Raw genomic sequence first — 234,869 nt, forward strand, 5'->3', positions numbered from 1 at the left:
CATTTAAGGGGAGAGGGTAAAAACATTTGGTACTCCGTATAAATAATTCAAAGTCCGTAACAGAACAAAGATGCTCTGCTTTTAACAAAGTAAACTTATTTGCACATTTTTAAAGTACCACTTAGGGGGCCTCTAGCTGGCTCAGACGACCACGCAACTCTTGGTCTTAGAGTTGTGAGTTCTACCCCCACATTGAGAGTAGAGATGACTTATAAATTGAATCTTTAAAAATACCACTGGTGATGGTGGAGTCGAGTATACAGATCTAGGTTCAAATGCTGGTTCATCCACTTAACCTCCTTAAGCTTTAGTTTTTTCATCTATTAAATGTGAATTTCACAGAGCTGTTTAACGATTTAGTTACAAGGGCGCCTGGCTGGCTCAGTTGATGGAGTGTGCAGTTCTTGATCTTGGGGCTGTGGGTTTGAGACCCACGTTGGGTGTAGATTACTTAAATAAACAAAAAAATATGAAGTTACCTTGCATGTAAAGGACTTATTCATTCCTTTGATGTCAGTGTGATCATGTTTATTGTAGTTTTCAACGCACTTTTCATGTATTACCCCATATTATGCCTTGGGAGAGAAGTCTGTTGTGTAACATCTGCATTTTTAATATGTAAGGTAACATAACATGGCTAGTGAGAGGTTGAGGGGCAGAACTAGAACCCAGGTTGTAGGACTAGAATCAAAGCTGTATCTCTGTTGCCATGGAAGAATGTCAGTTTGGATGGGGTGTCCACAGGTGACAGGGAATCTTGAGATAGTCCAGAAAACTATAACACACTAAATGGGGGGTGCTACTATGCCATCATTCCAGAACCTTTGTAGGTCAGTGGCTTTCAAACCTTTGACAGACCCACAGTAGGACTATGTTCACGTTATGATCCAGTCCACTCATATATTGCATTATGTTACTAAGACCTTTCGTGAAAAAATACCTCTGGGTACAGTTATCTGAGCTCTTCCTCTTCCCTTCTCTTCCTGCATAATTCAGTCCTCAAGCCATTAGGTGGAGCAGTGCAAAGTAGCATCGGTGCTGGAGGATGTCTGGTGTGCACGTCAGAGCTCAAGTGAAATGGAGACCGTGGATGGGAGTAGCCCAGCTTAGACATCGTAGTCTAAGCAGGATGAGGAGGGCAACCACATGGAGGCACGGTCTGCCGTGTGGCGTTATAGCCCAAGTTGGGACGAGGAAAGTGTCCATGTGGTTTGGTAGCCTGGTGAGGGGTTGGAGTATGAAAAAGACATACCCCACACCCCCCCACAAAAGAAGACTTGGTGTGGGCTGTCTGCTGGAGTGGAACGTGGGGAGGGGGTCTGTGCATAGGGGCGGCTTGATGTGTGGCGTCAGTCTGAGCAGCATGAGGAGGGCATCCTCAAGGAGGGTGGCTTGATGTGGGTTGTCAGAGCCAGCCTGTACGTGTGTCTGCATGTGTCCCACATGGGGAAGCAGAACTCAAACAGAATGAAGAGGGTATCTGCCTACGTGAGCAGCCCAGCCTGAGCTGTTAGAACCCGAGTGAAGTGAGGACATCTGTGTAGGAGGAAGACCTGTGGTCAGATGGGAGCCCAAGAAGGGTGAGGTAGCCTGGGGCGTGATGTCAGCCTAAGCAGGGTGATGAAGACATCCACGGAGGGGCCAGCCAAGTGCAAGGAGAGTTGGATTAGACCCAAACAAAGCAGTGAAAAAAAAATCTCTGGAAAATCTCGTATCAGCTCTCATTAGATTTGCAGTCCATTTTCACATTGCTCAACGAGGCAAAATTTGGGACTTTGAAAAGAATAATAAAACCAACTGGCAAAAATTATCAAGAGAAAAGAGAAGACACAAATAATTCCAGAAACAAAAAGGGTACATAATGACAGATATTGTAGACATTAACATGGTAATCAGATTAGGAACAACTTTAGGCCAACAAATATGAAACTTTAGATGAAAATGGACAAATTATTAAAAAAGTATCACTAACACGGACTCAGGAAGCAATAGGATATGCGAATAGCCCTATTCCCAGTAAAAAGAAACAATATTAAATAAAACATCTAATCGTGAGGAAAATCCCGGGCCCACATGGCTTCACTGCTGAGTTCTAATCTTTCAAGGAATGACTAATTCTAAATTTACATAAATGATTCCAGAGTATAGATGAAGAGGGAACTTTCCTGAATGCATTTTCTCTTTTCCAGCAATGAACATTTAAAGTTCTTAAAAAGGTTTTTTAATATTTTAATATTTAATTTTGAGAGAGAGAGAGAGGAGAGCATAAGTGGGGGAGGAACAGAGAGAGAGGGAGAGAATCTCAAGAAGTCTCCCCACTGTCAGTGCAGACTCCCATGGAGGGCTCGATAAGCAGGGCTGATCTTGAGATCATGACCTGAGCCGAAATCAAGAGTTGGATGCTTAACTAAGGCACCAAGTTGGTGCCACCAAGGCACACCCAGCAACAAACATATAAAGCATTAAATTTTGAGTATCTTTTATCATAGCATCAATCCAATATCAAAACCAGACAGAGACAACATAAGCAGAAAGGAAAAGTATAAAGGTCAATGTTATCATGAACATAGCTGCAAAATCATGAAATATTAGTGAACTGAATTCAGCAATGTATATAAAAAAGATAACATATCATCATCATTGCGTTTATCTCGGATATAGGAGGTAGCTTTAACAATAGAAACTCAAATAATATGATCCTCCATGTTAACAGATGAAAGTAAAAATCTCATTATCATCTCAACAGATGCAGAAACAGGTTTCATGAAGTTCAACATTCATTTAGGAGAAAAGCTAGCACTAAGAAGGACTTCCCTAACCTGATTAAGTGTATCTATGAAAACAATCTACAACAAAGCTTTTAAAACTATAACCAAAATTAAAGGAAAAATAGTTTAATTTCTTTAACTACAATCAAAGTTGTTTGTTTTTAAATTTAAAATTTTAATGTTTATTTTTTAGAGAGAGAGTGTGTGTGCGCAAACGGGGGAGGGGCAGAGAGAAAGAGAGGCACAGAATCCAAAGCTAAAAATTAACAACTCAGGAAACAACAGATGTTGGTGAGGATATGGAGAAAGGAGAATCCTCTTGCACTGTTGGTGGGAATGCAAACTGGTGCAGCCACTCTGGAAAACAGTGTAGAGATTCCCTAAAAAATTAAAAATAGAATTACCATATGACCCAACAATAGCACTGCTAGGAATTTATCCAAAGGGTAGAGGAGTGCTGATTTGTAGGGGCACATGTACTCCAATGTTTATAGCAGTGCTATCAACAATAACCAAATTATGGAAAAAGGCCAAATGTCCATCAACTGATGAATGGATAAAGAAGGTGTGGTTTATATATACAATGGAATACTGCTTGGCAATGAGAAAGAATGAAATCCTGCCATTTGCAACAATGTGGATAGAACTCGAGGGTATAAGTGAAATAAGTCAGTCAGAGAAGGAAAGATATCATATGATTTTACTCATATGTGGAATCTGAGAAACTTAACAGAAGACCATAGGGGAAGGGAAGGAAAAATAAGATACAAACAGAGAGGGGGGCAAACCATAAGAGACTCCTAAATACAGAGAACAAACTGAGGTTTGATGGGGGTGGGGGGTTGAGGAGGTGGAGAAAATGGGTGATGGATATTGAGGAGGGCACTTGTTAGGATGAGCACTGGGTGTTGGATGTAAGTGATGAATCATAGGAATCTACACCTGAAGCCAAGACTACACTGAATGTTGGCTAACATGACAAATAAACAAACAAACAAACAAACAAACAAAAAGCATACAAAAAGTAGGGAAAATCTATTTGCAACAAATATATCTGACTTAAAGAACATATGACATAAAGAGCTACGAATCAATGTAAAAAGGACAAATCAATTAAAACTGAGGAAAAGATTTGAATTGACAGTTTATAAATAAGGAAATCCAAATGGTCTACAAATACATGAAAAAGAATTCAGTCTTCATAGTAATCAAGGATACGTGAAAAGGAACTTAATATTATTCATAACCAGGAATATTCCAATTAAAACCCAAATAATATGCAATTACATTCTTAACCAAACTGGCAAAAAATGACTCCGGGTATAGGTTGGCACTATCGACTTGATTTGTGCTAAGTGACTACAGTTTTATCCATCGTTGTTTTTGTACCATCAGTGCAAATGTCCACAGAGCGAAAAGAGTAAATTGCATCTTAGTGTTAGCGTAAAAGAAAATAGTTGTAACTTTAATGACTCCCTGATAACATTCCAGAGACTCCTAGGGGTTCATGGACCACACTTTGGGAATTGTTGCCCTAAACCAGGAGATGTACAAGAACTTTCTTAGCAACATAGTGGCCTCAAACTGGAGACAACCCTGAAGTCCATAAAAACTAGTGTTATGTTCTTACAGGAATGCTGTGCAGCAATGACAAAAAATTAACCACAACCATACACATCAACAAGTAAAATGTTGATCAAAAGAAAGCAGGTCATGGAAGAAAACACCGTAATTCCATTTGTTAAAGTTCAAAACAGAAAAAAAATATGCTTTATTGTTTATGAACCCATACAAAGGTGGTAAAACCATTTTTTTTTTAAAGCAAAGAAATGATTAACCCTACAGCCAGGAAGAGAGATTACCTCAAGGGAAGAGAGCAGATGATGTGATCAGGAAGGGGCTTGCAGCCACCTGCAATATGCTAGTGCTACACTGAGTGGGAATATCATAAAGGGTCACATGACTTATTTATTTTCATTAAGTATATTTATTTTGAGAGACAGAGACAGTGGAAGTGGGGGAGGGGCAGAGGGCAAGGGAAAGAGAATTCCAAGCAGGTTCCACACTGCCAGTGCAGAGCCTGATGTGGGACTTGAACCCGTGAGCTGCGAGATCATGACCTGAGCCCAAACCAAGAGTTGGGCGCTTAACTGACTGAGTCACCCAGGCACCCTTCCATTATTTTTTTTAATGTTTTATTTATTTTTAAGAGAGAGAGAGAGAGAGAGTGGGGGAGGGACACAGAGAGAGGGGGACAGAGGATCCGAAGCAGGCTCCATCCTGAGAGTAGCGAGCCTGATTTGGAGCTGGCACTCATGAACTGGGAGATCATGACCAGAGCCAAAGTCGGTCGCACAACCAACTGAGCCACCCAGGTGCCCCACAAAGGATCACTTTATTTTTATTTATTTTATTTTTTGAGAGAAAGAGAGGGTGCAAGCGAGCGAAGGGCAGAAAGAGAGAAAGAGAGAGAGAAGGAGGGCTCACCCAAAGCGGGGCTTGAGCTCACCCGACACGGGACTTGAACTCACGAACCATGAAATCATGACCTGAGCCCAAGTCAGATATTAAACCGCTGAGCTACCCAGGCACCCACAAAGGATCACTTTAAACATCCATTAAAGTATGTCTTACATGTTCTATGTATATTTTTCAGTAAAAAATTTTAAATATCATATGATGGTCATTGACATAGCTCTCCCTTCTCACATATTAAGAAGAAAAGCAAGGTGCAGAATAATATAGGTCACTGTAGTAAAATGATGTGGAAAAGAATACATTCATACTTGTTTGTATATGCACAAACTTCCTCTGGAAGGGGCACAAAAGAAGCTTACACCAATGAAGAGGGGAGTCTCCCTGTCTGTTGAGAGGGGATGAGATGACAAGGAGACAGGTTGGCGGCGGGCAGCTTGTGTCTCATCTCTCTACACTTTTTATACGTTTTCATTTTGAACAATTCATGTATTCCCAATACTAAAATATTTTTTAAATCCCTATACATCTGGAAGTTTAAATAACACTTCTAAATAAACCTGTATTAAAAATAAAATCATACTGGCAATTATAAACCATTTTAGAATCATATTGCAACTAAAGCATTACAGACCAATTAGACAAGCAATCTTTTAAGTGTTGAACAATCTGGGGCACCTGAGTGGCTCTAAGTGTTGAACAAGCTGATGGCGGAAAAAAACACCCCACCTCATTTTATTTACTTTGCTTGATTACTATTGAATTTGAGCACCTTTTCTTTTCTTCTCTCCCTCCTCCTTCTCCGCCCCCTCCCTTCCCCCTCCCCCTCCTCCTCTTCTCCTCCTTCTTTTTTTTTCCTTCTCTACCTCCTTCTTTTTTGGTTTGGATTTTTCTGTGAGTTTCCTGGTCATTTCCTTTGTTGATTTAAATAATTGTCAGAATTCTGTATATATTCTGGGTACTAATTCCATGCAACAATCCCCCCCCCCCACTTTTCCTTTTCTTATAACTTTTGTTATAGTATTTCTTTTAACGGAAGTTTTAAATTTTGAGAACAAATCTCTCTGCCTTTTTTTTTTTTTTTTTTTAAATAGGCTCCACACCCAACAGGCGGCTCAAACTCACAACCCTGACATCAAGAGTCACATGCTGTACTGACTGAGCTAGCCAGGCACACCTACAAATCTCTCAGTTTTTTATGGCTTTTGGATTTTGTATCTTGTTTAGGCAGACATTTTCCACCCCAATATTATTTAAACTATAGTTTTAAAACCTTTAAAGTATTTTAACTTTTGGCCCTCTAAATATTTAATTATTTGTACCAGCTGTGTTTGATGTGATGGGGGAGGAGGGTCAATCTAATGTTATTTTTCCTCAGTAGATAGCCAATTATCTCACATGATTTATTGAAAATGCCACCCTTTCTTCATTGATTTTACATGTTGCCTCTATGTAAGCTTCATTTGTGCAGATATATGGATCTGTTTGCACTTCATTCTATCCCACTGATTTATAATTATCCCTTTATTGTATGTTATTAAATCTGCTTGGGTTATATTCATATAGCTTTATATAGTTTTACGTTTATATTTTCATCTATATAGAGTGAATTCCCACTTAATAATCTTGTTCAGATTTTGAGGGCTGTTATCGAACATTTTCTCTTCCAGAAAAGAATCAGAATTCTTGAATTCCAATTTTAAAATTCTCTTAAAATTTGGTTGGGATTGCATTACATTTATAGATTGCTTGTCCTGGATGGCAACAGCATAGAAACAGCTTTTCTTGGGTGCTGTAAGTACTGGATGTGAGTGACTTTCCATGCAATCTCCTTCGTGGATATTTATCATTTGACTCTGACAGGCAATCCCAAGAAGCCATGCTCTGTATGAATTTTCTGCAAGGGAACCTCAAAATCCAAAGCACAGATGGTGCTTAGAGTGGGCTCCTCTCTGTCTTTGGATAGTTTTTTTTTTTTTTTAATTTTTAACGTTTATTTATTTTTGAGACAGAGAGAGACAGAGCATGAACAGGGGAGGGGCAGAGAGAGAGGGAGACACAGAATAGGAAGCAGGCTCCAGGCTCTGAGCCATCAGCCCAGAGCCCAACGCGGGGCCCGAACTCACGGACCGAGTCCGAGAGATGGTGACCTGAGCTGAAGTCGGACGCTTAACTGACTGAGCCACCCAGGCGCCCCTGTCTTTGGATAGTTTTTATGTGGATATATGGTTCCATTTCTCTTGGTTATATACCTAGAAGTAGAAATGCTGGATCGTACGGTAACTCTATGTTTAGACTTTTAAGGGATTACCAAACTGTTTTTCAAACTGGCTGCAAATTGAACATTCCCACCAGCAATGTATGAGAGCTCCTATTTCTCCACATCCTAACCAAGTTTTATTGCCCATCTTTTTTATCCTAGTGGGTGTAAGAAAGTTTTCATTGGGGGTTTTTTGGGGTTCTTTTTTTTTTTTTGGTATTTAAAAAATGCTTATTTATTTATTTTGAGACAGGGAGACAGAGCATGTGTGCAAGCTGGGGGAAGGGCAGAGAGAGGGAGAGAGAGAATCCCAAGCAGCCTCCACACTGTCAGCGCAGAACACAATTCAGGGCTCTGTCTCTTGAACCGAACCACGAGATCATGACCTGAGCTGAAATCAAGAGTCAGATGCTCAACCAACTGAACTACCCAGGCACCCCATTTTTTTTTTTTTTGGTATTTTGAAGAGCAGTGTTAGATTTACAAATCTAAATTGAAAAGTACAGAAATTTCCCACATATCTCTTCTCCCTGAGCACACAATTTCCTCCATTGTTTACATCTTGTATTAGTGTGTAATACAATGTGTAATACATGTAATTGATGAACAATATTGATACGTTATTATTAATTAAGTCCATAGTTTATATTAGGGTTAACTCTTCGTGTTGTACATTCTCTGGGTTTTGACAAATGTATAATGACATGTGTCTACCATTACTGTATAATACAGGATCGTTTTACTGCCCTAAAGATCCCCTGTGTTCCACCTTGTCATCCCTCTCTCCCTCAGAACAACTGGCAACCACTGATCTTACTACTGTCTTCCATAGTTTTGTCATTTCTGGAATGTCATACAGTTGGAATCCTATAGTACATTGCCCTTTCAGATTGGCCTCTTTCACTTAGCAACACACTTTCTAAAGTTCCGCCACGTCAGGGGGCCTGGCTGGCCTGTGGGTGGAGTATGTGACTCTTGATCTCGGGGTTGTAGGTTGGAGCCCCATGTTGGGTGTAGAGATTACTTTAAAAAAAGGAGGGGGAGACACCTGGGGTGGCCCAGTCGGTTAAATGCTGGACTCTTAGTTTCGGCTCAGGTCATGATCTCACAGTTTGTGCATTCAAGCCCTACATAGGGCTCCCTGCTTGGGATTCTCTCTCTCTCTCTCTCTCTCTCTCCATTTGTACTCTCTCTCTCTCAAAAATATATGTATAAATAAACTTTTTTAAAAATTTTTAAAAATCTTAAAAAAAAAAGTCCTCTATGTCTTTTTTGCTGCTTGGTAGTTCATTTCTTTGTATCGCCAAGTGATACTACATTGTATGGATGGGCCATAGTTTGCTTATATATTCTCCTACTGAAGGATAGCTTGGTGCTTCCAATTTTGGCAATTATGATTAGAGCTGCTATAAACATCCGTGCACAGGTTTTTGAGTGAACATAAGTTTTCAGCCCATTTGGTTAAATACCAAGGAGCATGTTTGCTAGACTGTATGTTTAGTTGTGTAAGAAACTGCCGAACTCTCTTCCAAGGTGGCTGTCCCATTTTGCAACCTGACCAGCCAGGCGTGAGAGTTACTGTTACTCTCTACATCCTCTTCAGCTTTTGTATTGCCAGTTTTTTGGACTTTGGTCACTCTAATAGGTGTGTGGTGTTATCTCGTTTTAATTTGCATTTCCGGGGCACCTGGGTGGCTCAGTCGATTAAGCCTCTGACTTCTGCTCAGGTCGTGATCTCACAGTTCGTGAGTTTGAGCCCGGCACTGGGCTCTGTGCTGGCAGCTCAGAGCCTGGAGCCCGCTTCGGATTCTGTGTCTCCCTCTCTCTCTGCCCCTCCCCCACTCATGCTCTATGTCTCTCTCTCTCTCTCTCTCTCTTTCTCTAAAAAATAAATAAACAAACATTAAAAAAAGAGAGTTCTTTGTATGCTTTGGATAATATTCCTTTATCAGACATATCTTTTGCAAATATGCTTTTCCAGAGCATTTCCATTTTTAGGACTTTATGCCACAGGTTTACTTGCACACAGGTACAAAGATGTATATGGACAAATAATATAAATAACAAATTAGACGATAAAAACAACAAATTAGAAGTGAGAAGCAGAAGTGACTCTGGCTGATGAGCAGAAAGTCATTTGTTATAAAGAAAACCGTTGAGAGGGCTAGAGAAGAGGCTTGATGACAATCTTCTAGAATTAAAGCCACAAACCACATATATAAATAGCCTGGTGAACAAAAGGCCCAGAACATTCTGCTGCCACCAAAAACTAGATGCTGTATTTGCAATGCCCCCAAGAACTTGACTGCAATTGCACCTGTCGCTCAGACCCGCACCACTAATGTCTCTTTTGCATCAGGAACTCATTTTGTAACCCATGCTGCCCCCAAGGCCATAAGGCTGTGACGCACCCTTGCCAGCATAATAGGTGTCCTGCACAAAGCCCGTTTCCTCCTGGGGTCCACTTCTGATTTGGAGATTGGCCTGGGTGCAACTGGTTGGTGGAGTTTCAGAGACTGCAGAATGTGTACATCCACAAACATGAAAAGTATTCCAGGGGCGCCTGGGTGGCTCAGTTGGTTGAGCATCCGACTTCGGCTCAGGTCACGATCTCATGGTTCACAAGTTCGAGCCCCACGTCAAGCTCTGTGGTGACAGCACAGAGCCTGGAGTCTGCCTTGGATTCTGTGTCTCCCTCTCTTTCTACCCCTCCCGGTTCATACTCTGTCTCTCTCTCTCAAATAAATAAATAAATAAATAAATAAATAAGAAAAGTATTCCAAAGGAGTTGGCAAACCAGAAAACATGACAAATGTCCACTAAAGTGTCTGTCAGTTGGAGATACCTAATACATTATGGCACATGCATACATTAGAATACTATGCAGTTCTTGAACAAAGTAAGGTAGTGTAAAGACTAATTATGTTGGGGAACCTTCAAGATATAATTAATGTGCATTATGTTCTATCATTTGTACTCTAAAAGAGCTGTACATATTTATATATTCGTCCATGTATACAAAAGTCTGGAAAGGTACACAAGAAACTGGTAACAATGGTGGCTTCTAGAGAAGGGAAAAAGGAGACGAGGATGGATGGGGACCTTATTGGTCTGAGTTCTACATATGCCACATGCATCTATAATCTATTCGAAAACTTTTTTTTAATGTTTATTTTTGAAAGAGAGAGAGAGTGAGACAGCGTGTGTGCACATGAGTGGGGGAGGGGAAGAGAGAGAGGGGGACAGAGAATCTCAAGCAGGCCTTGCTGTCAGCACAGAGCCCAATGTGGGGCTTGAACCCACAAACCATGAGATCATGACCTGACAGAAGTCAAGAGTTGGACACTTAACCGACTGAGCCACACAGGCACACCTCAAAATTCTAAAAAGTAAAAATGTTTGCCACATATACAAACTGTGGCCATCAAACATTTGATAAACTGTATTAATTTTAGAATGTTTGGAAGCAGAACCAACCAATAGTGGGTATTATTAAAAGTGGGGTGCCTGGGTGGCTCAGTTGGTTAAGCGTCCAGCTGTTGATTTCAGCTCAGATCATGATCTCAGTTTGTGAGATCGTAGGGCTCTGTGCTGACGGGGCGGAGCCTACTTGGAATTCTCTCTCTCTCCCTCGCTCTCTGACCCTCCCCCACTTGCTTTCGCCAGGCATGCGCCCCGTGTGCCTGTCTCAAAACAAACAAACAAACAAACTTAAAAAAAAAAGAAAGTAGTAGCACAAACGCCACTGATGCTGAGCCTCAACTTCTTCTGGGCTAAAGGTTACTTATCTTATACCCACAGTTGTGAAACAGCGTCCATCTTTCCCATAAAATTGGCCTGCCTGGCTAGCACTCCCCATGCAGCCAGTTCAGATCTCTGAAGCTGTCAGTGACATTGAGGACACAGAGAACTGTTCATAGTTATTCCATCCTAAGAAGCAAGAAGCAGTCCCCTGCCCACCTCCAAAGTCCGTGGGAAGGTTTCGGTGATTCTTTTGTGAGAAGTTGAGAAAGATCCATGCGATACTACTAGGCCAGGAGATGGTATAACAAGATAGTTTTGCTGATCTGGACAGGAGATTGGGCCTGTGAACCACAGCCATTTTAACACCGAGCGAGACTCAAAATACCTTCGGGTGAATCGTTTGGGAGGCTTCCAGCAGCATAAACAGAGTGCCCAACTAAAAGAGGCGTAAACAGCGAGGACATTCATTTTTTCACAAAACAAGAAGTCTGGCAAAGAGAATTCCAGAGCTGCCTCATTCAGAAGTTCAACAATGGCAGAGTTCTGGCTCGGTCTCTCTGATTTCCTCATGACTTTTTCTTCATGGTGACAAAGTGACTGTTGCTGGTCCCAGCACCATATCCTCACATGAGCTTACTGAAGGCACGAAGCATGAAGAACTTTCCGCATTGCTTGCTCTCGTGCTTTCTCTCCCTTGCTCACAGGCTGGCTCTCCTGTTAAAAAAAAAAAAAAAAATTTTAATGTTTTTATTTATTTTTGAGACAGAGAGAGACAGAACATGAGCAGGGGAGGGGCAGAGAGAGAGAGGGAGACACAGAATCTGAAGCAGGCTCCAGGCTCCGAGCTGTCAGCACAGAGCCCGACGTGGGGCTCGAACTCACAGAGCGTGAGATCATGACCTGAAGCTGAAGTCAAGTGCTTAACTGACCGAGCCACCCAGGCACCCCCCAGCTCTCCTGTTTTTAATCAGGGAGGAAAATCTTTCCCAGAAGCCCCCAGAAGATTTCTTCCCCAGATGCAATCGGTCGGAAGTGTGCTATATGCCCACCTCCAAACCAATCCCTAGCAAGGGGAGAAGGAATTACCATGTTTGTCTTAACCAATCACAGTTCATCCTCGGAAGGAGGTGGTGAATAGGGCTGCAAATTCCTTGTTTGTCTGAAATTCAGTTTTAACTGGGTGTGTTTATACTTTTTGTCTGAGACTCTGGCAGTGGTGCTGGGTGACACCTTCCTCATTTCTGAGTCTGTTGCCAGACCATACTTCACAAAATCAGCGTTTCATTAGCAAGAATAAGACAGTAGTGCCTAAGAGTAGCAACCAACCATCTGCCTCCTTGCTTTACAAGATTTCCTTTAACTTCTGTTCAAGAAAGTCCTGGCTCCTTTTGGCTCTCTGCCCCTCCCTGTTTGACAACAGCTGTGTCCCTGAGACATGATGGTGAAGGCCCAAGTAAATGACTTTGACTCTGTTGGGTGTCTGGTCACCAAGACTGCTATTAACTCTGGCAAAGTAAATATTGTCTCTACCAATAACAGCTTCGTTGACCTCAACTACATGGTCTACTTGGTCCAGTATGATTCCACCCATGGAAAGTTCAATGGCACAGTCCGGACTGAGAATGAGAAACTTGTCATTGATGGAAAGCCTGTCTCAGTCTCCCTGGAGTAAGATCTCACTAACATCCAACGGAGTGAGGTTGGTGCTGAATTTATTGTGGAACCCACTGGTATCTTCACTACTCTGGAGAAGGCTGGGGCTCATTTGGAGGGTGGAGTCAAAAGGGTCATCATCTCTGCCTCTTCTGCTGATGCCCCCATATTTGTGATGGACTTGAACCAAGAGAAAGAGGTATGACAACTTTCTCAAGATAGTCAGCAACGCCTCTTGCACCACTAACTGCTTGAGCCCCTGGCCAAGGTCATCCGTAACAACTTTGGCATCACGGAGGGAATCATGACCACAGTACATGTCGCTACAGCCACCCAGAAAACCATAAATGGCCTCTCTGAGAAGCTATGTCATGATGGCTAAGAAGCCAGCCAGAACATCATCCCTGCTTCTACTGGTATTGCCAAGACTGTGAGCAAGATCATCCCTGAGCTGAACGGGAAATTCACTAGCATGACTTTCCGTATCCCCACCCATAATGTGTTGGTCATGGACTTGACCTACCATTTGAAGAAAGCTGCCAAATAGGACAACATCAAAAAGATGGTGAAGCAGGCATCAGAGGGCCCTCTCAAGTGCATCCTGGGCCACACTAAGGACCAGTTTCCTGCAGCTTTAACGGTGACACCCACTCTTCCACCTTTATTTAATGTGGTTTTCAAAAATTTTTAATGTGTATTTATTTTTGAGAGAGAGAGACAGAGCATGAGCGGGGAAGGGGCAGAGAGAGAGACACAGAATCCGTAGCAGGCTCCAGGCTCTGAGCTGTCAGCACAGAGCCCAACGCCGGGCTCAAACTCACAGACGGCGAGATCAAGACCTGAGCCAAAGTGGGATGCTTAACTGACTGAGCCACCCAGGCGTCCTTCCCACTCTTCCACTTGTGGCGCTGGGGCTGACATTGCCTTCAATGACCATTTTGTCAAGCTTATTTCCTTTGATGAAAATGAATCTGTCTCTAGCAATAGGGCGATGGACACATGGACTCCAAGGAATAAGAACCCTGGGAACACCAGCCCCAGAGAGAGGCATGTGAGCAAGACAGAAGCCCTCAGCTGCTGGGGTGTCCTTGCCCTACAGGGGTCCCTCGACATACTGAAAAATCGCTTGTCCTCAACACAGTTTCCATTCCAAACCCCCTCAAGAAGGGGAGGCATTTAGGGAGCCCTACCTGTCACGTACCATCAATAAGGACACTAAGAAAGAAAGCCCTGGTTTACATGGCCCGGAGTTTCCACAGAAACACAAAGGCACCCAATTCTGTCTGTATGTCTATCTCTCTTTCTGTGTATTGGTGGTGTGCTGGAGTGAGATACAAGATCACAGTTTTATAGTATTACAGAGTAAAAGCTCAATTTTCAGGGTCAGCTGGCAAAGATGAACAGTGACAGAGGAAGATGCGAGTAGAGCATGTTACAACCTGCAATTGACATCTGGGGGATCCAAAGGTTTAAAAGCCACCACCCAGTGTGCTTCAGTTTTTCTGTGGGGCATCTAAAGAAGGGGGAAACAACAGCCCAGCTGCTTCCTGAGACTCTGGCGTTTTTGTGGAACTTGATGTGATCTTGATGTGGAAGATTTGAGTATTACTGCCTTTTTCTTTTTTTTTTTCAATATATGAAATTTATTGTCAAATTGGTTTCCATATTTCACCCAGTGCTCATCCCAAATATTACTGCCTTTTTCAAAGACTGCTTGAGACCGAAGATCACAGTGCCATAGAAATGAGAGAGAACAGGAATGTTTCCTTTGGGAGTCAGTGCTATTTCAACACAAGTTTTACGCGTTTATGTGAGGGGATGATTATGACGTAAGTAATGAAAAGGCATTTCTGGGGCTTGATTTTAAGTGTGATTCCTGGGACTCTACTGATAGATACACGCAGACCTACAACTCCTTTGCTGAGTCACCAGCTTACCACTGCTAGGGGGCTGCCCCAGCTCCCACAGGCCCGTATAAAACTGTTGGTTTGCCAGACTCTCATGAACTCTGGCCCATAGCCTAGGCAGCTGTTGGAAATTCTGGCTGACAGACCGGAAACCGCGAGGCAACTCTTTTTAGGGTGTCCCCTCTGGGAGTCAAAAATCAAATGGCTTGCATGGACATCCTTACTGGGATCCTATCTGCTAAACATCTATATTTTCTCAGGTTGGCTAGTGATAAACTTTAGATATATTCATGAGAAAATAGTATCCATTTCCTCAACTATATTTATGTTGTAGACTTGATTAAAGAACAGCTGTGTCAGTTAATGTGACAGATTGTGCATTTATCCGTTTCCCTTCCAAATCCCCACTGTAATAACAGTAAAGAAATAAAAAGACCATAAACCTATAGGGCTAAAGACGGGGGAGGAGATGATAAGAGTTAAGAAATGTCAACACAGGGGCTCCTGGGTGGCTCAGTCGGTTTAGCCTCTGACTCTTGATCTCAGCTCAGGTCATGATCTCACGGTTTCTGAGTTCAAGCTCCACAGCAGCCTCTCCACTGATGGCCTGGAGCCTGCCTGGGATTCTGTTTCTCCTCTCTGCCCCTCCCCTGCTTGTGCGTGCACTCTCTCTCTCTCTCTCTTCCTCAAAATAAATAAATAAACTTTAAAAAATTATATAAAAAAAAAAAAAAGAAACGTCAACACAATTCTGGAAAACGAAAGCCGGGGGAGGAGTAATATAACTGATTTAGTAGAACGGAGAAGCTTAAGCCTAAGGGCGCTCATGGGAGGGAGGGCTGCTGCAGGTGGAGGTAGGGAGTGGAGGGCACACCAATAAAGAGAAAGCTAATTGGGCAGCAGGAACCGAAGGTACGGTGTCTGTCTGCAACCACTGATTGGTTCTTGTCCCTACCCTTTTGCCTTTCCGGGATGTTACGTAAATGGAATCGTACCTACCATGTGTAAGGTTTTTTCAATTTTTTTTTTTTAACACTTATTTATTTTTGAGAGATGGAGCGAGACAGAGCACGAGGGGCGGGGGGAGGGGCAGAGAGGGGGGGGGTCACAGAATCCGAAGCAGGGTCCAGGTTCTGAGCTGTCAGCGTAGAGCCCTAGAGCCCGACGTGGGGTTCGAACCCACGGACTGCGAGATCATGACCTGAGCCAAAGCTGGATGCTTAACGACTGAGCCACCAGGCGCCCCCTGTAAGTTTCTGAATCTGGCTTCTTTCATTGAGCATAATGCATTTGAGAGTTATTTGTGTTGTGGTAACAGTGCCATTTTCCTAATGACTAACTAGCGACCCATTTTATAGATGTGCTACAATTTTTTGGACTGTTTCCAGGTTTTGGTGATGACAAACAATGCTACTGTCAACATTTGTGAAGTGGTTTTCAGTTATTCTGTAAATACAGGCTTTTATTTCACTTGGGCAAATAACATGGAGTGAGATTTCTGGGTTCTGTGGTATGTGTGTGTTTAAGTTTGTAGGAAACCTTCGAACTGTTCTTCAGAGTGGCTGAACTATTCTACACCCTCCTGAGCAATATGTGACAGTTTTGGTTCCTCCACATTCTTAACAGCCCTCTGTATTGTCATATGTATTTTGTTTTATTTCTTTATTTTTTTAACTTTAGCCACTCTAACAGGTAGATGGTGATATCTTAGTGTGTGTGTGTATGTGTGTGTTTAAGCATAAAATTCAATAGTTTTTAGTATATTCACAAAGTTGTGCAACCACCACCACTATCTTATTCTAGAACATTTCCATCAGTCCCTGCTTGGACTGAATTGACCCACAAGTTCATGTTGAAGTCCTCTTCCTCAAGTTGAAGGTATTTGGAGATTGGGATCTTTGGGAAGTAATTAGAGACAGATGAGGTTATGAGGGTGGGGTCCCCCTGATGGGATTCGTGCACTTATAAGAAGAGGTGGAGGGGCGCCTGGGTGGCTCAGTTGGTTGCGCGTCTGACTGCATCTCAGGTCGAAATCTCGCGGTCTGTGAGTTCGAGCCCCACGTCAGGCTCCGTGCCCATCACTGGGAGCCTGTTTCGGATTCTGTGCCTGCCGCTCTCTGACCCTCTCCCGTCCGTTGTCTGTGCCAAAAAAGTAAATAAAGGTTAAAAACAAAATTAAAAAAAAAAAAGAAGAAGAGGTGGAGAGGATTCTCTCTCCATATGCACACACCAGGAGTCGCAGAATAAAACCTACTTTGCCAGCACCTTGATCTTAGACTTCCCAGTCTCTAGATGCATGAAAAAGAAATTTCTGTTGTTTAGGCCACCCAATCTACAGTATTTTGCTATGACAGCTGCAGTTGATTAAGATAACCCACAGCAGAAGCCCTGTCACTACTAATCCCCTCTACACCCATCCTCTGACAATAACTAATCGACTTTTTGTCTCTATGGATTTGCCTCTGCTGGACAATCATGTAAATGGGATCATATCATGCAGTACGTGGCCTTTCGTGTCTGGCTTCATTCACCTAGCATAATGCTTTCAGGGCTTATGCATGTTGTAGTGTGCATCATAGTTCATTCCTTGTCACGGCCGCGTGGTATCCCCTTGGGTGGAAATACATTTTGTTCCTCCATTCATCACTCACGTATTTAGGTTATTTCTACATACTGGCTAGTATGAATAATGCTGCTATGAATATTCAAGTGCAAGTAAGTCTTTGTGTGAACGTGTTTTCAGTTCTCTTGGGTGTATACCTAAGAGTAGATTTGCAGGATCGTGTGGTGATTTATGTTTAAGTTTTTGAGGAACGGCCAACCTGTTTTCCACACCAACTGGGCCATTTTACGTTCCCATCAGTGGTGTATTGGAGTTCCAGTGTTTCCACATCCTCATCAACACTTGTTGTTGTCTGTATTTTTTTATTATAGCCACTTTCTTGGTTATGAAGTGGTATACTATTATGATTTTTTTAGTATTTATTATTTTTTGTGTGGGAGAGCATGAGTGGGGGAGGTACAGACAGAGAGGGACAGAGGATCCAAAGCGGGCTCTGCGCTGACAGGCCGACAGCAGAACCTCGAACTCATGAACCTCAAGATCAAGACCTGAGCCGAAGTCGGACGCTCAACTGACTGAGACCCTACCGTTATGATGTCCAGATGCCCCCACCATTATGATTTGGATTTGCAGTTTCCTAGCGACTAATGACTTTGAGCATTTTTTCATGTACTTATTTGCCATCCATGTAGCTTCTTTGGTGAATTGTCAGTTCAAATCTTTGCCCTTTTTAAAAAAAAATGTTAATTCCACTATAGTTAACACACGGTGTTATATTAGGTCCAGGTGTCCAATATAGTGATTCAACAATTCTATACATTACTCGTGCTCAGCGTAAGTATACTCTTAATTCCCTTTATCTATTTCACCATTTCACCCATTGCCTCACCAGCCTCCCCTCTGGTAACCATCAATTTGTTCTCCATACTTAAAAATCTGTTTTTTTTTTGTTTGTTTCCTTTTTTCTTTGTTCATTTGTTTTTCTTTCTTAAATTCCTTATGTGAGTGAAATCATATGGTATTTGTCTTTCTCTGACTGACTGATTTCACTTAACATTACACTCTCTGGCTCCATCCATGTTGTTCCAAATGGCAAGATTGCATTATTTTTTTATGGCTGAGTAACATTTCATTGTATGTATATACCACATCTTAACTCATTCATCTATGGATGGGCACTTGGGCTGCTTCCATAACATAACTATCGTAAATAACGCTGCAATAAACATAGAGGTGCATAGATATTTTTTGAATTAGTGTTTTCATAATTCTTTGGGTAAATACCCATTAGTGGAATTACCGGATCATATGGTAATTCTATTTTTAATTTTTTGAGGAATCTCCATACCGTTTTCCACAGGGGCTGCACCAGTTTGCATTCCTACCAACAGTGCACGAGGGTTCCTTTTTCTCCACATCCTCGTCAACACTTGTCTCCTGTGTTTTTGATTTTAGTCATTCTGACTGGTGTGAGGTAATATGTCACTGTGGTTTTGATTTGCATTTCCCTGATGATGAGTGATGGTGAGCATCTTTTCCTGTGTCTGTTGGCTATTTGTATGTCTTCTTTACAGAAATATCTGTTCATGTCTTCTGCCCATTTTTAATTGGATTATTTGTGTGTGTGTGTGTGTGTGTGTGTATGTGTGTGTTGAGTTGTATAAGTTCTTTATGTATTTTGGATACTATCCCTTTATTGGATATTTCATTTGCAAATATCTTTTCCCACTCAGCAGGTTGTCTTTTAGTTCTGTTGATTGTTTCTTTTGCTGTGTAGAAGCTTTTTATTTTTATTTTTTTCAGAGAAAGAGAGCAGAGGATGGGGGCAGAGGGAAAGAGAGAATCTTAAACAGGTTCCACACTCAGCACCAAGCCCAATGCGAGGGCTCGATCCCATGACCCTGGGGTCATGACCTGGGCCAAAATCAAGAGTTGGATGCTCAGTCAACTGAGCCACCCAGGCTCCCCAGAAGCTTTTTATTTTAATGTAGTCCTAATGGGTTTTTTCTTTTTTTGCTTTTGTTTCCCTTGTATCAGGAGACATACCTAGAAAAATATTGCTATAGCCAATGTCAAAGAAATTGTTGTCGGTGCTGTCTTCTAAAATTTTATATTTCCAAATTTTTGCCTATTTAAAAAAATTGATTTCCTTGTAATTGCATTCTGAAAGTTCCTTATATATCTTGGATTCAAGTCCTTTGTCTAATTTGTGATTTTTAATTTTTTTCTTCCCATCTCTGAATTGTCTTTTCATTCTCTCTCTCTCTTTTTTTAATATTTATTTATTTATTTTTGGGAGAGCACAAGCAGGGGAGGAGCAGAAGCAGAGAGAGGGAGACAGAGGATGTGAAGTGGCCTCTGCACTGACAGGGTGACAGCAGTGAGCCTGATGTGAGGCTTGAACTCACAAACTGTGAGATCATGACCTGAGCTGAACTTGGATGCTCAACCCACTGAGCCACCCAGGCGCCCCTGAATTGTCTTTTCATTGTCCTAAGAGTATTCTTCACAGGGGTGCCTGGGTGGCTCAGTCAATTGCGCATCCAACTCTTGATTTCATGATCCCGCACTCAGGATTAGGCTCCACACTAAACATGGAGCCTGTTTAAGATTCTTTCTCCCTCTCCCTCTCCCTCTCCCTCTCTCTCTCTCTCTCTATCCCTCTGCCCCCCACCCTCACTCATGCTCTCTCCCTGTCTCTGTCTCTCGCTCTCAAATACAAAAAGAAGAGAAAAAAAACTTCCAGGAATTTGGAACCTTATATTAAAAAAAGAGTATTCTTCACAGAGTCAGTTTTAAGTCCTGAAATCCCATCTATCAAGTTTTTCTTCTATAAGGCCTTTGGTGTCATTTCTTAGAACTCTTTGCCTAAGTCCAGGTTACCAAGATTCCCTACTGTGTTTTCTTCTAAAGTTTTTAAACTTTTAGATTTCATATTTAAATTCATGATCCATTTTGAGTTAAATATGTATAAAATGTGAAGTTTGGGTGGTGGCTTATTTTGCTTTGTAAATGGCTGTCCAGTTATTCCACCACCATTTGTTCAAAAGACAATCATTTCTCCATTGAATTGCCTTTGCACTTTTGTCAAAAATCAATTGTGTGGGTCTATTTTTGGACTCTGTGTCCTGTTCCATTGACCTGTGTGCCTATCCTGTAACCTAATACCACACTGGTTCTGGTTTTGATATTAAGGTAATTGCATTTGGACTGAAAGCTTGTTTCCCTCAAAATTCATGTTGAAATACTAACCACCATTGTGGTGGTATTAGGAGGTAGGGCCTTTGGGAGGTAATTAGGTGATAAGGTGAAGCCTTCTTTAATGATATTAAGGCCGATAGATCACAAAGGGCTCTCTTGCACCCCTGCTACCATATGAGGACAGAATGAGAAGACAGCAGTCTATAACCCAGAAGAGGGCCTTCACCAGAATTTTAACCATGCTAACAGCCCAGTCTTGGACTTACAGACTCAATACCTGTGAGAAGTAAATTTCTGTTGTTTATAAGCCACCCAGTTTATGCTATTTCATTATAGCAGCCCGACCTGAGACAAAAATATTGGTTTCATAAATGGCTTGGGATGTGCTTCCTTCTCTTCTATTTTCTGGAAGAGATTATGTCAAATTTGTATTATTTCTTACTTAAATATTTGCTAGTTAAACCATCTGAGCCTGGAGTTTTCTTTGTTGGAAGGCTTTCCCCAATGGATTCAATTTCTTTGATAAATGTGGGACTATTTAGCTCATCTATTTCTTCTTGAACAGGTTTTGGTAATTTGTATCTTTTAACAAATCAGTCCATTTCATCTAAGTCATCAAATTTATAGGCATAGAGGGTTTTGATTTTTTTTTTTTTTTTTGGTAGTATTCTCTGATACACTTAATGTCTGTAGGGTCTGTAGAGTCTGTAGTGATATCTCCCTTTTTATTCCTATATGGATGATTTGTGTATTCTTTTTTCAGTCTGGCTACAGGTTTATCAATTTTATTATTCTTCCCCAAAAACTAGCTTTTAATTTTATTGATTTTCTCTGTTGTGTTTTTGTTTTCAATTGTATTGATTTCTGCTCTTTATTTTCTCTTGCATGCTTTCAGTTGAATTTGTTCTTTTTTTTTTGTTGTTTATTTATTTTTGAGAGAGACAGAGACAGCACGAGTGGGGGAGGGGCAGAGAGAGAGAAAGAGAGAGAAAGGAGAGAGAGAGAGAATCCCAAGCAGACTCTGCACCGCCAGTGCAGAACCTGATGCAGGGCTCGAACCCACAAAGCCATGAGATCATGACCTGAACCAAAACCAAGAGTCAGATGTTTAACTGACTGAGCCACTCAGGCACTCTGAATTTGCTTTTATTTTTAATTTTTTAAAAAATTTCTTAAGGTGGAAGCTTAGATGATTTTAGATCATTTTTTCTAATAAAAGTTTTTCATGCCATAAATTTCCTTCTAAGCACTGCTTTGCATTTCACAAGTTTTTTTTTTTTTTTAAAAACTTCTAATGTTTTTATTTATTTTTGAGAGAGAGAGAGAGTGCACAAGTGGGGAAGTGGCAGAGAGAGAGGTGGGTAGAGGATCTGAAGCAGGCTTCACATTGACAGCAAAGAGCCCAATGTGACACTTGAACCCATGAACCACAAGATCATGACCTCAGCCAAAGTTGGATGCTCAACCAACTGAGCCACCCAGGTGCCCCGGCATTTCACAAGTTTTAATATGCTGTATTTTCATTTTAATTTAGCTCAAATATTTTCTCTCTAATTTCACTGAAGAGTTCTCCTTTGACACATGGGTTATTTAGAAGTTATCCAATTATTAGGGAATTGTCCAGATATTTTTGTTATTGTTTTTAATCTAATTCTATTGAGTTCATAAAATGTACTTTGTGTGATTTTAATTTTTAATAATTTGTAAAGATTTATTTTATGGCCTAGAATATGGTCTACCTTATTGGTTGTGAATGTTTCATGTGAACTTGAAAGACTTCCTACTGTTGTTGTGTGGATTGTTCTATTTCACACAATTCCATTAGGGGCACCTGGGTGGCTCAGTAGGTTAAGCACCGGACTTTGGCTCAGGTCATGAACCCACGGTTTGTGGGTTTGAGCCCCGCATCAGACTCTGTGCTGACAGCTCAGAGCCTACAGCCTGCCTCAGATTCTGTCTCTCTCTCTCTCTCTCTCTCTCTGCCCCTCCCCCACTTGCACTCTATCTCTTTCAAAAATAAATAAATATTAAAAAAAAATTTTTTTTTAAATGTCAGTTCCATCAAGTTGGTTGATAGTGTTGTTCAGAGCTTTTTTGTGCTTACTGATTTTCTGTCTGCTTGTTCCATTAATTACACAGAGAGAAGTGTGGAAGTCTCCAACTATAAATCTCCTTTGGTTCCATCAGTTTTTCATTCATGTGTTTTAAAACTTTGTTATTAGGTGAACACACATTTAGGATTATTATTTCTTCCTTGTCAATCGGCTCTTTTATCATTATAAAATGTATCCCTTTGGGCACGTGGGTGGCTCAGTTGGTTAAGCATCTGACTCTTGATTTCAGCTCAGGTCATGATCCCAGGGTCTTGGGATTATGGGATCAAGCTCCATGCTGAGCATGGAGCCTGCTTAAGATTCTCAGTCTCTCTCCCTCTGCCTCTCTCTTCCACTCATTCAGTCTCTCTCTCTCTCTCTCTCTCTCTCTCTCTCTCTCTCAAAAAAGTCCCTCTTTATGTCTGGTAATTTTATTGTTCTGAAGTCTATTTTGTCTGATACTAACAAAGCCACTCTAGCTTTCTTTTTTTCTATTTCTTTAAACTTTTTTTATTGTGGTAAAACACACAGCCTAAAATTTACCATCTTCACCATTTAAAAAATTTTTTCTTAATGTTTTTACTTATTTTTAAAGGAGAGAGAGACAGAACATGAACGGGGGAAGAGCAGAGAGAGAGGGAGACACAGAATTTGAAGCAGGCTCCCTCCAGGCTCTGAGCTGTCAACACAGAGCCCGATGCGGGGCTGGAACTCATGAACTGTGAGATCATGACCTGAGCTGAAGTTGGATGCTTAACCAGCTGAGCCCCCCAGGCGCCCCATACCGTCTTAACCATTTTTAAGTGTGCAGTTTAGTGATACTAAATACATTCATATTGTTGTGCAGCTATCACTACCATCCATCTCCAGAATTCTCTTCCCCTTGTAAAACTGAAACTCTATACCCATTAATCAATAACTCCCGATTCTCCTGCTCCATCCAGCCCCTGGCAACCACCATTCTATTTTCTGTCTCTATGATTTTGACTACTCTAAGCACCTCATGTAAGTGGAATCATACAGTATTTGTCTTTTTGTGTCCAGCTTATTTCATTAAGCTTCATGTCTTCAAGTTTCATCCATGTTGTAGCATATTGCAGAATTTCCTTTTTTAAAAGGCTGAATGACGTTCCATTGCATGTATATACCATATTTTGCTTATCAATTCATTTGTCAGTGGACACTCAGGTTACTTCCATGTTTTATCTTTATAAAAATTTTTGTTCAATAAAAACTAAAAAAAAAAAAAAAATAGGCCCACCTATTTCTCCCATCCCCTACTCCCTGCCTCTTGCAATCACTAATCTGTTCTCTGTATCTATGAGTTTGATTTTTTTGTTTGTTTGTTTATTTAGATTCCACACATTAGGGAAATCATACGATACTTGTCTTTTTAAATCAATTGATTGTGTGGTTTCTCTTGACAGGTCAGAACATATTTTGAATGATGGAAAGGATGCCAAATTCTGATACCGTAAATGTTCAGTGAAGGTATTTCACTTGACTGTGCATTTCCTGTCTGCCTCAGGTTATTCATAACCACCATATTGACACATTTCATATGAATAAGCTCATTGTTATTCTGTGTTGCCAGGAGGATTCCCATTAACTGAATGTTTGGGAAATGTTTTGTAACATCCTGTTCAAAGACTGCCAAGAAGCCATTGCACCACATTTTTTTTTTTTCTGGCACTTTAGATACCCTTTAACCACCCTTTTGATATAAAAAAAAGTTCTCTGCCAATTAGTCTTCTCGGAAATAAGCCAGGATACAGACACACACACAAAATATTTTTGCAATTGTACACATAGGAGTCATTGCCATAGGGTACATTTCAAAACTTCTGGATACTTTAAAAAACAACAACAGTATTCTGTTTTTATCACACATAATTATTTGCCTTTTAGGAAACTCTTTGGACCATGGTTCTTTTGTTTTTTTCTTAAAAGGTATACACTTACTCTCACCTTATCCTTCATCCACTCCGGTTCCCACTGCAACAAGTAACCACTTTTCAGTGTGTGTGTGTGTGTGTGTGTGTGTGTGTGTGTGTGTGTCCTTATGCAAATAAAAATGGAAATCATATATGCTCTAGGAGCTGGTTTGTCTTTTTCCTTTTATCCATTTAAAAATCTGTCTCAGAGATCTTTTCATATTAATTTCACAGCAGCATATGGGATCTGTTTTCCCATAGGGTATATTGTCAAACTTTTGAATTTTTATCAGTATGATAGTTGACAATGATATTTGGTGTGATTTTCATCTTTATTTCCCTTTATTATTAATGAGTTTGCCTATATCTTTGTAACTTTTTGTTGTTGTTGTTGTTGTTAAGTAAGCTCCATGGCCAGTGTGGGGCTTAAACTCATGACCTTGAGATTAAGAGTCACATGCTCTACTGACTGAGCCAGCCAGGTGCCCCTATGTCTTTGTATCATAAAACGTATTTATATCACTTTCCTGAGATCTGTCTGTTCATATTCTTTCTCCAATTTTCTGTTGGGTTGTTGGTCTCTTTATTGATTTGGCAGATAAAGAGAATTCTCTCTAAATATTTAGGATATAATCACTATGTCCATGACCTGAACTGTAAATACTGTTATGAGACAATAGAAAATATATATATTGGCCTCTGCCCCCAGTTTCTGGCACAGACCTCCTAAAACCCTCGTAATTTTCTAAATGTTAAGAGCACTAGGAATATCTTTTGTTCTAATACTTGTCTTTGACCCCATCTCTGACACAGGGCTCTTAAAACCCTTGTAAATTTCTAAAGGATAAGAGAAAGAAGAGTATCTTTTGTTCTAATGAGGTGATCCTGGGTGGGCATCTAGATGGGGGCTGGTCTCCAGAAAGACCACACTGTGAGGAGAAGCTTGGAATTTTCAGTCCCACCCCCCCGCCCCCCATCCTCCAGAGAGGGGAAAAGGGGGTAGAAATAGATTTAATAATTGATCATGCCTACGTGAGGAAGCCTCCATAAAATCCCGGTGGTATGGGTTCAGGAAACTTCCAGGCTGGCAAACATATCCACACCAGGAGGGTGATGTACCCCAAATCCACTGGGACAGACACTCCTGCTCTTGGGACCCTCTCAGACCTTGCCCTGTGTGTCTCCTCATCTGGTTGTTCATCTGTATCCTTTATCATATACTTTAATAAACTTGGAAACAGTGTTTTGCTGTGCTAGCGAGTTAATTAAACCAAGGAGGGATAGATAGCCAGTAGATCAGAAGCACAGGTGATAGATAACCTGAGCTTGAGATTCGTGAGGAGCAGTCTTGTAGGACTGAGCCCTTACCTGTGAGATTTGACTCTATCTTCAGGTAGATAATGCTAGAACTGGGTTAAATTGTAGGACACCTAGCTGGTGTTGGGAGAATTGCTTGTTGTTGTGGGGAAAAACCCTCAAACATTTGTGACCAGAAGTGTCAGAAGTGAAGTATTCTCTGTAAGGGAGACACACAAGAGAAAAACACATAGCAGAAAAGAACTGGGTTTTCCCCTACATTGGAAGGGAAAAACTGAGTTTTTTCCATTACAACTGTTGCCCATTCTGTCACTTGCCTTTTGACTTTTCTTATAGTGATTTTTGCCTTGCTAATTTTCTCATGCTATGGTAGGGTCCCCTCCCTAAGGAGAGAAAAAAAAAAAACAAAAAAACAACTTCAAGGTTAACCTGGCTGTGTCCCTACGTGACAACATCCCTCATGACCTTGTAAACTGAGACTACCGAATGACTACATGTTTGTGTGTGTTACTATATAGGGGACACAAAACAATAAAAAATGTATAAAAAAACTATGCCACAGGACGTTGGGGGGTCAGTTCTTTGGGTATGAACCCAACTGAATGATGCTGGCAGGAATAAAGTTGCTTCCTGGAAAGAAAATCTTCAGGGTCATGACTGAGAAAATCCTGCTACATTACTTGGGGCCTTGTCCAGGATTCAGAGATGGTACGTTTCTACCTCCTTTGCCACCAGGGATACGAGCATCAGAGCGCTGAGAAAAGGGACCTCACCTGGTGCCAGTGAACCACTTGATCCACAGGAGACTAGCCCTCCCAGTGCACCGGGGCAAGGACCCCCTGTGGACCAATGGAACCCGGGAGGCCCAGGAACCAGCTCAGGGAGTGCCACCCATCAGACTGTCTGTCTCAGAGTTTTCATGGGTATTTGTTAAGATAGCTTTCAAAGTCTTTGGTAACCCAAAACGTTAACGTTTTGCTTGCATGATACATTGAGAGTAAATTCATTGGATATCTAATGAGATAAGAGGCTAAAGCAGTAATTACTAGATGTAGGTCTGTGCTTTTGACTTGTTGCAAAAAAACTAAGAACATTTGGGTGTGTGGGAAAACATGCTTTGTGCTTAATGGATTCATAAGTTTGCCATCTAAAAAAAAAATTCTGATGTAACGTAGAGTTCACAATTGGCTACTACTTAGTTTTCACTGGAGACTAAGTTTTCTAAGAGTTAAAATTCTGCTAAATGTATTTAAAACTGATAAAAATAAGAAAAGCAAGTCTGTGTGTAGAAAAGTAAGAGATATAAAAAAATATATAAGAAATGAAAATGTATTTTTGTTGAAGATAAAAGAAAGTAATTTTGTCCTAAATGAGACTGTTTATTTGGAGAGAAATGGCTTGGGACAAAATCTAAACGTAAAGAAAAGTTGTAGAAGGTTCGTGAAGGAAAATCTTAAAAAAAATTTTTTTTTAATGTATGGTCGGGACAGACTAAGGTTAAAATAAATCAGATTTAAATTTTTTTTTTAACGTTTTATTTATTTTTGAGACAGGGAGAGACAGAGCATGAACAGGGGAGGGTCAGAGAGAGGGAGACACAGAATCTGAAACAGGCTCCAGGCTCTGAGCCGTCAGCACAGAGCCCGACGCGGGGCTCGAGCTCACGGACCGCGAGATCATGACCTGAGCCGAAGTCGGACGCTTAACCGACTGGGCCACCCAGGCGCCCCATAAATAGATGGATTTAAAAAGTACACTGGGTTAAGATTAAAATTCCTCCTCTTTTGATCCAAAGGCCGGGAAAATGATGGCAATACCCTTGGCGCCGGCCTCCAAATCCCCCACATTTGTGTTGTTCCCATTTAGCAGAGGACTGGATGCCTCTGCCATATGAGAGAGGGATGATATATGAAGGGCTTTTACTAAGATACATGGGAGCTATTTTACTAAACTTAGCCCATTGTATGCAGAAAGTGGATATCCACATGGCTGAAACATATTTATGTGGGCATTGTTGAAAAAGGCAGGGGAATAGACCTTGACTTTGGCCCTTTAACCCCCTCCCTCAAAGGCCAATGATCAATATGTAAGTTACTGTTGGGCCAAAATAAAATGAGTGCATCCTACAACAACCAGGAAAGTCTTGCTTGGTCACAGTCCATACCCCCAACGTCCTGCAGGTGGGAAACTGGAGGGGTAAAAAAAGCAAGAAAGACCAGATCAGCTCTCAGAGGTAGGGTCAAAGTCTGGGTAAGAAGGACTACTCCCAGCACCTCTCGAGACTGACAGGGTTTTTGGCTGCCAATCCCATAGCCAGCCAAATTGCCGGGCCAGGAGATGAGGTTTCTCCTGGCCAGCTATAGGAAATTAAGATAAGGGACAACTTTCTTCCTTTTTCCTGTAGATGAGTAATTCCCCAACCAAGGCCATTACTCCTTTGGAATGCATTATGATTCAATTTCTTTTGCACAAAGGCTTGGCCCCAATACAAATTGGAAGAGGGAACCTGGCCACCAGAGGGAAACATCAATGACAATACTATCCTACAATTGGACTGGTTTTGCAAATGTAAAGGGAAATGGGGAGAATTCCCCTATGTTCATTGCTTTTGGGCCTTAAGAAAAAAAAATTGAGATGTATGTAGGCAGTGTAAGGTAGATCCTAATTTAATGGCAAGTCTTTTCTAAAGTCCAGCAATCAGGAGGGGAAACAACTAAGGGCCCCTTACCTGTACCCAAAACAGACCTAGAGAAGGAGGAAGGGAAGTCTGCCACCTTAACATCCTCCTCCTCAGGTCCTCAATCTATATATGTATATATAATAATACAATTCTGCTCCCTGCTACCCGCCTTATCCAGGCCCTCCCTGTAATGTAACAGGCATGTTTCGCTTACAAGAAACTTGAATGCCAGAAGAAAAAAACCTTTACATTACAAGGTTTAAGGCAGATAAAAGGAGATCTAGGTAAATTTTCTGATGGGATAAGTATATAAAGGCTTTTCAGAATATTACGTATGTTTTTGAGTTGACCTGGAAAGATATAATGCTTTTGTTAAATCAGATTCTTAATGAGACAGATGTTTTAAAAGAAAAATGGGGCGCCTGGGTGGCTCAGTCGGTTGGGCGGCCGACTTCGGCTCAGGTCATGATCTCGCGGTCCGTGAGTTCGAGCCCCGCGTCGGGCTCTGTACTGACAGCTCGGAGCCTGGAGCCTGTTTCCGATTCTGTGTCTCCCTCTCTCTGACCCTCCCCCGTTCATGCTCTGTCTCTCTCTGTCTCAAAAATAAATAAACATTAAAAAAAAAAAAAAAAAAAGAAAATTAAGAGGGGCACCTGGGTGGCTCAGTCTGTTGAGCGTCCGGCTTCGGCTCAGGTCATGATCTCACAGTCTGTGAGTTCGAGCCCCGCGTCGGGCTCTGTGCTGCCGGCACGGAGCCTGGAGCCTACTTCGGATTCTGTGTCTCCCTCTCTCTCTGCCCCTCCCCTGCTCATGCTCTGCCTCTCTCTGTCTCAAAAATAAATTAAAAAAACATTAAAAAAAGAAAATTAAGAAAATCTAAGATTTAGCCCTTAAATTATGCTAAATTAGCCACTATTTTACAAACACAAAATGAGAGCCCAATAACCTTCCTGGAGAGGTTGAGGGAGGCTCTCATTAAATATATGGCTATCTCCCCTAACACCCCTAAGGCTGAGATGATTTTAAAAGATGAATTTGTCACTCAATTGCCCTAGATATTCAAAGAAAATGCAAAAACTGGCTGTTGGCCTTGAAGGGACCCTAGAGGAGCTCTTACAAGCTGCCAATTGGGTATATTACAACCAAGATCAAGAGGAGAATAAGAATTTAAAAAACACACACACACACAGAGAGAGAGAGAGAGAGAGAGAGAGAGAGAGAGAAGGAGGCTTAGTTATGGCCTTACTTACTACATCAGATGGGACTTCCTGATGTCCTGGGACCAAGTACCATTTATATGGCCTTTCAGAGCACTAAAATGAGAATGTCCTCAGAAGGGACAACCAAAATGAAAACCCCATAAGCCCTGTCTGTCCCTTTTGTGCAGACAGACAATCACTGGAGATCTGAATGCCCTCGGGGACTTCTATCTGTGAGGGCTCAGATAACCAATGTCCCTGGAAGGCACTAGCCGGGGCCTGGGGCTCTTCACAGTGGCTCACCTAAACCAACTGTCTGTCAGAAACCCAGAGCCTCGGGTGACTCTAAATATAGAAGGGAAACTGGTTGATTTCCTTCTTAACACCAGAGCTACCTTTTGTGTCCTCCTTTCCACTCCAGGAAAACTATCCAAATGCAGCATGACAATTAGAGCCGTCTTCGAAAAACTTCTAACTAAATTTTTCTCTCAGCCCCTGGGATGTATATGGAAAAACGTAATTTTTTTTTTCATTCTTTCCTGATAATGCCAGAGAGCCTTACCCCCTTGCTAGAAAGGGACGCTATAGCTAAATTAGAGACTATGGTGCTACTAACCCCAGGACAGATAAACAATTATGTGACTTTTTGAAAATTACTGGATATTGTAGGCCACAGATACCAAGGTTCAGGAAAATAGTTTGTGTTAGGATGTCCTTGGAACCACAGTAGAGGGGACGGCCATCTTGCCAGGGCAACCCAACGAAAAGCCCCTAGTAGGGTGCCAGAACGAACTGGAGGTCAACCAATCACGGAGCGACAGCACGACTGGATGCGGAAAAAGGCCCACCCGGACCTAAACCCGGAACCGCTGCAGCTTAAAAACCCCACCCCACCATACCTGGGGGCGACTTCCCTGACTCCTCTCTCTCTTTCCCTGGGTCACAAAACCTCGCCTGAGACCTTAGTTCCCAAATAAAGCCTTTGACTGCTAAAATTTTTTAGCCTCTGACTCCTATCTTTACCCTGCCTTACGCCTGACCCTAACAGTTTGCCTGCTTTACCAATTATTAAAGGAGACTCAATCCCACCTACTGTCCCCCCAAAAATAAACGGGGGTCTGATCAATAGACACTGTCTCCAGCCCTTGGAATGGTTACAAACAGAGCAGGGCAATTACTATTCCCAAGTTCACAGAGCTAAAAGATCATTAAAGCACAGCATCAGGACTTTCATTTAGGGAGGGACAAATTTATCAAATGGCCCAAAAGATGTTTACTGAAAAAAAAATTTGTCAAGGACAATTCTGCAAGTAGTATCAGCCTGTGAAGTGTGTCTTAGGAACAATCCTTTCAACCACAAACTTGCTCTCCCAGGCAATCAAGAAACTGGAGGCCATCCAGAAAAGACTGACCGTTAGGTTTCACTCATCTGCTAAGGTCAAAAAAATTCCAATATCTGTTGGCATGAGTTAACACTTTTACTAATTGGGTAAAGGCCTTCCCCATACAAGACGGAAAAGGCACAAAAAGTAATAAAAATTCTGCTTTATGAAGTAATACCCAGGTTTGGCTTACCTAAAAATTTACGAATGAATAATGGTAGATGGCTGCCTTGACTCTTTCCTGTAGTAGAATTCCTGGCTCTTGGAAAACTTTTACATCTCGAAATAAAGCAAACTGTCTACTTATACTCAGCAAAACTATAAATAACACCTCACAAGCATTAGATGCTTTAAACATTTTTTTTTTTAACGTTTTTTTATTTTTGAGACAGAGAGAGACAAAGCATGAACGGGGGAGGGTCAGAGAGAGGGAGACACAGAATCGGAAACAGGCTCCAGGCTCTGAGCTGTCAGCACAGAGCCCGACACGGGGCTCGAACTCACGGACCGCGAGATCATGACCTGAGCCGAAGTCGGCCGCCCAACCGACTGAGCCACCCAGGCGCCCCTTTAAACATTTTTTAAAATTAAGTTAGGGCCAAACTTTCAGAAACAGAGGCACCATTAATTATTTACTGCTCCTTTATCACCTGGGTTATGAGAGATCCCCTGACATGTGTTGTCTACAACATCAGGGTCTCTCCTAGTTATTTGTCAGGTTTGGAAACTGTAGACATTATCTTACGATGCCACCTTCTTGGTCAGTATAATCTTTACTTTGTGTTTTTCTCTGTGTCTGCTAATGTTCATGCTGCCTCATGCCTGCCAGCCTTCCTGTAAAACCATACTGTGGGCCACTGGACTGACCCTAACTGCTGTACCCCTACACCGTCCCTTATCAGCTTGAAGAAGCCAGAACAGTCATCATCCTTGTTCCCTAACAGCAGTTACAGGCCCTGTTCCAGGGGAGAAATAAATAGGGAAAGGGTTAACATTAGGCAGGAAGAGGTAAGGGACCTTCAGGGAGGCAGACCGCAGCTGCAGGTGGGAGGCTGAAGAAACATCTGGGGTTCTCCCCTTATGAAATCCTTTATGGGCACCCTCCCCCCATTATCCAGGGCATAAGGAGGGGATCTAAATGAGATAGACAACCTAACCCTACGACAACAGATACGGGCCCTTGGCTCTACCCTAACCACCTTACACCGCTGGGTCAGGGAGCGATCGCCTGTGAATCCGATGCAATATGGATAAAGGAGTGAAATGTGCAACACCTAAAACCCCTCGGGAGGGGCCCGTTCACTGTCATTTTGTCCACCCCTCCTGCAATAAATGTAGCCAACGTGGGTCCCTGGATTCACTACAGCAGAGTGAAGCCAGCGTCCCGAAACTGGGAGTGCATTCCTGATCCATCAATGCTGTGCAAGCTGACCGTACGAAAAAAAGCAATCTGCAACTCCAGAGGCTCCAGGAGACTGCAGCCCTGCTTTAGTCACTCCGGAAGTTGACTAATCTACGCACTGCAGAAGCTTGAGGAATCGATGGTCTGATGCAACAAAAGACTGTCCTTCTTTTCTATATGTTTCCTTACTGTGATGCACTGTCACGCCTTGTTTCTCACTATTCTCGTGATTCTTGCTTTACTCTTTGCCACAGGATTGGCTGAGGCCGCCCCGGCCGGCTGGAAATGTGGTGAGGTTTCTGTTAGCACTCACCTTCCTTTTGTGGATAGGATACGTCATTGGTACCAACGAAACAATGGGGAAACAATGGCTGTAAGAGACTAGAAAAGTAGATCCCCACAAACCTTGTAGTAAAACAAAATACCCCCGTCTTACAACCAGGGTTTGGCTTCTCAAAAGCTCAATTATTGGGAAAAGCTGTCTTGCTTAATGGGGAAAAAGTTCATCGTTGTCTCTGTTAAAAACTTAACATGCCTAGGCCAAAGACTCTGTAACTCAACTGCCCAAAAAACCCAGTGATGGGGGACCCAAGATCACCTTGAGCCAGATCCCCACCCCTTATCTAACCTCTCTCATCTCCAAGAGGACTGAGACAGTGTCAACGCGGCCATCAAATGGCGGGTCCCAGGTGGATTATACTAGACACGGGGAAGGACAGCCTACATAGTACTTCTCTCAGTCTGGTCAGGGTCATGTGTGCTGGAAACTATTCATCCATCTTTCTTCCTGCTCCCACTTGCCAGAGGGAAACATTTGGGAGTCCAAGTGTATGGGGACAGGGAGACTCAAAGGAAGCAGCGTGCCTTACAAATTGGCAGTTAAAAAGATGATAAATGGCTCCAGAGCGTATAATCCAGTATTATGGCCCTGCCGCCTGGGCAGAGGATGCGTCCTGGGGCTACTGCACTCCCATTTACATGCCAAACTGCATCATCAGACTGCAAGCAGTTGTAGAAATTGTAACCAATAAAACTGCCAGAGCTCTTAACTTACTGGCCAAGCAGCAAACGAAAATGCTCAATGCCATCTATCGAAATCGCTTGGCCTTAGATTACCTGCTTGCTTCAGAGGGAGGTGTTTGCAGAGGATTTTACCTGTGCAACTGCTGCCTACAGATAGATGATGAGGGAGGAGTCATAGAGGAGATCACAGATCAAATAAAAAAGGTTGCTCACGTCCAGTCCAGACCTGGAACTGTTGGAACCCTGGGGAGTTATTTGGAGGATGGTTTTCAACTCATGGGGGATTCAAAACCCTCATGGGAATTATCCTTTCATTTTGGGAGGGTGCTTAATCTTCCCCTGCTTAGCTCCCTTGGTTGTACGGTCTGTCTCCAGTCTCAATGAGGCCATGATTTAAAAAGGACGGGGGCACCTGGGTGGCTCAGTCGGTTAAGCGTCCCACTTCGCTCAGCTCATGATCTTACAGTCCGTGGGTTCGAGCCCGGCATCGGGCTCTGTGCTGACAGCTCAGAGCCTGGAGTTCACTAGTTTCAGATTCTGTGTCTCTCTCTCTCTGTCTGCCCCTCCTCTACTCATGCTCTGTCTCTCTCTTGCGCTTTCAAAAATAAATAAACATTAAAAAATTTTTTTAAAATAAAATAAAAAGGACGGCCACTCATGTAATAATGTTATAAAAATATAAACCTCTAAACCAAGATGATGGTCTTAGACCCAATACAGGGGTCCGAGCATCAAAGGGGGGAATGTGGTAAGGTCCCCTCCATAAGGAGAGAAAAAAAAAAAGAAGAGAGAAAAGAAAAACAAAACAAAACAAAAAACTTCAAGGTAAACTGGTTATGTGCCTATGTGACAACATCCCTCATGACCTTGTAAACTGAGACTACTGAATCAGACTACCTGTTTGTGTGTGTTACCATATATGGGAGACAAAACAATAAAAAATGTATGAAAAACTGTGCCACGGGACATTTGGGGCTCAGTTCTTCGGATACGAACCCAACTGAATGGTGCCGGCAGGAATAAAGTTGCTTCCTGGAAGGAAAAGCCTCTGTGTCACAACTTTCTGTGGGAGAATCCTGGTACAATGCTATTTTGACCTTTAAAAACAACAGAGAAGGAGAAGGAACAGTGGGTTAGGGAACCTAGAGAAGAAAAGTGTTTCAAGAAGGTCAAAGTTGGGGCACTTGGGTGGCTCAGCTGGTTAAGCGTCCGATTTCGACTTCAGGTTGTGATCTCATGGTTCGTGAGTTCGAGCCACCCTCACATCAGGCTCCACACGGATATTGTGGAGCAGGCTTGGGATTCTCTCTCTCTCCCTCTTTCGATGCCCCTCCCCCCTCTCAAAATAAATAAATAAACTTAAGAAAGAAAAAGAAAGAACAGAGTTGAGCAAAAGACTAAGGAAAATGAGGAACTGACCCAAATCGGTGATAACCTCATCTCCAAGATGGAGAAGATCTGATGAGGAGGCCCCTTGCCAGCATCCCTGCCCCCTGTCTATCTGTCTGACTGTGCATCTGTGGAAGGTTTCGTGTTCTTTCTTTTTGCTTAACCTCAGCTCGTTTTTAAACTAGATTGCTTTAACAAGAAGACTAAAAATAGTTTCCCTTCAGTTAAAAAAAAAAAAGGCTGTGGAGCTTGCTTGGGATTCTCTCTCTGGCTAGTTAGCTCAGCATGTAGAGCGTGCGACTCTTGATGTCGAGGTCCTGGGTTCAGGCCCCACATTGGGCATGGAGCCTACTTAAAACAACAACAATAATAATAACAGGACAGAATTGTCAAACGAGTCAAATGATACTTAAAACACTAAGGTGAGGCCATAGAAACGAACATCAGATTTGGCAAAAAAGGAGGCTATCAATGACCTTACCGGTGCAGTTTTATTTGTATTTATTTTTATTTATTTTAACATTTATTCATTTTTGAGAGATGGAGAGAGACAGAGCATGAGTGGGGCAGGGGCAGAGAGAGAGGGAGACACAGAATCTAAAGCAGGCTCCAGGCTCTGAGCTGTCAGCACAGAGCCCGATGTGGGACTCGAACCCACAGACCTCGAGATCATGACCCAAGCCGAAGTTGGATGCTCAACCGACTGAGCCACCCAGGCACCCCATCAGTGCAGTTTTAGAGGTAAGAGGGAGATATACGTTAGAGTGAGTGAATGAGGAAAGACAACTGAGAGTATTTTTTTAAAGGTTTGCTATGCACTGGAACAGGGAAGTGTGGTCATAGCCAGATGGGGCTATGAGCTCAAAGAAGTTTTTTTAATGGAAGGCGTTATACTGAGAGAGTGTTTGTATGCTGATTTAAATGGGAGAAATGACCCAGGGATGGAAAAATCTAAGGATTCAGAAGGAGGCGGAGGGAATATTTTTAGAAGTGAGGCCCTCCTAAGGGCAAAAGGGGGTGGGGCCTTGGTCCACATAGAAGGCACATTGTGTATCAGGAGCGTGGGCACACAGCTGGAAATTGGTAGGTGTGGTTGTTGGTATGATGATGGAGGGGTTCCTGCCTGATGGTTCTTGCTTTCTCCACGAAGCCATGTGGTGAAGGTAAGCTGGGAGGTCTGAGTGGAGAAAAGGAGTGGGAAATAAGTGTGTTAGAATGTGGAAAGTAAACACACTGGGGAAAATTGCCACACAGCGTTGAGTTGCCCATCTGAGACCCATGGTGAGAATTTCAAGGGAGGCCACTGACTAAACGGTGTGTTCATCTCCAGCAGTGTTCAGGCAAGGATTGGAGTAGAAAATAGTACAGGGTCAGGGTGTTGCCAAGCAAAAACAGCGGAAGGGGAGCAAGGGATAGAGGTATTTGCAAGGGAGCAATCACAATAATGAACAGAGGATCCGAGATGAGTAAAGAGGAAGTGAGGACGTGAGGGCAGATGGTTAGCATATGAGTCATAGGTTTCGGGAAGGTTCAAGATATACTGGACTGCATGCTCTAGCCTAAGCAAGACGGAGGATAGGCGATAAGGATCAAAATATCAAGTCAGAATTCTTGAAATAGGGAGTTTGGAGGTGGTGCAGTTATTGGTGATGAAATGGTAAAGGGCATGACCGTACACGTAGGTGGCTGAAGCAAAATAATACGACATTGCATTTGCGGAAGTGAGGAGCTGAGATCCCAGGGATGGTTGATGCCGCTGGGCGGAACGCAAACTGTGGCACAATTTAGAATTTATGCATTAGGAAAATCTTATGAGAGTACTCTGGCTTAAAGTGTAAATAAAAATAGGTTTCTGAATAATGGCTTGTATTCTGCCTTATTTAGACACAAATTTAAATGGTGTGAACCATTTAAAACCAATGGTGAGGTAGGACAGTTATACACCATGAGGGATTTGGGGTGGGGAGGTTAGGTGGTCTGGGTTTATAAGGATTCATAATGGTTGGTACAGCCGGCTGGAGGAAGAACACTGAAAAATCGTGGCCCATCAAGCAAGGTCTTGGCTCAAGTTGTTTTGCTTACAAATTGCATAACTTTCTTGTTCCTTTGCTGGGCAAGCTCTGCACACATGTTTGCCATCTGGTTAAAGAATCAGCCCTTACAATGACGTTATTAAACACAAATGTACACAATGGTGGCCATGGCAACGGCAGGCAGGGCACCGGTGGAGTTAGATGTTCTCAAATTTAGTTTCCTCAACAACTTACCTGAAGAGGGGCACGAAGACGTTAGGAAAGATGCCATTTTCCCGTGCCCATTCACGGGGGCAAAAATGTCGAGGGGCACCTAGGTGGCTCAGGCGGTTAAGTGTGGGACTTCAACTCAGGTCATGGTCCCGCAGTTCCGAAGTTCGAGCCCCACATCAGGCTCTGTGCTGACAGCTCAGAGCCTGGGGCCTGCTTCGGATTCTGTGTCTCCCTCTCTCTCCTCTGCCCCTCCCCTGCTCGCGTGCTCTCTCTCTCTCTCAAAAATAAATAAACAGTAAAATAAATAAACAAACAAACAAACAAATAAATAAATAAATAAATAAAAGTCGAGCCAGAGAGTGTTCATGTTTGGTGCGAACCTAATTGTCCTCCTGGCAGGCACAGTAATAGACACCCAAGATGCTCTGCTCTCTTTGGCCCTAGCTGATTTCTGTAACCGTGTCAAGACGTCATGGACAACCAACTGAGGCTATGAGGATCCGTGAAACTTGTCGCAGCCCTCAGGTTCCCTATTTAAAACGGGAGTGATGTTCAATGCATTCCTGGTCAGGAGGCAGGGCAGATTCCGAAAGAATCAAACCTTGGCTGTCCTATCAGTCAGGGTCCAGTCAAGAACACAGAAACCAGTTAACAGAGAAAATTTATTATAAGGGCGGCAAAAGCCGAAGGGAAATGCCAAGAAAACACAGGTGGCCACGGAAGGAAGCTCCTGGACGGGTAGCGGTTAACAAAGGGCTAAGAGTTACAAGTTTACTAGAACCCGGAAGCTTAGAGGAGGAGCCTGGGAGAGGTGGAACTCAGACCGCGGAGGAAGGAGTGCTGGAGCGTTGGTGGTGGTATCTTTAAGGGGCACAATGGAGACTAGTTGTAGGGAGGGTTCAAGCTGGAAACTCGAACCTAGCGCGGCGCCTGAGGCGGCCGGGAACTGGGTAGGGGGGAAGGGTAGCGGGGCCGGGGGTGGGGAGAGCTGTTGCCACCACTACAGTCTGGCGTGGGTCGCAAGTCCATTCCCGCTTCCCCCGCCCACTTTGCAGGTTTCCTCTAGCACCCCCTGTTGGCGGACTTTAACAAGGAGCCAGCTGGCAAAGAGAACTGCAGCTGCAAGGAGGCCAGTCCCGGCAGCTACGGGAAACGAGCACAGGTTTCTAGTTTGGGGCTCTTACACATAATGCTGTTACGAGCATTCTTGTGTACTCGTATTTTGGGTGTGTATACCAAGGAGTGTACTTGCTGGATTTAATAGATACAGATAATAACTGTTCTGGTGATTGTGAATTGTGATTTCAATATGCGTATTTCTTTTTCTTTTTTTTTCCCCCCCTCGGTGCGAAAACATGGTTTTATTCAGGACCCGTGGGCAGAAAGAGCTGCTTCAATTTGCATGTTTCTAATTACTATTGAAGTTGGCCGTCTTTGACCATTGGGATATCCTCCCTAATTAGAAAGTATCTTCGTGGGGCGCCTGCCTGGCTGGGTCCGAGGAGCCCACGACTCTTGATGTCTGGGGTCCTGGGTTGCAGCCCCGCAGTGGGGTGTAGAGATTAGTTACATAAATAAAACTTTTAAAAAGGTTCCTCATTGGGAGGCCTGGCTGGCTCAGTTGGTGGAATATGGGACTGTTGATTTTGAGGTTGCAAGTTGAAGCCCCACTTTTGTTTTTTGTTTTTTGTTTTTTTTTTTTTAAGGTGCATCGTGAAGTCTCTAGCCTATTTACAGTTGGATGGTCCGGCTTTTTCTTATTGCTCTGTGGGGATTTTTAATATACTCTTGATGATGAAATTTGAAGTGGGGTTCGTGAGCAAACGGCTAAGATAGAATTCTTGAGACGTCTTTAGGGCAAAAAGGTGATTTTATTAAAGCACGGGGACAGGACCCATGGGCAGAAATAGCTGCCCTGGGGTTGTGAGGAGCGACTGGTTATGTAGTTTTAGGTTTGGGAGTGGGGTAGAGATAAAGTTAGTTTCCAAGAAATTTCTGGACGCTGAAAGCAGGGTCTCACAGGACCCTGAAGATTTAGCTATTGTCAAGATAAGGTTGCTTTTAGTTTTTTAAGGGAGTGTAAACATTAAGGCATTAAGGCAGCCATACACGTCTTGGAAAGTATTACACGCTGCATGCAGGTCTCTGATTTCTATCAGTGGGCTCCAGGCTGTAAGAGAATTTAATTTCAACTACGTTTTTCTTGACTTTGTTTCTCTCATCATTGGTATAAACCCTTTTGATTATATGCATTGCAAATATCCGCTCCCAGTCTGTGAACTTGTCTTTTTCACTCTCTGAACTGGTGTCTTGTGATGAATAGATGTTCTTAAGTTTATGTGGTACAACTTTACATTTTTTCCTTTAGGGTTAGGCTGTTTTTTCTTTAGACAGTATCTCCTTATTCCAGATCCATGAATATGGTCTCCAAAGTCTTCTTTTTCTATTTTTCATCTCTTTTCTTTGTCCGTATGTACTGAATTATGAGTAGTTTCTTCATATGTATTTTCTAATTTACTTGTTCTGTTTTCAGCAGTTTCTAATCATCTGCTGGGTTTCTAATTAAAATATTGTATTTTTAAAAAAATAAAATGAAATATTATATTTTTAATTGCGACAAATTATGATTTTCCCCAATTTTGCCTGTTCATTTTTAGTTTGTTGTTCCTGGATTGTCTTTTCAAAATACTCGTTATTTCTTTAAATTTTTTTTTTTTAACGTTTATTTATTTTTGAGACAGAGAGAGACACAGCATGAACGGGGGAGGGGCAGAGAGAGAGGGAGACACAGAATCGGAAGCAAGCTCCAGGCTCTGAGCCATCAGCCCAGAGCCCGATGCGGGGCTCGAACTCGCGACCGCAAGATCGTGACCTGAGCTGAAGTCGGACGCTTAACGACTGAGCCACCCAGGCACCCCTCGTTATTTCTTTAAACACAGGAAGCATGTCTAATGGGTACGATGTACCTAAACATTATAGTATCTTCAGTCATTGCAAATGTGATTCTACAGTTCAGTGTTTCTGCCATCATTGGCTTATGGGGGCTTATGTTTCTTTCAGATGTTTATAACTGCTATGCGCCCAAGTTTGTTAGAATTTTATTCATGGGAATCCTTCGAAGGCTAGACTTAAAGGATATTCTTCCACAGAGGAATTGTACTTGCTTGTGCCTAGAAACACTCCTAAATTGAGACTCATGAAAATTTTTGGCATTTTTTGCCCCCAAAGTTTGAGGGCTTAGAAATCTCTGGGAAGGGGTGCCTGGGTGGCTCAGTCAGTTGAGCGGGCAACTCTTGATTTTGGCCCAGGTCATGATCTCACCGTTCGTAGGTTCGAGCCCCACCTCGAGCTCTGAGATGACAGTGAAGAGCCTGCTTGGGATTCTCTCCCTCTCTCTGTCTCTCCCTCTGTTCCTCCCCCACTCGCTTGTGCGCACCTTTCTCAAAAATAAATTAATGAACATGGAAAAAAAAAAAAGAAATTTCTGGGAAGCTCCTCCCCCCCTCACTCCCACCACCCCAGCCAAGGTCTATTTGGGCAAGTATGGTCAACTCTCTTTTACATACTTGAGGGTATTGCATTTCGGCGACCCCAGCTTTGTGACAGGATCTCTGACTCAACTTCCCATTTTGTATAGGCCCCAGGCTTTGTCTCTTGTATCCAAATTTGGCCTATTAAAACCCTGGCTTGGGGCACCAACGATCGGCAGATACTGCCAAGGCAGTATTGGCCTCAGTGCTGGCTTACCAGTGTTGGTTTTATGGTTTCTTATCCCTTCTCTTATTCTTGTCCCCTACTTTTCTGTTGGCCCCAAAGTACATTTAAAAATATGTTTTCAGTATTTGATCCATCATTTTGAGTGTTCTGTACCAGGAAGATTTCTCCACATATCAGGTCCACCATATTGTCAGAAATGGAAGTCCACCGATTTTTCTTAGAAGACATGTCCCTCATGCAGGAGTCCTATATAAAGCAGGTAATTTCTAGTTCACAGTCAAGTATGTTTTATAAACCCAAGTATTCTGTTTCCTGCTCTGTTTCTTCATGTTTGTTTAGAGTGTCTCTGGAGAAACAGAGTTGCATAGTTGCCGTAAAGGGAGCACAGATTGAACGAAAGCCCTGTGAGGAATTATTGCCCCAGGTAATGAGACGATCATCCAGGACCATATCGAGTTGGGATAAAATAAAGGCTATGGGAGAACTGATCGATCCCTTTTGATACACTTCTATCAAGATCCGAGTCACTTTGGGGTCCCTGAGTGGCTCAGCTGGTTAAGCGTCTGACTTTGGCTCAGGTCATGATCTCACAGTTTGTGAGTGCAAGCCCCCGCATCAGGCTGTCTGCTTTCAGCATGGAGCCTGCTTCAGATCCTCTGTCCCCCTCTCTCTGCCCCTCCCCCATCGTCTCTCTCTCTCAAAAAAACCCAAAAAACAAACAAACAAAAAAAACACCTTAAAGAAAAAAACATCAGAGTCACTTTCTTCCATAATTTTGCAATTTGGGAAGAGGTAGGAATTGTTTCAAAATAGGTGATTTCCCTGGCTTAGGATGTAAACTTAAGTGGAAAAGATTTTGGTAAAGTCAGAGGGGATATTTCAACATAGATGTTTTGTCAATTTGGGGGCGGCTTTTTGACAAAGATCATCCTTGTAATACCGTAAGGAAAAAATATCCTCCAGTAAAGGGTGTGGGGCAGGAAGCACCACCAATTTCTGTGTCATCTTTAGCTGGAAATAACACTTTTCTTCTTAAAAGGGCTTGAGGAGGATGGACATATAATGATTGACTTTGGATTTTTACTGTTTCTGGGAAGCTGTGGAAGGCTCTGGCTTCTTTTAATATTCATGAGACCAGTCCCTTTCGCTTCTAGTTTTTTTTTTTTTTTTTTAATGTTTATTTATAAACGAGAGAGAGAGAGAGAGAGAGTGTGTGTGTGTGTGTGTGTGTGTGTGTGTGTGCATGAGCAGGGGAGGGGCACAGAGAGACGGAGACAGAATCTGAAGCAGGCTCCAGGCTCTGAGCTGTCAGCACAGAACTCAATGCTGGTGGGACTCGAACTCACCAGCCGTGAGGTCATGACCTGAGCTGAAGTTGGACGCTTAACTGAGCCACCCAGGGGCCCCTACCCATTCTAGTTCTTAAATAAGCACAGCGTTAGTAACACACCCACCGCTTCACTGGTAGTGTTTCTAACAGCTGGTTTCTTGGAATGATTTGCAATATCAAGATCTCTTCTACAACGTGACACTGCCTTTCAAAAAGGGCTCTCCAGTCGTACTCCTCCCTCAACTCCTCTCCCCGCCCCACACGCCTCTGGCTAGCACATAACAGGAACTCCGTGAAAATTTGCTGACCCTGGGTCCTGTATGTACCCCGTCTGGGACTTCAGATACAGCCTAGGATTTCATAATTTTTTAGTAACACCATTTTATCCCCCACCTGAGTTCTCCCTTTTAAAGGCACAAGTCGATATTCATTTTATAGTAACGTATGAGGGGCCTGCCCGTTCGGGTCAGTGGCGTATTCTTGTGACGCAGCTCCCCAAAGCAAAAAGGGTGTGTCCTGCTCTGCCTTTATGTCCAGGGAACTAATGGTGGTGGCACATTGTTGCCAAGATAGGCGAGACTGGTCAAGGGGAGGCTCACTTCCTTGGCCAGATGGTGGAGTACTAGAACTGTGTTAGAGCGGCACGTTCAACCAGCCTTGCCCGTGGAGGAGGAGGAATTTTGCTGACTGGCACATCACACATCTGGCAGCCCTCCCAGCATCAGGGCCGATGGCTTCTTGCGATGAGATGTAGCCCTTCTCAGCAGGCTTGGCACATGCCCACACTTCAGCGGTTATAACTGAGCTTTGCTTCAACTTCTGATTTATGCTGCTGTACTTCTTCTCAGAGCCCATCGGACCTTCATAGTTTTCTCTTCACCCGACATGGGTGCATCAGTTATGGCTGGCTCCCTCCCCAAGCACATTTATAGAGAGTGTGCCTGTATTTGTACCAGGAGCTCCAGGGGCTCTGCCACCCAGCCTGCAGTTAGCTGTGGTTTCTGAGATGTGAAACATAGAATCTATTTTCATCCAACTTGGCCGCAACCCAGAGGTTCCAGCCCACTGCAGCCTGATGTAACTGATGTGATTTAGGTCTGATTTACTGAATTTGTTTTTCTCCTTCTAGCCTCCTTGCTGTGGAGGATTGTTCTTCTTCTGATTTCTGGATCATATTTTTGTTTCTTTTCAGATTAAAAAAAACCTCAATTGTCTTTGCCCCTTCATAACTTCTCAGTTTATTCAATGCACTGGTCCTTAGTTCCCACTTCCGTCCCTGCTAATACCTTACTGGTGGCTGGTGGTCACCTTTTTCCAGTACCTTCTGTAGGTTGCACCTAATCCTGCAGCTCCTGCCCTAGGTAGTTAAGGTGGTCTCTTGTCCTCTGTTTTGCTCAACAGCTGACATCTTGCTGTTACTTAAAAGTTACATTAATTAATCCACTGTATGTGAATATATATAATGTTTTCATGAAAAATAATTATTTTCCATATTGGAAAATATTTAGTGAGAGGAGTGGCATTGTTTTACATTTTTGCAAATATCTTTAATGTCTGTTGCAATAGACAGCTGGGTTCTCCTATCTGCTTCTACATTCCATCTGTTGCAATATCATGTTGTATGGCTTCTGGAACGTTCTGCTATGCTCGTGAGAGAAGAGTAAGGAAAGGCAAATAGTGCCTGGTATTATGAAAATGATTTTAGGGGTGCCTGGATAGCTCAGTCGGTTGAGCGTCCAACTCTTGGTTTTGGCTGAGGTCATGATGTCAAGGTTTGTGGGATCGAGTCCCATGTTGGGCACCATGCTGGCAGTGTGGAGACTGCTGGGATTCTCTCTCTTTCTCTCTCCCTCTCTCTGTGTCCCTCCCCTCTCCAATTTGTGCACAGGCCATCATGCTTTCTCTCTCTCAAAATAAATAAATAAACATTAAAGAAAAGAAAATGGTTTGGGCCACTTAGACCATTGAAAGGGCCTCAGGGACCCCCAGAGTTCCCAGAGCACACTTTTAGTACCTATGATCTAGAGCGAGGGTCAGTAAACTTTTTCTTCAAAAACCAGATTATAAATATTTTAGGCTTAACCTATGGCATCTATTCAATTGTGCTGTATCAGGAAACAGCCATAGTATGTGTAACAAATGGATGTGACTGTATTCCCACAAAAACTTATTTACAGGAACATGGTGGGTGGAGGGAGGAGGTGGGCTGGATTTGGTATGCTGTGGCCAGTGAGCCAGCTCCTGATCTACAATACCAAGCTTGCAGGTGCCCTGAGTTTAGGGCTTGTGCCACAAAAGAGGGAGAACGATGGCATGTGACTTAGCCAGGCGCCTTCCAAAGGAAGAGAAAAGAAATTTCTCAGAGAAGACTAGATCTTGCAGTTTAATTACCTAGTTCCCAAGTGGTAAATCGACGGTCTCTACCCTCTCCTTAGCCATTCCCTCTCCCATGGCCCGAGCCTCTGCCCTGCGGCTCTGCCGCTCATCAGGAAACATAATGCACATCCAACTCTGGGGAAGCCGTCCTAGCATCACTGCCTCCTCCCCTCCCACCTCGTGTCCTGGGCACCTGGGCAGGCAGGAAAAGCTAACCAAGTGGGCCAGGCATCCCTCTGACTCCTGAGCTAGGCCACCTTAGTGACGTGTTGTCCTCTGCGCTTCTGTTTCCTTTTGGAGCCTCTTTCCCACATACCCCTATTCCCAGGGGACCAAGCTGTCTCTGGACCCGAGTCTCACCTGCCTCTTACTACTCTTGCCTACCGCATGCCCCTAGACCTGGTGGGAATAAAAAGTTTCCCAGTGAGCCGGTGTTTTCTTTGTCTGCAGCAGAGGCAAAGAACTCCCGGTTCTGGTTCGTTTGTGCATCCAAGTCTCTGACCTGACATTTCATCTGGTTCTTCCCGTTCATGCTCCGGTCCTTCCCTTGGCTCTGCCTGCCTTCTCAGAGCCCTTTGGCAACGTGGCCTGTGCTGGGTGCTCTCTGGCTGGAGGCCACGGCCTCTGGACCCCAGACTGGCCTGGGCACGAAGGAAAACAGCTTTGCCCGGATAGAGCCTGAGGCAGCCTAAGCCACTTGTATCGATGGGATGGCGCTTGTCCTTCCTCAGCCACCCTCCGCCAGCTTCATCTTCCTTTGCTGTCCTTGTCTCTACGGGGTCAGGCACAGGAGGGGGTCTGATACTGCTGGGCAAAGGCTCGAGTCTGAGGGGGGTGGGCTGGGGCAGCCTCCATACACCTAAAACGAGCTTTCCCAGTTTCGTCCCCAGAAGAAGACTGTGCCACCAGCTTGGGAGGAAATTCATCTGCTCCTCTTCCAACCACCTTCAGACTCAACCAGGAAGACATTACTATTTGGCTTTAAAAATAGAATATTCAAGCTGGACTTTTATGGTCTCGTGGAGAACACTGCACTCACGCCCACCCGCACCTGGTTCCTGCCCCTGCCTGGCCTCACCCAGCTGCTCAGAAGCGGTTCTGCACAAGCTCTCCAGGCCCCGCGGTGGGGACCTGGTAGATTTACGAGTTCGGCCTTGGCTGAGACCTTCTCCCCGTGGCTCCCAGCCACAGATCAGCCGCTCTCCCACATCCCATGCAGCCTGTGGCTGGCGCGCTGTGTGTCTTTTTCAGCCTCCACCCCGACTTGCTGAGTCACCCCTCGGCCCCTTTCCCCTGAGGCCCTGGCCAGCCCCGTGGAGGAGGCATGGTTCGTCATTTCAGAGCCCAGGCCTCTGGCCACTCCCGGCCTGCCCAGAACCTCATTTAGTCTCACAGTGGCAACGGTGTCTCTAAGTCTACCCCATTCAGGGTCGGCCTGGCCCATCCCCTCCCGCTCTGAGGCACTGATGTTTAACGAAAAGCTGGTTCTGGGGGCGCCAGGGTGGCTCAGTGGGTTGGGCTTCTGACTTCGGCTCAGGTCACGATCTCCTGGCTTGTGAGTTTGAGCCCCGTGTGGGGCTCTGTGCTGACAGCTCAGAGCCTGGAGCCTGCTTCGGATTCTGTGTCTCCCTCTCTCTCTGCCCCTCACTTGCTCGTGCTCCGTGTCTCTAAAAATGAATAAATGTTAGGGGCGCCTGGGTGGCTCAGTCGGTTAAGCGTCCGACTTCAGCTCAGGTCACGATCTCGCGGTTCGTGAGTTCGAGCCCCGCGTCAGGCTCTGGGCTGATGGCTCAGAGCCTGGAGCCTTCTTCTGATTCTGTGTCTCCCTCTCTCTCTGCCCCTCCCCAGTTCATGCTTTGTCTCTCTCTGTCCCAAAAATAAACGTTAAAAAAAAATTTTTTTTTAAATGAATAAATGTTTAAAAAAATTAAAAAAAAAAAAGCTGGTTACTTCTCTGTCTGGACTTCAGGTGCCTTTGGGTTTGAAGCTATACTTGATCTGGAAAGGAAAGTTACTTTCAGTATGTGTAGACTTCTGTGATTAGTCCTTAAGTTATTTCTTCAGAGCCAGAGAGAAATTCCACTAAAGCTCTAACAGATTTCTGGCACCCCGTGGCAAGACTTGAGTGCCTAGGAGGGCAGCGCCTGTGGGGCACAGCTGCCTCTGGGGCAGTTGTCTGTAGCCAGATGGTAGAAATAACTCCAGAGCCAGTGAGACCTCAGGCCAAAATCATACGAAGAACCCACTGAACCCAGGCCTATCTTGTTTGTCCTGGAGGTTGGGTTTCTAACATAATGGAAAGAGAAGGCTGTAATTATCATCCTCTGGAAAAGATATCTGTTCTCTCTCTAAGGTCCTTCAAGGATGTAATCAGGCCCATCAATATCCTTTAGATGCAAGGTGCTGTCTGGTTCATTTCCGGTAGACCTGCCTCTGGGATAAGATCGTCTCAAACTAGGCAGCTGGGACCATCTAAAAGTTTCTGTGGAAACTGGAATGCAAGCAATGTAGGTTTAGGTTTTTCTGGCTTAACCTGTAAATATAAGTCATACCAAGAAAAGAGTGGAAGGTCTCGGGGCCCAGAGAGGGAGGAAATGTAGTGATGCTGGGCTGCTGGAGAGACCATCATGCGGACAAGACTCCTAAATTCCCCGCTGCTTCTTCGCCATCAGGTAAGGGTTTGTGGAGCGATAACGACAGGTCCCCGTGTCACCAGGATCTGGCCACGTGACCCGGCCCAGTTCTATTCACACGCACATGTCTGGCCCTAGACTTTCCCACCAGCACGCGCAGCTGCTGCCGTCCTAGGCCTTTACCTCTGCACCTGCACAGCCTTGTCATTGTCCTTGCATTCTCCGAGTGTCTGTGGGAAGCTTAGGGGAGAAAAGCGGGGCGGGGGGGAGGGTGCCCTAACTCAACTTCCAACCCAGCCAAACCTCTTCCTCTCCCACTTCCCTTGCAGCTGCCACAGCAGGAGCCACTGAGAAGTCACCCCCCCGGGTGCCCAGATGAGCACTTGCGCCCCCCCCTACCCCCACCGGTGCTTCTGAGTCCCCTCCCATTGAAGGGCCTGCAGCTTCGCCTGGTCTGCATGCTGGAACCTGCGAGTTGAACCTGAGTCCGTCTGATCCGAGGGCTGAGAGTCAGAGTGAAGACAGGCAGGGCTGGTAGAGAATCCAGGTCCCTAAGCTCGACTTGTAGTCTAGGAGAAAAGGGCAAGTATGATACTCATTTGTCCCCGAGAGCTGGTGAGAGTGGCTTCGTGGGAAAGAGAGCGTGTGCCTCTTCAGAGACTTGGGGCCCAGCCTCCGCCTCCTTTGTTCTTTGGCTTGAGGTGGTGACTGTGGTGGAGTCGAGGCCAGAGCTCCCCAGGCCTCCAGCATAGAGACGAGATCGCATGGGCCACTTCTGCAAGACATGGGGATGGTAAGTGAGTAATACTCACTCTTACAGCCCCTTGTAGTCCTTGGCACCCCAAACATGGCCTTCCTTAGCCCCCTCCCTGAGCCCTCCCTCATCACTGCTCTGATAGTGGTCTCGGACTCACCGCCACTTATGGCCCCATGCGTTCTCCTGACCACCTGAGCCTGGTGGCCATAAGGAGCTGTTCGAGGAGAGCAAGGGCCCTGAACAGAGCCCCCCGATAGTGGGGAGGGAGGTGGATGGCAGTGTTGGCAATGGCCAGGGGCTAGGCAGTGGGGAGGGCAGCAGGACTAGGGCAAGGAGAGGTTCTTCCTGGTACTGACCGGTCCCGACCTCTTCTTTTGCCCAGCCCCCCGCCCAAGTGCCTCTGGCCACACTTATCAGTGCTGCTCTGTCCGTCTAAGCTGGGGACCTCCCAAAATCACCCATTCTTCCAGCAGGGGTGTGGACAACCCCAAAACACCAGGTTACTCTGCCCTGAGGTCTCCCCTCCTCTTGGCAGCCCCTTTACCGGGGGAGTCGAAGGGGCACTGCCCCCAGCAAACTATCCTATCCCACCAAACTGCCCAAGTTCTTGACCTAAACCAGCTCTCATCTGTTCTTTCTTCAACACACGTATCCATTACCTCCTACGTGCAAGGGCCTTACTTTGCTCATCGTTTTACAGCTAAGGAAGTGACTATGTCCCCGTCAGTATTTCAGAGTTGCCCCCACGTAGTCTCGAATTCTTGCATTTAAGCTATATTTGCATGGAAGAAAACAATCTCAAGTTTTCAAGACGTTTCAGAACTGTGTTTCAGGGCGAGAGATAGTGAAAGTATCCTCTATAAAAACAAGGTGGACCCCATCACAGTGCTGTATCTATCCTGAGAGGGCAAGCATGGCCCTTCCTCTATAACAGTTACACTCTGCAAGCAGCAACTTACAGTGCCGTCCCCTTGGCCTGCCTGGTGGCTGTGAGCATGGGCTCTGAGGTCAGACGCCTTTGGGTTCAAACTGCATTTAGCCACTTACTCTCCCTGAGATTCGATTTCCTCACTTAGAAAGTGATCCTCATTTGGTTCTTGTGCGCACTAAAAGGTAGAGATGGCCGAAGCGCTAAGCCCAGCTCCTGACATCACTTGAGCACCCAAGTGATGTTATTGCCGTTATTGCGATGATGAATATTGTTAATTATATTTTTCGTTCATGATCTCGTTTCATGCCCCGGAAGGAGAAATAAGGCTCACGTTCTCTTCCCTTTCACATCTGATAAAACCGAGGCTCCGAAAAGGTAGGTCCTGGTCTGGGGAGGTGGTGCATGCAGGAAGCACCCCCCAAACTCCTCCCCGACCCCAGCTTGATTGCTTCTAGAATGAGGCTTTCTTAGACCTTGTTCTCCCAGAGGGGGATCCCTCCTACGGCAGAAGTCCAGGGGACACCAAGGCGTTGTACGAAGGGGTGGTGTGCCCTGGAGTCTAGGGCTTTCCTGGTGCGGTTTCCTTTCCCAGGCCCCAGCCCCGGAAACCGCTCCTTTTTCTCCCCTGCCGCTAGGCACCCCAGAGTCCTGGGACTCTGTGAATCTCCCTCCTCTTGGAGGAACCGCATTTTCGTGAAGTCAGTTCCAATCACCACCCCCACTACACCCAAGGTCAGCGCAGTCCCAAGAGCCAGCCTTGGCTCCTCTCCCTCCGAGAGAGCAGGAAGCAGCTGGTCCCAGTGTCAGCTCTGCTCAGGGCTGGCTTAAGTCCAGTCCATCCCAAACCCCACTCCCTGAGGCCCTGAGCTCGTGGCCTACCTTCAGAGGGTGCAGGTAGCGCAGTCCACGCAGGAAGGGTGGCCAGGCGGGGCCGGGCAACTCCCGACCAAGTGTGCGGGTGAGGTGGGCTATGTAGCTGGCGGCCAGCACCAGCACATCCAGCTTGGAGAGCTTGGTGTCAGGGGGCACGGCGGGCAGAGCGGCCTGCAGGGCCAGGAAGGCCTGGCGCAGCGTCCTCACGCGGCTCCGCTCCCGAGCAGCGTTCTCGGGACTGGCCTCGCTCTGCAGAGAGGACCCCGGGTGAGTGGGTCTGACTGGATCCCCATCTGCCCCTGGTTTCTAAGAACGCTCTAGTGTGAGCAGCCATGCGCTGCTGAACAGCAGAGACCCGAGGGCCTCACGCTCTCTCTGTGCACTCTCAGTCCTGCCCTGCTTTATGGCTGAGGAAATGGAGAGAGGCTCTCACTTGGGGTCAGATGGCAGCTCAGAAGCTGAGAGTCCTTTACTCTTCCTAACGCTCTAGCCCTTGCTGCACCCACGGCCAAGTCTGAATCCTGCTGTCGGGGTGCCCTGGGCCCGCAGGGAGCACAGAGCCACCCCTGCTCTGTAGGGCTGACCCTTGCCCAGCCAGGTCCTGACATGAAGAGGCAGCTACAGCGGAGAAGGAAAAAGGAGCTCTCTGAGCTGCGCTCTGGGTAAGACCAGCTCGGTTATCCCAACCACCCAAGTGTGGAGCCGTGGAGTCCCGGGTGCCAGTGTCCCCTTCTTGGGAAGGGACGGTCATACTGAGTGAGGCTTTGGCAGCAGAGGTGACGCCTCAGCCCCTCCCCTCCTGCCTCCCCACTCCCTCCACAGGGCCAGTGATTCCTTACCCTGCTGGGAGCCCTGGCCCCTCTTAAGCTGGGGGCAGCTCTGCTCCACATCTGGTCCCTCCAGTTTGTCTCTTCCCACAGGTCCTGCCTTGTCCCGCACGGGCGGCTCCTCTTCCTGCCAGTGCCTGCTGCCAGCCGCAGCTTGGCCTTTGCCGGGGTCTGCCCCACTCCTGGCATGGCTGGTGGCCTTCTGACCTCCCTCCGTGACATGCCACACCCGTGGAAGGTGGTGCTGCGGCCCCTAGGATGGGAGCACAGTGCCTGAGGGAGCCCCCCGGGCTCGGGCTAACTGGGCAGGCTGGTCACCCAGCCGACCATGTCTGTATCTGGGGGAGCTGGCGCCAAGTCAGTCGCGCTTCACTCCTTGCTCTGGGAAAACCGCCCACCCGGCACAGCCCCCGCGAGAAGCCTCCTGCCTGCCTGCCTGCCTGCCTCCCACCCGGCTCTGGGGTGGGGGTACTGGATGTTGGGAGTGGCCAAGTCCTGGGAGGAGGCCCCCGCCCCCCCCCCCCCCCCCCGCTCCAGAAGGCCAGAGGATGGCGGGAAGGGAGCTCCCTTCGCGGAGACTTGCCTGACCCCGCAGTAGTCTTGCGATGGTCGCGCGACTCCAGCTTTGAGGCTCAAGCCAATGGAAGGGCCCCGAACCTCCTCCTCTGCCAGAAAGGTGCCTGCACACATCCCTAAAAGGACCTTTCCTCCCCTTGCCAATGAACCTGACCTTCCAGCCCCGGGGCACTAATCCCCATCCCCCCAAGCAGGCCTCCTATTTCCAACCTAGTGCTTTTCCATCCCCTGGAATATCTTCCTCCAGCTCTGCCAGGGAAAAGCTGCCTTCGCCTGTTGGGTTATGCCCTTCGTTCGTGAAGATTTCTTCAAACCCCACAGAGCCGAGAGCCCATGTCTCCCTGTTTCATGGGTATTCTAACTGATGCGTGACCACACCCTGGCTACTTTCCTCAAAGCTCGGTGCGTTTAGGTCACTCTGGGTCAGGCACTGCGCTAAGTACCTTATACGTATTCTCTTATTTATTTCTCAGGACAAACTTCTAAGAAAAAGAGACTCTTACATCCCCATTTTACAGATGGGAAAACCGGTATCAGGAGGTGACGCAACTCACCCAGCATCAAACATCTAGTAAGTGACGGGGTTGGGATGAGAGCCCAGGCAGCCAGGTGGACTTGGAAGGTGGCCCCACGCCCTGTGGTGTTCTGCCTTGGGTGGGTTACGCACATGTCTTCCCATCCTAACGAGAGGTCTTTGTGGGTTTTATTTATTTATTTATTTATTTATTTATTGTAAGACACAGAGAGACAGAGCATGAGTGGGCAAGGGGCAGAGGGAGGAGACACAGAATTGGAAGCAGGCTCCAGGCTCTGAGCTGTCAGCACAGAGCCTGATGCGGGGCTCGAATTCACGAACCGTGAGATCATGACCTGAGCCAAAGTTGGACGCTTAACCAACTGAGCCACCCAGGAGCCCCTCTTTGTGGTTTTTTTTTAAACATTTATTTACTTATTTTGAGAGAGAGAGAGAGAGAGAGAGAGAGAGCAGGGGAGGGGCAGAGAGAGAGGGAGAGAGAGAATCCCAAGCAGACTCTGCGCTGTCAGCTGGGGAGTCCAACACGGGGCTCCATCCCACAAACTGTGAGATCATGACCTGAGCCAAGATCAAGAGTTGGACACTTAACCGACTGAGCCACCCAGGTGCCTCTGTTTTATAATCTTAAGAGTTTATTATGAACTAGTTTCACAGGCCAAAAGGAAGTAAAAGGACCATGTACAGCCTTTCAGGAAATAGCAAGGGAACTTATAGGGGCCATGATGAGTCTAGGGTCTTGGTGGGTGTATTCCCAGGGGAGGAGCCCTTGCTTTGCAGGGGAGGGGGCCCACGTCCCCAGAGGGCTATGCCCACTGAAGTTCCTCGTCCAGGGGTGATCCCCACTGGGGGACCCATGGGAGGTCCCATGCCAGGTGGTGGGCCCATCATGCCCGGAGGGGGTGCCCCTTGGCCCATAGGTGGGGGAGGACCCCCACGGCCAGGCAGACACTGGTTTGGGTCCCCTGTAGTGCTGGCTGTATCAGCAGCTGCAGTGGCTGTCACCGTGTCTCTTCCTTGCGGGGTCACCACCTGTTGGGTGCCCCACCAGCCCCTCTGACTGGTCCAGCAAGTCCTGTAGGAACCTGGGGCCCTGGAACACCAGTTGGGATTCCTGTGACAGCAGCTCTGCCTGGACCCCCAGCAGCTCAGCAAGTGGCACTTGGGCAATGCCAGTATCTCTGGGAGGAAGTCCCTCTACTATCATCTGAGACCAGGCTTTCCCCTCCAAAGCAGTATCTCTTCTCTTTCTGCTTACGTTGAGTTCTTTGGCTTGATCTTCCTGAACTCATCACAGTCACAGAGGATTGAATTCGAATGCTTGCTGAGTCTTGAAGGTGTGAATGAAGTTACGGCCATCTTGCAGGAGACACCTCATCCTGCAGTCAATGTGCTGCGGCATCTTGCTGTTCTTGCCCACAGGCATCATAGTGATGGTTCTGATGGATCCGATTCCCGCTGGATTCCCCTCGGCACAGGCCTAGACACCGCCTGGTAACCCATTTCCCACTGCCACTACCGGAAGTCCAATCCTATGTTTTTAAGCCCCTTCTTCTGACTTGCTGCAGGATGCCCCACGGTGTGCACCCATCACATTTTGATCACCCAGAGACCCCGGGATGGACATCCAGATTGCTTCCAACTCATCACCACCGCAAAAATGCCATCATGATACCATTGCATGTGTCCTTCCGGATCTATGCAAGATTGACAAAACAAAACAACATAGGCCTGGGACCAGAATGCTGGGTTAATCGACTAAGTGTTGCCAGAGTGCCATCATCCGGAACAGTTGCCGAGTCAGCACTGCACAGGACCCTAGAGCCCCACGTGCTCACCACCACCTGATATTAACCAGATTCCCAGTTTTGTGGTGGGAGAGCTATAAAGGGCTGCTTTAATTTGCCTTTATCTGATAACTGACAAGTTCAAGCATCCTGTGTGTGGTGCTTGGTAGAGATTGCATTTTATTTTTCTCCATATAGGGAGCCGGTGTTATTTTCTCCTTATAGGGAGACTGTTATCCCAACATCATCTGCTGAACAGTCCATTCTCTCTTCCTGTTCAGTTGCATCTCCCACTTTATTATATGATAAGTTCCCATATTCGTATAAAAGCCAATTTCTGAGTTCTCTATTCTGTCCTGCTGATCTTTTTGTCTGTGTTTGAGCTAACAGCACACTGCTTTTATTGTTCTGACTTGACAGCATGTCTTACTACTTGGAATGATAAAACTCTCCTCTTTACTCTTATTTTGGAAGGTTGATTTAGTTATTTCTGGACCCTTATTTTTCCATATAGATTTTAGAGAAAACTCATTGGGTTCCTGTAAAATTCAACTGAAATTCTGATTGAGATTTTGTTGAGTAAATGAGTTAACTGGGGGAATATTGCCATCTTTATACTTTTGAGTCAGTCCTTCCAAAAACATGAAATGTCTCTCATTTTATTTTATTTTTTTAATGTTTCTTTTTTGGGACAGAGAGAGAGATGGAGCCTGAGTGGGGGAGGGGCAGAGAGAGGGAGACACAGAATCCAAAGCAGGCTCCAGGCTCCGAGCTGTCAGCACAGAGCCCGACGCGGGGCTCGAACTCACGGACCGCGAGATCATGACCTGAGCCGAAGTCGGACACTCAACCGACTGAGCCACCCAGGCACCCCTCTCATTTTGTTTTAAACATCTATATCCTTTATTAATTGGATAGTTTACTCCATGAAGGTCTGTGTATTCTTGCTTCAGTGAAATAGCTCACAGTTTTGTTGAACTAATTAGTTCACAGTTTTTGTTGCTCTTGCAAATGCTTTTATTTTATTCTGTTTTCTAGTTGATGATGGCTGCTGTACAGAAATGCTTGTTAAAGTTTGTCTTGAATCCAGCAACCCTGCTGAGCTTTCTTATTAGTCTTAAAACTCTGTTGCTTCCATTGGCTTTTCTGAGTAGATACAAAATGACAGTTTTATTTCTTCCTCTCAATCTTTACACTTGTTTCTTTTTCTTTCCTTAGAGCATTGGCTTGTGCTTCCAACACTATATTAACAGGAAATAGTGGTAGCTGGCACTGTTTTCTTCCCCTAACCCTCCACTGAACATATCTAGAATTTCTCCATTAAGCATACTATTTGCTGTAGGCTTTTGATATATAACTTTTAGCAAGTTGAGGACATATCCTTCTATTCCTTGTTTGCTAAGAGGTTTTTGGTAGTTTTTTTTTTTTATTATTATAACTAGGTGTAGAACTTTATCAGATGCTTTTCTGCCGTCAACTGAGATACAATCATGATTTTTCTCCCTCAGTCTATGAATGTTAAATTATTTTGTTGTATTTTCTTTTTATTATATGTTTATTTACTTTTGACAGATAGAGTGCTAGTGGGGAGGGGCAGAGAGTGAGGGGGACAGAGAATCCAAAGTAGGCTCCACGCTATCAGCACAAATCCCGACGTGGGGCTCAAGCAAACCATGAGATCATGACCGTAGCCAAAGTCGTTACTCAACCAACTGAGCCACCCAGGCACCCCACATTATTTTGTTGTATTTTCTGATGACAAATCTTGCTTGAGTTCCTGTGATAAGTCTCATCTGGTTGTGATTACTTTTTAAAAAATATACTTTCTGCTTCGTATAGTTAATATGTTGCTTAGAATTTTTACAGCCATCTCATAAGTGAAATGAGATTCTAATTTTCTTTTAACTGTCATTATTTGGTTTTGGTATCAAGGTTACACTAACTTCATAAAATGAGCTGGGTAGCTCTCCCTTTTATTCTATTTAATTTTTTTTTTAATTTAAAAGTAAAAGTATTTTTTTAAGTTTATTTATTTATTTTGAAAGAGAGCATGAGTGGGGAGGAGAGGCAGAGAGAGAGAGAGGGAGAGAGAATCTTAAGCAGGCTACATGCTCAGTACAGGGCCCAGTGCAAGGCTCAAATTCACCACCATGAGATCATGATCTGAGCTGAAACTAACAGTCAGATGTTTAGCTGCTCTTATCCTATTGTCTGAAACAACTTTAAAAAAAATTTTTTTTTTGTTTATTCATTTTTGAGAGACAGAGAGAGACAGAGCATGAGTGGGAAAGGGGCAGAGAGAGGGAGACACAGAATCCGAAGCAGGTTCCAGCCTCCGAGCTGTCAGCACAAAGCCCGACGTGGGGCTCGAACTCACGAACTGTGAGATCATGACCTGAGCTGAAGTCGGACGCTCAACTGACTGAGCCACCCAGGCGCCCCTGAAACAACTTTTTACATAATATAGAAATTAACTCTTTTTTGAAGTCTGGTAAAACTTACTTATAAAACCACGAGGACTGGTTTTCTTTTGGTGAAGAGGGGAAGAAATTTTAACTTTCATTCAATTTCTTTGGCTTCTTATTGACTGATTGAAGTGCCTGTTCCTTTTCAATACTTAGTATTATGTATTTCTTTGAATTTAGCCATTTCATTAAGGAATTCTAACACTTTAATGAACAAAATGCTCTTAGAAACGTATCTCCAAGGAAATGAGAAAAAAAACAAAAGTTCTATCCAGAAGAAATTTTCTTTAAAAAATCTAAGCATTCCTCAGCCCTGAGAACAGTGTAGAACTCTGAGAATGGCCAGTTTGCCCAAGAACAACACTTGGCCCACAAAATGGGCATGACCTTGGATCTCTGGTAAAACCCAAAGCTTCAGAGACTCTAACAGGCCAACAGTTCTGTGGCTGGACTGCAAGGCTAAGACTGATGTGAAACATCTCCAAGATCTGCACAAAAGACCCACACCTTCTAAGAGGCATAAGAACCATTCCTAGGACATGAACCTTTTTGCTGTTGAAACTCAAGATCATAAGAAACTATCATGGCACTCCTAAAGAGCAAGGTCATCTACGGGAAGTATAGCCCCTTTGCAGTCAGAGAGCGTTCTAATCTTGAGAGAACTGCCCAGAACCTCAGGACAGAAGAACATCATTTTGAAGGATAGAGCAAAAAGATGTTTTTTAGACCTAAAAGAATTGTCTTTTATCCTCCTATATTTATGTAGCTACTCTGAAGGTGTCAGACACCAATCTTCCAGTGATGAGCTAAAAGTCAACAGGGGCTCCCATCCCAAGTTCCGGAGAACAGGTTCAAAAAGCCACCCCCCAAAAAATCTACCACCACCAGGGAGCTCATTGGGCAGTCCTGAGTTTCTTGCATTCTAACCATCTGTGAGATGAGGAGTAGCCCATGGAAGAATGGTGGGCATTTCTAGGCTTTCAGGTCAATATTCTTTCTCAGAAGACATGAAGTTGTTGATAGGGCAGACTTCCAGAAGCTTCCATCTGAAATTTAATCAGGTCCATGCCAACGTCAGACTTTAGGAGAACCTGTGGAAGCCCTTACCGTATGGTAAAGGGGTATGATCTCTTTCCCTCTGTAGGAACTTACCCATCAGGGAAGGAGGGAGGTCTGACTCCAAATTTTCTGAGCCTCAGCAGGACACAAAGTAGGAGGGAAGAAAAAAGCCACACTCGCAGCTATGTGGAAACAGATCTTCTTGTGCCAAGTGCCTTTTCAGAGTTAGGTGATCTGAACACCCTCAGGGAGCTCCTCCACCTGAAGACTCCGTCCTCAGAAGGACTGCAAGGTCATGGTCAGATGAACCTGGGAGTGTCAGTCTACCGCCTCAGCACTGCATCCATAGCAGGGATGCTGATGTAGAAAGGAAAACTTCCACAGCGAAAAACAGTGTCCACAAAGCCCCAAGTGGTGAACCAGGAGAGAGTGAGACTGATGTACAAGGAGTGGTGCCTCCCAGGCCAGAAGGTGCAGAGGTCATTTCTAGTACTCCATCATCTTACAGGTTCCCTGGTGGGCATCAGAGAAGGCAGACTGGAACTCAACAAGCTGGTCTTCAAGGCAGTAGGGTTCTGCGTGGTGAAACTCATCTCCAGGGCACAGTTCAGGTCCGTGCTGTTCTTGGCTATCTCTGGGGCATGGTTCTACCTAGACGCATGTGTGGGTGGCTCTGTGGAGTGCAACTCTGTCATAGCCTTGTGCTTCATTTCCAGCAGCGAGGCCACGGATATAGCAAGGACAGCTTCTACCGCACGGGTCCAAGTGGGCTTTAGGGGGAATACAGGAAGCAGATGGGTGAAGTCCCATCTTCTCTATCATGTATTCTCTTGAAGTTGGTCTGGGATATCTACTTCTTGGGTCAGACATAGGTATGGTCCCCGGAGCTAGTGTAACTCGTGGAAGTTGGGTCTCATGGCTTCTATGTTGGCGTCTAGTGCTGATGACAGGTTCTCCTCTTCCTGGATTTTGTTTCAGCACAGCACCATCAGCCCCCACTATCACCGGCTGAGGAAGAAGCCCAGGCACAGTCCCACTTGGGTGGAATTGGCTCTCACTGAGGTGTAGCGAGGAAGTGGATGCAGAGTAGGATCATCTTCACCTCAGAACTTGAGCCCCATCTCTCAGGAGTTGTTATTTATACTTGGAACAACGACCTCTTGGATACTGGTGGAAGTCCCTTTGAAAAAGAAGTGCTTGGCAAGCTCAGGATCCTTCTGCTTGGCTGTGGGTTCAGTGGGAGGGGACAGGAAGAGCAGCCTTCTCCCTCCGCCTCTAGAACAGTCACTCATACTTCTCTTAATGCCTCAAGTATTTCTTATTTTTTAAAGAATTTTTTAAAAATATTTACTTATATTTGAGAGAGAGTGTGTATGTAAGTGGTGGGTGGGGCAGAGAGAGAGGGAGACAGAGAATCCCAAGTGCAAAACCCAATGAGGGCTCTCATGAACCATGAGATCATGACCTAAACTGAGATCAAGAGTTGGATACTTAACAACTGAGCCACCCAGGCGCCCCCTTCTTTTTTTTTCTTTTCTTTTCTTTTCTTTTCTTTTCTTTTCTTTTCTTTTCTTTTCTTTTCTCTTTTCTTTTCTTTTCTTTTTCTAAAGTTTATTTATTTTCAGGAGAAAGAGAGAGTCTATGAGTAGGGGAGGGGCAGAGAAAGAAGGAGAGAGAATCCCAAGCAGGCTCCACTGTCAGCGTGCAGCCCAACTCAGGGCTCAAACCAACGAACTGTGAGATAATGACCTGAGCCAAAACCAAGAGTCAGATGCTTAATGGACTGAGCCACCCAGGTGTCCCTTCTTATTTTTAAATCTCCATTATGTGTCTAGATGCTTCCCCCACCCCTTTTCTTTGTCCTGTATTTCATTTGTACCCAACTCTCTTTTTGTTCTTAGTAAGTGTTACCGGAAGTGTGCCTCACTTATCCATCTTTTCAAGGACCAGCCTTTATTCTTTAAAAAGTATTCTATATATTTAAAAAAATGTTTATTTATAAAAAATTGTGACATAACATAAAATGTACCCTTTGAACAATTTTAAGTATACAGTTCAGTGGCGTTAAGTACATCACACTGTTGTGCAAACATGACTGCCACCCACTCACACAACGTTTGTCATCTTGCAAAATTGAAATTCTATACTCATTAAACAATAACTCCCCATTCTCCCTAATCCTAGCCTTGACAACTGCCATTGAACTTTCTGTGTCTATGAATTTGACTCTTCTAAGTACCTCAGATGAGTGAAATCATATGATATTTGTCCTTTTGTGACTGGCTTATTTCACTTTGTGCATCCACAAGGCTCATCCATGTTGCAAGCAAGTATCAGAATTTCCTTCCTTTTTAAAGGCTGAATAATATTCCGTTGTATGTATATATAATTGTTGTTTATTCATCTGTCACTGGACACTTGGGTCGTAGAAACCTTTTAGCTACTGTGAATAATGCTGCTATGAACATGGGTCTCCAAGTATCTCTTTGAGACCCTGCTTTCAATTCTTTGGGGCACATACCCAAGAGTGGAATTGCTGGATCGTGCGATAATTCTATTTTTAATTTTTCGAGGAACTACCGTACTGTTTTGCATAGTACCTGTATCATTTTACATTCTCACCAGCAGTGTACGAGTGTTCCGATCTCTCCACATATTCGCCAACACTTGTTATTTTCTGTTCTGTAATTGCCACCCTGATGAGGGTGACTATATTATTTTTAAGTCTCTGTGTCATTAATTTTTAGCCTGATCATTTTTACTTTCTTCCCTCTCATTTCTTCACTTTTGCCCTCGTGTTCATTTTTCCAACTTCTTGAGGAGAAAGCTTGGTTGGCTTATCTTAAAGTTTTTTGTGTTTTGCTAAATGATAAGAAGAACAATGGAACGAGATGACAGTCATCATAAACGCATTTTTGCACCCGATAACACAGCCTCAAAAATATATCAAGCACAATGGACAGAAATGTAGGAACAGAGAAATTAATTATAGTTGATCTTAACACACCCCTTTCAGTAACTGATAGATTAAACAGAGATATATAAGCAGAGATACTGAATTATAGTTAATAAACTCAAGATATTAGATAAATCCAAAAGTAAAGGACAAACAGTGAAGATCCCTGGAGAGAGTAAAAATGGGAAGAGTGCCAAGGAGAACTTTTAAATTTTACCTGGATACTTGTGTATTGTTTGGCTTTTGTAGACTGAAATTTATTTGCGTATCATTTGTATACTTCAAAGAACAATACGAGACAAAAGGCAAAAAGCAATAGTGGTTCAACTGGCTAGCTCACATTTTTCCAGCACAATAGTCAACGCCTTGATGAAATCAAAATATGTAGGGAGGGGCACCTGGCTGGCCCAGTCAGAAGAGCCTGTGGCTGCCTATCTCTGGGACATGAGTTCAAGCCCCATGTTGGGTGCAGAGATTACTTAACTAAATAAACGTAAAAAATACATAGGGATTATTATCATTCCCAGGTTATAAAACTCATTTACAAAGTAGGAAATAAAAACAACGTGGGAAAATATGTGCGGTAAGTACTCAAGGAGTATATGTGGGTACCTACAAACACTTAGGGATGAAGTATATTGCCTTGCTGAACTGCAAAAGCAACTCACAGTAGGTCAGAGCACAGGTGTGCAGGTTTCAATTCTCATCTAACAAGGCTCCTTAGTAGCCAGTTTGAAAGAATATGTCAGTCAACTTTGGAAGAGTAAGAAAAGAAGGGTCATGGAGGCAAATCCGATCATGCTCACCCCAGCACTGTTCAAAAAAGATAGAACTTTGCCCAACGTTATTTGAGTATTTCTATTGATGTGAATGAAACTAACCCCCTTAGCTGGATGCTAGTAGGCAATTAATTCATTAATTTTCTCAGCTTCCCTTGTTCAGAGACCAAGCATCAAACATCTTTCTGGCTCCCAGGCAGGTCTGTCTATATGATTTGAGGATACTGATGATGTTGAAAGCAATGAGTCAGTCCCTTCAACATATGATTTCCAATGGTAAGTCAATGATGTGGATTCAGATCACATTTTGTCTTCCCAAATACCTAGGCTATAGAGAGAGACTATAGAGTGAATTATTTCCCGTCTGCGTGAACTATTCTTTAAAAACTGGTATTCTGGAGCTTACTTTAGGCTGTTGTGTTTTAGCTGGCAACGTCAAGAGCACATTTCTCATCCTGGAAAGTAAAAAGCCAGATATAATTGTTTTCCCTGATGACACAGCATATATGCCACTTCCAGATGGCCGTATGTTCTCCACAAGTTGTTTTGCTTGAGTCAACTCTGGCCATTGTGATCATCAGTTTCCTTTCTCAGGGCTCACGTACATTCTGTTTAATAATCCAGTTTAAAATTTTCCTCCGGGGCACCTGGGTGGCTCAGTCAGTTGAGCATCCTACTTCGGCTTAGATCATGATCTCGCTGTTTGTGGGTTCTCGCTCCGGGTCAGGCTCAGTGTTGACTGCTTGGAGCCTGCTTCAGACTCTGTGTCTCCCTCTCTTCTCTCTGCCCCCCCCCCCCACCGCTTGTGCACACTCTCTCTCTCTCTCTCAAAAATAAGTAAACGTTAGAAATTATAAAATAAAATTTTCCTAGCAAGCAACTAGAAACTGATTTGAGCTCCTAGAATTTGTTTTTTTCCCCCTTTTGAATAAATTATTTACCTATCTGCAGTTATCTGACACCTCTCTTATAATTATGATCTCTCCAAGAATACTCAAGGTAGTTCTGTAAACAGCCCCTTCCTACCATATCATATGTACAACTCAAACAGAAAAGAAAGGACAAGAAAAGAGTGCAAAGGTCAAATTCTCTTAAATAACTATCAATTTACTCATTCATCCGTCCATCCTCTTAAGAAACATTTGCAAATTTCCGGAAGGGTCATGCTATATAGCATTTGAAGGAAATAATACACAGTGTTCTTGCCCAGGGTTAGAAAACGGAGGGTGGGAAGAGTGTGTGGTAGATGATATCTACAACAGGAAGTAACTAGCAAACTAAAACAAGTCCATTACAATATCACATTTCCACCTTGGATGCCAAATGCTTGGAGAACTTCTGTTCACTCAGTCCATAAAGGTTTACTAAGCACAAACCAAGTAATTAGGGCCCTGAAGGCTGGATCTCAACTCACATATTTCCTCCTCCGTAAAACTGATGTGCCTGAGATCTTGCCTGGTTTTCCTTTCCCACCACCCATAAGTGCCCTTCTGTCACTTTATACAAGCCACGACTCTTACTCATTCCTAAATTTATCATGACTTGCCCTGGGCTAAAAAAAAACCCTCCAGGGCACCTGAAAAAAAGACTATCAGAAATATTGATATGGGCAAAGCCTCCTTTAATACAGGTATCATAACCCCTTGGAAGGGCATCTATCTTTCAGCTGTTTATTGTGATGGTTAATTTTATGTGTTAACTTGATTGGGCCACGGGGTGCCCATATATTTAGTTAAACATTGATGTGGGTGTGTCCGTGAGGGTGTTTCTGGCTGAGATTAATGTCTGAATCGGTAGACTGAGTGAAGCAGCTTGCCTCCCTGATGTGGGTGAGCCTCATCAGATCATGGAAGGCCTGAGTAGAACAAAAGAGGCAGAATAAGGGAGAATTCACTCTGTCTGCCTGACTGTCTTCAAGCTGGGACATCAGTTTTCTCTTCCCTTTGGGCTCAGATTTGAACTGGAGCTTACACCATCTGCTCTCCTGGTTCTCAGGCCTTTGGACTTGGGGTAGCTATGCTATCGGCTCTCCTGATATCTAAATTGCAGACTGCAGACCTTCGGACTTCTCAGCCTCCATAGATACATGAACCAATTTCTTATAATATCTATCTATCTATCTATCTATCTATCACCATAAATATATATAATCTATATGTCAATAAAAATAGATACCTTAAATGAAACCATTTTCTAGAGAAACACCACTAGGATATATCTATATCTATCATCTATCTAGATGTAGATAGCATCAAAAAGAAAAACATGCTTAGATGTAAGTGATAGTTGCACAACCTGTGAGTAAACTAGAAAACAGCGAATTGCACACTTTAAATGGGTGGGCCGTATGGTATATGAGTTATATCTCATTAAAGCTGCTAAGAAAATAGTTATTAAACTATAGAAGTATATCCCAAATGGGGGAACCAATGTAGAGCACAAACACTGCTCAGAAAGCAAAAGAAAATAGCAAATTGAAGGGAGAGCCTGGCCCACATAGGCTGTGTGGTTGGAGAGGACCCTGGATGTAGGAAGGGGTAGGAAGTGTAAAGTATATGGGCAGAGAGCAGGGAGAGGATTGGGGCCTGAAAGGGAGACTGAGTGCCCCAAAGAATTTTGTCTGTCTCAGTTTTGTCAAGGACCAGCCTTTGATGATCTCTGAAAGAAGGCCCTAGAGCCTTGAGGAGGAGAGTGTATTATGTCAGCACCTGACCTTTGTGACATAGGCACTAGATGCCAGGGAGAACTTCCCCCAGGGAATGGGGTTCCTGGCTCCCAATGGGGGTGGCAACGCCACCCCTTAGACGAAGCCCGGTCTTCCACAGGGTTTCACCAGCTGGCCCCACTGGTATTGCTGTTTCTGGGTGTGCTCAGCCATCTCAGCCAGGACCAAGCTGAGCCAGAGGACATCGGCATTAGGGGTGACGAGGGGTCACGGAAACCAAAGTGGGCAGGAAACTAGGATGCTTGCAGAATCCTTGATTCAGGTTGAGTACAGCAAAATCCTGTAACAGAAGACTTCCTCCTGGCTGAAGGAGCATTGAGGGCACGGCTCCAACAGAAATCTGAGTCAGAGTGAGTTTAGGGTGACAGATACTGGGGACAGAGGGGGGTGTATCCACCGTTTGGTGACTGTTCCTCTTTCTCCCAAGTTCCCTCAATTGCTGAAGTGCCTTGCAAAACAGCCTGGAGGAACCCTCATTGGTAAGAGCTCACATCACCAGAACACCCCCAATTTCTAGTCCCATCTCAGCAGCCATCCTTAAGCCCCCTCCTCCAACTCCGTTCTACCTCTCACCTCCCTTCTTCTGCTCCTCGGCTCTCACTTTCCGTGGAGCATTTTGCCAGCTCTTGTGACCCCAAGGGTGACATGGATTCAGGGTCTTAGTAAATCAGCCTTCAGAGCCAGAAATGGACCAATTCTCCCAATATCTTAGGTTCTCATTCTTTCTCTACAGGTCCCATGGGCTGTGTTCTTCCTCCCTGGCCCACCCAGATGATTACTGCTGCCCCTCAGCTCCCAAGAGGCAGCTCTGATTCTCTATCCCCATATATCCCTCGTCAATGGCTGACTGCAAAGTGAGAGGCCAAGTTTAGATCCAAGTGCCTGCCTGAACACTCGGAGAGCCTAGTGCTACAGGGCTGGGTGTCTCCTTGTCCTCAACCAACAGCAGCACCGACACCAGGCTGGAGTCACACTTGCGCACAGAAGGCCCTGATTTCTCCACCAGGTCTGGCCTCAGAGATACTGTCCTGATTCTGCTAGGTCTCTAATCTCCGGTCCTGAGGCCCCAGTCCCTTCTGGATTCAAGGCCATGTTGCCTCAAAACAAGGACGAGGTGCTGCTACAGAACACAGCACCCCCTGGGCGCCCCCCTCAGGGCTCCTCACAACTTGTGGACTTGTCTTCTGGCAACCTGCAGCCTCTGCCTCCCCAGCCATCGCTCCCTCCCTCTCACCCACCTTGCTCCCCTCCCCCACGGTCCCACTCTCCTGGCTCCCATTTCTACAACTCTGACTCAAGTTCTGACTTTGTCCTACATCCCTACTCTTCCTCCCTCCCAAGTTCCCCCACTTTCTTTCATCAGAATTACCTCTCTCTCTCCCTCACACGCTCTTCCTCTCCCACCCACCAGCTATACCCCTCCCTTCCTCCTACTTCTTCCTCCTCTCCCACTCAGCTACAGAACGACTCTCTCCCCCACTCTCACTGTCTGTCTCCTTCCAACCCAGGGTACCACCCCAGCTCCACTGTCACTTCCCCGGCCCCCAGCCTTCCTTCTCCTGGGGTCCACGTGAAGAGGCAGACATGGCCCTGGCATCAGTACAGGGACACCGGGTCCCCTGGGGTGGTGGGGGGATGCGCGGCAAGCCAGAGGGACCCTGCAGAGTTCATGGACCCAGGAGCCCTGGCCCAGGCCCTAGTGGTCCATCTGGGGCACCGCCGCATTGCACACGACCTGCGGCTACTGCTTTTGCAGCACCTGTGGCTAGGCACAACTGGCCAGGCCCCAGTTGTGGAATATCCTATATGCCTGGTGTGTCTCAAGCCCCGCAGCCCCACGTGCCCCATCCCCAGGTACAAGACCGGACCCCGGCTGCTTGCCTTCCCCCAACTACTGCCCTGTGCGCAGGGCCAGGAATCCGGACCACTCCGCCTAGGCATTGGCTTCGGCCTCCGCCTGCCTCGGGGCCAGGCCAGGGCCTTGCACCTGTTGCCAAAAAGAAGGCCAGAGGAAGTAGGTCCACAGGGAAAGGCCGCTCAGGCCCATGGGTATCAAACCCGGGCGTCCCAGGCTCCAGCAGCTCACGTACCGGTGGCTCAGGCGCGGGCAGATCCAGCCCGGGGCCCACCCTCCCCCACCAGGAGCCTCAGATCTACACACTCTATACGCTTTTCAGGGCCTTTACCACAGGCACCAAAACAGGCCACTGTCTCCCTGAAGCCCAGGCCGTCCTCTGCCCGAAAGAGTCCTGCCTCTTCAGAGCCCATTCTCCGAAAGTCGCCACTCTAGTTCCAGAGACAAGGAGGCTCCCTGGAGTACCTCCTCTGAACCCCACTGCCCCCACCAGGCTCCAGAACTCAGGGAGCCCCCGAGACTCCCTGAAGGGCTGGCTGGCCGGAGGTCAGGTGTGTTCTCCAGCCTTGAACCCTGGGAGCCCCTTATGGAGTCTGCTCTCTCCTGGCTGAAGAGGACGAAGGGTACCTGAGACCCCATTCAGCCTTCAGTGTATCCAATAAAGCCTGACCCTGCAGAACTTGTGTTTGCGTCCTGCACAGCAGACACAGTGGGTAGCTGAACCTACAGGCGGCCACAACTAAAGAAGGGGAGGGGGAGAGTCAAAGGAACCAGAGCGGCCGGGGAGAGTTGTTACCATATATCTGAGGACGGCATGGGATCCATAAGGCATGAGCACCTGAGATATTCAGAGGGCTCTGCAAGGCTCTTCACACGTTTAATTCAGTTTGGTGGCACAGATAATGGCATCCCCAAAGATGAAGCCGTGGGCCCCTTCCTCGGAGTGCACATTAGTGTTGCAGGATTTTTTACCTCCATACCTGGGATTCATTGTCTCGCCGCTTCAAAGAATGAAGAGGTGGACACAAAATGAGTAGCAGGTAAAAGTTTATTAGAATTTAAGATCAGAAAGAAGAACAGTATGAAAGCTCTCTTTACAGAGAGGGGCCATTCGAAAGTGAATGTCCGTGGACTATAGGCAAGGGTCTCTCTTTTATAAGGTTCTGGTCGCTGCCCCCCACCCCCCCTCCACACACACCCATTCCCTCCCCCCTTGTTCCTTCTCAGGTTTTACCCTTATTGGCTTGATAGCTCTAGGTGCTGGGTTGTCCATTCCTGATTGGCTTGTTTCCACTGTATGAGGTGTGGTCTATGGCCATACCATTCCTTGTGGGCCATACATTTTATGGTCTACTTATTTTTAATCAGGTCTTTTGTCAAATTCCTGAGGGAAACCTGAGGGGGAGTAGATGGTGTCTGTTACATTCCTTTTTTGAAAATTATTTATTTTTTAATTTACATCAAAGTTAGTTAGCATATGGTGCAACAATGATTTCAGGAGTAGATTCCTTAACACCCCTTAGTCATTTAACCCATCTCCCCACCACAACCCCTCCAGCAACACTCTGTTTGTTCTATATATTTAAGAGTCTCTATGTTTTGTCCCCCTCCCTGTTTCTATATTATTGTTTGCTTCCCTTCCCTTATGTTCATCTGTTTTGTATCTTAAAGTCCTCATATGAGCGAAGTCATGATATTTGTCTGTCTCCAACTAATTTCGCTTAGTATAATACCCTCTAGTTCCATCCACATAGTTGTAAATGGCAAGATTTCATTCTTTTTGATTGCTGAGTAATACTCCATCGTATTACACCATACCACATCTTCTTTATCCATTCATCAGTCGATGGACATTTGGGCTCTTTCCATACTTTGGTTATTGTTGATAGTGCTGCTATAAACATGGGGGTGCATGTGTCCCTTTGAAACAGCACACCTGTATCCCTTGGATAAATACCTAGTGGTGCAATTGCTGGGTTGTAGGGTAGTTCTATTCTTAATTTTTTGAGGAACCTCCATATTGCTTTCCAGAGTGGCTGCACCAGTTTGCATTCCCACTAGCAGTGCAAAAGAGATCCTCTTTCTCCGCATCCTTGCCAACATCTGTTGTTGCCTGAGTTGTTCATGTTAGCCATTCTGACAGGTGTGAGGTGGTGTCTCATTGTGGTTTTGATTTGTATTTCCCTGATGATGAGTGATGTTGAGCATTTTTTCATGTGTCGGTTGGCCACCTGGATGTCTTCTTTGGAGAACTGTCTACTCCTGTCTTTTGCCCATTTCTTCACTGGACTATTTGTTTTTGGGTGTTGAGTTTGATAAGTTCTTTGTAGATTTTGGATACTAACCCTTTATCTGATATGTCATTTGTAAATATCTTCTCCCATTCCTTCGATTGCCTTTTAGTTTTGCTGATTGTTTCCTTCACTGTGCAGAAGTTTTTGACTTTGATGAGGTCCCAATAGTTAATTTTTGCTTTGGTTTCCCTTGCCTTCAGAGACGTGTTGAGTAAGAAGTTGCTGCGGCCAAGGTCAAAGAGGTTTTTGCCTGCTTTCTCCTCTAGGGTTTTGATGGCTTCCTGTCTTACCTTTAGGTCTTTCATCTGTTTTGAGTTTATTTTTGTGTGTGGTGTAAGAAAGTGGTCCGGGTTCATTTTTCTGCATGCCGCTGTCTGGTTTTTCTAGCACCATTTCCTGAAGTGACTGTCTTTATTCCATTGGATATTCTTTCCTGCTTTGTCAAAGATTTGTTGGCCATATGTTTGTGGGTCCATTTCTGGGTTCTCTATTCTGTTCCGTTGATCTGAGTGTCTGTTCTTGTGCCAGTACCATACTGTCTTGATAATTACAGCTTTGTAATACAGCTTGGAGTCCGCGATTGTGATGCCTCCTGCTTTGGTTTTCTTTTTCAAGATTGTTTTGGCTATTTGGGGTCTTTTCTGGTTCCATACAAATTTTAGGATTGTTTGTTCTAGCTGTGTGAAGAGCGCTAGTATTATTTTGATAGGGATTGCATTGAGTATGTAGATTGCTTTGGGTAGTATCAACATTTTAACAATATTTGTTCTTCCTATCCAGGAGCATAGAATCTTTTTCCCCTTTGTGTGTGTGTGTGTGTGTGTGTGTGTGTGTGTCTTCTTCAATTTCTTTCATAAGCTTTCTATAGTTTTCAGTGTATAGATTTTTCACCTCTTTGGTTAGATTTATTCCTAGGTATTTTATGGGTTTTGGTGCAATTGTAAATTGGATCAATTCCTTGATTTCTCTTTCTATTGCTTCATTATTGGTGTATAGGAATACAACTGATTTCTGTGCATTGATTTTATATCCTGCAACTTTGCTGAATTCATGGATCAGTTCTAGTGGTTTTTTGGTGGAATCTTTTGGGTTTTCCACACAGGGTATTATGTCATCTGCAAAGAGTGAAAGTTTGACCTCCTCCTGGCTGATTTGGATGTCTTTTATTTCTTTGTGTTGTCTGATTGCTGAAGCTAAGGCTTCCAATACTATCTTGAATAACAGTGTCGAGAGTGGACATCCCTGTCTTGTTCCCGGCCTTAGGGGGAAACCTCTCAGTTTTTGTCCATTAAGGATGATATTAGTGGTGGGTCTTTCATACATGGCTTTTATGATCTTGAGGTATGATCCTTCTATTCCTACTTTCTTGAGGGTTTTTATCAAGAAAGGATACTGTATTTTGTGAAATGCTTTCTCTGCATCTATTGAGAGGGTCATGTGGTTCTTGTCCTTTCTTTTATTGATGTGATGTATCACATTGATTGTTTTGTGGATATTGAATCAGCCCTGAATCCCAGGTATAAATCCCACTTGGTCCTGATGAATAATTTTTTTAATTTTTTTTTAATATTTATTCATTTTTGAGAGAGAGAGAGACAGAGCATGAACGGGGGAGGGGCAGAGAGAGAGGGAGACACAGAATCAGAAGCAGGCTCCAGGCTCTGAGCCATCAGCCCAGAGCCTGACGTGGGGCTCGAACTCACGGACCGCGAGATCGTGACCTGAGCTGAAGTCGGACGCTCAACTGACTGAGCCACCCAGGCGCCCTGAATAATTTTTTTAATGTATTGTTGGATTGTCTGTTACATTCTTGAGAGGAATCTTAGGCCCAACGGGGTTTACTGTGGTCAGACCCTCCCAGCATTGATCCAAAATATATGTTTTTCCCCATCCAGGGACCTCAGGTCCTAATCTTTCTCTCTCTGCCTATTTTATCCTATCTTTCCCTATCATATTAGGTTATCAAGGATTCATACTGGAGCACCTGGGTAGCTCAGTTGGTTAAGCATCCAATTTCAGCTCAGGTCATGATCTCACAGTTCATGGGTTCAAGCCCCAGATAGGGCCCTGCACTGACAGCTCAGAGCCTCAAGCCTGCTTCAGATTCTGTGTTTCCTTCTCTCTCTGCCCCTCCCCCACTTGTGCTTGCTCTCTCTCTCTCAAAAATAAAGCAATAAACATCACACACACACACACACACACACACACACACACACAGATGCTTAGGCAGCCAGGGGAGCAGCAGGAGGTGTCTCCTTGAAGGGATGGACATTCCTAGGGTTCACTTGAAGAGAAACATTAAGAGTCCTCATGTTGAAGATCAGAAACCCAAGCGGCCCCCCTCAGGAAGGTGGGATGTCAGGCAGAAAAGAGACTTACCCTGCCTGGGAGCCAAGTCACCTCCCTCTGAGGGTGTCAGCGTAGAGCAATCCCCATTCCCAAACCCCTGAATGCATGTGAGAAATAAGGCCACTGACCCAATCAAAGGAGGGACGTGGAGACTCGGAGCACAGTGAAGCGAGGATTTAATCAACATTCTTGTAAGAGCGGGTGTGTGATGGACGGGCACATCTGGTGTAGTTACAGCAAACAATTTATTTCCTAGCGTGCAAGTCCCTCCTGATTCCTCATTGGCGGAGTACAATGGAGGTTACAGCCTTACCCAGACTTCGCCTATGCCCACGTAAGGCAAAAAGTAGTCTGTTTGGAACATATGTACATTTCCTGAGGCGACGCAGAGACTTTCAGTCCCTCCTTTGTTCTTTGGCGCATGCTCTCGCAAAGCCTTTGGAAAATAAGCCCGCAAAACGGAGAGGGTTAGAAGAACCAGGAAGTGAAGTGTCTAAGGGTTTGAGGCTCCATGGGGGGAGGGGGAGTTCATATAGATTTCCAATAGGTTGTAAGCCTACTGGTAACTAGACAGCTCAGCTCTTATTTGGTATTTCTGAAAATGAATCATCTCCCTTGTCACAGAGCTGCAAGCATGGCCGGTTCTCACATCCACCAACCAGAGGTGAGGTGATTTGTTAAGGTAAATAGTGGTTTCTTCACACTAGGAAGCAGTGGATTCCGAGTTTGAAGCCAATTTTACTTTAAAGTCCATGCTGCCTCCATGAAAAGGCAAGAGACACAGTTCAAGTTCCCAAATGTGAAATTTCCAAAGTGTGTGACCTGGGACACATCACTTCCTCTCTGGGGTAAAAGGTAAAGGCTGCACTTGTGTATTGGTGTAGGAAACAAAGGCAAAAGAAAAAATTGAATTTCCTTACAACTGACAATTCCTTGACACAGGCAGAGTGACCTCTGGAAACTCGACTGCCTCCATGTTGACACTTTGCTAAGGGCAAAAGTCAGTCTTAGCTTAACATTGTCCCGCCCCTCTAGGATCCTGTAGATCTAATTTAACATACAAAAATTCCTTTGGAATCTTTATCTCTACCCCTCAAGATACAGGTTGGCAATCATGCTCCAAGCATATGGCCCACTGATATACATCTGAAGCATCTGTGACTGAGGTTTTACTGACCAGTAATAAATGACGTTTTCCTAACAACGGCTAGCCCCCTCAGGGTCCTGGAAACCTAGCTTCCAAAATACCTTGGAGGCTTACGCTGTCCCTAACCGCCTCTCAACTTGAAAGTGTATCATCAGTCACCCCTCACAGCGCCAGTGCAGCTCTTTCTGCCCAAGGGTCCTGTCCTGGGCTTTAATAAAACCACCTTTTTGCACCAAAGACGTCTCAAGAATTCTTTCTTGGTCATCCGCTCTGACACCACCCCTCCCCCCCAACTTCCACATCAGGTATCACTCCTGAAATGGGGACAAGCCTAATCCAAGATTTTTTTTTTTTTTTAAGATTTTATTTTTAAGTAATCTCTACGCCCAAGGTGGGGCTCGAATTGACAACACAGAGATCAAGGGAAGCATGCCCTGGGACTGACAGCCAGGAGCATCCAAGGATTTCTTTTTGTAAAGGTTTATTAGCCTCTTCTAACCTTTATTAGCTCCCCTCCTCCCCCAGAATCACCAAGCACATCCCCTGGAAGGGGAGCCTGCCTCTTTGACCCCACGCAAACACGACGGAGACTCACGATCCAGGCGGACAGAATCTTGGCGCGGGGCTTGCGTCATCCCGATGCCCGCTAGTGCTGACGCGTATTGGCGGGCCTGCGCCTGCGCAAGAAGAGCCCAGGGCTAAGTGCGCGTGCGCACTGCGCGTTCACCGGACAGGGTTAAGACCGCTTGGAGCGGAGATATGGATTCTTGAGTGTGGTGAAGAGTTTTGCCAACTCCGAGGGAGCGAGGGAGCAGTCGAGAATCCTCCTGGCGGCGACGGGATCAAGTTGAATCGCGGCAGGGCGAGTGGTCGAAAGCCGGGCGTGGCATGTCCCGGGTGCCCCGGTGCGGACAGTGAAGCGCGCGGCGAGCAGGATGGGCCGGCGCCGGGCGCCCGAGCTGTACCGGGCCCCGTTCCCGTTGTACGCGCTTCAGGTCGACCCCAGCGCGGGGCTGCTCATCGCTGCGGGCGGAGGAGGCGCTGCCAAGACGGGCATAAAGAATGGCGTGGTGAGAGCCTCAGGGCCACTGGGGCCGGTCACGGCACGGGCGACGGGGGTAAGGGGTCTCGGGGGTGGGCTGTACCTCCGGCTGACACTAGCTGCATTTCTAGCTTGCCCCCTCCCCGGTGGAAAGCCCGGCGCCCTGGCGGGAATTTCACCTGAGAACTTACCACGAATCGTAAAGTAGAGTAAAAACAGCACACGACACCGCTTAGGCAGGAACGCTTCAACTCAACCTCACAAGCAGCTCCAGGGGTCTTATCCTGGTCTTTTCTGGTCTCTGCTCTCCAGCAGCGGCAAGAGTGCTGCATTTGGTCTTTAGGCAAGGGTTCTTCACTCTTCTGAGGATTGCCCAATTATTTTGTAAACTGGAGGTATTAATCCCAACCCTCCTTGCTGTACAGATTTGTGAGGTTCCAAAGAAAGAAAGAAAAGGAAAGAAGCAAGCAGACTGGGAAAAGCCTTTTAAGTAGAAAGTGTAGTAAGCAAAGAGATAGGGCTTTAGACTATAGGATGTAAGGTTGTCCTTGAGGTGCTCTCTGGGCACCCCTGAACCTTGCTCACCCTGGTTCCCTCTTCCACAGCACTTTCTGCAGCTAGAACAAATTAATGGACGCCTGAGTGCCTCTTTGCTACACTCCCATGACACAGAGACACGGGCTACCATGAACTTGGCGCTGGCTGGTAACATCCTTGCTGCAGGGCAGGATGCCCACTGTCAGCTTCTGCGCTTCCAGACCCATCAGCAGAAGGGCAAAAACAAGACAGAGAAGGCAGGTGAGAAGCTCCCGCTTTAGCTTTGGGGTAAGGGTTAAATGAGTAAGATCACTTATTTTGGTTCCAAAAAAAGTGGGGTTGGAAGTGGGTTATGGTAGCAGGCAAGAAGCTGGATGTTCACTACTAGGGAGGGGGCAAGCACTACTTACTATAGGGCCCTGAAACCTGGCAGACTCTTTGTATTTCAGGTTGCAAGGAACAGGGGCCACGACAGAGGAAGGGGGCAGCCCCAGTAGAGAAGAAGTCTGGAGCTGAAACCCACCAGGAGGGGGTAGAACTCAGTGTAGAGAATTTGCAAGCGGTGCAGACAGACTTCAGCCCTGATCCGTTGCAAAAAGTTGTATGCTTCAACCATGATAACACCCTGCTCGCCACTGGAGGGACGGATGGCTACGTTCGTGTCTGGAAGGTGTGGTTTTGTGGGTTAGAGGATGAGTGTCAGTAGCAGCAAGGTCAGATTGTGATGAACTGATCATGGGTTCTGGGAAACTTGAGTGGAGCCTGTACTGAGTGGCAGAAAAGAAGAAGGGTGGGGATCATTGCACCCTTGCTAGGTACCTAGGGTAACCATGATGGTGGTTTGGTCGCAGGTACCCAGCCTAGAGAAAGTTCTGGAGTTCAGAGCCCATGAAGGAGAGATTGAGGACCTGGCTTTGGGGCCTGATGGCAAGGTGAGGAAGTGAGAGTGTCAAAAAAGTAGGTGATTATGCTGCTTGTCCAGTAAGTGGATCCCCTAACTGTCCATCCTTGGAATCTTGATTCCTGACTAGTTGGTAACTGTGGGCTGGGACCTTAAGGCCTCCGTGTGGCAGAAGGATCAGCTGGTGACACAGCTGCACTGGCAAGAGAACGGACCCACCTTTTCTAACACGCCTTACCGCTACCAGGCCTGCAGGTGTGAGACCCCAGAGGGTAGCTAAAAGAGGCACAGCCTAGATGTGGTGGGGGAGAGGGAAGAGACTGGGGGGAAGCTGGGGAGGATTGTAGCCTTGGTGGGTGTTACCCCAGGCCTGACCAGGGTGCAGGAGGGCACAAACCTCTGAGAAGGGCTGAGCAGGCCCCAGGAGCTGAATATCCTCTCACCTGGCCCCCAGGTTTGGGCAGGTTCCAGACCAGCCTGCCAGGCTGCGACTCTTCACAGTGCAGATTCCCCACAAGCGTCTGCGCCAGCCCCCACCCTGCTACCTCACAGCCTGGGATGGCTCCACCTTCTTGCCCCTTCGGACTAAGTCCTGCGGCCATGAAGTCATCTCCTGCCTTAGTGTCAGGTGTGAGACAGTGGTGACTTGGCTGGTTGTGGGGTGCCTGGGGGAGTTTGGAAGGATGTCCTGTCTGAGGCTCTGAAGAGTACTATTGGTGAATGTTGCTGCATAGGCCCCCGGGACAGTGAGCACTTTATTTTTTGTTGCAGTGAATCGGGCACCTTCCTAGGCCTGGGCACAGTCACTGGCTCTGTTGCCATCTACATAGCTTTCTCTCTCCAGGTAATGGGTAAAGGTGGGCACAGCCCTGAGGGCTCTTTGGGGTGGGGACTCTGGGCCTGCTCGAACCTAAGTGTGTAGGAAGGGTCTGGCCCAGCTCTAGAGGAAAAGCCATCTGGAGACGGAGATTGTTTTCCAGGAGAATGTTCTGAACAGGGCCATCCTTCAATAGTTCTTCTCCTGTCTCCAGCGCCTCTATTATGTGAGGGAGGCTCATGGCATTGTCGTGACAGATGTGGCCTTTCTACCTGAGAAGGGTCGTGGTCCAGAGCTCCTTGGCTTCCATGAAACTGCCCTGTTCTCTGTGGCTGTGGATAGTCGTTGCCAGCTGCACTTGCTGCCCTCACGGAGTGAGTCATTGGGATGGGGGTGGGTACCGCCCTACCTCTAGCTATAGCAAAAACTTGTCCCTTGGAGAATGGGCCGCTTGTTTGTAGCCATCTGTCCCCTTCTTGAATGGTTTTGTTCTTAGGGCTGTGAAGCCCCTTTGCCTGCTGACTTCTTCCCTTACCCCTCTTGCAGGGAGTGTTCCCGTGTGGCTGCTGCTCCTGCTATGTGTCGGACTTATTGTTACGACCATCCTGCTGCTCCAGAGTGTCTTTCCAGGTTTTCTTTAGCCTTTCTGCTCTTAGGGAATCAGGGGCCTGGACATTACTACCTTCTAGAACAGAGTGGAGGCCTGAACCCCATTGCTCATTCCACCTGAATCCATAGTTGGCGTTCCTCTGATGAGACTGACGGGCGCTGCCTGCCCTGCCCACTTAAAACGTGTCTATGGCCCTGTGTGACTCTGAATCCTGAGAACCCTTCATTCTTCATGCGTGGATCCGCCCAGGACAGTGGTATCTGAAAGGCCAGGCCACACCACCTGCATTCTTCCTCTGCCTGCCAGAGGCTCCGAAGTTGAGCTTGTCCTTTCTCCAGAAATATGTGAGGATGCCCAAGAACCTGGAGGTACTGCTGTCCATCACTTGGTCTTCACGTGAACCCCTGGCGTTTGCTGAAGCAAGCCCTGGCCTGGGACTTGCCGTTAGGGAAGGAAGGGGCAAAAGGAAGACCCAGGCAGTAATCTCTGGGTCCAGCTGGGTAGCTCCAAGCCAGCCAGGCGACATATACAATAAGTTCCTGGATGGTCTTCCCTACCCTTGAGAAAAGGGAAAATGAACCTCAGCACATTCAGCAGGAAAAGTTGATATTTAATAAACAAGCAAAGACTGAACTGAGACCCTGGTGGTACTCCTGTCAGTTCTTGCCTCCCTCAGAAGGTGAGAGATCCCTGAGGTTGAGCAGCTCCACTGGGTGCTGGAAGATGGCTTTGGCATACTGATGCAAGAGGCGGTTCATGTAGCTGTGCTGCCAGGGGAACAGCCCTTCCAGGAAGCCAATGTGGCCACCCCGGGCTGTGATGAGCAGTGCAACATGGGGAGAATGTTGGGCAGCCTCTACGGGAAGGGCTTGGGGAGGGGTTAGAGAGGAGGTCAGGAACTGGCCTTTTCTGAGAGCCCAGTCTCTCTCCCCTTGCACCTCACCACCTGTTTTCCCCAGGGCCTGTAAAGCATCCAGATTCAGGGTGCTCACCGTGGACTGGGGAGAAGGGGTCATCAGCTGCATTGAGGCAGAGCACAGGGGTCTGGATGGCATCTACCTTGGTTCTTGGGCTTGCTGCTTGGTAGTAGGTTACACAGTCTTGATATCCAAAAGCCACAGCTGTGTAGCGCTCATCAAACTGGCGGATCGTGCGGGCCTGCATGTGGTAGAGGGTGGGGTACGCTAGGATGAGGATAGGGAATAAGAAGATACTGAACAATTTTGGGTAGGGGGTGGTGGTTGAAAGACTCTACCTGTAGCACAAAGTCTACGTTCACCACCTTTTCCATCACCTTCCTATTTCTGCAAAAGAGTTCATAGAGGTGTGACTCTCCTGGACCTGACCCTATCGTATCTCATGGATAAGCAAACCCAGTTACAAAATTAGTCTGAGCACTGGGAGAACCTGGTATTCCTGCCATCCCATCCTGCCTGCTGCCCCCTCCCACTTGCCAAAACCCTACCGGTTCACAATGCGGCAGAGCTCGGCAGTGAGGCGCTGATTGAAGAGCAGTGAGTTGAGTGGGGTCTCCAGGGAGCGGGTGGTTTCAGAGGAATCCCAGCATGCAGATAGAGTCAGTGCTGCCACCAGCCCCGAATCTTGCCCTGTTCGAGCTAGGTGGTTCAGCACTAATATCCTGAAGGATGGATCCAGGGGCCGTGAAAGAAGGGTTTGCGTTAGTGAGTTGGGAAAGGGGGAGAGGACATGGGGGAGGAAACAAAGGAAGACTGGACCTTTGGGTCAAGCCCAGGCAACCTTTACCCTCCAAGAGAGATGCCCACAGCCAGCAGTGGAGCTTGGGAGTAGCGGTGCTTTATGTGGCTCACGACTGTCTCCAGATCTTCAGTGTTGCTGGCACAAAAGGCTCTGTGAGTCTGAGGTAAACCAGATAATTGGGTAGGGAGGGAGGCCCTGGCCAGAAGCAGAAAGATGGGAGGGTTCGAGAGATGGAAGGAAAATGGAAGAAGGATGGGTAGGTAGAGCCCCAGGGCCAAGGATCTCTTAAGGGAGTGGGGTGAAGGGCTACGATGAGGAAAGGATACTCACCAGCAGTTCTTCCCCACGGCAGCCTCGGTTGTTAAATACAACAGCTCTGTGACACACACAGGTACGTCTCAGCCAGGCCTTTCCTAGAAGCCCCGCTCCCCTTTTGGTAGCCTTCAGGAAGACCCCAGTCAGAAGTGCCCCTCATATAGTGCTTTCTTCCCAGAGGTATCAGGGTCTTGATCGGCCTCCCTATTACAAGGCCTCAGATACCACCCACTGCCTCCGGGCTGGACCCATCCTTACCTATAACCATCCCTCAGAGCTTGGTTGACTAGTTGTGAGATATAGGAGTCCTGGCTACTGCCTGTGATACCAGGAAGCAGTAATACAATGGGCTGGGTGGTGGGGTCAGGATACTGACTGCTGTTGTGCTGGCCAGCCCAGTCTAGCAGGAGCTGTCCTCCATCTGGGGTTTGGAGGACTTCGCTGTGGTTTTGGAGAAAAGGGCACACCAAGATACTATGAGGAACTCCGTGTGCTTCAGAAGGTTTACCTCTCTTCCCCACAAACAACTCCCACAACTTCCCTCCTGTATCATTTGAGGACACACACTGTGCCCGACATTAAGACCATAACAAGGTGTAATGGGACGTAAAAGATTAAATATTACCTCACTGTTGTGCAATTAAATAGCCCTTCTGTATAACCACTCTCGTTATCCTCAACACACTGAGGTACGTGGGGCAAAGATTACCTTCAGTTTTAAGAAGTAGACAGGATTTCCCTATAGTTGCAGCTTACTGTTCACCCGCTCTGTCCCTTCTTACCTCCAGTAAGGGACTGGAGGCCGAGACTGCAGCAAGACTCGAAAGATGGTTTGTAGCCGCCCCTCAAAACACCACAGCGCAGGGTAGAAAGTCTCCAGAGTGATCGGACAGTGTTGCTCCAGGAGGGCCAGAAACCGGGGCCCGGTCACCAGTTGAGGCCTCTGTAACCACAACAGTCTACCTCACTCCCCTGGATTTTGCACAGCCAGTGAGGCACCTGACACCAGAGCAACCCCTCTCCAGAGGCCGGCCTCTGAGGGTGAGAGACCTAACATACCTTAGCCTGGAATGGCCAAGTCACCTCTGTTTATAATAGAGTCCAGCTGGAGCCCCAAAGAACTCCAGTCCTGGAGGGCGAACTCCAGTCCTGGAGGGCAACCTCCGGCACGGACTCAACTGACCTGGAACCAGGGCTGGGAACTGCTGCAGCTGACTGAGTGCTGACCCCTCCGCTCAGGCTATCTGTGCCCCAAACCCATTTTGCAGAGAGCAGGTAATATCAACTGCCCAGCTGGGTCCTTGCGGAAAGGGTTGGCATCCTAGTCAGAGGCTGAAGAAATGCAGTACCATTCAATCTGTGACTTCTGCCTTGCAATTGATTTACCACACTCCTCTTCCTCAGACTAGCTCCAGCCATGCTGGCTGCGCCTGATTTTAGCACCCCATTGCCACATACTCGCGTTCCCTCCCTACCGTGCGCTCACTGCTGCTTCTACCACAGCACCTCATTTTCTCGCTCATAGGACCCCTGTCGTCAGACCATACTCCAAAGGAGGAATGGTCTCGACGTGAACGGATTTTCCTCTTGTTTCATGCCAGCCAGAGGGAAGGTAACACAATGGCAGGGACAGACAAGTCAGTGGGGACTCGGCTCTGACTTTCCACCCCTCTGCTTGGTTCTTGGGTACACATCAAGTGAATGAGAGGGCTAGCCGCATAGCAGGCTTATGAAACAGGGGCATGCTGTACAAAGCCAAAAGGTCACAGTCTCAAGAAATTTCTATTGCTGTTGCAAGCCCTAAGGAACCTGAGGACCAGATTCCTATGTCTTCTGCAGTTTTAGTACCCAAAAAAGGCTGGGTAAATTATGAACTAGAGAGGCCAAGTTGCTAGCACAGCTGTTGAGAGGTGTGATTCATAACACGGTCTTTAACCCCCGGACTAATAATGCTTGAGATTCATTGTATGCTATGTGCAGGTTCTAGGCTAAGCCCAACCTTATGAGGGAGCATATTTCATAGGTGAAGAAACAGTGACCCAAAGAGTTTAAGTTGTTTGCCCAAAGTCACACAGCAAGCAAGAGGCAAAGCAGAATTCGCAATTATGATACTACCACCAATACTAGTAGGTTGAATTTGTTGAGTGCTCGTGTTTCAAGCATTGTGCTAAGCACTTTACATAATTATACCCTGTGATTTTCACAATAGCTCTTTGACAGTAGATCCTGTGATCCCCCGTGGGAACAGGTTGGAATGTTGAGTAAGTTGTCAAGGGTCATGAAGCCTGCCAAAGACAGCTAGTGGCGGAACTGGAATTCAAACCCTGGTCTGACTCCAGAGCTTATGCTCTTAATCACCGTACTATATTACTTCCTAATTGCCAGGATTTTGAGTTGTCATCAATCTGTGGAATTTTTTTTTTTTTTAAGTTTAGTTAGAGAGAGAGAGAATGCAAGGAGGGAAGGGGAAGAGAGAGGGAGAGACAGAATCCCAAGTAGGCTCCACACTGTCAGGGCAGAGTTTGGGGCTCAAACTCAACGAACCACGAGATTATGACCTGAGCCGAGATCAAGAGTCGGACACTTAACCAACTGAGCCACCCACGTGCCCCAATTTAGGGAATTCTTGATCAAATAAGCTCAGTAGTGTAGAATAAACTAGGTCACACATTTGATTTATATGGGTTAATTTCATTTGAGCTCTAGTGAAGTATTTTTTTTAATTTTTTTTAACGTGTATTGAGTTTTGAGACAGAGAGAAACAGAGCATGAATGGGGGAGAAACAGAGACAGAGAGAGAGGAAGACACAGAATCTGAAGCAGGCTCCAGGCTCTGAGCTGTCAGCACAGAGCCCGATGCAGGGCTCGAACTCACAGACCGAGAGATCATGACCTGAGCCGAAGTCAGATGCTTAATCGACTGAGCCACGCGGGCGCCCCATAGTGAAGTATTTCTAGACTCATTCCTGAGAATTAATTAGTAATATGCCATTGGTCACTATGGGTAAATCAATAATAGTCCATTATCATGCTGGACAATCCAAACTCCTCAGGGCTTCCAGAATGTGCTTTTTCCTGCATTGTAACCAATATTTGGAAGTCAAGGAGGGGTTTGGAGTAAAAAATGGCAGAGGTCTCTGAGTTCTTTGTGGCTGATCCAAGCAAAGGAAAATGTTTATTAAGGACAGCTCTGGTCTGAAATGATTGACTTTTGAAATCAGGCATATAAAGTAGGATTTATAGGGTACTGTGAGGTTTGGATTTTTGTTTTATTAAGGCAGATTTAATACATGCGAATGTAGAAAGCTCTGAAAATACAGAAAGTTTAGATAACATTTAAATTCCCTATAGATCATGGGGCGCCTGGGTGGCGCAGTCGGTTAAGCGTCCGACTTCAGCCAGGTCACGATCTCGCGGTCCGTGAGTTCGAGCCCCGCGTCAGGCTCTGGGCTGATGGCTCGGAGCCTGGAGCCTGTTTCCGATTCTGTGTCTCCCTCTCTCTCTGCCCCTCCCCCGTTCATGCTCTGTCTCTCTCTGTCCCAAAAATAAATAAAAAACGTTTAAAAAAAAAAAAATAAAAAATAAATTCCCTATAGATCTTTAAGGGCTTGAATTGATAGGTTTTTTTTTATTAGACTCAGTTACCTGGAACAGCTTAATGAAGATTAAAAGATTTAGATTTTTCTGGATATATGAATTATGTATTTTGTCTAAATTTCAGTGTTCAACTTCAGTGTCCAAGTTCATCAAAATCAACCTCTTGAGACTTTACCATTGCATTATATATACGCGGAGAGCCCAGAACTTAACACAGGGCTGAATGAACAACGACAGGGTTATCCACGAGTCCTGAGCTGCACAGGGAACCTCTACCCGCCCTTAAGAGAAGCAAGGCTCTGCTAAGTGGACAGGATGGTGGGAGTCAGCCACATCTGCACAGGCCTCCGGTTCCTTTGTTCTGTGAAGTTAGTGAGAAACTCAACTCGACTGCCTTTTTAGAAGAGGAAAGCGTCTCCCTGACACCTGAGGATGCCTTCCAGCCGGCCCTTCCTCAACTGTTTGTCTCTATCATTGGGAGCAGCACCCCTCTGATGGCTGAAAGGCCCAACTGGCATGGGGAGCGTTTGGGACGCAGAGAATCTAGGCAGACAAAGAAGCAAAACTCTTCGTTAGGTGATAATAGCAAAACAGAACCCTGCTGTAGCATGGCAGGGCTGGTGGTGGAATTGGGGCATCAAATTTCACCTGGGGCAGGGGGCCCAATCATGCCACCTCCCACAAAGGGATCTATCCCCTGGCTGGAAGCTGCCCCTTAGGCCCGAGTATCCTAAACCCGCCGGCCAGAGCTTTGGACCCGCACCCACCTGGGGCACACATATCCAGTAGTAGCCCAAGTAGAGGGTAGCGCCAAGACCCAAAAGCAGAGAGAAGGGCTCTGTCCAGGTGCCAGTCTGAGGGCTCTGGGAAGAGCTCAGCATCTTGGGTGGTTGGATTCTGACTTCCCAGTTCTTGACCGGCTCCTGCACCTGATTCTTGGCCGGGAGGCCGGCAGGTGTGCGCCGGGCCCCGCACGCCATTGGACAGTCTGTGCAGGGACGGCCTCCGCTGCCGGGTGGGGCGGGGGTCCTGGCCCCGCCCCGCCCACCGCCGCCGCGCTCCGCGGCAGGCGTGACAAAGGGCGGGGCCCGGACCTCGACCCGCGCCGAGTAGAACCGAGTTACCAGTGGTGACCTCCCTGCCCGTCGCCCGCTTCGCGCGCCTGGGCGCCTCCTGCTTCCGCCTCCCGGTGACTAGCGGTGCCGCCCCTTGCAAGGACCACCACCCTCTCCCCAGCCTCCATCTTGGTGAGACGTGTCTCCAGCGCCTTCCTCAAACTCTGCCCCCGCCACGCTAGTTAGGCAGTTTGGTTACGGTCCCCCAGTCAACCAGTCACTGACACACAGGACACAGCCACTCCTTGGTGACATCCTGCCCTTTCACACAGGACAGCCATTCACTGTGAACTTCACCTTCAGGACGTGGCCGCTCACCTTGTGACGCCCTGCAGTCCTGCAGTGTTCAGCTATTCTCAGTGGACTTCCCATACTGGACACAGCCATTCATACTGTAGCACCCAGTCACATAGGTTTCAGCTATTGGGTGGATGGCATTCCACATAGAGTCACACACACACAAAGGTTAAGGTCACATACCATCACTCTACACCGTCTTTCATAATGTCAAGTAAGTACAATAGATACGTACTCATCCCCCACTTTGTACCAGGCAGTGGGATACCCCTGGAATGCTCTTGCCTGTCGTCACTGGAATGTGGAAACGAATAAGTAATCTAATAGAGCAGTGGTTCTCAGCCGTGACTGAAGATTAGAATCATCTGGGAGTTTTGTTTTGTTTTTTAATTTGTTTAACATTTATATTTTTGAGAGAGGGAGAGACAGAGCGTGAGCTGGGGGCAGAGGGGGGTGGTGGGCAGAGAGGGAGACACAGAATATGAAGCAGGCTTCAGGGTCTGAGCTGTCAGCCCAGAGCCCGATGTGGGACTTGAACTCATGAACCATGACATCATGACCTGAGCCAAAGTTGGCCGTTTAACTGAGCCACCAGGCGCCCTTCATCTGGGAGTTTTAAAAACAACCAGCGCCCCAGGCCTCACCCCCTGCTATAGTTGGTTTGGAGAGGAGACTAGGTATCAATATAACTTAGAAGTTCTTTGGAAGATTCAAATGTGTAGTCAGGGTTGAACCCCTGCGGTAGGGCACAGGGCTAGCTAGATAGGGGAAGTACTAGCTGCAGTGAGAGCACTGAGGAGGGTGCCCGAACACCATGGGTCAGAGCAAGTGTACCCGGATGTTAAGTGATGATACATTTAAGGTGAAACCAAAAATTGAGTAGGAGTTTCCCAGGCAAGGGAGAGGTGGGAAGAGAATAGTTGTTCCAGGAGCAGAAACAGCGTAAGCAAAAGCCTGGGTGTGAGAGACTTCTTAAAGGAACCAAAAGAAATCTGGTTGTCTGGAGCATATGAGATGGCCAAGAATCAGGCTGTGAGCAGCTACACAAGGGATGTGAGAGTTTAAACTAAGGATGGGGGAAAACCATCAAAGAGTTTTACAAAGGGGCGAGCAACATGACCGGCGTTATGTTTTAAAGGAATCATTCAGGCGACTTGGAGAATGGATTGATTGGAGGAGGCTGAGAATGGAAACAGGCCAGTTAGGAGGCTGTTAACAGTACTTCGGCATGGCAGGTGGCTGCCTGGACTGGAGGAGCTTGGGAGAGGAGTGAAGATCTTTAAGACAGGAGGCAGAATGGAATAGGACTTGGTGTTTGGAGGTCAGGAGAGAAGGAGAAATCATGAAGGATGCGCAGGTTTCTGACTGTATGAGTCAGGGATGCATGGCGGTACCAGTCCCTGGGTTAAGGAAACTGGGGGAAGGGAAGGTTTGAGGAGGAAGAGGATGCGTTCTGAACTCAGACACACAGAGGTTAGGGTGCTGGTAGGTGTTCTAATTGCTTTTTCTTAGATTCTGTATTTGTCTATTTGGCATCTGTCAGTCACAGGGCCAAACTAACAGCCGAAGTTGACGTTTCGTCTGCAATCCAGAGCCCATACTCTGAGCCACTTCTTTGATCTAAATCTCACACGACAAGCCAATATTTCCCCTGTCCTAAATCAACCCAGGGTCAGGTATCAGATAACTAGGGACAGTCCCTGTGTCCCCAAGCCTGCCTGATTACTCAAACTAGCCAATTCTAAGCTGTCTACTTTGCCCTGCCTTGCCTTTCCACTTAATAAAGGCTGTGGCCTCTGCCTTCCTCCTTGCTCCTTTCTGCCCATGACAGAAGCCCACTGGGGTTTCCCCCTGTCATCCTGTGTAGTGAGCTATGCCTGTCGTTTCCAGGATAACTGGAGCACTAAATTTTTCTTCCAATGACATTGACCTCTCCACGTTGTCACTCAGTCACCTTTATACATTAAAATCTAGGCACAAATTAGAGGATGTTCATTTCCTGAAGAGGTCTGGGGCTTGGGGCTTGGAATTTGAGGTTTGGCAGCCATCAGCATTTAAATGATATATTCGTTTTCAGGGTTGCCATAACAAAGTACCACACACTGGCTGTCTTAAACAACAGAAGTTTATTGTCTTACAGTTCCGGGGACTAGAAGTCCAACTTCAAAGTGCCAGAAAGATCGGTTCCTTCTGAGAGCTGTGAGGAAGAATCTGTCCCAGGTCTCTTCTCTGGCTTCTGGTGGTGTGCTGGCAATCTTTGGCATGTAGAAGCTTCTTGGCCACAAGAACATGCTACCTGCATCTTCACAAGACGCTTTCCCTGTGTGTGTGTGTGTGTGTGTGTGTGTGTGTGTGTGTGTGTGTGTCTATGTCCAAATTTGCCCTTTTTAAAATAGCTTATTTATTTATTTTGAGAGGAGAGAGAGCAAGCAGGGGACGGAAAGAGAGACAGAGAATCCCAAGCAGGCTCTGCACTGTCAGTGCATAGCCCAACCTGAGGCTCAAACTCACAAACTGTGAGATCATGACTTGAGCCGAGACCAAGAATCGGACGCTTAACCGAGCCACTCCAGAGCCCCCAAGTTTCCCCTTTTCACGTGGACACCAGTCAAATTGGAGTGGGGTGGGCTCACCCTACTCCAGTAGGACCTCATTTTCACTTCTTATACCTGCCGCGACCCTATTTCCAAATAAAGTCACATTCTGAGGTATTGGGGGTTAGGATGTCAACATATGACTTTTTGAGGGACTCAGTTCAACCCATAACAGATAGTGATGGAAGCAACATGAACAGACAAACACATGAACAGATAGAAGTGAGGGGAGAGCCCAGAGGAACTCTGTTGCGTAAAGAAAACTAAGAAGAAACGAGTAGAGGGAGAAGATGGTGTTGCTGGACGGCGGGTCCCATAATTCTCGCAGGTAGTGTCCAGCAATGTCCGCCATAGGAAGGAGGACAGAATGACTTCGATGAGAGTCAGTTGTTCTGAAAGATGCAGATTGGAAGGAGCTGAAGGAGAGGGAGACGTTGAAGATTCTGAAGAGATAAGTTATTCCTTTGAAGAACTAAGTCCTTGTGGGCTGCCTGAGCGGCTCAGTTGTTTGACCGTCTGATTCTTGGTTTCAGGTCCAGTCATGATCTTGCAGTTTGTGATGACTGCACAGAGCCTGCTTGGATTCTCTCTCTCCCCGCCTCTCTCTGCCCCTCCCCTGCTGATGCGTGCACACTCCTGTGCGCTCTCTCTCTCTCTCTCACACACACACACACACCAAAAAAATGAAAGAAAGAAAGAAAGAAAGAAAGAAAGAAAGAAAGGGAGAGAGAAAGAAAGAAGGAAAGAAAGAGAAAGAAAGAAAAAGAAAGAAAATAAAAGAGAAAGGAAGGAAGGAAGGGAGGGAGGAAGAAAGGAAGGAAGGAAGGAAGTCCTTGGGCCAGTGGGTGAAGATGTAGTCTGAAGCCTAGGAGGAATTGATCATTGTGACAAAAGTAGGTGACACTCCATTTTGAGTAGGTGACACTTTGCTGGCAAACCACTGCCACCATCACCCTTAAGATGACACTTTTCCCAGCCCTCTCGCCAACCATGTCTCGTATGCAGCCGCTTCTCAGTGATGCACCTGGTCACAGCCACCCAATGACACCTTCCCTGGAAACCAGCAGTCACAGCTGTCATGTGAGCATCACAAACAACTCAGGAAAGAGTTCAACCAACTACCCTAACACATGTACCGCTACTGTCCTCTCCTGTCACACCCCCGGACAATCATTCCCACCCTGGCCATACGCTCTCAGGGCCATGTTGTCGCTCTGGACACACAGTCACACAAAATACCTCTACTGTCACAAGTTCCTCACGCACACGGCCACATCCACTAGTCACAGCCACACTAACAGTTCCGTCCTGTCTCGCACACAGGCTGGGCGCCGGCGGGCAGTGGCACCGGCAGCACCACCACAGTTAGGCACGCTTCTCCTGAACACCAGCCAGCATCACCAGCTGTCTCTCTAGAAGTCTGTCCCTGTCTCTCTCACGGAGACACGGGCACACGCGCGCACGCACACGCGCGCCGGGGCCGCGGGGAGGAAGCCCGGCGCGGGCTGCGGAGGGCGGCGGCCCTGCCCGCGGCCGCTGGCGCTGCGGACTCTGCCCGGGCCAGGGCGGCGGCCGGCCGGAGGGCGACGTGGAGCGGCCACGTGGAGCGGCCCGGGGGAGGGCCCGGCGGCGGCGAGCCGAGGCGCGGCCGGCGCACAGCCTCCAGCCGCCGCGAAGCCGGACCCCAGCCCTCGCCGCGCCGCCGCAGGTGGGTCCGCGCTCGGCGTCGGGCGGCCTCGCCCCGGGCCTGGCGGGCTGGGGGCCGCGGGGCCGCAGGGCTGCGGGGCGGGGGCGGCCTCCGGCCTCTGGGGGCCCAGGCTGCGGGCGCCGCCCCTCTGCGTCTCCGGGCGGGGGCGGCGAGGAGCCGCGGCTCCAGCCTCGGGGCACCTCCCGGGAGGAGGTTACCCCGGAGGGCGAGTAGAGGAAGGGGCTGGAGAGCGAATCCCGAGCTCTCTAGGCGTGGTGATGGGGTTTCACAGTTCCCCGGCCGCCTTTCCCCCCGTGTCTCCTTTGTCTCTCTGACATCGTGGGAGGGAGGTTGGGGGCTGGCAGGAGTTTCATCCTCATTTGACAGATGAAGAAAAGGGGGACTGGGGAGGGACCCCAGCTGGGGCCAGCTGGAAGTGTTAGGGTGGAGACCAGCTGTCAGGTGTGGGGGACCTTTTTGGCCGTAAAGCCACTCTCTCTTCTTTTGGGGGAGGGGAGTGTCCTGGGAGGCACAGGGGGCACCAGAGGGATAAGTTAAGGGTGAGGATTTGGTTCAAAAGAACTTTGGGACAGTTAGACTCAGCCGGAAATGGGATGGATGCCCTATGAGGTGCTAGACTCCCGCCCTGGAAAGTCAAGCGGGGGCTGAATGGCCATTGACAGGGATGCTGTGGAAGAAAGCTTTGCACTGGATGGGAAGCTACCCAAGATAAAAGGCCCCTGCCACTTCCTAGATTCTCTGGAAATACTCAAAGAGCATGCGCTCGCTGCCAGTCATGTAACGGACATTATCCCACTGCATCTTCCCCAGGCCCGTACAAGGCTGATACTGTTGTTCCGGGCGCAGAGAGATTCAGACACCCACCTAGGCCCCAGCGACAGGACGGAGGGGCCGGGTTTGATCAGAGGTCTGACCCCAAGGCTGGGCTCTCCTCCCGTGCTCGGAGGCAAAGGCTTGAAGAAATCTGAGGCCTGAGAGTCGCTGTGACTGGGAGTGTATGAACGGGAGTGTGTGTGTGAAGGATGTGAGTAACTATTACATGACAACTGTTAACTATGAGTTGCAGTGGCTTTCGCGTCGTCATGAGAGTAAATTACGTTTATGAGCATCATAGTTATAGGAAATGATTAGGAACATTTTATTTGACAGGCAGTGGTTCAATAATGGCTTTATTTCTTCTGTTGCTTACAAAAGCTTCTGTAAATGCTGAGAAATGTCTTACGTGTGGACAAGTCACATTAGGCCAACCTCATTACACATTACTTGAAGTGCTGTAGCTGACTTCCTTTAAGCAATATAGGTGGGTCATCTGTACTAAAAATGCCAGTTTGAAGCATAACTCCTGAGAATATTACTTGGATTGACATTAACAGTCCACATACAGTTATTCAAGTTTGTGACGCGAACTATCGTCAGAATGCTCAGGTTGTCAAGAGGGCCCAGGTTATTCCAGGTAGAAGGTAGAACAGCTTGGGCAAAAGCACTGTAAAGTGAAAGTGAGAGGTATTTTGGGAGCCTCTCCTCTGTCTGCAGCAGAGCATTAGTGTCATAGAGCACCGGAAGATGAGTATAAAATGGTGACCTGATATCTATCTAATTGTAGAAGGCCTTGAAAATGCCAAGGTGAGGACTTTGGACTCTAATAGAAATAGGGTGCCACTGAAGATTTTGGAGTTCCAGCTAAGGAAGATTAATGTGATGTGGGTATGGAGGGTCCTTTAAATGGAGAAGATACCAGAGGCAAGGGCAAGAGAGAGGCTACTGCATTAATTTGTGGAAGAAGTACTTCGTTATGCACTTAACATTCACTGTAACCCTGTGAGTTGCATACTGTTATTATCTCCCTTGTGCAGGTAAGGTAACCGAAGTTCAGTGAGGACAGCCTGTGGCAGAGCTGGGATTTGAACCTAGGCCTGGTTGGTTCCAAAGCTCTGTTCTCTGTCCACTACACTGGCTGCATAGTTACATACTTGTGATGGGTGCATATGACTGAGAGGAGGAGAGTACTGGTAATTCGTGTGGACAGGGTACATGCTTTTCAGGGCCCAGGACAAAAACAAAATTAAGAATTTCAAGATGGAGGGGTGCCCGGGTGGCTCAGTCCGTTAAACGGCTGACTCTTGATTTTGGCTCAGGTCGTGATCCTGCAGTTCATGGGTTTGAGTCCTACACTGGGCTCTGCACTGACAGTTTCTCTCTCCCTCTCTCTCTGCCCCTCCCCCTGCTTGCACTCTCTAAATAAATAAATAAATAAATAAATAAATAAATAAATAAACATTAAAAAATATATTAAAGAAGAAGAATTTCAAAACAGTGACAGCAGAGTATTACACTAAGCACAGGGCCCCTCCGAGAGCTGGGCCCCTGTGTGACTGCCCAGGTCACACGCAGTTCAGATTACTCAGACAACTTTAACAAACCGCCTCGAAACTTAGTGGCTGAAAACAATAACTTTGACTTTGCTCACGAGCGTGCCGTCTGGGCAGGGGTATGGAGACAAGCACATTTCTGCTCCATTCAATGTGGGCTGGGGTACCTGGAAAGCTGGGGGTCGGAATCACCTGAAGGTTTGCTCTTTCTCCTGGATGGTCCTTGGGCTGGGGAGATGTGAGCGGCTGAAGGCCAGAACAGCCGAGGCTCCTCAGACATCTCGCTGTCTGTGGTTTCTCCAGTCTTCGGTGTGGTAGCTTCAGGGACGCCAGACTTCTTCCACGGCAGCTCAGGGCTTCAGACGCGCATATCTGCATGTAGGGAGAGAGAGAGGGAGAGAGAACCAGAACCAGGTACAAGCTATGTCACCTTTTAAGACCCACACTTGAAAGTCACGTAGCATCATTTCAGCTCTTCATTAGGAGTGAGTGGCTGAGTCCAGATCATATACAAGGAAAGGCAAATTAGACTCAATCCTTTGTGGGAAGAAGTGTCAAAGAATTTGTAGACATGTTTTTTCAAACCAGCACATTTGGCCTAACGAGTGTGTACATTAGTGGGACCGGAGGGTGCTTCTCCTTTATGCCTGAGTTGCTACCCCCAGAGAGTCCTCTTTTAAAAGGCAACTCGTAGTGGATGATAACACATTAAGCCTGGATAATAGGTTTGGACAGCTCTGAGGGATTTAAATTACTTCAGTGCCTCCTGTAGGCGTAGGTCCTGGCAGAAAACAGATGGGGGTGGGGGGGTGCGGTAGTGTGGGGTATACCCACACCATCTGAGGGTATCCAGGGAGGGGTGGGGATGTGTGAAGCCACTGCAGAGCAGTCCAAGAAAACTTCTGGAGGGGAAGAAGGCATTATTGTACAGCCAGGCATGGGGTTTTACAAGATATGTAAAATCTTCTGTCATTTATTTATTTATTTATTTATTTTATTTTATTTATTTTTAATTTTTTTTTTCACATTTATTTATTTTTGAGACAGAAGGAGACAGAGCATGAACGGGGGAGGGTCAAAGGGAGGGAGACACAGAATCTGAAACAGGCTCCAGGCTCTGAGCTGTCAGCACAGAGCCCGACACGGGGCTCGAACTCACAGACTGCGAAATCATGACCTGAGCCAAAGTCGGCCGCTTAACCGACTGAGCCACCCAGGCGCCCCAAATCTTGTGTCATTTAACCCTTACCACACCCCACGAGAGGTCCGCCTCACGTGCCACACGAGAACCCGAAACACAGAAGTCACACAGCTACTGTGTTCCAGAGCCAGGATTTGGATTCAGGCAGCCTGAGGTTAGGGCCCCTTCCCTTACACTTTGGGCTGTGCCACCTATGCCTTATAATTCTGTGTTTCTCTTTCTCTTAATCATTGCTTAACATCTGTATCTTTTCCTACTTATATATTTGCAAGCTTTAAGAAAAAAAAGGAATAAGTACTTCTACTTCATACTCTCATCTCACTTATAAGAGTGCCTCACATATAGTAGGTGCTCAATAAATATTGAAGAACTAAATACACTTTATCTTCATTCTACAAACTTAGTATTTATACTTGCCTTCCCTACAGATGCTCACCCTCCTCGCCTTTGTCATGAAAAGTCTTTGACATCTGGTGCTACCCATGCTGTCCTCTGTGGCATCTGGTCCCAGGATCTATACTTTCTGGCATTCTCCGTCTGGCCTCTTTCGGCCAGCTGGCCCTCTCAGCCATTATGTGCCTCTCCTTCTGCCTTAGAGAACCCTCAGCTGAACCTTGCCATCACCACCCCCGAAACCCAGCAGCACTCTGGATACCAGACCCCTTCACCTATATCCTCCTTCAGCCATTGTTTCCTGGGTGCTCCGGTGCACTGCGGGCGGGACCTTCCCTCTAACCCTCCTGGCTAAGGCACACATCCCTGCAGTTCTTGCATTTCCACTCAGTCTCCATGGACTTTCTGTTGAGATTTCTGTCTTGAACCCCCTGTTGCAGTAGGCAGCGGTGTTGAAACCCTACTTGCCTCCAGTCCTCACTTGTCCCACTGCACTTGACTTACCATGTCCTTCGTGATACAGAAGTTTAAACCCTTGATATATTCAAATCTGTCTATTTTTTCCTTTGAGACTTATGAGTTTGTAGTATTTACATTTTTTATGTTTACTTTTGAGAGAGAGAGTGCACGCACGCGAAAGCTGGGGAGGGACAGAGAGAGGGGAACAGAGGATCTGAAGCTGGCTCTGTAGAGAGCCCTATGCGAGGTTCAAACTAACCTCGTGAGATCATGACCTGAGCTGAAGTTGGATGCTTAACCGACTGAGCCACCCAGGCGCCCCAGTATCTATCATTTTTTATTGCTCCGTTCTATAATGCGATTTGCTTAGCCATTGCCTAAATGTTAGACAATGTCAGGTTGTTTGTTTCTTTGACTAATATTTATAGCACAGTTATAGATATCTTTGTAGTTTCTTTTTCCATTTGAGTTCTTCCCTATGTAATCCTCAGGATGGTGTTATTGGGTCAGAGTTTCATGGCAATTAATACATATTTGCAGATTACCTCTCTAGAAACGTTTCAGGTTTGTAGTCCCTCAAGTGATATAGGTTAATCCTCACTGATTCAAATTATGTAATGGTTATAGGACTATTAAGATTTGCTATTTCCTTTTCCATCAGTTTTGCTACTAAGTTTTTCTAGGAAATTAGCTCTATCCTCTAAGAAGTTTTCAAATCTCTGCTGTTTCTATAGTTATGTCCCCATTTTCATTTTATTTGTACCTTTCCTCTTTGTTCTTAATGTGAATTGTCAGAGGTTTGTCTATTGAATTAGTCCCTTTTTAAATTTATTTTTTTATTTTTTATTTTTTATTTTAGAGAGGGGGAGCAGAGGGAGAGAGGGAGAGAATCTTAAGCAGGCTCCATGCTCAGCATTCAGCCCAAATCAGGGCTCGATCCCACAACCCTAGGATCATGACCTGAGCCAAAACTAAGAGTCAGAAACTCAACTAACTGAGCCACCCAGGTGCCCCTGTATTAGTCCTTTTAAAGAAATACCAGTGATGGGGCGCCTGGGTGGCTCAGTCAGTTGAGCTTCCAACCTGGGCTCAGGTCATGATCTCACTGTTCATGAGTTCGAGCCCTGCGTCGGGCTCAGCACTGACCACTCAGAGCCTGGAGCCTGCTTCGGATTCTGTGTCTCCCTCTCTTTCTCTGCCCCTCCCCCACTCATGTGCTGTCTGTCACCCTCTCTCAAAAATAAATAAATAAATAAACATTAAAAAAATTATTAAAAAATAGAAAAGAAACACCAGTATTTGACTTTGCTGCTCTTCTCTATCGTGTTCCTAATTTCTGCCATCTCTTATTACTTTATTTCTTAGTTTATTCTGTTTTACTAGCTTGTTGAGTTGGAAGGTTTAACTCATTAACTTTTAGTCCTTTCTTCTAATATACACTTTGAAGTCAATCCATTTTCCCTCTGATACCACTTTGATTACCTATCTTGTTTTCATGCATATCCTCCCAGTATTATCCAATTCTAAGTATTTAACAGTTTCCATTATGATTTTCTTCTTTGATCCACATACAAGTATGACTTCTAAATTTCCATATACGTGAGATTTTTTACATAATTTTTGTTATTGCTTTCTAATGTAATTGTATGTTAGGCATATAATACAGGGTGAGACAGTTTCTTTTTTTTTTTTTTTCCTCTAACGTTTATTTTTAAGACAGAGAGAGACAGAGCATGAACAGGGGAGGGTCAGAGAGAGAGGGAGGCACAGAATCTGAAACAGGCTCTAGGCTCTGAGCTGTCAGCACAGAACCTGACCCGGGGCTTGAACTCACAGACCGCGAGATCATGACCTGAGCCGAAGTTGGACGCTTAACCGACCGAGCCACCCAGGCGCCCCAGGCATATACTTTTTTAATGTTTATTTATTTTTGGAGAGAGAGAGACAGAGTGTGAGCAGGGGAGGGGCAGAGAGAGAGAGGGAGACACAGAACCCGAAGCAGTCTCCAGGCTCCGAGCTGTCAGCACAGAGCCCAATGTGGGGCTCGAATTCACAAGCTGTGAGATCATGACCTGAGCTGAAGTCAGCCGCCCAACTGACTGAGCCCCCCAGGCGCCCCCATTTAGCCCAGGCATATTAAATGTTTTATTTAACCTTCTACATTCTTACTAATGTTTAGTCTGCTTAATCTTTCAAATACTAAATGAGATATGTTAAATTCTCCACCATGATGGCAGATTCGACTTTTCTCCTTGTAGTTCTGCCTGTTTTTTTTTTTTTAAAGGCTTTATTTTTTTAGCGCAGCAAAATTGAGAGGGAAGTGTAGAGATTTCCTATATACCTCCCCCTTTCAGCCCCTCATGCACAACTCCCTTATTATCAACATTCCAGACCAGAGAGCCCAATTTTTATGACGGTTGAGCCTGCATTGACACATCATCACTCAAAGTCCATAGTTTACGTTAGGGTTCACTCCTGGTGGTGTACATTCTGTGGGTTTGGATAAATGTATAATGACATGTGTCTGTCATGATGGGATCATACAGAGTAGTTTCACTGCCCTAAAAATCTTCTGTGCTCCTCCTACTCATCCCTTCCACCCCAGCCCCTAGCAACCACTGATGTTCTGTCTCCATAGTTTAGCCTTTTCCAGAATGTCAGATAGTCAGAATCATTTAGCTCACAGCCTTTTCAGATCGGCTTCTTTCTCTTAGTAATATTCATTTAAGTTCCTCCAGGTCTTTTCATGGCTTGAGAGCTCATTTCTTTTTGGCATTAAATAATATTCCATTGTCTGGATAGACCACAGTTTATTTCTCCATCCTTCTACTGAAGGATATCTTCTTTGCTTTCAAGTTGTGGCAATTATGAATAAAACTGCTATAAACATCTGTGTGCAGGTTTTTGTGCGGACATAATTTTTCAGCTCCTTTCACTAAATGTGAAGGAGTGCAATTGCTAGATTGTGTGGTAAGAATATGGTTAGCTTTATATGAAACTGCCCAAGTGTCTCCCAAAGTGGCTGTGCCATTTTGCATTCCCCCAGCCAGGAATGAGAGTTCCTGCTGCTTCACATCCTTGCCAGCATTTGGTGTTGCCAGTGTTCTGGATTTTGTCTGGATTTTGGCAATTCTAATAGATGTGTAGTGTTATGCCAGTTTTTATTTTGGATGTTCTGAGGTTATGTTATTAGACACATACAAGTTCAGAATTATGTTATCCTCCTATGGGATTCAAGTTTTATGAATTTTTTAATGACATTCTTTTATTTATAATCATGCGTTAAAGTCTAGTCAATAAAGCTATAGTAGCTTTCTTTTGTCTATTATTGCTTTTTTTTTTTTTTTTTTTTTTTTTTGAGAGAGAGAGAGAGTGCCGATGCGTGTGCAAGCAGGGGAGGGGCAGAGGGAGAGAGAATCCTAAGCAGGCTCCATACCCAGCACAGATCCCAGCACTGGGCTCAGTCTCAAGACCGTGAGATCGTGACCTGAGGTGAAATCAAGAGTTGGATGCTTGACTGAGCCACCCAGGCGCCCTTCTACTTGCCTTTCCTTTTTAAATTTTTTTTTAGTTTTTTTCTCTTGTAATGCCTTTCTTTGAATTGATTTTTTTTTTAAATTCCATTCATTTTTTCCTCTGGTGGTTTGAGGTCATGCATTCCATTTCTATTTTTTTAGTGGTTATCCTTAAAACTTTTACATGCGTATTTAACAAAGTTGCTCAGTATGTCTTTCTCCCCAAACAACCGTCTGCACCTTACATCTTAATGTTGTCTGATATTGTAGCTCAGGCCACCTTTTCTGCCCCCTGTATTAACATAGTTGTCAATCTATGTTTGTTTATATTTTCCCAAATACTTTCTGATTTCTTTTCTGCTCACCATTTTCCCCTGCATTTCAAATCCTTTGGGGATCACTTCCCTTTTTCCTGAAACAGATCCCTTAGAATTTCCTTTACTGGAGGAATGTTGGTGGCATATTCTCTAATTTGTTGTTTATTGAAATTATTTTTATTTCACCTCATTCTTGAAAGATAATTTTGCTGAGACTGGAGTTCTAGAATGGCAATCTCCCCACCTCCGCTCCCCACCCCGACCCCCTTCCCCCTGCCTTTCTCAATGTATTAAGATACTACTGTAATCTGGCAATCACTCTTGCTGTTGAGAAATCAGCTGTCAGTCTAATTATTCTTCCTTCTGGGGTATTTACCTTTTCTTTCTGACTGCTTTTTTTAAAAAAAGTTATTTATTTATTTTGAAAGAGAGTGCCTGTGGGGGAGGGGCAGAGAAAGAGAGAGACACAGAGAGAGACTCAGAATCCGAAGCAGGCTCCAGGCTCAGAGCCTGACATGGGGCTCGAACTCATGAACCGTGAGATCATGACCCCAGCTGAAGTCAGACGCTTAACCGACTGAGCCACCCAGGCACCCCACCCATTGCATTTTAAAATCAACCTTTTCTTTGTATTTGTGTAAGTTATGTTTGTTTCTTCTTCAAATCTTCTTGGTCATTTTTATGTTCATATTCCTTCTGCATAGTTTCAAACTTCTCTTTGGTTTCTTGAAACATATTAAATATACCTTATATTCTCTGTATGATAATTCCAATGTCTTTAATTTTTGCAAGTCTGGGTTCACCCGTTATTGGTTAGCTGGCTCTCATGCACAGTGTCTTATTTCCTTGTACGTTTATGACTTTCTGGCTGTAAGGTCATGCTCACCGATACTCGGAATTTCTTTGAGCTGGGATTGGAGTTGTGTTTCGTGGACAAGATATATAATTTCCTCTGCTAGTCAACTGGAGGTACCAGCAACCAGGTACCACTTAAAATATAAATGATCTGCTTTAGGTTTTTGAACCACAGAGATAGCATTAATTCAGGTCCTGAACCCACATTAGAGCAGGCTTGTTACAAATTCTGAGGGAAGACTTTATCCCTTCTACCCAGCACCAAGGTCAAGACTGGCAAGATTTGTGCTGCCCTTCTTTGTGACACATTTACTTTTCGTTCACCCTTAGATTGAGTCAGGCTGTTTGAATCCCAACTTTCCGTAGGGGATCTCCTATCAGTCTCCTCACGATGGGTGGGTCCAGACCTTATCTCTGGGCTCCTCTGTTGCACAAAGCACTCAGATTGATAGTGCAAATTCACCTGGATTTGGTTTGGCAGACACTTTTAAGGCAAAGCTGATTTCAAGCTCACTTCCCCCCAGGATGACCGTTTTCACTGTGCTTTTGCACTCAGAATTTCTTACTTTCTTGCCAACTCGATGCATTTGAAAAAATACTATTTTTATCCAACTTTGGAGTTACTTTCTTTGAACATTTACAATCATAGTCTCCGACATAGAGATCTGGATATTCTTCTAGACAACCCTTTCACTGAGGTGTATCCAGACCCCTGAGGGCCCGCAGTTGATATGGAGATCTCAGTCCCAACTACCTCCCTTGGATGGACCCAAGACGTGTCTTCTCTTTTGGGGACAACTGAAGCTCAAGCATCTGTGTTGCCAGCCAGTGTTCGTGTTTGGCCACTGGGGATTATGGACGCCAATAAACTATGTCGACTCATGATATTTGTAGGGGCCACGTATGCAGAGAAGACTAAAGACGGCTCCCGTGCCTCTCAGTTGCTTTACCTTCTTGTAGATGCCCATGTTTTGCTGCTTCTTCCTCAAGGCAGTTCTGCTTGCGCAACTGCAGCCAGGCTCCCATAAGTGTCTTCCCGTTGGCCGGATGCTCACCTGCTCTACCCCACATCTCTTAGGAAGTCGATGTCCAACCTTGCAGTGCTTCTGAACCTTGTTAGAATCATGGAGCGCTTTGAGAATCTCATGAAACGTTTCTCCAGGAAAATCCAGTGCTAGCCAGAATGGCATTTCAGAGGGTGCAGAGGGTTTCAGAGGGTTCCTGGTCCTCCGCCCAGGTGATTTGTCAAGCACCTGGCGATTGGTCTTCCTAGAAGTGGGACTAGGGTCTCAGGCCTCAGCTGTGGTGGGTGTGCGCTTCCTCAGAAATTCATATGATATGTACATGCACCTGGGAGTAATCAGAAAGCTCCATGTTCTGTGCTTTTGATCGATCCTTCCTCTGTTTGTTTTCATATAACCGATTGTGTTGCCAGGGAGCTTACAGAAAGTAGGTCCAAAGGAAAGTTTTTTTTTTTCTTTATATTGGGATTTCCTAACTGCATTTAGTAAATAGTTCCTGGGGCCACTGTTGGTTTGACCCTGATTTGTTTCCGTCCCTATGTGAGTTTAGATCTGTTGCAAGGAGACTGAGCCTTTATTGATTTGTTCTTGGGTGAGTTTTAATAAATACAAACTAACAGTCTTACTCTGTGCGAGTCTTCGTCTTTTTGTACCCCTATGCATTTCTGATTTGGCCTTTTTCTTAACCTCTCTGAGCTAGTTTCCATCTGCAAAATGAGTGACTGGACTGGATTAGATGTACTGAAATTGCACTTCTCCGAGCACCTCAGGGAGGCTGGTGGGGGGAGAGGGAGCTGGGTGTGGGGAGGGGCTCCTGCCCTAACTGCTGCTTCCACCACAGCAGGTCTGCTTTAGGCGCCTTCCACCTGGGGTCTGGAGTAAGATTCATTTTGAATGAATTCCACAGGGGATCCCTGATGTCTGTGCCTCTGCCCTGAGCAGGAGTCCTGTCACCTGGGTTGCAGGTGGGGGCAGGGAGAGAAGGTGATCCTGTCTAGCCCACCGACCCTCCACCCCTTCCCCTTGACTCCCTACCTCTGTTCCTAGTTCAGTTCCAGGATGTTACCTTTGACAGTGAGAGTGTTAGTGCTGCTGCTGCCCTTGGGTCAGGCCGCTCCCAAGGACGGAACCGTGAGGTAAGGGGATTCAGAGGGCAGGGCCGTGGGCTGGGACGGGGACAGTCTCTGGGGAATCTGAGGGTGTGGTGGGCCCCTCTGGGAGGCGGGAGATGGGGCTTTGTGCTCCCTGATCTCTGTATCTGAGCCCCGCTCCCTGCCCGGGTACTGCAGCCTCTAAGCCAGTTAGAGCACCCCTCGCAGGGTGGGCATTCAGTACGCGTTTGCTGGGGTCAGTGTGTCTGGGATCCAGGAGCTCCGTTCCCACGGGGTGTGAAGCATGAGGTGGAAGCTGTGGGCCAAGCAAGGGGCTGCGGTCCTCTTAGCAAGACCTTATAGTGGGAATGCCGATGACATCAAGATCATTAGCAGACCATTTCTATTTTGCGCGAGCATCCTTTGTCAAGGTTTTTGGTATGAATGCTACACAGTAGATGTGCTGGGTGGGGTGGAGGGACAGATCCAGGAGCAGCAGCGAGACTGGCAGCGGTGACAAAGGCCACTACAGTGGCTCCTGCCAACAGTCTGGCTTCACAGGTCCGGACTGATTTGGGCAAACAGGTAGCCCTGTCCAGAACTGGGAGCAAACCGTGAGCTTTAAGGACTGAGAAAGAGACCCTGAGTAGGTTCAAACTCCAAAACCAACATAAATGCCCTCAGCTTGGAAAAAAGAATCCAGTCTGTGGATTTGTGGAGCAAATCGGGTCTGTGTAAAACTGGGCAGTGCCTCGGGGCTGAGCCAGAGACCTGCCCCTTGGGGCCTGGCACCAAAGTAGAAGGGTGACCACAATCCATGTGGTCCGCCACCCGCTCACTGTTTTCCTGGATCTCCAACTTGTATCCACTAGGTGTGGCCTCATCTGGCCTCTAACCAGATGCTTTATTTGGGTTTTCACTTAGCATCTAAGTTAGGAATCTGCAAAAAGAATAGTCGGAGGGAGTAAGGTTCTGCTTCTGAGACCAGGAGGGCCCCCTCCCCACCAGGTTTTTGGGAATTTGAGAGAACAATGCCCTTCGGGTCTGGGGAGAGAACCCTACAAAGAGCTTGAGGGTGGAAGGCCGGTCGGCTGCATCCTGTGAGAGGCTCTTTGCAAGGCCGGCCCTTCTCTCCCTCCTCCAGGCTGGATCCTGACCTGCAGCAGCAGCCCTTGCCCAACCCCTTCCAGCCAGGCCAGGAGCAGCTCCGGTGAGTGGGCTGGTCTGGGGGGCAGGCCTGGGTCTGCAGACCGGCCTCTCTGGGGCTTACTTCCCGTGTTCCCACCAGGCTTCTGCAGAACTACCTACAGGGGCTGGAGAAGATGGAAGAGGAGCCGCAACACATGAGCCGGGAGCAGGGTGAGGGCCTGGGCCGTGGGGCCGGCGGGTGGGGGGCTTAGGGCAGCAGAGTCGGGACTGACCCCAGGCCGTCGGGTGCCCCCTGCCTCCTCCGTCTGTCCCTGGTGCCCCTTCTGATGTAGCCTCTTTCTCCCCCTTAGTTCTCCTCTACCTCTTTGCCCTCCACGACTATGACCAGAGTGGACAGCTGGATGGCCTGGAACTGCTGTCCATGTTGACCGCAGCTCTGGCCCCTGGAGCTGCTGATTTTCCTATTGCCAACCCGGTAAGCCCTGCCGGCTGGGGGGCCCCTTCTCCCCCACGAAGGAGACGCCGCTTCTTGGGACTTCGGGTTTTTTCATCATGACTCTTTTGGTGAATCGACCATAAAAGAAATGCTCAAAGCACTGCCTGGCAGGGACGTAGGAAGGTGTTGGGAGGGTCAGGGCTTCTGGGAACACCTCCGTTCACTGTAGACGCCACGGCAACTGTGTGCTTCCACAGGTGATCCTGGTAGTGGACAAGGTGCTCGAGACCCAGGACCTGAATGGGGATGGGCTCATGACCCCTGCAGAGCTCATCAACTTCCCAGGAGAGGCCCCAAGCCACACAGAGCCCAAAGAGCCTCTGGAGCCACAAGATGTTGGGAGGCAGTCCCTGGTAGCTAAAAGCCCATCAAGACCAGAAACGCAGGAAGCCCTGGGTCCTAGAGGAGAAGATGGGGGACAGGTAGAGGCCAGAAGGGAGTCCTTGGAGCCTGTACAGGAGGCTGGGGGACAGGCAGAGGCTGAAAGAGAAGCCCCAGCCCCTGGAGCGGAGGCTATAGGACAGGCAGAGGCCAGGGATACTGGAAAGGAAGCAGAGGAGCTTCCAGGGGAAACACTGGAGTCGAAGGACACCCCAAATGACTTTGAAGTTCATGCTGTTCAACTGGAGAATGATGAGATATAAATCTTGAGGTCACAAGTTTGCCTCCCTAGAAGTCTCAGTACCAGAACATAAGCCCCGGAGAGTCGTGTGCGTGTGTGTGTGTGCGCACGTGCTGCGACGAGGACCGCCTCTTTGTCCACTTCCTGGCCCCAGTAGGGACAGGTCTTTCTGTGCAGCTCAGGGAGACCCTAAGTTGAGGGGCAGCTTTAGGGCCCAGACAGCCAATAAAAAACTGAATGAATTCATCCACTCAGGCCGTCTACCTACAGGTCTAGCCTGCCTGATCTCAGGGACACAGGGGGTTGGGGACCGGGAGGGCCTCTCGGAGGGGCTTCGGCTTTCCCAGTGTTCCTGGACAGTGCCCGGCAAGCAGGCTGCAGCAGTAGGGCCCGGCCGGCTGCAGACAAGCCGGGGAAGAGAGCACAGACTCTCCCTGGGGCCCGAGTGCTCCCCTTCCCCCCTCCGCCCCCCCCCCCCCCCCCCCCCACCGGGTGTTCAGATACCCAGAAGCCTCCTGCAGCTCCGAGCAGGTCTTCCCCACCACCCTGTATGTGCCCACCCCCAAATATTAAGAACTGCCATTTATTGAGAGCCTGGTCCGTACCAGCCATCATGCTGGACATTTTATATGTTGTCTGTACCCTCACAATAATTCTATGACCAGGCAGAATTAGCTCCATTTGACAGATGAGGAAACTGAGGAAGACGGCATTCAGTAATACACCCAAGGTGACACTGCTAGTTAAGTGGCCGATTTGGATTCACGTGTGTCAGACTGCAAAGCCCAGGCTCTGTATCACATTCTGTGGCCTCACACACCCTGCCCCAACTCCCCTATGAAGCTTATAAAAAATAGGCTAATTCCAATATGCCCTCAGGCCCCGTCTTCCTCCGGGACAGCAACTGTATCCTGGGGCACATTTGTGGCTGAAGCACAGCCTTAACTACAGGGCGGCTCTAAGGGTGGGGCTTGTTGGTTCTGGGACAGTCACGGGGGGGGGGGGGGGGGGGGGGGGGGGGCGATATTTTTAGATTGTGAAGGCACCACCAAACCAGAGTAGGCTCCCTGCCCATTGGCCCATCAGCTTGGCTCAACCTTGTGGACAGTCCTGGAGCCTTAAGACTGGAGTCTTGTGACAGCCCAGGGGCCCAGAGATTTTCAAATGGGCGTATTGTTTGGAAGGTTCCCTGGGGCACAAGGACAGAAGTGTCCCCCTGCCCTCAGCCAGGAAGCCTCACGGTCTCTACCCACCCCCTGTGGCTCCTCCTCACCAGACCGGCTGGGCCACCACCAAGGGCACAGCTGGAGGCAAGTCCTGGGTACTTCCCTGCTGCTCTGGTGTAGGCAGCCCCTCCTCTGGGCCTCGGCAAGGAGGTTAATTTGGGGACTAGAGAAGAAGAGGGTGAAGGGCTGTAGTATCAAAGCCTCTGGAGTCCCCAGCCAGAGCAGTTCAGGAATCAAGGACAAACAGACTGGCAGAAGGAAGCTGGCTTTGGGGCAGATTTATTTCCTGTGTGGCTCAGCAGTGTGAGAGAGACACAGGACACAGGCGGAACCCTCCCTCGGTCTGCATCCGCCCAGGGAGCAGGGCAGCCCATGTGCCAGGCTGGATGGAGGGGAGAAGGCAACGGTGGCTGGTGATGCCAGCCTCCAAGGAGGGGGGTAGTGTAAGCCAGCAACCGCCACCATCGGGCATTCACACAATGCCATCAAAGCCCTGCAGGCCACACTTCTTGCCGGCCACCTGGCAGCCAAATCTCAAAGCCTCCTGCATACTCTTCCCTGGAGAGACAAATAGCTAGATGAGCTCGGTCTTCCGGGCAGAGGCAGGCCTCAGCCCTGGGCCTCGTGCCGGGGGGGTACTCACCCTGGGACAGGCTGAATATGACTGAGGCGTTGAAGGTGTCTCCGGCCCCCAGAGTATCCACCACCCGGGGTGGAGGGAAAGCATCCGAGTGAAGCAGCTGTCCGTCAGGGCCCAGGGCATCAGCGCCCTCCTCAGCCCAGGCGCAGACTAGCATAGCCCTGCAAGACCCTCCACTCAGCTGGGCTGTCAGCCCACCGGGCCCCCAGCCTCACCCCCCTCCCCAGGGCGGCCCCCAGTGTCCAGGCTCACTCACGCTCCGTACCTAAGGCCTCTTCCTGGCTTTCCCCTGCTCACCCTTTCCTCACACGACCATACAAGCCCCTCAGGGCCTCCACTGCTGACCGGAACCCCAAGTGCCTGGCCACATCTTTGCTGACAAACACCTGTGGGCAGTGGAAGAGAGGCTGACGGTTACCTCCACCCTAGTCCTGGCTCAGTCACTCACCACCAGCAGCCTGGCGTTGCCCCCATAGTGCAATGTCACTCCTCCAACGTGGCCACCTAAATCCCCAACGTAGTATCTCGCTGTCCCACTGGGATGCGTTTTCATACTTGCTCTAGATATGCTAGAATACAGCCCTGTAAATTGTGACGCAAAAATCCCCGGTTTATTTGTTCTAGAGCAACGAATGTCCCTGCAATTGAAAACCCACAGCGAGCCTTGAGCGCCATCTGGCGGTGAGAGCTACCACTGCCACGTTACACCTCTGGCTCTCGCGGGCGTTTTTGTTTTGTTTTCTTAATGCAACTATGCCCTCTGGGTTGTTTCTTCACCTATAAAACAAAGGGGCAAGGGTTGTAGAGCTTCCTCAACGCCAGCTACACATTAGAACTTCCAGAGAGAGTTTTGTTAAAAAATACTTCAGCTGAGCTCCACCCCCACCAATCAAATAAAAACCCAGGGTGTGGCTCAGGCACCCGCACCTTTGTGCCACCCGAGTGGAGGTCCAACCAGCTCAGGCTATGATGCCAGGATTGTCACTCAGATTTCATCTCCATTCCAGAACTGCCCAAACTTACCCTATGCAAGTCCCCTCCCATCCTCCCTCACCCCTCAGTGGCCCCCACAGCCTGCCACCCACCCCAGAGTTGGAGGACACCTGGGAGAACAGTCCCATTCTTCCATTTGACAGAAGGAGAGACTGAGGAGGCCCAGGGAGGAGATGCTCCCGCGCAGGGTGCTCCGAGGCTGGCTCTAGTGGCCCCCCCACCTTGGCTACTCTCGTACCTATGCACCCACTGGGACGGAGAAATTTTGCTCCGTGGCCACTGCTGAGGCCTGCACGGGAGCCCAAAGCTGGGGGCCTCTTTGCCCCCCACCTGCCAATGACACCAAGCCATTCCAGGTGTGGGAGGCAGAACAAGGGAATGCTTGGCTCCCTTTAAGAACCAAATTAGCAGGATGTGGCAAGGGGAAGCTGTGTGGGCCACTCACCACGTCTCCATAGCCAAACAGCTGGAACAGCTCCTCTCGGGGCTTCTCCACTTCCACGGACACTCGGATCTTTTGACCTGGAGGCTGCCTGGCATTGTGCTGTTCTATCCGCTGCAGCATCTGCACCTGTTCCGATGCATTCCGGCCCTGGGGCGGGGCGGGGCGGGGCAGCTCAGGACCAGCTGGGCAGTGCCCAGCTGATCTGGCTCATTCTTCCCTCCCTGCTGGAATTCCGGGTGAGGGGAGGCAGGGGGCGGGAACTCCATTCTAAGTTTCAAAATTCTAGAGCAGTCATGGACCTTGGAGACCTTATTAACCAGCCGCCCCCCCCCCCCCCATTTCACAGAGGAGGAGACAAAAGAATAAAAGACTTTCTTAAGGACCTACAGTAAATTAAATCACAAGGCTAGGATTAGAACTTGGGACTTCTCAGAGTCTAGAGGAGGTGGGCAGTCTGTAACACAGAAAGCATGGGCCTTTGCCTGGAGCCGGCATCCTGCTTCTGGTGCCTACACCCTGCTGTGTGACCTTGAGTAAGTCACTCAATCTTTCTGGGCCTTAGTTTCTTACCTGAAAACACAAAGAAGAATGGAGAGGGGATGAGGGTAGTTGGATTCATTTATCTCTAAGGTACATCATGGTTCAAAAAAACTAAGAAGGCAAAATATGTGGAGGACCTGGCACGTTGAGCCCCTCAAAACACAGGTAGGGCAGGACTTGCCTCGATGTGGATCCACTTGAACCGGGTCAGATCAACTTTGTCAAAGTCCGCAGCAGACACATCTGGCAGGTTCCTAAGTCATAGGACAGAAACGACAGAAAAGGCATGATGGTGAGGTCAGCCAAGGCTGGGATCTCTAACTGGTTGCTGGGGCCCCTTTGCCTGGTGCTGCCTGCAGCATGGCCAGAAACTACATCTACAGCACAGGCTTCTACAGCACAGGCTTCTGAGGCTCAGCTCCAGGATAGGCTATTCCAGGCTAAACTCCTGACCACTCCTTGCCCCACTCAGTTCCATCCAGACAGGGGATTAGAAGCAGTTTGCTAGAATGCCCTTTGGGTGTTGGAGGCTGTGATATTTTCTAAGGGTAAACTCAACTGCAGCATGTGACAAGAGGCCAGTTGAGTGCCTTGGAGACCACATCTCCCAGAATACTCTAAGAGCACCAGGGACTACAATTCCCAAAATCCCCCGCCTTGCCAGCAGCACACAGCTCCCAGCATGCAATGCCCTGGTGATCTACAAAGGCTATGGCTGCTCTGGGTCTGGTCCTGTTCACTTCTGGCGTCCCAGCCGCGACAGCACCACCTTTCTAAGTTCGGCGGCTCTGTGTTACAACTCCGAGGTCAAGGTTGGTGCTTGAGGATGAGTTTTTGTTTGGCTGACTTAGGTGTGGAGCCCTGGGAAGGGTCCGCCTTGACCAGTGAGCTACACCTAACCTATATTCCTCCCGCTCTGCAGCCGAATCTATCCAGTTAACTAGCTGAGTACCTGGGCCTTTCTGAGGCTGCTTCCCCATTTGGTAGATGGGTCCAAACCCACCAGCTTGTTGCAGTTGAAGGTAACGTGTGTGGATCTCCCTACACTGAGGCCAGAGGGCAACAAACGTTTCTCCTTGGAACTCCCCTCCTTCCCTTCTTGTGAATACCCATGTGGTGTCCTTGATCAAAGTTGCTACAGATTGTTACTTGATGGGCAGAATACTAGGATTGACCAAGGTGAAGGTCATTGCTAGCATATATGCCCACTCATTCATTGCGACACACTGAGCCCAGAGACCACTGGCCATAAAGCTTGTCCGAGGATAATTGCCCCCTCTTCCCCAGGTCCAGTAGTCATGCCGGGCAGTAGGGACAGCCTGAACCCCAGGGCTGCTGGATGTGGACCACCTCAGCCCTAACATAGTACCTGGCACATGCTAGATTCTTAGTAAGCTAAATGTCTGAGATTCTTCAGGAGGCAATCTAGGGGAGACAAGAAGGGTCTGGGCCCACAGGGCCTCTCCCTAGCAGCTTGGGACTTTAAAGGGATTCCCTCCCTCCAGTTAACATGGCATCAGATGCCCCTGATCTGCTGACCCAATGTTCCCCTTCCCTCTACTTCAGCAACAGCTGTGAATTGTGTGTGGCATTTGGCCTGGCTTCATTACGCAGGGAGCTTCGCGGTGGGCTCATCTCTTCTGAACACCCAAACCCAGCTCCTTGGTGCCATGCTGCAGGCTGGCAACCCTGGGGCTGACCCTGGAAATTCCAGTGAGTCCCCTTCAGGACTTCAGATGGTTTGAATCACACCTCCTGTCCCCCGCTCCTCAGAACAATTTCCCCACACCCATACCCAGGCTGCTGATTGGCCAATTACGGAGGAATTACATCACGAATTATGTTTTGCGCAGGCCTGCCCGCCCATCCTTGGTAGTGACCGAGGCCAAGTCACCAGGCAGAACAAAGCACATCTCTTCCCACCTCACTTCTCTCCTAATTGAAAACAATTCAGAAATCACTGAGCAGTTTGGCATGAGGACAATTTCTGGTATAGAGAGAGGCGGCAGAGAGCAGGCAGTTGGGATGCCCGTGGTGGCGAGGGAGGGAACTGATTGGTGGGCCGTGCCAGGGCGAGGCCGGGGGGGCCTTACGTGTCGTAGAGCACAATGGTGCGGGAGCCACTGCAGTTGTTGACGATGCAGCAAGAGCATGGGGTTTCCCCTCTGCCCTGCCAGGCCACCTGAGACACATCCACGCCCCGCTGCCTGAAGTCGGCCACCAGGAAGCTTGAGGTGGAGCCCGAGCCAAGGGAAGGGCAAGGAGACACAAATTAGAGCCTACGAGTGGCCTGGGCCTCCCCCAGTGTTGAGGAGGGATGCCGGAGCAGGGGTGCCTCTCTGAGAAGAAGGGTCCCGTTCCGGGAGTTCGGTGATGGCGGCGGCGGCAGCTGGCAAGGTGCGGACAGGCGTACAAACCTGTAGGCATGGAGGATGGTGCGGCTACCACTGGCCTCGTTGATGATGACTGTGGAGATGGGGACAGAGCCCGTGGTCTGAAACACTGTGTAGCGTAGGTCCACAGAATAGCGGCGGAGGTCATCCAGGACAAAACTGCCGAGATGGAGTAACCCAGGGGAGGTGTAGTTCGACAGGGTTTGGGGACTGGAGGGAGGTGGCAGGGACTCCGGCTGCAAAGGGTTTGGGGACTGGAGGGAGGTGGCAGGGACTCCGGCTGCAAAGGGTTTGGGGAGTGGAGGGAGGCGGCAGGGACTCCGGCTGCAAGCAGAGAGGGCTAGGAGGGAGCCGGGAATCACCATGCTGTCAGAGGCTGTGCCAGGGGGCAGGAGAGGCAGGGGCACAGAGCCTGGAACTCAGTGACAGAAACACTAAGGGATGTTCTTTTAGGTCCTGGCTGAGGTAAACTCCAACCCGGATCCTGTCCTTCAGTCTGACTCAAGCCAGAAATGATGTGCTCAGTGAACCCAGATGGGGTAGATCTGGGGGCCTGGAGCACGTGCCCTGTTTGAACAAAGCAGGTGAGAGCACTGTGGTCTGTCTCATGCAAAGCCTTGGCAGACTGATAATTACCAAGGTGGTACTTCGCTCCCCAGCTGCCCTCTACACACTCATCCTCACGGTACTCTTCTCTCGGGAGTCCCTTGAGTGCTACTGGGATTCCACTCAGTCCGCGGCTGCCTCCGTGATGCCCAGCCAGGAAGTGGTGCTGCCTTGGTGAGGCCACCCACCACCCTCACCTCTCGTGGCAAGGTGAACCCCGCAGGCAGTGAGCTGGCTCCCAGTGCCTGATGCTCCTCGACGTGGGGCCTGGTCCAGGACTCTTCCCCAGAATCCCCTCTAATCAGAGTGAGTGGGAGGTGGACCCTGGGAGAGACTGCGCCACCCCCACGCTTCCTGGCCGCAGCGTCTCTGGAAAGTGTCCTGTGACCGCTGGTCCAGCCACCATCTTGGCCTTTCTCACGCTGGCTGGACAATACAGATTTGTATATAGGCATCAAGCTGGGGCATCATTCCTCATCGTACACCTCAAAGATCCTTTAAATAGTAGGATCCTTCCAAAGCATGCAAACTACGGGGTGGTTTTCCAAATGATTTTTTGCACCCTCCGTGCCTAGCACGTGGTAGGTGCTCATTAAATGCTTGCTGAACAAAGGGGGAGAATTTGGAATGGCCTACCTAACGGCATTATTGTTCCAGAAAGGTGAGTCTACCACCCTAAGCCAGAGGAACAGGAAGGAAGACAGCCACTGAAGAAGGTTGACGAGTGACCAGCTATTGGCACCAGGTCCCTCTGTGCCACCTCACAGGGCGGGCCCTTGCCCACTGATTTGTTTTGTGCCGGATCACCGAGGAAGAGAATCTGGCCACAGCTCAGGGGGCTGGGCTCTGGCAGCACCCCCATGAAACCAGGGTTCAAAGGGCTGTGCTTCACAGGCCAGCAACCTGGCAGCCTGCCCTAGCGCCCACAGTGGGCAAAGTGTGGGCCTCACCTCCTGATAAGCGTTTGCTGAGTTGGCGGGGCCGGGGGTCAAAGGGCTCTTGGGTCCCCACAGCAGCCAACATGGAGAAAGCGTACGGGCCACCTACGGGCTGCAGCCTCACAGCCGGGGAGCTGGCAGGCCTGGGCCTGGGCCCAGCTTTAGCACGTGGCTTCAGGGTGTCCTCGGCCGGCTGCTCTTGTTGCTTTAGTGAACCACGGGGACACAGCAGTGGCCCTGCCCCCTCAGCTGGGGAAGAAACCGTGGGCCTGAACCCTAGGACCATGGATGCTGGACATCCCCGAGGGAGGGTTGGGACAGCAGGTCCCTAGCTGCCTCCTGCCACAAGCATAGCCAGGATTAGGGACTTGAGAAGGGCAAAGTCACATCCATTGCAGAGTCTGTTGGAAGCAAGGAAGGAGAAGGTAGGAAGCTGAGCAGGCTCTGGGCAGTGGCCAGGGAAACAGGCTGTGGAAATAAAAGCTTTCACAGGAGAGCGTTAGCACCCGAGCAGCAAACAGCCACGCTTGGGAGGGTCTGGGATGCTGGTGCCCCACTCTTGCCCCTCCCACCCATTTCTGGTGGCCACAAACTGTTTCTCACAGCCTGCCCCCAGCCCCCCACCCCCACCCAGGGTTAAGACTTCCTTCTACAAGGCAGTCTGCCCGCTCCTTCCTCCACTCACTCGGCAACATGGCCCGGGGCCAGCGAGCCCATGAAGGCACAGGGGGCTCCAAGCAGGGAGAGGACAGTGCAGGAATTAGATGCGTTGCCTCCACGCTGCCATCTCTGGGACAAGCACCTGCAAAACACAGGGAGGGTCCCTGCAGCTCCAGCAGGCTGATGCCAGGATAAGCAAGACCTAACGCAGTCCTGGGGCAGGGCCCCGGGGCGTGTAAAAGCTGGGAGGCCTCCCTCAGAAAGCATCTTGATTTGTCCATTTTCACTCCTTCAGGTATCTCAGAGGAGGGCTCCACTAACTCAGGTGACCTCCTCCTCAGTTACAATGACCCACCTCTCCCCCAGGCAGAGGGACCTTCAGCCTCCACCTTGATTGCTGGATAACTCAAGAGCCTCTTCCCAAAGGTGTCAAATCCACTACCTACTCCTGTCCTTGGGGAGCCTGCTTCAGTAACAACTCAGGTCAAAATAAGTAAGACAGGGAGCAAACCTGTACGCTGTAACCAGTGTAGGAGTTATGTGGAGGGAAAGCTAACTTTTACAATGTCAAGGTTAAGGGGTACCTGGGTGGCTCAGTCGGTTAAACATCCGGTCCTTGGCTTCGGCTCAGGTCACAATCTCGTAGTTTCGTGGGTTCAAGCCCCATGTCGGGCTCTGCGCTGGCAGTGCTGAGCCTGCTTGGGATTCTCTCTCTCCCTTTCTCTCTGCCCCTCCCCCATTTGCACTGCCTCTCTCTCAAAATAAATAAGCTTAGGAAAAAAAATTTTTTTAAGATTTAAAAACGCAATGTCAAAAGTTAAAAAGATTATTGGATGAAGACCAGTTTTTCTCCATTTCCCCCCCTTTTTTTTTGCAGTTTTATTGAAATATAATTGCCATATAACAGTCCATAAGTTTAAGGTATACGATGTGGTGATTTGATATACGCACGTATTGCAAAATGATTACCACAATAAGGCTTGTTAACACAACATCCCATCACATAATTACCTTTTTTTCCTCAGTTTTTCTCTATCTTTGCTGGAAACCTAACTCAAGGTGTGCTCCGAGGAAACTAACTGGAGATATACCTGAAGGACTGCATTGTTCTCAACAACAAAAATGATTACTTATGCATGTCAAAGCACTGGAACGATTTCTCATTGTGCTCCAATAATACTGGGAGGTAAACAGTGCAGGCTGTTATTTATATTCTTCCAGTTCCAAAAACAAGAATAACTGTGGCCTCTTACAGTAAGAAGAACCACTAATTAAGAAATAAATGAAACAGGGGTGCCTGGGTGGCTCAGTCGGTTAAGCGTCCGGCTTCAGCTCAGGTCACGATCTCGCGGTCCGTGAGTTCAAGCCCCGCGTCGGGCTCTCTGGGCTGATGGCTCAGAGCCTGGAGCCTGCTTCTGATTCTGTGTCTCCCTCTCTCTCAGCCCCCTCCCCCGTTCATGCTCTGTCTCTCTCTGTCTCAAAAATAAATAATCTTAAAAAAGAAAGAAAGGAATGAAACAATTTTTAGGCTAAGGTATTTTGGCACACAAGACTTAACCCTGTAGTTCTCTTCAGCCTTGGGAAAAGGTGTCCGTGATCGTATTAGAAAGGAAACTAATTGGGGTGCCTGGGTGGCTCAGTTGGTTGAGCATCCCACTCATGGTCTGTGGGTTCGAGCCCCACGTCAGGCTCTACGCCGACAGCTCAGAGCCTGGAGTCTCCTTCGGATTCTGTGTCTCCCTCCCTCTCTGTCCCTCTCCAGCTCATGCTCTGTCTCTCTCTCGCTCTCAAAAATAAAAATTAAAAAAAAAAAGAAAAGATACTAATTTGTAAAAGGTCAAACATTACTCAAGCTATGAGCTTTAGAGAAATTTTCATGCAGATTAGAAAGCGGGAGCCTAGTGGGATTTGACTTGCTCAGATCACACCAATACTTCATGACAAAGCTGCTGTCAGAACCCAGGTTTCCTGACTCCCTAAACCACTGCAATGCGCTCTATATTTCTGAATAGAAAGTAGTTAGGCCCCAGCTTGGATGAGGTTTCACAGAAAGGTTACACACTTTGGCTTTGTGGAGATCCTTCAAAGTCACACGAATACCCAACTTCCTGTGCAGAAATGCTCTGCTGAGCAAGAGGATGCTTTCTGGAAGGCTCTTCTTGGCCTGGACTCTGGGAGGCAGGGCCGTTCCTCAGGGGTCTGGCCAAGTTCCAGGTGGCAGCTCCTGAGAGTCCCAGCTGCCCATGGAGCACAGAGAGTCTGGGACAGATGGGGCTGAGGTGCCCACTTGGGAAGGCCTGGGTCCCCACTTGGGCTTGCCCATCTGGGAAGCACAACAGAGTCCAGAAGGTGGGCTGGGTGGGCTAGGCACATGACAGACAGAGGCCCTATGGGCAAGCGCTCTGCTCAGCAGAGGAGGAGAGCTATGGGTCTGGGGGAGAGGGGGGTACACCCTGGGAGCAGAGAGCATGGAGAACATGGGAAGGGTCTCTTTAGAGAGGTGCCTTCCTTTGCGCCCACCTTCAGAATGAGCTCGTCCTGGTGGGAGCCCCGAGGATCTCCTTATCCTAACCTCTCCCCCTAAGTAAGCTCAAAGGGAATGGGCCTGCAGCTCTTGTGAAAAGCAGGCACTCCGGTTCCTCCCCGGGCCCTCCGGTCCTGGGATCCACACTGTTCTCTTGAGAGGAGGCCTAACTCCTCACCGTGCACTGCATCCTGGGGCCAGCTTGACCTGGTAGGGGGCCTAGGTCTACAGAGCAGCATCCCCTTGTGCCCCTCCCCCACTGTCCCTGTGCCCCTGGCAAGGGCTCTAACCTCTGGCAAACAAAGCAGCCCAAAGCAAAGGGTCAACTCCGTGAGATGGGCAGAGGGAGCACAGGAGACAACCGAGGCCCGGAACACTAGATTCGTAGGCGTTGTAACTACTGCTCTGCCCACTCAGTAACTATGTGGTCTTACAATTCTTATTTAATTTCTCCACATATTTAGCTGCTTCATCATCTATAAAGAGAGGATCCGACTGACCCTTCCATACTGCCCACTGGCTGCTGTAAGGAAATTATGTGTAATGCATATGACGGGGCTGGGTGGACCCAAAGATTCTAGCCCACAGAAATGCCCTCTTGGGACTGCAGTGATTAACGGTGAGGTTCTTATCAAGAGTAAATATAAGAGCCAACCAGCGACTCTTCCACTTTTACCAGACAACCAAGAAAGACGCTGTGTTTTGTAAAAAGGACTTCTGGTAAACTCCTTTTGGAATTTAGCGCCAGGGAAACACGTTGGTGATGGCACGTGAACCAGCTCTATCCACCACCCACGGCATCTCCAAATACACCTCCAGTGCCAGCAAGGCCTTGAAGCTAGAGTGAAGCTCAAATACCACGGTTTTAAATGTTCCTGCGGTCTAACTGCATACTTATTGTAAGCTCCCTCAAGATTTAAGAAACAGATGAGATATACGTGGTAGATAAATTAGAAGTAAATGCTGGTAAGAGGCAAGTGCAGCCGTCTTTTTGTTAAAAAGAGAGAAGCTGGTCGCGCACCTTACTAGCTCTGTGCCCTTGGTTAAATCTCTTCAACTACCTGCTTATGGGTAAAACGTGGATAATGATTCCTGGAACGGCAATTGGCGAACACAGTGCTATCCAAAGCCTGGGCCTTATTACTAACGGCCTCAATTCCTTCCCTAGGTCCTCCCGGGCGGAGGGGACGGGACACCAGCTCCCGAGGCTGGACTCTCACTGCGGGGCCCCTGGCCCCGCGGACCTGGGGTCTGAGCTCTCGGGCTCAAACGTGGGGCTGCAGTGGCCCCTGGGGTGTCCGGGGGGCCCGGGCGCCCCTACCTGCTGTCCGTGTCCTCCTCCGGGTACTTGTCCACTACATTGATGATGTCCAGCACCACTAGCCCCACGCACAGGATCTGCTTGTCTTCCATGAGGCCGCTCCCGGAGCTTTCTGCCCGCCTGGCTGACGGGGTTCCTCCCGGGCTCTGCGTTTTATTCCCGAGGATCGGGTCCCCGCTCCTGAGGCGGACTTGGCTCCTCCTCTGCGTCCTTAGCTCCTCCCCTCAGAGAGCCTTCTGCAGTCTCGAGGGAACGGAGCAGGGCCCTTGCTCCCCACGCCCACCGAGCGGGCTTGGGAACGCAGACCCCCGAGGCCTTGGTTCCGGCCTTCCCTTAGCAGGTGGCGTGGCCCAGCAGATGGCAACCCTTCCCGCTTCTTGGCCTTATTTCCTCACTTGTCAGGCAGACTCGAGGCTCATGCAAACCTCTCTAGATTGCAGCTAGGCAATCTCCTGAATGCAAAAAAAAGTGCAGTAGAAAGGCGCCCCTTGCCCGTCCCTCTCCTGCACCTGCGACTCCCACTCCAGACCCGAGACCGAGGTAGTGCCGGGCCTCGCAGCTGCGGCCTGGCCCCCTCAGCCCTAGCCTTTCCCAGCGCGTCGCCGCGGCTCCGCCCCGCCCCCGAGGTCCAGCCAATCCCAGCTCGAGGCCCCGCCTCCCCCGCCGGGCAGCTGGGGCGGCTAGGTGAGCGACGGCGGTCACGTGACGGGAGTCGGCTCCCAGAGCCCCCTGGCGGACGCCGGCGGAACGGGCGTTCCGGGGAGGAGCGCCGGGCACGGGCCGCCGGTGCGTGCACAGCAAGTGCGCGCAGAGCCACCGAGCCCGGAGGAGCGGCGACCAGGGTCCCGAACCTGGGGCTTCACCTCCCTCACCCCGTCCGTCCCTTGTGTACTTCTGTCTACCCTTGAATACGTACTGGAGCAGACGGTTTGTTTTGTTTTGTTTTGTTTTTTAGAAAAACCAAGTGTCTTTATTCCTGAATAGTTTAGTATGGCGGTGGGGGCCGGAGCCCGTCGGGAGAGCCCTGCATCGGCCTGGAGGCCAGCTGGAGGAGCAGAAGGTGCGAGGATGGGCTCCTCCGCAGTCGGCCCTGCAGGGGACGGCGAGCAGGCCAAAAGTCTGGACGAGGGGATGCCAGAGTCCCCCACCCGGCGCGCTCAGGCCGTGGCGAAGAGATTGCTCTGGGCGCCTGTGCCACAGAGGGGGACAGGGACGGCGGCTCGCCTGGGGCTGGGGTGGCGGGACGGAGCCCCACCCCAGGCAGGAAGCCGGGGGAGCCCCGCCGCCCCAGCTGGCTCTTTGGCCGGCGTAGACACTAAGGGCCGGTCGGGCCCAGCCCCCTGTCTACACCTGTTTGGGCTCCAGGTCCTCGTAGAGCAGGGCTCCGCTGAAGATGGTGAGCGGCTCCTCTGAGTGCGCCAGCTGCCCCATGACCAGGTCGATGCAGACCGTGTCTCCAGCCTGCAGCGGCAGGATGAGGCTGAAGACCCCCAGGGCGCCGGGGCTGGGCTGGCTCTCGGCTACTGGCTTATTCTCCAGGCCTTCAGGCTCGTAGCCACCGGAGTCTATGCGGGCCACGCCCAGGTTGGAGCGGGACAGCACGGCCTCCACTTTCTCATGCCGGTGCCCAGTCAGCACCGCGCTCAGAAAGTAGCGCCCGGTCAGTGGTGCTGTGAACACGCCTGGGAACAAGGATGGCAGTCAGGAGGGGAGACAGGTGGCAGGGGCCAGGGAGGTGTTGGGGAGCCCACCCAGAACTCCTGGACTAAGGAGGAACCTGTTGGCTCTTTTCACCTGTCTTCCACTAGAGTGTAAGTTCTACCAGGGCAGGGCATTTGGCGTTTTGTTCGTTACTGTGCGCCCAGCACATTACAGCATCCCCGGGGCCCCAATAAAGAGCTGTTGAACAGAAGCGCTCCTGCCTTCCCCAGCTCACCCCTTACCCAAGCTGTGGTGAAAATGGGTAAATGAAGGAAGTAGGGATCTCCCCAAACCAGAGCATGAGAAGATTTCCCCTTGTCTGAGGGGGCAAGAATGAGAACATACCACTGCACAGCCTTTCCGGTCTCCCCCATTGCCCAGCCAGCCTGCTTCCAGGCTTACCAGTCTCTGGATCGTAATAGCCCCCATCGTTGAGCAGGACTCTGTCGAAGGGCACTGTGCCTGGTTCAGACCGTGGCAAACTCAGGGCAGCTGAAAAGGCCACCAGGGGCACAGGGGCTGCTGGTGCCCCCTCCACTCCTGGGTAGGGGTAAAGGGGAGGGGGTGTCAGAGTGGATGCTCAGTGCAGAGCTGCCTGGCCCCCTTCCCCTCCTGGGTCTCTACCTCCAGGGCGGCCTGAGGCCTTCCATCCTGCAACCCCTAGTTCAGTTCCCCTCCCTCCAGCACCAGATGAGAGGAACTTACCCTGCTCTCCTTGGGGACCTGTGGGAAGACAAGAGGGAGCAGTAAGAAGGGGGCAGCTCTCACTAAGTCACTCAGCAAACATCTGCTGAGTCTCTCCGCTGTGCTAGGCGTCACACAGACTCCAAAGCAGGAAGGGGGGTGTCAAGAAAAGGAGGAATAGGGTCCCTTCAGTGCAACTAGCCCCCAGCCTTTCACACCCTACATAGCCCTGTGAGCCCAGTCTTGGTCTTCAATACAGCAGCGAGGCCACCCTATCCAACTAGCCCATATAGTGACTGTCCCAGTTCCTAGTCACTCCCTGTCAGCCATATAGGACCCCCCCCCCCATTCCTTGCCCCTTTCCTCCTTTCTCTGTCAAATTCAGAATAGAATGTCGAGCCTGGGGCTGCTAGAGGAGTGGGGGAGTTCCCGCTGCAGTAGGAATCTCACATACCTGGTGGCCCAATGGGTCCCTTTTGTCCATCCTTGCCTGGAGGTCCTGGAGGTCCAGCAGGGCCTGGGGGTCCTTGTATCCCGGGAGGCCCTGGGGGCCCAGCCTCACCTGCGGGCCCTACGGTGACAAAATTCAGTTGAAGGAAAGCCACAAAAGGAGTTTCCAAAGGACAAGGAAAGTCATGGCTCCATGGACAGATGGTGGGGCACCTTGCTGCCCGTGCTGGATACCCGGCTGGCGGAGCAGCACGCCACCCCTGCCCACAGGCCTGTCTGAGCTGCCAGTGGAGAGTGGGGAGCCAGGAGCTTGGGTCATCTGTGGTGGACAAACCGACCCCCGGGACAGTGATGGGTCTGCCATTCATGCTGGGCAGAGCAAGGAGAAAGTAGATGAGATTAAGACTGGCTACTGTGGGGCAGGGATAGGAGAAAGAAAAGACTTAAAAGGGCCCCCCACCACCACCTCCCACCGCATGCCTTCTCTCGCCCCCTCACCAGTGAGGTCCTTCAGACTGAGCTGGTGAAGCCTGTCCTCCAGCAGCAGCAGGGAGCTGTTAAGGGCACCGAGCCGCCTGCCCAGGCCCGCCTGCCCCCCAAGCAGCTTCTCCAGCAAGGCTGCCTGCGTCTGGCTGGTGCTGTTGGTCTCCCGTAGCCCAGCCCAGAGCCCAGCCACGTGTCGGGAAAGGCCTTCACGCAGGCCCTGCAGTCCCCCCGCCACAGTGTCTAGCCGCTCACAGACTCCTTCAAGACGGCCCAATCGCCCCTCTAGGCTGGGGCACTGGCCAGCCTGGGCCTGTCCCTCTTCCAGGCCTCGGAAGCGCTCCTCACTCTCTGTAGCATGCTCCGTGGCCTCCTGTTGCAGCCTGTTAATCTCAGAGATGATACGGTCCTTGGTGGCTCCCAAGTCAGCCAGATCGGCACCCTGCCCTTCCACGGTGGTCTGGAGCTCGTGCAGTGAGTCATTGAGAGAACTGAAGGTGAGAATAACCTCGGACAGCTCTCCTTGCAGGGCCTGTAGGGCTGAGCCTGAGCTCCCCCCAAACACACTGAAGCCGTCCAGAGGCCCTCGGCTTGGTCCCCCAACCCCGGGGCCGGCCCCGGGGCCCCGTGGGGGTAACAGGGGGCAGGAGCAGCGCTCCACACCGTCCCGAAGGCGGCCCAGCTCCTCTTGGACACCACCACAGGCCCCACAGCCCTCATCCCCACGGGCCTGCAAGAGACCCTCCAGTTGGCCCAGCCGTGCCGCCGTGAGGTTCAGCTGCAGCGCGAACTCCGCCGTCGTCTCGTCCAGCGCGTCAACACGCCCCTGGAGCTGGCCCACGACCCCTTGCAGTTCCTCCAGTGCAGCCTGCCGGGCCTCCCCGGCTGCTCCCACTTCGTGCAGGCCTGAGCCCACCAGACGCAGCTGCCCCTCGCTGTCTAGCACCCTGCGCTCCAAGGCACTGAGGATCTCGCTCACCTGGGTGTCCTGCTCCCCCGGGGCCCCGGAGCAGAGCTGCCCACACGCCTGCACAGCCCCTGCCACCTGCTCTTCTAGCAGATCCAGCCGCCCACCCAGCTCTCCGCTCACGTTGGCCAACAGTCCCTCCAGCTTCTCCAGTCGGCCCCGGGCGGCAGGCAGCCAGTGGCCCAGGCCCCCAGGGCGCCCGGGCCAGCCCTCCTCCTGCTCCTGTGAGGGACCCAGAGTGGAGTTGAACTGGTCCTCCAGGCGAGAGAGGCGGGATGCTAAGCTGGTGTAGCCCGGGGGGTGCCCCCCCTGCCCAGCCGCTCCTCCCAGCTCGGTGCCTCGCCGCCCACTCAACACTGTCACCGAGCCGGCCACTACATCCAGCCTCCGCTCCAGCTCTGCCAGCCGCCGGCCCAGCTCCGGAGGGCAGCACTCCTGAAGGGGCCTGCGGCCCGCGGCCTGCCCGGGGAGCTGCCGCTGCCGCTCCTCCACCGAGGTCAGTCGCTTCTCCAGCACTCGCAGCCGCTCTCTGTCCTCCTGCCGCTGCCGGCGGAAGTCATCCAGCCCCGCCAGGCACACGGAGCAGGACTCCTGCAGCCGCCGCTCCAGCTCCCGCGGCAGCTCCTCACTGTGGCCGGGAGGGGCCGGGGCTGGGGCCGGGGCCCTGCCACCGCCGCCACCGCCGCCGCCGCCGCCGCCGCCGTGATGGTTGTTGAGATGGCCCAGCTCCTGGTCATGGGTGGAGACGCGGTTGTCCAGGAGCTGCAGCTGCTGTTGGATCTCAGTGAGGGTCTCCTGCACGCCAGGGCGGGCAGCTGCGTCCGCTGGCTGCTGCCTCCCGTTAAAGGCCGTCTCCACGGCCCTCTGGACGTCTTCCGCCAGGCGCCCGCTCAGTCCCTGCAGGACACCGCGGAGGCCCTGCAGCTCCTTTGTCAGGCTCTGCACCTGCTCCTCCAGCTGCTGCACCTTCTCTGACTCCCCAGGACCTGGCAGAGAGGCAAAGGCATAAGGCGGAGGGGCCGGGCCTCAGAGCTCAGTGCCTACCTCCGAGGCCCTGCCTTCCCCGGCTCCAGCAAGAGCTCCCGGCTGAGTCAGCCACTCCTTAGCTGGGTAATTTGGGCAAGAAAAGATGGAAAGAAACTCCATTTACTGAATGCCTCTAGGCCCTATTTGTAACATGGCTTCCCCCACCCCTTACACCAAACTCCACTGGACAGATATCACAGCTTTCCCTGTTCTGCGGACCATGAGACTGAGGCCCAGGGGACATTAAGGAACTGGGCCATGGATTACGAGTTTAGTAAGTGGCCGAGGCAAGTTTCAAACCCAGGGCATCCATTTGACCACCAAGTCTACTATCCAGAGTTTCTCTCAGACACTGTTTTCTCATCTGTGAAATGGGAATATGGGGAGGCACTGTGGACCTCATAACAGTGGATGTTCCTGGGCGGCAAGCACCTGTCCGTAACACCAAGGGACAGGCGAGATTCCGCGGGAAGCCTGCAGGGGCTCTAGCTGGACGGTGGGAGAATCAGCCAGAAGTTCCTGTTTCCATCATTACAGCATGACTATCTCCCTGGCAGGCAAACACAGCTCGTCTGTCCGCAGTGCCTGGTGCACACATGACAGGAAAGCAGGGGGGACTGCTGCATTCTGGGACCTGCAGTCTCCAGAGGCCACCGAGGGGCCTGGGACCTGTAGTCGGGTGCAGTGCATGCTAGGACTTGTAGTCTATCCCCGTGGTGAACAAGCTTCTCCCAGGAATTCCCCCTTCCTCCCGAAGTGGCTCGCAACTGGGAAGTATCTCGGCCACATGTGGGCGTGCGTGAGCACATTCTCTTTCTCAGCCTTTTTTTTTCTCTCCCTCTCTTTCAATCTGCTTCTGTCACACACACACACACACACACACACACACACAGTGCATGGGCTTCATGGGTAGGCAGAGGATCTCAGTGATCTCACTTACTCCCTTCCATTCCCTTCTGACTTGGGGCACAGGGTTTTTCCCTTGACAACCTGGCCCCACATTTTCCACCCGGTACCAGCTCCCACTTCTCTTCCCAGCGGCTCCCACACTCACCTTCCCCACCTAGTCCACTCAGGTGGCTTCCTGCACTGGAGCCGGAGAGGTTGGGGCGGGCGGGCCGGGGCCGGGGGCGTGGCGTGGTAGGTGCAGGACCCAGCGCTGGGGCAGGACCCTCAGCACAGTCATCGCCCCCATACCCCTGACAGCACCTCCACTCCATATCTGTCACTGTCTTGTAGGCCACTCGGTAGCGAGGACGGAGGAAGCTGCGGTACCTGGGAGAGGCAGAGGGAGGCCTCTTTACTCCTCCCTGTACTGTCAGTGACCCTGGGACCTGTCCTCAGAGATGGGCAGCTGCTGGTGGTGGACAAGGCCTGTCCCTCAGGCTGGGTCCCCCTTACTGTCCAGCATGTGTCTGTGCTCAGCTGACAGCTGTCAGCTTTCTGGCCAGGAGCCAAATCCCTGTTCTTCCCTTGTCCTATGCTGGAACCTCGAACTCCTCCTCTGGGGCCTGACTCAGCCCAGAGAAGGCATTTGGGGGTTGGCAGGGTGGTCTAGGTAACTTTGCCCTCAGTATCCGCCCCAAACTGTTGCCTCGGCATCTTCTCAAATGGTTCTGACCGAAGCCCCTGGTCCTGTCCCTTGCTGCCTGCTTTGCACAAATTCCCTGAGTTGGCTGCCCTCCTTCTGTCCTAGCCCAGCCCCACCAAGTACCCATCCCCCAGCACTGGGGCTCACATGATGCTGCGGGGACACTGGGGCTGGCCCCAGCCACAGGGCTGGTAGTCGGGCTTGATGAAGGTCTCCACTCCATCCTCAAGGACACAGCTCACTGTCCGGGTCACCACATAGGCACACCAGTTCCTGTAGGCACAACCCCACCTGGGCCCAAGGGCCAAGACACAAGCCCCAGAGGAGGGCCCAGGGGCTACCAGAGGGGCTGAGGGAGGGTCAAAAGATGAAGGGCCCCTGGGGACCTGTAGGAGCCAGGACTTTGGCAGGGCAGCTCCCCCCACGCTTTCCTGTGCTGTAAGAGTCGGTAAAGACTTTTCAAGACAGCAAAAGGAAGCACAGAATGGAAAACCACAACTATAAGAAGTTGATTCTCATGGCTGGGGGGTCCTGGGGAGCCTCTGATTTCACACATTCATTCATGTCCCTTTCTGTTCCAATCCCCAGCCTAGCGTGGCCTATATGAGCCAGCTGGCTGGGTCCCTCTGGTGATCCCCTGGATGCTGGCTTCCACCCACCCCTAAGAGAAGAGGACAGGGCAGGCAGGGGTCCAGCTCAGGGTTAAGCAGAGAATAAGCCATTGATGAACGCTGCCCCTCTCATCGCTTGCCGTTCTACACTCTTGGCCCCATTCATGCTGGCCTTTGATCTGTGTCCGGCTGGAGAGCCCGAAGGGACAGAGCAGCCACAGCGTCAGAAAGAATCACAGATCACTGGATGGGGCCGAGGAAGCCCTAAGAAGGGATAAAGGTCTGCCGGAGGATACCAGGCTGGGACGCAACGGTCAGCCTGCAGGAAGGCCCGGCCCGTGCCCTTCAGGGGAGTTTTCCCGGGCACCTAACTACGGGTCCCCCTGAGGTAAGGGAGGGACCTATCTATTTAGGGGGCCCTGGAAATGCCCCACGGGAAGGCGGGCTTGTGCAGGGCCACCTGATGGATGGGCTTCCTCTCCCCCTCTTCCCTGCACTAGGGCATACGGCCCCGGAGAGGGTAGCCAAGGCGAGGACCAGGATACCAACCTCCTGACCCACCCTCCCACCCACCTCCAGCCTTGGGCTGGGACCCAGACTCTTACCTGTGGCGGCTGGCAGGCCGGGGAGCGCTCTGGGCCTGGGGTTCACCAGGGCTGAGGGCCCCGCCGCCCCCTGTGTAGAGGCTATAACCACGAGGAGGGTAGCTAGCTGCCCCCACGGCTGTGGTCAGCAGGCAGCAGAGGTAGCAGCTCCAGAGGGTGCTGGGGGCCATGGTGGGGGCACTCCGCAGTGGTCCTCAGAGGCACATCCCGGCCTGACCACTGGCGCCTCTGTCTGGAGCCGGGATGCCTCTGCTCCGAGGGACAGCGCCGGGGTCGGGTCCTGTCCCCAGCTTCCTGCCGCCGGCAGCCCCCAGCCACACGCCTCCTCCTTGGCCGCCTGGCCTGACCCCTCTCCCCCTCCTCTTTCCTCCTCAGGCTCCTGTCTGTCCCTCCCTTGGTTCCTTCCGTTCTCCTCTTCTCCACTTCTGAGGGGAGTTTGTTCTCTGTGCCCCCTGGCCTCCTGTGCCTGGTCCCTGCCCCTCTCAGATGCTGCTTCCTGGGCCTCCACCCCCCTCGCCCCAGCTGGCCCTCCTCTGGTCTCCCTATCTGTTTTCCCCAATGACCGGATCCTGGGGGTGACAGGGCTTTGCCCCTGTGGCTGTTCAGAGGCGCAAGAGTGGCTGTGGGGCGGGCCCTGGCCTCCCGCCTCCCTCTCTTGCTCACTCCCTTCCCCCCTGTCTGGCTGGCGGTCCAGCCTCCCCCTTCCTCCCCCCACCTCTCCAACCATCGTGCGCCACATCTGCTTCTTGTTAACTCCGGGAAAGAGAGGAAAAAAAAGGAAAAACAGAGAAATGTGGAGTTGCCGCCAGGCTTGGGGCCAGCCTCTCAGACGGGCCACATGGAGTGGAGCCGGGGCCAGAGCTGGGGAGGAGGCCCTGGGCTGGTCGCTTAGACAGGGAACGGGAGCTGCAGCCACAGCTCCCCTGGGGCTAGGGCAAGCCTCCTCTGGGAGAGAAGACCCGAGAAAGGAGGGGAGGACTGTAAAAGGGAGAATGAACTTGTAGGGCTCAGCAGGGCATCACTCAACCATCTTGTCCAGCTGCCTGCTTTTACAGATGTGAACAATGAGGCCCAGAGTGGGAAAGTAACGTGTCCGAGGTAACACAGCACATCAAGAGTGGGGCTGTGATTAGAATTTAAATACCTAGGTCAGTGACTTGGGAGGAAGAAGTAGGATAGGTGAGAGAGCTACTGGGCCAGGGAGGAGACAAACTGAGGCAGGCAGGAAATTCAGAGAAGCCAGAGGAGGAAGAAAGGAATCTGGAAATGAGGTCACAGCCTTCTGTCAAGCATGGAGAGGGCATGAGCAGGAGGAGACTTATTCTCAAAAAACCAAATGAATATGGATCCCAGGCCTTTCTTGGTAAAGGCCAGGCCGTGAGTGGGGGAGGGGAAGGAAGGAGGCAAACTGGGCAGTTATCTAAATCTACAGAGCCCAAAGGAAGTCACTCCCCAGCCTAGAGGCAAGCCCGATAGCCTCTGTAGCCGGCAAGGAACTCAGTCCCATTCAACAGCCTGACGGGAAAGCTCCTCTTGAGATGTCCGAATCCGTCAGCTGGCCCCCCCCTCACCATCTGGCCTCAGCACTGTGCTCTGGACCAGGTGTCCCTGTGTGGTAGGGCGCTCGCTTGCAAGATCGAAGCAGAAGTATCAGAAGGGAGATGAGAGTGCTGTGTGCAGCACTGTGGTGGTGCCCAGGTGCCCGGGTGCCCAGGTAGCAAAGGCATATGTAAGACTCAGAAATGAGTAACTGGGGCCGCGGGGGAACGGGACACAGACACTGAAGCAGAAAACGAACACAAAGCAGGATAGACAGCGTGCCAAGGGAGCCAGACAAATGGATGATGTGTTCTGGGTAAGAGGAGGGGAAAGACAGCTGGACGCTCGGGGGAGTCAGAGTAGAGCCCTTGGAAGAGAGAGCCGGAACAGTGTTGGGGGGGGGGGGGAAGTGAAGAACAGAGACAGGGGGAGGGGAGAGATTTCAGGTTGGGGAAAGAGGTCTGCCTTTGTCTGCCTTTGTCGTCTCATTGCTCCACATGGCAGCAATAACAGTACCCTCCTTCCTAGGTTTGTGACGATTAAGTTAATACACGTAGAGCATTCAGAATAGTGCCTGGCGCGTGGTACACGCTCAGTAAGTGTTAGCTCTTATTTGTGTCAGGAAGAAGTGGGACAGAAAGTCAGAGAAGTCGATTGTGGAAAACCTGGGGAGAGGCCCAGGTGACTGGTTAGGAGCTTGCATCGTAAGTTTTTGAGTAGGAGCTCAATATACATGCAGAAGGAAGACAGGAGCAATGGGCAGGGTTTTAGGCACAAGGATGCCAGTTCCTGCTCCTCCTCTAAGTACCGTTATCCCTTTGAGCAAATCCATGACTCTGCTAGAGGTCTGTTGGCTACTGTCTATGGTGCCTTCGAAATTCTACATTGCAAAATGATGCAGGTTGGGAAGAGAAGGCTGTGATTGCTTGGTGACTGCCTGGGTAATAAGGGGCCACAGTAAAGGAGGTATCAGAGAAGATTCCGGGGTTTGAGCCAGAAATGGGTAACTTGAGAAGAGGAACGGGTTTGGAAGAAGATGACCTTAGTTTGGACACACTGAGTTTAAGATGAGAATAACGTAGTTCAATGGTAATAAATGTCCAGGAGATGGTCAGAGATGTGGGTCTTGATTCCGGAAACCATTTATAGGGCAATAGTTGGAAATCATGAGAATGGATGCCACCAAATCTTCTACGTGACTCTGTGTGATCTGCCCCTGAGGTCCTACGGCCCAGAATATGATCTCGATGGCTGGGAGAAATGTTCGTAAAACGACAGGATGATGAAAGTGAATGCTGAAATCCACAGAAATGGAAATTTGTGGCTGCCCTCGGAAGTGTGGGGATCAGCACACAGGGAGACTTGAAGGAAAGAGCCCCAAGAGATTGATTTGAAAGTTGCTGTCAGTGGAAGGTTGTAGCATTGTCCCTGGTCTCTGCATCAGTTCTGGGCCCTGGCCCTGGCAGGAAGCCAACCCATTTCAGGTTGCCCTGGCTGCTGCTGTGGGTTTTCTTTCTCTGTTCTTGCCACCCTCCCTCCCATCAGGGGGCCTCTGACAATCTGAAAAGTCATCCCAGCCATCTTGTCACTGTCCGGTTGTCCTTCATTCCTTAAGTTTAAATGGGTGTCCCCCTTAAATTTAAAAATCTGTTGTATATTAAGTATGTCAAGCCAAAAAGGGTGGCTTTGAAATACAATTGTGGTAGGTTGCATTTCATTTAGTCCTGTAGTTAGGAGCCCCGACCTAGGGGCTGACATAGAATGTTTGTGACATTTCAAGTAAATCAGTGGCTCTGGGTTCACTGGGGAGGCTTGAGGTGTTGAGCCAGCAGGCTGCAATGGAGACTAAGGTTAGAGAAAATACATTGCCGATGGCCGTGGTACTGACGAGTAGCCACAAATGTCCAAAGAAACTGCCAAGAGAATTCCGGAGACCAAAAATGGCTAAGTCCTTGGAGCACGAGGACAAGATCTATTTTATAACCTCTCCAGGATGGGGGATTATCAAGGGTCTAGTGCCAATGGGAAATCCTCGCTATACTGGACAACTAAATTATTCAGTCAAGCATCAGTGGCTGAACAATGAGCTCAGGTACCAAGGCCAGGACAGCTGGGGGCACCAGCAGTGAGGGGCATTTCATGTCTAATGCCCTCTGTCAGAGGACTGAATATTGGGAGGGAAAAAATGAGAGTGATATGAATTGGGTCTTAGGTTATGCAAACCCAGATGGGAATTCAAGCTTTTGGGGACTCTTGAGCAGAAGTCCATTCCTGCTCAAATGTACACATTTTCCTTTTCTTCCCAACCCTTCCCACAGGTCTAATACTTTAAGAGCCAGCCTCTCTGGACTCAGGGCCCAGGCCCATTTCCGGGATCTTGCTGCCTTTTCACTCCTTAGCCGAATCCTTCCCTCATGTCTTCTCCTTGAAAATGTCACACTAACTCCAGAGATTAAGCTCCACATATGCCCCTCGCAGCAATTCTCTCTCTCCTCCAGTTCCCCCAAGGATGAGGCTTTGACTCTTTCACTTTCCACAGACATTTCCACCCAAGCTTTTTTCAAGTTTTGTTAGTTCTTAGCTGAGTCTAGGTTAGTCCTGGGGACCATTTTTTAATTTCAGTTCCCCCAGGCACTAGGCCAAATGACCCATTCAAGGCCGATAAAGATTTGCTGACCCAGGCACGGCAAGTTCTGAGAGGTGGAAGACATTTCTGGATGTTTCTAAAACAAACCTTTTCCTCTTGTCCCTGGCCCTAGGATAACCTGTCGAGTCCACAGTCTGACACAGAGTATGGAATAGAGGAAAGCGAATCAGGTGACGGTTTCAAACTATTTGTAGAGTCCTGGTCAAATCAATTACTTCTGGGCCTCAGTTTCCTTCTTTGTAAAATGATCTTGAAGGCCCCTTTCAGCTCTGTCAGCCTGAGGTCAGTTGGTTTCAGGACAGCCTTGTTAATCTGAAATACTTCCAAGGCCTTCCCTCATGTCATTTGCAGTCTAGAAAGTCTACTTTCCAGGATTTCGTTCTGTTTTAACAGTAGATCTAAGTGTCTGGCTGGACTTGGATCTGGTTCAAATTTCCAGGAGCCACAGAGCATAATGTGTGTAGTCCTTTGAGACCTAGACCCCCATTCTCCCAGAGCAGGGCTGGGACACTCTGAGGGACACGAGGATGTACACGCCTGGGGTTTCAGGGTTATGTAGACAGGACATGGGCTTGGGATCCTAAATAGGAAACTTCGGGGAAATGCTGGGGGGTGGCATGGGGAAGGCCAGTGGGAATGACAGACTGACTGCTCAAGGCAGGGACTGACCTTCGGAGCCACTGGGCTAGCGCATGGAGGACCCACTGCTGATGGTCCCAGGCCTCAGAAGCCAGCTCTGGGCTAGTGAGCCCCTAGCTCATGGTGCACACAGGCAGCAAGACGGTCCCCTGCCCCAGCTGCTCCAGTCCCACAGCAGCTCCTGTAGTTTTCCTTGGCTCAGAGAAGCAGAGGCGTCCCCTGAGCCCTGGCTCCCCTCTACCGCAAAGCAACTGGCTTCCATTACCCCTGACAGCTCCAGAGTAACAGCCCAGCCCCCGGCCCCAGCCTGGCTCGGTGCCGTTCCCTTTTATGGTGAAGCGGAGGGAAAGCAAGGAGGGGGTGGGGTGGGGTGGGGAGTAGGTTCCCGCTGGGGCAGAGGGCTGTAGAGCTCCAGGGCCGCTCCCTCACCAGAGACCCTCAGTCATCTACCCACAGTCGGCTTTCTCCTCAGTGATCCACTCTGCTCAGAACACATAACCCCTCTTGCTTGTCCTGGCCCTCCCTCCCACTCTCCCTCCCTCACATCCGGGGGGTGATTTCCCACTTGGCCCAAGTCCCACGGTTTGGGTTTTGATTCCGGGAGGGTCCGCCCTATTTCCGACGCCCACCTCCGGGGGTGGGGCGGGGGGAGCGAGCCCGGGGAAGGGAGGCACCGGTCGGATCGCAGGCAGCATCGTTCCCCTGGGCGGGTGTGGGGCAAAAAGGCGGGAGCCGAGGAGAGAAGCCTCCGGCCGCCCCAGCTCTCTCCCTATTCTGCACCGCCTCTAACCGCCCTCTCCGCCGCGGGGGCCAGGGAGGGGACCCTGAGGGCAGGGCCCAAAGGAAGCACCTGGCTGGGCCGAGCCGGGAAGCGGAGGGTGGGCAGCAGCGCGGGGGGCCAAGGCAGGAAGCGGGGTCGAAGTCTAGGGGTCAGGCCGAGCCTCTCACCCTACCACGCCGCCGCACCCTCGCCCCGGCCCGCCGCTGGGCTTCGGGGAGGCGGCCACGGCTCTGCCGCGTCCCCTGCTGCGCCAGCTGCGGCCAGCTGCGCTCCGCCCGCCTGTGGCGCGCGCCCGCGGCTCGCCCACCCCCTGCGGCGGGCAGTCGGGCCGCAGCCCCGCCCGAGACCCCGCCCCTGCGAGGCGCCTCGGGGAGCAGGCGAGACGGCGGGGCTAGAGAGCCCATTCCGGCCGAGCAGCACGGCCGGAAGTGCCTGGTTTGGGCTTGCGCTCGCGCTACCAACTTCCGGGCCGGAACTCCTACCTGGAGCTAGTGCGCCGACCGCACCGCGTTGAGCCCAGCTGGTCAGGTGAGAGGCGCGTAAGCGCGCTCAGCGGCGCTTCGGCGGTGGCTGGTCCAGGGGGCGAGAACGGGTCCCGGCCTGGGCGAGGAATGCGCCAGCCCCAGGCTCAGTCCCTCCTCTTCTCCGCAGGATGATCACAGACGTGCAGCTCGCCATCTTCGCCAACATGCTGGGCGTGTCGCTCTTTCTGCTTGTGGTTCTCTATCACTACGTGGCCGTCAACAATCCCAAGAAGCAGGAATGAAAGTGGCGCTTTCTCCGCCCCAGGTAACGGTCCGGGGCTGCAGCGCCCAGCCCCCGGAGAGTGGAGTGGCGAGGCCGCGCCAGGGCCTGCAGGGTTCGAAACTTCAAATCAGAAAGTGCCGGGCCAAGCATGATACAGTCCAGAACTGAGCCCCTTTATCCGCACACAGTAGGGAATGCCTTACAGTGCCCCGCCCTTTACCTGCTAGAATGGGGGTGACTTTCCTACTCCTCTGCCCCCGTCTTCGTGGTACCCCCATGCCCAAGTTGGGCCTTTGGGTACTAGGAGACACTGACACAGAGAGGAGTAAAGGTACTGAGGATGCCACCCAAGTATGAGGATTTGGGCTCTTCACTTAAGGAGGACTTAAGGAGTCTTCACTTCTCCAAGCTTGTTGAGGCTTTTATTGAGGCACAATTTGGGGGAGGGGGGGAAAGGCGGGGGGGGGGGGTTGTAAAGATGTAGAATTCTGGAGCAAGAGGCACTGAGTTAGGGTGGCTCCTGTAGACCCAAGCCCTAGACAAGAAAGGTGGGGTAGGGTGGGGAACCTTAAGTGTTGGTCAAAAATGTAAAGGGGGAACAGGATGGATGGGAGTGGATGCCTGAAGGATTTCCCCAGAGGAAAGCTGCAGCATTTTCCTTACCTCGGGTCTTTCCCCCTTTTTTCTAGGGTTCCAGGACATAGGCTGAGGCAAGATGGAGGGTGTGAGGGGCCTTCACACTTCACTTCATCCCTCTACCCATCACAACATACAAAGCAACTACACCTGGATTTTTCCAAACAACTTTTATTTCCTCAAAGTCTTCCTTAACCCTATGGAACAAGAAGCTGCCACTGAGTAGGGCCCAAGATAGGGGCTTTTTCTACTCCCTCCCCCAATATAAAAATATAGATATATATTTTTTGTGGTCCCAAAATCTTGTGCTGTGGAGGGAGGGATGGGGTAGCAGGTTTCTGCTTTGTGCTGTCTCAAGGTGGTGCTCTGGGATGTCTCAGAACAGTGTGGCTGGTATTCACTGTCCGTTCATATAGGAATTATGGTTGTCACATGGAATCAACAGCTGAGGGAGGAGGCTAGCACATTTCTCACTGTGTACCCCATCTTGGGGCTATATCCTGGGCATGGAGGTGGAGGCATCAGACCCGGGGAGAAACAGTGAGTGGGGGTGATTTAGGGACAAAACAAACCTCAGGCTGGCCCAGAGGCCCCCCGCTGTAACATATCCGGGACTGGGAGTCAGATAGACTACAGGAAATAGGAGAAAAGGCAGGGGCAGAGCGGGGCCGTGGGGGCCCGGCGTGAGGCAGCCTGCAACAGAGAAGAGAGAGGAATCAGGCTTGTGAGAATTCTGACAGGGGCTGGACACGAGAGAGGGGAGATGGGTAATGATAGGTGGGTTGAGCACTGCACCTTGGGCTGATGCTGAAATGCGGCGGCTCCTAGGCCTTAGGCCCTAACAAGGAGTTGTTTTCTTGTCCTTTGGAGTGAAGACTGAGGCCATGATGGGAAAAAAATCAGGGACTAGATTCTTAATGAAAGTACCTTTAGTCTTTTGGAGGTCAGAGGGATTAGGGAAGGAAGAAAATGATCCTGAATGTGCGCAGAAATGGGAATGAAGGAACAGAGGTGAGAGGTGGGGTGAGGGAATGGACCCGGGTGCTCACCCTGGTGCAGAGCTGGGTCCTGGCTCCGGCTCACTGCTCTCCCTGGTCCGGGGTGTAGGGGATGTGGGGCCCGAAGAGCCTCTCATCCCTCTGCGAGTCGGCGGTGAGCCCCGGCCCAACCTGGGCCTAGCCTGTGTGGATAGGGGGTGGGCTGAGAGGCTGGATTCTTCCATTAACTTTTTTGCTTCTGGGTTTGCTTCTAGAGTTTCCGTGCATAAGAGTGTAGTACAGGGGTCAACACCGGTACTGGGACCTTGAATTTCTGGGCACTGTCCCTAGCTGAGAGGGTAAGGCAGGATAATAGCTAGAGAATTCTTAGGTTCAGTTTATGACTATACACTCTAAGTCATACTTAACTAGGGGAGGCAAAAGGATCTAGCATTTAACCTCCATGGCTGTATTATGGCTGACATCTGGCTGAAGAGGGAAGCAGTGTTTGGGAAGAGGTTGGAGAATTGGTGGGTCTCTCAGAGCCTTCTGTGCCTCAGTCCCTGCCAGAGCAGCTTAGGCTTCACGCATCCGGTCTCTGTCTGTACTCAGCTTTAGCCAATTTAACATGAGAAATCTGGACTGAATTGGGAGTTGGTGGCACAGCTGTTCTTAGGAGCAGCAACCAGATGTGTTACCTGGGGAATCCGGGACCCCTCCTGGCGGGAACTCTCCTCGGGCAGGTCTGGGCAGAAAGAGAGGAGAAGCTAAGGGCAGGGGCGGGCAGTGCCAAAGCTAGCAGGCTGAGGTTGGGGTGTATCTGGCAGGGACGCGGGTTGGAAGCAAGCAAGAGACCTGGCTGAGGGATGGGGGTACTGGACAGACAGGCACAGGCACCAGAGCAGCTCTCTGATATGGCCGGGGGAGGTTGTAAAGCAGTGCTGAGCATTTTCCCTCCCACTACCCAGACGAACAGTGCCTTGCTGGGCTCTGTGAGAGTTGTTACACTGGGGTTTGGGGAAGACACAAAAATGTTACCTGCAGTCGTGTCCTGATACAGGGGATCCGAGGTCCAGTCCCTAGCAGCCCTTTCCCAATCACCATGACAGCCTCTGGCTTGTCGCCTGAGGACAGGAATGAGCAGCTGCTCCCTAGGAAACAAAGAAAACTGCTATCAGGGTAGGGAGCCGTGGAGAAGAAGAGGGAACTTCCTTTAGAACAGGGTTCCTCAAAACTGGCAATGTTGACATTTTGGGCTGGATGATTCTTTGTTGTGGGGACCTGTCTTGTGCATTGCAGAATGTTTAATAGTATTTCTGGTCTCTACCTACTAGATGGCATTTCTTCTTCCTCTGTCCCCTCCCCATCGTAACAACCAAAAATGTCTCCAGACCTTGCCACACGTTCCCTAGCGAGTAAAATGGCCCCTGGTTGAGAAGCACGGCATGCTGTAGTCGGGTCCAAGGAGTGGAGTAGCAACTTGCAACTTGAGCCACAGCCCATCAAGCTGAACTACTGTGAATTTATAGACTTCAGGGCCTGTCGCATCCAAATGAGTAAGCGTTCAAGGATAAGTCAGTACCCAAGATGGTAGATTGACAAGGGCTACCCGTTGAAGGCCGTTAACAGGTTGGGAGTAGTGGGCTCTGAGGGAGTTAGAGGATGTTGGACTGGAGTCTTAGGAATCCTTCCCGTCCAGTCCTTTACACAGCTGGGTGTATAACTTAAAAGGACAGCAGGTGGCCTAGGTTTTATGCAGATGATGCGGTCACACAGCATTTGCTGTGATGACAGGTGAAAGGCCTTTGCCTTTTTTTGTTCTTCAGTTGTGTCTAATGTTGCCCAGTTCCTGGAGTCAGGAAGCTTGAGTAAGTAGCAGGTACTCAGGTTGTTCACCTTTGAGGATTAAGTGACACAACATGCTTAGAGCAGTGCCTGCCATATAGATGCTCAAGAAACAATAGCTATTTTATTATACAAAGATGTCCATTAACTTCCAGCTTCCTGTACAAGAGCATGGGTGCTTTACGGGTTTAGGATAATCCAGGAGGATAACGGATGCCCCCGGTGTGGAGAGGCCTGCATTAACTTTCTGCATCAAGTCAAGAAAGAAGAGCTGAAGGGATTGGTTTAAGCCTAGCAGGGAGTCTGGTCTACACCCTGGGTAGTAGGGAAGGAAGGAGGCTGGCCAACCCAGATTTCGGTGGCAGTAGGTACAGACCTGATATGCTGAGTGAGCTGGGGAGTAGGCAGGAGCCCATGTTGTGTGAGGCTGCTGGGCTAGAACTAGCAGGATTTGGGGATGGGGCCAGGCCGCTTGAAGTAGGGCGATGGGTCAGTGGCTGCTGCCGCCGTCTCCTGTCCTGGCTTCGGGGCTCTGAGTGGAAGGGACACAAGGAAATAAAAGGGCAAGTAAGTGAGGCCCTGTCACTCCACTGCCCTGCTGGTTCTCGCACTTGTCATCACACCAGCACTCCTCTCTGGAAGTAAATTTAAGGTGGGTAGAAAGACCTCTCTGATACTTACTCCGGTTACCCGGGTCACAGCAAGCCCTCATCTGCCACTCTGTGGCTAACCACCCTGCTCGCTTGCCAGTTCATTCTTCTGGCCGAGAAGTTACTGAGCTTGGCTTCTGAAACAGCTTCCCTAGGTTTCTCCTGCCTCTAACCACTCCTCTTCAGCTACTCTTACTGCCCCCAAATGCCAGTGCCCCTCCCCCATTGTACCCTTGGTCCCCTCCTGCTGTGCATACTCTAAACTCCCAAGCTGCTCTGTAGCCCTCTTTCCTGAACTACAGTTCAGTGGTCCACTGGCATTTCTACCTGGCGGTCTCTCATGACCCCAGCAAAAACTAATTTTCTTCCATCCTTACTTTTCTTCTCCTTACCTTGGTGAAAAATGTCCTAGAAACCTGTTTCATCTTCTGACTCCTCCCTCATATCTAGATTTGTGTTTAACCAAATCTAGACAATTCTGCCTCTGCCTTTGCTTGGATTCCTCCTTCATTCTCCCTTGATATGGCCTGTGTCCAGCTATAGGTCTTTATCTCTCATTCAGGCTTCTGAAAAAAATTCCCCACTTGTCACCCTAGCTTGAATCTGTTCCCTTTTACATTCCCATCTTTCACACCGGTGCCAGAAATTATTCCAAAACCTAGACCTGATAAAAGTCATTTGGTTCAGGCAAGGAGGAGATACTGAAGGTCTTTTAAAGGATAAAGCCTAGGGGCGCCTGGGTGGCTCAGTCAGTTAAACATCCGACTTCGGCTCAGGTCATGGTCTTGCAGTTTGTGGGTTTGAGCCCCACATCAGGCTCTGTGCTGATAGCTCAGACCCTGGAGCGTGCTTCAGATTCTGTGTCTCCATCTCTGTCCCTCCCTCACTCATGCTCTGTCTGCATCTCTCTCTCTCAAAAATAAATAAACATAAAAAAATAAAGGATAAAGTCTAAACCCTTTACCATGGCATTCAGAACTCCACCCACTGTGGTTCCAGTCTGCCCATCCTTGGTAGGATGCTGACTTGATCCTTCAAACCCTCTGCTACAGCCCCTGTAGCTGCTAGCTGTGTGGTTCTTCTGCAATGTCAGTTTCCTCTTCTAGTGAAACCTTGAACAACTTAACATGACCCATCTCAAATGTCACCTCTGTGAAGCCTCCCTGACCATCACAGGTAGAATTGACTGTTCTCCCTTGCTTTATTGTCCTTTGTTCACTTGGCTAGTAATGATTTATGGTTTTTGTCTCAAGAAGCTAGCACATGTCGAGTACTTATGATCATGCCTGGTACATAGTACTCAGTAGTTGTTAACTAGTATTCTGCTTGAAACTGCAATGTCTCGAGGGTAAGGACTTTCCTCCAGTCTATACCAGTCTGTATATCCTGGTGCCTACAAAACTCTGCCTAGAAAACCAGAGACGTTAGTAAAGGTTTTGTTTTCCTGAGTAGCAGACACCCACCATAGACCATGGACTGGCTCAATAATCTGAGTCTAAGGACATATGCTTATTCCCCGTGGGGCAGCTCTTTCTGGTCCACTCTGGCTAGAGCCTCACTGGTACAAGTTCTGAGAGCAGATGGTGACTGGATGGTGTAGGGAGGCTCTCAGGTTTGGCAGGTCTGTCTTTTTAAAAAGTCGACACATGAATAAGGAATAGAAGAAAGGGAGAGATTTCAGGACAGAAGCTACTCTAGCTTTGAGGAGTTTGCTGAGGGGCTGGGTACCAATTAGAGTACCAATTAGAGCCAAGAGTCAAAACTAACCAGACCTGTCAATTGTAAGTCAATAGTAAACAGGCAACAACAACAAACAGACCTTAGGGTACTAAAGAGGTGATACACAGTGAAAGGACAGAAGTCAGAGGCTCATGGCCACAGTCAACCTGAAGCATCACCTACCACCAATGACTCAGAAATACTGTAGAACCTAGCCTTGAGTGATTCTTCAGTAAAACACTGATATCAGGTTGATATCCAGATGACCGTGCATAGCAGGCAGAAATGAACTTGATCAAGGATGGAAATAGTGGGTTTCTTGATGATCTGGGTATCTCTACACAGAGGCATGTTGAAATCATGTTAAGGATGAAGCCTTGCCCACCCCAGGAAAGGTAAGAAAGAGCAAGTAAGAAAGTGAATGAAAGCCTTTAGGACATTTCTAGGTTGTAGCAAGAAACTGAGCAACACTCAGGAAGGTATGAAGCAGAACAGGCATATGATGTAAAAAATGTCAGTGTGAATGTACATATTATGGGAAAGATACTACAGATACAACTCAAGGATCCTGCCCCTAATGAGAGTTTTAAGGACAGGAGACCAGTCTGGTTTAGGAGAGGCCTAATATGGAAAGGATAAGGCATTTAAAAATAGCATTTTAACCCTCACTTAAACGATTTTTTTTTTTTTAAGAGCATGAGTGTGCACTGGGGGAGGGTGGGGCAGAGAGAGAGAGAGAGAGAGAGAGAGAGAGAGAATCCCAAGCAGGCTCCACATTTAGTGCAGAGCCCAATGTAGGACTCGATCCCACAACCCTGGGATTGTGACCTGAGCTGAAATCAAGTCAGATGCTCAACTGACTGAGCCACCCAGGTGTCCCTTAAAAGACTGTCTTAAAGCCTGGCCAGGCCTCCCTGTAAATTTGGCAATGTGAGCACACAGCCCAATTTCTCGTGTTTTGACTTTTGGCCCCTGGTATAATCCAGGCCTACTTAGTTCCCACTGAGACAAAAATTTAAGGGAGGAACCCCAGCTGTTATTTCTTGGTTCTAAGCTATATAAAACAGTGGCTTGAGGCTGAGTGCAGAGTGATAATGTGAGTCAGCTGTGCTTCCAGAGGTTGTGAGATTGTATTTTATGGTAATCAACTGTAGATTCCATTTTGGGAGAAGGATAATCCTGGGGCAAAGGTCTGAGGTAGAGCCGGACTGACCTCCCCAGTGTAGGAGTTAGAGTGGTTTATTCTAAAGGTCTCAAAATTTAAAGGAACAGTTACTGACTTGGCATCTTTGAACTGTCCCTACACGGAGCACCCTAGATCGTACTGAATCCCTGGGATAACCACAGACCTGATTTATGCCCTCTAAGGGGTGAAAAGGTCAGACAAGCATTTATTCAGCTCCCAATTTCTTGTCTTTTCCATTCAACAAGTATTCACTGATCATAAATAAATGCAAGGCACCAAGGGAATAAGTAAATGTGTTAGGAGACATTTCCTGCCCTCAAGCTTTAATCTACTCTTAACCACAAAACTTGTTTGTAGTGGAAAAAGTAAAAGTAGTTAGTGATGGTGCTGGAGGCATTCTTCCTCTGTCCTCTGACTCACTTTTCAAAGGAACCTCCACTCACCATCGGACTTCAGCTGCTCTACCAGAAGCAGCCCGTCGGCTGAGCCATGGCATGGCAGAGGCCAGGAAAGCGTTCTAGTAACTACAGATGCAAATGCCAGAGCTGGGAGGGAGGACGGTGGCTGTGGTGGGATGACAGCTGACAGCCTCCGTTTTTACACTGCCCCTTGTCTTTTACCCCACGGCCCCACCAGATAGGCCACAGGGCCAGGGAATATGTTTCAGTTACTGGGTGAGACTTGCCTGAATCCAGGGCCAGGACCAGGATGAGACACTCATCCTAGGGGTCTCACTCATCCTAGGGAGTGCACTCCCGACCCCGAGTCCTGGGCGCCCCACCAGCTTCACCTTAGTCCTATGCCCTACATAACAGACAGGTGGAGCTGGTTGATTTATCCACCCTCACCCCAGCCGGCTTGCCTTCAAGCTCTGTTTTGCATCAGTATCTTGCAGGCTTTCAACTTCCTACTTCCCTGACTCGGTCACTGGATAAGCTCTTCCCGGGAGCTTACTTTCCTCTGCAGCAACAGCTGCTGCCAACGCGGTGTGCCCTTCTGTGCCTGCTGAACTGGAACTCGGCTGCATAACTGGGCAGGTGTTGCTCAGGAGGTGTTTTGCAGCTGGGGCAACTAGGTAAAGAAGCTCCTGGCACTGCGGTCAGGGGGTGGGAGTGGGGTCAAGCTTCCTTGGAGGCTCTTGCAGTCTCCTGTCTCAGGAACATTCCTGTTCACCCTGAGTTGCCTTGCTCATTGGCCTCCTAAAATGTTCATCCTCCAGTCTTGAGAATAGAACCTGCCAGACTAGTTCCCTAACCTCTGCTTTAAGCTTCTGGCTGGGCTGCCTAGCTCTTTTCTGAAATTTTCTGGATAGCCTACCTTATGCTCTGTTCTAGCCAATAAAGGATAGTCATGAATTAACTATACAGTTAAGTGTGATACGATTTTTATACATCAGTGGGAATTTTCTTTTAAATTTACAAGTCAGAAAAAAATCTTTTGTCAGATCACAGTCTCAGTTTTGGGTTTGGAAAGTATAGCCGCTTTATAGTTAGGTCTCAGAGATACAGGAGCTGTGTTCTTCCTATGTCAGAAGACAAAGTATGACTAGATGTGGCAGGGGCCAAAGAACCGGATGTGCAGAACCAGGAAATAGCACAAAGCTATAGGACAGATCAACCGGACAAATAAAGCCGCAGGTCCCTATCCTAAGCCGGGACTAGTCTCCAATCCTAGAGTCCTACTGGAGACTCTAGGAGATGAAGCGGCAAAAACTGTAGTACCTGGAGTCAAGATTCCAGCGCTCTGACCTTTCACCTCCTTCCAGTATTCCTGTTTGATAGAATTAGTAACCCTCTTCTCAACCCTTTGACTTTAGAGACATAGTTTGTTAGGTCTCACAAGTTTTACTCAAGTCCCCAGGGTGTCTCTTCCTGGCGCCAGCTCCTTTTTTCTGCTTCTTAGCTCATTTACCTGGGGGGACATCGCTTCTCACTTGTTTTACCTGCACCTGCGTATGGCTGATGCCTAGATCCAACCTTGATGTCACCTTTTCTACAGGCTGGCTCTTTTTTCTGCCTGCAGGACATCTCCGTATAGATAGCCCATGACATCCAAGTATGTCTGAAATAGATAAACTCAACACTTTTTCTTCCAAACAATGTCTTAACATCACCATGACTCTCTCCTTTGGCTTGTAACCTTGAAACTCTTAGTTTGCCTCTCTTCCACCATCGCTGAATCCTGCTACCTGTTTCTGATGCATATATTTCTCTCTCCTTTCCAGACCCTGGTATAGCCATTAGTTATCTCATATATCAATTACCGTGAGGATTCCCCTCCCCCCGCCTACCCAATACATACAGTTCACAGGCCACTCTTGCATAAATCTCTCGTCCCCACCATTCTCTGAAGCACACAATCGTTGTCCTATGTCTCAGTTAACTCATCATCTTTGTTTTCCAGACATTTCAACTTCTTCCTCCAACCTCTCTCCACCTAATTTCTGTGCTGAAGGGCTTGGCCCTTTGCACCAGCTAGGTCTGTCCGCTTCTTGTCCTCTCTGCACAGCAGCACTGGCCCTGGCTACCACTCTCATCTCTGGAATGTTTTTGTCAAGCCATATGCTACCATCCATTCTTCAAAATCATCGCTCAACTGAACATTCTTTGGCTACTTACTCTTGAGTGTTCTGTGACGGTGGCTCCCCAAGTGCCCTGTGTTTACGAGTGTGTGCTTTTATGTTGTTCACTGTCCTGTGTCCCCTATTAAATTTAAAGTCAGCCAACCGGGAAGTATTTAGTACTGAATATGCACCTTTTCTCTTCGTTATTTGGGGAAGTAACAAAGACACAGAATACATGTCTCTCACTGACGGAGCTTCATACAGCACTCTGCATGGGGTGGGGTGGGGACGAGAATAAAATACGAACGAAAAACTGCTTAGAATCCTCCAGTGAGGACCTGGGCCTAGAGAAGACTCTTTCCTATTTCTCTTTTGTAGTCAGGGAAGGGGAATTTAGGACGCTGACATTCCTTCCCAGGAGCTATGAGTGAAGAGGTATGAGAGGCTGACAAAAAGGAAAAAAACAGAAAGAAAAAAGGAAGAGAAATTAGAGGAAGTCTGAATAATGATTAGTGAGTAACTTTGCTACTTAATATTAAGCTCTGAAATCTTGGACAAGTCGCCCTTAAACAGCCTCAGTTTTCTCATCAGAAAAATGGAAATGCCATCCACCCCACAGGGTCCTTGTGAGGACTAAATGAAATATATATATGTGATACTGTTTTGTTCGCTGTTTAATGCTATTTAAATACGTGGCATTATTATTTTAATACTCTCCTTCAAACAACGCTGTACAAAAGCATCCTCTCCAAATGAAGGGAGAATCTCAAAGAATGGGGCTCGGAATAGAAGCAGCGGTAACGGTGTTGCTTATGAGGGATAAACGGTCTTACTGGCCAAAGCTGCTAAGGACCAATGCTCCCTCCCCTGTGGCTGCTCCAGCGGGTACAGTCAGGCTCCCATAGCCACTGCCCCAGGGCAGGCCTCTGGGTCCCTACCAGGGAGTGCTAATGAGGAGTGCGGCCTGAAGACCCCCAGCCTCTTAGTTCCAGCTCACAAGCCTCCAAACTCTGGCAGGATGTCTCCAGCCCAGAGGCCACGTACAATACTGCTTTGAGGTTTCGTGTATTTCTGGAAGTGGCACTACAACAATCTCCCCCCACCCAAGTCTGAGTCACCCCCAAGGAATGGCTCCACGGTCTCTTCCTCTTCTTCGTCCCTAAAAGCCCATCTGTTTCTGGTATACCTCTGAACTCAGAATCTCTCACCAGGCAGGGTCTCATCAAGCCAACCCCGGGGGGTACTGATGCACAGTTGAGCAGCTGTGGTGACTGCTGGGAGGGGCCAGACTGTTGTGTTGTAAGCCTCCAACAGAAGCTGTCTGTACTTGTTCCGTTTTTCTCTGGAAGACTTAGCATCCTTCTGATACCGCTTTCTGAACAGGCTCTGAAGCCAGGAACGGTTTCATCCCATAGAGACCTTGGATAGGATTCTCCCATCTCTACGGTGCTACAATTTGCGTTGTGAGGACGTTTCCTTACACTGCTCCTAACAAGACAGTCTGACACCATTCCTGATATGGAGGCTCCACATTTCAGTGTGGCCCTGTTGCAGCTAGTGTTTTGTTCTTGGAAATCCCCCTGCTTCCCAGCATGTGCCGAAGCCCAGGTACCCAGGACTCCCGCCTGTGCCACACACAGTACTGCTCTGGGGCTCATGGCGCAGGGAACACCAAGGTCGCAGGAGAGGCTGCAGATTCTGCTATAAACTACTTTTATTGATTCACCCCTTGGTCCCAGCCAAGAGTGTGTATCTTCAAGCTCTCATTTCCCCCAGCAATTCCCCAAACAACTGAACACCTGTTGCAGGGGCTCCCAGACTGGCTTACCTCTGACGGGGCCCAGCACCCGGTGGCTGACCTTTTGAGTGCTAGAGCCCAGGCCTGGCAGCCCTGTGGGCCGACTGCCATGAAAAGGAAAGCTGGGGGAGTTCTTCATCTGTGGAGAGTTTTGCTGGCTGCTGCTGCTGCCACCGGCACTTGTGCCAGTGCTAAAACTGCGTGCACGGCTCAAGGGATTTTCAGAGCAGGAAACAGGCAAGCCGCTGCAAAGAAGCAAGCAGATGCCAGTTAGCCCTGGGCCTGGGAGGTTGTGTCCCAAGGCTTTCCCTGAGGTCTGATGCTCAGGAACGCTTCACCTTGGGTGAAAAAGGCAAAGGCGCTCACTGCAAGGGAAAAGGGAGGGATCTGTGTCCACAGATGGGGTATCTAACCTGGGCCATACCAGCTGATCTCAGGATGCCTGGGAGCCCTTGTTCACAAATACATGCTCCTGCAGAAAACATACTAAGGGCTGCGGGGCTGTCTCGGAGCAGCTTAACTTAGTGAATTCCCCCCTTATTCCCTTGGACCTCTCGGTCATTCCCAACCCCTGGAAACCGAGACCTGCCCTTACCCCCACCGCAATTAAATTTAATTTTGTGCCGGGCTCTGGAGCAGGGAATCCCCTGGCCTGGTTTCCAGATGCCTAGGAAGTCTGTAGCTCCAGGGAAGAGGGAAGAGGATCCCATTTTCAAAAAAATCTACTAATCTTACCAATTTTAACTTGCTCTGAAAATACTCACCATGTGGTCCTTTTGGATAGGGGAGGAACACAAACCCCTTGGAACTCCTTGCTCTAAAGCCCTGTTCCACTTTCATACCCTTTCCTCCTTCCACCCTGTGGGTCTTACTTGTTACTTTTGGGTGGAGTTCGAGAGCCTCTCTTCTTGTTGACACCCACGTTCACAGTGCTGCTCAGGCCGCGGCTGCTGCGCACGTGTTTTAGCATCCAGGCGCGGAGGTTCGTGAGGCTGCTGTGCTCTGACAGTACAATTCGGGGCCATGGATTGCATTCTGCCATGTCCAGAGCTGCAACGGCCATAGCTCGTCCCACCTGTGGGGTAGTCCAGTTTGGCTCAGCATCTGGGACTTCCGACCCAGGCTGCTATGTTGGGGAGGGGGTTGCACAGCACCGTGGAAGGGGAGGCCCGGCCCCAAATTTCCTCAGCGGGCAGGCTATATTTTGTGCCAGGGCTATTTATCTCGGCAGATTTAAAGCCGTTCCCTAAACCGTTGCTCGTTTTGGGACCCTCATCCTTTATGGGCAAGAGCAAGTGTGCTTTCTGGCTGGCACCAGGAAGGCATTCTCCCAGCAGGAGAAGGCGTTTCAATCTCTTCTATAACCTGCAGCTCTTTCTCCTTCTCTCGCGTGCTCTAGGACCCTGGGGTCCTCAAAGACCACTGCAGAGGTGGTGCTTTTAAGCCTAGGTAGGAGTGAACAAACCCAACAGAAGGAAGAAGACCAGCTTAAGACGCAAAGAATCTGACTCAGATGTGCTGGGGATTCTCTGTGGTATGAGGTCAGAAATAGTGCCTACTCATCGTCCCAATCCCATCAGAGTCTGGGGCCTGCCCCTATGCTAACTGCGGAAAATAACCACAGTGGTGAGATGGTGACGGTGGTAAGCCTCTCTTCAGAGGGCCTTAGGCAGCAGGAGTGAAGACCATTCCAGACTTTGGGGTTCCCCTTTTCCCCAGGTATCCCCTGTATTCATACCTGTTCAAACAGTTCCACAGTGTATCTGGAGGGGAAAGCCGGCGGGGGAGGGGGGCTGGCCCGCCCGTTGTCATGGCAGGCGGCAGGGATGCTGTTAACTGAGCGTCCGGTGTTGTAGTTGCATTCAAGTGTGTAGCTAAGACACAGAGACCTTTATTAGTGTCCTGCCCGGAAAAATCAGGACAGAACCATGGGGGACAGCCTAGGTGGTCTAAGAAATAATCACTTGGAAAACAGTGGATACAAACAAAGTGCTAATCCTTAGGAACTAGCAATTGACCTCGGCACTCTATCATGTACCCGAGAAGTCCCAAAAAGTCAGACTCTCAGGCCAAAGACAGCAATGCTAATGGTGAGCCTGTCTTTTGCGAAGATTTGGGCCGTCCCTTGCCCCTCAAACAACTTAGACTGGGTATTGTTTTCTTTAAGGAAGTTACTTCATCAGCTATATCCCAGTTTCCCCCCAACCTGTGGATTATCCCTGAGGCTTTGTAGATTGCAACCCGGCCGCTTCCCTCCTTAGACTGGCCATCTCTGCGGTCTCGGGCATACATGTTCTTCTCTGAGAAATTGCAACCCTGGAAGTCGAAGTGTGCTGAGTTCAAGGAGATGAGCTTTGGATACAGCATGTTTTCCACCTGTATGAGGGAGGAAAAAGGCAATTCAGGAGAGACAGACAGAAAGAAGGAACGGGCAAGGAAGAGATGGCAAGCAGGGGGCCATGTGACTAAATACACGGCAGAGACCGTGTTTTTTGAAAATGTCACTGTGTGCTTGACCTTATTTCCAGGTGTTGGAAAGGTACAGTTCTATCTCTTTTTAAGCTCTTAGTTTCTTCTCTCCCACAATGCAAACTTTTCCTTTTCCCCTGATTTCCCAAACTGTAGAATAAAGACCACAATGCTGACAGCTTGGTCTTCGTTCAGAGGTCATGATGTAAAGACTGAGACACAAAGCCCCAGTGCCATCCCCCCTTGGCCCTTTGAAGCTTGTTTGGAGGTAGAATACCTCTTGCAGCCACAGGCCTTCCTGTCACAAGACCACCTTCCCTCTGTCCTCGGCCTAACCTGTATCTCCTGACCTGCAACACTTCCCACACTCACGTGGCACTCTGGATTCCTACCTGGGTGCTCTCATCACTAAAGCTGTTTCCGTACATGAAGCAGCCCCTTTTGGAAGCATGTCCGTGCAGGTCCACATAGTAAGCGACGCCACTCTCTTTAGGGGGGATGGTGTCGGGGGCCGGCTGCTCAACCTCAGCGGACCGTTGTGGCATAATCCACACACCGCTGGGCTTCTGTTCTGCCGACTCGGTCTGTGTCCAGCCTTCAGGGTCATCCCCGTCAGACGCGTGCCCAAGGTGAGCTTCATTTTGGATATTGTTGGTTTTCTCGAGGTCAGAAAGGGGAGCATCAGGAGGGAGATGGGGACCGTGCTGGTGCTCAGAGGGACCCTGGGAGTTCAGTCTGGAGTGCACGTGGTGGTAGAGAAGCACAGCTTTGGCCCCGTAGATGGCTGGGTGCAGGACTGCATCGGGCTTCAGGTACTGACGGTTCAGGTTCACTCCACGTGAGTCTGTGCTATAGGAAAACAGAGACTGAAGCAGAGTCTAGAGCGCTGAGCCGGTGAAGGAGACATGAGAGTAGATGAAAGGGGGCCTGGGGGAGACTGACTTGCAAAATGAGAGGCCCAGGTTGCATTAGGAAGGAAAGGATTGAGAACAGGCCCTCTCCTTGGTGGGCTGTCCCCCCGACCGCAGAGACTAAGCACGGCTCCCTCTACCCAGATGGACCTGCGGTTATCCTAACTCTGCTCCTTCCAGAGAGCGCTGCTAGATGTGCCACATTCCTTCTCTGGTCCCTGGGCAACGAGATGGGCTTGCCCTTGTTCGGGTACAAGAGGACTGGGAATGCCGGAGAAGTTAAAAGGAGAGGCTGACAGTATTTCACTGAGGTGGAGGACACGAAGGGGACCGGGAACAATCCTGACAGGCTGGGGAGGCTGCTTACCGGTAGTGGCCCCGGACCACACCGTCGGGGTTCAACATGGGAATCAGCTTAAAGACAAAGAGGCGACGCAGGGTTTGGGCCCGGGGGTCATCAGGTCGAAGGATGAAGTCCAGAAAGCCATTGAAGACAAAGCTAGATGGAGTCTCCCCAGGGTGTACCCTACTGCTTAAGAAGAATATCTGAGGTGGAGAGGAGAGCGGTCATTAGGCCAGTTACCCGGTAGGTCCACTCTAACAGTAAATGGGGGGCGGGCAGGAAGAGCCACTGGATTTGCAGCTGGCTGAGTCTGCAAGTGGAGCTGGGAGCAGCGCTGCTTGCCTCCGAATGCGGCCACGACTCCCAGAGGTAACGTGGCCTTAAGCTATCCACAGGGCTTGGAGCTACGGAAAGGCCATGGTGCTACCTTTACGCTGTTCCCACTCACCCTCTTGCCCGTGAAACGGAAGGGTCGGGGGGTGCCGGTATCAGGAAATAGCTGCTCTAGACGGGGCTCTCGATCTTCTCGAAGCCCATGGCAGGAAGTGATCGTTAACAGATCTACACGAAGTCCATCCAAAGAATAGCAAAGGATCTCACGGTGGTAATAAATGGTGTCCAGGGGGCTATGGGGATAAAAATGATTAAGCCACGAGAAGTCCCTAAAGTCCTAGCAAGAGGTGAGCCTCATCCCCGGCCTAGGATTTGTAGGATCTGGTCTTTCACGCTAACCTTTGGGGCCTTAGAGTCCCTCAGAGTGTTAAATGAGGCTGAGGATTTGGGTCGTCTGAATTAGTAGAATGCAGAATACAAGACGGGATGAACTTATTGTTTTCTCCCCAGTTTATGGCTCTCTACTATGTGATGACTTCATACACAGACTCACCCTCTGCCGGGACAGAAAAAAAGGTGTGTTGGGCAATGGCGGGGCTAAGTTCTGGGCAACTGATGGGAGCTGGGATATTAAGAGGCTTGAACTGGGCAGGTGGGTGAGTAGAATGCAGGTAGCGGTAGGCTGAGGTCATGGTCACACAGGAACATATTGGTCAAAGGTACCCAAAGTCCCACATTCTGCACAGAAAAAGAGCGGGTGACATTTTGGTTCGGGGCTCCTGGGGCAAGTTCCAGAAGTAGCAGAGGTGCTGTCTGGTCGAGGACTGGGTGGCAGGAGTAAGGATGGGGTTGGCACCTGCTATGGGTAGGGTGGTTCTCCAGAAAGCGCTGGTCTAGCTGGTTTAGCAAGTCCTGGCAGTCACTGTAGGAGAAGGGGTAGCAGAAGGCGAAGAAGGTGGTGGCCCCACGGCCCTCCACGAAACGGTGGACAAAGGATAACACAAACTGCGTCTCTGTCATCTGAGGAGCAGAGGAGGAAGAGGGAGGGGCTGTTGGTGTGAGAACTAAGATCCTATTGGGATCGCCAGGAACTGACCTTACACCCTCAACACAATGCCCGACTTCCCTCCCTCTGGGACTTTCCATATGACAGTCGGCTCCTTCTAGGCTTCCTGAAGCAGGGGCTTATCTTGGACTCCAGCTAGCACTAGAGGGAAAGCTGATACCAAAACCTGGCGTCCCACCTGCCTGGTACTCTCTATCCAGGGTAACTCCTCTATTCTTTCCCTCTTCTGCTTTTAGCACCCAAGTCTGTCTTTCCCCCTCATGGAGAACTTACCTCAAAGGTGGGCCGATCTCGAATGCGTTCCCAGCGTGGCCGGGTGGGGAGTGTGCGCACAAAGGGGGCCATGCCCTGGGAGTATAGCTTGCTTTGCTTATTCATGTTCATAATGTTGATCTTGATGAGTTTCCCTGGAGTTCCTCCCCGGACACTGAAGTAGAACCATGACCTGAGGGCCAGAGGAGGAGGAATAGGTCATTACATACTGAGGGCTGGAGATAGGCTACGTGAAACAGCTGGAGCGAGCGAGATTGGGAAAGGCCTGTTCGGTACAGAGGAGGCGAGGGAGGAGGGAAGAGGGGAGGGAGAGGAAGGGTACTGACGGTATGAACTGTAAGACGGCGAAATGAGCCTGGATTTGGGGCCTTGGCCACCTCCTCTCTTGTCCTTCTTCCACCCTCCCCTCTTCCCCCTTACCTGTTCCCATTCTCAAACTCCGTTTCGGCACAGTCTGGTCGGGTCCACACGTTGAACTCGTAGTCAGGAGAAGAGGCGATGCTACTGGTGGGGGCTGATGCCCCACCTGCTGCTCCTTCCCCGTCACTAGACACAGATTCCACCTTCTCCACGTGGGCTAGGTTCCCTGAATCAAAGCGAGAACTGAACAGCAATCCCCCACAGCGCAGCTCCATGGTGAGGCTGGGAAAGCATCCTCCTGCCCACTCTGGCCCTGAGAGCTGGGGGAGAGTGGGGGGTGGCGTAGGAAGAAGGAAGAAAAATGAAAACAAGGTTTTTGGGTATCTCCTGATCAATGAAAGCTCTTCTTAGGAAATGCCCTAAGAAGCAAGAGGCTCTTTCCACCTCAGAAAAGGCAGAAGTGGCCTTCTAGCAAAGGCTAAGAGAAAGCAGTTGTCTGACGCCACACAAAGGGTTATAACTGACCTAAAAGGACCCCGTTTTACTACATCTTGGCTTACCCAAAATGAAGTACTCCATGGCTTAACTAATGTTGAGAAACGCTAGAGTCCAAGCTTTTTTTGCAAAAGGCTGGAGAATAACATTGGAGAGGTCAGATTTCTCAAACCTACCCAGATACACCCACCACAGCACGTGGCCGTCTTGAAAAACGGGCCGTTCTGGATCTCTTGTTCCTAGACTGGCTCCCCGATCTCCAGCAGAGCAGAGCAGCGGACAGAGCCAAGATTCTAAGTTTAAATGGGCAGCTGCTTCTCTCCACTCCTCTGTCCTCACAAGTCCTGACCAGGCATTCATCTGTGGCTCCCCTGAACCCTTGGAAGGGCTAGTTCTTCCTTTTTTGTCACTACCCTATGCCTAGAAAACGGTGGCCTTTGCCAAGTCAAAAGAAACAAGGCAGAAGCCACCTGCTCACCTGGAAACTGTAGCTCAATGCCAGTTAGGGCATGGGTCTGTCTCCAGCCCCCTCCCGCCCTGCAAAGCACTGGAGTCCCTGAAAAAGCTACGCTGGCAATAGTTGTGGGTAAGTGATGGGTATGCTGAGCACCTCTAAAAACGTAGCTGGTGGAGACCCACTTGGGGGTAGGGGGTGATTCTCGACCCTCGACTCTGACAGAACCTCACCTCACACCGACCGAGCTCGCCCTGGGCAGGGCGGGGTTCGGAGGCATGAATGGACGACAGGGTCTCACACTCGGGGCAGGGACTGGGGGGGTCTGAGGTGCGGGCGTGGGAGTGGGGCCGGGGGGGAGGGGGGGCGGCCGGGCCGGGCCGTGGGGCGGGGTGGCATTCCAGAGGGGCTCCGGGCCGAAAGGGGCTGAGAAGGGGGCGGGGCCGGGGCCGGCGGGGCCCGCGCTCCACGCAGCGCCCCTCACCTCTCTCGGGGCCGGCGATCCCGCTCCCTCTCCCGCTAGCGAGGCGCCACCTCGGGCCCCGGCACCCGGGTCCTCCACCCAGGACCCAAACAAAACCCGAGCGCCGCGGTGCCGGGACCCCGCTCTGCCAGGAAACAAGAAGTCTCTCGCCTATTGGCCGCTGATACAGCTGGCTACCCGCCCAGTAAGGCTCGCTGCCATTGGTCAGCCCGCAGGGGTTCCCTCGCACGTTAGCGGGTACCTGAGCCAGTGGCATTTGGGGGCTCGGCGGGCAGATCCGGCCAGAGGGTTCCACCGGGGTCTTCTCAGAAGACGGTTAACGGCCTGCCCGCTGGGAGGAGGGCAAGACAGAAGTGACCAAGAAATAAACCGGAAGACTCACCTGCAAAATAAAAGGACGATGTGCGAAGCTAGTCATTGCGCACCGCGCTCTTCTGTGTATAACAAAATACCTTCCCGGGTCAGCGGATCTCCCGCCCTTCAGGAATCCTCTGATACTGATACAGATATAGGGGGCAAAAAGCCTCAGTGGAGGATGCGGGCATCGATCCCGCTACCTCTCGCATGCTAAGCGAGCGCTCTACCATTTGAGCTAATCCCCCGCCTGCTGCCGCCTCTCTTCCTTTTGCCTTACAGGCTGTTCTAGGCTGGCCGCTGACCCGAGGACCGACCGTAATTCAAAACCTTTATCTAGCAGTGTACAGGGGGATCGTGGGCAAGATTTTTAAAAGCAGGCATATAATAATCACACGTAAGCAATAGTAATAACATATCTTCGCATTTAACACAGAAGAGGGATCGTACAATGATTACTTACTGCACATGTGTTTCACCGAACATCTGCCGTGCTCCTGCAAATCCACAGCGGGCCTCTCGGTGAAACTTTCTCCCTACGACTTGATTGGCTTGAGTTGGAAGCTAAAAAGATTGCACGAAGTCCTTCGAGCCGGAATCGAACCAGCGACCTAAGGATTGCCGCAACTCGTACCACTACAGTCCTCCGCTCTACCAACTGAGCTATCGAAGGCTCCGCTGTCTCTGGCGCCTGCCAATTCCTCCCTAATGCTTACCAACGCCACATTACTCTGACAATATCTAGAAGATTTGGGGGAGAGCTCCCCACCCCGCTTTATAAAAGGAGCTCTCCTGCCGAGTCCCTCCAAGCCGCACAGAAACAAAGGAAGCCGGAAACAAGTTCGGGCAAAGAACCTGCTTCCCAACTCTGGACAAAGGAAATGGGCAATACACTTACCTTCCATTTCCGTTTTTTACAAAACAAACAAACAAAAAAAACCACATCTCCTCACCCCCCGTGGCTTTTATAGGATTGAGGACGCTTTGAGATCCTGCTCGCAACCTTGGGCCGCTGGGCGCATTTCCCGTGCGCGGCGGGCACGCACATGTGCTCTGCAGTTGCAAAGCGCAAGTCCAGTTTGCAAAGCCGAGGGCTTACTTTCGCTATTTGCTCCAGATTTCCCTTCGGTGTCTTGGGGCGCCGGTAAAATCCTACTGCTCTCCTGATGTGAAGGACATTCATTAGGTCAGTTAACCAACGTTTTGTCAGGATTTATTCGTTCTGGCTGAAGCATGAAACACACAAGCCACAGAGCTGTTCGCTGTGTGCAGGACAGCGCACCGTCCCGCCGCGCAGAAAGCCTGCGATTCCGGCCTGGCCGCAGGCGCGGAGGGGGCCCTGGGCGAGGCCAAGTCCACCCGTCCGCCCCAGCCCCTATCTCGTCACACCTCCGCGCCTCTTTCCAAGGGCCTGGAATGCCAGCCTACAATCCTTTGCCCACCAGAATTTCCTGGGGCTTTGAAGCCAACCTAAAACCCACCTCCCCTACGAAGCCTTGCTTGGTGGTCTGGCGGAGTGCCTGTGTGGGAAGACCTGGACCATTTCCAGCTCTGCGGCCTGGGCTACCTGGAGTCACAGTCGCCCCGGGCAGATCCAGGTCCAGTGATGGTTTTAGGACCCGTTGCAGCCCTACGCTTTAAATCCGAGGTCTCTGATGTCACTGAGCACACAGGGCTTTCACTCTTGCGCCCACCCACGAAGCAGGAGGTTAACATCTCCCCACCGATTTCTTAGTTTAGCTTCATTCTGCTGCTCCAAATGCTACCACTGTGTCCGAGAGTGTTAATTTGGGCAGTTTTCTTGGCTCAGTCTTTAGTGTGCCCATTGACTCTCTTTCTTGAGGGGAAGGATGCTGGTAAACCGAACTTTTTTTTTTTTTTTTAAAGACAAGATTCCCATAACATACAATGAACCGTTTTAAAGTATGAACGGTTCAGTAGCACTTCGTGCATTCACAGTATTATGCAAATTATCATTTCTCTCTAGTTTCAAAACTCATTTTTTTCATCACCCTAGAAGAACATCCTGTACTCTTTAAGTAATCATTCCCCACCACCACTCCCCCACTCCCCGACCTGTGCCCCTGCCCAGGCAACCACTAACCTGCTTTTTCTCTATGGCTTTGCCTATTCTGGAGATCCCATATAAGAGAAATAATAAAATATGTGACCTTTTGTGTCCGATTTCTTCCACTTGTCAAAATGTTTTTGAGACTCTTCCGGGTTGTGTTACGTGTCAGCACCTTCTCCCTTTTGGTGGTTGCATAATATTCCATTGTATCACTATACCATTTTGTTTATCCATCTATTGATGGGCATTTGGGCTGTTCCCACCTTTTAACTTTTATGAATAACAGTGCTATAAACATTCATGTACAAGTTTCTGTGTGGATATGTGTTTTTATCTTGGGTGTATAGGAGTGACATTGCTGGGGTTTGTGGTAATTATATGTTTAACTCTTTGAGGAACCACCAAATTTTTTCCACACTGACTGAACCATTTTATATTCCCACCAGCAATGTAGGAGGGTTCTAATTTCTCCACATCCTTGCCAACGCTCTTCTGGATACTTTTATTATAGCCCATTTTCAACAAATTGAGCTCAATTATAAGCATTTTCCTATGTCCTTGGAGAGTCTTTGAAATCATCGTTTGAACAGGCAGGCATGCCCGTCTCCGTGGGAAACGCTCCACCCCAGGGGTGATGGCATTTGAGAAGGGACTGGCAATGCTACAGGTGAGTCTAGCGACACCATGTTTTGGGGAAGTCAGACCACCCATTAAGCTGCCCTGCTGTAAACCTGGCGCTATAGGTACACATCCAGAAACGTGCTTTAAGCCTTTTGGGAAGAAGTGTTTCAAATGAGTCATGTACCAGAACTCGCAGGCCCATACAGGAGTTGGTAAGAGATTGATAAAAGATAACCATACTCAAACTGCCCTTCGTTTTTTGGGGCATGTTATCTGTAGAACTCCAGCTGTGTAAAAAGTAAAGTTACAATGGCCAAATGTGACCTTCTGAGGCGTCAGGTGACTTCTGTTCCTCCAGTAACACCCGTCATCATAGGGTGATAGCCCACCTGTCAGCCTGGGTCTGCTTGTCTAGTCCACACTAGGTCGGTTCACCGGCTCAGCTTAGATGCTTGTGCATGGACAGGTCTGCCAAATGTGAAACTTCTGGGTGTCTGGTTTAGCTTTATTGGACAGCAGGTGCAGTGTTGGACTACTTCTCTTGACACCGGAGAAATTCTGGACAATTCCAATAACAGGTCAAACAATGGGGTTTATCAAATAAAGCCAATTAGGGTGTCAGTGTCCCTATGAAAAGCTGTGGAGGCCCCAGCCAACCTGATTACACGTTGTACCCCAGGATTCTAGGTCAGAAACTAAACAAACCCAGCAAGGTAAATCTCGTACACACTAGAAACCAACTCAGCACTCCTAAGTGGCGTTCTTTGATTTGCTGGATTGTGACAGTCCAGCAGCGTTGGTGATTCAATGTCATCATAGGACAGGGTCGTCATTTTACTTGTCCTATGCTGTTGCCAAGCCAGGCTCACAGCAGCCCTTCCTTCAACTTGCCTTGAATTCAGGCCAGTTAGAAGGATTCGCTGTTCTTAAGAATTGCACCTGTTTCTGATTGGGAAGAAGTGAGGTCTTGGGACCCTTGGACAGTCCTGCCTAGCAGTCCCAGACCTTAGCTGCCAGGTGGGTTTTTTCCCTTGGGAAAAATGGTCGTGGTCACCTGCCACTAGGAGCAGGGTTCTGCCCAACGTGGACTGTTTAACGCTCGACAGGGAAGAGTTACATCCTAACAAGGGAAGAGAACACAACGGGAGACGCCATTGTACTCATGACCTCACTTTGTGCCATGATTTTTCTACGCTGGCTACTCGATAGGCAGAGTCTCAGGGCAACAACTGAATGGGAAAGTGGTAGCTGGCTATCATCCTGCTGTCATCTCAGGGTTTGATGGAAGCAGGAACCAGCCTGGGGGGGTTGGAGTGGACAGCGCACCTCTAGCACTGCTTACATTTCAAACATTAGAATCTTGAGGTGAGAGTGGAAAGCCTGTGCAGCTCTCTTACGGTCCCCGGTCAAAAACAAAAAGGGGCTTTGGTGATAGGCCCTTGACTCGTGTGTCTTTCGGAGTCCTACATCTTTCACTCCTTGCCTTATAAAACTAATTAATAAATTAAGGTCCCGGCAAGGTGCCTGGCTGGCTCTGTCCGAGAGCATGTGACTCTCTGATCTCAGGGTTGTGAGTTCAAGCCCCACATTGGGCATGGAGCCTACCTAAAAACAAATAAAAATACAAATAAAAATAAAATGAAGGTCCTAGCAAGGAAGAGAACACCACCAATCACAGACCAAGAATTCCCCTAGGAAACTCTCCCTGCTTTTTCCAGCTTAAAATAGTCAAGCCAGTAAGGTAGGTGTTGGGACACGAATCATAGTGGCAAGTGAGACAATATGATTAGGGCAGCAAAAGGAGCGTCTGGAATCCTCAACAGGTCCAAGTTTAGAGTAATGGGCGTGAGCTTTCCCTGCCAGAACCTCCCCTGCAGCCAGTGGCTACAACCTCCAGGAGGCAGGGGGCCAAAGGAGAACACGCATATGCCCAGTGTTTCGCTGTCCCGTTCACAACCACGGGAATCCCGACGTGACGATGCGGACAGGAAAGCTGGCAATCACACCGGTGTCCTTTATTCCACCCAGTAGGCATACCCAGGGGCCACATGCTGAATCCCGTCTCGATGGGCTGCTGGAAGGTTCACTGGGCCCGAGGCACACAACCACCTGGGCTTTGCTCTCCAGGCAGACGGTAGGGCTGGGCGGCAGAGATAAGCTGAACCTTGAGGCAGAGTCCCCCAGCAACAAAGGGGAGTGGAGAGTAAGGAAGTAGGACCGTGATGGAGGAGGGGCAGTGAGGGGCCTCAAAGGACTTAAGTTGGGCATTTGGAGGTGAAAGGCCTTTCCGGCCAGCCCTCACGTCCACCGACAGTCACGCCCAGGCTGTGGGTTGAGGCGAGGCCGCTGTCGCCCACTACGGTGCTATATTCTTCTGGAGGCCCCTCTCCTTGTTCCACCGTGACCAAATTCTGGGAGCAGGAATCACTCATCAAAAGAATGCAGATGTCACTCAGTGGAGTCCCACCACTTTGGAGAGGAGCTGTTTTGGGGCTTCGGAGATGAGATGGAAGGAAGTGGAGAGCAGGAGACCAGAATGGGCTACAGAGGCTACCGGCCTGAGGACAGAGGCCGGGAGCTACATGCAACAGGGCCAGGCAAGTGTTCAGTGGGATCAGGGGTAGGAGGCTGAGATGCCTCTGGGCTCAGTCCCCACCAAAGGTAGAAGAAGTGGGGCAGAGGCCACTAGCCACTTGCCTAGGAGACAGAACTCGGGCGCCAAGTAAAAAAGACTCCTTTGCGGAAACCCCCCAGCAGTCTCCGAGGGCTGCCCCAGACAGGGACGCGGGGCCTATTGCTGGGATATCATGGCAAGTGCCCAGTCCAAGAAAGCCACGGTGATGTCCTGTAGGCAGAGCCAGGTCCAGCGGGCAGCCGCACTGAGCTGTGTCCTCACGCAGTCCCAAGTCACCTCACCTCTGGGAGGAAAGCAGAACATTTGTGGGGGTTGGGAGGCGGTGTCAAGTCACAGGGTCGCAGCTCAGACCCACAACCCGCATCCCGGAGTCGCCGAGGGACGCTTGACCGCTGGGGCGGGGCACAGGGAGAGACTGGACGGAGAGCCCTGTCCCTGGGGAAAGGGCAGGGGGCTCCGGGGCTCCCGCTGCAGCGCTGGACGCGGCTCTCACCTGCACACCTCATGGCAGCGCTCCTGGGCCCGGGCCAGGGCCTCTAGCAGGATGTGCCACAGCGGCAGCAACACACTGTGGTAAAGCAGCAGGAGCAGCTCCTTCAGAGACCGGAGCAGCTGCATCAGGGTGTCGGGGAGCTGGATCTGTAGCTGGAGCACAGAGCATGGGGGCGGTTAGAGCACCGGGAGAACGCATCCTGGTCCTGAGGACCCGCTCCACATGGGGCTGCACCTTCCGGCCCCTGGGCAGACCAGCCATTCTCCCTGTATCTGGCTTACCCTCTGGGAGAGGCCGGCGAGGCTGTCACCAGCCCAGGCAAGGTGGGAGGCACAGTGGGCAGAAAGGAAGCTGACTGTGGCATTGGTGTGGGTCCAGGCCAGCTGCAAACCGGGCCTCACCACGGTCAGCAGGTGGGAGCCCCAGGCTGGCAGTGTCTCCTGCAGCCAGCTGTACAAGATGGAGGGGAGAAAGGAAGGCCGAGTTTCCTCAGACAGCTCGGCTCCCCTGAGAACAGCTGGGGGGAAGGAAGGCCTTGGGGAGGGAAAACTGCCATCGTTCCCGACCGATACCGCCACCACCTCGAACACCAAGCCCTCTCCCCGCCACCTCCTTTCTCCCCTCCCCAGGCGGAGCTCACCTGTAGCCTTGCAGGCTGTAGGAGTAGACCTTGGCACATACGTGCTGGCCAGCAGGCAAGAACCCAGATGATTGAAGCAACCGGCCAGAGAGGGAGGCTGAGTAAAGGGGGCCCGTGGTGAGCTGGGGGGCAAGGGGGACAGGGAGTGGGGAGACAGACACTACAGGCCCCAGAGCAGGCCCAGTGGGGGATGTAGCAGAACACAGCGTGCTCACAGGGCTGCAGAGCTGGCTCCAGTCTGCTCTGGAGCATGCTCGCTTGGAGGGAGGGGTGCAGGCCTGGGGAGCTGAGCCCATTTCTCCTGCTGGGCCGGGTGAATGGGAATGAGGCAGCCAGACAGGTGTCAGGAAGCCTGGGTTGAAGGGTCCACCCGTCTACTTACCAGCCGTGATCTGAAGCTAATTGGTAAATGTGACCCTCAATTTCCTCAGGAGTTAAAAAGGAGATAACACTTTCTCAAACAAGACCGTGCATACACAAGCATTTCTACACTACAAAGCAACAGTCCAATCTGAAGTGGTAATGTCACAGTTGTGGACAGAAAAGCCTGCCTGGAAAGGTTTCTTCTGTAGGATTAGGACAAGGCTGTATTAGGGGCAGTGGCCACTACACCTAGCTCCGTGCCTCACCCTCGTGCTATCTTCCTCACCTGCCAATCACTGCTTACCCTGGAAAGAGCTATGTGACCGGAAGTCATGGCACAGGAAACCTACGGCAAAGATCAGCACCAGTAGGAGCAGCCGTGTCCAGGGCAGCCGGTAGCCCCGTGCCTGCTGCAACAGGCCCTACGAGGGGAGGGGGAAGGACCGGTGGTCAGAAGGGAAGGGGGTGGTCCTCGCCTCCTAAGGCGGGCCTCAAGCCAGGCCTCCTCCCCTCCAGGGACAGGTGGGGCGGAGAATGTGCTGAGCCACAGGTGTAGGACGGTGCGCGGGCTGGGGAGGGCTGGGTGCTGGTACCTTGCAGGCTGTGTCACAGGTGACGGCATCCTGGTTGTTGCAGCTGCCCTTCCTTAGCAGCTCCTGGTTGGTAAGCTTGAAGGACTGAATGGTTTCTTGCAAAGACTTCTGTGTCTATCGGATAAGAAAAGTCTGGGTTGAGAGGACAGCATTCAGTCTGTAAGGGAACCGAGCCTCCACCCTGTTTCACTGTCCACGCAGTGAATACAGTGCCTTCTCAGGGAGGGGGGCAGTGGTTGAAGGGTACGAACCCAGAACCCAGACGAGGCTCAGCCTGCCATGTCCTCCCAGCTCCTCACCTTCTTGGGAATCTGCTCCCAGGACCTGAGCAGGTGTTCCAGCAGCAGGCTATGGGGAAAGCACAACCCCTTGCAATCAGGGGGCCCACTTGGCCCTTCCCGTCCTTCCGTCCCCCTTTAGGCCCTGGCTCCTTCACTTCCCTCCCACAGTGGGCAGCTTCCTAGAGGCCACCCCAGCAACGTTCCCGCTCAATTTGAGAGGCGCGGACCCAAAGGACAGGGACAGATTTTCCCCTTCTACTTCTAGGCTAGGGACAGGTGGGGAAGCATGGATTAGGCTTCTCTGTATGGACTGGAGGTGGGCAGCCCCCCACCCCCACCTGCCTGGACTGTGACAAGTGCTTGGGGTACAGCTGCCTCCAGACACTGGCGCTGAGGGGGTCCACCGTCAGGCACTCGGTCAGGCTGCTCAGGAGCTGCATAGGGGACAGGAGAAACTGCTGGGGCCTGGGGCTGGCTGGAGGGGAGGGTGCTGAGAGGTAACCCCTGGCCCCCAAGTGGGGCAGCCCAGGCAACACACCCATCCCAGAGAATGGGGAAATCATGCCAAGACCCCAGAAATGTCTGAGAGGTCGTAACGGGGAGGCTGTAACTCCCAACCCAGAGCTTGAGCTGGAAGGTCACCCGTCCACAAGAGGCAGGACATCAGAGACCAGCTTAGCTCCATCCTCGTGAGGGTGGTGTGCGAGTGGGGCGGGTGGCTATCAGGAGCTAAGGAGGTGCCCAGGAAACGGGTCCCATGAAGGCAGGGACCTCACCAGCAGGTAGGGACCTCTGCAGCGGCCTCCCACCACTTCCTCACCTCTTTCTTCATCTCAGGAGGGCAGCTAGGGGTGGCTCTGGACAGGAAGGAGGGGAAGTACGTATGCAGGATGGATTCCGGCCTCGCCCCAAACGCCAGCACCTTCAGTCGGGGGTAGAGCTGACACAGCTGCTCCTGCAGGCTGGGGTGGGGGTGGGGAGGAGAGCCAGGCACAGGCTCTAAATGGAGCTATGTGATGTGTCCCTTTTCCTGCCCGAGAGAGGGGAGTCGCTAAGGGCGTTATAATGGCAAGGAGTCTTTTCAAACACAGAGAGTCCCCGGAAAATCTGTTGAAGTCATGGATCTTCTCCCCAGGAAAATGTCCATATGGCAATGATACTTGAGGGCCCACACAATCTCAGGAGGTTCACCGACCCCTTGAACCTTGCAGGTTGAGAATCTCAAATTTAGGATGGTTGGAGAAGAGGGGACAGGAAATATGTTGCCTGCTCCTGACTCTGCTGGGATCCTTCACAGCAGGTGTGCCCCAGGGTAGTCCTACCTGGGTGTCAGGGAGTTGTTGGGCATGTAGGCAAAGTCCAGAAGTGGGAAGAAGTCCTTGGGGCCAATCATGCCAAAGCCCTTGGTGAGGTTGGGGTGCATCCTATGGGGGAAGGAAGGAATAGACTTGTGGAGACTACCATACAGGCTGTGAACCCAGCTAAACCCGACACCTAGGGAAATGGGCATAAACCCTGCCCCACCCCCTACCCCTTAATAGCTTCTTTCCTTTCCTTCCTCACATTCTGATCAGGAGGGGCTGGTCCTGGTTTTCCTCACATGTATGGAGGCCAGGATCACAGCATCCCGTTTTGCTGAAACAGCTACTTTGTGTTTTTTTGTTTTAAATTTTTTAAAAAGTTTTTTTAAAATTTATTTTGAGGGAGGGAGCATGAGCAGGGGAGCGGCAGAGAGAGGGAGAGAGAGAGAATCCCAAGCAGGCTCAGCACCGTCAGTGCAGAGCCGGATGCAGGGCTCAAACCCACAAACCATGAGATCATGACCCGAGCCAAAATCAGGAGTCAGATGCTCAACTGACCGAGGTGCCCCCGAACCAGGAACTTTGGACACCATAAGCCTTCCTGGCTGACCCCCGCCACCCCCCCAGTTACTCACAGGAGCAGCCGATCCAGGTATGCAATGGCGAAGGGAGACAGAGACTTGATGCCCAGCACAGGCAGCATGATCCCTAGCCACACTGAGGAGACAAAGTTCAGGGAGGAAGACTCAGGCTCGGACCCACTGGGGATGTTAAAAAGCTTACTGCTTCCAAGACCACCCTTCTTCCTGCCCCCCTTCTCTGTTACCTTTCAGTCCTTCAGTGAGGTTGGTAAAACCTGCTTGACCCAGGGCCCACATGATGGTCAGACACTTCGCTGGACGGCTCTGGTGAGACCTTAGCAGTTCCAGGAACTGAGGAGACCGGTGGGAAAGGCAGGTTGGGATGGGGCAAAGCACCAGGAGCACCCCAACGCCAGGCAGGAAGAGATGTCAACAGGGAGACAAGGGACAGGCCACGGAGCAGTGGAGTAGTACAGGGTAGTGATTCAGAGCATGTGCTCTGGCACCAGGCTGTGGCCTTCGTCCATACTTTCCGCTTACTAGTTTACTAACTCTAGGAAAGTTACTGAACCCCTCCGCAGCTCAACCTTCTCCTCTATAAAATGAGAGTAACGGCAGTACCTACCTCACGTACATACAAAGCACATCCAGGGCAAGCACTAGCAGCATTAGCCATCAATACTGGTCTTACAGGGTCTTCTACTACCCCTTAACTCGGTCCAGAGTGTAGATTCTGCCCAGCCTCCCCAGTCCTAGCCTCCTGGTGTCCCCACCACCAGCCTGAGCTCACCTTGCCCAGGTTCGTGGTGGCAATCCTGGGCTTGTCCTGCAGAATGGCCTGGATACAGATGCGGTAACCATGTAGTGACTCCCCTGAAGAGACATGTGTTCTCAGACATACATACCCTACTTGACATCCCAAATCTGAAATCTCCCTTCTAGCAGCTGTGAGCCCAGAACGCAGGCCCAGCGACTTCTAACTTTCTCTTTCCAAAAGAGTGTGGAGATTGGCACATTTCCCTGCTGGAAACAGAACCACCCAGCCCATCTGGAAGTAGAAAAAAGGGACTAGTAGGTTTCCAAGATGGGGGGGGGGGGGGAGCTAACCCTCACAGGGGGGCCCACTCACCTGGCGTCTTATCCAGTTCTTGCAGCATAGTGAACAGACAGTGGTCAAAAAAGAGCTCCAGAGACCCTGCAGCCTTGGCCAGTAGCCCTCGGATGATCCCACGCAGCTCCCGGTTTACCAGGCTGTAGGGATAATCTGGGGCCGACAGGCCTCCACATGAGTGCTAGGACCAGAAGCTTCTGCAGCTCTGTGCACTCCCTGAGGATGGGGAGTGCAGGCAGAGGCCCCCTGCACTGAGGCTGGCATCCTCCCTATCCCAGTGAGGCCCAGGCACTGTCACAGCTGTTATGATTCGAGAACATCTCTGATTCACGCACAGGAATCAGGACAGGGTAGGGGCACTGGGCTCTTTTACTAACTCATGTGCTGACGCACAGCCCTTTCGGTGTTTTCTTGAACTGGTCGGATTTTGAGGGAGTCAGAAGAACTAACCGTGAGTGTGCTGGCTTAGAGTGGGTTCACTTAGAGGCGCTTGGAGCTTGTAGTTGAGATAGCTGGCCAGGTCCTTCAACCACACGGATGGGTTTCCAGAGAACACGCTCTGGCTCTTGTCTAGCTCTTTCTGCAGAGCTGCCACGTCCAGCTGCCAGGGACACAAGCCCCCCGTGGTGCGTTATGAGTGAGTACAGGGAAACAGGACAGAGGTGGGAAAACGGGTGAACTAGGTGAAGGCAGAAGAAAAAAGGGTTTCTGCTTTTAAGTGTTAAGTATGCGGAATGCCACAATATTGCTGCACCCGGATATTTGGGGAAAAGAGTACAGCTGGGATTGCTGATCTCAAGGCCCAATACTCTTTTTTTTTTTTTTTTTTTTTTTTTTTTTTTTTTTTTTTTATATGTATTAACTCATTTAATTCTTGTAATAATATAAACTGGGTTCCATTATTATCCATACTTTACATATACACGAAACAAGCATTGAAAGAATAAGTAACTTGACCAAGGCTATAGAGTCAGTTTCCTGATTTGTAAGTAGTAATGGTAACAAACATGTTAATAACAGTGTTTTACCATTTACAATGTCATCCTGAGTATATTTTTCTCTCTAACCCTCAAAACACCCTTAAGATCAATAATGAAGTTATTAGCTTATCTGTTTCACAAATGAAGTCACTTCAGAAGTTTTATAACTAGAGCTCAAGCCAGGTCTTCTGACCATGTTTTCATTTTCTTTGCACTCTGGTTTCTTTTTTTTTTTTTTTTTTTTTTTTTTTTTTTTTTTTTTTTTTTTTTTTTTTTCCTGTAGTGTTTATTTATTTATTTATTTTTTTTTTTTAATTTTATTTTATTTTTTTTTTTATTTTTTAATATATGAAATTTACTGTCAAATTGGTTTCCATACAACACCCAGTGCTCATCCCAAAAGGTGCCCTCCTCAATACCCATCACCCACCCTGCCCTCCCTCCCACCCTGCCCTCCCTCCCACCCCCCATCAACCCTCAGTTTGTTCTCAGTTTTTAACAGTCTCTAATGCTTTGGCTCTCTCCCACTCTAACCTCTTTTTTTTTTTTTTTTTTCCTTCCCCTCCCCCATGGGTTTCTGTTATGTTTCTCAGGATCCACATAAGAGTGAAACCATATGGTATCTGTCTTTCTCTGTATGGCTTATTTCACTTAGCATCACACTCTCCAGTTCCATCCATGTTGCTACAAAAGGCCATATTTCATTTTTTCTCATTGCCACGTAGTATTCCATTGTGTATATAAACCACAATTTCTTTATCCATTCATCAGTTGATGGACATTTAGGCTCTTTCCATAATTTGGCTATTGTTGAGAGTGCCGCTATAAACATTGGGGTACAGGTGCCCCTATGCATCAGTACTCCTGTATCCCTTGGATAAATTCCTAGCAGTGCTATTGCTGGGTCATAGGGTAGGTCTATTTTTAATTTTCTGAGGAACCTCCACACTGCTTTCCAGAGCGGCTGCACCAATTTGCATTCCCACCAACAGTGCAAGAGGGTTCCTGTTTCTCCACATCCTCTCCAGCATCTATAGTCTCCTGATTTGTTCATTTTAAGGCCCAATACTCTTAAGCCCTTCACACGTTCAAGGGGACCACATGGAAAATGAAACACTGCTGCTTCCACAGGGCGAGGAACCACAGCTGTTTCTCTCCCCTCTCCCCAGTATCCCTGGGTCTGCAAGGCTCTCCTTGCGCTAATCTAGGTTTCCCTAGAAACTTATTTCCGATCTGTCTTAAATGCAAGCATTCCACACCTTGGGATTTCTGCCCTTTCCCGAACGCCTCCTCCCAAAAGTAGTGTCTCAAATTCCGCAGGTCCCTCGGCGGCCACCGCCACCCCCTTGTTCTTTCATCTTCTCCACGCCTCACGTCCCTGTTGTCTCCCCACCTAAAGTCTAGGCACACTCACAGCTTTCAGTGCCTCCTCCAGGCTGCGGAAGCGACCCTGCTTCTGGTTTTGGTTGGCGAGGGTTGCCGCCTTCTTAGTCTGCTTCTTGTTCCCGGGTTTCTTGGGCTCCACAGCAGGGGGTGGAACTTGCTCCTTATTCTGCCGCTTCAGGATTCTCTCAAAGCCCCGCTCATAAAGGGTGCTTGTCGTCTGAATTGGAGCTGGGGTAATGACAAGCAGAGAAAGGGGGACCATCCTTGAGTCATGAGGGCCTCACGGGAACAGCGGCGCCTTCCCCCACATTGTCACCAAATTCGTCTCCAGTGGGGAGCCTGCCTCAATGCCCCTTCTTGCGTCCTGCTTAAGGAGCAGGGCGGGCAGCCCTCCCGGTTGCTTCTTTCAGTCATGGCAGCTCTTGAGTTCATAGGCTCTTTCAGAGAGGTGAGGCATTTCTTTATTAGATAAATCAGAGTACGTGGGAACTAGCAGAGGAGTAGGATACAGAGGGCTGGCTTCCTTGGTGAGTGGCTACCAGTCTGGGAGGTCAGGACTTTTCTGTCTTGGTTCCAGTGTGACAACTCTATAATCAACAAGTGGCAAGCTCTTTCCACTCTCCAGGAGACTTCGAGGAAAGAGGCGCCACTTAAATACTCGCTGGGTGTTGAGAATGAGTGGTGGGGTCGTTCCTTCCGCTGCCGGGCCCCCCCCCATCAGTCTCCCCCCCCCCCCCCCCCCCGCCACCCCAGTACCTGCTGGTTACTCAAGGAGGCGGCACCGAGCACGATGAAGCCGGCTGCCTCTCCCCAGCTCTCAGACATTGGCCCCAGAGGCCAGGCTAGGGCCGGGAACAGCTGGTAGGGTGTGTGCAGACAGCAGTCCTGGTCCCCTCTGACATGTGACCCCGGGAAAGGACACCTAACTCCACTGGGCCTCGGTTAACTCATCTGCGAGGCGAGGACAGCTCCCTGGTAGCGCTGTCTACCTCCTGAGACTCAAGAGGCGACGCACGGCAGCGCTCGCCGAACAGGGGGTGCCGATCGGCAGGACAGCCCAGGGGCTCGGGTGGCTGCTCGCTACCTCGCCGGAGGGGCAGGCCCGGGGCCGGGAGGCGGCGCTGGCGGCCGGCCGGGTGGGTACTCACGGGTCAGGTCGTATTTCCACACACCGTTCGCCTCCCCGAGAGCCCGGCGGTCCCCTCCGCCGCTTCTACCACTGCCGCCGGCCCCGGGCCGCCGCCCTTTCCTCACCACCTCCCAGCGCCCCCCACCAGCCGCCTTGGCTGCCATGGCTCCGACCCTCCCGCCACTGCCACCTCCCTGGGCTTTCCGGTCCGGCGCGGATGCACCGCGCTCTGCCACGTCTCCTCGCAGGGCCCCGCGGCGCGTGACGCCGACCGCAAGGCAGCCTGGGACTTGTAGTCTTTCGTTTTCGCCGCGTTATCTCTAGCAAGGTATCGGGTCGGGCCGGGCGGCTGGGGTCGCCTTCGTAGCAAAAAAAAAAAAAAAAAAAAAAAAAAAAAAAAAAAAAAAAAAAAAAAAATCCACGCAAAGGCGTTGAGATGAGAGGCTGTTGTGTTCAGAGCATTTTAATTGGGCATTTACTGTATGAAGGCCACTGCATTGGGTGACTTGGAAATTTAACCAATTGCGGTTTTCTTTGCTTTCTAGTGGTGCCAGAAAGATGGAATGGAACATTCTCCGTACCTTCGGGGCGAGGTTGAAGATTACATGCTTTCTCCCTTCTAGGAAAGTGCTAGTTTTTTTCTTGTTAGTGGTTAAACTTTACGTTATTGGGCTATAAAAAAAAATCTATTGTGGAAGAACAAGGAAGAGGATGGAGCTTGCGGGTAGGGGAAGTGTTTGGAGGGCAGGAAATGAAGAGCGGTGGCCCCCGCTGATAGAAGAGAAAAGTCTGGGGTTCTGGGACCGCCAGGGCTGTTTCCCCTTACAGGGAATAGGAAAGAATGGCTCTGACCCTCAGTGCAAGAGTCAGTCCCAAGTCCCAGATGTGGCAGGGAGTAATCAAGAAGAGCCCCAGACCTGAGGAACCACTCAAAGAGGTTACTGCTGACTTTCTCTGTCCCTGGAGGGCCTTCCACCAAGCTTGTAGTATCATGTGAAACCTCAAAATGTAAAGCATCCCAGTAGGGGAGGAGGAGGGGAGGAGAAATGAAAGTAACTTATTACAATTAAGGAAATGTGCTGTTTCAGTAGGAAACAATTAAGGAAATGTACACTCCTACATTTAAGGATGAGATTCATACCTGCCGTACTCAGGTACAAGACAGGCGAGGCCTTGTAGTAACAACTGAGAGAGTCCAAATTCCTACAGGATGAACAGCTTGGGAAGTGATGAGGATATCCTAAGGATATCCTAAGGATAGGAAGGAAATTAGAGAAGCCTTCCTGAAAGAGGTGGCATTTGAGATGGGTCTGGGGACAGGGAGAGTTTTCACTGGTTGGTGATCAGGACAGGTGCAAAGAACAGGCCAGCCGTATGGGTTTATTGCTTTAAGTGAAAGCCTAGAGGTGGGGCACAGCAGGGCAAAGCTGGGAAACTGGAAATAGTTCAGTGTGATGGTGTTTAATGAGATTTGGGAGGTGAAGAAGGGTGGAAAGCGATCTGAACCCATATGCTATGGTCTGCCAGAAATGTGGACTGGGAAGCCAGTGAGAAAGTGGCACAATCTACTGTTTTGGAAAAATAAGTGAGTATATGTGAAGGATAGGGTGGGGCGGGGGGAATACCTCCTGCCTGTCCTCTAGCCCCTTCTGGCCTGACTGTGGCTGACCTTGCCTCCGTTTCCTCTGAAATGGAGTGCTTTTGCCCAGGACGGTAATTGAGCTGCTCGTTCATCAGTTCATCTTTTTCAGATCATCGGTTTAGCTCTACTCGACCTCACAACAAGATCTCCTTTGCTCAACCCTTTTTGTGTCACGTGTAGGGTCACCGAAGAGATGTTCTTTTCTGAAGAGAAACAGAACGGGCGGGCTTTCCGTAGGGTCTGCCCCGTGGTGGAGGTAGTTAAAAAGGATGGGAGGGGCTTTCTTTTCTATCTTTCTTTGGCACGGTCCGACCGCTCATTTGTTGTACCTTGGTATCCAGGGGTGAGAAGTCATTCACTTACTTTGGCGCTTCTGCACTTTCTTTTTTTTAAATTTTTTTTTTCAACGTTTTTTATTTATTTTTGGCACAGAGAGAGACAGAGCATGAACCGGGGAGGGGCAGAGAGAGAGGGAGACACAGAATCGGAAACAGGCTCCAGGCTCTGAGCCATCAGCCCAGAGCCTGACGCGGGGCTCGAACTCACGGACCGCGAGATCGTGACCTGGCTGAAGTCGGACGCTTAGCCGACTGCGCCACCCAGGCGCCCCGCTTCTGCACTTTCTAAGCACCTTCTCTACCTAAGCACCTGGCACTGTGCCAGGGGGGCTAGAGGATTCACCTCACCTGCTTGTGAGGAACTCGAAGCCTGTGGGAGACAAATGTGGAGGCAGAAAATTATAGTTCACCATCTAAGTGTTCCACGAGGAAGAGACTTAGTATGATGAGGGTACCGGGAAGAGGTGGAGGAGGAGGCAGTGGCTTTATGTCCCTGAACTCTGGGCGTTCCAAGAGCAGCCTCAGACACTAGCCGTGCAGCGGACTCGGGCAGCTACCCACGTGGGGTCTGAGGGAAGAATCAAGATGTGGGGTCAAGCAGGACAGGTGGGTGTCTAGTGTGGGGGCAGGAAGGGTGAGCTCACTGAAGCAGTGTGACTTACCACATTAGATTTTTATCGCTGCCGTAACAAACTTGCCATAAACTTAGTGGATGAAAACAACACGTTTATTATCTTACAGTTCTGGAGGGCAAGAGTCTGGCAGGGTCTCACTGGGCTAACCTACGGTGTCTGCAGGACAGTGATCCATTCTGCAGGCTCTATGGGAGTATCTGTTTTTTCACCTTTCGCAGCATCGAGAAGCTGCCCGAGTTTCTTTGCTCAGGCCCCTCCCATCGTCAAAGCCAGCAGATTGAGTCCTTCTCACAGGGTATCACTCCTCTGCTCCCCTTCCACTTGTATGGACCCTGTGATTACACTGGGCCCATCTGGATAACCCACAATACTCTCCTTATTTTAAGGTCAACTGATTAGTGACTTAATTCCACTTGCAACCTTAATTCCCCTTTGTTATGTAACCTAACATATTCCGAGTTCTGGGAATTATGACCCGGACACCTTTAGGGAGGAGGCATTGTTTTGGCGACCACACCCACTTTGCTGGCGGGGTGAGGTCTTGGCCTGAAGATTAGGGCCACACAGAACAACTACTTTAACCTCTTTTTTTTTTTTTTTTTTTAATGTTTATTTATTTTAGAGAGAGACACAGAGAGACAGTATGAGCGGGTAAGGGGTAGAGAGAGGGAGACACAGAATCCGAAGCAGGCTCCAGGCTCTGAGCTGTCAGCACAGAGCCCGACGTGGGGCTCGAACTCACAAACTGCAAGATCAAGACCTAAGCTGAAGTCGGATGCTTAACCAACTGAGCCACCCGGGCACCCCTACCTCTTACAGTGTCTACCTGGAATAATGGAGGGAAAGCCCTTTGAAGTTAGGCAAGGGAATTAAAAGTCATAACGATCAATAAAAGCAGGCAAGGAACTTGTTGGGAGGAGAAAAACAGAAGTAGAATAGGGCTAGAAGTATCTATGTGGGGGTGGGAGTCAAAAGGAGGAGGTGAAGCGAATGAGGAATGACCAGGAATGAACTGCTTCTCTAAGGCTTCTATCTGGAGTCATTAGAGAAATGGCAGTGGTCTGGCAGAGGCTCAGGGAGCAGGGTCACAGGAGAAACAGTTCCAGTTTGATCATAATTCAGGATGATGAGGAAACACCTACAAGGACGACTAGCCTGCAGCCACAGAACACTCTGGAGGTCACACCTCCGTGGTCTTTGGGGATGAGCGCCGAATCGTGCGTCAAAATCTAGATTTTGACCACCTTGAGCAAGTCATGTCACAAGCAGGCCTTGGTCCCTTCATCAGTAAATGAGATGACTTTGTTTGATTGGGCCTGGTTCCCACATTCATTTCAGGGCCCTCGGTCCCTGGTCGGCTTCCGGGCCATTGGTTACGATGGCCCTTTACCGGGGCACGCACCAGGAATGTAGGGCTGTGTGGATGACGTGAGGCTTCCTGACTCCTGGTTCCTCAGAGCTTGTTCGAAGAAGGAACCACTCGGGCACTGCTGTCCTAGGCTTCAGCACTCAGAGCTGCTTGCTCTTTGTAACCCACTCAGCTCTCTCTGTCACATAATACCTTGTCCCCAGCTGGATCACAGTTGTGAGGTATATAACAATATGCGCCCCGACTGGCCCAAAGGAGACTGAACCAAAGCAACCCTTGGCCGGGCCCCCAGCCCGCCCCCAGTTACTGCCCCCACCCCCAGCCACTTTACTGGGTTGCCCATCGTCACAGCCATGGCCCCAAACTTTGTTCCTTCACGGGGATTGGGGCTTTGGGGCCTCCGTGAATTCCTTCCCTTAGAGCCCTGGCACCAGTGTTGAGAGATGGGGACTAGGTCAGAGCTGGCCTCTGAGGCCAAGCGCCATGGCAGTTTCTAGGCCTGACAGAGGATGGCAGGGCTGCAGTGCTCCATGGCCGGCACCTCTGGAGAGGGGAGTGCTCGGGAGGAGAAAAACATTGAGACCCAGGCCGTGGCTCGCTTGAGGGAGACAGGGCATGGACTTTTACCACACAAGTTTATTTAAATAAAAGTGAACACATATGCAGGCTGGGTGGCCCGAGGGGGCAGAGGCCGGGGAGGAGGGCAGATGGGAGGCAGACGAACAGGAAGGTCCAGGCAGAATCTGTGTGGTATGAACCAAGCTGCAGAAGGGGTGGCTGGGGGCCTGGGGGCGGTGCTGGGCTTCGGTGCTGGGGGCAGGGGGCCGAGGGTGGGTGAGCCTGGTGCCAGGAGGTCATTTTCATCCCTCATGTGCTCCCCCCGCCTCTCCCTGACCACCGGGGCCTCAGGCACCCCCCACTCGGTCCCCTTATCCCTCTCCCGACATCAGCCTTCCCCTCAACTACTGGGAAGTCAGAAGACAAAATAAATAAGAACGGGTGAGTCCTGCCGATGCTCCCAGCAATGGGGTAGGGATGCCAAGCCAGGCACACTGCCCCGGAGCCCCGTGCTGTCAGCCCTGGGAAAAGAACAGGTAAAGTGCAAGGAAAATCCAGTAAGTAAAAATATACCAATGACTTTGTCAAATATACAGCTGCTGGCTGTCAGGGGAGCGGGTGGCTGGCTGGGGCGGGCGGCGGCAGCGCCACCCTGGGAAGTGTTGGCCGACACAGCGTAGAGACAACGGAAATAAATAGGGGTGGAGGGGTGGACAGAGGCCTCGCCCAGCGCCCACCGGGCCTCTGCCTGCTCACCTGCCCCGTCCCCACAAGCCTCGCTCCTTGCCTGACTCCCCAGTGCTGCGGCACTGACACAAAGCACCCGGCGCCGACCGGCTGTAAGGAAAGGATTATAATGTGGGGCGGGAGCAGGGCGGGGAGGCACGGCAGCCGTGCAGTCAGCCAGGGCTGGGGCCGCCCTCAGTACTCGTCTTGGTCTTCCTGTTGGTGTTCCTCAATCTCATCGTCCTCAGGGGGTGCAAATCCTTCCTGGAGGGTGGGAAGGGAGAGGGAAGTGGTGAGCCAGGCAGGCCAGGCAGAGGGGGAGACTTCTGCTGGGAGCCAGTCCCACCTCCCCTGCTGATCTCTGTGTGACCCTGGGCTCTGACTTCAGTGGGCTCTCCCCACCCTGTTCCCCTAGGCCCCTCGGGGTGCTACCCCTTGTGGTCTGCAGGGGGCAGGATGGGGAGGGCCCAGTGGGCCTGGGACATGAGCGAGTGAAGGCAGAGCTCACCTCGGTGGCATAGAGAATGCCTATGATGCCCGAGATAACAGGGCTGTTCTCACTTTCGTGTTCCTGGCAGATGAGCTCGATGTCTCGAAGTTTGCTGAAGTAGAAGTCACGCTCCTTCTCCAGCCCATCCACCGTCAGCTTCAAATCCAATAGCTGCTTGGGGACAAGGCGGTGTTCAGGCCAGAGGCCCCTGCCCCAGACTCCCCTTCCCACCCAAGGTCCTGGCTTTTGTTGAGGGCTCTCTCAGTGACCCTCGCCCACCCTACTCACCTGCTGATTGAGTTCGAGAATCTGGGCATCGGTCTCATGGCCGCCATTCCGGGCTGATGGGGGGTTCTTCCGGAGGATGCAGGGTGGGGCCACATTGCTCAGCCGGCCAGAGGTCTGCATGTTTTTGGGGCCTGTGGGGGACGTCCTCTGTGGAACTGCCCAGAGGAGAAAGGTCGGATGGGGCCACGTGAGCCCACGGCTCGTGGGGCCTGAGACAGCCTGGTGTGATGACTGCGGGGGCAGGCCCATGCGAAAGGCAGGCACTCTTGCCCTCCCCTCCTCTCCCACTCGGGAGGGGCATCGACATCTAGACCTCAAGCCATGGCCACACTGACACCACAGCAGCCGGGCAGCTCTTTGGCAAGCCTGGGAGAGCAGGGACTATAGGGAAGCAAAGAAGGTATGAGGTGTGGGGAGGGGGGGAGCTGGCCTGAGGGAGAAGTGAGAGCAACCAGGAAGGAGGATTTGGGAAGTGGGGCTGGGAGGGTTGGGCCCTCTTGTACTGTCAGCCAGAGTCTGAGGAAAAGCAGCTGGTGCAGGGTCTCAAGTCTGGCACTTGCTGGGTCTTTCCCGACAGAAGCCCCACCCTCCCCGGGGATAAACTCAGTCTCAGGGCCCCTGCCCCTCCCAGCATCCCTGCCTCAGGATGGGCTCTGTGCTGTCTGCTGGGCCTGACTCCGGGACCCCGGCTCCTCCCCCACAAGCCCGACATGCTGAGGCCACTTGTCTTCTAGCTATGGCCGCTCCCTAGACAGAGCTGGCTGCTTCTAACACAAAGCAAGCAGGTGAAGGGTGGGGGGGGTGGGGGCAGGCCCAGGCGGGGCAGCAGCGCAAACAGAGGAGTGGCTCTGCTATGACGGGTTCAGATGCTGGGGCTGCTCCTTTCTCTTCCTTTCCCCAACCCTCTCATCCCCCAACCGCCCTATTGCTTCTCTCCCTTTTCCTCTCGAACCCAGACAAAGCCTCCTTTCAAAAGACTCATCTCTTGAGGACTCAGGGCTGTGGGCCTTTGGAATAGGGGAAGATCGGATCCCAATGGGGGAAGCTTGGCAGACTCCTGTCCCCGGGGGGCGTCCAGTGGGCAGGGGGCAAGAAGGGTGTGTGGTGCTGGCACCAGGCCCCTGGCCTGGATGGACCTGGACAGACGAACCGCGCCACATGCCGCCCCGTCATCTCAAGGCACAAAGCCAGTGCCCTGGGCCTCCCAGCACCACTGCCCCCATGGCTGGTGCCGGTGGCTCTCCGTTTGCGGCCCTCTTTCCAGCCCTGTCCTCCCTACTGTGATTCCCCCTGGTCTGGGCGGGCAGCAGGCGGCGTCATCTGAACTCCGTGATAACAGTCTCCTCTAGGCTGGCAGGGCCGGGCCGGCGGCCCAGGGGGCGCTCCTGGCTGCGGAGCCATGCCGGTCCGGCCCCCCACGCTCCCTCCCCCAGCTCGGGCACGTTACCTGCTGTGCCAATGAGTTTCTTGGATTTGTTGAAGATCTGATCACCTGGGTTAGGAGGGGGCGCTACGTCCTGGCCCTGCCGCGCCAGCAGAGGGTTGTAATCCTTTCCGTCATAGTTTGCGTCAAAGAATTTCTTAAACCACTGAATAAACTCAAAATTATCTTGGAATTTTCCTTTCACTAATTTCTCTACGGGAATTATCTGAAACAGACCACACAAGCAGAGAACTTTAGCCACCTGCTGCCGCAGGGCTGCCTTCCTCTGTGAGAGGGTCCACTGCTCTCAGGAAAGCCAGCTCCTGGGCTGCGGCGTCTTCCACCTTCTCCACGGGGCCCCTCCCTCGGCACCGGGAGCCGGGACGCTGTGGCCGGGCCTGGGAGCCAGAGACGGCCCTCTCCTCCAGGCACGGGAGGAGCCGGCTGCGGCCCTCGGTGCTGCCGCCGTGTGCCTGTGGGGTGGGGGTGCCGGAACCAGGGGCTGGGGGCCACTGAGGCAGTAGAGTGAGCCAAGAGACTTTCCTCAGGCCCTACAGAGAAGGACCTTAGTAGGAGCGGCGCACTGAGCCCCAGCTGCTGAGACAGACAGGGTCCAGAGAGAAGGAAGGGGAAGGAATGTCGGCAGGATAGGATATCAAGTGTGGGGGTTTTTCCACCATGCCTTGAGCTGGGGGAACATTCCCTCCGGAGAGCAGGGGGGTGGAGAGAGGCGTGAGAGCTGGAATGACCCCAGCAGCCCCTGCTGCCCCGGCTGGCGGGTCATCTTCTTCCCCAGGGTCACACAGCTCCTCAGGGCCCCCCGGAGCGCAGGCACCTACTTTGTCAACACCCATCTTCTTGAAAGCTGCTTGCAGCACCTTGAAGTTGTGGATGTATTCGTGCTCTAGTTTGGCCTGGAACTTCACCTTCCTCAAATGCACACAGCCGGGGAAGAGCATGTCCATGAACTGGCAATAGGCTGCCCCTGGGGAGAAGCACAGCTGCCTGAGGGGGTCCCCTGCCTGGGCTGCTCCCCCAAACTACCCAGTCTCCTCTCTCCTTGTCCTGGCAGGGTCAGTCCTACGGGTGGGACAGATGTGGCCGGAATCCACCCCCCGGCTTTCCCAGAATAAGAGCAACTACGACAGATTGATACGGTCACGTCAAACACTGCATACGTGTCATTTAATCCCAACAGCAGCCCTAGTTTGACAGGCATGTTCTCTCCATCTTGTGCATGGGGAAACTGAGACCTAGCGACTTGCCCAGGACTGCGCTGCAAGAAGAGCTGAGCTTCGGGCCCAGCGTGGCCAGATTAGACCTCATGCTGTGGGCCGCTGGCTTCGCTGCCCATCCTGGCTCTTGATACCCCACGGCCCCTGCCCTCCCGCAGCCCCTCCCCGAGCCTCTCCTGCTCTTCGCTCCGGACTCTTCCCATTCCACGAGACCCTCATTTCCTTTACCGCCACGACTGTGACTAGTTTAGGGCTCTGCTGCTCTCCTCCTCAATCCTAATTTCTGACTCCGTTCTCTGCTGTGGCCCTTCTGCCTCCCTCTCTCTCTCCCCTTCCCTCCAGCAGGGCCCACTCCCCCCACACCCAGGCTCCTACCTGAACAGAGCTGTTCTATCTTGGTATAGTTGAGGTGCAGGGAGTCATTGACCCATGCCAGCATATCATGGCGACTCAGATTTTCACTGGTCACGGACGTGGAGTACACATTGACGGCCATACCCCAGCTGCAAAGAAAGACGAGAGGCAAGGTCAGCATCCAGGGGCCTCGTGCTATTCCTTGACTGTAAGGACAGAAGGAGCTGGACAGTCCCGGGCGAGTCAAAAGCACCTTCCTCCAGACCGGCCTTGCGGTTTTCCCTCCTGGAAAACCCTTCAGGCATTTCCCTCTTCAGGCATTTAACGAGTGCCTACTATACGCCAGACATGTGCTAAGAAACTGGTGATAAGATGTGGTCTCTGCCTCCAAGGAGTTTACAGACAGGCAAACCCTCACAGAAGGGAGTGGCAGGGCAGTGAAAGCGGCACACACGAAGTTAAGAGACGACACAATGGGGCGCCTGGGTGGCTCAGTCGGTTAAGCGTCCGACTTCAGCTCAGGTCACGATCTCACGGTCTGTGAGTCCGTGAGTTCGAGCCCTGCGTCGGGCTCTGGGCTGATGGCTCAGAGCCTGGAGCCTGCTTCCGATTCTGTGTCTCCCTCTCTCTGCCCCTCCCCCGTTCATGCTCTGTCTCTCTCTGTCTCAAAAATAAAATAAACGTTAAAAAAAAAAAAAATTAAAAAAAAAAAAAAAAGAGAGACGACACAAAGGTGGGAGTGATCTCTTCTGCGTGACAAGGTCAGCGAAGGCTTCGGAGCAGAGATGCTGGAGTCTGGAAGGACCAGGAATTTTCCAAACATGCAAAGGGATGGGGTAGAAGGGTACCGCAGGCCCAAGGACCAGCGAGAACAAAGGCATGGCTTATTCTGGGACTCTGAGTTGTTCAGCAGGCCTGGGGAGCAGGTTTTTGTGTTGGGGTGTGGTACAGTGAGGTTGGCAGGGACAGATTGCAAAGGGCTTTGTTTCCCACGAGGAGGAGTCTGGACTTTCTGTTCAGACAACGGGAAGTCATTAGAGGATTTTAAGCCGGCAGTAACCTGACCAGATTTGTGTTTTAGAAAGCTGACCAATCTTGTCCTCTCCTTTGACTTGAAACCCCGTATTTCTGTGGCCGGTGGCCTGCTGGCTGACCCACAGGCACCTAAACTCTGCTTGTCTAGAACCTCCCCTCAATACATGCGTCTCCTGTTATACTCATTATCCCAGCGACCGTCACCACCAGTCACCCAATCACGCACGTTAGAAACCTGGGGTTATCCTACATAGCCTACGCCCCCTCACACTCATATCCAGTCATCCATCAAGTCCTTTCCAGTGTGCCCTGCTCAGACTAGTCTCCTGCTGCCTGGGGGCTATGTATGCGCTCTCTCAGGCCAAGGCCAGCAGTAGTCTCCTAAAGGCCCCCCCAGCCTCCAGTCTTTCCTGGCCCACCCCTGATACTGCTCCGATCAGAATCCATGTAAAAGTAGCCCAAACCACACCACTCTCCGTCGCAGTCATGAACGAGATCCCCATTGGCTGAATTTGCCTTATAGACTTGAGCTGTTCAGCACTCCCAGCATTGGAAGCATTTTTGAATTAGTGCCCAATATTTTAACGTTGGGATGTTTCACACAAACAACTTGAGGTTTCTGGCTTTTGGCAGCGCTGGGCCTTTGTTCCTGCACAGCAACCAATGGCTGCAGCTGGGCAGAGGCGCCCCCTTCTGGCCAGCGGATATGAGCTCCTCCTTATCCTCCCCCTAGCCACGGTCAGCCAAGTGTCACCGACTTGCACAGTTAAGCACACGGTATACCTTGTAACTAGGTCTTTATCAGAAGTGGAGAAACAGAAGACAGACAAAAGGACAGGGTATTTTGAGAACTAAGAGAGAGCTTACTTCGGACTGAAGAATATTTCTCTAGGTTTAATACATAAAATGTCTCTGTGAAGGAAAAATATGCCCAGACCACTTCCCTTCCTCCCTCCTCCCCCCAGCAGGCACCTGCCCTTATCGTGTGACCCTCCCCACCACTTATCAAACTCCTAACTGGGCCCCACTTCTCCAGCCCTGTCTCTCACTTTGCTCCCCGAGTTGGGAGCCTCCTGCAGCTGCCTACTCACCCTGTCTGGAATGCTGCCCCCACCCCAAAGTCCACTCGTTCTCTGCTCCCATGGTTTTCAAACCATGGTCCCTGCAGAAGCAGCAGTGGTGCTGTCTGGGCTTCGGCTTGCTAGAAATTGCAATCCTGGAGCCCCACCCCAACCTACTGAGTCAGGATCTGCTCCTGACCAAGATGCCCAAAGGGTCTGCAGGCGCAGATTGGAGAAGCTGCTTTAGAGAGGAGCCTTGGGTGGCATCCACTGGGCTCTGCTCCCTCATGGCCTCCACCCCAAGTATACATAATGGAACTTCACTAGATGCACACTCAACTTCAATGGCATTTTTGAGAAAAATCGAGAGAGAAACCTTCTTGTTTTGCCCTTCATTGCCCTGGGAAAGGGAGGTCCGGCAGGCCAAAAAGCCAACAGAAACAAAAATTATTGTATTGTCTTGCATTGTCTTGGGAGCTCCTAAGGACTCAGAAGCTGGGAATTCCAGAGATTTCTGAGGGTAATTTTGACTGCACTTGGGTCTCCTCTTACACAGTGGTTTTGAGCCCAGTGCCTTTGCCCTTCTGACCCTTGCTCGAACCACAAGACTTGTCTAAATGCCTGCCCCCCTTCTCAGTAAAGGCCTTAAAGCCAGGGGTGGGGTTTTCAGGCCAGTCACAGGCAAGGTATTCAGCAAAATTGTTGAATGACTGAGTGATGCCTCCTCATGGCCTCTCCTCTTTCTGAATCATCTTTATTCACCTCTGGCCTGGACCCTCTACCCCCACTCAACCTTTAGGACTCAGCTTGGGCATCATCTCCTCCAGGACATTGTCTCTGAACGCCTGCCCTGCCCCTCTCTGTTTCTATAGCACGATGAGCATGCTCATTCACAGCATTTGTCAATTCTCCTGAAATCACTTCTATGCCTGTCCCTTCCACCTAGATGTAAGTTCCTCCATGGCCAGGCTGTTTCATTCACTTGTGGGTTCCAGACCAATTCTCCATGAACAATAATTGCAGAGACTGGATTTAGGAGAGTGCTTCTGAGTTCCTAGGAAACTCACCTATCAGTAAGCTAGTGGGAATGGGGAATGGATGGACACCAAACTTGACAAAGAGGCAGAATGGGTAGGATCAAGGAAAGTGCATTTTATTTTGATGACTCTTTAGTTAGGGATTGTGAGAAATAGAAAAGACTTGCTCCTGAGTTGAGGGAGTTTATAGTCTTACTGGGAAAACTCACAGGAGAATAATATAACCAAATGCCCCAAAGCGTAGTGTCACCTACTGTTGTGACAGGAAGTCAGGAAGGAGAGGGCGGGCAGAGTTAGAAAGAAATGGGCTTGAAAGGACCCCATCTGAGTGGTCAGACCCTTCCAGGCCTCCAGGGGAGTTGCAGAGGCCTCCAGGAGTTCAGTGCGGGAGGAGACAAGCTATTGTGGATACTGGCCTTCCACTAGCTTGAGCTAGGGGAATTATTTCTTCCCCCAGGCCCCTGAGGCAGGGTGATGGGAGGGGTGGGGAGGGGGAGGGTTGTGGCTCTGCATTCTGTAGGAGGTGTCTGCCTCAGGGGGTCTAGGCTGGTCAGGGCTGGATCTAGGAGATAATGGGGGGAGGGGTCTTAGGTTGGCCCTGGGGATTCCTGAGCCACTCTAGGGATTTTTTTTTTTTTTTCCTGTTTAGTGTATGAGTTTCAAGGGCTGATTATTGAATAAAAAGCAGAGGCATTGGTCTAGGTCAAAATTAGTCCTCCAGAACTAATTCAAGAGACTTCCAGCTTTCTTTGGGTTCCATAGGACTGAACAGGTGATAGTTCACATTCTTTACTAGAAGAGTACATCGGATTCTCCTTCAGAGACATTCAGTAGGCCGGAGTAAAGCCCAAGTGCATCGTGTGTGTGTGTGTGTGTGTGTGTGTGTGTGTGTGTGTGTGTAACTATATATGTATTGTATATAACTATATTATATATGTTACATATATAACTACATATAACATACTATGTATACAATTTATTAATACATATTTATATATAATATATAACATGTAGAGTATATATACAGTCGGCCCTTGAGCAATACATGGGTTAGGGGCTCTGACGCCCCCTCCACAGTTGAAAATCTGTGTAGAACTTTTGACTCTCTCCAAAACTTAACTATTAATAGTTTACCGTTGACCAAAAGTCTTCTTGATAACATAAACAGTTGATCAACACATATTTTGTGTATGTTTTATATACTGTATTCTTATAATAAAGTAAGCTGGAGAAAAGAAAATGTTATTAAAATCACAAGGAAAAGAAAATACACTTACAGTATAGCCCACTGTATGTATCAAAAAAAAATCTACGTATATGTGGTCCTGCACAGTTCAAACCTGTATTGTTCAGGAGTCAACTGTATGCAGTTACACACACATACATATATACACACAAATATTACATATATTATGCACACACACACACATACACACACACCCTCAGGTGGGTCTGATCCTCATCTGATACAGGGGCTTGGCTGGGACTGACTAGCCTACACTGCAATGGCGTACGCTGGGATGTTGGGATGTTTTGCCACCTCCCTTGGGGGGGAAAGTGTTAGCCATCTTCCTCCTTGATACATGGGAGAAATGTCTAGTTTTCCTTCCAGGATACAACCAAAGAGCTTGCTATCAGGGCTCCAAGAGCCACCAAGAGCTATACAGGTACTTGAAAAATGCCAAAGTCTTCTCAGCTTGGCCAGAAATTCCCAGCTCGGTCTGTGCCTGATGATGGGAGGGCATTCTCCACACCTTTGATCATTTCTGAATCTAGGGTCCCCAAAGTGGCAATGGGGCCTGTAAGAAGGAAGTTGGAAAAAATGTCTCCTTGAGGGCCAACAATCATGTTGTTGCCTCCTGTGGGGCTTTTGGGAAAGAGGGTGGGGTGTGGTGGAGTGGGGTGGGAGAGTGGGGTGAGTGTAGGTGGGAGGCTGATACTAGGAACAGAGCCATTATTTCCACTCAGGACTGGCCACTCTCTGCCTTGGTCAGGGTCCATTTTAGCTCAAGAGGACTCATCTAAGGTACCCAGGGGTCTCTGCAAGGATTTTCTGTCACACTTGCTAGAGGGTCCCAAAGAAGTGGCTTCCTAGCTCCCTTATCCCCCATCCTGGTAGGGAGGGCAGGATTTCATTTTCCTTTCCTAGATTTGACACCGTAAATAAGACTAAGCTATGACCAGCAGGTGGCACCCAGGTCCTGAGCTAAAACCTCCTCAAACATTTCCCCCATCCCCAAATCCTCCTCTCCCTAGCTCAATTTAGAAAAAGAGAGCCCCCAACTTGGATCTGGGCCCTCAAAGAAAAAGCCTGGTTTTGTCAAAAGCTCGTGGTGTCAGGGCACGGGGGGTGGGGAGGGGGCGGTGGGGAATGGAGTGCTCATTCCTGACCCAGACGTCCTCTGAGAGCTGGACCAGCTGGAGTGGCCTGGAACGCTGGGTCTAAGATTCTGGACTGAACCACACCAACCTCTCTGTTCCTCAAAGCTACACATGAAACTCATCAATTGGTCCACCTTCGGATGACGTTTTGTATTGGGTGTTAACTCAGACCTAGACTCAAACCAGATCAGCTTCTGGGGGCAAAGATATATAGAGCATTTATCCAAGCATCTGGCCCTTCGTGGTCCAACTGCCTCCAATTAAAGCGGAGAAACAGTCTGAGAAAACTCTTGAAGTTAACACACCTGTTACCAAGAGCTGCTTTCTCTCTTCTGAGACAATGGTAGCCACCCCCACAAGGGGTCAGGCTCTGTTTCAAAGGCTACCACAGCGAGGTCTTCCCTGTCCCTGGGTTTCTACCATCATCTTTGGCACATGGTGAATATCAGGAGAAACGGCCCCTGATGGGGTTGTGGCATGTCACCGTCTGAGCCAGCTGTAAACCCCATTCCGGGACCAGACTGAAAATGCGGCCTCAGGAAAAGCCTGCTCTTCAGAGCCATGACTCCTGCTACAGGTCTGGAGTCATGGGAAAGACAAGTTGAGGAGGTTTAAGCTGATGGTTTTGCTAAATCATTTCCCGTGCTAGGACTGTAAGGTTCACGGTGCGTTTACTGGAGATGGGAAAGGTGGCCACAGGTCTCGTCCAGAGAGGCAGAGCGGCTGGTCACTCTGTAGCCTAGTGACTTCAAAATGACTACATCTCAACATCCCATAGTCAGCAGAGTTTCTAGAAATCATCCAGTTCCTTCCCAGATACCCAGGACTACATTAGCTCTAAGTATTTATGTTCCTAAATCATAAATAAGTCTACAGAACTCTGAAAGTTCACACTCTGATATTTAATAATAGTATCACGAGCCTAAATCTGATTTTGGCTTTTCGTTTTCAGGTCTTCAGTGGAAATCTATCTTCTACAAATGTGTCTTGAAGCTAATTCAGGGACATCCAACCCCCAGTTCTTTGGTCCCTACAAGAACCCCCTGCAGTTCCCAGGACTCTATCCTCCAGCCAGCACGGCTATGAAAGACACACCGGGTCTTTCAGTCCTGCAGTGGGTGTTGGGCAAGCCTTCGGCAGCCTCCAAAAAGGTGCTGTGTTAAGCATACTGAGCTCCAGTCAGAACACTTGCGTTCAAATCCTGGCTCTAACATTTCCTAGCAGTTTGGCTTTGGGCCTCAGTTTCCTCATCTATAAAATGGGGACAGTCCCCACTCCATCAAGCTTTCATGAGGATTAAGTGAACCACATACACAATGCTGAGCAGAGCCCAGCACGTAGTTTTCAGTAAGTGTTTGTCAGCACCACTGGGGCAGACAGCGGGGACTCCAAGGGCACTTGTTTGAGAAGCAGGGGCTCAACACGTACCCAGCTTCAGGTCTCCGAGACCAAGGAAGACCAGTCCTGGAGGGAGAGAGACTACAGAGCTCTGCCCTTTCTGCCTGGGGACAGCCATCTGGGCTTCCTGAAGCTGGGCCTCTGACCACAATCCCTCCCCAACTCCAGATTTCCCACATATTTGGCTTTGTAGATTCATCCTACCGGTCAGGAGAATTGGAAGAGAAGCTGTGGGATCAGAGGACAACTCTGAGGAGTCTGCCAAAACGTTTCCTGCTCCTGACGTGGGGCTATGCCCATTGTCACTGGGTTAACCTTTCCTGCCCAGGCCCAGGGGGGCTGAAGTCACCTGTCTGGAAAATCTGCAAAATTGCTACCCCTTGTCCCCTTGGGTCACACATCCAGGTTATTCCGGGGTTGCATGGAGGCAATATGTGCAGGCAGGCATGAAGGGTTCTGAGGGCCTGGAGGAGTCCTGCCAGCGGGTCACAAAGCCCTTGGCAGACCCAGCCAATCACCTTCTTCTCACGGCTGAGCAGGGACCTGACTCATATGGAGGCTCAGCTCTCACAGTTGAATTGTCAAAGGTAGAGAGGGGGCAGGTGGAACAGCTCCAGGGCTGGTGGGGAACCAGCATACGCCCAATCCAGCAGATCCAGGACAGGGATCTGGATGGTACTGGTTCAGGTGGGGACTGGAGCTTCTCTAGGATTCTGTTCTCACAACACTTTTAGGTCATGTGGCTGTGGCTGTTCTCTAAGATCCTGAACCCCACAGAAGTCCCAGCTTCCAGGGTCTGGGACATGTCCTGCTGAACAATGATCTCAACTCTATTTATTTATTTATTTTTTTTAAGAGAGAGCAAGCAAGCAAGCGGGAGTTGGGGAGAGGGGCAGAGAGAGAGAGAGAAAGAATCTTAAATGGGTTCCACACTCAGCACGGAGCCTGACACGGGGCTTGATCCCACAACCCTGAGATCATGACCTGAGCCAAAATCAAGAAGTCGGATGCTCAACCGACTGAGCCACCCAGGTGCCCCGATCTCAATTCTTTTTTTTTTAAAGTTTTTTTTTCAACGTTTTTAAATTTATTTTTGGGACAGAGAGAGACAGAGCATGAACAGGGGAGGGGCAGAGAGAGAGGGAGACACAGAATCGGAAACAGGCTCCAGGCTCCAAGCCACCAGCCCAGAGCTTGACGCGGGGCTCGAACTCACGGACCGCGAGATCGTGACCTGGCTGAAGTCGGACGCTTAACCGACTGCGCCACCCAGGCGCCCCCCGATCTCAATTCTTAAAGAGCCTTCCCCAGGCTGGTCCGGGTAATGCTGCCATATCCCCGGAGGCTGTGTTCAGCCCCTCTCCCCCGGCCCTGCTCTGCCGGGGGTGGGTTGCTGGCCCATCTGTGGCTAGCCTGAGGACAGACAGGGAAGGAGGCAGCAGCGGCTGCTGTGACATGTTAAGAAGAGAACATTGGTTTCTGCAGCCCTGGTGTGCCTGATTTTCCTTAATGATCCTTCGCGCTTCAAAAGCAGGTGTCTCCCAGGGGGCACATACAAGCTGTGTCACTTTATCTTCCTTAAAATGATGTTTTGTCAGCCTGTATGCCTTGCAGTTGTCACTGGACCAAGTGGCATGTTCTCCCTACCTCTGGAACAAGTGGATCTGACCGGTTGTTTAGCCTGCTTTCCCTCTATCCCAAGCTCAGCCCTCCTCTGCCCTCATAGCTCCTCCTGCCCCATAGCCAGCCCCTCTCAGAATTCTCCAGCTTTATTCCCTTGCCTTTTTGACAGACTGCTCATTTCATCTGCTAGCTTTTCCACCAGAAAGTCTACCCTGGTTATGTCTAGAACTTGACAAGCTTCAGTGTTTGGTCTTCTGTCTTCTCATGCAGACTGTCATTCTTCAGGTCCCCGAGACTCTAGCTGCCTGCCCCGCAGGAAGACAGTGGCCCCCCCCCGCCTCAGTGGGGATATGTGCTGGACGGGGTACGGTGCCTACTTTCAAATAGCGTCTCCCCTGGTCTGCCATGGTTCCTGAAATTCCCACCACAGATGATACTCTTCTGGATGATAGCCTTCATCTCTGAAAAGCCTTAGTTATTATCTCAATTTTGAATATGAGGAAATGAAGGCTCTGGGTTCAAGTAAGTGCCTTGCTCAAGCTCAAGATCAATCACTGGCAAGACTAGAGCATGAACCCCTTCCATTTGAACCTGAAGTCTATGCTCTTGCTTTACCACTACACTGTGGCAAGAAGAGCTGTTTGATCTTGCACAGCCCCAGTGTGGTGCGTGATAATTTGATCTAATGATTTAGGCCCCTGAGCATTAGGAGAAGGGAAAAGAAATTTCAAAGGTTTTCTTCTTTACGTTTCCTTTTCCTGGCTACTGCAGCATTGTCTTAATCTCAGTCACCAACTATTTACTGACCACTGACACAAGGTGCTAAACACTTTGTGAGGCACCATGAGGACACAGGATCATTTTAAGACACGGGTCTTGTCCTTAAGGAGCCTTCGTTTGAAGAAATAAGAGTAATTCATAAAACAACAAGGGATCCCACAAACCAGAACAGAGGAAGTGCGACCCAGTGAAAGTACATTTGGCTTTTAAGTGCTCCAAGAGAGCGCAAAGGATGAGTGTGGGCTCAGTTAGATGATTGCTGGGGGAAGGTGCACCTAACACCTTGATGACAGGGTATCAGAAAGCAGTGAAGAGAAAATGGGAAAGTGGAGACACAGAAAAGAGGTTTGTTGTCACTTTTATTTTTTAAAATGAGCATGAGACCAATGATTCAATCTTAGAGGAATGTTAGGGGATTCGATCAAGAGAGGAAGTAGGAGAGGTAGGTGATGTGTCTAAGCCAAGGGAGACACCAGTTTCAAGGAGGTCATCGGCCCTGTTGAATGAAGTTACCAGACAGACCTCTGATGGAGAAATGGTCATTAGATTGTGCAAGAAGAAATGATGAACATCTGAGTCACCTTGCTGCAGGGTGGAGAGAGAAGCTAGACCCAAAGACAGTTACAGAGTCCCAGATCATCTGCCCAGATGGATGCTGAGTGGGGAAATCAGGAGTTTGTCATCCAGGCCATTTATGTCTGCTGCCATATCACAGGTGAAGTAACGAGCGACTGCAAGGTGGGGGACACCGCGCTACTCTTAGTAAAGGTTGAAGCAATATACAGATTCAATGTAGGCTTGTGCTCTAATCTCAACATCCCACACATCCTCCTTCAGACTCCATATCCTGTTCTTAAATTCTAGATTGTATCTGTCCACAGAGGCTCACAAGTACAACCTCTTGGTTTTTCTAAAGCTTATCACAACCCTGTGTCATGAATGAAAGAAAGAATGGGGGAAGACTTTAAGTATAATAAAATCTTAACTAATTTGAATGTTTGGAATATGTTTTAAGTATTCATTTACTGTCCTGTTTACCTGCAGTTAATCAGAACAGAACCCCTCTTGATCTTCAGTTTCGTTGAAAATCTTGTTGAAAGGTCTATTAAGGCAGGGTAGAATGCACAAAATTTATTACTAAGGACTTTCCAGAGCCTCAGATTCACTCACTTACTTACCACCATTTATGGAGGTATATTGCAGGCATGGAGCCAGGCACAGGGCCTCTAGAAAGGAATGGGATCCAGTCGGGGCCCTCAAGGCGTTCACGGATAGGGTGGGAACTAGGCCAGTGAACAAATAGCCAAAGGGCTCCACACTATGCTAGAACCCCACAGGCAGGAAGGGCATGCTGTTGGAGCAAGCCTGCTTCTGGGGTCAGGGAAGCCTTTGTAGAGGAAGCATAGTTTGATGCGGTCTTGAAAGAGAAGGTCATCGAGCCAAGAGTTAAGAGGAGAGGAGACTAGGGGGAAGAGGGCGAGGATTACAAATAGTTCACCCAGAATGCATGCTGGGTGCCGGCGGAGATGAGGTTAGAAGGGTACACAGGAGCTACAAACCAGGAGCTCCGTAAAGAGGTTAGGGGGTATTACATCCGGGGGGAAACTCAAGGAAATTTTGTTCCCTTGTATATAACATATTGGTAACGATACAAAAATACTTGTAACCATACTATAGTTAAAAAACGGAGCATAATTTCCAAATCAAAATTGCAGCAAATGAAATTGCAGTGAATAGAAACTGCATTAAATTTGTAATTCTTGAGGCTTTATTTTATATTATCTTTTCTAGTAAAAATTGAAGAGATTCCCAAGTGCTGCTTGCAGAAATCAGTGCCCTCCAAATTTTTGGAAACACTTTATTTTGAAATAATTTTAGACTCACAGTTGCAAAATAGGACAAAGAATTCCCATGCACCCTCATCCAGCTTCCCCAGTAACATCTTACATAATAATTGTGAAGGCCAGGAAGTTGACATTGGTACATTATTAACGAAGCTATAGACATTATTTGGATTTAATCAGCTTTTACATGCACTTTTTCTTTCTTTCTTTTTCTTTCTTTTCTTTCTTTCTTTCTTTCTTTCTTTCTTTCTTTCTTTCTTTCTTTCTTTTTGGTGTACAGTCTATGAAATTTTATCACATGTATAGATTCATGTAATCACCACCCTACTTGGACACAGAATGCTCTATAACTTCAAGGAAACTCCCTTGTGTGGCCCCTCTATAGCCATGCTTCGTCCCCAACTCTAACCCCTGGCAACCACAGATCTGTTTGCCATCACTATAATTTTATAATTTTAAGAATGTTATATAAATGGAATTATATAGTAACCTTTTGAGATTGGCCTTTTCTCCCCTCAGCATAATGCCTTTGGGGTTCTATCCAAGTTGTTGCATACATTAATAGCCCTTTTTGTTGCTGAGTAGTATTCCAAACAATGGTACAAGTATGGATATGCCACATCTTATCCATTCACCCACTGAAGGATATCTGAGTGTTTCCAGTTTGGGGTGATTACTAAAAACCCTATGAGAACTTTCCTCAGTCTTCTCTTGCTTTGTCCATGAAAGTGTGGCTCTGGGAGAGATCTCGCCATGTTTTTTTGTCCTCTGGAACCACAAAGCTGGTTGGGGTTTGTAGCTGGAAGGCCCAGGCATTAGGTTTGGGGACACAGGTACACAAGCAACTCTTTGGACTGACTATTCTCAAAACTATGGGTTTGCTCGATCTAAAGACTGGACCCCTGTAGGCCAGGTTCTTGCTTCTTATATACATTTACTCTGTAACTCAAATTTGTGAACTTATCTTTCTAGATGGCCCAATTTTATCAAGGATACTTTAAAATTATAGTGATCAATTTGGGGAACCTTCAATATGAACAAAATTGAGAAGTGCTTTAGCACAAAAAGGGGACAAAGTTTCAAACATTCAATTGTTTGCAGGGTTACTGGGGCTGAATCCACTGAGGTTCAGAACAGCCTGTCTGAATTTCTACCCAAACCTACACAATACCCTCTTAAAGCTAAAGAAGGACTAAAGTAGTCAAAAACATAACAGAGAAAGGACTCATCATACTCTGAACAGTCCTTATAACACCCCTACCCTTCAGTCAAAAAACCCAGTGGGTGGGGATATAGATTTACTCAGGACCTTGGGGCCATAAATAGAATAGTCATCTCCTGACCAGAACCAAATACTCTTATCTCCAGTGCCTCCAGAGGGTGCATATTTTACAGTTACAGATACATGTTTTGCTTTCTTTAGTGTTCTGTTAGGTCGAAAGGGTCAACATTTGTTTGCCTTCTTCTGGGAAACTCACCAATCTACCTGGACTGTTAAATGCCCTAAAGATTTCCTGAGGCCTCTCACCTACTTCTCACAAGTCCCCAGCCACAACCTTAAAGACCTTAAATTTCTGCATGATTCTTCCTGGATGATGTTACATTGTGTTCTAAAGACAAGTAAACTCTAAGACTGATTCCAGCCATCTGCTGTTTTCTCTCAGAAAGGGCACAGCGTTCCAAAGAGAAGTTACAATTTGGTCAAAGTAAAGGTTATTACCCAGGACATGATTTATCCCCAGGAGGTAAATCCTATACTTTTGACGGACTCCAGGCCGTTCCCAACTTTCCAACTTTTCTAAATCATCACACTTATAACTTAACCAAGCCCTCAGTCTGCAAACCTCTTCCTTAGGAATCTAAACATGAAGAGGCCTTTTGCAAATTAAATTAGCCCTTCAACATCTTCCCACTCTGGGCTTACGTAGTTATCAAAAACCTTTCTACCTATTTGTACATGTGAGATCCGGACAAACTTTTGGTGTTTATGACTCAACTTCGTGGGAACCATCAGACATCAACAATCTACTGCAGCGTCTCTTCCCCTGTGGCAGAGTCTACTCACCTGTCCTAAGGGCAACAGCCCAGCAGCTAAGTTATTGGAGGCTTCTGCACACTTCGTTTTAGGGTCTCCTTTAAATTGGATGGTCCTTCATGGTATACAATATTTGTAGCTCACTGAAAACACACAACATTTCTCAGTAAGTAGGCTTACCACCAGTGAAATCCTATTACTTTCTCCTCACATATTTTTCTATTCATTGCAGTAATGCTTTGAATCCTGCTATCCTACTTTAGATGTCATGTTCTCAATGAGGGGATTTTGGCCCATCGGCTTCTGCTCTAGGAAAAAGAGATCGTTAGATAATTCAAGAAGGAGAAAAACCTGGCCTCGATTTAAGAATCAAAACCTTAGCCACTCAAGGGGGAATCAGGGTTGCTTTCTTTTCTCCTCAAGCCTTCTCAGTTCATGCTTTACAAGAGGCCTGGAAAGTAGGGCAAATCCTACTGAAGGTGGAACAGACAGAATGCAGCAGGCCAGCTGGGGGATGTGAAAGAGAGAGGTCAAAGGTGACCCCACAGTTTCTGGCCCCAGCCCTGGAAGGATGGAGGAAACTACAGCAGGAGCAGGTTTAAGGGTGGGGTGGAGACCAGGGGCTCACTTAATATCATACATGAACACTGGGAAGAATAGGTAGGGGTATTAGGAAACATCATATTTAATGGAGCACAATATTCCATGCTTTATTATAAGATTTTTTAAAGTTTGTTTGAGAGAGAGAGAGAGAGAGAGAGAGAGCACAAACAGGAGGGCGAGAGAGAGAGAGGGAGAGAGAGGATCCCAAGCAGTCTCTGTGCCACCAGCCCAGAGCCTGACGTGGGGCTAGAATCCATGAAACATGAGATTGTGACCTGAGCTGAAATCAAGAATGGGGTGCACTGAACCACCCAGGCGCCCCTTCCATGCTTTATTAAATCAGTCTCCGGTAGTTAGACATTTTTGGTATTTAGATAGTGCTAGATGTAACATCTATGAACATTCAATTTTTGTCTAAATATACTACTACCTGTGGGGAGGGAATTACTATGTCAACAGGCATGGCATGTTTTAAGGCTTAACAGTTTTCTAAAAAGACTGTACCTTTTATTTTCCTTCCAGAAGGAAAGAGTGCTTATTTCACTACACTCTCACCAACACGGAATGTTATTATTTTAGAAAATGTGTTGATTTGGGGCACCTGGGTGGCTCAGTCGGTTGGGCGGCCGACTTCGGCTCAGGTCGGTCCGTGAGTTCGAGCCCCACGTCGGGCTCTGGGCTGATGGCTCAGAGCCTGGAGCCTGTTTCCGATTCTGTGTCTCCCTCTCTCTCTGCCCCTCCCCCATTCATGCTCTGTCTCTCTCTGTCTCAAAAATAAATAAACGTTAAAAAAAAATTAAAAAAAAAAAAGAAAATGTGTTGATTTAATAAAAACCAACTTTTTGTTGTTGTTCTTTTAAAAAACATTTCTTTGATTACTAGTGAGGGAGAATATTATTTCCACATTTATTACTCATATAAATGTATTCTTTTGTGAACTGTCTGGGCTGTAGAGTTTGGGGAACCCACAGGTCATTGATGTGGTCTAAGAAACATCTGGATATTCTGATAGTAAATTCTCACTATTCACACCTTTACTGAAGATCTATCTAGGGTTCTGGGATGGATTTGTACTGACCCCAGATTTATTTATTTATTTGTTGGTTTGTTTGTTTATTTATTTATTTATTACTAAATGGAAGTTACTTTTTTTTTTTTTATTTTTTTTTTATTTTTTTTTATTTTTTTATTTTTGGGACAGAGAGAGACAGAGCATGAACGGGGGAGGGGCAGAGAGAGAGGGAGACACAGAATCGGAAACAGGCTCCAGGCTCCGAGCCATCGGCCCAGAGCCCGACGCGGGGCTCGAACTCACGGACCGCGAGATCGTGACCTGGCTGAAGTCGGACGCTTAACCGACTGCGCCACCCAGGCGCCCCGGAAGTTACTTTTTTTTAAAAAACTAAATCCCTGATACTCCATGTAATTTATTCTGAACATGAGATACTAGAAATGTCCCTATATGAAGGTTTTGAAGATTCACTTAAGGTAATCATAAAATGAAAGAAAATACTGTTGCTATACTGCAGCTATGCTAAAATGCATTTTGGTTTGAAAAAAGTGGACGTTTGGTAGCAATGGAGAAAACGCACATGACCAGGGAACCAAGATCAAGCTAGACATTACCCTAGATACGCACCCCCTTTATATTTTTGCCTAGTACATGGGGGAAAGGGGTTAAGAAAGGGAAAATGACTTAGGGTTTCCCAAGATTCTGCTGAAAGTAGGAGAAATAGAGAATTAAGAAAGCAAACTTTAACTGCATCTCCAAAAATAGGGAGCCTTACAGTGTATTTCCTAAGAAATATATTGGCATGTTTAGCTGTGTGAACAGACAGCATGGTACACACACAAAAAGACTCCAAAGGACCCAGCTCCAGCCCCGCCTCTCATGATCTGGGCTCTGGGCAAAGGTGGCCTCTCGAGGCCTCAGTTTCTTATCATGAAATAGAAATGCCTTCCGGACATCACTCACTATGTGTATGGCTCATGGGCACCCAAAACACAGATGCTGTGAACAGACCATTCATGGAAGGAGTACAAATGGCTAACAAACATGAAATATGAAACGTGTTCAACTTTACTAATGATTTCTAAGTAGCTATGCTGCTGGACCGTCATGAAGGTTAAAGCTAACCTGAGTGGGGCACTCGCACAGGACCTAACCAATCCAGCTCTATCGTTACAGTTATTGGTGAGAGGCTGGTAAAGCAATTCTGACGGAGAATTTTTAAGTCTTTGACATAGAACCAGTAACAATGTAATTCGGTAGGGAGAGGCGGTTGGAGACTCTAAGTAATACAGTTAAATACAGTAAGTTGTGAGTGGATCTATTTTGTGGATGTCTTACGAAGTCGCATTCCAGAGTCTGGAAAAGTAAGGGATCTGGGTAAAGGCCCCGAGGTGGGCATTTAACAGCAGTGACTGGCCAGGGCATCACAATCCTGCTTTAGCTGGATTTGGAATAGGGGCTTCATAAATTTTAGTTTCTCTTCCTTTCTCTTCCCTTGTGGTGGTAATAACCGACAGTAGCTCCAAACCATGCCCCATAAGGAGAGCTCACGCGGAACTCCGTTTCCTTAAGATAGCGCTTCTCACGTCTTACGCGTCACTTCTCCGGAGGTCAGGGTGAGGTCCTAAAGCGACCACCAAAATAGGATCCTTATCATTTCCTTCCTGGAACCAGAATTCTGGAATTTTCCTTTTCTTATTTTAGAGGGTCACGGTGTGGTGCTGAGATCTGGCCTGTGTTCCTGCACCGAGCACGAGTGTTGCTTGGATTCATCATTCCCTAATTTGTTCACACGTGAATATATGTCTACACTCATGAATATTTGATACTATGTACCTACTATGTACATAAAGATGACTGGGCCAGAGGAATTCTTCTCTCATCCATGGATGGCTCCTCGTTTAATGAGTAGGACTGTACACAGTGGCCAACTCCTGACTAGTTAATAACTATCTCAAAGGGTAGTGACGTCTAGGGATGATTTACTCTTTTGACCACCTCCCCGGGAACCTGCAGCATGTCACGAAAGCGGCTTAATATGATTAAAACGCCCCCCAAATCTCCTGATACTGTTTTCTTAGCCCTCTCTCTGTTACAGATCATGAGGTAGGCCTGTGAGGCTACCCTACTTGAGGTACCTCAGGGAAGAGTGATGTGTGAAGATACAGGGAGGGCTGTTTCGAAAGAGGCCAGATACCGGGTGCACCTCAATTCCAAATAAGCCAGGCTAGCCCTGAGTTAAGACTAACATGGCAACAGACGATGGCTTCATGGTGGCAGAAAGAACTTCCCAAAAAAAGGACAGATGAGTGAGGTCTATGCTCACCAGGGACCTCACGAGTCCTCTGCGGTGCCTGCCAAGATGAGGACCCACACGTGTGCCTGGGAGCACAGGCCACCCTGAAAACCCCTACCTCCAGGCAGCACTGGAGAAGGGTGGGGGCTGGTTGAAGCTCTCAGCATCCCTGCTCTGGGTTCCCAGAGGCTGCTGAGCACTTCAGAATCTGGTCCACGCTAGCTCAAAGTTAAATCTGTTAAATGGTCATAGGATAATAGCTTACTGATGAACAAACCAACAAACAAAAACCTTTTATTGAGAGTCCGGGGAAATGTGCTCTTTTAAACGTGGTTGGTCAGAGTGTAATTTAGCACAGTCCTTCTGGATGGCAATTTGGTTAAAAAAAAAAAAAAAAAGACATTAAAAGCCTTTACATTTTCTATATTCTCTGACCTAATTTCTATTTCTAGGAATTTTGTACTAGAGCAGTAATTGTGAGTATGTGTAAAACTTTAGACGTAAGCATATCTATAATAATGAAAAACCGGGAACAACTAAAACGATGAACAATAACGAACAGTTAAATAAATCATGGTACATCTAAACTACAGCTGCTTAAGACAGCGCTGGCTCAGCGCCCATTCCCAGCACCCTTCTCCCTTGCCTGTCTCCGCTAGAGGGGTCAGAAAGACGAAATACTTTTTTCACAGCTTCTCTTATAGCGAAGAGCCATCTGAGACATGAGGTTAACACCCAACTGGCTAAGGGGCTGTAACGTCCTTCACGGTGTCGTGAGCTGTGGTACCGGCTCGTACCTCCTACTTTCAGACTCCTGCCGCATGAGAAAAATGCCCCTATTATTTGTTGAGGCCATGCTTAGTTTAGATTGGGGTTTGCTATTAACTAACACTGCTAGTTGTCCTTAGAGTTTATTGTTATTTGTATCAAAACACAATCCCGACTGATAAAGACGTGGAAAGACGTTTACAATATATGAAGCAAAGGGAAGGTATTACAGAGCAGAAATATTCCAATAGGCACAGAAGAATAATGTGAAGATATGTTCTAAAATAATAATTGTGGTTCTATCTGACGGTAGGGTTATAGGGGATTTTTATTTTCTTCTTCAGGTTTACCTGGATTTTCTAAATTTTTTACATTGAACACGTGTAACTTTTGTGACAAGAAAAAAATTCAATAAACATATTTTTAAAAAACAGGGCAGAGAAGTATGGAAGGAAGCTTGTGGTCAGTCAGCCAGCAAGAAGTCACTGATAATAGCTGCCAAAATAACCACTTAAAGGCTTCTCTTGCTTTTTGTCCGGGTGGTTCCGACTTCTTTGAAGTGGTGGTTCGAGCCCTTCCTTGCTAGTCTGTCTGGTGATAAGAGGTCCGCACCAGCTTGTCACCGGGCGGCCGAGACCTGGTCCCAGCAGCAGGCTGCTATCCTCCGGGATGGCCAGAAGAGGCCGTGAGGGCCTCCGAGCTCTCCCTAGCTCCTCTCTCCTCTTCACTGTGGGCCTCCCTTCCCATCGCCTCCCCTCTGTCTCACATTTTTTGCTTTCTCATAAGCTTCTTGGCAGAATCAAATGAGATAACCTATCTGAAAGGACTTTATACGTTACAAAGTGTCACAAAGGGCAAGGTATTTTTCTTTGTACTTTATACTTTGTTCTTCCTTCTTTTCTCTCCCTGTTTAAAAATCTTTCACTCTTCTTAATCTTCTTCCGTCTTTCCTTTTTCATTCTTCCTCCTGCCTCCTCTGGCCACGGCATAACAAGGACATGTGGGGCCTCCGCAGCCCTGTATCTGTACTTTAATCACATTTCACGTGACCTTGCACTGTACTTATCCGTTCATGGGCCTCTCGTCTTTGTTCACCAGTGTGGTCCGTGAGCAGCGACCATGCCTTTATACTCCCGACAACCTTTCATAACACCTGACTCAAAGTACACTCCTGGCGAATGTTTGTTTGCCCGATACTGCGAACTACACTTCTATTGTTTTGTTATCTGGATAAAGCACAATATGACACAGAGACACTCATTTATGTGTAAAATCAGCCATCCACAAAATGAGTGGAGATGTGTTATTTGCATCTTAAAAATTAAGGTCTTATGGAATCTTTATTTTTATGAGCCAATAACTGAGAACTGGCAGAAAGATTAGTAAGTTGGAAAATAATTTTTTTCTTCCAAACTGCAGTTTAAAAATACTGGGGAATGGGAACATTGATAATGGTAATTTAGAAAAAGTGTTTTTTTAATGGCAAAATATTAGAACTAAATTATATTTTAAATCTGTATTATCCACTGAGACACTTTATTCTGTTTTAAGTTTATTTGTTTTGAGACAGAGCAAGTGAGCAGGGCAGGGGCAGAGAGAAAGGGGGAGAGAGAGAATCCCAAGCAGGCTCCATGCTATCAGTGCAGAGCCTGATGCAGGGCTTGATCCCACAAACTGTGAGATCATGACCTGAGCTGAAATCAAGAATTGGATGCTTAACTGACTGAGCCAACCAGGTGCCCCACCACTGAAATGTTTTTAAAAAGTCTGTGAGGATCCGTGAAATGCTGCATTGAAAGTGCATGTCGTGGGAACCAATCTTATCCCTCCTGCTTTGGCCAAGTTGTTAAATCATTGCTTTTTCTCACCCAGCTCGTCCCAACCATTCTCACTGACTTCATCCTTGTCCAGATTGTTGTCATTCTGTGACCAACAGTATTCCTCCTCTAGTCTCCTTTCAACTTTGTGGCCCCTCACTGCAAGACAAACTTCCCCAAAACACTGCTTTCATCAAACCCCTGCAAAGCTCCGGTGGCCTTTTATGTCTATCTATAGGATAAAGACCAAAGGTCTTGGCCTGGTGTGCACAATTTCACTCCATACCACCCAACCCCTCCCCCCGCATTCTTTTCTTTGACTTCTCCACCCTTTAAACCCTCAGCTTCAGACTGTTGTTCTCCTTCTTCCGGTCCTGATATTGACTCCCACCCTGCCCTTACTTGTTCCTGAATGCCCTACTCCTTTTAAGGTGATGCTTCTACCCCCCACCATTCCCAGGAGCACTGGCTGACAGTGTCAGGATCCCAAACTGCTGTGACAGGCTATGGCAAGAGGCTAAACCACTCAAAAGAGATTCAGATGAGGTTCTGAACTTGGATCTGAAAAACCAAATGGAAGGAAGACATTAGGCCGATGACATAAGGGTTTGCAACAGAGTGTGCAAAAATACAGAAGCCTTTTAAACGGATACGGGCTTGACGGGAGTTGTCTTTGTGATGGAACTGACAGAAGCTGGGGAAGGGACCGCACTGACTGAGCCCTTGGCATGCGCCTGACCCCCTGTGCGTTTTATTTATCTCATCTGCTCCTTACAACGTGGGGAGGTACTAACGGGCTGAAGGCATCGTCAGCTCCATTTTACAGGCTTCATGTCTACTTCTTTGCAGACCACCGTTAAAGTAACCCCTGACTCAATGTCTTCCCAGCGTCTTCTCATTGCGCCTCACTGAACTCCCTGCGACTGGCACCTGCCTGCCTTTCCAGCTTCGCCTCCCATCACCTCTCGCCCTTCTCACTACGCCATGTTCCAGCTGTAAGACACCGTACCAACTGAGACAAACTTGGGAGCCTTTTGTTCATGCTTTTCTTCCTTGCCATTGATCTTCACCTGGTAAATGCCCACCTAATCTCAAGATTCATGTCAAGTGTCAACTCACCTGGAAAGTTGGCCCTGATTCCTACTTCTTTCTACTGGGCTGGGTTAGGCTGGCCTTCTAGGTATTTCTGTAATACTGTGTGGGCATACGTCTAATGCAGACAGTACTTGCCATAATTATTTCTTCCACTTCACTATGAGCTTCTTGAGGGCTGGCATTAAGTCCTTGCATCCCTAATGTCTAGTATGGTGCCCAGCACGTGGTACGTTCTCAGCAGAACAGAACTGGGGCTCAGAGAGTTTAAGTAACTTGCCCAAAGTAACAGCTGGTTAGAACTGGTTTGAAGCCAGATAAGTGATTATAAGATCTTTCTAGGATAATGTTCCCCCTTCTCCCCTGGAATACTGAATTCATGGAATACCAGTTCATGGGCAGCCTATTTTTAGAATAACAAAGTGACTGTGATGGTGAATGTAGCAAATATACTCATATTAGGTTTTGTGAGGATCTGCTGGAGAAACTGAGGGTTTAGCTTAGAGATGGAAGAAAAACTTGGGGTGACCAGAGAACTGTCTTTAATTACTTGAAGGGCTATGAGGGGAAGAGTAAAGATTAGATTTCTTCTCTGTGGTCACAAAGGGTAAAACTGATCAAGGTTTAAAAGTATAGAAAGACAGATTTTGACCCACTGAAGAAAAACTTTCCCAGCAGGGCTAGTTAAATGCAACAAGCCTATCCCAGGAAGGGGTGAGGTCCTATCATGGCGGGTTTTTAAGCTGGATGACACCATGTGGGATGTTCTAGTAGGGTCAAGAACCAGGTGGAAGGCTGAGCTGAACTAGGTGAGCTTTTATTTTTAGGTGTCCTCTTAAGGTCCCTTCAACAGATGCGGATTCTATTACTCTGTCCTGTCTGCCCTCTCTAGCTATTGGCAATCTCTTACTCCTCCATATTTAATAAATTTTATGAGTTTACACAGTTCATTTGGTGATTAAGTACATATGTAGCTTGCCACAAAATATTTAAGTTACCAATCCTTTATGTTTTCATTTAATTTTTTCCCAACATATTCCTAAACAGATACACCCCTTGAAGTCACGGATCATATAACATGTATTAAATATCTTTGGTCTCACATATCTACACTTGTTCAAAATAGAAGAAAAATATTTTAAATGTTCACTTTGTGACTTGACTTTAATTTGTCTGTTAACAGGATTGTCTTTTATCTCCTAAAAATTCCCTAGGAAAGAATTAATTCTTCATTAGCTACTTTTCCTCCAGGTATTTTGCTATTCCTTTTAACAGCTTAAAAAGGAAACATTGGAAGAGGCAGTCTCTGCTAGTTAAGGAAATGCTTGTCATTTATTTATTTATTTATTCATTATTTATTTATTATTTATTTATTTGTTTATTTAACATTTATTCATTTTTGAGAGACAGAGTGCAAGTTGGGGTGGGGCAGAGAGAGAGGGAGACACAGAATTCGAAGCAGGCTCCAGGCTCTGAGCTGTCAGCACAGAGCCCAACGTGGGGCTTGAACTCACAAACTGTGAGATCATGACCTGAGCCAAAGTCGGACACTTAACAAGCTGAGCTACCCAAGCGCCCCAAGGAAGTACCTGTCTGTTTCCTATGGCTGCCCAAGGACCCTAGAGGCAGGAGCTCCTCCATTTGGACCCACCAGGTTCCAAGAGGACCAAATACACTGACAAGGATAACAGAAGGAATAGAGGTAAGAAGCAGGCATGATTGGGCCAAGCAGTCTCAAGAGACAACACTCCCATTTGCTGTCTTTTCATTGTCTTCAATGGAAGAAGAATTGTGGGCTAAGCCCACATATCAGTTGTCCCTAAACAGAGAAGGCTGAGCAGTTATCAAGGAGAGCTTTTCTAAACACACATACACACACATACACACACACACACACACACACACACACACACAGCCCTCTAAAAAAAGGCTCAGGTATGTGGAAAAGCTCCCCAAGTGGTTCTGATTGCTCTCCCACATTTGAGAAACAGTTTTTCCTCCTAACCCTATCATTAAGGAAGAGCTTTCCTGGGGTGCCTGGGTGGCTCAGTTGGTTGAGCATCTGATTTCAGCTTGGGTCATGATCTCACAGTTTGTAAGTTTGAGCCCTGCGTGGGGCTCTGTGCTGACAGCTCAGAGCCTGCTTCGGGTTCTGTGTTTCCCTCTCTCTGCTCCTCCCTTGCTCACACTTTTTCTGTCTCCCTCTCTCTCAAAAATAAATAAACATTTAAAAAATTTTTTTAAAAAAGGAAGAGCTTTCCCTTCCTATCCCATTATTATTATTATTATTATTATTTTTTTTTTTTTTTTTTACTTACCTCTTTAAATCAGTATAAACTCATAGATTATTTTACGGGTTATAATATGTTACTATCATTTGTTTTTATGCTCAAATTGTCCTGGTATTGGCCATTGGAGCCCCTTCCCATGTCCTTTTGACACATTCCCATCATTCTTGGAAAAGTTCCTTACTTTCTGGTGGAACAAGATGTTCCAGGCTCAACTTGTACTTTCCTTGCCTCCATCTTAAAAGAAGCCATTTCTCAAAGGATTCCTGTTCTTTTAGGGGAGAGTGAAAACCACTTTTGAAGACTTAACCATCATATTAATATTTATGATAAAAGCGGACCAAAGCAAAGTCAAGAAAGGACAAGAAAGATCCCTTCTCTGATTATGACTAATAAGCAGAGGTCAGCAATTATGAGTTAGAGCCCCCTCTTTCTTTGTAAGTAAAGTTTTACTGGGATATGGCCATAATCATTCACCTATTATTATCTAAGACTGCTTTCATATTACAATGTCAGAGTTGAGTAATTTTGACTGAGACTGTATGGCTTGCAAAATGTAAAATACTATTTGGCCCTTGCAGAAAATGGCTGCTGATCCTTGCTAACAAGTATTTACATGCTGTAGACAGAATCCCTTTCAAGAGGAATAATGTGACTTGGAGATACTGTAAAAAGATTAATATCTCTCCCTATGTTTCCCTAGATGTCACCAGGCAGTACTTTTATCAATGCAGAATAAAATATAAAATTGTAAAAACTGTCATACAGCATGCTGTAGAATCTGGTTGTAAAGGCAATTATAAACATCAGGGTTGGTTATTATGGAATCTAGAAAAAATGATAGCTGGAAAGTAAAACTATGTTAGTACGATTTTAACACTGTCCAATGAAGTGGCACTCTGTTTAGTTGACATTGGTATTCTGGTCACTAGGACAGAGCAAAGCAAGCTCTGATTACCTTTCTGATTGTCAAGTCACCATGACATAGGAAAGAAGTACATCCTTTTCTATATTAAATTTGCTTTCTGGTACCAGTGTGCCTAAACAAATAATAAGTCAGGTTTTTTTCAGGTCTCAGTGACTTTAAGGAGAACTGAACATTAAGGTATCAGATCTAAAGACCTGAGAGGGGTGCCTGGCTGGCTCAGTTGGTAGAGTGTGAGACTTTTGATCTTAGGGTTTTAAGTTTGAGCCTCATGTTGGGTGTAGAGATTACTTAAAAATAAAATCTTAAACAAAACTAAAGACCTGAGATGCTAGGTCCTGAACTGTGTAAATTCTCTTAGAACATGGCACACAATAAAACAGTCAAACTGACGGATTATTATATATTTTTCAAAGTATGCAGATGCAAAAGTATGCTGAAATGTTGGACAGCTCCCATTCACAAAGTTTAGGGCTCCAGCCAAATCCTGGGGGTATCCTGGGAGCATTCCTAAAGTCAATATTCCCAATAAGTCTGTGTCTTGTGGGAGAAGCCCACCCTCTACCCAGGAGAGCATGATTCTCAATTTGTCCATTACAGTCCTGGCTTTCCTCCCAGACATTAACGTTTGGACCTGACCAGGGGCCAGGACCAAGCTGGGCCTAGAGTAGTGGGATAAAGTGCCAGAACTGCTCTATCTCCTGAATCCAGCAAACAGAGTTGGTAAGGCTGAGAAGGGAGCAGAGGGCTCAGCAGCTGGTCCCTAACTTGGCCATTTCACTAGACAGGAAGTCATACCCATATGCACCAAGTAATTATAGCAGAATGTATTAACATGAACTTAGGGGCAGAGGCAGTGTCTCATATTTGTATTTTTAATTCCAAAGCATGGTCCAAAGTAGGTGCTTGATGTTTGTTGAATGACCTGTCTTCTCTTCCCCTTAAATAACCCATCTCCAACTCATAGAATAGGTCAGTATGTAAAAAACAAAATATCTGGGGGTGCCTGGGTGGCTGAGCATCTGAATTTGGCAGGTCATGATATGGTAGTTTGTGGGTTTCAGCACCATTATCGGGTTCTGTACTGACAGCTCAGAGCCTGGAGCCTGCTGGGGATTCTGTGTCTCCCTCTCTTTCTGCCCCTCGCCCACTCACAGGCTGTCTCTCTCTCTCTCTCAAAAATAAATAAACATTACAATTTTTTTTAATTTAAAAAATTTAAAAAATTATCTGACAACATTACTTGGTGAGAATGAGTGTCCTGCTTCCCTTATGACTTTAAAATCACATTTTTGGTTAAAAAGGAAATTTATATAGCTTTTAGATGTAAACATAATAAATACAAACATATCTCCGTTATTCTTCTCCCTTAATTATAGGAGGAATAGGTTTATGATTTCCCCAAATCATGAGATTCAATATTTATACATATCCACTTTCTCATTGGAAGTTGGCACAAAGGAAGAGTGTGTGTGGGGTGGTGGTAGCGAAGGACAGGGAACCAATTCTCACATGTGTGGCCTAAGAAGGCCAAGGTTAAGGTCGAACATGATTTATGAGAGTGACTAGTTTCAATGAGGGAAGGAGGGGAGGAATGCCACTAATTTTAGAGGATTGGAGAAAATACAGAGAGTTGTTACCTGTTTACATTTGGCCTAATTTAGAGTTTGAGAGTCTGATCCAGATATGTAAGATAGGGAGTAGATGCCTAGAGGTTGCCAGGGCCTCTCAGAGAGATTGTTTAGGTAATCCTGATTGCAGGATTCTGGAGGGATTAGGGATAGAAAGGAGATACTATGGACAATGTGTAAAAATTAACCCATTTATTTTACTTCTGTAGGGTTCTACAAAGTGAATGAGGAGTTTTATTCTGTTTTCAAAAACAGTAGGAGTTACTTTCAAGCAAGCAGACATGGATCATAACTATGGAGCAGTGACTTTTAATAAAGCGAATGGCAGTGACCCACAGACCTTTTGTAGCCAATTACAATCTCCAAAGTCTTCTTCTCCCTACCACCACTGTCAAGCTCTTTATGTTTATAGTGATCAAGGCTGTAGGCAGTATTGGTCCAGCCACCACTATCACTTTCTTTTTGCTACTGTCCTTCTTCTAGGACTAGACATGCCAACTGATGGGTAGGCTGAGCCTCAGCGGCAGACCTGATTGTCCCTGGGGTTGATTAACTAAGCCTCCCCAGACTCTGTTTTAGATCTCTTAAATCTGGTAACTATGCACTGTGCACCCACTGAGTGTCAAGGACAGCGCTGGGCACTGGTGATAGGCAGATGAACAGGATGAGTCCCCTGCTATCAAGGAGCTCATAGATGAACTGTGGAGACAGACATACCAATGACAACGTCATATACGAGAGCTATAACATCAATCAATTCCTCCCTGGTAATTATTGGAGCAATTCCTCTCTTGGTGACTACTTTAATTGTTATTAAGTTTGAAAAATTACAAAAGCAGTATTCAAATAACACAGATGGTATAAAATTAAAAAGTAAAGTTTACTGCTATCAGGTACATATATTCTTCAGACCTTTTAATATATGTATTCAAAACATATACACATATTTATTCCATTGTTTAAAGAAAAACAATAAAACCTTGTGACTTTTTTCCTCTAAAAATATCGTAGTTACTTTTCTATGCAGTATATAGAGATTCACCACATTCTCCTTGATGATTACATATTCTTTTGTATTCAGGAATAGTTAATTTCTCTGAAAAGGTTAGGGAAAGTTTTGAGCAAAAGGTGATTTGTGATCTGGGCCTTGAAGGAGGAGCTGGAGTTCATTTAGTAAAAAGCAAAGCCAAGAGATAATGCTTGCGATGTATGAAAGGTGGTTCAGGGAGTGTGGACAGCCTGAGCATGTAAGAGAGGTGTGGAAGTACACAATCTCTTTGGGGACCACCAGTGGTCTGGTGAAGACATGCTGTTCCTCAGACTTTGGTGTGCATCAGAATCACCCTGGGAATTTTTTAAAATTGCAGCTGTCCCATCCCCTACCTTGAGATTCTGATTCAATAGGCTGATGTCCCCCAAAGTCTTTGCTCTTCACCACTACACTAGACTGCCTTTCCTTCTATGAGGGTGTATTCCCCTCATCCTTCATAAGGCAAGGAAGGTAACTGGAGGCCAGAAAGTCCCCATGATAATGGAGTAGAAAGTCCTGACACGTGGGGTGCCTGGGGGGCTCAGTAGGTTAAGTGTCTGACTCTTGGTTTCAGCTCAGGTCATGATCTCATGGTTCATGAGTTTGAGCCCCTCATTGGGCTCTGTGCTGACAATGTGGAACCTGCTTGAGATTCTCTATCCCCTCTTTCTCTCTGCCCCTCCCCCACTCACTCTATCTCTCTCAAAAAAATAAGTAAAAACATTTTAAAAAGGAAAAAAAAGGGAGGCTGCATGGTAGCTCAGTGGGTTGGGCATCCAACTTTGGCTTAGGTCATGATCTTGTGGTTTGTGAGTTCGAGACCCACGTCGGGCTCTGTGCTGACAGCTCAGAGCCTGGAGCCTGCTTCAGATTCTGTGTCTCCCCCTCTCTGCCCCTCCCCTGTTCATGCTCTGTTTCTCTGTGTCTCAATAATAAACGTTAAAAAATTTTTTTAATAAAAAAATAAAAATAAAAAATAAAATAATATAAAAAGGAAAAAAAAAAAAAAGGAAAGCCCTGACACCCTTATGTTGTTCTCTCACTTAGTCATCTCATTCTTAGCCTTCTAGCATCCTCTCCCCACCAACTCTTCACTTTGTAATTTTATATTGTCTTTCATTTGAGAAGTTCAAAGTATTCCCAATGCTAACCTCATGATTAAGCAATGGAAACTGGTAATAACCTCATTTTATAGAAGGATAAACAGAAGCACTGGGGGACTCCTATCATGTTGAGTCAAAATTGAAGCTGAGAACAGAATTCAAGCCTGTCTCTCATTCCATTCATGACACTATTGTCCTTTCCCTTGAATTATGCGAACCCTGTATCACTTTTCTCATTAACTGAGGCAAAGTATGGAAAGCATCCTGCATAGGGCCCAGTTCACAGCAGAGAAAAGTCATTTCTTTCCTTGACCACAACAAAACAAAGGCTGCTCAGGGCCTCTGGAGCTTAGTGGATGTTTCTTGATGGTCTGCAAAACAGTCATCAGAAATTCCACATAGCATTTCTAGCCTGGGTGACTCAGTCAGTTAAGCGTCTGACTCTTGATTTCAGCTCAGATCATGATCTCATGCTTCGTGAGATCAAGCCCTGCATCAGGCTCTGCACTGACAGTGTGGCGCTTGCTTGGAAATCTCTCTCCTATCTCTCTGCCCCTCCTCTGAGTGCGCTCTCTCTCTCAAAATAAACAAACTTAAAAAAAAAAAAAGAAACTCCATGTAGACTTTTCTTCTAAGGGTGTCAAGAAAAGCTTTAGAATGCCATCAAATAATGAAAAAGACAAAGAGAGTTGCATCTCAAGGCTTCACTTCTGTGTCAATTTGGGAGATAAGGATGCTGTAATTATAGAGCTGTTTATAAAAACAGTTAAGGAGGTGAAGCTGTCTGCCTGGCTCACAGGAAGATGAATAATAAACCTGGGATTTCACAGTACATAAGGTGCCGAGCTAGGCCACAACTCTTCTCTAGATTCAAGGGGATACAAAAAGAAGAGCAGGGTTATTCTTCTGCTAAGGCGTGGCCAGGGTCACATTTGGCTTTGAATGAAGCCCTGCAAACCAACGTTCCCCCCACCCCAATACCTCAAGAAGGAAAACTCTCCAGAGCAGAGGTTCTCCAATTTTACCGTGCACAAGAATCATCTGACTGGTGCTCCATTATTAATGCAGAATCCTGAGCCTGTGCCCTGAGAGAGACAAATATGGTCTGGATCTCAGAAGTCTGCGTTTTTCACAGGCTTTCCTCACGAGTCTGTGGCAGGACAACACTAGAGACCACCCTGCTCTAGGGAATATGTGCAAGATTTTCCCATTTACCAGCTCTGGGGCAGAAATGCTGCTGTCACTGTGAACCAGTCAGTGGCCTGACCAGCATTAAGCTGAGTCATGGGAAAGCATGAATCTTATACTGCAGGCTCCCCTCATTTCCAAAAAGCTTCAGTCTCCTTTCTGGTTGGATTCTAGAATGTTGTGATGGGGTAAAGCAACTTCAGAAACAAATACAAAGAAATACGCTGACTTCCTATATGGATGCTGAAAAATATTTCAATGGAGGGTCACAGCTATTAATGATCACTTTAGCTAATTGGTTTCTTTTGCCAACATTTAAAAAGAAGCCAAATGTACACAGTGTTCTTTCTTGAAGATCACGTATGCAAATGAAAAAAAAAAAAGAGCTAGAGACTAGGGCAGATATTACCTCACACCATTCCAGAATGCTGAAACACTGCAAGTCCTTGTATTAAAGAACTGTCCAGGAGAAGCCTCCCTTTCCATCAAGTCAGGATGCTGGGCCCAAGAAAGACACTGGCGCCCATCACTGTGGCTGCTCAGCCCAGTCGGCCAAGAGACACACTATGTAACAATGGCCTCAGTCCTTAGAACCCAGCCCCCAGGTGGCCCCCCTGCCAGGATTGACTACAGAGAGATGCCCCAGGATGATGGGCTCTTTTCGTCCCGTACCTTGTACCTTATGCTCTAAACTAGAGCAAGTATCCAGCAGGCTGCTGCTTTTTAAAGTGCAATTCATTAATTGGAGTCTCAGACCTCTGTGTTATAAAAAGAGGAGCTAAAGCAGAATTAAGTCGTTAATTATTTGGCAAGGTTCCGAGGCATTTGCCATAACTCCTCGTCGTGTCTTGCAAGCATGCAGGACACTTCTGATGCCTTGTCCTAGAAATGAGTTTGAGTGGTTAGGAACACAAACATTGCTGTCTTAAGACTCTTCTCTGGTTGTCAAATTTCTTTGAAAAATTCTCCAACTTTATGTTCAGCCATGAAAAACTTTCAAAATGGTCACAAGTGTTTTCTAGTAGATCACTGTAATGCTGTGAATTAATTATCTTCCCCACTCCCAACTCTACTTCTTTGAAGTTGGCATGACTTTCATCCATAAATATGAAAATAAACGTTAATAATTAATGTCTTCTCATCCTTTTCCAAGTAGGAAGTTTTATTTACTTCTTAGGAAGAAAGTATTATTTCTCAGAGCTAGAGAGACAGGCAGAAGCAGAATGAAACTGCTTCTGATGGTCTAGATGAGGATTCAAACTGCCTCAAGTCACTCCACCTGCCTTCAAGAGTAACTATTACTGGACCGGTCTCTCCTCAATTCTTGCTTCTAGATGGAAACCTGTTCCAAATGGTGGCTCTTCAGCTCCTTACTCTCCCTTCTGACCAACACTCTGCACGAAACACTTCCGTCTTTTACGATAGACCCATACATTTCTCATACATTTTCTCACATTCTCTGTAGGTCTCCCATTACAATGACCTCTAATCCCCGTACCATGTACACTTCTTGTGACTCATCCTTTGGCTCATCTTCAGGATGCTGTGTCTCCACAGGCACCGGCTTTATGACTGATGGCTGCATGAAATGCCCTACAGACCCGTTTAGCTTAGTCTGCCCGATAAGGACCAAAGGTGAGTGCTGTGGAAGACTCCCCGCCGCCGACACACACACTGTCACCTTGAAAGCTTAAAGGGAGAACTTCACTTTGCCTAGCTCACACCCATACCCCCATCTTTTTACCACAGCTGACCTCAGCCCTTCTACAATTTCTGCCTAAAAGAACCTGTGGGGGCAATGCATTCCATGTTTCCTGCCTCTGTTCAAGAAAGTCTTCCTTTGATATTTTCTTTCTTACGTGAATAAGTTCATCTAATTTGAACACATAGGGATGTGGTGAACAGACCCACCGTTCCTATTCACACCCTTTAGGATTATATAGATGGTGGTAGGCCCTCAAATGTGTCCATGTCCTAATCCCTGGAACCTGGGAAGAGGTTACCTTAAATGGCAAAAGGGCTTTGCAGATGTAATTAAGTTAAGGATTTTATGATGGGAAGATCATTTTGGAATATAGGTGAGCCTAATGTAATCACAAGGGTCTTTATAAGAGGCGAATGGGTGGGGTCGAGAGAAGATGTGATGATGGCAGCTGAGGCTGGAGGGATGCAGGGCCCCAAGCCAAGGAGTGCAGGCGGGCAGTTCTAGAAGCTGGAAAAGGCAAGGAAATGAATTGTCTCATAGAGCCTCCAGAAGGAACAGAGCCTTGTCAGCACCATGATCTTTTTTTCTTTCAGTTTTTTTAAATATGAAATTTATTGTCAAATTGGATTCCATACAACACCCAGTGCTCATCCCAAAAGTCAGCACCATGATCTTAACCCTCTATAGTAATTTCCTCTGGCTGCTGTAACAAATTACCACACTGTGGTAATTCTCTCACTGTTCTGGAGGCCAGAAGTACAAAATCAAGGTGTCAGCAAGGTTGTTCTCCCTCCAAAGGCTCTTGGGGAAATCTGTTTTTGCCTCTTCTAGTTTTTGGTGGCTCCAGGCATTCCTTGGCTTGTGACCACATCACTCTATCTCTGCCTCTGGTCACCCTGTCTCCTCTTCTCTCTCAAAACTTCTGCCTTCCTCTTACAAGGATACATGTGATTGCATTTAGGGCCCACCCAGGAAATCCAGGATAAACTCCTCCTCTCAAGATCCGAAACCATACCCTTCCTCATAGGAAGTAATATTCATTCTTTCAGGGCATCTCAGTGGCTCAGTCAGTTAAGCATCCAACTCTTGATTTTGGCTCAGATCATGATCTCATGGTTCATGGGATTGAGCCCCACATGGGGCTCTGTGCTGACAGCATGGAGCCTGCTTGGGATTCCCTCTCTCCCTCTCTCTCTACCCTTCCCTCGATAAATAAATAAACATTTTTTAAGAAGGTAAAATTCATTCTTTCATCATATAAGGTAACATTCATAGGTTCTAGGGAGGACTTTTGGGGAGCTAGCATTCCGCCCACTATTTTGGACTTCTGACTTCCAGAACTGTAAAACAGATTTAAATTGTTCTAAGCCACAAAGCTCATGGAAATTTGTTGCAGCAGCTAGAGGAACCTACTCCACAGACTGACCTAGTCTGTCCTCAGCTGTACTCTAAGCTGCAGAGCCCCTCTTTGCTCTCACTTGTGGAGGTTTCTCCAGGTTATGGTGATTGCCTGGTGGTCTTGGCACTGGTATGGGCCAAACCTGAGCTGGTGGAGTGGGTCTCTGGAACCTATTTCTGCTGGGTTCCTTCTGTGAGAATGGCCTCACCCACTCAGACCCACACTGTCAGAACTCTGCCTGGCTGTGTTTGCACATGGTGAAATGAGATGCATGGAAGAGAATCGAGAACGAGAACATTGTGAACCATGTCAAGACCTAGCAAGATGGCCCAGGTGGGATTCTGACTTAGTTTGGGGAAAGGCCAAGATTCTTCCCCAAAGGGAGGAAAAAAGTTTCAATGGCACATGGCTTTTAACAATCTGTCTCAGGGCTGATGCACATGTATCTAAATGGTACTAAGCAGCTGATACCCAGGCTAGGGAAGGAAGAATTTAGGATGTCCCTTCTATTTCTTTACACAAATTTCAGCAAAAATAGGCAGTTCGACCAGTGATATTGGGCACTGAGACACCTGTAGGTAAGCTGAGCTACGCGGGAGTTTTATTTTGATCTAAAACAAGTCATTGTCCCTAGGTTTCAGTTTTTCCACAAGCACAGTGAAAGTGTCTTCTACGAATGAGTTCAAAACAAAGTCCCCCAACATGTTATGTCAGTGTCTTGGAAACAGTGCTACTGGGGACAAAACCAAATACAATGCTATCTGGAGCAATGGGAAGTGCTTTCCACATGTGTCCTACACTGGGATTTAAAAGTGACTGCTGGAAAAAACTGTAAATGGATAGGATTCTAATGTAGTTAAAAACTGGAAGAAAAGGCAGTGATATGGTCACTGTAGTCAATGGCAATGACAGCAACATGTTTTCTGTAGGGAGGGCTTAGGGCTGGTGGCCTGGTGGGAAGAGGGAGCTAGAAGTGGGTCTTAAAGCTGCCTTGCAGGACTAGCACCAATTCACATTGGGATTGTAGGTTTCCTTGGGGTGGCTCTGGGAGAGGGGCAGCGCCTAAGCCACCCCATGGTTGCCACTACTATCCAAGTAGTAGAATTACAAATGGGTTTCATGTTTTCATTTACTCTTTTCTATCTTTTCCAATTTTTTTGCATATGAAAAATAATAAGCTGTCATGTTTTTAAAAAGAAATAATATGCGTGTAGGGGCACCTGGATGGCTTGGTTAAGTGTCAGACTCTTGATTTAGGCTCAGGTCATGATCTCACAGTTTGTGAGTTCGAGCCCTGCGTTGGGCTCTGTGCTCACAGCGTAAAGCCTGCTTGGGATTTTCTCTCTCTCTCTCTCTCTCTCTCTCTCTCTCTCTCTCTCTCTTCTCTGTGCCCTCTCTTCTCTGTGCCTTCCATTATATAAATATATATATGTATATTTATATGTACATATATACATATATATATTTCTGCTTAAAGTGTTTCTGTAGTGTTTTAATTTTAAAATATTTTTAAAGGCAATTTTGACTTACACTTGCTATCCAAAAAAGGAGATTTGAGGATTGCTATACACTAAAGTTTTTAGTTAAACACACATTATTCTTAGAAGCTTCTCTGAAAATATGGGCAAGTTAACAGTGATTTCTGAGAATTTTTTTTAATTCATGGGAAAGCTAATGCATGGACACAAATCAGGGGTGAGAGTGGGACAAGCGATCCCAAATTCCTAAAAGTGTCCTTCAGAGAAACAGCTGGAGACCCAGCAGTCTTGGAGGAATGCCTTTCCAAACCCCCAGTCCCCACCATTGGGAAGGGACCGGAGGGGAGAGGCAACGGCCGCCCAGGGACAAGCTGTCATCGAGGCTTCCCAGTTGTTTCTCTCAGCTCACTTCATGCCTACAACAACCCAACTGTGGCTCAGATACCTGGGAAAGCTTCTGAGAGAAGCTGACAGGCAGCCTCTTTGGAGAGACAGTTAGAAAGGGCTGCCAATTCCAGAAAACCGAGCTGAAAGCAATGTATAAATTAAGATGCTTCACAGTTCTGGGAGCTCTAAAACAACTAGCTATTTCCTTGTCCCCTCCCACCCCCCAAAGAGGTCATCTGCTCCAGGCAGCAAGCAACATAATTTCCACAAAACAGCTAGATGCTGGCAAGGCCATCTGAGTTCTAATGATAAGCTTTAAAGATAAAGATAAATACTCCTCACAGGGCCTGTGTTATCAGTGGGTTCCCAATGTCCTCAAGAGTCACAAGTCTTCTTGAGTTACAACCTTCAGCACATCCCAGAACAGCTCTGGGAAGAGCAGTGCCTGGCTGGGTCTTGCTGATGGAGCCTTCCCGGCCATAGGAGGTTCTCCGGGCTACAATCAGAGGCTTGTTACGTTGTGGAAGGCGTAGTCTATTTGCTGTCAGACTGGCTAGGTTTGGAAAGATGCCCTGGGAAGTAGATCAGTTGGTGGGCAGGGTGGAGGTGCTGCAGGGAGAAAAGGAGTTCTGAATTTACCCTTGGAACCTGGTGGGCTCCTAGGTCAGGGTCTGGTAACCCACACCCGGCAGAGCCAGAAATGCACCCCTGGGAGAGACCACCCTAGACCAGTCAATTTTCTTTTTATGTAAGTACAAAATTATGTGGTGGGTCTTGCTCTCTGAATGTCTCTGTCTCCATCTTACTGGAAAGTTGACACTGCTCAAGTGAGACCTTGTTAAATAGAGTGGCGATAGTGGTATCTGCTTCCTAGTTCCCTCTGAGAGGAGCTGGGTTGAGACCTCTTGGTCTCTAGTGCCACTACCAATCTGGAGATGAACGTCAGAGGTCTGCTCTTTCCAGTTCTCTTGCCCATTAGGGATGCATGTGCGGGCTTTTTAGTTTATCGTTACAGTCACTACTTACTCACTCCTAGGAATGACTCTACAGAACTAAGGACTGATGGCAACAAAACACACCTCAGAAAGCCACTCGTTCAGCAATTATTTGTTGAGCCTCAACTATTTCTAGGTCTGATACTGATGAGTAAGTCAGTCTTGGTCCTTGACTCACGGAGCATGTTGTCTAGTGAAGTGGACAAACAGTAATATAATAATCACAGAAATAACTATGTAATCACATTAAGTGCTATAGAGGAAAAATACATGACTAGAGTGTTTTGAAAGCAATGGCTTTCAGCCTTTTAGTAAAAAATACATCTTACATTAAAGCAGGGTTTTTTGTTTTTTTTTTTTTTTGTTTTTTTTTTTTTTACATTTATGTATTATTGAGAGACAGACAGAGTGTGAGCAGGGGAGGGGCAGAGAGACAGGGAGACACAGAATCCGAAGCAGGTTCCAGGCTTCGAGCTGTCAGCACACAGCCCGACGCGGGGGTCGAACTCACGGACCACGAGATCGTGACCTGAGCCGAAGTCGGAAGCTCAACCGACTGAGCCAGCCAGGTGCCCCAATACATCCTACATTATAATCCAAAATACATATATACACATACAGACATGTATAATAAAACAAAAGCTTCATTAATTAAACAATTCTTATTCTTTTTTTTAAAGTTTATTTATTTTGAGACAGAGAGAACCAGAAGGAAGGGGCAGAGAGGGGACAGAGGATCCGAAGCAGGCTCCGTGCTGACAGCAGTGAGCCCCATGCGGGGCTTAGACTCATGAACTGTGAGATCATGACCTGAGCCCAAGTCGGACGCTTATGAACCAACTGAGCTACCCAGGTGCCTCAAACAATTCGTATTCTTACTATGAACTATGCACTCTGACATTTTCTGGTCTATTCATTACAAAGTGCTGGTTATAACTCAGTGAATTGATCTCACAACCAATTAAAGTCTGTGATCCACAATTTGAAAAGTCCTGTCTTGGAGGCCCCAACCTGTAATGGAGCTGGGGTGGAGGTCATGAGACACTTTCCTGAGGGAATGATACTTAGGCCCAGGCAGGTGAGATTAAGGAGGGTTAGCCCAAAAAGGCCAGGAAAGAATGTTCTGGAGTGGGGGGTGGGGGTGTCGGGGAGGGAACAGCATATACAAAGACCTCTCATTTTACAGAAAAGGAAACGAATCAAAGAGGAGATGTGATTTGTTCAAGGTCACATAACTCTGAGCCCAGGTCTTCCAACTCTAGGTTCAAGGTTCTTTCGTGCACTGCAGCCTACCAGGTGTAGTCTTCCTCTTCATTTAGTAATTATGGGCCAAGCACTAATTATTCTCACCTAGGCTGCCTAGGAGAAAAGAGAAAGGAACAACGGCAGGAGGCTGTGTTTACAAAGAGCCCATTAAATTCTACATGCGAAACAGTGCACGTTAGCTCCTACCCCACCTGGCTCGAGGCCTGCACTGCAAGCTGTTTGTTCCTTCCCGGTAGGGACTGGCAGGGAGCCATACTCCTGCTCAGTCCTGGCTTTAATGAAACAGCATTTACAAAATGGCCAGGCGAGGTTTAGACCCAGTGGAAAGCCCTGGAAAGAATGCAGAGTGCCCCCGCTTTTCCATCTCCCCATGTTGACGCCGGCACCTGACTTTCCACGCATTTCCACCTTGCTCAGTTCCCTGCTATCAGCCCCTGCGACTGCTGTGTCTGGTTAGCCGTGTAGATAGCTCGGTGGTGCAGCCTGAAGGTAATGTGAATCCGGTAAGTGAAATGCAGGCCACGACCATGGGTGTCAGTCTGGGTCAGGGTCAAAGCGGATGATCCAGGAGGACATGAGAAAAACAGGGACCAGGAGGGAAGGGCCTCTTTCAAAGCAGGCAAGAAGAGAAACAGGGCTGAATATACAGATGTACCCATTCGTACACTGCACGAAGCACTCAGGGAGGGGATGCGTGAGGCTGAAACGGAATCCATATTCCACTCACAAAACCGTGTTCCTGGCGAGAGGCTGTACCTGCCTGAAGGAAGAACCTTCGCTGACAGAGGCCAGAGAGGAATGGCTCTGTAGGGCACCTGGTCAGGGGGTTGGAAACAGCCAGAACCACACCACCTCACATCGAAAATGCTGCCGGGCCTAGGGAAGGCGGGTGTCCTCAGGTTTGAAACAGTGTTGGTCTGTGGGTGGGGAAGGGCCGGTGGCTGGGTGCTGCTCTCTAGTGACAAGCTGTGACCACAGGAGCTATTGGTTGTCAAGCAGAGACACCTCACAGTTTTAACACTTAACAGGCCAGACTCTGGGATGCTCTGCAATCCTCATCTCTCCTTCATCAGTCTCAGAGAGCCAGCCGCCCCTGAAGGCACAGCTCTACTCCCGAGATTTTTTTTAAATTAACCATTTGATTTTATTTTCTAACTTGAGAGAGAGGGTGGGGGGCAGAGGGAGAGAAAAAGGTGAGGGAGAGGGACCGAGGAACAGAGAGAGACAGACAGACAGACAGACAGAGAGTCCCAAGCAGACTCCACGCCCAGAGACAAGCCTGACGCAGGGCTCGATCTCAAGACCATGAGGTCATGACCTAAACTGAAATCAAGAGTTGGACACTTAACCAACTGAGCCACCTGGGTGCCCCTACTCCTGAGATTTTAATTATCAGTTTAAAAAAATGTTGGGACACCTGGGTGGCTCAGTTGGTTGAGCTCTTGATTTTGGCTCAGGTCATGATCTCATGGTTCATGGGATCGAGCCCCCTGTGGGGCTCCACACTGACGGCATAGGACCTACTTGGGATTCTCTCTCTCCCTCTCTCTGCCCCTCCCCAGCTCATATGCATGTGCTCTCTCTGTCTCTAAATAAATAAATATTAAATTTTTTAAAATGTTACTGGTAATACATGCCCATGTAAAAACACCCAAATCTTACACAGTGGTAAATAATTAAAAACAGTCTCTTCAAAATTTTTAAATTAAAATCTTCCATCAATAACCTCTTTACTCCTCATCCCTCATATTCCAAACCTGCTCTCTGTTCTCACTCGAGCCTGTAATCACTCTGCCCCCTCCTCCCGCTGACAACCAGCACGCCTCAGATTTGTAGCTCTTCCCTCCACCTCTGACCTTAGGGCCCGCGGTGTCAATGCCACCTTAAATTCTGCCTCCTCAGACACCCTGCCTCGAACATGCCCATGCCCCGCACCCCCGCTGCTCGCGGCTTGCTGCTGCTTCCCTAGGCCAAGGGACTTCAGAGACTTAGCCCGTTATGAATCCCCGGGTCCAAGTCAGCCCTCCGCCCTGAACAAGACTTTCATTCATCTCTCGTACGCCCAGGCTCATTTCTCACAGCAGTGAATTCAGACCTTCAAGACTTCATTCACTCTCTACCTCAGCAAGGGGCCCTGGCTCCATTTCACTGAGGAAAAGGTCTCTTCTTAGCAGGAACTCCAGTCACTCCCCTGGGCTTCACCCTGTAAGTCATGGGTAGGAAGAGCCATACCCTCTCCTCCTACTAGTCTCAGTAGAAGGGAACCTTTCCCTCCTCTGCAAAGCTACCCCTTCCCTGGTGTCCCTAAGATCTTTCCTATTTTGCTCTCCTTCTCTCTTGTACCCCAATTATTTTCCTCCAATAACCCCGTCTCCCTTCTGCCATTCCACATATTCAGACCTCCTTATTATCAGAAATCATTCTAAGTCAATACCCAACTCTTACTCTGATTGTAAGTTGGTTGGATCACCATGGAGAACAATGTATAAAAACAACAACAACAACAACAACAACAACAACAACAACATGCAAGCAACCTAAATATCCATGGATAGAAGAATGGATCAAGAAAATGTGGTGATATACAGGATGGAGTATCACTTATCCACAAAAAAGAAGGAATTCCTGCCATTTGCAACAACACGGATGGATCCTGAGGGCATAGTGCCAAGTGACATAAATCAGACAGAGAAAGGCAAAAACCTACACGTGGAATCTAAAAACACCAAACTTATAGATACAGAAAAGAGACTGATGGGTGCCAGAGAGGGGGAATGAGGGGTGGGGGGAAATGAGTGAAGGTCAAAAGGCACAAGCTTCCTGTTATAAAAACCATAAGTCCTGGGGATATGTACAGCATGGTGACTGTAGTTATTTATTGTTACTTATCTATTTATTTATGTATTGTTATTTATTATTTATTTATTTATTTATTTATGTATTGTTATTTATTTATTGTAGTTATTTATTGAAAGTTGCTAAGACAGCAAATCTTAAAAGTTCTCATCACAACAAAAAAATAATTTGCAACTATGCGTGTGGTGATGGATGTTAACTAGACATGTATTCTACAAATACAGAATCGCTATGTTGTACAGCCGAAACCACTATCATGTTATGAGTCAATTATATCTCAATTAAAAAAATGCCACAGAAATGGGACACCTGAGTGGCTCAGTTGGTGAAGAGTCCAACTTTGGCTCAGGTTATGATCTCATTGTTCATGAGTGGGAGCCCCCCATCGGGCTCTCTGCTGTCAGCACAGAACCTGCTTCAGATCCTCTGTCTCCACCTCTCTCTGCCCCTCCCCCACTCGCGCATACGCTCTTTCTCTCTCTCAATAACATTTTTTTAAAATGCTGCAGGAAAAGACCCACAAATACAGAGAACAAACTGGTGGTTGCCAGAGGGAGAGGGGTGGGGGGGAGGGGCCAAATGGGAAAATCAAAAACAAAATAAAACAAAGCCCAACATTGTTTGTACCCTTTGCCTCTGTAATTCCGCTTTATGGGATACACCCTGAAGAAAAAACCCACAAAAGAAAAATAGTAGCTTGTGCAGTGATGTTCAGAGCAGAGATATTTATATTTGCAACTTGCAAAATGTTGGAAATACCCCAATTGCCCAATAATAGATTGATAGTTAAGCATATTTTGGTACCGATATAATGGAATACCACAGAAGGCATGGGATATTTGTTTATTTTGTTTTAGTTTATTTATTTAATTTTAATTCCAGTGTAGTTAACCTACAGTGTTGTATTAGCTTCAGGTGTATAATATAGTGACTTAACACTTCTATATAATTACTCAGTGCTCATCAAGATAAGTGTACTGCAATGGGATATTTGAAGTGACAAACACATGAATTATGCTGACACAGAGAAATGTGCAGATGAGGTCATTTTAATACATAAAATCATATAAACAAAAATACCTGCTTATTAAATTTTTATATACATTTGCTGATAAGGAATAGAATTATAACAATTAGAAATGTGATCGTGCTGCTTCTTCTGTTACTACTTTTCTCTCTTTTCCTGTTGCCGTTCTCTGGTGACCATCCATTGCCTCTATCTTCTCTCTACCCGATTCCCCACTTAACACTACCCAACTTGGCTTCCATCTCCAGGGTTTTACTGGACTGACATTCGCAGCAATCATCATGATCTACTTCTGGATAGATCCTTGAGTCTAGTCAAGCCAGCAGCACCAAAGCTCTCTTCTTGACATCTCTTCTCTCTTCCCTTGCTACTGAATCATCCTAACTTCCCCACCTCTCTTTGCTCTTTCCCTAATTACGGACAATTCTCGAGGCCTGTTACTCGGAGCACTCATCTTCGTGCTCTATACCCAAGACCTCTGGAGAGAGCCCCTTTCAGGGAAGCCATCCCTCCTCCTGTGTTGCTGACTCTCACCTCTGTAGCTCCATTCCCGGCCTCACCCTCAGCTTCTGGGTCTATGGGATCACTCCACTTAGAGGTCTCCAACCGTCACCTCTAGTTCTCTCTGTCTGAAGTGCAACTTCTCTCCAAACTGTCTCTTCGACTTCCTGACTTCTGGCTAATGTCACCAATATTGTCCCAAACTGTCACACCCTCAATTTGGTAAGGGTGACCTGCTTACAGTCCCCATCACACTCGCTCCCAGTCATTCCTTGGCTGTTAGAAAGCCCTCTCTGGGCTCCTGTCTCCTGAAAGCCTACTTGCTGCCTTCAGGGCAAGTTCAGGCTCTGCTTCCTTTGTGAAGTCTTTTCCAATCACTCCAGCTCACGATGATTATTTCCCTCTCACAATCCTTGGTGAATTTGGACTCTCTAGTACACGCAACGTACTGTTCTTTTCATTTCTTTTACCTGAACTCTCTTACTCATCTGTCCTCTGGTGGACAGGACCCGGCATCATCCTGCTCACCCAGCCCCAGTATGTCTCCCTCTCTGAAGCCCTCCCTGTTCCCACAAGCTCAGGGTCACTCTGCAAGTGTGTTAATAGTGCATTCTGGAAGTGCTTACCGAAGCACCTCTTCCTATTGCTGCTGGGGTTCCCACCCCCTTGTGTTGTAGTGACTTGTACCACTTTTGTTTGACTCTCTGCAGAATGTTAGACAAGTTCCTTAAGGACAAAGACCACATCTTATACAACAAAGCACGACAAATATGTTGCTGACATTCGATGTTGTCATATACACTAGTCATTTCACACATGTGTCTTATCTTCCAAACCAGACTATGATCTCCTTATGGAGACAGGGTTTGAAGCTTATTTCTTTTTCTTTTTCGTTTTTTAAATCTCACTTCTTTTAAATTGCATATGACTTAGAATACAAAACAGAAAGGACTTGGGGAGTACTTGTTGAGATATACTTAGAATAAAGCCTTGAGAAGACAATATGTAAATTTGTATGAATAACCTATAAACCTGGAAACTGTACTTTCTGGGGAATACAAGTCTTATCAAGTCTCAAAACACTGCACCTTGCTATTTTGGGGCCAGCATAACACATCTCTGTACTTAGCAGTGGTCCTGTCACTTAAAGGTGTTAATAGGATGCCCAAACTGGGAGCTCTCAGCCGTGAACTCTACCCATCTAAAATCAGAACAAATCAGAGACTAAATCAGAGTCCCTGATAAGTGGCAATAATCCACAGGAAAGGGGTTGGGGCTAGCAGCTGTCTGCCAAGAGACTGGTGCTGCAGAAAAGTCTAGCTACACAGTGCATATTACACCACTGGAGATAAGCCTTCAGTGAGACACTCCTCACATGGGAACAGATATTTAATTCCATCCAGCGGTCCAAGGCCTGCCCCTTTCACATGGCACAATGCATGTTAGTCCAACTATGGTCTTGCTGACTCAGAGCAGCTAAGGTTTCGTTCTTACCAATCAGGAAACCCCACTTAAATGACAAGGTGACCAGGACAATCACACCCTCAAGACAAGATGAATGCCTCTCTGATAATTACTCTCTCAGGTGATGGAGCATCTCCAGCTAGCCATGCCCAAAGATTTGTTCACTAATAATCCCAGGTGGCTAGGAAGGCCTCCACCCCATCTGGGACAAGGGTTTGGGTACTCAGAACCATCCTGGCGAGGCAGATTCTGTTCAGCAAACATTTATGGCAGCATATGCCAAGTTGTGTGACAGGCCATATGTCCCTCAACTCTAAGACCTGAATCCCCAGTGCTCAGAGGTAAGTAGACACCACCACTGGTGGAGGGCAGGTATCAGTCCTCTGGGCTGGGCTGTGGAGGCAACACACGATGTGTGTGCACAAGAAAGACGAGGTGAGAGGACAGCTACTGGGCCACCCCTCCCTTCACAGCCAGGAGCTCCATGGACCTGGTGTGGCAAAGAGGGGAGCTGCCCAGTCTGTCCCTGCAGGGGGCTTCTGCCCATCAGGTGGCTACTGGTGGGCACCCAACTTTCTCTATCCTTGGAAGAAAAAGGACCTCTGAGCTGATGGCTGAACGGAACATGCCAAAGGCAAAGGGAGAAAGGAGTTTGCGCAGGCTTGAGCACAGTCTTTCAAAAAGAGTTCAGATAGGTACACAACCACCAAAACATGACAGCGAGCCTCAGATAAGGCCTCCAGGACACTGGGGGAAGAAAGCCCACCCAAAACAGAGCTCTGTTATACAGGTTTTACTGAAACCTTCTGATAAATTTAAACAGCAAAAGGTAAGAGGCAAGGAAGACTATCTTAAGATACTTTCTTTTCATATATATATTTTTTTACGTCTCATTTGAGTCAAGCGAGAGTACTTCTCTGGATGATGGACTTGGGCATCTAGGCCATGTTTTTGAGTCACACACCTACACGATATTCCAGGCATGTTCTCTCTCAAAGAAGAAATAAAGTGGTATCTAAAGAAACAAATTCAAAAAGTGTTTTTGATAATAGTGAAACCAAATAATGATAAATTAAATATCTCGTGATTTTCTTTGAGACTGTCTACTACATGGAATCTATAAAGCACTGTTTTAATGTTTATTTACTTTTGAGAGAGAGAGAGAGAGAGAGAGAGAGAGAGACAGAGAGACAGAGCATGAGCAGGGGAAGGGAGGGGCAGAGAGAGAGGGAGACACAGAATCCAAAGCAGGCTCCAGGCTCTGAGCTGTCAGCACCGAGCCCGACGTGGGGCTTGAACCCATGAACCATGAGCTCACGACCTGAGCCGAAGTCGGACACTCAGACGACTGAGCCACCCAGGAGCTCCTATAAAGCACTAGTTTAAAAGTTTTATAATAAAAGTTATAACTGCTTAACAGAACAATTTTAGGAAACAGTGAAAACCACTATGAAAAAACTGCATCTATTTATAATCCCATGCTTAAGTGATATCACTTAAGATTATCACCTATGGTTTGGCATATGCCCTTCTAACCTCTTTTCAGATTTTTCTTTATAAAATGGTATCATTCTTGACATACTATTTTGCATCCGTTTTTTTCACTTATTATATCTAAAGTTTCTGGTATCAATAAATATTCTGGGGTGCCTGGGTGGCTCAGTTGGTTAAGCATCCAACACTTGATTTCAACTCAGGTCATGATCTCACAGTTTGTGAGTTCGAGTCCCACGTCTGTCTCCTTGCACTGACAGTGCGGAGCCTGCTTGGGATCTTCTCTCTCTCCCTCTCTCTTTGCCCCTCCCCCCTCTCAAAAATAAATAAATAAACTTAAAAAAAATTCTTTTACAAGATTTTTAATGTACGTGCGGTGTGTGTGTGTGTGTGTGTGTGCGCGCGCACGCACAATATTTTATCTGGGTAAGCCTGACCAATCCCTAATTGTTGATCCTTTGGCTATTTTAACTGTTTGATATTATTTATAATGTTACATTAATAAAACTCCTTGTATAAGTATTTTTATATACACCCTTGATTTTCTAAACATTCTTAGAATGGTAATTTTTCATCTAAGGATATATGTCCTTTTAAGGCTTTTGACATCCATTGTCAACATTACTGAAGCAATGTTTCTTGCTCAGTTATTTTAAACATACCACACAGTGGCGTGTATCTCCCATACACACGAAAGAGTTTCAGTAAAAAAAGTAATTTTACTTGGAGTTGAAACATTTTAGATAGGTCGAGTCCTATTTACTTCGGGCAAATGAGGCATCCAGAGCTCAAAATGCTGATGTTACATTACGCCTGTTTAGCAAAGCTGATAGGACGTGACGCTAGTGAGAAAAAGACACAGGGCTTAGGCTGGTATTGGCTGGTCAACTCCACACAGAGGAAAAACCATCCTTGGCCACAGGATGCCTCTCCAACCTTAGCCAACTGTCGCAAATTTGTACTTTTGGCCAAAGGGGAAGATTAGGTGATGGAATGTGGATTACTCAGCATAACCCATCCTAACTCCTGGTTGAGCAAGTCAAAGCATGCGCCTGAATGGTAGGTGTGCCCTCTTTCTATACTAGATAGGACATTTGGCTAGGAAACACAATTGAATATTGGAATACTGATGATGAATTCAACTGGGCAAGAGGAAGGGACTGTTCTTAAGAAGGGAAGGAAAAGACGAGGAAGAGGTGGGGAGGCAGCGGGTCAATGAAGCATGCTGGGCTGCCAGGGAAGCAGCCACTTTGGAGTTTCCTGCCCTTACGTAAGAGGCTGGCTTGGTGTAAACTGGCTCGGCCGACCGGAGGGAAGCAGGCTAACCCTGTCTGTCCCATGCACTGAAGGCTCCGAGTAAAGGCAACGGCTTCTTTGGTACCAAAATGTGCTCAGTGAAAAACAACCACTGATGGGGCACCTGGGTGGCTCAGTTGGTTAAACATATGACTGTTGGTTTCGGCTCAAGTCATGATCTCACGGTTTGTGAGATTGAGCCCCACGGGGGCCTCTAGCGCAGAGCCTGTTTGGGGTTCTCTCTCTGTCCCTCCCCCTCCCCCTCTCTGTCAAAATAAATAAATAAACTTAAAAAAAACACAACCACTGCTAACTCTATTGGTCTGCATTAAACTACAAAAGCATACATGTCTCTCAAAACAATTCACATATAGAAGCACATAAAGTAAAAGTTCCCCTTTGAGTCTCCCTTTCCCTCCTCCACACCCAAGTTCTGCTTCCAAGAGGTAAAACCTACTGTGTTTATCTTTTCAGTCTTTAGATGCCTATACCTGGGCATTTTCTTCCCAAGTGACACTTGTAGGACTTCAAGTTCACTTGTGTTCTGGGCCTGACTGACTTGCCCTGGCTCCTTAATTACTCGGTAGTCTCTGCCTTGATCCCATCTTCCCATCTGGAGATGTTGCCTTCCAAGATGACCTCCCTCTACCTCTCCTCACTAGAAAGAAGGCTTCCCTCCTAAGATGGACAGCTCCCTTCCCTGGCCCTCCAGCTCTCCCGGGCAGGTGCAGAAGCTGGCCTGAGCAAAGTCGCCCATGCGGGCTCCATCTCTAACAGTCGAGAAAGTGCATGAAAGCCACGGGAACTCTAGTCACAAGGGAGAGCTCAGCGGCTTTTTCATTTCAAATTAAGCTCACTCCCCAGACTGGCCTCCCCAACTGGAGGACCCACTGCCCCCAAGACACACACAAACACACCAAGTTGGCACTCTCCTAGTCAAGCGCTCCTGCCCTGCCAGGCCTTCAGACAACCAGGTCAGCTGAATCCATGGACACAAAGGGGCATTTCATATACTCCGGTTTTGGCAGTTGGAATAACACTGCAAGTGCCAGGTTTCACAGGACACGTCTTCTCTCTGTGCATGTCAAACATGACGAGAGAGCTGCTGGGAGATGGGGGCTGCTGAATTGAGGGTCCAAGATAGATTTAAGTCATGATACAATTTTGAAAGTAGTGTTTTTTATTTTATGCACTAGCAATACAAAACAGTGGTTGCTATCTCTTGTTCAGCAGGTACTTTACATACTTTCTCTCGTTTAATCCCCAAAACAACCCTGAAAGACAGGTAGGTTATCACTCCAGGCTTGCAGGTGAGGAACTGGCACTCGATCGTTCCACAGCCCCCCAAGGCCAGGAAGTGGCAGGACTAGCATTTGAACTCAGGTCTGTCTGCTTCCAGAGGCCAGACCGCCTCACTTTCTCAAGGAGAGGGGTTAGAGATCTCACCGGGGCTTCCAGGAACTACAGAAGGTTCCAGTCTGGGAGCTGGAAGATAACCCAGTTTTCTCCTCCTCTTGGCCCCTTTCAGCCCTCTGCATCCGGCTTCCTGGGATGCAGCAGCCTCACAGATGAGGAGTTGAGAGGGCTTCAAATACCCACCTTCACATTTGCTTTATATTAGATGATGCAAATTTTTGAAAGCAAAACCTTCCTCAGGTCAGAGTGTGTGAGACAAAATTATTGTTTTTAAGGCAGCAAGAATAAATATTTAATTAGACAGCAGGACACTAGATTTTACCTAGCTTTGCAACATCTCAGACCATAAAACAAGTCTTTGTCTCTGGGACTAATTACAGACTAGTAAATTATTTTTATTAAAAGCCTTTGGAATATTAAACATGAGGGGTGGGGCAAGGTAGTAGTGTAGACTAGCTCTAGTCTAGAAATCTGGGTTCTAATCCTGACTCAGCCACTAATAACCACCAACATTCACTTGTATGGTATATACAGTTTACAAAGTGTTTTTACATACTTTCTACATTAGTTGGATGACCTCAGGCAAATCACTTAACTTTTAATGTCTCACGCTAAAATCTGGAAAAGAGAACATTGAACTACATCAACTGAAGTCCCCTCTACTTCTAACAACACACAGGGGTTGGGCATGTGCTTTAGGATCTTTCTGAATGTGTCTGTAAACAAGGGCAGATGCATACTACTTTAGAAAAATACTATTTTCTGTTCAGATTCTGAAAGATGTTACCCAGCTAAGTTCACATATAGCTCATAAGACATTTGCTGCCAGCTAGTTGGCTCAGCTTCTGGAAGGTACCATATTAAGGTCTTGGGTTGGATGCCTACATAGGAGCTTTCCTCTGTTCAATAGTCAACTACTATGCCCACTGGCAGTCAATCATCTTACACACATAAACCCATAAAGTAGGTTGGCTTGGGGGAAGGATTTGACGAAATCCGTCCTCACAGTGCAGGCACCCTCAGGATGGTAGGGCAGTAATGGCATCATCACATACCCAGAAATATTACAAACATCATCCCTTCTCAGTTCTAAGACACGTAAAGCCCCCTTCAAGTCTTGCCACTTCCTGGCTATTTTAATGGTCCTGAAATTAGGATATGCCTTAGAATCAACATACATATTTTGATCTGGTTGTGTTAAACGCTTTTACTAAGAGCTGTCGGTAAATTGCTGGTGTGTCTTAGAATCAGGGAAATATAATGCTATGAAACCACCACCTGGATTACATAGAGTTAGGTCTAACTTGATTCAAATCATGCCCCTCTCCCTGATCCTAACAATTACATTCAGTAACAACTGGATAGGCAATGTATAAGGCACAGGTAGCAGTCCTGTTTCCCAACAGTAGCCATTTAAAAGGCATTCCATCATTATCCCATAAAACATTGGTATGGATTTCAAAGGCAAATTAACCCATATAAAAATCACTGTGATGCTCTGAAAATGTACCGTCCCACAGCAAACTGGAAAGGGAACATTTTACTCACACCCTCCTCATCTATCTAGCCTTGACACATTTTCTTGCTTCTTAATTCACAACCCTCCACCCCAGTAATATCGCCGATTCCCAAAATACACTCAACCCAGGAGGAGCAGCTCTCCAGCACAGCTGTCTGCTCCTGCCCTGCCCGGGTATTTCGGTGAGCTATGCAACACAGAGGACCACACAGAAGGAATGCAACTCTCAGGCCCCACAGCTCCCATCGCCCCACAGGCAGGTGCATCCCGCCAAACCCCAGACTGGCATTCGAAACAGAAGAAACTGCATTGCTGCATGGGGGCTGTAGTTTTCCTGAACTTCATCTCTATGTTTAAAACTAGGGCGACAGCCGTCTTTGCTACTGTAAACTAATCTGATGGGCATGGGGGTGGGGAGTGGCTCTGAGGAGGCTGCCAATAGGCCATGATTGAGCAAAGTCAAGGAGCACAACCTTTATTTCTCACTGTTTGCAATCCCCCAAACTCCAAATTGGTGAGTCCTTCACTATGATTTTTAGAAGTAAACTATCTACTCCTTTTGTAGTTTGGAGTGAAAAAACCACAAAGCTTCTTTTAGGGTTTAACTGGCTGATAGTTACACATATTTGCTAACAGCACACTGAAATCTGGAAGCCAAAAAAAAAAAAAAAAAAAAGAATCAAAGGAAGCTGGCAATGAGGAATGAGGTACATGCTTAGTAGTTAAGAGCCCTCAAGTTGAGACACGTTTATTAACAGACAGCTTCTGGCTATGGACACCAACTATGACTTCAGCTCAATTTCTGCTGGAAGAAGAAAACAGTTTGGATCCTCCAAGATCAGGAAATGCAGGGTGGGCAGGTGGATTGGTAACAAACATAACGCAGGGAATTGTCCAAATATGCTAGCACCCATATCAGGTGACAGCCCCCACAAAGATTCACAGCTGCAGGAGGCAGGGGGTACAGGCCTCAGACCTACACCATGGAGCAACCTCAGTTCTTCCTCTCCACTCTGCACATGTTATGTTCAAACTCACTATCGCTCAGTTGGTTACTACATGGAATTTACAGGTATCAGAGATTGTCCTGCCACAAGCCCTCAACACACAAACAGTAAGCACCTGCTATGGATGATATCAGGCCTATTTCTAAACCTCACATTACACCAGGGTTGTACTGTATTAAAAAAAAAAAGTAGAAACGAAAAGAAAAAAAAAAAAGAGAGAGAGAGAGAGAAAAGCATACTAAATAGTACGGAAAGATGCTTATTCACAACACCACACCGGAAGCGCAGTAACTTCAGCTCCCCAGTGCAACCTTCCCCCCGCCCCCCACTACCTCTAGTCCCTCTCGGTAGCACCAGCCAAGGCCATAGCCCAGCCCACTAGAAGGCCACCATGCACTAGCGGGTGTTCACTAAACACTAGCTGATCGCCATGGGGCTGAGTCCTCAGCAAAATCTATTCTGAAAGCCCCACGAGCTCTTAGCAGCCAGTCAGAACTGTCCAAACCTGCTTCCCCACACCAGCCAGGGCACGAGCTTGTGGGGTAAGAAACCTGAGGCCCCAAGGTTTGGGCAGGCAGAATGTCCCCCCTCCCCCAGTCTCCCCTCGCCTTCTCCCTTGTCACTCTTTTTCTGGCATATCACTGGGGAAAACCAGAGAGGCCGGAGGTGTCAGGCCCAAGAGGAGTAAGGAGAAGGGACAAGGGCGGACTGGAGGCAGTTTGGGGCTGTGGGGAGAGAATCAGTCCCGCGTGGAGGTGCGGTGGCGCCGCATCTAGTGGGGAAGGACCCCCCCGCCCCGACTCCCCAACCCTGGGGTGGGTCCGGAGGGACGGCAGGGAGGGGGAGTGGCTCGGAGGCCTGACGGCCGCCGCCGGGAACCCAGGAGAGAGGGATGGAGGGACAGAGGCGGCGGGGGTGAGTCGCGGCGGGGGGGGGGGGGGGCGGGGGCGCGGGTGGGGAGGCGAGGGGGGCAGCCCGGTTCCCCTCCCCCAGCCCGGGCCCGGGCCTCTCGCTGACTCAGCCCCACGGCGTCGGTCGCCTCGGCCGGGACTCACAGTGCGCGAGGCGGCTCCGGCGGAGGCGGCGGGGCGGGGAACAGGCGGCGGGGGCGCTGCGGCTGAGGCTGCGGCTCCGGCCGGAGGCTCCGGGGCGAGGGGTCCTAGCAGAGGCCGCCGCGGTCTCCGGCTTCAACGCACAGGGACTGCGGGGGAAGAGAGCACTGCGCAGGCGCGATGCGGCCACCGCTGTCAGTCCGAGAGGGGCGGGGCCAGGGCACCCGCCGTCTCCAAGGCAACTGGGCGGCGAGGAAAGGACAGCCCCAACCTCCACCTCTTAGCGACGGCGGCGGTGGGGGGGGGGGTTGGTGGGGGACAACGAGAACAGTCTCTCTACATTGTCATAGCAACAAGGAGAAGAAACCACCTCATAAATTTATGGTGGTACCGAGGGAGAGCTCTTACCTTGTCACCATGGCAACTGGGAACAGCCCCTTCCTTTTTCCTTAGCAACAGGGTAACAATTCCTCCGCCCTGTCTAACTAAGCGCAGAAGGAACAACCATTTACACCTGATTCCGTAGTAGCCAGATGACGGATTCTTATCTGCCTCACCGCTACTGCAAAGGAAAAAATTCGCGCATTATTTCTTCTCTTTCAGCAATGCATGAGAGCTCTAAGGCTAAGCTCCTCGCGGTTTATGGTTTTTCATCACAGCCCGTTACTCTAATCTCCGAGTTCAATTTTCCCCTCCCCGTGTTAAACATACCTTTTCGTCTTCTGCCAGAAAGTCTATACCTTTACCCCTAAATCGAGCTAACAGAATCGCCTATACACATATCTCTTGAGTTTTTATCAACCTCATTGTCTCTCCCAATGCATTTGTGAGCATTTCTTGTGTCTTCATCTTGTCCATTAGCTGGTTGAGATTCTATCTCCTCATAACTAGTTCCCTCCCTGATATGTTCACTGGTGTCTCCAGATTCCCTATGCTAAGTCTGCTTTTATGGATCTCCCCATATTTTCTAGAGCCCTGTTCTTCCTCTCCACGCCTGCTGTCCTTGTTCTTCAGTGCTCTGTCCGGGGCTCCACTATGCTCACCCGCTTTGTGATTTCATCAGCTTGGTTCTCTTCTTGCAGATGATTTCTGGCTCTGTCTCCCTCAGCCCTGACTCCCACAGATGTCTGAGGTCACCTCTGTACCCACCATGAACATAGCTCTTTTATTACACACATCCAAAGACAGTGTTGTCTTTGGTTTACATTCTGTCTCCCCAATCAGACTACGTGCCCCTTGTGGGCAGGAATTCCTTCAGCATCTAGCACAGAATGTGACACGTAGTAGATTTCCACATAAATACATAGTGTTGATGTAACTGAATCGAATGAAGACAAAGATTTCCTTGAAAATTCTTCAAGATTTTCTTTGACACCCAAAGAAATGGGTGAAGGGAGTCAAAAGGTTAAAAAAAAAAAAAGGTTTTCATTCTTTCTCACTTTCTCTGACCAAACTGCCTCAGAGTCTTCATCAGTGTTTTCCTTATGATCTTAATGCATATTGAATCTTTAATACTCCTGTTAGAACTCCCTCACTCCCTTAGCTCTCCATCTTAATGCTAAAATTCTAGTCATCTGTTAACTGAGACTCTAGCATTCTGTATTTCCTGAATCCTCGCCTCTAGCTAGTGTCCCTTCTACACTATCCCAAATGTATCCACTAAAGAAAATTTCCTCACTGGGTACTGATCTCCTCCATGACTCCTGTCAGCCTCTATAATCAGTGTAAGCCCTTCGCATCTTACCATTCTATCATCTGCTGACCCAGCTTGGATCAAGCCCTCTAGGTGCGGATCACTGGATGCTGCTGGGCTCGTTGGCATACTGGAGACACTGCATTCTCTTCAAATGACCCAGAAGTAAGAATTCATTCTTTTCCCAGTGTCCCTGCTTAGCTCTCAGAGATTCCATCCCAGGACTATTGGTGCCAAAGGATTCTGGGCCCATTTTCTCAGGGGAGAAGGAGAAGGCAGCCCATCATAATTAGAGTATGAAAAGAGAGGCACACAACAAGTGTTGAGTCAAGACCGTCTCCTCCTATCCAAGGCAACTCTCAGAATGGAGAGGGTTCCTTGTTGAGGTTAATCCTCAGGACAGAGGCGCCTGGGTGGCTCAGTCGGCTAAGCACCTGACTTTGGCTCAGGTCATGATCTCACGGTCTGTGGGTTTGAGCCCCGTGTCGGGCTCTGTGCTGACAGCTTGAAGCCTGGAGCCTGCTTCGGATTCTGTGTCTCCCTCTCTCTCTGCCCCTCCCCAGCTCACAGTCTCTCTCTTGAAAATAAGTAAACATTAAAAAAAATCCCCAGGACAAATCAAGGAGTTAGGAGAGTGAAAACCCAGGCCATACTTTTTCCTAGCAACAGAATTGGAGAATGGAATTGTTCCTAACTGTATCTGTAGGGTGTCTGGATGCTATAAAGACAAGGGGAAATTTTCAGATTCAGTGTATTTTGTGTCTCCATTCTGAAGTTCCAGCTCAGCTCCACGGTTGTAAGTGTAGACTTGGGTGGTGTAGACTGCCCCAAGTAATCGTGAGAAGAGACTATGTCCTTGTAGCCCCACATCTTTGCAGGGGATAGAGGACCACTATACAAAGAGTTCCTGCATACCTTTCACCCAGATTCTCCACCTTAACATTTTACCATGTGCGGGTTATCTGTTGCTACAAAATAAATCACTCCCAGTGTTTAAGATAATAACTGTTTCATTATTTCCATTTCTGTGGGATGGGAATTCAAAAAGAGCTCAGCGGGGTGGTTTTCTGGCTCCGGGTTTCTCCCACAAGTGCAGCAGTCACATGGTGGCAGGAGCTTAAATGGTAGGGGGCCAGCTAGACAACCCTCTCTCTTCCAGTTGTCTTAGAGCAAGCTTGATAACCACATGGTGTCTTCAGGGCTGTTGGACCTACTCATATGTAGAGTAACTCTGCACCCCCTTTTATAACCCAGCTTCAGATATCACTTCTGGCATATCCTTTGGTTGGAATAAAAAAATCACAAAACTCTACCTAAGAGCAAGGGGAGGGAACCCAGACCCCACCTCTTAATGGGAAGAATATCCAAGTCATATAATAAGGGAATGTGGATGGGAGAGATTGTCGAAATCATCTTTGGAAAACATCATCTGTGTATTCCTATTCTCTGATGACAACCGTTCATATCCCACTCAATGCAAAATACATTCATCCCCTCCCCCAAGAACCCCCAAGTCTCATTCCATGACGGCACCAGCCTGAAGTCCAGGATCCCCTCTTCTAAATCGGGTCCCCGTGTGGCTATAGCTCCTCACATCCAGTTCCTTGGGCATGGCTCCTTGAGGATCAATCCTCCTGACCTGAAGACCCTGCGAAATAAAGAAACACATCGCGTGCCTCGTATATGCCCAGGAAACACTAGTGGCACAAGCATGGGGTAATTTCTACGGATATTATCATTTCAAACAGGAGAAAAACTGAAGGCACACACAGCAGTTACTAGTTCACAGCGATTCTGAAATCTAGCCGGGCACATGTTGCCAATTCCTAATGTAGTGCTCGGACCCACTACCATTTACTTATATTAGCCTTCGCATGGATTTTTCCCCCCAGTGGGTTATAATCCTTACCTATGATTATTTGTTTTGATATGCAATTTGTCACCGATTTGGCCAGGGAAAGAAATTCCAAGTTGGCTCTTGTGCCCTTTGGAGTTGTTTTCATCATTCTTTGAACATTTCCTTGCTTTCTGACACAAGATGTTCCGGGCTCATCTTGTGCCTTTCCTGCCCCGCCCCAGAATTGGCCATTCACCAGGGAACCATGGGTCCTCCTGACTTTTTGATGTTCCTCTTTCCATTCCCTCTTGCTCCCTAAATCTGCCCTTAGACTTCGATGTTTCCCTGAGTTCCCATCTCATTTTTCTCTCTCCTTCCTCTGTACCTGCTCCCTGAGTGCCTTAATCTGTTCCTGTGACTTCTGCATCTGGGTCTCCAGCCCAATAAGCTCTCCTAGCTATCAGACCTGTTCATGTAATTGTCTTCTAGATTTCCTCCAACCCTGTGTTCCATAAGCACCTCAAGCTCAGTGAGTTTCAGTTAAACTTATTTACCCTTCCCCCCACCAAACCCCCCCTTGCTATATTCCCTATTATTGTTAATGGCATCGCTAGGAAAAACGTGAGGATGATCCTATCCCACATCTTCTCCCAGCTCCCTATACCAGAACGTTTTTCCAATATTACCAATCACACTTCTAAATGTCTTTCAGATATGACCCTTCTTTATCCCCATCACCTCTACCCTCTCTTACCTGAGTTATTGCAGAGCTTCCCACCTGGTCTCTCCGCCTCCAACCTCTCCCACCTCCGACCCATCCTCAACGCCACTCCTAGAAAGCTCTTTCCAGAAGGTAAATCTTATCACGCAACGTCTCAGCTCAAATCCCTATGGTTGTCCTTTTCAAACCAGCTGAAGCAACCACTGGCCACGGGGGATTCATGTAAGGAGACAGAGAGGGAGCAGCTATGGAATAGTGACATCTCCCTCAAGTTTCATTTTTATTTGGCGAGTCAGTAAATCATTAAAACTAGTAAGACAAACTGGCGTGTGATGACGTAGAATACAAGAATCACAAGATTTTAAAGGCAAAACTTTTCAAGAGAGTTTGAACTCAAGACACCTCCATGCCTGTACCACCCACTGCCTTTGAGGGGACTTCAGTGGAAAGTTTAAGAAACACCGGTGAGGGTAAAAGGATAAAGTTCAGGTTCCTTCACACGGTGGACAAGCTGTATTATACTCTGGTCCTTACCAGACATGTGGGATGGAGAGCTGGCATGTTCTCCTTGGTACCAGGCATATTCTTTATCATGGCCCAAGGTGCTCACACTCATAGACCACATCTTGTTTTTACCTTTGTATTCTTAGCACCTCACATAAAACACCTCACTAAAAACAGCCAAGCAAGCTGAAAACAATCTGACCTTTCTGCACTTTTCCCAGGGTGACTGGGGAAGCCAAGTGGTGGAGGGAGTCTGAGTGAACGGGTTAACTGGCTGGTGGGGGGCTAGATTTTATTTTATTTTTTTTTAATTTTTTTTAACATTTATTTGTTTTTGAGACAGAGAGAGACAGAGCATGAACGGGGGAGGGGCAGAGAGAGAGGGAGACACAGAATCTGAAACAGGCTCCAGGCTCTGAGCGGTCAGCACAGAGCCCGATGAGGGGCTCGAACTCACAGACTGCGAGATCGTGACCTGAGCCGAAGTCGGACGCCCAACCGACTGAGCCACCCAGGCGCCCCAAGATTTTAGATGGGAACATGCAGGGGTGCTCTGCCTGGTGGTGAGGGGGAGGCAGGGAGCTGTGAAGCCGGTAAGCGTCACCAGCCGTGTTCATTATTCATTTGAAACTAGCTGAGAGTGGAACAGGCACTCACATACGACTGATTCCCACATATAGGAACCCCTTGACATGGTTTTAAAATTTGCAAGGGACCTGTGTAGGCAGTATGTAATTTTGCTGAGGGATGAATTCTAATCACATGACATGATACAGTTGCGTCCTTATCTAGAGAGTGACTCTAACCCTTCACCCTGCTGGAACTGCATAAGCAGTGGGTCCAATACTTCCTGGCCACGTGGCCTTGGACCTTGGTTTTTCTCATCTGTTGTTGTGATGGTCAAGTGTGATAATGTATGAAAAATGTCCAGCAGTGCCTTATACACAGTAAATGCCTAGTGAATGGTAACTATGAGTAATGACCAAACTTTCACTAGGGTCAAGAGCTCACTTGATTTCCCCCTCAGTTATATTCTATTAAATGACATAGGGGCCAATACGCAAATTTAAAATTTGCAACCATCTTAAGACAAGCCTCGTGTGAACAGTAATGATGTACCGTATCCAGAATGAACAGCAACCTCGGACCAGTGGCTTAGATGGCAAGTTGTTACCCTGCTTTTTGAAGAAAGTGCCCACCGTGACAATCAGGTGGGTAACAAAGGCTGGGATTCATTGGATGAGTTTCCTATAACCTCGCTGATCACCTCCTGAGGTTGGTATCATTTCTGTTTTCACAATAAACAACCGAGGCCCAGAGAGGTTAACTGACTTGCTTAAGATCACACAGCTTGTGACCATCAGAAGCATGATTGGAACTAAAGCCAACACCAAAATCCAAACTTCTTCCACCATCCCATTGCTTCCTGCACTTTCTATACTATAATCATTTGTCAATATGTCTTCTCCAAACTAATCTGTAAATGCAGGAGCCATACTCGCTTCATTTTTGTAGTATCGAATACATGCCTGGCACATATTCCGTAAGCATGCATTAAATGCAAGGTGGAAAATGTTAAGTAAACCCGAACTAGAGTTACCAGATCAGTGTGAGATGCCTAGTTAAATTTGAATTTCCGATAAACAGTATTTTAATATAAGTTTGCCGCAGACACTACTTGAGATACATCTACACCAAGGGGAAAAAAAAACCCTAAAATGTATTTGTTACCTGAAATTCAAATTTAATTGAGCATTCTATATTTTTATTTGCTATATCTGGTAACCTTAACCTAACCCCTGAGGTTGGCCTTGAAAGGGACAAATCCCCCAGGGGTTCTCCTGGCGGGGAGAAGGGCCGTTATGGCCCCTCACTCACACTCAACACTGACCCCCATCCCCAGCTGCTCTGGGGGCTGGGGTTGAGACCGCGGTAACCTGGATGTGCCTGCCTTTCCTGAGCCTTACCCGTCACCTAGGTTAGGTCCCCTTGGCACTTTTAAATGGAAAAAGCCGCCGCTGATGGGCTTAAAGCGCCACCTGGAGGCCCTTATGGGTAGTACTGTGGCCAGGGGCCCTCCCACGGACCCAGGATTTGAGGGAGCAGGGAAAGGCCAAACAAGGCAGAGACAGGGCAGAAGGGGAGACCTGTCTAGCAGTGGAGAGCGGCAGGTGAGGAAATACCTTCCAGGCATTTTCAGTTTACAGCTGCTGCTCTGGCTGCCTAGGAACTGAAGGCACTCGCCTTCCGGAGGAGGTCATTGCTTAGAGACTTACTTTCCCGTGACCCTCTGCCTTTTTAGCTGTTCCTTGCTTGTCCCCAGGCTGGAAGTCATTGGCTTATGAGAAGCATCATAACCTCCATCCTGGAGGCTTGATGCTACGTTTTAACATGATGATGAGCAGCATGGAAACAATGCCATGGACCGGCAGCTGAAGGAGTGGGAGCTATTTGCTCCGCTGCGGCTCTTAAAGTTTGGTCCTCAGCACACCTGGAAACTTGTTAGAAGTGCAAATTCTCAGGCTCCACACCAGACCTACTGAGCCCGAAACTCTGGGGGTGAGGCCTGGCAAGCTGTGTTTAAATCACCCCTCCAGGGGCGCCTGGGTGGCTCAGTCGGTTAAGCGTCTGACTTCGGCTCAGGTCATGATCTTGCGACCTGTGAGTTCGAGCGTCGCGTCGGGCTCTGCGCTGCCGGCTCAGGGCCCGGAGCCTGCTTCGGATTCTGTGTCTCCCTCTCTCTCTCTGCCCCTCCCCCACTTGCACTCCGTCTGTCTCTCTCTCTCAAAAATAAACATTAAAAAAAAATTAAATAAACCCTCCAGGCGATTCTGACGCATGCTGACATTTGAGAACACCTAGAGGAAACATGCGTAGGGTGGGCAGGGGAGAAGCCCACAAAAATGTGCAAATACTGGAAGAGTCCTTATGTGAGTGAGTCCGTTTGTTCTACGGCCTCCGGAGGAAGAGCTGGAGGAGGGTGGGGGCACAAGTTGCAGAGAGACAGAATTCGGTTTTCATCAAGGAGATACTGTTGAACAAATAGAACTTTGGGGGAGTGTGACGTATGCCTGGTGAAGGCACTTCTCCATCACTGGACTAAATGTCCTGTGTCCTGGGCCAGATGACCAGTTAGGGATGCCGTAGAAATTTCTGCAGAGGTTAAATCAGATGTAAGGAATCTCCCCACTGAGAGAATCCACGATGAATTCTTCTTGCAAATCCTCTTTTCTCTTATCGAGAGCAAGAGCAATACTTCCTGGCTGTTCTGCCCTGTCTGAGAACCGTGTTTGGCTAACGAAGACTAGAGCAAATGGCTTTTCTAGTTTTCCTGCTCAGGATTTTCTCAGGGCTGCTCCATTCTGGACTAGTTGTTCTGTAGGCTGCTGCACAGCTGCCTTCCAGAGGTTTCCCTCTACAACCACTCCTAACCCTCTTACCTATGTGGAATCTCCCATTTCCTCCATCCCATAGTTTTTCTATTTTTTATTATTAGTTTAATAGATCAGGGCACGTCACCAAGTAGATTCCCAAGAAAGATTACCAGGAAAGTCAATCTTTTCAATCTTGATTGTCTGAAAATGACCTTTTTTAAATGTTTGTTTATTTTTTAGAGAGAGAGAGAGACAGAATGCAAGCAGGGGAGGGGCAGAGAGGGAAGGAGACACAGAATCTGAAGCAAGCTCCAGGCTCTGAGCTGTCGGCACTGAGCCCGATGCAGGGCCTGAACTCATAAACAGTGAGATCATGACCTGAGCTGAAGTTGGACGCTTAACTGACTGAACCACCCAGGAGCCCCCTGAAAATGACTTGTTATTGACACTTGGTAGACAGATTGTTTGGGTATAGAATTCTAGGATGGAAATGATTTTCCTGCAAGATTTAGAAAACAAGCTCCATGATTTTCCATCTTTTCATAGTTTTGTTGATAAAGTCAGGTGACATTCAATTTCCAATTCTTTGTATGCAGCTTGTGCTTTCTTTTCCTGCTGGCTCTTGAAGCATTATTTTCATTGTTTAGAAATGTCATGATGATGTCTCTTTAACCTGGAAACTCTTATCTTTCAGAAAATCTGGAAATTTTCTTCTATTATTTCTTTGATAAACTCCCTTTCTTTGGTTTTTCTGTACTCCTATTTCTGAAACTGCTGTTAGACAGACTGAGCATCGACTTTTCTTGGCTTTGTCTCCAATTTTTTTCTCTGGTCTTTTTAAATAAGTCTGTACACTCTGAATGTTTTGAATCTTGCTTTGTGGTATAGTAAATGGTCAATTTTTATAAACAATTCTCCCTCTTTTTAAATTTATTTATTTTGAGAGAGGGAGCATGAGCGAGCGGAGGAGGGACAGAGAGAGGGAGAGAGAGAATGCCAAGCAGGCTTAGCACTGTCGGCACAGGGCCCGACGTGGGGCTTGAACTCACAAACCGCAAGATCATGACCTGAGCCGAAGTCTGACACTCAACAGACTGAGCCACCCAGGCGCCGCCCTATCTTAACTATTTTTGAGTGTACAGTTCAGTAGGATTAAGTATACTTACATTATTGTTAAATAGATCTCTAGAACTTTTTCATCTTGCTGAACTGAAACCCTTTTTCTACTACACAATTCTCCTTTTACCTGTTCTTCAGCCCCTGGTACCTATCATTCTACTATTTCTATGAGTCTGACTACTTAGATACTTCATATAAGGGGGATCGTATATAACTTGTCGTTTTGTGACTGGCTTATTTCACTTGGCATAATGTTCTCAAGGTTCATCCAAGTTGTAGCATATGACAAGGGTTCCTTCGTTTTTAAAGCTGCCTAGTATTCCACTGTGTGCACATATCACATTTTGTTAATCCATTCATCTGTCTGTGGGCATTTGGGTTGCTGCTACCTTTTGGTGATTGTGAATAATGCTCTGATGAACCTTTTCTCTGGGTTGTCATTTCACTTTCTTTACAGTGTCCTTTGAAATACAAAGGTTTTTAATTTTGATGAACTCAAATGTATCTATTTTTTTCCTTTGTTACTTATGCCTTTTGGTGCCATATCTGTGAATTCATTTCCAAATCCAAGGTTATGAAGATATACTCCTCTGGTATATTTCCAGGAGTTTTACAGTTTTAGCTCTCACAGTGAAGTCTTCGATCCAGTTTCAGTAAATTTTTTTCTTTTTCGTTTTTAATGCTTATTTAGTTTTGAGAGAGAGAGAGCAGAGGGAGGGGCAGAGAGAGAAGGGGACAGAAGATCTGAAGCAGACTCTGTGCAAACAGCAGAGAGCCTGATGGGGACTTGAACTCATGAACCACAAGATCATGACCTGAGCTGAAGTCAGATGCTTAACCGACTGAGCCACCCAGGGGTCCCCATTTTGAGTAAATTTTTTTGCATATGATCTCAGGTAAAGTTCCAGTTATATTCTTTTGCAGGTGGATATCCAGGTGTCCAAGCACCATTTGTTGAAAACACTATTTTCCCCCATTAAATCATCTTGGCATCTTGGTCAAAAATCAGGAGACCATAGACACTTGTTTTCTTGTTTCTTAATGGACTCTCAATATTCTATTCAATTGATCTAGATCTCTACAGTCTTTCAAAAAAAGATTTTATTTTTAAGTAACCTCTACACCCAATATGGGGCTCGAACTCACAATCCTGAGATCAAGAGTTATGTGTTCCACCCGCCAAGCCATCCAGGTGCCCCCTGTATAGTCCTGTCTTGATTACTGGTGTTTCACAGTAGTTTTTCTTTTAAAAAATTATTTGTTTTCCAAATTCTAGTATAATTAATGTACAGTGTTATGTTGGTTTCAGGCGAACAGTACCGTGATTCAACACTTCCACACGTTACTCAGGGCTCATCGCGGTGTGCTCTTTAATCCCCATCACCTAGTTCATTCATTCTCCCACCCACCTCCCCCCTCGTAACCACCCGTTTGCTTCATAGTAACTTTTACATTTAAAAAAATTTTTTAAATGTTTATTTACTTTTGAGAGAGAGAGTGTGAGCAGGGGAAGGGCAGAGAGAGAGAGAGAGAGAGAGAGAGAGAGAGAGACACAGGATCCGAAGCAGGCTCCAAGCTCCGAGCTGTCAACACAGAGCCCAATGCGGGGCTCGAACTCACGAACTGCGAGATCATGACCTGAGCCGAAGTTGGGTGCTCAACCAACTGAGATACCCAGGCGCCCCAGTGTAGTAGCTTTTAAAATCAGGAAGTGGAAAAAATTATGTATCAATTGTACTCAAATTTTTAAAAATTAAAAATATTAAAAAAATAAATTCCAGGATAAAAAAATAAAATAAAATCAGGAAGTGGCATTCCTCTCTCTCCAATCTTGGGGCGGTATTTTTCCTGTCTTTCCCTTCTTTACAGATCCAAGAATCATTGTTGATTTTTTTCAGTCTGTTCAGCTTTTTTCTTATTGTTAGGCTGGAGTGGTGACCTCCGAGCTCCTTACATGCAGCACGGGTCACTGCCATGCACTCTACTGTAAACCTGTTATACTCAAAGTAAAGCATTTCAATGGAGAAAAAAAAAAAGGTGCATTCTTAATATTTTACCGGGCAAACACTGTGACCCTTTTCGGATAATTTTGTCACTTCTTCAAATGGCCTTTTCCAATCTTGATTGTAACCATGATATATAACCTCCTCCAACTGAGTATCATCAGATCTTCCTTCCCTTTCCTGGGTTTTAAGAAGCCTCCTTCCTTTAGTGGGCATAAGGCAGTTCCCGGAGAGGATCTTAGTTTATACCCATGGATCAAAGAAAGCCTATACTTTTGATTGCTAAGGATTTGAGACACGACAGTTCTTCAAGCTGCCACTTGGTGAGTGCTCGACTTCCTTCCTTCCTATAGGCAGAGTCCCAGGAAATGACAAAACCTAATAATGATCAATTCTGTATCTGTGGTCTCTTATTTCCCGCAACATTTTAACGTAATGATGGCAGGATCTGGCACAACATGGACCCTGACAGTGGTTTGTCAGATGAGGCCCGGGCATACACATGGTGAGACCTGTTGATGTCTTACTCTGGAGGCATTTTTCTTACCTCCCTTCTGCTGCCTGGGGATGCTATGGTTCAGCTCCACTCCTGGGGTGTTTTTAGTTAAAAAGCTTTGCCATATAAGATAGGTATCATAAACGAAGCTACTTCTCCCCTCCTGTTAAATTTTTCCCACATGATTAAAAAAACAAAAAATTATCGAATGCCCTGTTTTCACCCTTAGGCTAGACCAGGGTTTCTTAAGCTTGGTGCTATTGACATCTTGGGTCAGATAATTCCTTATTGTGAGGGGCTGTTCTGTGCACTGTAGGATGTTCAGCAACACCCCTGACCTTTACTCACTGGATTCTCTCACGTTCCCAGTTTTGACAACCCAAAAACTGTGTCCAGATGTTACCAAATGTCTCCTGGGGGACAAAATGGCCCCTGGTTGAGAACCACTGAGCTAGACTGACTTAATGGGTAACTTCAGCTCAAGAGCTTGGAAGGGATGCCCCATCCCTGCTCAGTTCGTGTTTAACTGTCATAAACCCCCAACCTATCCAATTTGCTTAAAAAATGGAACTGGTACAGCAGAGATATCCAAAATGACAATTTCGCCTTGATAGCTCCTATGACCGCGATGCCAGCTGAAAGTCTGATAGCTATGAAAAGGCGAGTTAACAAAGAAAGGCAAAACCCTTTCATATGTTTCCACCCAGATACCAAGGAGAAATTTCAAAACCATCTTATGGACATCAAGTAAAATCTATAAAGTGCCCCCAAGGCACAAGTTTAAATCCTCACAACTTAAAAAAGAGACAGGCCCTGACTGTCCACCAGCCCACAGTGGGGAAAATTTCACTATACAACCCCGGCCATTGGAAAAATGAGCAAATAACCTTCAGCAACCCCCGCATGTGGTGCTTTGTCCTAAAATACCTTTGATGCAGCTTCCAGATCTCTCCTTCTGGGGGTGTCAGGAAATCTTCTGTTGTACAACAGAGACAGGAACAGGCCCTTGAGGTCCTGCCACCGATGTCTCCTTTCCCTTGGGGTTCAAGATACCAAGGGTCCTCCCCGGAGACATTGTTCCCCAGTGACTTCTCCCACAGCAGCGAAAGGATCAAAGACTAACTCCGCGAGATGGTCTGGTTTACCGCAAAGGGCTGCTCCAGTGCCTTGAAACTTAGTGTCGAAAGGGATCAGCTCCCTTCAAGGTAAGGGGGCTGCAAAGCTTCCAAGGATAGTTTAAAACCAAGAATTCTAATAAAGGGAGAGGCACTGAGTAGCCGATTAAATTTAAATATGCATCACTGTAAGCAATTGCCTTTCATTTTGAGGCGATCTTTAATTCACAGTTGAAGAATCTATTTCCTCCCAAGGGGGCTTAGAGGCCTGTAATTCATGTAACATGGAGTCAGTCTGTAGAAAGGAAACCAGTGTTCAGAAAAGCTCAGGGTCTCAAGAAAGATAATTTGCTTTTAATAGTAAAAAAATGTGAAGAATTTGCATTTCCAGGAAAATATTCAATGCACTTGTGTGATTCGAGCCAGAAAGACAGTCCGACAGCATGTGCGTATTTTGGTAAAGCTATAAACTATGATAATTAAGATGTTTTTAAGCCAAATTTTTAGCATATTCTTAAGCTCAAAAAGAAAACTTCCTGATAAGAACAGGTCACAGGGCAAAGAATAAATAAAAGGCAAAAGGAACTTTCTAGAACGTTGGTGGTTGACTCAGTCATCTCCACTCCCTTTATTGGTAAGAGAATCATTTATAATTCTTATTGCTGCTTTATTTATTTTAAAAGTTTTAAATGTTTACTTTTGAGAGAGAAAGAGCGAGCAGGGGAGGGATAGGAGGAAAGGGAGACACAGAATCCAAAGCAGGCTCCAGGCTCTGAGCTGTCAGCACAGAACCCGATGTGGGGTTCGAACCCATGAACCGTGAGATCATGACCTGAGCCAAAGTCAGACGCTCAGCCGACTGAGCCACCCAGGCACACCCTTATTGCAGTTTTAAAATGCACCCTAAGGGGCGCCTGGGTGGCTCAGTTGGTTGAGCGTCCGACCTCGGCTCAGGTCATGATCTCACAGTTGGTGAGTTCGAGTCCTATGTCTGACAGCTCGGAGCCTGGAGCCTGCTTCCGATTCTGTCTCCCTCTCTCTCTGCTCCTTCCCTGCTCACACGCTGTCTCTCTCTCAAAAATAAATAAAGATTAAACAAAAATTAAAAAAAAAAATAAATAAAATGCACCCTAATGCAGTTTTAAGATTTCAAGTTTGGGAATTCAGGATTAACTGCCTCTCAGATTCAAAAGGTGTTTAAAACATTAACAAAGCTGGGAAATTCAGTGAGTTTGTTTCTTTAAAATATAATTTTGCCTCCCTCCCCTCAAGGTGATACTATAGAATGTGAAATCAGGAATTTTGAATATGGCATAATTGATTTCAACACGAATTTGAATTTTTGCACTAAAATGAAATAGCTAAAGCATTTTTGTAAATATGATGTAAGGCATGTTTTTTTTTTTTTTTTTACCATTTTATTTTTTTTTAATTTACATCCAAGTTAGTTAGCATATAGTGCAACAATGATTTCAGGAGTAGATTCTTTAGTGCCCCTTACCCATTTAGCCCATCCCACCTCCCACAACCCCTCCAGTAACCCTCTGTTTGTTCTCCATATTTAAGAGTCTCTTACGTTTTGCCCCCTCCCTGTTTTTATATTATTTTTGCTTCCCTTCCCTTATGTTCATCTGTTTTGTATCTTAAAGTCCTCATGTGAGTGAAGTCATATGATATTTGTCTTTCTCTGACTGACTAATTTCACTTAGCATAATACCCTCCAGTTCCATCCACGTAGTTGCAAATGACAAGATTTCATTCCTTTTGATTGCCGAGTAATACTCCGTTGTGTATATACCACACCTTCTTTATCCATTCATCCATCGATGGACATTTGGGCTGTTTCCATACTTTGGCTATCGTCGATAGTGCTGCTATAAACATCGGGGTACACGTGCCCCTTCGAAATAGCATACCTGCATCCCTTGGATAAATACCTAGTAGTGCAATTGCTGGGTCATAGGGTAGTTCGATTTTCAATTTTTTGAGGAACCTCCATACTGTTTTCCAGAGTGGCTGCACCAGCTTGCATTGCCACCAACAATGCAAAAGAGATCCTCTTTCTCCGCATCCTCGCCAACATCTGTTGTTGCCTGAGTTGTTAATGTTATTAGCCATTCTGACAGGTGTGAGGTGGTATCTCGTTGTGGTTTTGATTTGTATTTCCCTGATGTTGAGCATTTTTTCATGTGTCGGTTGGCCATCTGGATGTCTTCTTTGCCCGTTTCTTCACTGGATTGTTTTTTGGGTGTTGAGTTTGATAAGTTCTTTATAGATTTTGGATACTAACCCTTTATCTGATATGTCGTTTGCAAATACCTTCTCCCATTCCGTCGGTTGCCTTTTAGTTTTGTTGATTGTTTCCTTTGCTGTGCAGAAGCTTTTTATTTTGATGAGGTTCCAGTAGTTTATTTTTCCTTTCGTTTCCCTTGCCTCCGGAGACGTGTTAAGAAGTTGCTGCCGTCGAGGTCAAAGAGGTTTTTGCCTGCTTTCTCCTCTAGGGCTTTGATGGCTTCCTGTCTTACATTTAGGTCTTTCATCCATTTTGAGTTTATTTTTGGGTATGGTGTAAGAAAGTCGTCCAGGTTCATTCTTCTGCATGTCGCTGTCCAGTTTTCCCAGCATCACTTGCTGAAGAAACTGTCTTTATTCCATTGGATATTCTTTCCTGCTTTGTCAAAGATTAGTTGGCCATACGTTTGTGGGTCCATTTCTGGGTTCTCTATTCTTTTCCACTGATCAGTGTGTCTGTTTTTGTGCCAAGACATGGGGTTTTGATGGTCGTTGAAAGATATTGAGACTAATATGGGTTACAAATGGAAAAAATGTATCCTTTATCAATTCACTCAGTAAAATTCAGATAATCCAAAATCATATAAATCCATAGAAAAGTTGCAACCTAACTTCCTGCATTGCATTAAAATAATAATATGTTTCCTCAACATTAGCTTATTAACTTTATCTGTTTAGTGCCATTTTTTCTTAGAGTTTCCTTTTTGTTGTTTTTTGTTTGTTTTAACATTTATTTATTTTGAGACAGAGAGAGCAAGCAGGGGACAGAGAGAAAGAGAGAGAGAGAATCTAAGCAGGCTCCGTGCTGTTAGCACAGAGCCCAACGCGGGGCTTGATCCCATGAACTATGAGATCATGACCAGGGCCAAAATCAAGGGGTAGACAATCCAATGACTGAGCCACCTAGGCGCCCCTTTCCCTAGAATTTCTAATTGGATTTTGGAAGTATGATTCAAACAGCATTAAGCTAATGGATACTTGTATTTATCCAAAGGCCTCATGAAGTTGGGGTTATGTAGTGAAATAAAAATATTGTGTGCTGTG

General features: G+C 48.3%; 11 protein-coding genes, 1 long non-coding RNA gene, 2 other non-coding genes and 1 pseudogene across 34 annotated transcripts; 5 read left to right on the forward strand and 10 right to left on the reverse strand.

Moving 5' to 3' along the window:
- Window positions 1-47,695: 47,695 nt before the first annotated feature.
- Window positions 47,696-51,101, reverse strand: TCF23 (transcription factor 23). The gene is made up of 3 exons (XM_007088912.3): window positions 50,693-51,101; window positions 49,860-50,102; window positions 47,696-48,067 (listed from the first exon to the last, which is right to left on the reverse strand). The coding sequence occupies exons 1-3, from the start codon at window positions 50,900-50,902 to the stop codon at window positions 47,888-47,890; spliced, it is 633 nt and encodes a 210-aa protein (XP_007088974.2). The 5' UTR covers window positions 50,903-51,101; the 3' UTR covers window positions 47,696-47,887.
- Window positions 51,102-52,519: 1,418 nt separating this feature from the next.
- On the reverse strand, window positions 52,520-53,214 carry LOC102961326 (annotated as a pseudogene).
- A 10,350-nt stretch (window positions 53,215-63,564) lies between these two features.
- Window positions 63,565-66,090, forward strand: PRR30 (proline rich 30). 2 transcript variants are annotated; one of them, XM_015540575.2, is made up of 3 exons: window positions 63,565-63,909; window positions 63,987-64,038; window positions 64,293-66,090. In XM_015540575.2, the coding sequence occupies exon 3, from the start codon at window positions 64,650-64,652 to the stop codon at window positions 65,847-65,849; it is 1,200 nt and encodes a 399-aa protein (XP_015396061.2). In that variant the 5' UTR covers window positions 63,565-63,909; window positions 63,987-64,038; window positions 64,293-64,649; the 3' UTR covers window positions 65,850-66,090. The 2 variants fall into 2 exon arrangements, with proteins under 2 accessions (XP_015396061.2, XP_042835730.1); XM_042979796.1 differs by lacking the exon at window positions 63,987-64,038.
- Window positions 66,091-71,842: 5,752 nt separating this feature from the next.
- Window positions 71,843-75,750, forward strand: PREB (prolactin regulatory element binding). The gene is made up of 9 exons (XM_007088943.2): window positions 71,843-72,274; window positions 72,852-73,044; window positions 73,233-73,453; window positions 73,635-73,715; window positions 73,815-73,939; window positions 74,139-74,312; window positions 74,456-74,528; window positions 74,716-74,875; window positions 75,048-75,750. The coding sequence occupies exons 1-9, from the start codon at window positions 72,140-72,142 to the stop codon at window positions 75,140-75,142; spliced, it is 1,257 nt and encodes a 418-aa protein (XP_007089005.2). The 5' UTR covers window positions 71,843-72,139; the 3' UTR covers window positions 75,143-75,750.
- ABHD1 (abhydrolase domain containing 1) lies at window positions 75,701-89,443 on the reverse strand. 2 transcript variants are annotated; one of them, XM_042982300.1, is made up of 9 exons: window positions 89,018-89,443; window positions 77,928-78,088; window positions 77,404-77,586; window positions 77,161-77,206; window positions 76,876-76,988; window positions 76,577-76,750; window positions 76,367-76,415; window positions 76,104-76,269; window positions 75,701-75,979 (listed from the first exon to the last, which is right to left on the reverse strand). In XM_042982300.1, the coding sequence occupies exons 1-9, from the start codon at window positions 89,201-89,203 to the stop codon at window positions 75,768-75,770; spliced, it is 1,290 nt and encodes a 429-aa protein (XP_042838234.1). In that variant the 5' UTR covers window positions 89,204-89,443; the 3' UTR covers window positions 75,701-75,767. The 2 variants fall into 2 exon arrangements, with proteins under 2 accessions (XP_042838234.1, XP_015396064.2); XM_015540578.2 differs by lacking the exon at window positions 89,018-89,443 and adding an exon at window positions 81,510-81,858.
- CGREF1 (cell growth regulator with EF-hand domain 1) lies at window positions 81,880-99,982 on the forward strand. Of its 3 annotated transcripts, none has more exons than XM_042982303.1 (6): window positions 81,880-81,989; window positions 97,635-97,723; window positions 98,823-98,888; window positions 98,967-99,037; window positions 99,178-99,302; window positions 99,521-99,982. In XM_042982303.1, exons 2-6 carry the CDS (start codon window positions 97,647-97,649, stop codon window positions 99,965-99,967), a joined length of 786 nt encoding a protein of 261 aa, XP_042838237.1. In that variant the 5' UTR covers window positions 81,880-81,989; window positions 97,635-97,646; the 3' UTR covers window positions 99,968-99,982. The 3 variants fall into 3 exon arrangements, with proteins under 3 accessions (XP_042838237.1, XP_042838236.1, XP_042838238.1); XM_042982302.1 differs by lacking the exon at window positions 81,880-81,989 and adding an exon at window positions 86,331-86,456; XM_042982304.1 differs by lacking the exon at window positions 81,880-81,989 and adding an exon at window positions 86,331-86,456 and having other exon boundaries at window positions 97,640-97,723.
- Window positions 99,983-101,083: 1,101 nt separating this feature from the next.
- On the reverse strand, window positions 101,084-112,822 carry KHK (ketohexokinase). Of its 4 annotated transcripts, XM_015540550.2 has the most exons (9): window positions 112,232-112,822; window positions 108,412-108,528; window positions 106,207-106,341; window positions 105,883-106,017; window positions 103,971-104,043; window positions 103,250-103,396; window positions 102,109-102,197; window positions 101,815-101,972; window positions 101,084-101,729 (listed from the first exon to the last, which is right to left on the reverse strand). In XM_015540550.2, exons 1-9 carry the CDS (start codon window positions 112,321-112,323, stop codon window positions 101,644-101,646), a joined length of 1,032 nt encoding a protein of 343 aa, XP_015396036.1. In that variant the 5' UTR covers window positions 112,324-112,822; the 3' UTR covers window positions 101,084-101,643. The 4 variants fall into 4 exon arrangements, with proteins under 4 accessions (XP_015396036.1, XP_007088976.1, XP_007088975.1 ...); XM_007088914.2 differs by lacking the exon at window positions 106,207-106,341 and having other exon boundaries at window positions 101,087-101,729; XM_007088913.2 differs by lacking the exon at window positions 105,883-106,017 and having other exon boundaries at window positions 101,087-101,729.
- LOC122237416 lies at window positions 104,519-109,026 on the forward strand. 2 transcript variants are annotated; one of them, XR_006215964.1, is made up of 5 exons: window positions 104,519-104,601; window positions 104,712-104,811; window positions 105,967-106,186; window positions 106,636-106,766; window positions 108,682-109,026. It is a non-coding gene; the product is annotated as an uncharacterized LOC122237416 (long non-coding RNA). The 2 variants fall into 2 exon arrangements; XR_006215963.1 differs by lacking the exon at window positions 108,682-109,026 and having other exon boundaries at window positions 106,636-106,860.
- Window positions 112,823-113,180: 358 nt separating the features above from the next.
- EMILIN1 (elastin microfibril interfacer 1) lies at window positions 113,181-120,976 on the reverse strand. 2 transcript variants are annotated; one of them, XM_042982306.1, is made up of 8 exons: window positions 120,350-120,976; window positions 119,281-119,406; window positions 118,597-118,817; window positions 115,565-117,502; window positions 115,071-115,187; window positions 114,638-114,655; window positions 114,335-114,472; window positions 113,181-113,913 (listed from the first exon to the last, which is right to left on the reverse strand). In XM_042982306.1, exons 1-8 carry the CDS (start codon window positions 120,517-120,519, stop codon window positions 113,576-113,578), a joined length of 3,066 nt encoding a protein of 1,021 aa, XP_042838240.1. In that variant the 5' UTR covers window positions 120,520-120,976; the 3' UTR covers window positions 113,181-113,575. The 2 variants fall into 2 exon arrangements, with proteins under 2 accessions (XP_042838240.1, XP_042838241.1); XM_042982307.1 differs by having other exon boundaries at window positions 119,281-120,008; window positions 120,350-120,387.
- A 5,401-nt stretch (window positions 120,977-126,377) lies between these two features.
- Window positions 126,378-127,621, forward strand: OST4 (oligosaccharyltransferase complex subunit 4, non-catalytic). Its single transcript, XM_042982312.1, has 3 exons — window positions 126,378-126,483; window positions 126,607-126,744; window positions 127,392-127,621. The coding sequence occupies exon 2, from the start codon at window positions 126,608-126,610 to the stop codon at window positions 126,719-126,721; it is 114 nt and encodes a 37-aa protein (XP_042838246.1). The 5' UTR covers window positions 126,378-126,483; window position 126,607; the 3' UTR covers window positions 126,722-126,744; window positions 127,392-127,621.
- Window positions 127,492-146,478, reverse strand: AGBL5 (AGBL carboxypeptidase 5). Of its 5 annotated transcripts, none has more exons than XM_042982310.1 (16): window positions 146,082-146,478; window positions 145,506-145,646; window positions 143,892-144,151; window positions 143,472-143,643; window positions 142,989-143,152; window positions 142,248-142,425; window positions 141,824-141,870; window positions 140,938-141,394; window positions 140,283-140,452; window positions 139,815-139,950; window positions 138,949-139,151; window positions 138,107-138,321; window positions 130,537-130,692; window positions 129,354-129,466; window positions 128,388-128,518; window positions 127,492-128,031 (listed from the first exon to the last, which is right to left on the reverse strand). In XM_042982310.1, exons 2-16 carry the CDS (start codon window positions 145,518-145,520, stop codon window positions 127,860-127,862), a joined length of 2,589 nt encoding a protein of 862 aa, XP_042838244.1. In that variant the 5' UTR covers window positions 145,521-145,646; window positions 146,082-146,478; the 3' UTR covers window positions 127,492-127,859. The 5 variants fall into 5 exon arrangements, with proteins under 5 accessions (XP_042838244.1, XP_015396059.1, XP_042838242.1 ...); XM_042982311.1 differs by lacking the exon at window positions 127,492-128,031 and adding an exon at window positions 129,014-129,060 and having other exon boundaries at window positions 128,393-128,518; window positions 141,824-142,002; XM_015540573.2 differs by lacking the exon at window positions 146,082-146,478 and having other exon boundaries at window positions 141,824-142,002.
- On the reverse strand, window positions 145,794-145,866 carry TRNAA-AGC. Its single transcript has one exon. It is a non-coding gene; the product is annotated as a tRNA-Ala (tRNA).
- TRNAY-GUA lies at window positions 146,202-146,291 on the reverse strand. Its single transcript is given in 2 exon segments — window positions 146,202-146,237; window positions 146,255-146,291. It is a non-coding gene; the product is annotated as a tRNA-Tyr (tRNA).
- Window positions 146,479-150,304: 3,826 nt separating the features above from the next.
- TMEM214 (transmembrane protein 214) lies at window positions 150,305-160,021 on the reverse strand. Of its 2 annotated transcripts, XM_042982313.1 has the most exons (17): window positions 159,823-160,020; window positions 158,703-158,902; window positions 156,759-156,909; window positions 156,327-156,461; window positions 155,988-156,070; window positions 155,443-155,548; window positions 155,252-155,333; window positions 154,638-154,739; window positions 154,136-154,277; window positions 153,658-153,749; window positions 153,334-153,382; window positions 153,035-153,148; window positions 152,746-152,863; window positions 152,079-152,175; window positions 151,720-151,888; window positions 151,439-151,590; window positions 150,305-151,228 (listed from the first exon to the last, which is right to left on the reverse strand). In XM_042982313.1, the coding sequence occupies exons 1-17, from the start codon at window positions 159,965-159,967 to the stop codon at window positions 151,102-151,104; spliced, it is 2,064 nt and encodes a 687-aa protein (XP_042838247.1). In that variant the 5' UTR covers window positions 159,968-160,020; the 3' UTR covers window positions 150,305-151,101. The 2 variants fall into 2 exon arrangements, with proteins under 2 accessions (XP_042838247.1, XP_042838248.1); XM_042982314.1 differs by lacking the exon at window positions 150,305-151,228 and having other exon boundaries at window positions 151,499-151,590; window positions 152,079-152,200; window positions 159,823-160,021.
- Window positions 160,022-165,183: 5,162 nt separating this feature from the next.
- Window positions 165,184-218,827, reverse strand: MAPRE3 (microtubule associated protein RP/EB family member 3). Of its 7 annotated transcripts, none has more exons than XM_042982318.1 (8): window positions 218,675-218,827; window positions 182,087-182,199; window positions 168,883-169,010; window positions 168,112-168,257; window positions 167,297-167,498; window positions 165,850-166,004; window positions 165,580-165,732; window positions 165,184-165,335 (listed from the first exon to the last, which is right to left on the reverse strand). In XM_042982318.1, exons 3-8 carry the CDS (start codon window positions 169,001-169,003, stop codon window positions 165,267-165,269), a joined length of 846 nt encoding a protein of 281 aa, XP_042838252.1. In that variant the 5' UTR covers window positions 169,004-169,010; window positions 182,087-182,199; window positions 218,675-218,827; the 3' UTR covers window positions 165,184-165,266. The 7 variants fall into 7 exon arrangements, with proteins under 7 accessions (XP_042838252.1, XP_042838251.1, XP_042838254.1 ...); XM_042982317.1 differs by lacking the exon at window positions 218,675-218,827 and adding an exon at window positions 198,219-198,348; XM_042982320.1 differs by lacking the exons at window positions 182,087-182,199; window positions 218,675-218,827 and adding exons at window positions 175,979-176,002; window positions 176,124-176,215.
- Window positions 218,828-234,869: the final 16,042 nt, after the last annotated feature.

This window comes from Panthera tigris, chromosome A3 (assembly GCF_018350195.1).
Source record: "Panthera tigris isolate Pti1 chromosome A3, P.tigris_Pti1_mat1.1, whole genome shotgun sequence".
Lineage (NCBI taxonomy): Eukaryota > Metazoa > Chordata > Mammalia > Carnivora > Felidae > Panthera > Panthera tigris.

What these genes read in the sequence shown, in the direction of transcription:
- TCF23 (XM_007088912.3), bottom strand. Translation starts at nt 50,902, where the DNA reads ATGTCACGGAGGGAGGTCAGAAGGCCACCAGCCATGCCAGGAGTGGGG. An exon ending in GGGCCAGGGCTCCCAGCAGG is followed by an intron (nt 50,103 to 50,692) that starts GTAAGGAATCAC and finishes TCCTCTCTGCAG; the next exon opens with AGCGAGGCCAGTCCCGAGAA. An exon ending in GCTACCTGCACCCTCTGAAG is followed by an intron (nt 48,068 to 49,859) that starts GTAGGCCACGAG and finishes CATGTCTTGCAG; the next exon opens with AAGTGGCCCATGCGATCTCG.
- PRR30 (XM_015540575.2), top strand. Translation starts at nt 64,650, where the DNA reads ATGTTGCCTCAAAACAAGGACGAGGTGCTGCTACAGAACACAGCACCC.
- PREB (XM_007088943.2), top strand. Translation starts at nt 72,140, where the DNA reads ATGGGCCGGCGCCGGGCGCCCGAGCTGTACCGGGCCCCGTTCCCGTTG. An exon ending in AAACAAGACAGAGAAGGCAG is followed by an intron (nt 73,045 to 73,232) that starts GTGAGAAGCTCC and finishes TTTGTATTTCAG; the next exon opens with GTTGCAAGGAACAGGGGCCA. An exon ending in ATCTCCTGCCTTAGTGTCAG is followed by an intron (nt 74,313 to 74,455) that starts GTGTGAGACAGT and finishes TTTTTGTTGCAG; the next exon opens with TGAATCGGGCACCTTCCTAG.
- ABHD1 (XM_015540578.2), bottom strand. Translation starts at nt 81,722, where the DNA reads ATGGCGTGCGGGGCCCGGCGCACACCTGCCGGCCTCCCGGCCAAGAAT. An exon ending in GCCGTGGGGAAGAACTGCTG is followed by an intron (nt 76,989 to 77,160) that starts GTGAGTATCCTT and finishes GGTTTACCTCAG; the next exon opens with ACTCACAGAGCCTTTTGTGC. An exon ending in CTCTGCCGCATTGTGAACCG is followed by an intron (nt 76,416 to 76,576) that starts GTAGGGTTTTGG and finishes ACTCTTTTGCAG; the next exon opens with AAATAGGAAGGTGATGGAAA.
- CGREF1 (XM_042982303.1), top strand. Translation starts at nt 97,647, where the DNA reads ATGTTACCTTTGACAGTGAGAGTGTTAGTGCTGCTGCTGCCCTTGGGT. An exon ending in CCCAAGGACGGAACCGTGAG is followed by an intron (nt 97,724 to 98,822) that starts GTAAGGGGATTC and finishes TCCCTCCTCCAG; the next exon opens with GCTGGATCCTGACCTGCAGC. An exon ending in ATTTTCCTATTGCCAACCCG is followed by an intron (nt 99,303 to 99,520) that starts GTAAGCCCTGCC and finishes GTGCTTCCACAG; the next exon opens with GTGATCCTGGTAGTGGACAA.
- KHK (XM_015540550.2), bottom strand. Translation starts at nt 112,323, where the DNA reads ATGGAAGACAAGCAGATCCTGTGCGTGGGGCTAGTGGTGCTGGACATC. An exon ending in TGTTTGGCTATGGAGACGTG is followed by an intron (nt 102,198 to 103,249) that starts GTGAGTGGCCCA and finishes CACTGCCCACAG; the next exon opens with GTGTTTGTCAGCAAAGATGT. An exon ending in CATATTCAGCCTGTCCCAGG is followed by an intron (nt 101,730 to 101,814) that starts GTGAGTACCCCC and finishes TTGTCTCTCCAG; the next exon opens with GGAAGAGTATGCAGGAGGCT.
- EMILIN1 (XM_042982306.1), bottom strand. Translation starts at nt 120,519, where the DNA reads ATGGCCCCCAGCACCCTCTGGAGCTGCTACCTCTGCTGCCTGCTGACC. An exon ending in CAGTCTGAAGGACCTCACTG is followed by an intron (nt 115,188 to 115,564) that starts GTGAGGGGGCGA and finishes TTGTCACCGTAG; the next exon opens with GGCCCGCAGGTGAGGCTGGG. An exon ending in CTATTACGATCCAGAGACTG is followed by an intron (nt 113,914 to 114,334) that starts GTAAGCCTGGAA and finishes CCTTGTTCCCAG; the next exon opens with GCGTGTTCACAGCACCACTG.
- OST4 (XM_042982312.1), top strand. Translation starts at nt 126,608, where the DNA reads ATGATCACAGACGTGCAGCTCGCCATCTTCGCCAACATGCTGGGCGTG.
- AGBL5 (XM_015540573.2), bottom strand. An exon ending in CAGCTCACTCAGCATATCAG is followed by an intron (nt 129,467 to 130,536) that starts GTCTGTACCTAC and finishes TTTGTTTCCTAG; the next exon opens with GGAGCAGCTGCTCATTCCTG. An exon ending in GTATCAGGACACGACTGCAG is followed by an intron (nt 128,519 to 129,353) that starts GTAACATTTTTG and finishes CTATCCACACAG; the next exon opens with GCTAGGCCCAGGTTGGGCCG.
- TMEM214 (XM_042982313.1), bottom strand. Translation starts at nt 159,967, where the DNA reads ATGGCAGCCAAGGCGGCTGGTGGGGGGCGCTGGGAGGTGGTGAGGAAA. An exon ending in TGGAGGAGGCACTGAAAGCT is followed by an intron (nt 156,910 to 158,702) that starts GTGAGTGTGCCT and finishes TGTCCCTGGCAG; the next exon opens with CTGGACGTGGCAGCTCTGCA. An exon ending in CTCCTGAGATGAAGAAAGAG is followed by an intron (nt 153,750 to 154,135) that starts GTGAGGAAGTGG and finishes TCCCCTATGCAG; the next exon opens with CTCCTGAGCAGCCTGACCGA.
- MAPRE3 (XM_042982321.1), bottom strand. Translation starts at nt 169,003, where the DNA reads ATGGCCGTCAATGTGTACTCCACGTCCGTGACCAGTGAAAATCTGAGT. An exon ending in TTCTCGAACTCAATCAGCAG is followed by an intron (nt 165,733 to 165,849) that starts GTGAGTAGGGTG and finishes GTCCCCAAGCAG; the next exon opens with CTATTGGATTTGAAGCTGAC. An exon ending in GCATTCTCTATGCCACCGAG is followed by an intron (nt 165,336 to 165,579) that starts GTGAGCTCTGCC and finishes CCCACCCTCCAG; the next exon opens with GAAGGATTTGCACCCCCTGA.